Source organism: Aricia agestis, chromosome 7 (assembly GCF_905147365.1).
Source record: "Aricia agestis chromosome 7, ilAriAges1.1, whole genome shotgun sequence".
NCBI lineage: Eukaryota > Metazoa > Arthropoda > Insecta > Lepidoptera > Lycaenidae > Aricia > Aricia agestis.
In genome coordinates this window covers 4,915,878-5,192,832 of record NC_056412.1, presented here as the reverse complement: position 1 = coordinate 5,192,832, position 276,955 = coordinate 4,915,878, and the positions used below count along the sequence as shown (strand labels likewise).

At 37.4% G+C, this 276,955-nt stretch overlaps 11 protein-coding genes across 28 annotated transcripts; 5 read left to right on the top strand and 6 right to left on the bottom strand.

Moving 5' to 3' along the window:
* Positions 1 to 1,061: 1,061 nt before the first annotated feature.
* On the bottom strand, positions 1,062 to 14,336 carry LOC121729008 (high mobility group protein DSP1-like). 3 transcript variants are annotated; one of them, XM_042117379.1, is made up of 6 exons: positions 13,652 to 14,336; positions 4,404 to 4,904; positions 3,811 to 4,032; positions 3,545 to 3,705; positions 3,087 to 3,261; positions 1,062 to 1,830 (listed from the first exon to the last, which is right to left on the bottom strand). In XM_042117379.1, exons 1-6 carry the CDS (start codon positions 13,958 to 13,960, stop codon positions 1,720 to 1,722), a joined length of 1,479 nt encoding a protein of 492 aa, XP_041973313.1. In that variant the 5' UTR covers positions 13,961 to 14,336; the 3' UTR covers positions 1,062 to 1,719. The 3 variants fall into 3 exon arrangements, with proteins under 3 accessions (XP_041973313.1, XP_041973315.1, XP_041973314.1); XM_042117381.1 differs by lacking the exon at positions 13,652 to 14,336 and adding an exon at positions 5,606 to 5,705; XM_042117380.1 differs by lacking the exon at positions 13,652 to 14,336 and adding an exon at positions 5,483 to 5,562.
* Positions 14,337 to 17,024: 2,688 nt separating this feature from the next.
* LOC121729014 (histone deacetylase complex subunit SAP30 homolog) lies at positions 17,025 to 19,790 on the top strand. Its single transcript, XM_042117397.1, has 3 exons — positions 17,025 to 17,740; positions 17,907 to 18,125; positions 18,947 to 19,790. The coding sequence occupies exons 1-3, from the start codon at positions 17,546 to 17,548 to the stop codon at positions 19,073 to 19,075; spliced, it is 543 nt and encodes a 180-aa protein (XP_041973331.1). The 5' UTR covers positions 17,025 to 17,545; the 3' UTR covers positions 19,076 to 19,790.
* A 644-nt stretch (positions 19,791 to 20,434) lies between these two features.
* On the bottom strand, positions 20,435 to 23,020 carry LOC121729011 (exosome complex component RRP45). The gene is made up of 7 exons (XM_042117387.1): positions 22,850 to 23,020; positions 22,666 to 22,760; positions 22,370 to 22,592; positions 22,078 to 22,298; positions 21,652 to 21,897; positions 21,294 to 21,469; positions 20,435 to 20,798 (listed from the first exon to the last, which is right to left on the bottom strand). The coding sequence occupies exons 1-7, from the start codon at positions 22,913 to 22,915 to the stop codon at positions 20,704 to 20,706; spliced, it is 1,122 nt and encodes a 373-aa protein (XP_041973321.1). The 5' UTR covers positions 22,916 to 23,020; the 3' UTR covers positions 20,435 to 20,703.
* Positions 23,021 to 27,013: 3,993 nt separating this feature from the next.
* LOC121729007 (ionotropic receptor 93a) lies at positions 27,014 to 31,757 on the top strand. Of its 2 annotated transcripts, none has more exons than XM_042117377.1 (8): positions 27,014 to 27,159; positions 27,230 to 27,315; positions 27,606 to 27,794; positions 28,081 to 28,414; positions 29,774 to 29,967; positions 30,386 to 30,678; positions 30,979 to 31,162; positions 31,382 to 31,757. In XM_042117377.1, the coding sequence occupies exons 1-8, from the start codon at positions 27,081 to 27,083 to the stop codon at positions 31,649 to 31,651; spliced, it is 1,629 nt and encodes a 542-aa protein (XP_041973311.1). In that variant the 5' UTR covers positions 27,014 to 27,080; the 3' UTR covers positions 31,652 to 31,757. The 2 variants fall into 2 exon arrangements, with proteins under 2 accessions (XP_041973311.1, XP_041973312.1); XM_042117378.1 differs by having other exon boundaries at positions 30,979 to 31,166; positions 31,386 to 31,756.
* Positions 31,758 to 38,343: 6,586 nt separating this feature from the next.
* LOC121729010 (zinc transporter 1) lies at positions 38,344 to 90,624 on the bottom strand. Of its 4 annotated transcripts, none has more exons than XM_042117382.1 (10): positions 90,192 to 90,624; positions 89,296 to 89,477; positions 88,782 to 89,004; positions 76,223 to 76,471; positions 71,047 to 71,222; positions 65,818 to 65,930; positions 62,703 to 62,826; positions 56,784 to 56,879; positions 39,095 to 39,237; positions 38,344 to 38,482 (listed from the first exon to the last, which is right to left on the bottom strand). In XM_042117382.1, the coding sequence occupies exons 2-10, from the start codon at positions 89,470 to 89,472 to the stop codon at positions 38,437 to 38,439; spliced, it is 1,347 nt and encodes a 448-aa protein (XP_041973316.1). In that variant the 5' UTR covers positions 89,473 to 89,477; positions 90,192 to 90,624; the 3' UTR covers positions 38,344 to 38,436. The 4 variants fall into 4 exon arrangements, with proteins under 4 accessions (XP_041973316.1, XP_041973317.1, XP_041973320.1 ...); XM_042117383.1 differs by having other exon boundaries at positions 89,296 to 89,474; positions 90,192 to 90,212; XM_042117386.1 differs by lacking the exons at positions 38,344 to 38,482; positions 39,095 to 39,237 and adding an exon at positions 53,002 to 53,205.
* A 4,597-nt stretch (positions 90,625 to 95,221) lies between these two features.
* LOC121729015 (mitochondrial inner membrane protease subunit 1) lies at positions 95,222 to 96,111 on the top strand. The gene is made up of 2 exons (XM_042117398.1): positions 95,222 to 95,583; positions 95,716 to 96,111. The coding sequence occupies exons 1-2, from the start codon at positions 95,476 to 95,478 to the stop codon at positions 96,070 to 96,072; spliced, it is 465 nt and encodes a 154-aa protein (XP_041973332.1). The 5' UTR covers positions 95,222 to 95,475; the 3' UTR covers positions 96,073 to 96,111.
* A 371-nt stretch (positions 96,112 to 96,482) lies between these two features.
* LOC121729028 (lysosomal acid glucosylceramidase-like) lies at positions 96,483 to 106,735 on the bottom strand. Its single transcript, XM_042117411.1, has 13 exons — positions 106,669 to 106,735; positions 104,503 to 104,636; positions 104,135 to 104,249; positions 102,996 to 103,137; positions 101,652 to 101,808; positions 101,324 to 101,371; positions 100,059 to 100,171; positions 99,615 to 99,738; positions 98,421 to 98,534; positions 98,023 to 98,167; positions 97,410 to 97,489; positions 97,047 to 97,327; positions 96,483 to 96,661 (listed from the first exon to the last, which is right to left on the bottom strand). Exons 1-13 carry the CDS (start codon positions 106,733 to 106,735, stop codon positions 96,532 to 96,534), a joined length of 1,650 nt encoding a protein of 549 aa, XP_041973345.1. The 3' UTR covers positions 96,483 to 96,531.
* A 3,026-nt stretch (positions 106,736 to 109,761) lies between these two features.
* Positions 109,762 to 141,171, top strand: LOC121729000 (fatty acid synthase-like). 4 transcript variants are annotated; one of them, XM_042117367.1, is made up of 39 exons: positions 109,762 to 109,802; positions 112,077 to 112,236; positions 112,908 to 113,094; positions 115,875 to 115,995; positions 117,892 to 118,095; positions 118,612 to 118,728; positions 118,905 to 119,083; positions 119,742 to 119,884; positions 120,224 to 120,427; positions 120,657 to 120,843; positions 120,997 to 121,159; positions 121,276 to 121,445; positions 121,727 to 121,878; positions 122,383 to 122,566; positions 123,541 to 123,689; positions 123,786 to 123,970; positions 125,081 to 125,200; positions 125,421 to 125,530; positions 125,767 to 125,957; positions 126,600 to 126,751; positions 127,414 to 127,668; positions 127,766 to 127,883; positions 127,963 to 128,202; positions 128,281 to 128,481; positions 128,680 to 128,829; positions 129,040 to 129,152; positions 129,467 to 129,617; positions 130,174 to 130,345; positions 130,576 to 130,691; positions 133,720 to 133,884; positions 134,419 to 134,585; positions 134,780 to 134,929; positions 135,371 to 135,568; positions 136,142 to 136,253; positions 137,244 to 137,406; positions 138,492 to 138,648; positions 139,290 to 139,434; positions 139,804 to 140,080; positions 140,557 to 141,171. In XM_042117367.1, exons 2-39 carry the CDS (start codon positions 112,084 to 112,086, stop codon positions 141,114 to 141,116), a joined length of 6,681 nt encoding a protein of 2,226 aa, XP_041973301.1. In that variant the 5' UTR covers positions 109,762 to 109,802; positions 112,077 to 112,083; the 3' UTR covers positions 141,117 to 141,171. The 4 variants fall into 4 exon arrangements, with proteins under 4 accessions (XP_041973301.1, XP_041973302.1, XP_041973300.1 ...); XM_042117368.1 differs by having other exon boundaries at positions 109,775 to 109,802; positions 112,067 to 112,236; positions 139,293 to 139,434; XM_042117366.1 differs by having other exon boundaries at positions 109,775 to 109,802; positions 112,067 to 112,236.
* Positions 141,172 to 145,429: 4,258 nt separating this feature from the next.
* Positions 145,430 to 158,738, top strand: LOC121729006 (palmitoyltransferase Hip14). The gene is made up of 4 exons (XM_042117376.1): positions 145,430 to 145,799; positions 150,478 to 151,081; positions 156,626 to 156,826; positions 157,720 to 158,738. The coding sequence occupies exons 1-4, from the start codon at positions 145,549 to 145,551 to the stop codon at positions 158,464 to 158,466; spliced, it is 1,803 nt and encodes a 600-aa protein (XP_041973310.1). The 5' UTR covers positions 145,430 to 145,548; the 3' UTR covers positions 158,467 to 158,738.
* Positions 158,739 to 162,194: 3,456 nt separating this feature from the next.
* Positions 162,195 to 226,312, bottom strand: LOC121729012 (MOB kinase activator-like 2). Of its 9 annotated transcripts, XM_042117392.1 has the most exons (7): positions 225,879 to 226,312; positions 213,110 to 213,142; positions 193,687 to 193,731; positions 170,850 to 171,007; positions 165,222 to 165,409; positions 164,456 to 164,686; positions 162,195 to 163,216 (listed from the first exon to the last, which is right to left on the bottom strand). In XM_042117392.1, the coding sequence occupies exons 3-7, from the start codon at positions 193,701 to 193,703 to the stop codon at positions 163,115 to 163,117; spliced, it is 696 nt and encodes a 231-aa protein (XP_041973326.1). In that variant the 5' UTR covers positions 193,704 to 193,731; positions 213,110 to 213,142; positions 225,879 to 226,312; the 3' UTR covers positions 162,195 to 163,114. The 9 variants fall into 9 exon arrangements, with proteins under 9 accessions (XP_041973326.1, XP_041973327.1, XP_041973325.1 ...); XM_042117393.1 differs by lacking the exons at positions 213,110 to 213,142; positions 225,879 to 226,312 and adding an exon at positions 210,501 to 210,512; XM_042117391.1 differs by lacking the exons at positions 193,687 to 193,731; positions 213,110 to 213,142; positions 225,879 to 226,312 and adding exons at positions 177,003 to 177,082; positions 177,653 to 177,717.
* A 5,065-nt stretch (positions 226,313 to 231,377) lies between these two features.
* Positions 231,378 to 239,941, bottom strand: LOC121729004 (eukaryotic translation initiation factor 4 gamma 2). Its single transcript, XM_042117374.1, has 6 exons — positions 239,886 to 239,941; positions 238,563 to 238,730; positions 236,739 to 237,014; positions 235,155 to 236,075; positions 232,264 to 233,295; positions 231,378 to 232,049 (listed from the first exon to the last, which is right to left on the bottom strand). The coding sequence occupies exons 3-6, from the start codon at positions 236,862 to 236,864 to the stop codon at positions 231,987 to 231,989; spliced, it is 2,142 nt and encodes a 713-aa protein (XP_041973308.1). The 5' UTR covers positions 236,865 to 237,014; positions 238,563 to 238,730; positions 239,886 to 239,941; the 3' UTR covers positions 231,378 to 231,986.
* Between the last annotated feature and the right edge of the window lie 37,014 nt (positions 239,942 to 276,955).

Sequence of the window (276,955 nt, the reverse complement as noted above, 5' to 3'; positions counted from 1 at the left end):
AAAATAAGGCCACTCGTTTAGAGCTTGTCGTCAATTTTGTTAATCTAAAACAATTTTCTAATCATCCTAACGAGAAAAAAAAACAAAGTTATTAATTAATATTACCATCCCAGAATTAAAGTATTCTATGATGGTACATGTAACTTAACATGGCGTGTTGTTTGATTTACATGAAAAAAGTTTACAATCTATCAGATCTAGACGCTACCTGGTAGAATACAAAAATATCCTCTCTGAATTTCGATTGAAAAGTATTTTGTACAAATGGTTAGTAGTTATATAAGAAATTCCAGTGACAAAACACGATTTTACAAGCTGGGTTTAGAGTTCATTTACTTTCTTGTTTCATAATTAAATCTATGTAAAATTGCACTCCTGTTTCCACTTTCCGCACATTTTCAAGTAGTAAACAAACTTTTAAAAGATTCATTACTTTTACACACCTTTGAATTGCATGTCATATCCTTTCCTTGCATTTATACTACAAGTCATTTTTGTTTTAATATTATATCCCTCGTTTTGACTAAGGATAAGGCCGTCCGTCCACCGCCGACGTCACTGGGACGTCACCGGGACGTCAACGAGAACGAGATGACGGTTGCCTTTCGAGCGATACATAATTATATCCACCACACGTCCGTCCGTCACCCGAGCGCAGTTGTGAACACACAGCCATAGTAAACGTATGTATATTGTATCGTAAAATCGGCACCATCATCCCGCTGTCGGTGATGGCGGCGGTGAACGAACGGCCTAAGGCATTCTGACAAACGTTTATCGCACAGACACAATTCGACACAGTATAACACTACCTCGGCTAACAAAACTGTGACTTGTTTGTGTTACTGTCAGGGAATATATTTCATTTACTGGCTAAAAGCCGAGAAACCTTGACTGACTGAAGTGACTGGACACATCTACATATAAATAAAATTTACTATGTTAAAGCACAAAATATGATGGACGTGATAGTTTTTCCGTAAACTTCCGACACAGCCCGGGCGCGCACTAGGCCGCAGCGGCCCAGGTCGCGGCGGCCATCGAAAGTATGGTGTGGCCGCTGGTCGCGTTGCGGCCAGGTGCGCGTCGTCTATGGCGGTTTCATACTAAAGGTATATATTTCGATGGCCGCAGCGGCCTGGCCGCCGCAACTTGGCCGCTAGTGCGCGCCCAGGGCTAGGGACCTATCAAACAGCTTTCTGTTTGATAGGTCTCGATCACGCGTTCAAACGGTCAGTTTTGCGTTTCAATTATAAATCTGCCTATGAATTCCCTGATAGTAAAACTAAAGTCTTACATCTTCGTAAAAAGCATGGTTATGAAACAAGCGTTCGAAATTGTGTGTACCACTGAGTATGTACCTATATAATCCGATTCTAACATTTGTACAGAAAGTTGAAGAGAATACCTGCTATATCTAAACGATGTTCCTTCAAAAAACTTTGCTTACGATGGTAACACTGTGAATTAGTATTGATAAGGAAAAAGTCCGGTGGCGGACAGAAAAATTCAGCCATTGATTTGTAACTTTTTGTCTCTGCGCGAAAATATGAGTATCAAGTTGTCACAATATAGCAGAATACCAGTGAAAAAGACAAACAATATCAATGGGCAAATTTCCCTATGGAGCGACCAGACTTTATAAATGATTGCTTTCGTATTGTCACCATGTGGATGTTTAAATCAATTTGTGTGGGTAGCAGCGGTGTCTTGTTATATTCACTTGTACTCATCCTCCGCTTCATACTCTCCGACGTCTTCCTCTATTTGTTGAACTTGTTGCTGGACTAAATTTAAAGCCAATGGTCCTTTCTTGTACGCCGTCATCTCCTGTAAATTAACGCAAATCATTTATTTTTAATAATGTGTTAAATATGGCAACAAATCAGATGGGGAGATGATCTAGCACTAACATGGTGTCCCATTGGAGAAGAGTAGCACTAGACAGAACTGAGTGGAAAAGGCTGGAGGAGGCCTATGCTGAGAGGCACACTGATCTTCGAGAAATTCTATAGCTCGAAGTCAGAATAATAAGGCTATTATTATCTATACCAATATTATAAATGCGAAAGTATCTCTGTCTGTCTGTCTGTCTCGCTTTCACGCCAAAACTAGCGAACCGATTGTAATGAAATTTTGTATACAGATAGTCTAAAGCCTGAGAAAGGACATAGGCTACTTTTTTACTGGAAAAAAGGGTTGTAAGGGGGTGAAAATACGAAAATTTGTTCAAATTAAGTTAGTTCCAAAAATTCATACTAGATGGCGCCGTGCGTCTCTTACATCGCGCTAATGCTTGCCCAACATCTTTCTATAAGAGGTGGTATCATCATACATTCGAGGTTCGTTTTTTTTTCGATTGTTATTTCTTTTTTTACGCTATTTAATAAGTCAGTACTTTATATTATATACAGTGACGTAACCTTAAAGTTAAACCAGCGACCTTAAACCTATCAATGATAAATAGTTTATGGGTAAAGTTGTGTAATTGGGGGGCTAAATGAGCTTTAAAATTTGGCATAAATATAAAGTTTAATTTTAAAAAATGAAATATTATGTGCACACTGCACAGCTGTTTTGATTTAAGGGGTACCAGGGTTTTTTTATAAAAGCTTTTGACACCAATTTTGTTGACATCGCACGCTATAAACTGAAGTCCACGCGGACGAAGTCGCGGGCAACAGCTAGTTATTATTATAAATATGGCAACAAAATTGAAGCCACTACCAAACATAATAATAATATCTTCAAAGGGCTATGTTACAAATCGCTAACAAGTTGGACGTCGAGTAACTATTAATTTAATCGACGTTTGGTCGAGTCATTCAATTGAATGGTGTCATTCAATGAATGCGCTAGTCATTCAATCGAATTGCAGATTGAACCAGATGACTGCGACATGTGTTATATCAATAACTTTCAGTGTTAGTTCTAATAAATTAGGTGTTCATGTAAGTGATAATATTCCCCAAACACTGAAATCCCCCTAAATTTAAAAAATAATTATGTAAAATAGTTAATTTATAACCTAAAAAACTTATTAATATTCTAATTATTATTAAACACAACACAAATACAGAACATACCTTATCATATCTGGCTTTGTCTTGTTCACTTAGCTGTTCATATTTAGACTTGGTGGCTGCATCCACAGCCGCCCATCTCCGACCGAGCTCCTTGGCTATATCACCAATTGTGTACTCTGGATTGTTGGCTTTTACCTTTGAACGCTCATCATTGCAGAACCAGAAAAATGCTGAACTGTAACATAATTTTTGTTAATTTAGGATAAGGCAACAATTTGAAAAGGGTTAAATAGATCATGAATATTGAATGTTAACCCGTCGATCGTGGAAAAAACGAGACACAATAGAATTTCTATTGTGTCTTGGTCACCGGTGACCGTATGGGGCTTGATGAATTAAATAAGTTGTTGAATAAGTTGCTTCAAGTATTAGAACTTTATTGTTAGCACAGTTACGTAAAGGATTTTGCTACTTTTATAAATTGGAAAATATGCAATAAATTCATGACCATAACTCACAGCGATCTTTTGGGTGCATTAGGATCCTTTGGTTGCTGACGCTTGCGCCCCCGCACCTTAATATCCTTTGGTGGTACATAACTCTGCATCTCAATGTCATATCTCTTCCGGTCTTGCTCTGCCATTTCATGAAACCTTAGTTTCTCCTTTTCTGACATCGTCTGAAATAAATTTTAAGTGAATTTACTAAGTAAGATTAAATAAAACATAATATAAATGCTAAAAGTTTTTTTTGTTGTCAAATATAACTATCATATTAGACCCACATTCCATCTTTCAGCACATTTCTTTGAGAAAGCGGCAAAAACGACATTTTCTTCTGGGTGTTTCTTCTTGTGTTCCTCTCTACAAGTCTGAACGAAGTATGCATAGGCCGTCATACGTCCGCGAGGCTTATTGTAGGCTCTGGCCCTTGGCATCCTTGTTTTAGTAACAGTTGTTTGTTGATTTAAAAGAGACTGCTGCTGCTGAGCTTGCTGCTGCAACTCCTACAAAAATAGTAAAGAAGTTGCTTATAAAAAAAAATGTTATATTGAAATGAGCTGCTTTTGTTATGTATGAGACACCTTAACCAACTTAATAAATTAGCAATCAACTGAATACTTATAAACAAATTTCTCCCTGCATAAGTTATATCTGGAGTCCTCATAAGGCGCATCGCAGAGGACAGACTTTTTTTTGTAAATCACATCATCTTCACAAAAACTATGGTTATTTCTTCTCTATGAAGACCGGAAACAAATCTTAAAGGACATGCTATGCGAGCTGTTGTGTTCTAAAAGTCTACCATGAGGTCTGTTTACTGATCTATTAAAAGAGGCCTTTTTCTAACTAACAATTATTATGCACAATATGTTACCTGCAAATTGGCAGATTGTCGTTGAAGAGCGGCTTGAATCTGTTGCTGCTGGACCGCCTGAATGTGTTCGTGCAATGTTTGTTGCTGCTGTTGCAGAGTCTGTGCGACTTGTTGCTGTAGAACAGCTTGTGCTTGCACCAGAGCTTGTGCCTGTGCTTGGCTGACTTGTATTTGTATACTTTGTTGTGTGTTTTGCTGGTCAATTGATTGCTCCCGTTGCTGTTGTTGCTGAGCTTGTGACTGCTGTTGCTGCTGCTGTTGTTGTTGTTGTTGTTGTTGTTGTTGCTGCTGTAGCATTTGCTGTAGTGTCTGCTGTTGTATTGACTGTTGCAAGCTCTGTGTCTGCTGTTGCAACGCCTGCTGTAAAGTCTGCTGCTGCTGGAGTTGCTGCTGCAACTGACTGTGCTGTTGAATCTGATTGTGTTGTTGCTCTTGTATATTTTGAATTCCGTTACCCTGTTGGTTGCTGTGTTCGGAGTCTGGACTAGACTGATTTTGAGGCTGCAACAGTGAGAATATCATTGTACATTTGGTCAAATGTAGCGTAAAACATAAAATTACTATACATTTCAAATGTCTAGACTCTAGTATAAGCCCCATACTATAAACCTATGATATAAAACCATTTTATTTTCAGTTAAGTTTAAATATTTTGTTAACATTTAAGGTACAATTGAGATTATAAATTAAATGTGTTCTCTCTAGATATTTTAATTTACTTCATATTATTATTTACAAAATAAAATATGGCAGAAGGTAAGTAATAAATATACTTAGTTAATTTTTTTAAATTAATCATCAACAATATAATAAAAATACGGCTAAAATGATGATGTAACCTATGTACATAATACATTTTCACATAAACAGCCAAATTGATAACTCATCAACATTCAACAGTCATGTGCAAATAGCGGCCGCGGCGGAATTTTACATCGTGGCATTACCACCAAATACACTTGACTGTTCAGTAGCTACCAGTGTAAATCACAATATACTAAAGCCGGTATAATATGAAAACACTGCATCAAATAAAAACATGCATAATGTTGGATTTTCATCAAAATGCATTCCCAAACCTCCAGTCTCCACATAATGACAACGGAGCTAATGCGTAATTACGTCGAAATTAGCAAATCGTACTAGACATGACACACATAGTTTTTAACACTTTTTAGGACTAAGAGAATATTTAATATTACCATTTTGATTATCAATTATCATTTATTATAGAATAAACACGGAAAAAACTATCTGCGAATCTTTTAGAGGCAACTTCGGAAATAATTTGACGTTTGTTGATTCTTCTTCTTCTTTTTTAAAAATGGCCCCGTAGTGAGTGACGTTTGTTGAAACTTTTTTTTCATAATATGACGCTCGGCTTTTTAACTATGGCGAGTGTCAAATAAAATATGGCGGGAAAAAAAGTTTACAAAATTTAAAGTCATTTTTCCAGATGATCGTCATTCGTCAAGTTGAAAGTCTACGAGTCACGTCAGTTGTTTTAGTAAAACTTTCGATGGAGTTTTGGAGGGAATACAAAATGGCACGTTTCTTGAAGTTGTATCACTTGCCCACACTTGTGCACGATATCGATTATTTAATGGTTAATATTCTACCAACATTACACATTAAAAACCAAAATAACACAATTTTAGGAAAATAATACAAAAACACAACGTCACTCTTTCATATTCCCACCAAAACTCTTGTTAATATTCTTTGTATGGTTGAATACCTACCGTCAAAAAAGTGAAGAAATTAAAAAGTGGCAGCATCGTAGTGTCATCCCCATAGATAAAGTATTATAGTATAGATGTAGTCTTACGGCTGTTCCCAAAATTTGATCTATCTCTGGTTTTGCCCTACTAGAGATAGGAATAGCTCACATTAGACATTAGAGACATATATTTTATGTCAATTGTGAGCTATTCCTATCTCTAGTAGGGCAAAACCAGAGATAGATCAAATATTGGGAACGGCCGTTAGCCCGTCATCGCATGGCCATTTTGTGCTTTTTTTCAATTAATGCATGATATCGATTAACTATAGTTCAAGTGATGAGAATCCGTAAACACACGTAAAAAGCTATGCAATTTGCAATGCAATTTTATGGCCAAATTATTAATTGATGTTACATTTTTAGCACTAATGCTTTATATAGCACGAATAAGGGATTAATAAACTTATAAATTATCTTTTTAGTTTACAAAAATACCGATTGAAAAGCCCAAAAAACGTTGTTCAAAACTTACGTATTTAATGTTAAATCCACGAGTTTGAGGCATTCTTTGACCATTCTTATTGTTTATTATTTAGCGGAACCACAGAACTCAACAATATCTAGCATTAAATGTTCACTGAAAACCTTTATTAACACTTTTATTACATGAAATATGCAGACCGACTCCTTTGTTATGTCCTACTAAGTAGGACATAACATTACACGCTTTTGACGCTTATATACAGCGATTTAAGGCTCTCTCCAGTATATAGTACCTCAATGGTCATCCCTTTCAAATCAATCTAATGCCGCGGCCGCACATGCGTCTGTCGTACGTAGCTTCGTGCTATTATAACTTATAAGACGATACCGATACACGCAGATCGTCCCTTAGATCGTCCAATAGTATCGTTTTAAGCACGAAGCACTACGCAGGTGCAGCCCGGGCATAAGAAAAAAGGGACAATATGACATTACGATGTTGCCACTTTTTAATTTCTTCACTTTCTTGACAGACTATACTCACATGCGGTTTTGCTCGATAGTTTTACTCCAAATCTAGTAATAATTACTGTGTGGACCGCAAAACTCACAGCTCGAAGGCTCTCATCGAGCCGGCACGATGGAATTAATTATATCGATTTAGAATAAAACTATCGAGCATGGCTGAATGTGTGGACGAAATCCCCGAGCCGCGGGTTTGCTCGACGTTATTGCTCGATCGAGCAAAACCGTATGTGAGATACATAGTATCCCTTAGTAGTCTGTGGTGACTGGTGAGTACTGAGTACGTAGTATATATAATGATTCTTGTGGTCATAATATTATTTACATCGATGGTCATAATGACGAAAGTGACCAATCGTTTACTAGAAAGATACTATTTTCTAGTGCAATACTATGCAATGCCATACACTAGTGACTAGGCTAGACCGTAGGTATTTTAAATATGATTGTTCCATACGTGCCAGGTGTAATAATATGATTTAATATTATATTTAAATATAATATCCATATCCATACTTCCATACTAATATTATAAATGCGAAAGTGTGTCTGTCTGTCTGTCAGTCTGTTACCTCTTCACGCCCAAACCGCTGAACCGATTTGGCTGAAATTTAGCATGGAGATACTTTGAGTCCCGGGAAAGGACATAGGATACTTTTCATCCCAGAAAATGCACGGTTCCCGCGCGATAAACGAGTTTTGGCGCAACGGAGTTGCGGACGTCATCTAGTCTTGGATAAATACGATAATAATATCGCGATTGTTATCGCCATCAGTAGCGATAAAGAGGAGACTAGGGTCACTTGATGACTTTTAATAGTACTTTTTTTTATTTGTCTTACTATCTTATTAATTTAAAATAAATTAAGATTGAAAAGGCTTATTTTCGCTTATAGTATTGACTATTCATATATACTTATAATAAAATCGTAGAGGTAAAATTTTTGTACATTGAAAATAAACTTGAAAAAACGAGTCAGGGGCATGTAAGAAGAGTAGCAGAACACATTTTAACTGTTTTTGAAATTTTTGTTTCTCTGTCTGTTTGTCTGTTTGTACAGGCTAATCTCTGAATCCGCTGGACCGATTTCAATTAAATTTGGCATGGTGATACCTTACATCCCTGGTCAACATCTTAGATACTTTTTTTAACCGACTTTCAAAAAAGGAGGAGTTAATGTTTACTTTGCTGTTTGTGGTCAGATTTTCAAAATTCTTTTTTTGTTGTATAGATTGCCCAAATTTGATACCATGTTTACAATAAAATCGGCCAAGTGCAAGTCGGACTTGCTCACGAAGGGTTCCGTACCGTTGTACAGAAAAAATAGGCCAAAAGTTGTGTTTTTGTATGGGAGCCCCCCTTAAATTTTAATTATATTCTAATTTTATAATTAATTATTACAGTACAAATATAATTAAGGATTCTGTGAAAATTTCAAGCGCCTGCCTGGTGTCATTATTGATATCGAGCAAAAAAGGCCAAAAAAAAACATGTTTTTGTATGGGAGCACCCCTTAAATATTGATTTTATTTTGGTTTCAGTGTTTGTTGTTATAGCGGAAACAGATATACACAATCTGAAGAAAAATCGGAACTCTAGCTATAACGGTTCTTGAGATACAGCCTGGAGACAGACAGACGGACAGACAACGAAGTCTTAGTAATAGGGTCCCGTTTTTACCCTTTGGGTACGGAACCCTAAAAACGGTGACTTGATAAGTAATGGAATTAAAGAAACTCCTCGGAATTTACAACGACAGCCAAAGTGATTACTAATTCTAGCAAAGGTCGATCTTTAAAACTTTTCCTAATATTCGTAAACAATTATCCAAACCCTGGATGGATATTGACCACTGCGTATCTCAATTCGTTACCGGCAATGGACATTTTAAAGTCAAACTTTACGGATCTAAATTACTAGCATCGGTCGAGCACATAGGTAGAAATGGTAGAATATGTACGAGGACCGAAGGCAGTATGTTTGAATAAACCTCTCATCATGTTCTCTGGAAGAGTTTTTTCTGCCAAGACGAAAGAACTACAATCATCTACAATGCTAGACAACCTACAGTGTAAATCTGATGTCGCATACGATATCCAAATAAAATAGTCGTAGATGGGTGTTCAATTTTCTAAATCTCGATTTTAATAACATACATTCACGCGGACGAAGTTGCGGGCAACAGCTAGTTATTCAATAAATTGTAACATGTAAGTAGATGAAAACATTTTAATTACTGCCGCAATGGGTTTTGAAAAGATTTTCGTTCTCCAGAGTCTGCCAATAGTTATGTCCACACTACACATATTTCATGCTTTTGAAGTCGGTACCAGCTTACCTTAGTGTAAGTTCTATGTCAAGGATCTCAGAACTTTTCCGGGCTGGTAGCGACTTCAAAAGTACGAAAATTGAGTACAGAAATAGTTGAGGTTTAGGCGAAGTCTGAAGACGGCACTATAATAAGGAATCAGAATTATTTGATTCTTTTTAGATTATTTTTAAGAATATTACTTTTGTTTTTACCTTGGAAGTCGGTTTTAATTTTTAAAGGTAACATAGATCTTATAAAAATCAATGCTACTTTTCGTTATAATTTTATAACTCTAGAACGGGCTCATCTATTAAAACCAAATATTTAAGCTTTGTTCGGACTATCATTCACAGGGCAAACCTTTTGTGGTCGTCGAGGTAACATTTTACATGAAATGTTATTGGTAGGATTGAATTTTTTCAAAAGTTGTATTTGTCCGTAAAAATAATAACTGCATTTATTTTTTCTAAGTTTATGTTTTTGGCTCGCTCAAATACCTTGAAATTTCGAAAGAAGCACACAAGCATTTTACTAACTAGAAAAACAAAAACAACGGACTGTTTTAATATTAAGGTAAAAGCACTAATGGTAGACTCGGAACTAATAGATGACACTTACGACAAAAATACCATGAAAATAAGAATTACTCTAATTATTTCTCAACACTGTAAATTTTATAAGCTTCTCAAGCTATCTGTTGATGTGAAAAAATTTATTAGGGACGCCTTCGGGAACAAAATTTTAAAATGGGATCAGTTTTCGTAAACAATGTGACCGCGTCAACACGAGCTCGGCAATTTCTTAGCAAATAGCTCAGTAGGAAGGCGAAATAATGCACGTAAGTTTTGAATACATTTATTTGATTTTTTGTAATTTCTGTTGATTTCATTGGATTAATGGTCATGTTGTATACACTAATTAATGTTTATTTATGATTTTTTATCCATTTTCCCTAACAATATAAAGGGTGTCTACTATTAGTTCTTGAAAATGGAAAAAACCTAATAGATGACATGGATCTCATCTTTTAGATTTTCAATACATACTAAAGTTATTTTGTAGTTTATTCTACTGCAAATATCACCACTATTCTCTGAAAATATAATAATTCTATTAACAAACTAGCAACTTAGAACTACTGTACCTATAAATGGACATGTTGTCTAATATTAGACCTTGTACTAATCTAAAAATCGATTGCTTTGGTTTATTAGCAATAAAAAGAAGAAAAAGGAGAGCTGAGAAAAGAAAGAAGAAAAAAAAAAGGCAAGAGAAACATGGAGACTAAAGGCTGAAAATAAATTTGTTAGGAAAAAATGTATGAAAAATAAAAATAAAAGGAAATATAGTTTCAGCAAGGAAGAAGAATGGTTAGAATCTGGAGACAACGTAAATAATATTTCTGATGCATGTAGTTACTATGATGAACTAAATGAAATCTTTTGAAAAACGGCAAATAAAGACCTAATAATAGGAAAAATGTAAAATATAATGTAATGTTCTATGTCAACTATTATTTCAATTATTGGAGTCTACTATTAGTGATGTTCGTTTTTTGTGATGTCATCTATTAGTAGTTATGACTAAGTTTACAAAAAGACCAATAATATATTTTTAATTGATTTGTCAGAGAATAATTATAATAGTTTTATTTTGTAAGAGTTACTAAAGACATATGGAAGAAGTTATCAATCCTTTATTTTCATAAATATATATTTTATTGTTATAATTAGAAAATATAATTTCAAATGTTTTATGTTTCCTTAAAGCGTCTGCCATTAGTGCTTTTACCTTATAAACAATGTAAACAATATCAAAAAAATATTTTAGACGTTATGCGACTGTTTCTTTATATTTTATACTTACATACCCGCGCCCTATTTTTATTTGACAGCATTCGATTCCTATTTCCTACAGAAATTACATTCATCATCATCATAATCACTACCACATCAGGGTCACTAATGTCACATTACTGTGTGAGCGTTATGCTTGAATTTGTTATCTATATATATAAAAATGGATTTTCAATTATGTTAGTAACGCTAAAACTCGAAAACGGCTGAACGGATTGGGCTAATTTTAGTCTTAAAATATTCGTTGAAGTCTAGGGAAGGTTTAAAAGTGACACAAAGTTCACCGCTAGTGTTCAATATTAGTGAATAGTGAGTCGCTTCCACGTCGCTTCGATGCGCTTCGACTTAGTGTAAAATAAAGCCGCTACCTCGCTACGCTCAAAATAATGAAGATTATATGCAGAAATAGTTGAGGTTTCGGCAATATCTGAAAGAGGCACTACTAAAGAGTAGGAATTATTTAATTATTTTTAGTTCATTTAATTATTAATAACAAGTAATGTTATTGTTTTTACTTGGAATTCGGTTTTAATTTTTTGTTAAAAATAATAATTAGTTATCTGAGTGCTTCAATTGTTATTTGTGAGCTAAATAATAAATAGGAATTAGTAGGTAATTCGTTTCGTTTAATTTGATAAAACGATTAAAATCACTTCAAAACTTAAGATAGAGACGAGAGGGCGAACTAAATTACTGAAGAGTTATGAAAAGATAATATACCGTCGCATACGAGTAGAAGCAACGATATCAAAATACAGTAGAAGAGCATATTATAACAATGGTACAGGAACCAGATTTTATTTATCTGAGGCATGCAAATCATTCATCAGAATCTTCGAAGGCAGTTTTGGAAGCTATTTCTATTTGGCGGAAATCTACTAAATTGGATTTGTTGAACGCAGCCGGCTGTGATTTTGCCTTATATGTTTAAACTACTTTTCTATAAGTTAATGGATTAAAATATTTTTTTTTACTTTCTTTAAGGGGGCGACCAACCCAAAAAAACCTTCTCTCTTCACACTCACGCCCGTCTTTTATGTGCCAGGTGAAAAAAGACGACGCGGAATCATCGCCAAGTTAGCGGGCAGTTATAGGTATTCTTTTTTTTAGAGGATATCTATTAAGTTATTAAAAAAATATGTAACATAATCCCCGCCTTATCTATAATGTAATTATACTAAAAAGTTTCAAGCTTTATTTTAATGTATTACTCGAATACTAGCAATTTAACGTGTTAATTATAGGTGATATGGAAGCAACTTCGCAATTTTTTTCTATCGAGAAAATTGTATTCTATCGTGTTTATGAGTAACATAGTCACTAGTGTTAGTCCTGAAGTTTGCTGCATCTTAATTTAACATTCAGTTTTTCATTAATATTGATATTACAGACGATCATGTAAAGCAATTTGATATAATACGCGCCCTTAATGTATAATAAACATAATTTATTTATAGCTGATAAAAAAATATTATATTTATCACTTAAACCGGCTTAAAAAAATAACATATACATAATCATAATATACTTTACAAGGCAAAGGATTTTCGACGTTGTTTTAAGAACGCAAAGCATAATATGCTGCAAATTATATTCATCATCATCATCGTGATCACTATCATTGTCTTTATTTATATTATATCACTTAAACCACGGGTAGCATCGTAGGGCACAGCTAGTATTAAATAATTATCTACAACTTAATAACATGCTTTATTCAAACAAGGCAAAAATCCTATTATGTAAAGAAATTTAAGTGACACACCCTACAGTAGAGACAGACAGACAGACGTCGAAGTCTTAGTAATGGTCCCGTTTTTACCATTTGGGACGGAACCCTAAAAATAGGTATTTTTGACACAATTAAAAATATATTAAGTATAATATAATATGTTTCAAAATTTGCCTATAAAAAGCCCTTAGATACAATGATACCAATACCATAGGGCTATAATTATACACAGACTGTCGGACGAACGGAATATTAAAATAAAAGGATTATAAGGAACCGAAGAGAAAATTTTGTGTATTAGGTAGTTCCTTTGACTACTGTAATTTAAGTTTTAAAGGTCATATACAGGAACGCACAATCAGTTAAGTAAAAAGAGCAATAACATTTTTAAGTGTATTCCATTGTTATTGCACCTGCGTAGGTCCCTTTTTTATATTATTATTGAACGTTGTTCTCTTTTTCCTGTTTTTTTTTTAATAATTTATGCAATTTGAGCCCCCTTCTTATCGTATAGATATATTTTATCATTGTAAATTGTTAATTTTTATTTGTTTATAATGATATTGTTGTAGTTTTTCAGAACACATGCGATCTGTCTGCTACATCAGGTTTCCTACCGTAGGTGATGAACGTTGCTGCTGGTCAGATCCAGAGGCAAACCACCATGGCTGCTGCGGAGTTTCGTCTCTGGAGTTGGCTGAAGTCATTAAGCGATAATCGAAATTTTGAGCCTGGGTATCTCCACTGTTATTAGAAAAACCCCCAGCAACTTTGTAGGTGTACAGCTGGTGAGTAGCCGAAGCAGTACTTCTAGCTATCTCCTCATTTAGTTGCTGTTGATTCTGTATTTCCCCAGAAGCATTCGACCACCACGAGGCATCGTCGCGCGCACCCCAAGCGCCTCCCGTCGCGCCCCGTTCCCCCATACTTCTATTGGGCTTTCGGTAACCAGTTCCTTACACAGCTCCGGTTACTATAAATTTCCTTTGTTCCTGTTTACGTTTCGAGCATGTCTTTTGTTAGGTTCACTCAATTCATTTATTCGACGAGCTTTTATTAGCTAACTTAAATGAAATTTAACACTTATATTCACTTGCTCACCAATTAATATTTTCACAACACTATTAGTAAAATGTACAGGGTGTCTGCCACATGATTGCGAAATTAAATTTAATTTATAATAAAATGGTTAAAACACAAAATGTGTTAACAAGAGCTGCCGGCTTTAAGTTTTACCACGCGCGTTTTGTCTTCGTTCGTACATAAGTCAATACAGTTGGCAACGTCGCACAGCGAGACGCTAAACAAGTGTACAGGAGCGCCCTCAACGCGCAGCGGCAAATGTGAAAACGCTCATTTCGATACGAAAAGAAGCCGAGCTTGCCCGAATCGGACACGAACCAGTCATACAACCGGTCAATAAGGCGATTAGCGCAGCCTCACAAACTGTCTGCTTCATTATTGGTTTTATTAAATTAAGTACATATATAATTTTGAACACCGAAAATTACAAAATTTTAGCTTACAATAATTATTATTTCACATTTTTCACTTAGTGACAAATTATTATACTTAATAATATTATAATTTGTACTTATCAATAAAAAATTATAATATTGTACATTATTATTATTAAACGTCTAATATCTGCACAATTACTAAGACCCAAAGTCGACAAGATATTAAGCAGAAATATAAAAACCATAATAATATTATGAAGTCCCTATTTTTTAATTTTAATATGAAAGTTGTTTAAAAAAATACTGTAAGTAAGCCTTGAGTTCTATGAACTCAAGGCTTACTTACAGTATTTTATAATTTAGTGTGTAATAAATGTAACAACAGATATTATGTAACAAAAACATAACAATTGTTAATCCGTTTCGTTTCAAAACGAAAAATATAAGTATCAAACCCAGGAACTCTATAGAAAATTATAGTGTACTAGGCATAGGTAAGTGTAATAGGAGAAAGAGAGAGTAAACGATGCAACGCTTGAATTTTTTAATTTATCTAATAAAATATGAAATTCGTGTGTCACAGTGTGACAAACACAGGCAAAACAACATTGCCGGGTCAGCTAGTTTTGATCAAAATATTTAAAAAAAAAATTTTTTTTCACTTGTCAGTGAATACGAGACATTTATATAGCATTATATTATAGCTGATCTTTCTTTTTATACTTATTTATGTAGATTAATAAAATAATAACAATTGTTTTCATCGCTCACACACAACATGATGCAAACATAGGGTTGCCATCACCCAAATTCCCTTCGCCGGTCAGGCACGACAAAATTCCCGGACATTTCCTTGGCCGAAATGTGGTTATTTCCCCGGACACCTCTTAAACAGTTTTTGTTTTTAATGAAAATAAGGGGGCAAACGAGAAAACGGGTCACCTGATGGAAAACAACTTCCGTTCATTTTCCGTTCCTTGACACTCGCAGTAGCAGACGAGCTGCAGGTGCCTTTTAAGAGGGAATAGTGTAATAGGGGAGGGTAGGGAAGGGAAGGGAATAGGGGAGGGTAGGGAAGGGAATAGGGTAGGGGATTGGGCCTCTGGTAAACTCACTCACTCGGCGAAACACAGCGCAAGCGCTGTTTCACGCTGGTTTTCTGTGCGAACGTGGTATTTCTCCAGTCGAGCCGGCCTTTTCGTGCCGAAGCATGGCTCTCCCACTTTTAGTATTACACGAGGGATAGTATAGTATTAGTATTTACGATAACGTCTTGCCAATTTTTGCTTTTCCAACAAGAATTTGTAAAAATCTGACTAACTCAAGTCCGTGCTAGAAACCGTGTGTATGTTTAGCGAGTTTTTATTTTTCATTAATTACTGCCTGGTTAAAAAGTTGGAATTTTCTCAGCAAAAGTGCCCGGATTTCAACCGGACACTTTTCAAAAACCCGGCCGGACGCACCCCGGACGCCCTTCAAACTAGGACAAATCCGGGGAAACCCGGACGGATGGCAACCCTATGCAATCAACTAACTAATCGAACCTTAATGGAAGTGTACTAAAGTAGAATTTCTTCTTCTATGTATAACAGAAGTGTATTTTTTACGCATTTATGTAAACTGTTTAGATGAAAAATAAATTATTTAAGCTGATAATAAATTCTACGCATTCCAGTTTAACAAACTTATAATATCTGTAAGAACTTGCAAAGACACTTTTCGGTCTTATTTCTTGAATCTTGATGGTTAGGCAGTAGGCTTAAAAGTGGTATGGTGGTTCTTGCATCAACCGTACCTACAATAATTTCCTTCCTTCTTCTGCGAAAATTATATAATTTTTCGCAGTAGAAGGTTAAAACTTAAAAATATAGCACATAATGTAAAATGCATGTAAAATGGCAACAAAGTGTCCCCAACTTCCCCTACTTTGATTAATTATTATTATTGTCTGTGAAAATCAAAAATTATACTTATTCCAATAATTAAATTTAAACTTTTTGATACACATCAATGATATTATGATTTTGTTTTGCTTATTAAATTTATGTTTGTGCAGCTGTATTTTTATGCTTCAGCGTTGGAGTCTAATCCTCGACTTTACGGTGGATTTTTTTGTGTTATAACTTTTAATTAAATAAGTTTTAAATAATTCTAAATCTTTATTACGCTGTGATAATATTATTATATTCGATCTAAACTCACCAAGCATTGCGAGCACACGATTTCAGCACTTATTACGTAGGAAACTCCGATAAACTAGGGAATAGGCGACAAGTGTTATGATGGCTTTTGGTGTCTATTGGTTAAATTCAAAAAGCGCGCTTTGTTTCAGCCAATCATTGATTAAATGTCAGCTTTATTTTTTTGTTTATACCCATACTCAGTGCACACGAATACGAAGGTACAGACTACAGTGTACACACAAATATACGCTTTGCCTATAGAGTATCTAGACAGGCTACGTACCTACACATAATAATTATGTATGTTTGTGGTGTAATGTATTATCACTATTCACTACCTACTTCAGAAGGTACAAGTTACAACTAACAACACAAAGACCATAATATTTTCGTAAATAAAGTATGTTTGTGTGTGTACACACTACACAGTAGTCTGTAGTCTGTACGGCTTTTGCTTTTGTGCTCGAATCGTAAAGTGACGGGACGTACATTTTGTTTAATTGATGTGTTAAATAAGAATTTTTGTGATTTATTGTGTTCTTCTCAAAAAACTTCACAAAATACCACCGCGATCTACTTTACCCTTAATTCAGTTGAATCGATCAAGGCTTAGTGCAATATTCGAAGTTAATTTCGTGCGTTTTCTGGAAAGCCATGGCCAATAAGTGGTGAATAGAGACTGTTGCTGTAATTAACCAGTGAATTCGTGTTAACCGGGTTGTTTTAATGTTATTAAGTGATTTTTGACTCAGAAATAATGTGCAAGTATAGGTATTCATCATAACCTCAATACGAGGTCTCGTCATAATTTCGAACGATTCGAGGCTGCGGGCAGAACTTTGAAAAGAGTTAGAATTTCCTGTTATATATGATTCAACGCGAGTATCAAATGAACAACGGGTTCAGTACAGGGGAGGAAGATTCCAGGGGGAATTCAGACCAAATATGTTGCCTTGTGGATGACGGCGATCGCTGCAGGCGACCTGCTGGCAACGCTTCATACAGCAAGCGCATCCAAAAAACAGTCGCTCAAAGGAGGCTTAAACTCAACATAGATCCGCAGGTATTTTTTTTATTCATTTATTTTTGTTTTTCTACAGGGGCCTATAATATGCTGATGACATAAAATTAAATGAATTGTTATGTGTACTCATCTAATTAACTATTGTTGTTTCAAGAACTTATCAAATTTAATTGTGTTTGTTCATATAGTCTTTTACTATTTTCAGGCTAGGCACACATATATTTGTGATCATCACAAATCTATGATTCAGTGCGCTAGGACAAAACAAAGGCGGAATAAAGATTCAGAGGACGACAGTAACGAAGCTGAAATGGATTCTCCAGAAATAGATTGGTTCCAGTTGCAAGTTAACACTTTGAGGCGCTACAAAAGACATTACAAAGTACAGACGAGGCCGGGGCTCAACAAAGCACAGTTGGCAGATGTAAATTATATTTTATTAATATATACTTTCTTATTTACAATAGGGACGACAACAAGGTCAAAGATTAGCTGATTTTTTAAATAAAATAAAGACAGCGATAATATATAAGTATTTCCAAAATTTCAGCTTCATAACTTATGTATTTTTTTTGTTATGAGCCTTCAAAGTTGGATAAAGTCGATTTTTTTTTATAAAATGCGTTAATTTTTGTATACCATTTGATAAGTTTTGCAATTTATAAAAAAAAATCTTATGAAACCATTTTCATAAACACAATATTTAACATAGCTATCGAACAAACTACCTAAGCGTGACGTCACAGTTAGGTAACATTTTGTATGGATATATTGGAGAGTTTTTAAGCTATCAAAGTCATTTTTTCACCAATATTCCTAGTTTTGAATGGTCCTTCACTTACAACAAGAAAAAAAAATTTGTCATGCCTATTTCCATACTGATAATCAGTTGATTATTATTAGAGTAGCATATAAATTAAAGAATAAAAACATATTTTCACTGGACCTAAAGAGACTTTAGAAATTAGTAAGCAATTTCTGTAAATAGAAGACATATTTAGATTTTTTTTATATTTAACTATCATACAATATCATAAAAGATGATTATCTATCCAATATCTTATTAGAAAAATAAGTTTAGTCAGTTTAGTTAGTAGAAATTTGAATATAATATTATACACATTTTCAATAAAATTTCACAATGATAATATCAACTTTTTATTTGATAGTAACCATATAAAAATATTCAATCATAACAGATTAATTTCTAGTGAATTGATAGCTAAAATTGTGTTTCCTTTGCAGGCAGTGCAGAAACACTTCAAGTCTTTACCAGTCAACGAGAAGGAGATTATGACATACTTTATTTATATGGTCAAGACAAATGGAAACAAACTAGATCAGAAAAATGGAATTAACTCGGACTCAGTGTAGTGATGTAAATGGATTAATTTATGATTAGGATAAATATTAGATATAAAATAATATACATTAATTATTTTCTAATGTAATATTTGTTAGGGGTTGGAACTCCTTGTGCAGTTAACTAAACTATTCAAGGTCTACTATCTTTGTCTTCATCATTTTCAATATGCCAGACAAAAGACGGGCAGACTTTTTACAGTAATTTACTATGTAAATGTTTTTAATAGTAACAAGATAGATATTCGTTTGGTCAAGCATACACATAAAACTGGTCATGCACAAGCTGTCAATGAATCCAAATGGCATGTTTGCAAAGTGATTATGGTATGGTATGTAAATAATTTTAATGCATTTATGTCCATTGAATATAAGCAATTTACTTTATTTGGAGTATGAAAATAAGGACATCTTGTGTATGGTCAGTTTTAAATTTAAATGTCAAAACTGATTCTTAACTCTTAAACTAAACTGCACATGTATTCTAAAAAATCCAGCTTAGCTCCTTATTTAATCCAGTTGGTTTCCTGTGAAACTAACTTATTCTGAAATAGTAAACGAACAAGTAGGAATAATATCTTGTTATATACTGGACTGGTTCAAAAGAGGAATAAAGCATGTTGCATTAAAACTGTGGAATTCTGGTACTGCTTGCAATGAGACTGATGCCTCAATTTTCTGGTATTTGTGGACATAAAGAAGATATAATCTTTTGAAATAAGTTACTTCTTTAACACCTCCAGGGTGGGTATTGCAGATTTTCAATTGTTATGCGGCAGCCGGCTGCCACTTGGGGATTGGTGGGTTAATAAAATTACTGAAGGACTCGTTCATACTAAATAATATTTTTAATTATTATGAAATTGTTTGTTCCTATGAATACAGTCTTGTACAATTATTGGTTTATTCATACATAGATTTTGAGGCCAGCGACACTGGTCGCCTGAAAAATTTACTTGTAACATGATTTGTTGTTTATTTAAAGTCTGATAGTATAAAAAATGTTCTAAAATATTATAATATGGTATGGTTATATCTTCTTATTCATAAAATTAAAATGTTCAAACACAAAGAAAGGTAATCCTACTGCCCAAATGAAATTAAGTAGGTATAATGGTCACAGCTCACATATCAACTCGGAAAGGGATCGTCACCGTATCGCCTTCACCTCGCCGTCAACCTAACGTATGCAATATGCACGTATTAATTAACAAAGTATCGCCTGTACGTCAACTCGGCTACGGCTAGTTTAAGGCTCGCCTACCGTTGTCTCCTTCCGAGGCGAGGCGATTACGTTACGGTTCCTCTTAGTGTGCGTTGCAGGTGGGAGTTTCATACAAACAATATTGAACGGCTTGAGGCGATACAGTGCCGATCCCTTTCCGAGTTGATATGTGTGCTGTACCCTTAAGCCAAACCTTAAGACTTGTTTTGCATCAAATAAGTTTAGTGATATTTCATATATTAATTAAAAGAACATTTACATAGGAATCATTATTTATTACAATGTAGAAGATTTTTATTATGTATATAATCCAAGTATATAACATGTTATATTTGTTATGTCACAAGGGTTATGCAATGATAAAATAAAAACTGTTTCCAAACACTATACCAGTACTTTCAATGACAACGAAAATCTATTTTTCTTCTTCTGACTCTGATGAAATTTCAATCCAAGATGTTGTTCCAGTGTTAGATTTGAGCTCAGCAGTGTGAGGCAGTGACGGAATAACTGGAAAAGAATGTGTTATGAATTTCAACTCATTAATTCTGTTCCTTGATGGAAACTACTACTAAAATTATTTTGTCCTTATGCAGTCTCTGGATAAGCACATAAAAAATGGGTAAAGACTAGAGTAAAAATTCAAAAGTGTTGGTTTTAACAGATAACTTTCCGATTTTATTGATTTTGGAGGTAACCCTTCTATTAAACCGCTGAAACGATTTTGATAATGTTTGGTACAAAAGTTATTTGGATAACGCGAAGCGACGTTTTCACGTGTTAAACAAAGCGAGAAATATTTAGTAATATCACGGTAATGTGTAACACGTAGGAGGACCGGGGCAACTTGACTGCAGACTACTCTCATGACTAGTCATATTACAAAATACATATTTTACATGAAATTTACATAAAAATTACACACTCATGTTGCATTAAAAATTATATACTCCTACCACTCGCCTTTGTGCCGATGGCATAAGTGCAGTGAGTGTAAATAATTACCATCATATTTGCTGGGTTCTGGTTCCACATCATCTTCGTCCATTTTAACATCATTATCAGCAACTGCATCATCAACATGGTAATTTTTAAGGCAGATACTCAAATCTTTTCTATTTAGTGACTGAATATGACTGTCCGTGATTATGTCACTGAAATTTATCTTGACACGTTTCTGTCTGAAATAAATTTAAAAAAATCATAAAAATACAGTAATTGCATGATGGCGAATTTTTGTTACAAAAGTTTTTGTTTTTGTTCATTTAATTTTGCGACTAGCCCTGGTAACCATAACCAAACTAAAAGTATTTCTAAGTTAAGTCGCCAATAAGTAGAGATATGGTATATTTTATTAACATACCTTTTGTTGTCATCATCTATGATTACTCTCTTAACTAGTTCTACCACTGTTTTACTTCTTTCTGCGGCATTTTGTACAGCTTTGTGGACAATCTTGGAGTTGTATACAGCAGCGCCAGTAAGGTCTAGAAGACATATTTCTCTGTACTGATTCATGCCAACAACCAAAACACCACCGCTATTACTCTCATCTGTGCTGGAGATGCACACAGACTCTTCAATGAAATTCGGATCTGATATAAGCATACTGCAAGTAAATATAATAGGTATTATTATGGTGGAAAAGGAATCCTGTACAAGAAATACATATTAGTGATGTTAAAAATTACACAATATAATGATAAAACAAGGGCCTAAAATAAGAAATATGTTTTGCCTGAAATCAGTAATTTTGGTAAGGATGAACAGATGAATTTGTAATACTTACTCATTATTAAAAATTGCAAAACTGACACATACAGGATAATGGTATAATACAGTTGGTATTGGATCTCTTTCGGCTAATGTGTGGATGGTTACATTTTCACCACTACGGGTTACATCAGGTCTCTTGAAATGTGCTAATGATGCCAATGTAGCAATGCTGGCACACTCCACAAGGTTTCCATCATGATTTAAAACTTTTACATCTACCCTAAGTGACCATACCTAAAAGGAAAGGTTTATGTAAATATCAAAAATCTGTGCTTTTTTGTTTAGGCCTTGATGGCAATATTTACCTTCTCTTCTACAACAATACACAATGCTTCTAAATCTATACATTTTGAATCCTTGAAACATTTTTCTAATAATCTGTTTAAATACACAGTTAAATCTGTTTGTCTGTTAGCCTCAAACTGCGGAGCTGCCATCGGGCTTATTTCCACATTCAAGTAAAGAATACCCTCATTAGGTCTTATTTGCTTTGGTTGAACTACTTCACATGTTACTTGGGCGAGAACTCTGAAAATTTTAAATCACCTGTAAAAATGTATCCTCCTATCTACTAAAGAATTTTAAATAAAAGTAACCATACTTTGTTTCACCTAATGTAGTTATACAACTTCCAAAGTCAGATCCAAACGAGATCTCCAAATTGCGGCTGTCATTGAAGTTTCTACCATCTAAACGCTATAATAAAAAATTTACAAAATAAAACATTGCTCGAAGCAAGCAGCAGAATTATAGAAACATTATGTGTTGTTCAGTCGTAAACTTACATGTCCTTGTGAAATTATTTTCTGAATAAAACTTTTTTCACAATTTGATAAAATAATATCCCTCATTTTCAAGGATCTATAAAGCACGCTTGACTTTATATGTTATGTTTTTATTCACGAAACATTAGAATTTACTGTTACAGTATAGGTTATGTTTTCAGTTCTTTGCTAATTGCTTATTGCTGTGTTTGTTGTCAAAGTCAAAACTCAAAATGTCAATTCCAAAATTCAATTGTGTCAATGTCACGATTTAATATTTTTGTTCTTAAGGGCTCGGCTTTTTAACCATGGCCAAAATATGGCAGGAAAAAAGTCGGTAAAGTCAACGAGTCAAGTCAGTTGTTAGTAATTATCCTATAATCTGTCGATTAAAATCTGCCGTCATCTTGATATCTGTCATACCGCCCGGCGGCACCGCGACAAACGCGGGTTTCGAGCCGTTAGGTTTAACTAAAACTTGATTTTCTACGATTCTAATAACATTTATGTATTGCTACAATTACTATTATAATTAGAATAAGCTATTTTTCACATTTTCTTTCAACATGTTTGTCAGAGCAACGATTTGAATCTAATATAAGAATTTTAATCTAGGGTACCTAGAATTTATCTAGATTTCCTTACTTGAAAATATAAAATAAAAGAAGTTTTATTACTTCATCTTTGCACATATATACATGAAATAAAAAGTAAAAGGGCGGCAAATGACAGACTAGAGGTTAAGTGGTAGACTCTTTACTAAAACTTTCGATAGAGTTTTGGAGGCAACACAAAATGGCACGTTTCTTGAAGTTGTATTACTTGCCCACATTTGTGCACGACATCGAATATATTTTAATGGCTATTATTCTACCAAGATTACACATAAAAACCGAAATAACACAATTTTAGGAAAATAATACAAAAAACACAATGTAACTCTTTCGTAATACAGTCTGTCAAAAAAGTCTTGAAATTAAAAGGTGGCAACATCGTAGTGTCATCCCTTTTTTCATAGATTGATTTGAAAGGGATGACACTACGATGTTGCCACCTTTTAATTTCAAGACTTTTTTGACAGACTGTATATATAAATCTATCTGACTACGACGAACAACGGATGAAATCCAACTGATGACGGATGAGATCGCACATTAAAATGTCGGTAGGAAAACTTTAAAAATTTGTTCAAACTGAAGGAAAAAGTACTTAAGGATGTATATAACATTTAAAAATTTAAAGATTCTGACCTAAATTGGAAAATATATACAGTAGAATAAAACATCCTGCATCGATTGATACCAAAAAATCAATTATTAATACCTACCGACAAGTTACGTGAAATAATTCATTTTAAAATTTCCATTTATCATACGTAATGTTTGCCGGAACCGGAAGTGTGACAATTTTTGAGAATTTGTTAGAATTGGGAACTTTGTAACAAAGATAAACGGCTAAAAAACTGTTTATCAATTTCTTTGTACGATTAGCGTTTTTGTAAGCCCAAATAAAAGTGATATTTATTTTTATTATAATATTATTATGATACACATTACCATATTTTTAATACACATTCATGACCCAGGAACTTTGAAAACTTTTAGTTCCATTGGCGGGATTCGAACCCGCGACCCCCGGCATGAGCGTTGCCAACACGCCCAACCACTGAGCCACGGAGGTTGTCAAATGCAGATACGCGTCGCGTTGCGGTCTGAATTGACCCTTATAATAAACACGCTTCGCCTTAATATTTAACCTGCATGGCTCTACGTGCTTTATTTATCTACCAATTAGGTACCTACCTATACTTATTTACAATTTACATAATCCACAATGTAACCTTTACCTCAATAAAAATAATGATGCGTTAGTTTTGTGTGGACCTGACTTCGGTGATTTCAGTTTTCATTCTTTTTACTTAAAGTTCAAAGTCAAAGTCCATATAGTTTTGTCGGTTTTCTGTGAGACCGTAGTAAGTACCTAGATTGCTTGTTACTATGCTAATATAGCGTTCGATCGCAAAGAAAATAAAACCTGTAATAATATCGACGAATGAACGAGCTACTTGATTATGATTTAAGTAGTGCATTTAATGCTGTAAATCACGACGTGTTGATAAGTATGCTAAGGGGTTATCATTTTTTTCACCTCAAGTTATTTAGCTATTTCGTAGTTACCTTATGGGGCGTCGACAAAGAGTAAATATAGCTAATGCTTCTTCCGATTGGTCTATGATAATTATTGGTGTTCCTCAGGGTGGTGTGCTGTCTCCACTGCTTTTTTCTCTTTTCATAAACAGCATCACACAATCGTTAACCTCATCTTTTCACCTCTACGCAGACGACTTCCAAATTTATTGCCAATCATCCCCACATGACATACATGCCGCTATTCACAAAGTTAACGGTGACCTTAACCTAATTTGCAACTTTAGTAAGCGCCATGGTCTCTTTATTAGCCTAGCTAAGACGCAGTTAATACTTATATCTAGGGTCGACTTTGATTGCTTACCTCCGGTGGTCATGAACGGCGTTGGTTCCCTTTACCAAATCAGTTAAAAATTTGAGAGTAGGTACCTATACCTTGACGAAACTTTATCATGGACACAACACCTTAAAGAGATCAGTAGGAAAATATACGCAACCTTGCACTCTCTAGCTCGGCTACGTCACCTACTTCCAATTCCCACAAAAATTAAGATCGCTGAATCACTATTTCTACCTACGCTTGACTATGCAGACGCGTGTTATGTGAATCTCACAGAGGCTGCTAAATAAACTCGAGCGATTGCAGAATCTAGCTATTCGATTTCTCTTCGGCCTTCGCAAATACGACCACATCTTCGAATATCGTGCAAAGCTGAAATGGTTGCCTATTCGCCTTCGACGGGAAGCTCGCGTTCTTTCCCTCGCATATTTCACTATACACGATTCGTATTTACTTATGTACTTAAAAAATAATTTTCTATTTCGACAAGCAGATATTATGGATTTACGATCAGTGTCTAATTTGCTCCTGGAAATGCCTGTACATTACTCCTATGGCTCTTCCTTTACCGTTACTGGAGTAAAACTTTGGAACGCTTTACCAAGAGACATAAAAATGACCAAAACGCTAATTCGGTTTGGTCAAGCAACCTCTTTTCTTCCTTCATCCTTGCTATTGCTTATAATGATTTTAATAATGATAACAATAATTGCACAACTTGAATTAATTCTTTCTTTTATCGCTAACAATAATTATTATAATTCGGCTATTTATAACGTCACATAAATATTGAAATATAAATTAATGTTCCATCCTTGTGAAATAATAATATTGTTATTTGTATGTAAGTATGTACAATATTAAAGTGTATGTGTGTATTGTATGTATGTATTTTAGACTACGTAGATACGTATGTATCTGTGTATTTATTATAATAATATTATGTATTATGAATTTGTTTGTTAAGCAATATATATATTATATTTACTTATTAATTTTTTTCCTGTATAATATGGCACATTCACCTTGTCGTTTCCTGTACCTACCCGTGATCGCCTGGAAGAAATTACTAATTATTAGTAATATAAGGGCGCCATTGTGCTATAGGTACTTGTGTTTTGTAAAATATGTTTTTGATTTTTTAATTGTAAATAATGTGTGCACAATAAAGAATATTTAGCATGAGAAATGTGTTAAAAATAGTACTACTTAAATATGAAAGGTGATGAGATGTAGTTTGCACTGCAGAGAAATGATAGGTAGAGCTGACCCCCCCGGATCATGTTGACGTCCCTACTAAGTATATTATCTAGTAATTACTTTTATCGATAAAAATTAATAATTAAGGAAACGAATTTTTGCCATTTGTTTGCAATACAATATTTTTACAACTAAAAATTATTAATTTTTCATTCTTGATAAACACCTAGCTTATGAAAAATCTGATTTGCCCCTCCCTGGCCCAGAACCTGTGTACGCCCATGCATAGATGTAAGTACTATAATTTCCTGAAAAAACAGTTCACAAAATATGACATGAGCAAGAATCCCCTTTTCGGGTCACAGCGGCTTCCATTCTACAAATGCAAACTACGGAACACCTTTGCATGTCTACTTTATTCCATCGCCCATCAATCATTATACATAACGTGATGGGGCAGTGTTGTCGCAGGCATTCGCGCGCCTTTATGTGGGGTGACATAATGGACACGCTGTCACCAGTCACCACTCGCCACCACTCGCCACCACATCGGTGAAGGGAGGCGATGGCTGGCATGGAACTAATATTTTCAACAGTCTGCAATGCCACTTTTTGCGAGAGCGTATACGATAACCCAGTTACTGGTTGTTAATTTATTCAATTCGTATTTTGTGATTTTTTCGCATAAAATTGATTCTTAATTTACGATTTTAGATACGCATCTAACTGCACGGCAAAATGAGTTGTTGTATTTGAAGAACGAAGTAAACGGTAAACATCTGGTGATTGGAACCTTTAATGTGAGTTTATAGTTTGGTTTAGTAAAGTTGTGTAATATTTTTGGTTTTAATACCTAACTATCTATACTTAATTAAAATATTTTTTATAACGGCGATCTTTTGCGCGTATTTTGATCGATACTGCCGAGACCGGCAAACGATGCTTTGCTAAAATTGCTATCTACTTTGTATGAATGCTTGGGAGCCTCAAAAAAACATCTTCTGACCGAGCTAGGAGTTCTAATTTTAGATAGGTACTCTCTTTGAGGCGCAATTTGGTCGGTTTATGAACTAAAAAATTTTGAATTTAGAACTATCCTTGGAGTTGGGTCGAGAAGAACGAAAATGGCACCTTGATTGGTAATGGCGTGGCGTTTGCTCTTGTCGAAATTCTGCAAGAAAAGTTCAACTTTACATACGACGTCGTGGTTCCTGAGAAAAACATGGAGTTGGGCGGGCGGAAATACGGGGAGTCCCTGGCTGATCTAGTCATAAATGGCGTAAGTTGTTTGGATTAACCGCAGAATAACTGACGCTGTAGCCTCTATATACTTACCTATAATTACTCTAGGACTGCACACGGCACCGCAAGTCTCAAGTATTTCAATGTGTAAACTTCTGTTTTAACTTCGACACGTTGAATTCACCTGATGCTTACCTTATACTACTTCTTATATGAAATAGCTCAAGCATCAGAAATAGCTACGTTTTTACTAAAAGAACATGAACATGAACGTAAGTGGCCCATTCTTTAACGTTAGGATTCAAAAACTCTACTGTCTGTAGAAAGTCGACATGGGCGCCGCGTTCCTGCCGATACTCGTGAAATTCAAGAAGTCATTGCAGTACTCGTTTCCGCTGGGCGAGGGGCTGTGGTCGATGATGCTGAAGCGGCCCAAGGAGTCGGCGGCGGGGTCCGGTCTCTTGGCACCTTTCGACACCTACGTTTGGTGCTTCATACTGGCCGCGGTGTTGCTGTACGGGCCTTGTATAACCCTCCTCACACGACTGCGATCTTATCTCATAAGGGACTACGAGAAGCCTATACCGTTGACGCCCAGCGCTTGGTTCGTTTACGGGGCGTTCATCAAACAGGGAACGACTTTGGCGCCGGACGCGAGTAAGTTACAATCAAATTAGAGACAACTTATAGCACACTGCACAGAATATTATATTACTTAGTAGTACCAACTTATAGTAATAATAATAATAATAGTTCCCACAACGGTTTCGGTGACAGTGGCCGGTTTCATTAAAAGCAGGCCAGCTACGCAGGGGTAATTTTTATAGTGCCCAAGTGTGTGTGCAGTACACTAGAGTACTCTCTATTAGAAGACCGATACGACCGACGAGAGATCAGGCGCAGTACCGACCTTTTACATGCCCATCCGACGCATGGATCATCTTACTTGTCAGACAATCAGGTGATCTGCCTGCATTGTTCTAACCAAACTTGAAAATAACATGTTTCCAACGCGGGAATCGAACCCACGACCTCCGAGTCAAGAGCCGCACTCTATACCACTAGACCACGGAGGCGTATACAACTTATTATAGTAGACTAGATGACGCCCGCAATTCCGTTGCGCCAAAATTCGTTTATCGTGTGTGAACCGTACACTTTCCGGAATAAAAAGTATCCTTTAAGTATAGGCTATATTATGCCCTTTATGTATTTTTCCCGGCCGGGCCTCAAAGTATCTCCATACTAACAGCAAAATAGGTTCAGCGGTTTGGGCGTGAAGAGGTAACAGACAGACAGACACACTTTCGCATTTATAATATTGCCGGTATATTATAGTGTTTACGGTTATGTATGTTTCCTGTTGTACGATGGTATCACTAATGGTATCTACATTTATCATGTATGTCAGTCCCACCTACTGTAATAATGAACCGAATGGGACCGAAAAGCAATCACGTAAAACATGGTATATTTTATGGACACGGTTTTTTATCATTCGATTACATGGTTTTTACATTCCCACTGCCATTAAACAAATGCGTATCTAGCTAAATGTTCGTAAAGATAAATGAATTGATTTATTGTTAACCTTTGACGCAAAACTGCCAATCGATCAGAGAGCCTAACAGTGACGGATTAGGACTACTTGATGCCCTAAGCAATCCATGACTGTGTACCCCTCCCCCCCGATCCGTATGTCAACTAGAATCTGTCTTTAAGCTTTTACCACCTAAAAACATTAGTTATTTTTTAGAAACTTTTTTGGTGAGAAGAGAAGTGAGAGTGGTGAGACGTGATACCCCAAGGACGGATGTTTTTTGTCCTTCTGGTGCCCCTCTCAGACGTAATGCCCTAGGCAATTGCTTAATTTGATTAAGAGTTAATCCGTCACTGGAGCCTAAGGATATTCAATACAGAACCTGATCCAAAATCTGAATTCTCATACGTCAAGATCATCTTATAGTTTACCTATACCTTATCATCATCTGTATAAAAAAAGCTTAAATTTTTCAGACACCACTCGAGTTCTCTTTGCTACATGGTGGTTGTTTGTTATACTTCTGTCCGCCTTCTACACGGCCAACTTGACTGCTTTCCTCACATTGTCCAAGTTCACGCTGGACATTGAGTATCCTGAGGATCTGTTGAAGAAGAACTACCGATGGGTGGCGCCCGAGGGTGGAGCTGTAGAGTTCGCAGTGAGAAATGTAAGAATGGGTCACGAACGGGTATACCATTTTTAGCCTACTTCAAAAAAGGATGTTTTTCGACCTGTACTGTACTTAAGTAATATTTCCAGAACTGCCTAGTTTCCGTATAATATGTCTGTCTACATATCAGCGTCTGAACAACCAATAGTGTGTGTATGTATGTTTTTATGGTTGTGTTCGCATATCTTCGGAACTACAAGTCTGAATTAAGTTATTCTTTTTTGTTGTACTATGTATTCAATTTAGGGATAGTGCAAGTTTTATCAAAATCGGTTCAGTAGTTTTTAAGATGGGAATTTCAATCTGTTCTCTTCTAGTCGGTCATAACTTGTTCGTTTACTTTTATCCAATTGCTCTAAAATATCAATTCGACACTGTATTTGCTTGTTCAATAAAAGATGCTTTAATATTTTAGCCGAACGACGACATATACTATTTGAACAAAATGGTTGTGAACGGCCGCGGACAATTCCGCTCGGTGAGCTCGGACGAGGACTTTCTGCCGTACGTTACCAGCGGGATGGTTCTGATCAAGGAGCAGATTTCCGTCGACGGTCTAATGTATAGGAACTATCTAAAAAAAGCTAAGGAGGGCATAGAAGAGTCGGAGAGATGTACGTTCGTTGTCGCACCGAATTTTTTTATGAAAAGGAGCAGGGCGTTCGTATACCCGAAGAATTCTACGATGTACAAGCTTTTCGATACAGTGTAAGTTTACACACTCTACTATCGTGGGATAACATGCTTTAAGTAAGCGAGCAGACTGATACGTTTTAACATTTAGTTTAGTTCCACTCAATCAAACTAAAAAAATAAGTCTAGTTTAATAGAGTGGGAGCGCCTGCCGCATCACAGTGCAGCGTTGCTTATAGAAAATAATCTCTCAGGTTTTTAAAACCTTTGACGATTTAGTTAATATAAAATATACTCCACATTACTGAAATACAGTCTTTTATTTATCTTCAACAGTAAATTCCACTACAACTGTTTAATAAAAACTATTTTCAGGCTCGTAAGCTTGGTACAGTCGGGCATAATTGAATTTCTGGAGGACAAAGACTTGCCCAGCACGAAGATATGTCCGCTGGATCTTCAGTCGAAAGACCGGCAGTTGAGGAACACAGATCTGCTGATGACTTACTACGTAATGTTTGCGGGTTTAGCTGCAGCTGTTGCGATTTTCTTCGGTGAAGTAAGTAAAAATAAGTGAATTAAAAATACTTTTCGCGCTGAAATATTTATCTGAATTAAAAAAAAATTACGGTCTCTAACGTTACTACTAGGTAGGGATTTAACATCAATTAGCTCTCTATTTTCTATCTTAAAATTATGACTCATCAGTCATCAGTCATGTCAGAGACTAAATCTGGTATGTTCATGAAAAAAGCTTGAAATAATATGTTATTTTTAGGTCGTTTTTAAGAGATACTTCCAAGTCAAAGTGACTAACAAGAAATCACTTATGGAAAAGAGAACAAGGAAAGCAAATAAAATGAAGAAGAGTGATTCTAGTCGCCCACCACCTTACGAATCTTTGTTCGGAAAACGATCCAAGGTCCGATTCACTGATGATTCTGAGAAGAGAATAATAAATGGCCGACAGTATTGGGTCACGAAAAATGAGTACGGGGACACAAAATTAATTCCTGTGGGTACACCGTCTGCTTACCTTTACCGATGAGAGGAATTGGGAGTTGGTAGACCTTTTGGTTCCGATTCTCGTACCTCAAACATTTTCGATCTCAGGCTGACTCGCTCGCGGCTCGTAATTACGAAGCGTCGAGGTACAAGAATCGGGCCCCAGCTAAAACAAATTAGATGAGATGTGACTTCAAATCAAAATGACGTTTTTAGTCCTTTTTCGCAAATTCTATGCTTATCCTTTATATACTTTTGGCGCGCAAACAGAAAAAAAGGTACCTAGTTAATATGTATTAATCTTGGTACTAATAGTCATGTATACCTCGTTCTTTTTTTAAAATGGCTCCCTTGGAACTTGCGAGTCACCACGGTCAGAAACTTTAGTAGGTACCTGTAAAGTGTAAAGGTTGAGCGACAGCTGTAACGGGCCCCCAAACGATTAATTTTATTGTGCAATATAACGTATTGTGCAATATTATTGACGCTCTAGGGTTAATAATTAATATTGAACGCGACCGCCTTTCAATCTTATTAATAATCTTCTGAGGGGGGGCCTGGTGACAACTTAACACAAGGCAACCTAGTTAGGGCACCAGTCTCCTACTATAATTTTTAACTAAGCATCATAATGATTGTATGTGTTTTTTTGTATTGTGGGAGAAATTAATAAAGATTTTTGATTTTTTTGAATTGAATAAAGAATTGCAAGTGTAATGATGAATCTTATTGTTAAATAAATTTTTGAATACTATTGTTCAATGATATTGCACAATAAAATTGATCGTCTAGGGCACGTTTACTGTCTTGTCAATTTCAGCCATTGCCGTTGCCGAAATTAACTTTAACATTTCTGGCATCCAAGTGCAACATGATCCTTGTAGTTCAGTAATAGTAAGTAAATACTAAATAGTAGACTCCTCAATTTTATTGGATTATTAGGGCCCGTGATCTGTCATTACTCATTGGTGGATAGCCTATTCGTCACTTATCAAGAAGTGGTGAAACAGGCCCTAAATCTTGTTTTCATATAATTTAATTATATTCTACGTTTTGAAACAAGATTATTACCTTGTTTCAATACGTAGAATATATTTATTAGAATGTGCAGTTTATCAAAACATCATTATTGCAACGATTTTTAAATTAGATACTTACTAACTTTTTATTACTTTGTAGTAACAATTATTCTAGTCATTTACACACTGTTTTATGAGCAATAAAGTTTTTGCTATAAGTAAGTACTTTTATTAATTATTTTTTTAATGAAATAAGTTTTAAATAAAACAACTGAATATCATACTTATTTAGTTATTATTTACGTCTATAACAATATTATCACCGTTATCTTTGAGTTTTGGCGTGTGTTTTTGTGGTTTATGATAATTAAATGATATATCAATGTTGCAATACCGCAATTTCTAAATTTCTTATACACATACTCAGAACCTTATTAATAAACGAGAAATAAAACAAGACTAACTGCCTCACGCAGAGACAAATATTAATTACTCAACTGTAATGAAGATTTTGATATAAGCCCCTTAAATTATTCATCAGTCAAACTTCATTAAATTAAAGTTTAACCGTCATTAACACTCTCACAGTGCACGGTATCCAAACGGATACGAAAACGTGGTTACCGTGGAGTCCATCCTGCCTATCATACGCCAACGAGATATCTCACTCTCGAGATAATTAAAAACTACTCGTCTCATAATGTCAAAATCTCGACATTATCTCGAAAAAACTCTATGAAAATGTGTTATTCCGATGATAGATCTACGCGAGAAAAAATGTTTGTCATGCTAGGGTCAATAGAGATGAAGGGACAACCGTAGAGTGAGATATCTCGTTGGCGTATGCTAGGCAGGCAGGTATCCAAAAGGGTGTATTGGCACTGAAAAAGCATAGAAAAACAAGCAGCATAGAATCATATAAAAATTACTTAATAAAATAATAATCCTTATAATCCATTATAAATACATAAATACTTTCCAATGAATATTGGAGTGGACTTGAGGGACTTTTGTATGGTGGACTGTGAAAGTGTCAAATGTATCTGAGTGCGGCACTTACTAGCAGGGTCGGATCTTTTTTTTATGAAATAAGGGGGCAAACGAGCAAACGGGTCACCTGATGGAAAGCCATGGACACTCGCAGCATCAGAAGAGCTGCAGGTGCGTTGCCGGCCTTTTAAGAGGGAATAGAGTAATAGGGGAGGATGGGAAGGGAAGGGAATAGGGGAGGGTAGGGAAGGGAATAGGGTAGGGGATTGGGCCTCCGGTAAACTCACTCACTCGGCGAAACACACCGCAAGCGCTGTTTCACGCCGGTTTTCTGTGAGAGCGTGGTATTTCTCCGGTCGAGCCGGCCCATTCGTGCCGAAGCTTAGCTGACCTTGAATTCAAGGGTCCCAGGGCTGAAGCCTTAAGAGCTATAAGGTAGATCCGGCCCTGCTCACCAGTCGATGTAGTTGTCTTTGTCTCACATTTGACAGACAACGACAGCCACATGAACATTTTTTTTTGTTTATCAATAAAGGCAGTGCTTTTCACGGTACAAATTAATATGCTACTTAATTAAAATCTTTGACATATCAATAACGCCTGACAGAGTTACGTTTATTTAATTACATAACTTATATAATTATTGAATAATTTAATTAATAGAGCAACAGACTTATTTTTGCCTACCTACATATAAACATGAAAACCAATACGTACTATAATATTAATTATTTTTATAGTCATAGGGTATTTCTATATTTTATCTGCCTATACAGGGTGAAAACTTAGTAATAATACTTTAGGGTGTGTTTGTGTCCCTTATATTATAGAATACTCTGTAAAAGTAGCATTTTTTTTAACAGGCGCTACAGCATCAGCGATTTTCCCATACAAAAGTTTTGGTTCCGTAGCCAAATGGCAAAAAACGGAACCCTTATAGATTCGTCATGTCTGTCTGTCTGTCCGTCCGTATGTCATAGCCCCTTTTCTCCGAAACTATAAGAGCTATACTATTGAAACTTGGTAAGTAGATGTAGCCTATTAACCGCATTAAGATTTTGAGGCGCATAGCCAGCATGAGCCGCATAAAAATTTTAGGGGTATGTACTATCAGAGATGTTGATTCCTATGCAAATCGGGGACCTAAGTAGTTTGGTTGCGTTACGTCAAACCCAGCCGACAGATCACAATTAACATTGAATTGAAATATTCGACCAAATAACGTTGGTCTGTCAATTGCATAGGAATCAACTTCCTCGATGGTACAACTGAAACTGAAACAAAAAAAAAATCATCTTACCTATGCGTGTGGGATATCTATGGATAGGTCTTCAAAAATCATATTGAGGTTTCTAATATCATTTTTTTCTAACCTGAATAGTTTGCGAGAGAGACTCTTCCAAAGTGGTAAAAAGTGTCCCCCCCCCCTCTAATTTCTAAAGTAGGGGCATGATAATTCTAAAAAAAATATAATATGATGTACATTACTATAAAAACTACCAACGAAAACTGGTTTGAACGAGATCTAGCAAGTAGTTTTTTTATAGGTGATAAATGGTACACCTTAATTATTTAACTTTCATTAAATCAACTGAAATATAGAAATAAATCAAAAACTTTTTAATTTCATAGAAATAAACCTTATTGCTGCTGCGGAACCCTTCATGGGCGAGTCCAACTCGCACTTTGCCGGTTTTTTGAAATATAACAATTTAAAAAGTCGTGAACTCTGACATACCCATACACAGCCTAAAGTATTATCACTTAGTTTGGTTACACCCTGTAATTTCCATTTGCCGTTTTAACAATTTTATTAAAAAAGGACAATTTGATTATGAAAAAAGAGACGCGAGAGATCTATAATAACTATAAAACATGAATATTATACAAGTTTAACATTATGTTTAAATGCACAGTGTTTGATTTATAATTTAGTAAAGGCGTTTTAATTTTCTTGCATATTGTTGGGTTTTTATTATGGCTTGATATAGTTATAATATTATGTTTATAATTATTCACATTATCACTGCCAATCTTAGCAGTACCAGCACCCTGGGACACGGGGCATTTTTGTATGGAAGCCGTACCCAAGCAAGAGTACATGATATTTTTTATTCTTTTTTTTTAATAAAACTTCCTGCTATATTGCACCAGTCGCTAGTATTGCTTATTATAAACAATTTCTACAAGGTAAGAAAATAAGGTAAAATCCAGGAAAGGTTAGATTTTTAAAGTTTTATTATTTTTCCATAAGTACATTTCATTAAAATATTAAACAGTATAATAAAATACAACACTTTCCTCAAATTTGCCATATTATACGAATTACTTTCCAAAAATGATTCCTTACCAGCAACACTATAAATTGATGCAATAATACAGTGTGTTTTTTTTGTGATTTTTTCTTACCTTCTACCCTCGTTAACTTTTTTCTCCCATGGATTAGAGATTTTTCGTTATATAATAAAATGTTCAACTTTTCAAGCCTTTCCATTTGGTATAGTATACAACTTTAGTTTTTTTTTTAGTTAGGTTAGTTTTTTATTATTACTTAATAAAGAATTTCAATTTTTCTCAAAAATATTTTATTTTACCACCTCATTGCTCGGAATGAGATTTATTACTGGCAAATTCCGATTTATTACTGCCCACAAGCAGGGCCGGTTTAAGCACTATCAGCACCCTGGGCGAGATTTCTTCGGCACCCAGGGTTTGCCTTTAGCGCCGCTTTTTATTCGGCGCCCTGGGCGGTCGCCCCCCTAACGCCGCTACTGCCCACACGTAACCGCTCGTTCAATAACTTTTACCGCCCATTTAATTATTTTCCTGCTCAATTATATATTCAGTATTCACTGATCCATTTAATTATTTTTCATTACTCATTTTTGTTTACTTTACTGCATAATTTTAACTGCTGAACTAGTTATTAAACGTGTCATTTATAATTTTTAACCTACCAAAACTGCTATTTACAACTGCCTCTTTAAATAAGTGCCTTTTATTATTGTAGTTTTTGCTTCTAAAACACTTAGTGCCTGTTTTACCGCATCCTGATAAGTGACCAATAGGCTATCCAACAATTAACTTGACAGATCAAGTATGCCTATTAGGCACTTATCAGGAAGTGGTGAAACAGGCTCTTAATATTTTTGTTCCACGTTTTAATTTTTATTTTGCCGCTGAAAAAACTTTTTTGTGGGTTAGCATTTATGTGGTCGCTGGTTAGCATTAACTTTAACACCAATAGCTGGAACAGTTCATGAATGAATTACAAGAATTGCAGTAATTAATATTCGAATATTATTATTTATGGGAACAGTAATACGATTATCAACATCTAATAAACGAGTAATAATTTGTCACAATCCCAATAATCACACCGAAATGGCCGCGAGACTTTCCAAGTTTCTCAAGCGATACTATTTATGTATTACAATAGTGAAGATAAAGTTTAAAATCATATGACACTGAAAATGCTCGCTGCTGCGCTGCCATTTCAGTGTGATTTGAGCCTTAAGATAAAACATTATCTTGTATCTATTTATCTGCCTACAGTACACGTGCGCTCGAGTTGCAATGACATTTAGGATTTTAAAAGATTTTTTTTCAAACTTTCAAAATTATTATATTATATATAAGTATGGATATATACATACTTATTGAAATGTTTAAAAACATCATCTTTTTTTTATTAACGGCTCAAATAGAATATATCTTTTGATGTAAGTACAACTTCATCATATTACATATTATTATATAAAGTTATTCTTATTAATTACGGAATCTTTGGACACAAGATTAACTGCTTATAATTTATATTGTAAAAGCTTTTAAACACAAACAACAGACCTCGAAAAAATACTTACACATGAAGTAAATCTAAAATGAGGTCGGGTCAAACTACACAGCTGATTTCAAAAGGAAATCATGTGCCCAAATTTTGAAATTTATTTTGCTACTTAAGTTATTCATATTGCATAATACATTACATATTGTATAATGTAAGCTATATTATAATATTATACCTTAATAAAATTTTGAACAGACGGGTATTCCTAAATTAGTGACAACTTAAGATATACTATTACATAGTATGATTCAAAATGAAAATGACTATAAATCACTCCCAAAGAATATAGAAACGATATCGCTACTACTAATAAAAAAATCTAATAGCGAACATTTTTTTATAACGATACCGAGTACTTGGCCGAGTACACTGACTCGTCACTCTACTCGGTGGGTGTAATCAAGGCATAAACTAAAGCTAAAAGTTTTGCAAACTGCAAAAAATTTATAGTCATGAAAGATTTTTATAATTATTTATAGGCACGCGCACACAATATTAAAGTGGATAGTTACAAAGTAGAAAAGTACAAATAGACTTCATATGTGGTTTAATAACTTATTGCAAAGTATTTTTAACATGACTAGGTACATTTTAAAAATACAATTTGCATTGAAAGGAAAACTAAAAATAAATAAATAATATAAATCTGAACGAAGAAATAAATATAATTCGTAAATAAATAAAACAACTACTGCATTATTACTTTAAGTCTACATTTTATTTTAATATTTACAAATTTCTAAATATTATCGTTTCCACTTTTCTGATGGTAACGTCTTTACTAAATATTATATACAAACAAATGTATATTAATTTATATCAATAAGTCAATATTCAATAGTCTATATGTGTAACATTAAATTTCTCATTAACTAGTTAGTAGCTATCTTAAGGCTTTAAACGTACTTGTACGTTAGCTGTGTGTATCGACCCTTACGCTGATACCGCCGGCTTAAGCCCAAGTGGCTGTCAGACGCTCAACCTCACTTCCATCATTGGAGACGGCAGAAGCGATCTGAAAATAAAAACGGTGTACATATTATTTTTTTATACAATTTAAAATCAGCTGTGTGAGGTCAATGGCCTTATCAGTATAATATTCGATTTTTTCGAATTACGTTTTTAATATCTTGGATCTGTAAGTCATAGGCAATAAATGTGATGATGAGTAGTGTGTCCTAGGTTTTCGTACGTATATTCCGCAGTCAAACTTCAAGGAATTGGGGGCACAGTGTAGGCGCCCTTTTTGTTTGGCTTCGGCGCCCCGTTTTATCCGGCACCCTGGGCGGTCGTAACTAACGCCGCTACTGATTCCCCGGAGCAGGCTCGTAGAGGAAAATTTATTAAAAAAACGCTCGCAATTCCCATTGCTTGTCAGACACACTTTCCTATTTATACTTACCAATATTATAAATTCTAAAGTGTGTCTGTCTGTCTGTTACCTCTTCTCGCACAAACTGCTGAACCGATTTTGCTGAAATTCAGTATGGAAGTAATTTAAGTCCCGGGTCCTTTACATAGGGTGTTTTATCCCAGAAAATGTACGGTTCCCGCACGATGAACGAATTTTCGCGCAAGGGTATTGCGAACGTCATCTAGTTTATAAAATTAGTATGGTTAACCTTACCCGCACTCTAGGGCATCTAAATTCCTGGTGGCGGGCGCGGCGGGCGCGTTGCCAACGTTCGAGCTGATGGACTCACTCCGCGAGCCCATGTTCCGCTGACGGCACAGGTACGGCGTCACCGCCGGCGACGGCGTCGCTGGCTTCTGGAATTGACATGGCACTGGTCATTATAGCTGTAGTCTGTAGGTGGATCTTTTGACACTGAACGTCAACGCGAAACGACGTCTATAACTCTGAAACTATTTCTAAGCGTCCATTCTACGTAACACCTTTAGAGGCAGTGGCGGCCCTAGGGGATAGCGACAGGGCGGTCGCCCGGGGCCTCGCTCTTGCAGGGGCGTCGCAAGGTATTTTTTTCGTAAGACAAAAGGCCTCGCAAAGACCTGCCGCCCAGGGCCTCGCAAAGATCTTCCACCCGGGGCCTCGCAATGGGTAAGGCCGCCACTGTTTAGAAGGACGGGGAGTCAATCGACATTACATGAAGCTATTAAAAAAGCAGGCACTTGTGTGACATGGGCCAGTGGTTAATTTTTAGTGTCCGACCTAAGGTCTATTTTTGGCCGAAGCCGAAGCCGATTAATCGGCAATCGCCACAATTTTCGGCCGAAGCCGATTAATCGGCAATCGCCACAACCTTCGGCCGAAGCCGTAGCCGAAGGTTTAAAATATTCTTAATCTCTCGACTCGCAGGAATTAATTTTTAACTGACTTCAAAAAAAGGAGGTTATCAATTCGACGCGTATATGTATGTAATATTCCAGAACTGACGTATATATACAGATATTCGTATGTTAGTCTGTATCAGCGTCTGAACAAATGTGCCAAATTACAAGTGTATGTATGTATACGTATGTTTTTATGTTTGTGTTTGCATATCTCTACCATTCCTAGTATTTGACAGTGACTCCATGCGGCCTCTGCATACCCTACCGGTCCGTCGCTCTCTCACACAGTCTTTCGTAACAGTTTACAGTTCGTTCAATTTCGACGGTTGCTCGGACCTTCGGCAAAGCTTCGGCTTCTGCCGGGTTTTAGGCCGAAGCCGAAGGTTTCGCCGAAGGTGATTTTTTGGCCGAAGGCGGCCGTAGCCGAAGCCGAAGCCGGAGCTTCGGTCGGACACTATTAATTTTTTTTGTGTAACGTAACATTTTGATGGATTTTAATATTTGAACGACATTGTCTTGAAGAGAGTGAGTGCGAATTGTGGAGGTCCAGTGGCACGGCCTTACCCATTGCGAGGCCCTGGGCGGCATGTCTTTGCGAGACCCTTTTTCTTACGGAAAAGTACTCGTACCTATGTGATGCGAAAGTAGGTCTGGTTTTTTCGTAGGTATTCGTAAAGTTTGACGAGAAACTGCTATATAAAATATAAATAAAATTTGAGGTATAAAAAACAGTAATTTTTTGTTGCCCCTGCAAGAGCGAGGCCCCGGGCGATTTCCCTGTTCGCCCGATACATTTGTTTGATGACACTGATAAGACTGAACTAGATGTCTGCGTTAGTCCTTATTTTGTCCAAGCATTAGTAGATCCTTGTACCTTGTTGTAATCTTTTGAAAATTTGTAAAATCAATTAAGTACAAATTCTCAAAATATAATAATTTTGTGATTTATTCTATGAAACCAAACATTATAATTTATAAGTAATTACTATCGTTAAAACTATTGTGTAAGTGCAATTGAATCGGATAAAGTCTGTGGAGTTGTGGATATAAGTATGTATTATGATTTGTTTTAAATGAAAAATATACTATTTACTAGTTTTTATTATTCGCAGCTGTTTATCAATGATTCTAAGCATAAGTAATTATAATAAAACCAAAGGAAAAAAAATTATTGCCTTATTTTCAATTTTAATCTTATTCACGATATTTTACAAAAATTCCCATGTAAAGACTCCCAAAAAAATTCCCAACTAAAGTAACTTCATAATGTACCTTACATAATTTATGAGGTTAGTCTTTATCAGGGATGGCGAACCAATTATGGCAGGCCGCACGAGACATAGGAGCACGCTTTAAATGGTGTGAGCAGTAACTAGTATTACTAGGTAGTATACACTACTAGGTGACAGCTGTCATTTGCGAAAATAATATCTAGCTCCGTATTTATAATTATTTAAAAATTATATTTTATAATTTATTGAGAGTAAAAGTCGATAATTATAGAGTAAAACACTCAACACATCAGTGAAATTGTTTGTGAAGTGATAAATTCAACATTTCAATTGAAAACAGACCAAAACTAGTAAGTGGATTGTTAGACCTATTCATGAAGACCTAAGCGGCCGCATCCGGCCGCGATAACAATGGAAAAGCTATTGTGTCTCGTTATTCCACGATAAGCAAGTGAATATAACATGCAGATATTATAATATCTTTAACCGCCCTTTAATCTGAATGAAAAGAAGAAGTGACTTCTTCAACAAATTTCAATTCTTTATAACAAGAAATACGAAAACAATTCTGCTAGATTTAAAATTTTGTAACAGCTGATTTTGGTAAAGCAGTTTGTGACAACTAGCTCCATCTAGCAGATATCAACAGAAACAATAACTAACTTCTATCTTGTACCATAATGGAAAATATTACATTCAGAAGAAAAAATTTAAAGGCTAATTCAGAGACTAATATCGCTATGATGTCAGACGATGAATCACTAATAAATATTTCATCGTCTAGCCAACCCATCGACCTTGAAAGATATTCAGAAATTATTTATTTAAAGTCCCACATTGAAAAACTGCAAATCGAACTTACCAGCGCTCACGAAGAAATTGCACATCTTAATCTAGAAGTTACGTCTTTAAAACGAGAGTTACAATCTAAAAGCAAAACTATATCTGTCTTAAAAAGATTATCAGAAGACACCACGCGCATATCACCAACTCCGAAGAAATCATATTCTACACCAATAGCTAAGAAAATACTATTGGTGTAGAATAAGTCTTTGTTATCAACACGTTTGAACTCCCCATTGTCACAATATCACGGAGACGTTTGTTTTCTGCAAAAACTTAGAACGCATAACACTGAAAATAACCTAGAATGTCCTGAGCGCGATCGAAATAATATCAATACAACGTTATGTCAAACGTCACAGATGACAACGTCAAGTCCAAATGACATTCAAAAACAAAGAAATGTGGGTAGTTCGAAGAAACATGACATATTCATTCTGGGTGACCAACAATTAAAAAACTTGTCTATGAAAATGTTTAATATAACACGCGACTAAATAATTGGAATGATATGTATAATATAAATGGTTTAATAAAACCGTTTGCTTCTGCTTCTATCATACTTAAAAATTGTCGTAATCTTAGTCAAAATATAAACAAAGACGATATTGTAATTATAAGTGTCGGTACTAACGAAAAAAATCCATATTTATTGTATTCAGATCTGTGCCATACACTTGAGTCTGTTAAAAAGTGTAATGTTTTTGTTATAGGTGTAAATCATAATCCTTTTCTTAACACAAATCTATTGAACTACAATATTGAGCAATTAATTAGAAATTTTCCTAACTGTAAATTTATTCATCCAAAACAAAAGTTTGAATCGGATTATTATAGACATCTACCATTATGTGATTATTTGTGTTTTAAATGTAATTTGGAAATTGACAGCATTGATTACAAAAATTATTATGTTAATAAAATAGTGGATTTAAAATCAAATTCGAAAGTCGGTCTTAAAGGAACTATACCATATTATTTTTCTAAGTTGCCAAAAAAAAGTAATAAAATTAAAAACCCTGTTGAAAAAAAACCTGTAGTTACTGAATGAAAAGGCACAATTCCATATTATTTTAATAAAATAAATGTAAACAAATTAAATAATAATAATGGAATAACGAATAGTAACTTTTTTCGAGAATAATTCAACTAATGGCTAATGTTTTGATGAGCTATAATAAGTATAGCTCATCAAAACATTCAGGGACTACATGGTAAAGAACTAGAATTAGCCTTTTTTCTAAAAAGCCGTAATATTCACGTATTATGTATTACTGAGCATTGGCTGAAAGATGAACAAATTGTTCTTATTAATAATGAATTTTATACTGTTGCCAGTGCGTTTATTAGGAAGGGCGCCATACGTGGCGGTTCTCTTATTTACATACAAAATGTCATCCTACTAATATTATAAAGGCGAAAGTTTGTTTGGATGTATGGATGTTTTTTACTCTTTCACACAAAAACTACTGAACGGATTTTAATGAAACTTTACAATAATATAGCTTATACATCAGAATAACACATAGGCTACAATTTTAACCGACTTTCAAAATGGGGGAGGTGTTATGTTCGGTTTCTTATATTCAACGATTACTCCGCCGTTTGTTATTCGATTTTCAAAATTTTTCTTTTGGTATATAGGGCATCGTCCCAATTTGGTATTATATTCACAAAAGTGGTGATCTGATAAAGGATCCATAAGTAATCGAGGGAACTCCTCAAAACTTATAGGGAAACATGTGGTATATGATAATTTAAAAAAATCTATAGGTAACCTAATATTATAAACCTGAAGAGTATGTTTGCTTGAACGCATCAATCTCAGGAACTACAGGTCCAATTTAAAAACATATCTCAGTGTTAGATAGATCATTTATCGAGTAAGACGGATTCACCAAAGGCGTTTCAACTACAGATGCAGGTGTTAGTTTAATTAGATATATTTTTAAAGCCTGGGAAGACCATCATGATGTGATAGGTGTATTTTTTGATTTGTCAAAAGCTTTTGACTGCGTCGACCACAAAATACTTGTACATAAACTTAAGCACTATGGCATTGAAGACACTGCACTTGATCTCATCACAGATTATCTAACAGATAGAGTTCAATTTGTTGATGTTAATGGACATAAATCTACGGGATTACCTATTAAAATGGGATTACCTCAGGGTTCCATCTTAGGACCTTTTCTTTTTTTGAGCTATGTCAATGATTTGCCTTTTCTCGTGCAATCCCTTTGCGAAATTATTTTATTTGCCGATGATACATCCCTTTTGTTTAAATTAAAACGAAAAAATCCAGATTTTACTAGTATAAATAAAGCACTTGCTGTTGTATTAGAATGGTTCTCGTCGAATAATCTGTTACTAAATTCTAACAAAACAAAATGTGTCATATTCAGAATGCCTAACGTCAAAGTAAACAATGAAATTAATTTAAAAATTGGTGATGTAAATCTAAACTTTGTTGACTCTACATTATTTTTAGGTCTTACGCTTGACTCTAAGCTTCATTGGGGAGCTTACATTTCAAATGTAGCAAAAAAACTTAGCTCAGCAGTCTTTGCGATTAGAAAAGTGAGACAATTGACTAACGAAGAAACAGCTCGCACCGTTTACTATAACTATTTCCATAGCATCTTATCCTATGGATTACTACTTTGGGGAAGTGCTGCAGATATTCAAACAATATTTTTATTGCAGAAACGGGCTGTTCGCGCCATATATAGACTAGGATCAAGGTGCTCCCTAAAGGAAAATTTAGAAACATAAATATCTTGACGTTTCCATCACAATACATTTTTTAACAACGTTATATTTATTAGAAAGAACATTCAATTTTATAGTAAAAAATCCGTCACGCACTCTTTTAATATACGTAATAAAAACAAACTAGCATTTAATTACTCACGTCTTCACAAGGTTCAAAACTCATTCGTGGGACTCGGTATACGTTTCTACAATACATTACCTGATGACATTTTAGACTTGCCTTTTAATAAATTTAAAGAATGTATCAAAAATAAATTAATTAGAAAGAGTAACTACAAAATAAGCGACTTTTTTTATGACATCCATCCATGGGAATAGTATTTTTATAACAATTTTATGCTTTTCTATATGTAATAAAAGTAAATAATTAATCAAATTATAAATTAATACATTGACATAATAATATTATATTCCATAAATTGACATAATCATATTAATTTAACATATTACTTTATATTTGACATAAATTATTATTTGACATATTATTTATTTTGACATTTTATTATTGCATTAAATAAAACAAACATTATTAAATAAATGTATTACAACCTAAACAAAGTTCAATTATGACAACTATATAGGTAATATTATACAGTATTAAATGGAAATTGGATAAAATAATAATATAATAATAATAATAATAATAATATCTATGGACGCTTCACACCACGTCAGTCTGGCCCCGTGCTAAGTACCTAAAGGACTTGTGTTACAGGTACCAGACAACGGAAATATATTTAATACTTTTATACTATACATATATTTAAGATTTTTATTATATCATACATATATTTAATACACATCCAGACCCGGGAACATTGAAAACTTTTTGTTCCGTCGGCGGGATTCGAACCCGCGACCCCCGGCTTGAGCTACCGACGCGCTCACCACTGAGCCACAGAGGTCGTCAAGTTATTACAAAATGGAATTTTGTAATAACTTTAGGAAGTTTAATCTTAATAATGCTGTTAATGCGTACCTAAACTATTTATTTGACGTTCATAAGTGTTACTGTGTGACCTACACGAATAAATTATTTTGATTTGATTTGATTTGAGTATCGAAATGATTTTACTAACAATGAAGGTGCAAATCCACCTCTGCATAGTGAGCACCAAATTAGGCCAATTTTGAAATACGCACCAAATCAGAAAAAAAAATTGAATGGCACGCTTACGATTTCTTCAGATAAAGGGCACGGTGATATATTACAAAGGACTTATTTAAAGGTATAGAACTACTCGTAGATATAAATAAAATTCAGTGTATTGTGAATCATCTAAATAATGGCTACGCCCCAGCTGGTAGTGGGAGTGACGTCGTGGTAGGGATGGCAGAGCGATCATTACCATTTTATAATAGTAACTAAAGAGTCTTACTGTGTAAATACTAAATAAGATTGCATTTTGTTTTTTAGCCATTTATTTTCATAAAATATACTTCAGTATATTTTTATTGGGAACTTACCCAGCGTCATGAATTTTTCCATACAAATAGTCTAGTTTACAATGCCGTTTTCCTTAAAACTCCTGAACGAAAATTATGATTTTGGGCTCAATCGATTCGAAATACCATCTAGAACATCCTATCAAAATTCCAAGAGGAAGTGAAAAAAAATACAAAATTTTTTTTATATTTCAAAAACTATTTGAGATCCCACCAAAAACATTTCTTGTAAAATGTTGCCGAGACGATCACATAAGGTTTACCCTGTGAAAAAGATACGAGATCTCATGTAGAGCCAAGCTTCTGAATCTATACGGCCTAACTCTACTGACCCCAACTTAAACAAATTCTTCTACATGAGATCACATATCTTTTTCACTGGACTTATGTGGTCGTCTCGGCAATATTACAAGAAATGTTCTTTATGTAAGTTTGTTCTTGTAAGTACTAACAAGAAGGAAGGAAGGAATTTAAAGGATTTTTAGTTACTGCCTACACTCTACAGCCCCGTGTAGACTTTTATGTCCTAATTCATAAAATCGGTGAAAGTCTCATATAAACCTCCACCCACATATTTTTACTTATAAGTTTATGATTTTTGTTGGTTATATACTAAGTCACTTCAGGAAGTAGCCAAACATTTTGATGATCATCAGTTTGTCTGTGAGTCAGTATAATATGTCAGTGAGGAAATCGGCGTATTTTAGATATCATTAAAAAACCGGAAGTATTACAATTATAAGTTAGAACTATTCATTTTTTTATATTCAATTTTGTAGTACGTTTCTAATTAATCTATTATTGAGTATTGACATCATATCCTGAGAATATGAACTATCTAGTACATCGGAAACCAACTCTATGAGGGTTCAAAAAAACGACGAAACACTTTAAGAAAAGGTAGGTAGTGCCTTTGCTCATCGCTTGGCTCGTCTCGCCGGGTGCACTACCGTGCACCCAGCTAATCAAAATTTGAAAAAAGATCCTTAAAGAGTAGGAAATTTCCTACCTGTACCAACAATCCTTATTTTAATTGAGCGGTGAAAAAAGCGGTAAAAACGCGTAGTTCGGGTTTCACATGAATCGCTCCAATCTGCCACGTGAAGTAAAAAAATATTTTAACTGATTAAATATTAATATTAAGGAATTAAAAAAAAAATGGTACTAAGTAGCACCGGTCTCCGTCAATGAATGATTTGAACCACATTCGTTTTTAGGGTTCCGTAGTCAACAAGGGACCCTTATAGTTTCAGTCTGTCCGTCCGTCTGTCTGTCCGTGTATCCGTCTGTGTGTCTGCGGTTTTCCTCAGAGACTATAGGACCTACAAAGCTGTAATTCAGCATTAATGCACATATTAGATGCCGACAAAATAGTATATAATATTATGTGTTTGCTAGCTGGTTCATTTCAAAGTGCCTTTGAAAGGTTCCTTATCATAATAATAATATATTTATAACATTTGATCGTTACAAGCGATTATCGGATGATATCAATCGCATTAACTAACAAGTATTGCCTTATTACCGATAGCGACGCGTAATAGCCGCTTTGTAGCTAAAATAATAGTTTTTACTACTTAGGGACCATCCATAAAGTACGTCTGCAAATTTCATGATTTTTAGACACCCTTCTCCTTGTCACAGATGTTCACATTTGTGAGAGATTTGTGTGCAAATTTGTGACGTTACACTACGGAGTGGGGGGGCCCACTCCGTAGTGTAACGTCACAAATTTGCAATTTTTACATCTAAAAATTATAACCATCTCGATATTACCATATTATAATATTACGAATTTAGCGATTCAATTTATACATTTTAAAATGTGAAGTCATAAACCTTAGAACCCTCCTTGTCTATAGTCTATACCATGTCACACTTCTTCGACATTCTCCCCCATTACGTGTGACATACTTTATGGAAGACCCCTTATCATGTAGGAAAAGGTCAAAGCTATTTCGTAAGTCATGTCGTTAAGTATGCACTCTTATTGATTAGATGACATTTTTCATTTGAAAAGTCCGTGATGCCGTTTAAAAATTCAGTAGGTAAGCAGAGCGCTTTCTATGTTATTCAAAGTATTAGGTATCGAATGTGGTGTTAACAGTAAAACATTTTAACGAAGGGGGAGGGGCCCATAAACCCCCAAAAGTAAGTATTTTAAATACTTGACATTATGAGAATAATTGTGCGGTCACGAATAATCTAATGTATTTATATAATATTAAGAGGAGTCCACACCGCCCTTTTTTCCATACAAACGTTGTCCCCTGTTTCCTCCCTGGATAATGCTAGTAGAGTTATAATTTTTTTCCTGAATATCTACGGCCACTAATACGATGTCCCTATGTTTTCTTTTTTTTCATAATTTAATTATTAAATAAGATATGAACGTTCTAAAACCCAAAAAAATGGCCAGATTTTCCGCTGTGTTCAAACGTCGAGAAAACAGATTTGGCTAGATTATACAAAAAAGCAAAACATAGGAACACAGCTCAAGCCTTTTTTTAATCTTTAATGAAAAAAGTACTTAAATCGGTTAAGTTTTGGAGAAGGAATCAGGGGACAACGAATCGTTGATTTTCTGGATTTTCTGCAGTTGTCTCTATCGCGTTCTGCGGTATAGGCTTAAGGTAAGGGAGACAGCTATAGATATTACGCGTGCTTTTTTTTCATTTCTCTAGCCCCTGGTGTATCCTCTTAAGTTTTAAGAACCTTTACAAATTACAAAGCATCATCTTATATAATCACTTGCTGTTGCCCGCGACTTCGTCCGCGTGGACTTCAGTTTATAGCGCGCGATATTTTATTAATAATAATGATAAACACGTTATGCAGTGATTTTGTAAAAGAAAAAATATTTTGTAGTACGCGTGGTAATTCAAATATAATCTTCCATACCTATGGACGATTAATCAATCAAGAACAAATCAAGAAAAACGAATAGCATATCAGCCACGACACCATAGACATAATATATACTAGCATTATATTATGTCTATGCACGACACGAATTTCGCGTTATGGTCTTTTTGTGATTGCTAGAACGCGTCATGACTCGTGGCCGTTTTCATTAGAGCCACGACGCGAATTTCGCGTCGTGGCTGTTTCACTGTGACCACAACGCGTTGTGACTTTGTGAGACATTTTTTCGCTCATTGAGCGATTTCGGTCTTTGAGCGTAACATATATACTTATGAGAAGATTAACTATTTACTTACACAAAAAATATGAAAAAATCAAAACGGGCACTTTAAGAAATTCGAGAAAAAATGGATTAGCATTTTTTGCAAAAGCAAAATAAATAGTTAAAAATCTCATTAAATGACGGTGTGGCGCGTAGATTGTATGTTAAATGGTTAAGTCTTCTCTAAAATGTACGAATATAACTAAAATTAAAAATAAATGATGAGATGAATAATTAATTCTTCTTGTATCTATATCTACAGGTTGTAACATAAGACGTGATAATACTTTAGTTAGGGTATACATTATGTATCCCTTGTGTAAAGTTCACAAGGGACACATGCTGAGAGACCAAAAAATTTTTTTGTGATTTGCGCACCCTGGCGTACAAAGAGTTTCCCCATACTAAAGTAAAAAAAAAATCTCTTTCAGCGCTACTACTTTCACACTAAACTCTAATACACGGGACTCCTACACAGTACACACCCTAAAGTATTATCACTTAGCATTGTTATACCCTGTATACTAATATTATTAAGTTGAAGTGTTTGTGTGTTTGAAAGTGCTAATCTCAGGAAATGCTTGTTCGATTTGAAAAAATATTTTTGTGTTGGATAGGCCATTTATCGAGGAAGGCTTTAAGCAAATAAATAACGCCGTTTTATTGTATTTTCCAGAATATTCATGTTATGATTGAATTTACGTTTAGTGGAAATTACGAACTTAAAATGCCTAATATCTCGGCTCCGATATAGTTTAGCTATATGTCCCCCATAATAAAGTTTACTCCCCTTGTAATGTTCTTTCATAATATTCCGGTTTGGTGAGTGGCCGCGAGATTTGAAAATGACACCAATATTACCCAAACCCCTTTGGCATGCAGGTAGATGTTATAACGTAGGCATCCGCTAAAAAAGGATTTTGATAAATTCCAACCCCAAGGGGTTCAAATAGGGGATGAAAGTTTGTATATAATAATACTTCTTAACGCGAGCGAAGCCACGGGCAAAAGCTCGTAGTAAGTATATAAAATTTTATTAAAATTCAATAAATTCTGTTTCGTCATATTTCGGCTTTGTAGAAAGTGAAATATGAATTGCAATTTTATTCAGTGACCCAATTCTGAAGCGGAGCTCTGGTGTAACAAACGAGCTAACGCCTCACCTGATGGAAAGCAACTAAGTACTGTCGGCCATGGTCATTTTGTAGTACTTTAATAAAATATAATAAAGACGCAAACTTAGTTACTTTGTAAGCTTCTACAGTGGGTCTGTATCCAATGAAGCAATAAAAAGATTAATTTGCCTATAGTAACCCAGCTTAAACAATATGCTTCTAAACTGAACTATTGATAAAATTAACTCCAAATATATCACCAGGAAGGATCGAGAAGATCTACTTTTTATTGAAGCTAAATGTATGGACCCCATGAAAATTCAATTTTCGCCGACGCAGTTACTACTGATTTTAGGTCATTGGGAAACGAACTAGAGCACTTGATGTTACTGATATCGAGCTAGATATGTTCAAGTGAGACATCTATGTTTCCTACATGATACGTTTTATCTATATCTATACTTATAATAAAATCGTAGAGGTAAAATGTTTGTTAGGTTAGAAGAGTAGTAGAACATTTTAACTGTTTTTGAAATTTTTTTTTCCTATCTATCTGTTTGTCTGTTTGTACAGGCTAATCTCTGAATCCACTGGACTGATTTCAATGAAATTTGGCATGATGATACCTTACATCCCTGGTCAACATCTTAGATACTTTTTTTTTAACCGACTTTCAAAAAAGGAGGAGTTAATGTTTACTTTGCTGTTTGTGGTCAGATTTTCAAAATTATTTTTTGTTGTATAGATTGCCCGAATTTGATACCATGTTAACAATAAAATCGGCCAAGTGCGAGTCGGACTCGCGCACGAAGGGTTCCGTACCGTTATAGAGAAAAAATAGGCCAAAAGTTGTGTTTTTGTATGGGAGCCCCCCTTAAATTTTAATTCTATTCTAATTGTATTATTCATTATTAAAGTACACATATAATTAAGGATTCTGTGAAAATTTTAACTGCCTGCCTGTGGTCATTATTGATATCGAGCAAAAAAGGCCAAAAAATCATGTTTCTTCTATGGGAGCCCTCCTTAAATATTGATTTTATTTTGTTTTCAGTATTTGTTGTTATAGCGGCAACAGATATACACAATCTGTAAAAAATTCAGTACTCTAGCTATAAAGGTCCTTGAGATACAGCCTGGAGAAAACAGACGGACAGACAACGAAGTCTTAGTAATAGGGTCCCATTTTTACCCTTTGGGCACGGAATCCTAAAAACGGTGACTTGATAAGTAATGGAATTGAAGGAACTCCCAGAAATTTACAACGACAACCAAAGTGATTACCAATTCTAGCAAAGGTCGATCTTTAAATATTTTCCTAATATTCGTATAAAAATTTCGTGTGTAACATAGATCCAAATAAAATAGTAGTAGATAGGTGTAAAATTTTTTAAATCTCGATTTTAATAACATACATTCACGCGGTCGAAGTTGCGGGCAACAGCTAGTGTTTAATATTTCACTAGCTATTTGACCGAGCTTTGCTCGGTATTCGACGAAAATGACATTTTATAAAAATGATTCCTAGCTAGGTCGATTTATCGCCTCCGAAACCCCCTAAGTATATACTAAATTTCATAAAAATCGTTGGAGCCGATTCCGAGTATCCAATTATATGTATATATACAAGAATTGCTCGTTTAAAGATATAAGATAAGATATACATACTAGGAATTTCTAATATTTTATAAAAGTAATAAAAATATGTAACTTAATTGCTAGGGACCTACCTACAAGAGCTACTGTTTCATAAACCTTGGTTTTAATTCTTCTACCGTAAATAATAAATTTGTATAATTTTACTTAATAATAATATAATAAATATTATTCAAGATTAAAATTACCATAGCCATTAAATATGATTTATCATATTTAATAATTTTGAATAATCTGATATTCAAAATGATTAATATGATTTTGAAAAAAATTTAAAGAAAGTAATGATAAATAAATCAATATTGTTGATATAATATACCAATTGACCTTTTATACACTTATCGTCCTTAGAAAGCGTTAAATAAAATATTGTGTATCTAGTGAAACTGGGATATAATTTGTCTAGAGAAAATATTTATTCGTCTGCTATCTCTTAGGCTCATACTTTGTGAGCTAATAAAAAATCGGCCAAGTGCGAGTTGGACTTGCTCACGAAGGGTTCCGTACCACAATAGAGCAAAAAGAGGCTGTAAATTGTGTTTTTTTGTATAGGAGCTCCCCTTAATTATTTAATTGAAGTGTTAAAATTTTATTATAAATTATTAAATTACAAATAAAACTGAGTATTTCGTGAATATTTCAAGTGCCCTATGTATTGCCGTTATTGATATCGAGCAAAAAAATGCAAAAAAGTCACGTTTGTTGTATGGGAGCCAACCATAAGTATTTCATTAATTCTGTTTTTAGTATTTGTTGTTATAGCGGCAACAGATATACACAATCTGTGAAAAAATCAGAAGTCTAGCTATAGCGGTTCTTGAGTTATAGCCTGGAGACACACATACAGACAGACAGACGGACATGACGGACAGACATCGAAGTCTTAGTAATAGGGTCCTGTTTGTACTCTTTGGGTACGGAACCCTAAAAATGGTAAAGAATAGAGGTACCTAATATATCTCTACAAACTAAAAAATAAAATACAACATATTTCAATAAAATATATTTGATATTAAAATATAACAATCATTTGTGCCTTCAGTCTACAAGTTTTTAACAGTCAATATAATATAAAAACTCTAAATATGAACATTGAACACTCTTCAGCTTTTCTCACTCGACGGAGGTATATTGGCGGCGACGTACTCCTTAAAAAACATTATCTTACTCTTATGGATTCTAAACTGTGATACTGTAATAGAAAAAAGAAATCTACATAATATTCGTGATCTAAAATATGACACATGAAATGATTTAAAATTTTTTTCAAGATAGTTACCTACTTCATGAAGATGAAAGATGAAATGCACGAATTTTGCGACTACTTCCACACAATGCTGACTGCACACACAATTTATTATATCATGTATTTATTCCTATTAATATTAAGACACAGTGTTTGGTAGTAATAGTTTTAAACGAATGACAAATTCGCTTGTTTTTGAAGAAGAAATCTTACTCGCTGCATATTTGTACGCACAGTATTCGTAGTTCGTACGCTCGAATGAACGCAAGTACGCAATAGGCCACGCCTCAACGGGAGACATTAATCTCACCGACTTTCGATTTTTAAATCTTAGGGACTTTTGACTACTGGACTGAAAAAATGCCTTATTTAGCTCGTCTTATTATATAACTTAATATGTCATTGGTTTTCATTAATTAGTGTATTTAGTTGTATAAAAGAGAAAATGTCAAGCCAAAAGTTTGTCAAGTCTTACGCTGACAGAAAAAAGCAAGGCAAAACTTCCACATGACTACTAATTAGATGCGCCTATTTTATAACTGACGAAAAAAAATCGGTACAGTGGTCGCTAATGACCCTGATGTTAAAGCGACCTTAAATAAATAAATGAAAAGAAAAAAGATAAGAACATGAATTTCTACTTCTGCTCTATTTTCATCAATCAGCGCTCATTAATTATTTCAATAGCTACGACTTACGAGTCCATTATAGTCAACCAAGTTTTGTTGATTACTGAACCCTGAAACGGAACCCTAACGAGCTGATTTTTTGTATACATATTGTTAGGTTAATAGTTATATAATTTAAGAGTAACATTGTCTTACAAATAAAACAATCCATATTTTAAGAGGATACACCAGGGGCTAGAGAAATGAAAAAAGTACGTGTAATATCTATAGCTGTCTCCCTTACCTCAAGCCTATAACCGCAGAACGCGATAGAGACAACTGCAGAAAATCAACGATTCGAATCAATCAGGGGACACCCTGATTCCTTCTCCAAAACATAACAGATTTAAGTACTTTTTTAATTAAAGATTAAAAAAAGGCTTGATCTGTGTTCCTGTTTTTTTTTTTGTAAAATCTAGCCAAATCTGTTTTCTGGATGTTTGAACACAGCGGAAAATCTGGCCATTTTTTTGGGTTTTTGAACGTTCATATCTTTTTTAATAATTAAATTATGAAAAAAAAAAGAAAACATAGGGACATTGTAATAATGGCCGTAGATATTCAGGAATATCAACTAAATAACTCTACTAGCATTATCCAGGGAGGAAACAGGGGACAACGTTTGTATGAAAAAAAGGGCGGTGTGGTCGGTGACTCTTAAGACCATCAAATAAAAATATTAAATCCTTTGTAAATTGTATCTCTGTTAGCTACCTACCACTTTCGAGAATTTTCGCAGAGAAAATAGTTGTTCGTTATTATCTAATATCTTGACAGTAATCAAAAAAAAATGTTCTAGGGAACCTGTCCAATATAATAAATTATAATCTATACTAATATTATAAATGCGAAAGTATCTCTGTCTGTCTGTCTCGCTTTCACGCCAAAACTACTGAACCGATTGTAATGAAATTTTGTATACAGATAGTCTAAAGCCTGAGAAAGGACATAGGCTACTTTTTTACTGGAAAAAAGGGTTGTAAGGGGGTGAAAATGCGTAAATTTGTTCAAATTAAGTTAGTTCCAAAGATTTATAATAGATGGCGCCGTGCGTCTCCTACATCGCGGTGACTCTTGCCCAGACTTCTTTCTATAAGAGGTGGTATCATCTTACATTCGCTTTTTTTAGATTGTTATTACTTTTTTACGTTATTAAATAATTCAGTACCTTATCTATGCAATGACGTAACCTTAAAAGTTAATCCTATCAATGATATAAATAGTTTATGGGTAAAGTTGTGTAATTATGGGCCTAAATAAGCTTTAAAATTTGGCATAAAATATAAAGTTTAATTTAAAAAAATGAAATATTACGTACTCACTGCACAGCTGTTTTGATTTAAGGGGTACCAGGGTTTATTTATAAAAGCTTTTGACACCAATTTTGTTGACATCGCCAATATATATTCTGTGACATCGCGCGCCATAAACTGAAGTCCACGCGGACCAAGTCGCGGGGAACAGCTAGTAAATAATATTAGCGAAATATGTGACACTAAGAACCAACTTATCAGCCAAACTTTCAAGGTAAGTGAAATAATCCTATTAAGTACTGACGTAATTAATCTTATATCTAAGTGAAATTTGATAAGATTATGTTTATAGTTTTACACAAATTTGGTTTTCATACACTTAACGCTATGCGGATGAAATGTAAATCAATAGTAGGTCACAAAATATTATTTTATCTAATAACTTACTTTAAAACATTACGTTTCAATTAAGATAAAAAAAAACGATCCAGTTGTCTATGAAATTAAAACGTTGTGAAAATTTCACTGATGTGACTGACCTGACACTGTCGTTTGACGCGTTTTTAAAATTTAAAACATTTTAGTGACAATCCAAAGACTTTGGAAGCATCTGTTAGGTCGTGCAGTTCGGGTGTAACTTTGTTGTGATGTTTCAATAAAAATCTGCCGTGCAGCGTTAAGAATTTGACGCGTATTATACGATAACGTTGAAGAATAAAAAAAGTGTTCGATAGTGAATTAAAAATAAATCCAAATGGCTATATTTTTTCTAAAGAATATCATTGTCTATGAAGCGTGACCACTAAATGAGTACATCAATAAATGTAAAGTCCATTCGCGTTTTGCTGGGACGTACTTAAACTTTACAAATAATTTACTTCAATATAAAGAAATTCACTGCAAGCCTAACGCGAACAGACATACACATCCCAAGACGTAATTTGAGCTACACTGGTGGCAAGTGTCAACAACATTTAAGCCCAGTTTCTGAATTTATATTATGATATTGGTTTTATCCTTTTAACAGTGTTGTTAAAGTTCTGGCTTATATTTTGATGTTAGTTAAGTAATAGTAAAGACAATTAAAAGCGCTAGTGTGTAGATAAACTATAGTCAAAGTGAAATAAGGTGTCCCCAGCGGTCATTGACTTTTCTAGTGTAGGACTTAGGAGCTATATGAAAAATGCTCGCACTGTATTCAGTTAATTTAAGAAAAAATATAACTCTTATAAAGACACAGACTAATAAAGATTTATCGGAAAACCTCTTGGTAACTCTTAGAATGATAATCTCAACTTAAAACTTTATAAGAGTTCGAAGTGATATACAGTATACTTCATACTGAGTTATCATCGAGTATGCAAAATATGATATCGCCCTACTAGAAACATCTGTCACTTTATTGTCAATCGCGGTTTGTATAGAAAACTATGACATAATATGACCATTGACAAGATAATTTTTTTGACAGGTGGTCAATGACCGCTACGGACAGCATTCTGCAAAACGAGAAGACATCCAATAAACCTCAGAAACAGGGCTTAAGTACGCCATTTTGTAGTCAAGTTACGTATCGGGGATTTTGACAAGTGATTATAAATACCTGTTGATTTGGCCCACAACACGTTGCGTTGCGACAAAGATCGTTGGGCGGGCAGTGCAGAGCGCATGGCGCCTCCGCCGATGCACCGCTCATGATCTGTAAAAAAATATATTATCAACATTAGAAACTATTTGGTGTGTTTTTTTTCTTCGTCTTTTTTCTCAGAATAAAAAAGGCTTGAGGTAAATACATAGTTACTTTCACCCAGAGGCGAAATTTTTAATGCTGAATTCATTATTATAAAATTTTGTTCCCTCTAATGTCGTTACTTAGTTGGTAAGTCTTGCGCTTCTATTAAAAATACTATCATTAATTTTTATTGTAGGAGACTCTCATTCGAAACAGCGATACAGACCGACAAGGCTTTACCGGCAGGCGGCAGCGCCCCCGCTAACGTTCATTTAAACTTTCAAGCCTTGTCGGTCTATAAAATAGATTCTAAAACAAATTATTTATAAATAAAATAATTTGTTCCTTCTACGATAGTTTGTTTTGATCAATAATCAAAGACCTTAGTGACATTACAATTTACAAAGTTGAATAACCTGGGTGTATCTTTTCCTCAAATGATATGCCATTGGCATTATTATATAAAGTTTATTTATTTAAGTCTTGTTATTATACAGCAAATAAAATGTTATTCGTTCAACAACAAAATAAAACAAAATATACCCAAAAGAAAATTATGTAATTTATCCAATATTATTCAATGTCAGCTGTTTTACGTTTATAATATGTATAATCCTACCTACTTACTACACACATCAAAGTTCGTTTAAAGTATTATAGATTTTAACAAAGGTTGCGGTTCAAAATGTACGCCACAGAAATAAATCAAGATAGAACGGCGACGCGCGTGCGTTGCTAAGGAATCGATCGTGTCAATTTTTGCTTTGCATTTAGATAGAACAAATAAATTACCCGTGGAAAGAAATACCTCCTTTTGACCGATTCACTTTCGTACTTGTGTTTTTACAATTAGACACTGGACAATGAGGCATTTTTGCACAACCGCTCCGGTGTAATCAAGTCGAGACGTGCGCCCTGACTAAATGAACGTTCAACAAATCTTGCTCACTTGTGCAAGATTGAAACACGCGTACTCCACCCGCTTAGCCGTTCTATCTTGATTTATTTCTGTGGTGTACGCGGTGCCCGGGTGCCACAGAGAAAAACAATTCTCTCGTGTCAAAGCAACAAAATTAACATAAAATAAACATTGTTTTAATTCTGACTTTTAAAAATGTTTTCAGAATTGACCTATCAGTTGACCTTTGGTCCAGCCGTTTTGCAACGATGCAATGAACCACGGACAGAAAAACACACACAGACAGACAGACTCGTAAAACTCATAACATCCTTCTTTTTTAAATGGGAGTTACTAATCATTGGCTAACATGAATCACCATTAATCGAAAATTATTATTTTTTCCAGGGACTCAAAGTATCTCCATGCCAAATTTCAGCAAAATCGGTTTAACGGTTCAAGCGTGAAGAGAACAGACAGACAGACACACTTTCGCATAAATTATAATATAAGTAAGTAAGTAAGTATAGTAAGTAAGTAAGTATGGATTATTCAAACGACATGAGAGATAAATTGAAATGTGTTTAAAATAGATCATTTGAAATGTTTCACGTTGAAATTAGCTATTTTCTGAAACGATAGTTAGCTACAAAGTTTCAAATACATAACGAATATAGAACACGAATTATTTCCTATTGTCTAAGTAGATAATACCATTCATAAATTATAGGTCATAATAATTGTTAGTCTAAAATTATAATCCTTCATAGCTAGCAAAGCAATCATAGCATCGTATGTGAAGTAAAATTCCAAATGGCGAATCGAGGCACAAAACTTAACATAAAATGACCGAATTCGTATGAAAATCTATGCCTTGTTATTTTGATTACACTATAGGCTAAACGTTGCACCATGTAAATAATTTGAATAGTTAAAAACAATTTACATCTATACTAATATTATAATTCTGCAGAGTTTGTTTGTTTGAACGCGCTAATCTCAGGAACTACTGGTCCGATTTGAAAAATTCTTTTACTGTTGGATAGCCCATTTATCGAGGAAGGCTATAGGCTATATTTTAATCACGCTAAGAGTAATAGGAGCGAAGAAATAGAGGAAAATGTGGCAGAAACGGGGTGAAATTATTTGAAAGGGCTTGTTTGAACGCGCTTATCTCAGGAACTACTGGTCCGATTTGAAAAATTATTTCAGTGTTAGATAGCCCATTTATCGAGAAAGGCTATAGGCCTTTTATCACGCTGAAACTAATAGGAGCTAAGAAATAGAGGAAAATGTGGGAAATTATTTGAAAGGGCTTATTATCTTAAGAACTACTAAAGCAATTTTTATGTAAATTTGGCAAACATGAAGAATAGACCACGTGAAGGGACATAGGCTATTTTTTTTGCGGAAAAATGTACGGTTGCGTGAAATTCTTATGCAAGCGAAGCCGCGCGGAATATCTATATATAATAAAATCGTAGGAAAGTCAATTCTGTACATTGAATATTTTTGTACAATAATAAATAAATAAATAAATAAATAATACTTGGGATGTGATCTACTTTGCTAACGCGAACGAAGTTGCGGGCAACAGCTAGTAATATTATATAATATTATGTAATATTTATAATAAAATAATTATTACTCATGTAATATTTTTTGACGATTTTGAATCGTCTGCCAGATTTTACGAGTTTAATATTTTGAGTTACTTTCCGAACCCATTTTTTGGTCTTATTTAACTATAATCAGACTTCACAAAGTTTGTTCCAGCCTTCACACAATAGGTTTTGTTTAAACCGTGGAGGTTCTAGTTAGTCATGGTGTTGTTTACACGTTAACCTACTCTATGTATTGTTATGTTTTATTCAATGGGACATGCCATAACAAATTTACCTTCAGAGTTCAGATACAGAACCATAACAGGAAGTAAAAACATAACATTCCGTAGAACTGAACAATAATAATTAATTACAGTATCTATGTACAAACCTTAGATGAATGATTGGCCTCGCGCGTGCGCTACGACTAGATACCGTCGGAGTACTTGAAAAATGCGGCAACAAATAATAAGCCACATCGGGCGTAACCGCGCCCGGCGCCAGTCGCGCTGCAAGCTTCGGGTGAGGTAGATGTGTCGATAATTTTTGAAATTTTAAGATACGTCCGTAGCAAAATGCCAGTTTGCGTAGTAAGACTTAAAACTACAAGAAACAATAAAGATACTGGCATCACATACAAATTAGTAAATATTATATAAATCGTCTTAAGCACAGAAAAATAATATAAACCTGAAAATACAGTTTATATTTTATGTACACAATACAGTAACAAATGAGAAAACAAATTTAACATTTGCTTTTTTAAAAGCTTTTGTTTAACTTGCTCTGTATGTACGTAAGTATGTATTGTTCGGGTGAAATCTTGCAACTCAATTTTGAAGTAGATATATTTAACCGATTGGGCTGAAATTTTGCATACACGTTTAGTTTGGATGACAATGCACGATATGGTATGTGACATCACTCTAAATCCAATATGGCCGACCATCCAAGATGGCGAAATAGTTATTTTATATGCAGTCCTACAATATGGATATTAAATGAAAGGGTTTTTGAGAGCAACTCGAAAACACATTAGTTTTCGAGTTATCATGCAAATTGTATAATATATTGAGGTTATAAGTTATAACTTAATAGTTAAACATTTTAAGGAGAAATTTATTTTCTTAATTTAAAGTGTATATATAAAAGCTTTTTCTCAAAAAGCTTTTTGTTTATAATTTATTATGACTCATTCTTAACTTTCGTTAAACTTCCTACCATTGTTTTTATATTGTTTTCTCATCAATATTGTACCCATTATATTTCGTTGACCTAAACAATGTTGTTATTTTATCGCATTCTTTTCGAATTGACTTTATTCCAATGGTAAAGTTTATCTGGTGATTGAAAAATCAGCACTTACAATAATAATAAATTACAAGACCACAGCAACTAATTTTTCCCCATTGATTGGGCACCAGTCACGTATCTGGCAGCCCGATTATCTACGCACACAACAATATTTGTGCATTGATTTACACACACTACAATATTGAGGCACCGGCACTTGCCGCATTCAGAAATCTGTTTTTATAGCGCGGTATCTAGTCGAGTGCGCGCGCGAGACCAATCATTTATCTAAGGTACAAACATTGACACTAATATTACAAATGTATGTATGTCTACTCCATACACAATTTTTCTGTCTGCCTGCCTGTTCCTCTTCATCTTCAAGTTAAAACCAATGAACCAATTTAAAAGAAACTGTGGTTACTACAGATACTTTGGGTCGGGAAAGGGCGTTTGGAATTTCGGTTTCCGCTCGGCTGGTGATCTCTTAGCGTACCTAACTCATCGTTGGGGTCAGGCAATTAAGTCGAAGGTAGAGGCATTGGCTGTTAGTTTGGACATTGCGAAGGCCTTTGATCGGGTTTGACATAAAGCGCTGCTATCAAAGCTTTCATCATACGGGCTGCCCGAGAAATTATGCAAGTGGGTCACACGTTTCTTAGCAGACAGAAGCATAAAGGTCGTAGTTGCTCGGAAACTCAGTTTGTTGATGCTGGTGTCCCTCAGGGCTGTGTGCTATCGCCTACCCTATTCATACTGCATATCAATGACATGTTACAGACCAACGGCATTCATTGCTATGCGAATGATAGTTCATAGTACAGGTGATGCTGTATATACCTGCTCCCCCAATATTTTTCGGTAAAATGTCATTGAGAGACGAAACGCAGACAGAATCATATAGGTCGTAATTGCTCGGAAACTCAGTTTGTTGATGCTGGTGTCCCTCAGGGCTGTGTGCTATCGCCTACCCTATTCATACTGCATATCAATGACATGTTACAGACCAACGGCATTCATTGCTATGCGGATGATAGTTCATAGTATAGGTGATGCTGTATATACCTGCTCCCCCAATATTTCTCGGTAAAAATATGTCATTGAGAGTCGAAACGAGCTTGTGTCTAAAATACAGAATTCATTGGAGAAAGTCTTTGAATGGGGTTTTTTTTTTTTTTTTTTTTTTATGAAATAAGGGGGCAAACGAGCAAACGGGTCACCTGATGGAAAGCAACTTCCGTCGCCCATGGACACTCGCAGCATCAGAAGAGCTGCATGTGCGTTGCCGGCCTTTTAAGAGGGAATAGGGTAATAGGGGAGGGTAGGGAATGGAAGGGAAGGGAATAGGGGAGGGTAGGAAAGGGAATAGGGTAGGGGATTGGGCCTCCGGTAAACTCACTCACTCGGCGAAACACAGCGCAAGCGCTATTTCACGCCGGTTTTCTGTGAGAACGTGGTATTTATCCGGTCGAGCCGGCCCATTCATGCCGAAGCATGGCTCTCCCACGTATAAAACGGGTAGACGTAACTTAGTCCAATTCAACCCCGCCAAGACACAAGTCTGCGCGTTCACCACTAAAAAGTCACCAATGGTCGTATATCCTCGTTTTGAGGGCACATCTTTAACCATCTCCTATAACATTGAAATATTTGGCGTTAACATATTAAGTGAAGTCAAGTTTCGAAATCATTTAGAGGGCCAAGTTAGCCTCTAAGAAGCTTGGTGTTTTGAACAGAGCGAGACAGTACAGTCGGTACCAATTCCTACAACTCTACAAGGCGCAGGTTCGGCCTCATATGGAATATTGTTCTCATCTCTGGGCAGGGGCGCCCAGAGATGCCCGAAGTACTCGAGCGACATAACAATATATGAGACCCATACACACCCTAAAGTCTTATCACTTAGTTTTGTTACACCCTGTATATTCGAGTGTGAAACATTATTGTAATGTGCACTTAAAAATCTAATAAAATATAGGTAGTGATGGACCATACCTCATTACCGTCCAGGGGCAGCTCGACGAACTCCGGTTGTATCGTCGTCGAGTGAATTCCCTCATTGTGGAAGAACTCCTTCACTTTTTCAGCTATCTTCATGTACTCCGACAGGTTTCTACATCTGAAACGAATGATGATGATGAAAAAGCGATTATGAATGTATTTGATAAATGATACAGAGTGTAACAAAAGTGATGATACGTTGAGTTAAGGCTGCGTTTCCACCAGAGATGTGTTGCGATGAATGTGTTTTTGCGAACCAATATAATCGCTTCATTGACGTGAGCTTGCCATAACATCGCCTAGCGCGTCGATGCTATTGGATCTTAAAAACATTAAACACATTCCTCGCAATACATCTCTGGTGGAAACCCATCCTTAGACCTCACTGTCAGAGATTTCAGACGTCCTTAAACCAGCTTTTAGCAGCTAAATGCATTAGTACCATATATTTTTCATTAGGTACTTTCTTTCGATTATTATCTCCACCATGACAATATTTCGCAGACAGTAAATAAGAAAATAAATGTTCGCAACGATGAAAATTTTTTGAGGCCAAGGCTAGACAATTTTAGTAAAACTATTTCACCAGACCAGATTTGAAATACAGAAAAACATTGTACTTTATCAAAAAGTGAATTTTAGAGCTATGACTAAGTCGGGCAGGCATAATGTGGAAAGTTCATTGACCCAGGCTGGTTCGATGCCAACTCTGAAATAATTCGCGGATGTGACTTCAGAGATTTTACGCGCCTTTGTGTGTGATTTTCCGCGGGTCTTTGTGTGATTTTTTCATATGTAACTATTTTAGGGTAACCCTCAGATAAGCGGATCACAGAGTATAACATACTTGTATATTCTGGGTACAATAGTACTATCAGAGAAGTTGATGCCTAGGCAAAAGTTTGGTCGCGTTATGTCAAACCCAGAACATTCAGCACAACATTATCACAATAATTATTAACTAGCTGTTTGACCGAGCTTTGCTCGGTATTCGATAAAACACGAATAAAATGACATTTTCTAAAAATGATTCCTAGCTAAATCGATTTATCGTCCCCGAAATCCCCTATATACCAAATTTTATGAAAATCGTTGGAGCCGATTCCGAGATTCCAATTATACATATATATATACAAGAATTGCTCGTTTAAAGATATAAGATAAGATAATGAAGTAATAAACAAATTACTAAACACAAAATAATGATATTAATATTTTGTGTTTAGTAATTTAATAAAAATACTAATATTATAAATGCGAAAGTATGTCTGTCTGTCTGTTACTTCGTCACGCTCAAACCGCTGAACCGATTTTGCTGAAATTTGGCATGGATATACTTTAAGTCCCGGGAAAGGGAGATTTAGCGCAACTGAGTTGCGAGCTATTTTTCCGCTCATTGAGCGTAACATACAACTCCAAATTGTAAAAGCTCATTTTATAATGTCTAAGCTGTCCTATTAAAGATATTTGTACCGGGCGTCTAACAGGGTGGTATATTATGGATATTAATCAATAAGTACTTAATATTACAAATGCGAAAGTGTGTCTGTCTGTTCTCTTCACGCGCAAACTGCTGAACCGATTTCGACAAAATTTGGTATGGAGATAGCTTGAGTGCCAGGAAAGGACATAGGATATTTTTTAAGAAAAATGTTCGGTTCCAGTACGATAAACGAATATTTACGCAACAGAGTTGCGGTGGTGATCTAGCTTCTAGTGAATTTATAAACTAGATGTTTCTGGCGCCGGATTTCCGCTACTTCGTTGCTTAGTATTTAGTATTTCGTTTATCCTATGTCCTTCCTTTCCCGAGACTAAGGTTGGGTTGCACCAACTAACTATAACTATAACTTTAACTACAATGCAAAATGTAAAATCTTTGGTTAAAGTTAAAAATGGACGCCATCAAGACGCCATAATATGGCGTCCATTTTTAACTTATTTAACCATAACCATAAATATCATTCTATGGTTTTTCTACGGTCAAAGTAAAGGTTAAAGCAGCTAGCCTTAACTATAATCATTAACCACGCCTCTGGTGCAACCCACCCTAAAAGTATCTCTAATATTCATTTACGAGAAAATTCCTTCACTATTTTAAGCCTCAAGATTGTAATAGATTTTTTTTATAAATCACATTCTAAAGTCTTTACAGTTGCTATAAAAAATCTAAAATAATATTTAGATCACTGCGACGCCTAATATTGGTACATTAAATTATTTGAAAAGAACAGTTTAAAAAAATACACATTTTCATATGGAGTAGGACAGACAAATATTATCCAAATGTGACTGATAAGCACTGATAACAGGTCACGAAGGACCTTATCACTAGCATTGCAAACATTTATACAGTTTTTAGAACATTCAGGTATCACGGAAAGGACAAGAACACGTGCAGACTAGTTTTTAGAGTTCCGCATCGAAAGAGTTTTTCTGACACCGGTTCTTCTCGCCGGGCTAGTTCCCGAACCGGTGGTAGAGCTGATGGGGACATTCTGAAAGTGTTAGTTTCTAACCTATTTGAATTTTAAGCTATTACATAGTTTTAATCGCGAACTTTGAGCGCGGTCACCGAATAAAGAAATTCTGTAACGAAAAACACCTAACATTCGTCTAATGTCGTTTCAGTTCGGCAGACTTCCGCTCGTGTGGTGCTCGCCGCACCGACCGGCATAACGCGACGGTGCGACGTTGCTAGACTTCGGTACGGTATTTGAATGCGAGCGACTGTCTAGTCGCGAATGTGAATTATATATGTATGCATAAGTTGATAAAAAATGCTATGTTATGGATTTAATGTATCAGTCCCCGAGTGCCACACGTTTTTTTTTACACGTTAACGAAGTTCCTTATCGCGCTTTGCGGAACTAGTTGTAACGACACTTTTTTATTAATACGTGCATATTAGGGGCAGAGGGCGTTGATAGTATTCCTGGGCGACATAAACAGCGACATCTACCGGACGTTTAAAAATGTTTTTTACAATTCCACAAAAGTGTCGTTGTTAGTATTCTGGGCATTAACTAGATGGCGTTTTTTATAACTTCGTTCCATCCGGGTGTCCCTTGACGCCTGTCAAGTTTTTTTTTTTCGTTTTATTTCATACCTAATATGTGCGCTGGCGATTATCCTGTCGCCGGCCAGCTGCCACACGTGGAACTCGTGCACCGCCAACACTCCGTCCACCTTCTCCAGGAGTCGCCTTTGGATCGCGTCCACCTGGACAAAAAGGTTTTTAGTCCTACCTGAAGAACACACGGATGGTTACTGAGGCGTTTCCACCCAAGCTGCGTTCCGAGGAATGTTATTTTAAGGTGAGACCGCACTAGGCGACACAAATATTGTTTGTGTGAATCAGATAATATTGAAATGTATATCAACTAACTTACTTAACGACGTTTAGCACACACAAATAAAACATATTTTCATAGTCGCTATGGGGAACACTAGATGCTAGGGTGCGGTTGGTGTTAGCAGGACACCGGCCGGTCGTGGAGGGAGCCCTGTGTTTGTTAGATCCGGGACATTCCTCCTTTATACGGCTATAGGCGGACCGCAGGTGGTTTTAGTGAGTAAGTTTCACATACCTACCCCCGGGGTGCTTCAGCTAAAAAAAATAGTTCTATCGTACCCGCAACTCGATGAGTGGAGCACCAAGGGGTTTTAGTGGGTAGACTACGTAGGGAGTCCCCACATACCCCGGCCGATATCCCCAATTAGCCGGGGATGCGTGAAGCATTTCCTCATATTAAAAAAAGGGTGCGGTTGGTGAAAACGGGCATGCCAATGTAAGAATGCCATGTATGCAGTTCAAAGCAGGAGACGAAAATCACCAGCCTGATGATCTCGGTTTGAACTCATGCGCATGACATTGTTTACATCCATTCACAACAATTCCGCGCATTCTCTAAACTAGCAAGTATAACCGCAGCGAACAAAGAGATTGTATCTTTGTGACGTCATGATCTCGGGTGCTAAGGAAAAGGAAGTCTTCCTGGCATATTTTGAGACGTGCTCGACCTTCGCCGATCGGCGTGCACTTGAGGCACGTATAAATGTAACGCGTGACGACCAATCGCGCTAACAGCCAACAGGAGAGCAAAAGCGGACGGTTTTCGAACTCAATGTTAAACGGTAATTAAAAATTATCCTCCGCAAAATGTCCGCTTAAGACGGGCATAGGGGAAGCATATCATGGGGAACGTGCGCAACGAAGGTGTTGCGAGTGGTGTCACCAAACCGAGATATAATAATCCGCCAAGTGCGTGTCGGACTCGCGCACGCAGGGTTCCGTGCCGTTATAGACCAAAAAAAAAGGTCAAAAATTATGTTTTTTGTATGGGAGCCCCTCTTAAATTTTTATTTTATTTCAATATTATTATTAATTATTGAAGTTGATATATAAGGCCTTTGTGAAAATATCATGGTCGCTACCCGTTGCCATTATTGATATATTTTTTTTATGAAATAAGGGGTTAAACGAGTAATTGTTTGCTCGTTTACCCCCTTATTTCATAAAAAAATGATGGTACATACTCACTGACCTCTATAATATACTGGACAGACGATCGCTATCAATAAAATGTTCCTATTTGAAAGTTCATATTGGCGCTGATTGCTATGTAAAGCAGTAGTGAGTGTACTTGGAACTACTATTTTGCAAATGGCGGTTGTAATTTTCTATGTAATTAGTTCGCGGCGCTTCAAATCGGCACAAAAAATAGCTGCAATTTTGTACGGCATTAGGCATAGCCTGTCCAGTGTATTAAAGAGGTCAGTGTACATACTACATTCATATTTCGTCGTCACATGTTGGGAATCGTTTGTGTCAAGCCAAGGAGTTAGCGTTATCAGTTCGTAAATAGCCGTTATCGTGGTTATAAGACTGTATCCATTGTTAGTGGCCACGTGCTGTTCCGGAGATATAGGTAGTTGCTAGCAGACCCGTTCTCCGTTGTTAAATTCGATCTTATTTCCATGGGAATAAGACTCAACAAGATTTCACATTGTTTTAAATGATATATTCAATATTATAATAGACTATAGAGGTAAGTCCATAATAAGTGCAAATTATTATTAATAGTAATATAATAAATGATACCAACGCCATATAAATTATAATCCATTAAGATTGAATAGAAAATTAGCAAAATTAGAATAAGTCTCTACAGTTTATTATCAACCAATAACCCAACAGCTGACAACAAGGAGTGTTTTCCGTTAGTTCTATTTTTATTATTTTTATCTTTTTTGGATCGAAGTGCCTTATCGCGCGTTGCGAAAGGGGGCTAGACGGAACGACACTTTTTACCAACACTTCAGTAGGGGCAGAGGGCGTTGATGTGGCGATGACCTCAACTGGCGGGAAATTTAAAACTTCGTTCCATCCGGGTACGGTGTCGCTTGAGACCTCTCAAGTTTTTATTTTTATTACGGGTGCACAAAGTTACGTGCAACATTCGTAACATAATATATTCGATATCATGTCTGTCTGTAACCTCTACACGACAAAACAGCTAAACTGATCTATGATAAATTTAGATAAAACTTGATATGGAGAGTTCGAGTCCCGAAAAGGACATTGAATAGTTATTACCCTGAAAAATTTTACCGTAAGTTGCGATTAAAAATAAAACAAGAAGGAATTATATAGTGAAAGTGACAAAAACACAGTCACGATATAAGAGTTATTAGTTACTACAAGATGCGGGTACGAAGCTACTGAACGGAAACGACCGAGACCCACGTCGGAAAGTGAAAACATAGAGCTCATTACGAGTTTTTCTGCACGTTTCTCTGTCATCTACCTGAGTTAGACTATACGCCGTTTTCAATTCATTTTGATGTCTAAACAAACCTTTACCTATAATACTTTATAGTTTATACTAACAATTTATTTCTGTACTGTCCTCGTAATAAGATTTTCTAATAGGATACTTTTCATCGAGGAAAAATGTACAGTTCTCGCGCCATAAACAAATTTTGCGGGCGTCATATAGTATTAATAATATAATTGGGCCGAAGAGTGTTTGTTTGATCGCGCTAATCTCACGATTTATGTAATTTGGCCTAGGTATAGTAGGGAAGGACATAGGCTCTACTTTACATACAGATACAATAAATGTATGATTTTCGCAAAAAAAGTACCAGACAACGGAAATATATTTAATACTTTTATACTATACATATAATATTTCAGATTTTATTATATGATACACATATTTAATACACATCCATGACCCAGGAACTTTGAAAACTTTTTGTTCCGTCGGCGGGATTCGAACCCGCGACCCCCAGCTTGAGCTACCAATTACAGCCCACCAACTGAGCCACAGAGGTCGTCATAATGGTAATCTATAGTCTATACACTAATATTATAAATGCGAAATTATCTCTGTCTGTCTGTCTCGCTTTCACGCCAAAAGTACTGAACCGATTTTAATGAAATTTTGTACACAGAAAGTCTAAGGCCTGAGAAAGGACATAGGCTTCTTTTTAACTGGAAAAAGGGGTTGTAAGGGGGTGAAAATGCGTAAATTTGTTCAAATTAAGTTACTTCAAAAATTCATAATAGATGGCGCCGTGCGTCTCCTACATCGCACAAGCGCTTACTCAAACGTGTGTCTATAAGAGGTGGTAAGGATGAAGAATCCTTTTACGTTTTTTTTTCTTGAAGTAAGTATATGAAGAGTTGATGTTCGACTTCGACCCAGTTTTTAACCCCCTATGCAAAAATAGGGGTGTTTTAAGTATGACGTGTCTGTCTGTCTGTAAAGTGTAAACATTGAAGTTTGAAGTAAGCGGAAGCACCTCTGTCGTGCAAACTTTGCAATTTGCAGTAATGTAGCCTACATGGTTCAACGGGAACTACATACTATATAAGTTACTCTATGACGGGAACTACCGCGCGCTATAAGCTGAAGTCCACGCGGACGGAGTCGCGGGCAACAGCTAGTAGGGAATATTACGCAAAGGTTATAACTCAGAGCAAATGGCGCTACCAGCTCATATGGTCAACGATCCTACCAAAATCCGACATGTTACATACGTCATATTGTAACATAAACGTTGTCTGACGTCGAAAAATCTTATTTTTTTTAGTGTCTATGCTGGTGCTGCCGTCTAGCGTGGAACAACAACATCTTTTATTGAGAAATGTTCGTAACCGCCTATGTCCATCAGTAGCCAACGTTTGACGATGCATCGTTTTTGGAATTTCTCTGTGACATTATTGCAATTTGTAACTAACAGTCATGTCATTAGATTAATTGCCACTTCAGCAAAAGCAATTACGATAAAAGTCCTATTCATGGACGTAATGATAATTATATAGACTAGATTTTTTATCGTTCATTTTTAGGGTTCCGTACCAAAAGGGTAAAAACGGGACCCTATTACTAAGACTTCGATGTCTATCTGTCTGTCTGTATGTCCCTCTGTCTGTCTCCAAGCTGTAACTCAAGAACGGTAATAGCTAGAGACATGAAAATTTCACAGATTATGTATTTCTGTTGCCGCTATAACAACAAATACTACAAACGTGATTTTTTTGCCAATTTTTGCTATATATCAATAATGGCAGCAGCTAGGCACTTGATATTTTCACAAAGGTCTTAAATATATTATGTCTACTTTAATAATTAATAATAATAATAAAATAAAGTAAAAATTTAAGGGGGGCTCCCATACAAGAAACATGATTTTTGACCTGCTTTTGCTCTATGGCGGTACCGAACCCTTAGTGCGCGAGCCCCACTCGCACTTGGCCGATTATTTTGCATTTACTCGGTAGCATCAAATTTAATAACTTTAATTTATTTAGTATTTTGACATCATACCATAAACTAAATTTAAATAGTTATTACACGTCTCTGAGTGCAGGCACAATTATTTTAAAATGACTTAAAAATAATGAACAAAGTAATACCCTGAACCATTAGGACTACCTCGGAAAGTATTCTGCGAAAACCTAAGCAAGGAAAACTCACTCGGAATCCCTTTAGGTCCAATTAACTAACATCTGTTAGTGTTAAACACCTTGTTAAAGTGGCATATCTTCTTTTTCATTCATATGAAAAACGAAAGAGTAACGTGATACTAATCGGAGCATTAACCTTAACAGTCGTTGGTGAAATAAGGCCTTAGGGCCTTTCCATACGACGTATTTTTTGCGCACTGATGACCCGCGTTTCTGATGCGCTCGTCCTCTGCGCGTTTTGGCAGATATAAAATTTGAAACTTTAGGCTTCCTTGCGTCAAGTGAGCGTTAAACTTGCGTTTGTATCGATACAAACGAGCGTAAAAAACGTCGCGTGGAAGGGCCCTAGTCTCTCACCTGTATATGCGTAGGGACGGTCTGCAGCAGGATTAGCGCGGACTCCCGGAGCAGGGGCCACACGGAGGCCAGGATGAGCACCACCAGCACGATGCTGAGAGCCGGGTCGATGTAGAAGCGGTACTCCCACGACGTCAGCCACACCACCAGCGCAGAGAATATCACGATCAACGACCCTGAAAGATGGGATTAAGTAATGTTCGCCATTTCGAACTTTTGTCCTACTATACCTCTTATGGTATTTCTGAAAGACAACCATTTGACAAATCACAAAATATTATGTTTAGCAGTAAGTGTCTAAACACACTATGCCGAAGTTCCGCGGCGGAAATTCCGCATGATTACGTCAGCAATGTCGAACACAGACAATACGCGACAGAATTTCGGCATGGTGTGTCATCGGTAATTTTGCATTGGAGACGGAATCAGGCGGAACTTCGGCATAGTGTGCTTAGACTTTAGAAGTTCTTTGACATGAGGTCATCTAATACGTTATTAGTGGAGTCATTGAAGGTTTTCACCTCCGATTTCGTTGAACCTCCATCGATTTTCATGAAAATTGGTGAGTAGGTGGGGGATCCCCTAAGAAACAAAAGTGACATAGTGCCAACTTGCGCTTTTGGCCTGGGGGTGGATGCCAACCGCAAAAATTACGGCAGAAATCGATAAACAGACCAATTTTAAGCAAAATTTGTTTTATAAAGTTTTTGGAATAAATCAATACTTTCTGAGTAATCAAAGATTGAAGATAGTGATTTTTCGTGATAAAACTACATGTCTTAAAGCGGTTTTTCATAAATAACTCAAAAACTATATGTTTTTACGAAAAATGTGTAATAGCCTAATTTAAAGTCAATTAAAAATCAAATAAATTCTTATTTTAATAACCTTCTAATTTTGATTTACAGTGAAATATAGGTGATTATATGTATACTTTTTTTCGGCGAGTACTTTAAACTAAACATTCATACACAAATAACGGAAAATTGATCCATTTTATGACATATTATACTTCCTGAACACTTTTTAAAATACTTAAAATTACCTTTCTATTGAGTACTGTAAAAAGTTAATAGCATAAAAATTGAGCAAGTTATGATAAAAATAAGATGACACTTTCGAATTTTTTTAGAAAAAACGAAAAATAAAACTTTCACCATTTCTACAATATCTCAAATTTATGGTTATCTTTAAAGGCTTTTCTTTATTTTAGCATAAGTTATGACCTCAAAAAATTAACCTGTTTTAGAATGCTTACTTTTGAAAAAAAAGATGATTTCATAAAATTTTAATTTTTCAAATTTTCGCAAATTTCATTTTCTTTTGGATATAACTTTTAAGATATTGGATATTCGTAAAAAATCATAAAGAACAAAATTCGAGTTCGTTTTCTAAAAAAGCTTTTGGTTTCCTTTTTATTTTTGTAGGATGAAAAATAGCCAAGATAGAGACGTATAAAGCCTAACTTTTACTGCGATAATCACGTAATTAGCACTTATTAACCCTTTTAATTTTAAAAATTAAGGGCTTTAAAGAGGGTTTCTTAGCATGATCTCAAAGCTCTTGAAATTACCTTTAAAATGTTTTTTAAATGAACCTGATCACTAAAAATTAAGGGAGCTATGGTAACAAAACAAATAAATTATTTTTTGAAAAAAATTTGAAGCAGAGATTTGGTATTCTTAAATTGTAGGAAAACGTGTCAATAGGTACTAAACTAAATACACGTCATGTATGGGTACGTGTATGTGTCTTTTCATGACGGAAAAAGTGAAAGAAATGGTAAACATTTATTGGTAAAAGTGGTGGCTGGTGGGGCTTTCGAGGATGACGTGGTCTATTGAATATTTTAGTATATTTTCTAAATCATAACAATTAAAATACCTCCACACTGGTTTTGGTGATAGGCAGGAATAATTTTACAGTGATCAAGTGTGTGCGCAGTACACTAGAGCCTTCTCTCTTCCTTTACTCTCAAAATCTCCACTAGGCTAGTGAGATTCGATAGAAAGGGTATGTATGTATGTAAGTTATTTACTTATAGAAACCTTCAAAATAAAATATAACCTTGTCAATTGTGTAATCAGACAGTTTCGCAATTTCTATAACGATAATAATATCTATTGATAAAATTTTAAGGTTAAATTATGCATAAAAATGATTAAAAATGTGACTAGTACATGAAACTATAACTAAACTTAAAAATTAATTGAACACCTATTAAAACATACAGAAATTATTAAATTCTATAACTGTCATGATTATTATTTATATTACAGATTAATAAAAAAAATTCGAGGGCACAGTATTGCCACGCGAATGCATTAAGCGTACTTCTTTATCTTTAGGCATTTTCGCTGATATTTTTATTGTAATAATCTAAATTTAAATTCAAATGTGGAACAGTGAAATGTTTAAAAATATTTTGTCTTGTCTAAATACTATCAGTGATAATAATGTGGGCCAAGGCCGAGGCGAATGTTATTTCGTTGTTTATACCAAAATAATGTCAATGGCACTTGCGGCCGGTTATCACACTCAGGCCACATTTACAAATAGCATGAATGTGCTGTCGCCTGTCTCACCATTCTTCATTCATTTTTTATATAGTTTGGCAGAATTGGGGATATCTTTCAAATTAAGTTTCAATAATTTAGTTTTAGACGAATATTAATAACTTAACTGTAAATTGTAATTAATTTACTATAATATTTTACATTAGCCGCAAACTTTTCATTGAAGTTCATGTCTCTGGGTGCGGCAGTTGGATCAACTTTATTTTTACAGCAATTCGAAAAAGAACATAAAAACTAGGCAAGCATCAGAATTCAGAACGTTAAGGAAATGTTTGGAATGTGAATTATCATAACAAGTACAGTAAAATCAGAGAAGTTAACAAAACTTTACAGAAGAAAGTCCAGCCAAATGCCTTACAAAGTAAGCCCTATGATTATCTAACCACTTAGATTAGTAATGGTATTACTAATTACAGTATTAAAATTGTAGGAATGTCACGCATCGATTATATTGACGTATTACATTCGTTCAATCGAATGCAAGTACCGAAGGTCAGCACCAATTTCCTCATTGAAAGTGAACGGGTCACGGTGAATGTCATTCACGGCTCATTCGGCGTTTCCCGAAAATTCTATTGTCATTTTATTACAACCGGTAAAATTTGATTATTGTACAACCGGTACTACAGTACGTACAGGGTTGTGCTTTGAGAATGGCCATGTTGTTGCTTCAAGGACCTTTCAAAGATAAAACATATTATCTGAACAAACTGTAGGTACAATGATTGGATACTGAATCAACTAAGTATTTCATACCAAAAGTGCTTAGGCACTGAGGTTTAGTAACAGATTTAAGCAGGAAAATTGCTAGCATAGGAAAATATGCTAATAATAATGTTCTATTAAGGAAATATTGGAGCACTATGTTCACAAGAGTATTCATTCTGCAAAGTTACCAAAACGGAATATTCGACCTATAAAGTCCTAAGCAAAAATTACTAACCATTATGATCTAGGTTAAAGGTTCATTATTTTTAAGTAGACAACGATACACATTAAAAGGAAATATTGGATAGGAGATAAAAGACGCGTTGAAAAGTATAATTCATCCGGTTGATTTAACTGCATTATATTAACAGTTAAAACTGGTACCATAGCTCAATAATGTGACTTGTGAGTCACAATAACGAGAAAAAATTGATCGAGATCCCACACTGTGACGTATCAGTATGAGTCATAAACATAATCGTTTATCGAGAAGGCATATAACCCAAGAGCCAGCAACGGACTTTTGTCATTTTATAATAATCGGCCAAGTGCGGCACGAAGAGTTCAGTACCATTATAGTGCAAAATTAGTCCAAATTTGTGTTTTTGTATGGGAGCCCCCCTTAAATTATTTATTTAAATATTATTATTAAATATTAAAGTACACATAAAACTAAGGATTGTGTGAAAAATTCAAGTACCTACCTGTGACTGTTATTGATATAGAGCAAAAATCACGTTTGTTGTATGGGAGCCCCCTTTAAAAATTAATTTTATTTTGTTTTTAGTATTTGTTTTAATAGCGGCAACAGCTGATATACATAATCTGTGAAAATTTCAACTCTCTACCTATTACCGTTCTTGAGTTACAGCCTGGAGACATACAGTCAGACAGACGGACAGACAACGAAGTCTTAGTAATAGGGTCCCGTTTTTACCCTTTGGGTACGGAACCCTAAAAACTAAAAGTTTGCCTGTATATGACTCCTATATAGGTAAGAATGATCAGCAACTATGGAGTTTCGGTTGCGGTTACTTTAGAAGATATCCAGTTCTGAAGGTCTACCTGATCTTCGAGAAAGTAGAGGTCAATTTTTTTTCTTCTTTTTTCCGGGATAGCTAGAAAACTCTCGTCTTCTACTGCCAGAAATGTCTAATAGTTGCTTAGTTTGTAAAGTATTAGACTTTGAGGTGGTCTGGCAGGCGCTGGCTCTTGGGTTAATATAAGCTTAGGGTTAATGACATCATACTATTTATTACGTTATACGGTTTTACCACCATGTAGTTTCTACTTTTAAATGATCTTCCGGGGATGATATTCTGATTGTAACCAGTCCGTAAGGTATGTAGTATGGCTTGCAAAGGATAAAAAGTTTCACATTAACAATTTACTCACGTAGCAACGTTAACGAAACGCTATTTTTTGCAATTTTAGTCACGACTTTAGCTATCGGGTAACAAAGTTTTACGGCCGTACTCTTACTTCAAAGAGATAAATGATGACTTAACATAATATTAAATTCTCGTACATCTGTCAAACTCATCATTAAATAAAAGTTAAGTTACCAATGAATGTCTTCGAGTTCGGTATTTATCTCCTGATAAGTGCCGGATAGGCTATCCACTATTAACGGCCGTTCCGAATATTTGATCTATCTCTGGTTTTGCCCTACTAGAGATAGGAATAGCTCACAATTGACATAAATATGTCTAATGTGAGCTATTCCTATCTCTAGTAGGGCAAAACAATCTGGGTAGATCAAATATTGGGAACGGCCGTTAGTCGATAGATAGAGTATGGAGAATCTGTCAAGTAAGTTGTGGATAGCCTATCCGGCACTTTATCGAGAAGTGGTAAAACAGGCCCTCAGTATTATACAAGTAATTACTCACCTAAAGCGTCAGAGAGGACGTGTAGGAACACGCCCTTCATGTTCAAGTGTCCAGGGTCGGAGGCGTGAGTGTGGGCCTGGTGGTTGGCCATTTTCGCGTCCTTCGTCACCATTTCATCGGTCTCCTCCGTGTCGGTGTGCTGATGGCCTAAAGCCATGTCGACGTTGCTGTTCACCAGCTCTGTCAGATGACGAACGTTGGCAGGCGGCGGCACCCCGCCATGCGTGTGACCGTGGCTGCTGCCGTGTTCTAAAAAAAAAGAATTTGAATATCGAATTGAAGCGTGCCGGCAACAAAAAGTATACAAAGGAGGTTATAGTTTTCATCCATATATTGTATCTACCTATAATAGTCGATCATTTCATATTACTAGAGATCGCCCAATGGTCGAAATTCGACCTTAGTTTCAACGACATTAGGACTACTACCTATATTTTGTAAAAAAATATTGACTTTATCATATTTTTTTTAACTCTTGTCTCTGGGACTCAGCTGATCTCAGACTGGCCGAGTAAGCATTGTCAAATAGTATCTAAGATTCAATAAAAAAAACTATAATCCATTTTCAATTTGTCACCTTATTGTCAACAGTCTTTAACCATAAATAAAAGAGTATAATTCGTATGTATAGGCTTGTCACTCAAAAATCTGTCATTTTCCTTGTGTGTGTGTTGTAGTGTGTGTAATGTTTTATTTGTTAAAAAAATGTATGATAAAAGCATAATTTCAAAATAAGCTCGATGCACTGCTTCACCATATAAACTATAACTGTGCAAAATTTCATTCACCTATCCCCATTTTTCGTCAAAAGGGATACAAAGATTTGGCTCACGTATTAATATATAGATTATTACATAAAAAAAAAAAAAACAATGCACAAAACAAGTTTTGTGCCTCGATACGCCGATTGAAATTTAATCACCTGAATAAAATAAATAATAATAAATAAAATATATTTTTATTCAAAATGGGTATCATGATACACTTTTTGAAAGTCGAACGAAGAAACTACGTTGCCTAGTAGGCCTGAAACTAGTAAAGTATTTCGCATCCAGCCTACTCGAGTTAAAGACTACGGGCTACCCTTATAATACCTTGTCGAAAACAGTAGGCGTTCTTACTATTTACGTATATCAAAACTTTGGCCAACTGTAAGCTGTTCAAAGAGGCTTAAATGCTGAGCCTATGGATGCGTGACCTTTATTACGGCGCAAAGGTCTTGAAAGGAAGTATTACTTGGTACTACTAATATATATTCTGTGTTATTACTGTACAATTTGTACATTTTTGCAGGGAGAGTAAAACACAGAATATTGTTATATCACTCAACACCACCACTCGGGCTCGTAGCTGATAGAAGAAGTGATCGTCAGACCGAAGTCGAGCGACCACCACTACTCTCCCTACTACCAACCCAAGTAGGCGGAGCATATCTGTATTAATCAACTAGCCTCCCGGCAACGTTGTTTTGTCCATATTATTTTATTGAAGTGACTAAAATACTGCCGTCATAAGAAAAAAGGCCGCTAAGTGAAAATCGCGAAAATCACTTAGCGGCCTTTTTTCTTATGACGGCAGAATATAAGTATGGCGCCGTGATCGTCCGACCTGGTTCTTTTAGGCATTTTCAATATATATTTAAGAAAATAATTAAACTTTTTTTTTCAAAATAAAATTTAGTCTATGTTACTCGTGGATAACGTAGCTTTCGAATGGTGAAAGAATTTTTAAAATCGGTTCAGTAGTTTTTGAGCCTATTCATTACAATTATACAAACAAAGTTTTCCTTTTTATAATATTAGTGTAGATACACTACATTACTGAACGAACAGTGGCCGAGCCTATTGTGCTCACCCAATGAGCTTAGGAACTTACAAAGGGATTTCACACCGCGTGAACAATCAAACCTACTGTGAACGTGAACAAAACTCCTGAAGTGGAAGTGTCGCTCTCTGTAACTAGGTTTTCCACCTGACTGTGCCAAAAAGATGTTATTTTTCGAATGGCGCGGTTGTATAAACATTTTCCAATTAAAACGGTTATTGACATATTGCCTAATTTGAAAATTTAATAGGTACGTATCATGTTTATTTAGCATTGGTTAATTGTTATAACTTATAATCTAGAATTAGTTAAATCAATATTTTAAAATACTAATGAACGTGAGTCAAAACTCAACTCGCTATATCTTATGAATTATGATTGGTGTTTATTTGCTTACTAAAAATCCTTTTTTTGTTGCCAGTTCCAAAAGTTTCAAATATTCTGTCAGAGAACTAAAGATTCAGCTATCTGGTACCGACTTCAAAATGATGAAGATTGAGTACAGAAATACACCGAGCACACTTTGAGAATTACTGATGTACTCTAATAGATACTAATAATAATGTCATTGTGAAGGTTTAAAATGTCTTCTATAACATCAAATGTTGGTTTGTACATATTCTGAATTTAGCGTAAGTGTAAAATAAATGTTATACCTATTATGATGAAATTAAAAAAAAAGTGTGCTAGCACTGCTAGCTCGTCTTGACTAGGATTACCAGATACAAATTTCAAAAATCCTGACAAAATTCTTGATTTTCGGCCAAAATTCCTGACACGAGCTATTTATTTATTTTTTTATTTGTGTTTATTTAATATCGTAAAAGATTATTACGATTATTATATTTTATAAGTTACAATTTATGAAACTCCAAAGTAGGTACCGTTTTTGTTATATTGTGAAAAAAAACCAATGAATGAAATCAATTAAAGTTTAGTGTAAAAAATTTTATTGATTCTATTATTGTTTGCCGAAAATTCCTGACATTTCCCTTTTCCGGCCGCATTCCTGAAATTCCTAAACTAAACTGTATCCTAATAGGTTTATATAGAGCAGATAGACATATTAATATAATCTATGAACAAATAACAAAAATCTATACTAATATTATAAATGCGAAAGTATCTCTGTCTGTCTGTCTGTCTGTCTGTCTGTCTGTCTGTCTCGCTTTCACGCCAAAACTACTGAACCGATTGCAATGAAATTTTGTACACAGTTATTCTAGAGTCTGAGAAAGGACATAGGCTACATTTTGATGTGGGAAAATATCTTATTTCCATGAAAATATCGATGAAAATTACTTCGCATTGCGCGTGGCCAGCGCTCATCCCGGGGGTCCTGGGTTCGAGTCCCGCAGGCGGAACAAAAAGTTTTCAATGTTCCTGGGTCTTGGATGTGTATTAAAATAATATTTCAAAAATCTTAAATATATTTTATGTATAATATTATAAAAAATCCAGAAATATACCGACGCGATGCAATGAACATTTTAGTTCTAATACGATTCAACAGATGGCGCTTTTTTTTTACTTCGTTGTAACATAGAACTAATCATACTTATTAGTTATTATGTTTTTGTTTATAGTTTTTAATACGTTAGAATATTATGTTTAATAATATTATCACTTGCTATAATAATAATCAATCTATCTTATCTTATAGAACTCCTACTGCATTTCTAAGGAGTTCGAGTGTGTTGTGTTGGCCTATATTCCATCCAGAAAATATTTTTACATTTTAATTCAAATATATGAAAACAGATGGCGCTTTATTTTTTACTTCATTATTATAACAGAACTAATCATACCTACTTTATTATATATTATTGTTTTTATTCATAACTAGCTGTTGCCCGCGACTTCGTCCGCGTGGACTTTAGTTTATAGCGCGCGGTGTCAACAAAATTTGTGTCAAATTTAAAAACTTTTTAAAACCCTGGTAAGTGGTACCCCTCTTAGGGCCGCGCAGCGCGCTACACCGGAATGGCAGCGCTGAAAGTGCTCGCCTCGCCGCTGCCATTCCGGTGTAGCGCGGCCCTTAATTAATCAAAATACCCAAAAACAGCTGAGCAGTGTGCACATAATCTGTACTAATATTATGAATGCGAAAGTATCTCTGTCTGTCTGTCTGTCTGTCAGTCTCGCTTTCACGCCAAACGCCAAAACTACCGAACCGATTGTAATGAAATTTTGTATAGTGATAGTCTAAAGCCTGAGAAAGGACATAGGCTACTTTTTTACTGGAAAAAAGGGTTGTAAGGGTCGTAAATTTGTTCAAAAAATTCATAATAGATGGCGCCGTGCGTCTTCTACATCGCGCTGACGCTTGCTCAAAAGTCTTTCTATAAGAGGTGGTATCATCTTACATTTAAGTCTCGATTTTTTTCGATTGTTATATCTATTCTACGGTATTAAATAACTCAGTACTTTATCTGTGCAGGCAGTGACGTAACCTTAAGACCAAATTTCACCAACGACTGTTAAAGTTAATGCTCGAATTAGTATCACGTTAGCTGTTTCGTTTTTCATATGAATGAAAGAGAAGACAGGATATTTTAACAAGCTGTTAACACTAACAGACGTTGGTGAAATTGGGGCTAAACCTATCAATGATAAATAGTTTATGGGTAAAGTTGTGTAATTGGGGGGCTAAATAAGCTTTAAAATTTGGCATAATATATAAAGTTTAACATACAAAAATGAAGTACTTATTGTTTGCACACTGCACAGCTGTATTGATTTAAGGGGTACCAGGGTTTTTTTATAAAAGCTTTTGACACCAATTTTGTTGACATCGCGCGCTATTAACTGAAGTCCACGCGGACGAAGTCGCGGGCAACAGCTAGTACTTAATAAATTAAATACAAAAAATATGAACAAATATATAATTCTTGGGGGAGATTTTAATATAAATATACTCAATACTAATAAACAAACAGAAGGACTCCTACATACAATGCGCTCATATAATCTTGAACAATTAATAAAAGAACCAACAAGGGTAACTAGTAATAGTTCTACATGTATAGATCTCTTATTTACAAACTACAAGCCTCTTCTACAATGTCAAGTTGAGGATTATGGGTTATCAGATCACAAAGCGTTAAATATTACAATAGACAACAATAATTTACATTAAAAAAATAACAGGCCGTGGTATATAAAGAAAAGAATATTTACAATAGAAAAAATGAACTCATTTAATAACGCACTAAAAGAAATTGAATGGCATAATATAATTAATGAAAAAGCTGATGTAAATGTAAATTACAACAACTTTAGCTCGATTTTAAAAACAATTCTAAATAAAAAAAAATCTTGGTTGACTACAGGGTTGAAAAACTCATGCAAACACAAAAGAATATTACGAACAATACTAAATCAAACAAATAGCGATGTCATACATAAATTCTATAAAAAATACTGCAAAACGCTAAAGCGTAAAAAAAATATCGAAAAAATTGAGCTATAAAAATCAAATGGAAAAATCTGACAACAAAACCAAAACTATGTGGCGCATCATAAACCAAAAATCCGGCAGAACAAAATACAATACACATGAAAACATCTCATTAAAACTTGATGACAAAACTATAAAATGCCCTAAAGAAATAACAAACACCTTCAATAAGTATTTTGCAACAGTTGGTACCGACCCAAATAAAAAAACATCTGCAAAGGGCCGTCCCGTCGTTAACTCTCCCCTATGCTCCATGTATCTAAGTCCCGTAAACCGCAAAGAAATTATAAATCTTATCCGTTCTATTAAAAACAAACACAGCTGCGGTATCGACGACATTCCACCAATCCTACTAAAACATTGCGCAATAAACCTTTCCGTACCCCTAGTACCTACCAAAGTTTCCTAGAGGCAAAATTTCCAGATTCCTTAAAAATATCCCTAATAACCCCAATTCACAAGAAAGGTGACAAGCAAACTCCTAGTAACTACAGACCCATAGCTTTACTACCGACATTCTCCAAAATATTTGAAAAGGCCATGTGTATCAGACTATACAACTTTCTGGAAAGGAATAATATTCTGGACGATAGTCAAAACGGCTTTAGGCAGGCGAGATCCACGACGCTCGCAGTCTATAAATATATCCAAACGGCTCTCCAATACATAAATGACCAAAAGTACGTATTAGGTATTCTGCTGGACATGACAAAGGCTTATGACAAGGTGATATATGATATACTTCTTGAAAAGCTGTCAGGCTCCGGTATACGTGGACCAGCATACTCATGGTTCAAATCCTTTCTAGCAAATAGAAAACAAATTGTACAGATAGAACACAACGATCAAGAAACACGAGAAATCACTAAAATAAGATAAGAGGAACTGGAGATGATATGTATTCCCCAGGGAAGTGTGATAGGTTGTGTTCTATTTTTGCTCTACATAAACGATTTACCTAAAATCTTAAATAGCCAAATAGCTCTTCCAGTATTATTCGCAGACGATATATCTATCCTAATAAAATATGAAAATACAAACTCAACAGATGACGTATTGCAAAAAATATTAAAAGATGTAACAGATTGGCTTCGAGATCACAATTTGGAAATTAACTTTAAAAAAACAAAAACTATTCAATTCAGATCATATAAAAAACCAGCAATAAAAATAAATACGTTTGAGATCACTAATTAAGATACAGTAGACACATTAAATCTGCTCGGCATTAACATAGACACTCATTTAAATTGGAAAACACATATTCAAACCATCAAATCAAAATTATCAAAATTCACATACGCACTTTTTCATCTTAAATGCAGCACATACACACAAACCTCCCTCACAGCATACTATGCTTATGCATACTCCTGGCTGCGATACGGGATCATACTGTGGGGGAACAGCGTAAACAGCCACGAACTCTTTATCTTACAAAAAAATGCGTAAGAATAATAGCGCAAATAAAAAATAGAGACAGCTGCAGGCCATATTTCATTAAATACAAATTACTTACACTTACATCAATTTACATACTAGATATTAGCTTTTTTGTTTTCAAAAATTTCGATTACTTTACTAAAGTTAAAGATACACATGACATTAACACACGACACAAAAAAAGACTACATTTACAATACTCCAGAATTAAAATGCTGAACGAAAGCCCATACTACATGTCAGTCAAAATATTTAATCACCTCCCAGATGCAATTAAAAATGAAACAAAACTATTATCATTTACGAGAAAATTAAAAAGCTACCTAACTGAAAAATGTTTCTACTCGCTAGAAGAATTCTTTTCTAAAGAAGATTAAGGTCTAAAGAATAATGTTCATAAAAATACTTTCATTCATGTACTATTGTAATTGTTTATATTACTTATATGAAATTAAGAAACGAATAATACATCATATTATGTTACTTATGTAAGTAGTTAACAAATTACAACAAAATATTTGTCAAGTACTATTTGTATATTTATACTATACTTGGATGCTAATAAAGTCTTTGAATCTTTGAATCTTATGTCTAAAATTCTTGACATGTCAGGAAAATTCCTGACATCTGGTCACCCTAGTGTTGACGAGGACTTTACCGTTTTCAATATTATTATAACGTTGATAACGTGAGTCAACTTAGACTTGCGAGAACATACGAATAAATCTGAGGTGAACTTATGTGAGTGTAACGTCATCAAATATTAACACTCGTGACTTATGACAGTCTTTTTTTGTCTTTTAAACGAGTGTCAAATAAAATCTTTTAAAATTGGATAATAATCTATTTTGAATGATATTGGCCTTTTACTATACCAGACAACTGCGTAAGTTATAGGTACTATGTTGTATTATTTTGCTCTCGCTTTTCGTTCAATGAATTTTATAGAGACGATGAACCTCATCAAAATGGTCATAACTTAACACTTCATCATTTTTTTCGGTAGAAATAAAAGACAGTGATTATATTATATTCATTGAAGTTTATCTGTTTATCTGCCGTTTTCGGTATCGTTTCGTGAATGAAGGGCACAGATGTAATAAGAGATAGGCAAGAAATGAGCAGATCTGCGTTGATCATACCTATTTAAATGTACTAGAGATCGCCCAATGGTCGAAATTCGACCTTAACGACCTCAACGACATTAGGACTACTACCTATATTTTGTAAAAAATATTATGTATCTGGGACCCAGCTGATTTCAGACTGGCCGTGTAAGCATTGCCTAATAGTGTCTAATATTCAATAAAAAAACCATAATCCATTTTCAATTTGTCACCTTGTTGTCAACAGACTTCAACCATAAAAGAGTATAATTCGATGTATAGGCTTGTCACTCAAAAATCTGTCATTTTTCCTAGTGTGTGTGTTGTAGTGTGTGTAATGTTTTATTTGTTAAAAAAATGTAAGATAAAAGCATAATTTCAAAATAATATTAGCTCGATGCACTCCTTCACCATATAAACTATAATTACTGTGCAAAATTTCATTCACCTACGTTTCCCCATTTTTCGTCGAAAGGGATACAAAGTTTTTGGCTCACGTAAGAATATATATATTGAAATAGGTTCAGTGGTGAACATTTCAGTGTCCTTTTGAACCTTAATCTTATTCCTATAAGGTGGAAAGTGGTTCACCGTCTGTCAAACATCACCGTGTGCAAATAACAGACTAGTGTTATTTTTGTTAAAGTAGAGATACCAAACTATTTAGTAATCAGTGGTAAATATTTCTCTCTAATATGAAGTATTTTATTTGTATGATATTTATAGGGTGTTCTTGTGGTACTGTCTGTACTTCAAAAACGAAATTAGTAATCTCTCTATAATATGGTCATGTGGGTCAAGTGTGCGCAGCGTGTAAGTGTGCGCATTGTAAATATCTCGAAAAATATACGACGCTAAGGAACGGCAACCCCCTTCTTCAATAACCCACAGGACGCCACTACGAAGCGCTCGTGTCCCAACGGCTGCGCGCGCGCCATTTTGGATTAACAGATAAATGAAGATTTTTGCTCAAATATTTACGATATTTTGTAATTTTTAATGCGTAATCTTTTGAAGTCATGTATTTTTATTTCCTAAATAAGCTTTTTGCTTACGAGTGCAACATAATATCAAGTTTGTTATTTGCCGGTGTTTAGGATATTATGATGATGCAGGAATTAACGATATTCGTATAACCCTGTTCCTATGCTTTGGGTTAAGTGTGCGCAGAAGCCTTGTCCCTTATGTGGCGAACAGTATTCTGAACCACCGACTGAAGATTGGATTGAATGAAGCTTTTGTGGAGTCTGGTGGCAAAAACAGTCCACCAGCTCCGCACACGACTTTATTTTTTGTATTAAGTACCTACATGCGTGACGAAGTAACAAAATATTTCTAAGTGAATTGTTCTCATAATATTTTGATTTAAGACGATTTTGTTGATTACTTTAAGTAACGTGTTCTAAAATATAATATATATTTTGTTGTTGCGTACACTTACCCAAAGTGCTGCGTACACAATACACATACCCCGATACTGGGGTAAAAGTGCGCAAATGGAAGGGTTATTGTTTTCTAAAGTTTCTTAAAATATAAGCTACTGAAAAACACAATTGTTGTGTTTAAGTTGGTCACAAATAAACAGGCTTACAAATTAACACAGTTTTGTTTATTGGGACTAATAATATTTAAGTTTTTTAAAGCATCAAAGTTTAAATGCGCACGCTTGACCCACAAGACTCTACTAATTATAAAATAACATGTCCTGACTAGCCGATTCATCATCACTGAGCAAAAACTGTTAAAGTTACAGCCACGAAATTTAGTGAGTAGGGTTGTTTTATTAAGTAGACACCCACTAAGGAAGGAATTTTGGAAATTTTACCTCAAAGGGGTCACCCCCTAATTCCTATAATAGGGGTTGAAAGTTTGAATGAAAGTCCGTTATTTCTTAAGTTACAAACATGAAAACTTATTTTTGGGCTACTGATTAAAACTGAATTGATACAAAATATATTTAAGCGTTTTTTTTTTAATTCTACCCCAAGGGGGTGAAATTGGGGTTGAAAGTTTGAATGCAAGTCCGTCATTTCTTGAGTTAGAAACACGAAATTTTATTTTTGGGCTACTGATTAAAAATGAATGGATACGTGTTTAAGCGTTCCTGGAAATTCTACCCCCCAGGGGGCGGTTGAAAGTTTAAATGAAAGTCCGGCATTTCTTAACTTAGAAACATGAAAGTTTATTTCTTGTGCTGCTAATTCAGTCTGAGACTTTGCATGCATAAAGGTACTATGACGTAGGCATCTTCTGAGAAAGAATTTAAAAAAATCCACCCCTAAGGGGGTAAAAACGGAGATGAAAATTTGTATGAAACTTTGTCAATTTTAAAACGATCGGGCTGAGACTATGTAATGGGATATTATATAAAAAGATAATCAAGTTCCTTCCTGTTGCCAATATTTATGTCGAGCAAATAATCGGCCAAGTGCGACTTGGACTCGCGCACGAAGGGGTCAGTACCCACCATTAAAGACAAAAAAAATGTGTTTTTTGTATGGGAGCCCCTTAATTATTTAGTTTACTTTAATTTTATTTTGTGAACATTTCAAGTGCCTACCTGTTGCCATTATTAATATAGAGCAAAAAATTGCAAAAAATTACGTTTGTTGTATGGGAGCCCCCCTTAAATATTTATTTTATTTTATTTTTAGTACTTGTTGTTATAGCGACAACAGATATATTATATACACTAACAGTGAAAATTTCAGAAGCCTAGGTACCTGTAGCGATTCTTGAGATACAACCTGGAGACAGACAGACGGACAGACATTAGTAGTCCCATTTTTACCTTTTGGGTACGGAACCACAAAAAGGCCAAGGTAGCGTTTGTTGTATGAGAGCCCCCCTTAAATTGGTTCAATTAATTTTGTTTTATTTTTTGTTTTTAGTATTTGTTGATATAGCGGATTACAGACGCAACAGAAATACGTCATTTGTAAAAATTTCAACTATTTAGCTAGCGAAGTTCTTGAGATACAGCCTGGAGACAGACAAACAGCGAAGTCATTTAATAGGGTCTCGTTTTTACCCTCCGTATAAGGAGCCACAAAAACTATGTTAAGGCGCTGTGGTTGTTGCAACTACGTAAAATGGGTTTTTTTAAAAACACGGTTTTAGTAAAAGAAATTTCATTATTTAAGTATAAAATAAGTACCGTTTTAAAATTGAGAAAATTTCCTATACGCAAAGGTACTTATATCAGTACACAATTTGAAAAATTCTGCTCGATAGAAAAAAAATCTCAAAGATGACTATTATAACGCTGTTTTTCATAATTAAATCATTTTATGGCTAAATTACACACTTTCTAGAAAAAAACAAAAAATTTAGTATATGTGTCGTAACCTAACGTAAACGATTTGATATATTTGATTTGTGTAATACTAAAAACAAAAGGCTTTTACACCGATTTTCTATTATCAAGGCACGCGGCGAGCGCGTAACAGCCACTGTACAAGGCGCGCTGATATGAATGTTATTTTAATGTCCTTAACGTCGATATTCGTACTGACAGACATCGACCTGCTTATTTTAGGGACTACTGGGCCTTAATGCGGACGAAGTCGAGGGCAACAGTATAACTACAAAATGTATATTCCTTGTGCAGTGCAGCACAAGTTGTGCTACAGACTGAAAGTGTTTAAAGCCCCTAACAGATAAATAATAATTTGTAGCATTTAAATATTTACAATTGCCTAATAAATAGCGGCCACAAATCATAAACAGCATATCTTATCACTTATCACACTATTAAGATTACCATCTATTTCAAACAAAAACTTATTTCATAATCGCTAATTAAGTGGCAACATATCAGATAATCTTGATTAACTTGAAGCCTAAAATATAATACCTTCTCTGTTTCCATTTATATTGACTCAAATGTAAATTACAAATTTAAACTTACAAGTACATTGTGTAAATTGCCAAATTTATCATTTTCTTTAGATTATTCATCATCTTACATTTATTCAACAAGGTTTGCTATGTTAAAAATAGATTATCTAAATTCTAACAAATAAACTAAAAATCATGATGCAAAGTGCTGTACTGTTTTTTTTTTTTTGCCCAGGAAAAATAATAGGTCCTCCTATTGGCCCGAAAAACATTATATACTTATATGAAACATCTCAACTATGCCGGGGACTAGTTGATATATTATATGTAGTATAATATTCATTTAGTAGATCAAAGGTAAAAAAACGGTAATAAACTAAGGGCAATTAGTTTCATAAAAATATTTAATTGATACTTTAACAACATTTTATATTTAACCAATTTGTTAATACTTAAGTAATTGAATTGAGACTGGTAATCTTATTTGTTAATTATTTTTTAATAATTGAAATAATTAAGTTTTCAAATTAACTGCCCCAATTTTTCATCATCTCAATTTACCTAATTATTATAAAGTAGGGCAAAAAACTGATTAAATATTACATCAGAGGTAGAACAAGACCTAAATTTTAAGAGGGCAAGTCATATTTTGCGACCGCTGATGGATGATGCAAGACAACTGATTTCAACCTAGTTTTCCAAGTGGTGCAAAGCCGATAAAATAGTGAGCATTGACCTGTACATTTTACAGTACCATTATTTTATACCATCCATTCTTTTATATTTATTAATAAACAAAATATTATACATTTAAATGTAGGTACTGTAAGCTTAAACTATTTTTAATGACATAAATAGCGCTTTTTACACACAAATGTACACTTACCATGAAAGAGGAATAGTCCAATTATGTTCAATATTAATCCCAGGGTACCAACGGCCACAAGGAGTTGTGCATTATGAATCTCCTCCTTTTTTATAAACCTCTGTACAGCCTCAATAGTTATGCTGAAGCATAGCGCCACCAGGAACACAGCATTGACCAGAGCGCCCAAAACCTCAGCTCGGGCCCAACCAAATGTATTCTTAGACCACTTCTTTGGTGACATCTGTTGACAAACCATATTTATGATAGTCTACCCTTGTATTTATTTATTTAGGTACAGTAACAAATATTAGGGTTAACATACATTAAACTTCAGCATAATATACACACAACAACATATTATAGAAAAGTCTTATTGTTGGTTTGTTAATATAATGTATGTAGTCATATACATTAAGCACATTGAAGATAAGGATTTTATACTACTTATATGTATATATATGCAGACCAAGTTCTGGCTCAATTTTACATATTATATCCCTCATTTTTCTTCTATTTACAATAAATAACTTACTTTTACTGATAAGAAAGCTATAACAAGGGCTGCCACATCGCTCAACATGTGGAATGAATCCGCAACCAGGGCCATGGAGTTGGTCACATAACCGACTATCAACTCCACAAAGAAGAAGCCTCCCGTCAGACACAACATAGACAGAAGTCGACATTTCTTGCCCATACACTTCCCCATGTTGTCTGTGAAAAATAAACAGGTAGATAACATTATTTAAAAAATAACACAGGTTAATTCAAGCCCTATACGGTCACTGGTGACCGAGACACAATAGAAATTCTATTGTGTCTCGTTTTTCCACGATCAATGGGTTAAAAATATGCCAAAACATACAAGAGATGGAACAAAATGCATCATCTTTGTACTTCAAAATGACTCTTTAATACCTCGATTGTGGGAATCATAGACACAATAGATTTTCAATTGCTATGAGACTGCTGGGTGCCGCTTGGGGATTGATGTGTTAAGGGGAGATAAAATCTGGGTTTGACTGTTTCACATCTGGAATGTAGGATACTAGCTAGGTACTCATAAGTATAAAAAGTTAATACCTTTTTTGTAAATTGTTTACATGAGCAAATTAATAAAATAAATTTGATTAGCAAATTGTAAGATATCAATGAGTTTTTCATGACTAATAGTTACTAGCTAGTTGACCGAGCTTTGCTTGGTATTCGATAAAACACGAATAAAATGACATTTTCTAAAAATGATTCCTAACTAGATCGATTTATCGCCCCCGAAACCCCCTGTATACTAAATTTCATGAAAATCGTTGGAGCCAATTCCGAGATTCCAATTATATATATACAAGAATTGCATATATATAATGACGTTTTAAGTACCTAGCCAATATCAGCAATAAAATATGAAACTTGAAGTATGAATTTACTTACCTATTGTTATTATTTACTGCACACAGAATCAATAAATTTAATCCATACTTTATTCAGCACAGTAGATAAACGAATCTACTATTACAACGAAACATTGGCGTGCCAATGCATTATTTGCAAGACAAATAAAAAAACGATTTCTCAAAAATATAATAAAATTAATACAAAAGCCAATCACAAGCCAATCCTTTTATAAAGACGTACTCCCAATTCTTTGAATTTTATAGTGAAACAATGATGGAAGTGTTTTACGTGAAAGTGTCGATAATGTAAGTTTTCATATGGATCTGTCGGTCTTGATCATTACACAATGAATTTTATTTTCATTTGGACACAAATAGTTCAGTTTTAATAGTAGTTAAATATTACATAAAATTAAATTTTCACACAAATTCGTTAGCGATTCACAACTTCTACGACCGCCTGCAATAAACTGTCGTCTGTCTGCTGTCAACTGTCAAGTGTGTCAACCTGGGTCAGTGTTGCCAACTTTTTTTTACTAACCCACCAAATTCAGCAGCGTAAACCACCAGAAACCGCTAAAACCTAAATGGCCTCTCAAACCACCAGAATTCCACTAAATAAAGTAAAGACAACAACAACCTATCTGAATATAATTTGAAAATAATACAACAACAACGTTATTATTATTATGAAATAATTATTTTTGTTACTACAAAAAGGAAAACTTTAGTTACCTATGTACCTATGTATAAGTAGGTACTTAACTAAAGAGTAAAGATGAACGTCTTCAGAGGAATCACTGTCATTTACTTGTTCAGTTTGTGAAGAATAAATTTCTTAAGTTCTAATTTTTGTAATACGGTTTTTGGTATTATGTTGTTATTACAGCATTTGCCTTCGCGTGCTAACCTTGCACGAAAGAAAGGCGATCAAACTTCATCCGGTTTCTCTGTTAAGTCTTGACAACATTCATCGTGCTAAATAATCGCCCTATATCAGCGATAGAATGCGGCAAAACGAATAAAGATAATAATGATAATAATATAATTAAGTTTCCAGTGTGCGTCTTCAAGGGTTAGAAACATAATAAAAAAACTAGTGGTTTAACGTCGAAGCTACCACTAACTTAAATAATCGAATCCACTAAGAAATCCACTAGCCACTAAAACCAAATTTTTCCCGCCGAAAGGTAGGTCTAAACCACCAGATCTAGTGGAAATTCCACTAAGTTGGCAACACTGACCAGGGTGTACAATCTTAGAATGTTTGACACGGTAACATAAGAATTTTAAACCTCCAAAATAAAGAAGACCAGCCAAGTACCCAATTATTGTATGAAATGCTTACTTTTTAATTTGGTAGGATAATATTAGTTAATAACTCCGTCGCAAAATAAGAGATGGCGCTTGTAAAGCTTTCGCATCAGATTTTATCATAAATTGTACTAGATTTATGATAAAATCTGATATATCACTAGTTATTTGTAACTAAAATACATATGTAAATATATAAAATTTGAGAATCTTTTATGAAAATAGTATTTTAAAATAATATATTTTCAATAAAAGGTATGTATTGTTGTATTTTTGTAGCACAGCTATAAAAAATATTCTGGTAACAGCGATAAAAAATATCCCAACAAAGATGTCAAAGTCAATCAAACTTTTTGCTTTCGAGTGTGGTGCTAAAGAAGCATGTAAAACCATAAACTTATAATCACAGACTACTTAGGGATACTCTTATAATATACTGTAAAACAGTGTGCTCTACAATTTGTCGAGTTAGGCTCGGACATTGTTGCTCGCCTATCTTTCTTGCAAAAATTAGGGTAAGGGATAGTTCCCTTTGTGAGTGTGGGCTAGATGAAGGTACATCACGATCATATATTTTTCTCTTGTCCTAATAACCATTGTTCCCTATATGATCTTCTCCCCGCAACCATTCCCCGTCCTATCAATTTTAAATCTGTGTTATGTTTTGTAAATACGTCATTTATTAAAGTGTTATGTACATTTATTGATACTAATAAAATAAAATTGTAATTAGTTAGTAGTTACTAACCCTAAATGTTTGTGTTGTTTTAGGTTCTCTCAACAGACTCATTTTATAAAAGTAGTACACCGTACACTTGTTTAAGCATTAGACCTTCTTCAACACAGAGTCTTTGCCACTCAGTCTGATATTGGCAAGTGGCAACTCACCAAGGAGCCATTATTAAAAAGAAGAAAAAGAGTATGGTGCTATCTGTCATAGATGTGCGTCTACGCTTTTTTCTTGTGGCTTACGAATTACGGAGAAATTTGTTTGTTTCTGTGCATATGTCCGTTGAGTAGAGCCTCCGTTCCTCCTGTTTGTGTGTTTGTAAATTGTAAGTGCTGTGAGATTGCTCCTGTGCAAGAACTGAGATAGGACTCTTTGTACTTTGTAGAAGTGTTGTGTTGCTTTAAAATGTTTTGAAATAAAATAATGTTCTTGTAATAAATAAAATTTATAAAATTCTGTTGTTTATTTTAATTTTAAATGTACATCTAATATTCTATAAATATTTAGGTACCTATAGTAATACTAGAATCCAGGTAGAATCTAGGTACTCTGTGTTTAATAAAGTACTCTGTGGTGTCAACTGTCACGTCCGTCACGTCACATACGAAGAAATGACAACCAGTTTTTTTTATCCTGTAAGGCTGAACATGACTAGAGATTGGACAGTAATAGTCATTGGACACTCAGAGCACAAAAAACTATATTTATTAGGGTTGCTTTAGAAACTACCTGATTTTCTTTGAAATCAGGCGTTCTATTACTTTTAAAACAGGCAGTTTTTAAAGCAATCTTAATCAGGGCGAGCGAAGCGGGACCTAGGTATGGGTATTGGATATGAATTATGATATAATATCATCCCACAACCTATACATTGTGATTTGTGGTACACTAAACACTTTACGGAAAAACTATCACGCAGCACGCCGCACGCCTATTGATTTGTGCTTTAACATAGGTAGTAATTTTATTTATATGTAGTAAATCAGCAGTGTTGCCAACTTAGTGGAATTTCCACTAGATCTGGTGGTTTAGACGTAGACTGGAAACTTAATTAAGTATATTATTATTATCTTTATTCGTTTTGCCGCATTCTAACGCTGATATAGAGCGATTATTTAGCATGATGAATGTTGTCAAGACTTAACAGAGAAACCGGATGAAGTTTGATCGCCTTTCTTTCGTGCAAGGTTAGCACGCCAAGGCAAATGCTGTAATAACAACATAATACCAAATACCGTATTACAAAAATTAGAATTAAAGAAATTTATTCTTCACAAACTGAACAAGTAAATGACAATGATTCCTCTAAAGACGTTCATCTTTACTCTTTAGTTAAGTACCTACTTATACATAGGCACATAGGTAACTAAAGTTTTCCTTTTTGTAGTAACAAAAATAAATATTTCTTATTAATAATAATGTTGTTGTTGTATTATTTTCAAATTATATTCAGATAGGTTGTTGTTGTCTTTACGTTATTTAGTTGAATTCTCGTGGTTTGAGAGGCCATTTAGGTTTTGGCGGTTTCTGGTGGTCCAGAAACCGCTAAAACTTAAATGGCCTCTCTGTGAAACGATTTCCTTCGCTGTCTGTGAAACGATTTCCAACATTTCGCAGTGTAAAGGACTGTGAGACGGTGGACCAAATTCAGCAGCGTAAACCATTAGTTACGCTGCTGAATTTGGTGGGTTAGTAAAAAAAAAGTTGGCAACACTGAGTAAATGTGTTTAAATCAGATGAAGATATAAGTGCACCCCGCCGCCCAGAAGATTTACTGTCTAATTACAATTTCTTCAAATGTTTATACCGTTATATATGCTCAACGATAGAAAAAGTTTAAATTGTATATAGGTACCGTAGTGTTTTGTTTTTTTTTGTAAATAGTGCTTAGTGTTAGCGGATGTCAATGGACAAGCTACATGATATTATATTTATTTATTTAAATCAGTATATTATGTTAGTCACTATATATAATTTTAATAAGTGATTATTATATTTTTAATATTAATAAGTAAGGTACTTGATTTTGACAATTAGTTAGTTATAAATGGGCGGGAGGATTATTTACTTCCGTTATAACTTCCTCTTCTCATATTATCTAAAATATGAGAAGTACATTAATTAATATTTAGAATTATGTACTTAACTTATTCTTAGCCATTCTTAATTTTAATGTATTTCTTTATGATTTTGCTATATTTGAATTGTCAACGGAAGTTCGTTTCTTTTGTGTAAAATGGTATAAAAGCCAGCCATATTGCATTGATTTATTTATTCTGTAATTAACTTTGAGACATGTAAGGTAAAACTCTGCTCGAATAAATATCGCTCAATGTATAATTCAAGACTTTTACTATTCTCTAACATTAGTGTGAACATTGGTGAGAGCCTGTGGTGAGAACCAACATAGAAGAAAGACATTCCTTTTTTTTATTTTAATCTGTTGTATTTTGTATTATTATTGTATTTTTTTTTTTGGAGCAAAGGACTCGTTTCCAGCTCCCGATAAATTAAAGAAAAAAAAAGTGTTTAAATCATCAGTCAGTCAAGGTGTGTCGCCGTGAGCCCTCACAATTCACAAAGCTCGGCTTTTACCTAGTAAATACAATGTGTTTTTGTCCTTGGTCCAATGACTGGTACGGGGTATTGTCCAATCACTAGTCATTTAACATTTTACGCTAACATAAGCTGCGTTCTTAGAGCATTAAACCAGCCGAGGCTGGTTTAATGCTGTAAGGCTGCGTTGCCACTTGCCATTTACGATGATCAAAGTCTTGAGTAAAAAACCACAGGCATATGACATTGACATTCTTCTGACATTAGAGCTGTAATTTTTTGGTAAATGGTAGGTTCTTATATTGAACAAGTATACTAGCTACTGGCTAGCTGTCATCCAAATGTATTGCAATTTGGTACAATTTTACGATTGACTTTATGATTGGCTATGACCAAGACGACAAATCCTACTGTAATACTGGACCAGTAAACGAACGTCCCAGTATCCCTAAGTAGTCTGTGAACGTCCCATAAAAACGATACAAACGCAGGTCGCAGAAGCCAGAACATTTTAGATAAAATTTTAAATTCTGTATTTTAAGTTACAAGAAAATAATGTCGAGCCGATTAAAAAGTGGCTAACATTATAAGAGACGTAAGGAAACCAAAACAGTGTACAACTTAAGTCAGTTTTGCAGATATTACAAAGTTTAAACGTCTAAAAAATATGTTGTTATGCAAGATCATTCCTCTCAAATTCTAATAAAGTCAATGCAGCAAAATGAACTTTACTAATTTATTGGTTAAACCGTTAAAGGTGGCTGGATTTGTATTACAGTATGCATGTGTTACTCATTGTACTTTTGAATACATAGGGGATTTTGTAATGGTGAGTAATTATTGTATCTTTACGAACGAAATAATTCAAAAGTAAAAATGTTTTAGCATTCTGATCAAAGCTTTAATCTAATTTAATTTTTTCTTATTTTAATCCTCGTTAAATTTCTATGTCATTCCTCAGTGCTCAGGACCATCAATGGAACCAACTTTAGAAACAAACAACATTTTAATTACGGAACATATAACGCCACGGCTGCAGCGGCTGCATCGTGGTGACATAATTATCGCCAAAAATCCATCAAACCCTCATCAAAACATTTGCAAGAGAATCAAAGGTCTTCCTGGAGACAAGGTGAAAGGTCACTTCCCTGGGTGGAGTCAGGTTGTCCCCAGGGGTCATGTATGGTTGGAGGGTGACAATTCTGGCAATTCTGCGGATTCTAGAACATACGGGCCAGTGCCACAGGGACTTATCAGAAGCAGAGTTGTATGTCGTGTATGGCCACTACATAAAATAAGTTCTCTATCAGAATTTTAAAAATAACTGAATATTATGCAATAATCTTTATAATATAAAAGTAGGTACTCACATACGGTTCTGCTCGATAGTTTTATTCCAAATCGAGCAATAACCACCGTGTGGACCACAAAATTGACAGCTCGAAGGCTCGCTTCGAGCTGGCTTGATGGAATTAAATATGTCATTTTCTTCAATTCGGAGTAAAACTATCGAGCAAAACCATATGTGAGTACTTAGCATAAGACTGGCTGTAAGTAGGTTTTTAATAAGTAAGTTATATTTCAGATGCATTTTTACATTTTGAAGGAAAATTTCAAACCTGATGTTCTTAGTTTCTTTATTTGCAAAAGTTGATCTATTCTTTTATTGTAGGTTGATTGTTATGTTATTTAGTTGAAAAAAGGGGCAAGTTGAAATAATAAAATAAGTATCAGTAAAATAAATAACTTTAATAAATAAGCTTCTCGCAGCAAATGTTTAATTCACAGTATTTGTAGATACCCATGCATCATTAATCTCAACCGTCATGATAGACTCTGCTTCAACAGTTACGTCAATGTATCGAATCAGCACTGTTGCAATCCTCACTGTCATGTCATAGGAGTTTCTGGAAATAAAACATAATGTAAATTTATTATAATGGCGCGGCTGTACGCACTCGTCGAGAAACCTCGAGACAGGCCGACAGGAGTGTGTACGGCGCGTTCGTTCTCGTCAATTTTGTCAAGCAGCAATTTCCACGTCCATAGTCTCGTGAGTCATTAGTTCAAATGTTAGAACGAGTGTGTGCACGAGTGGCATGCTCTCGACGAGAGCTATCTCGCCTCTCGGCCGAGGATCTCGTATGTCTTGTCAAGTATCGTCGTAATACTCCCTCTGACCTCTAACTACTGAGTGGAACCCAACCATTGTGTTGTCCATTCATGATGAACCACGGCTCTTCTACATTTATATTTTACTCGTGTTTGAAAATATAATAATATGTTACATACCTATTATGCAGAACCATAACAATATTTCCTGCAGGCGTAATAAAAGCGACATTGTCAATAGAGAACAAGCTTCTTTGGTTCACTTGGATCCTTCTCGATCCCCTAGGTATAAATTTGGAGAAATGTCCCATAGCGTAGAACATGGGTTGCTTGATAAACTCGTCCTTGTCTCCGTACACAAGAATAGGAGCGTCAACAAAGTTGTCTGCCCAATTCGGTCCGCCATTTTCGTCCAGACACAGGTTCCAGTCGATCCAACCGACGACGAAGTTGTTTAAATCCTTAAAAAAACAGTAAAATAAGTTAACTTCTGATGAATGTTGTCGTCTTAAAACGTCTACACGAAAGTATAAAACTGTTTACCTGCATAATGCTCCTCGTATACCTCTGGGCACGCTCCCAGGACCCCACTTTGACCCTCATTACATCCCATGGCATGGGGCCTGTAACGAATGCAATAAAATTTTACAATGTTTAATCAAATAATTATAACGGATTGCCTAAGAACATTAATCATTTTAAAGTGAATTAAAGTTTGAAATTGTGGGCTCCATCGGATCTCTTTGAATATAATCGGTTAGCTCTCTGACTCTTATTATCGTCGGTTCGACTAAATACTATCTCCATGGGCGTACCGAGGGGGGGAAACCCCCCTGGAGCATGTTGACGTCCGTACTAAGTATATTATCTAGTACTATAAAAATTAAAATTAGAAAACGAATTTTTGCCATTTGTTTGCAATACAATATTTTTACAACTAAAACTTATTAATTTTTTTTATAAACACCTAGCTTATGAAAAATCTGATTTGCCCCCCCCCCCCCCCCTGGCCCAGAACCTGGGTGATTTGCCCTCCCCCCCTGGCACCAGAACATGGGTAATTTGCCCCCCCTGGCCCAGAACCTGGGTACGCCCATGACTATCTCATTGTACGTAGTCGACGCGCGAATAATTGCACCGCCGACAGGCTACTTGCCTTCACAAGCTTCCGTGGACAGCAGGATTTTGTCAGGGTAGCTATTTTGGATGTTCGTGAGCAGCGAGGCAGGGGCAAAGTTGCCGTAGTAGTGGATGGCGATACCGTCTATGTAATCAATCGATTTAGGGTCGCCGCGTTGCATCTGGAAATTAAAATAACATAATACATGTATTATTTATATAGCTTCTGCATGAAGCATATATTTTATTACTTACCCTATATAAAATCGAGATTTGCAATAAAGAGGCGCGTTACAGTCTTTCGACGTTTTGTTGTTTTGCGTAATCCATAGGTTACTTTATGTTAAAGTGTACAACTTACAAGGAGGCTAACCGCTAAGTGATTAAATTATAGCGCTGATAAAATTTTAAAGTTATTCTTGCGTAGATACTTACACCATTGAGATAGATGTGTAACAAATATCTTTGGTCATCGACAGCCAAGATGAGAGTGTTGTTGAAGCGAGAGTTTCTAATGGTGGGTCCCAAGTTATTGGCTATCCAACGGCCCTGGAAACACAAGCTCACAATGTTACACAATATGTTCCTTGCTGAATCTAAAGTTCCAGACACAGTTAGTGACAGAGTTTGTCGCCTTGAGCCCAAATGGTTTGTCACAGTAGTCAGTAGCAGTGAGCTTAAAAAGTACTAGAGCGTCTGGCATTAGGTTGATACGTCATAGCGGTCAGGTATTTTAATAAAGGTCTAATTTATCATTATTGATTTATATTGTATGTAATAAAACTTTTAAGTTAAGCACAATGATGAAAAACTCAAAGCAAAATTGGGCAGTCTGTTAATTAGTCTGCATCGAGCGCAGTCACGAACGTGCCACGTCTTGTTTTACCTAAATAAATTGAAAATGACGTCGTGCCTGTTTCGAAAATGTACCAATTATGACTCGAAAGTAAACAAAACACATGTAATCTCTTACCACATGTCTTGATTGCAATAAGTACCTCGATTATTTACATTTTCAATTATTTTTTTGACAATCTGGAAAAAAACGAATTTTCGTCATAGCTCAGGCGAAGAAAGAGACAGCGATACGATTCGACGTATAAAAATAGAACTGTCTCTTTTATGTAAATGGTTTTTCGTATCTTTTGTTTCACTTATCTGTCAAATTTGTCAATGTTTGCAATTTTGAATTTGAAAATTGTTCGGAAGAGATTTAACCCGGAAAATAGTATGGACGTAACATACTAATACTAATACTACTGTATAAGTAGCATATCATTGGTTAAGCCTTTGATTATATACTACACTAGATAGAACCTAAGTCGCGCGATTCTGTCGAAAAAAATTGTGCCCAACTGTTGGACACTACGCCGCGATTCGCCCGTCCAGTGCTACACATAGTCGTACACACGAATCAATCCCGATCGATTTATCCTATTTATCGGGAGGTATGTTAATAGGTGGCAACATTTTGCACACACACATAGACATATTGAATGACATAACGCGAGTGTAAAACAAAGCGGTCACGCACACAAGCATAGAAGAGCTGGCCTGTTTTTGTGAGCGTATTTTTAGGCGACGCTCTATCTAGTGTAGTATATAATCAAATGGTTAAGCATCACTTACCAAATCTGATGGAAACCATCCCAGAGAATTGAAGTCGACGAAGGGCACAACACCGTTGATGGGCTCGTTTGTGGTGGTGATGGCCCAAATGGGAACCTCAGCTTTGGAGTATTCTTCGATGAATCTGCAGATATCATAGTCATCTTTATCTTTGAGTATACTTCGTATTAGGAAATAAAAATAATATCTAATACAGCTAACAGCAGACTCATTAGTCATTAGCCGATAAAAACAGTACCTATCTTATTCTGGAAGGTGTTTAATTACGCCATGCCGCGCAAGTTCGGTCGCAGATCGCATTCAAAAAGAATTAGTACTTATATGAGTGAAAAGGTAGCAAAGGATGTTTACGGATTTCTACTTTCTCTCCGAGACATTTAAAGAGTTGTGACTTGAGATAAAATAACATAAATTTTTTAGCCTGGAAAATCCTGAAAATCTTACTTCAAGTGGTAGTCCGCGTACGCCTGGTAATATTCGGGCCTGAGCTGCGCGAAGCCGGTGATTCTCTCGTTAGTCTTCATCCACACAGGTGGAGACCACGTGCTGGCCGTGATCTTGATTATAGATGCTGGCGGGAAAGATTCCGAATTATTCCCGTCGAATACTTCGGAAGTATTCCGAAATATTCCGAAACTTTGGGAATATTTCAACTGTCAAAAATAACGAGGAAAATTGCGCTTGGAAGTTGTAAACTATTTATCTTTAGTTGTGTATCTAAGAATATGTGATGCCGGTTACTAACATTATTAGCCAAGCGGCGAGAAACGGCTTTTTTGGCTTATTATCATTACTAGCGATAAATAGCGGCTGGTAACGGCTTGTTACTTTTTTTTGATAATACCTAATCATATAAGTTCGTTTATTTTTTATGGTTTTTATTCTGATTTACTTACAATAGGATATATTAGTATGGATAGTATGGATATAAGTAAGTAATAAGTAGGTAAGTATAGATTAATCAATCCCATTGGCCATTACTAATTTATGATAAAACTAGATGACGCCCGCAACTCCGTTGCGCCAAAATTCGTTTATCGCGCCGGAACCGTACATTTTTCCGGGATAAAAACTATCCTATGTCCTTTCACGGAACTCAAAGTATTTCCATGTCAATTTTCAGCCAAATCGGTTCAGCGGTTCGAGCGTGAAGAGGTAACAGATAGACAGGCAAACAGACGCACTTTCGCATTTATAATATTAAACCTAGAAGTAGGTATAGATAAACAATTTATATTTTACTTAAGTACGTAATGTGCCACTGAACAAATAATTCACTTAACCACCACAAACCACAAACAAACACGTATATTTCCATTGAATTATTCCGGCGAAATATTCGACGGAAACATTCGAATGCGGGGTACGAATCTTTCCGCGGGGTGAGGGAAAACTTCTCCGGGGAGCATCTCCCTTCCGCGCCGCCGTCGCCCGCTCGTACGGGCGAGCGAGTCGAATCGAATGTTTCCGTCGAATATTTCGCCGTGGCCACGTGGCAGTCGGCGCGTGCGAAGCGGTGATAGCGGCCGGCGGGCGACGCTCTATGCGCGGCGGCGATCGATGATTGATGCAAAATACGATTTTTTAGCATAAATAAAAATTAATATTTTTTTTTATTAAATTCATTTTGAATAATTCAAATTTAAAGAAACTTTCCCAGAAGTATTCCGGAATTATTCGGAATTTTTCAGAAGTTTTGCAACTATAATCTTGATCTCGTCCGTTGAGACCAACTGGCTTTGTTTTATCATGGGCAGCTAAAACAATTATTGTAGATTAAAATATGTATCCATGATGTTTGAAGTAAAACCATTATTACATAGCTTAGTATAAATGAGGTCGCAAAGCTTTCTTTTTCTTTAGACCTTTTTACTAAGTCGTAAGTCGTCGGATTATAATGCAAGTGTTATAATAAACCATAAGTAGAATTAAAAGGGAACTTTATTTATGCAATGACTAACACATTGCATCCGTGGACCGTGCATAACAATATTATCATGGCGGAATCTTTAGTAGGGTACTAGGTTCTGAATGCACCTTATAGAAGTAGTCTTCATCAGCCAAGGTGTAGTTGCTGAGAGCAGCATCATGCCAGGGGTGCTCGTTGTAAGTGTAGGGGTGAGTGGAGAAGTCAGCGCCACCTATCGGCACACGAATCATGTTGTACTCTAGACCCTCGCTGCTGAAGTATGATCTGTGTATTGGAATAGAAATGTCAATCTTTATACTTATTGCAGAGGCCTAAACAGCTACCTGTTAGACAAGGTGTAACAAAACAAAGTGATAATACTTGTGAGTGTGTATGTGTATTGACTGACGACCACACGATGCGGTGCGGCGCCTGACCGGTGCCGCTCCGGTTTCCTACATATAAAAATGAATGCTATGGCACACGGCGCCGCGCCCTCCGGTGCGCTCCGGCGCGGGCGCTGCGCCGCACGCGCATCGGAATCGAGACGAGGCGGGAGGGGTGTATGTGTTAGTGGAGTAGTATGTGTTTTTATGTTTGTGTAGGTAAGCGCCCCCGCGTCATGAATTTTTCCATACAAAGGTGAAAAAAAGTACTCTCTCAGCGCTGCTACTTTCATAGCGAACTCTCTATAGTGGCGCATCCGCACATGCCGCCGGCTTATACCGCCGGCTTTGCCGCAGGCTTTCAGCCTGCCTTGCCACCGAAGCCGGCGGCATGTGTGGTTACAGCATAGGAGACCCATACCCCATAGGCCATACACAAGTAAAAAAATTTCTACAAACAAATATCAATCACTTAGTTTTGTTACACCTTGTAGTAATTCGTGATAAATAAAATCTTGATAATTATTATCACTAATTAGTTTTGTTACACCTTGTATATTGCCTGTAATTAAAGTGCCCGCTCTTGCCAGTCTAGGTTGTTGCTATTTGTTCGTAGAAAAAACTTGCTTTCTCTTTTATTAAAAAAAAAAGTAAGTACCAGTTAGTACCTACATATGCATAGGTACCATCGAAGAAATTGATTCTGACAGATCAATGTCATTTGGATGGATCATGTTAATCCATTGTTATTAATTGTGTCTGGGTTTCACGTTAGACGACCAAACTACGTGGGTCCCCCATCTGCGGCCTAGGAATCAACTTATCTGATAGTACATTGAAATATGGTTTGTACCATCGAGGAAATTGATTCCTAGGCATTTGACAGACCAACGTCATTTGGTCGGATCATAGTCAATTGCTACGAATATAATAATAAAAGTTAATTGTGATCTGTCGGCTGGATTTGACGTAACACGACCAAACTACGTAACTAGGTCCCACATCTGCCTAAGAATCAACTTCTCTGGTAAGTTGTAGTTACTTTGTACCCGGAGAAAATGTACAAATTTCTTCCACATTGCTTACCTGATAAAGTGAGATTGTGCAGCATCAGAAAGTTTTCGCCAGTTGATTGCAGCGGCATCGGTGACGGAGCCACCGAAACCCTCGATGGTCTGGTACCTGGTACCGGCACTCAGGGCTAACGTTGCTTCTGTCCAGATTCCCCCTACAAAGTGGACTCTCTTATCACTTATGGCTGGTTTACACGTATTAAGTTGATAAGTAGTTAACTATATTTCAACCTAACTTCAAGTTATTAATTGCATGTAAACACAAAATTTACTAGCAAGTTAAAATTTAGTTAAGTACTAAGTATATAAACTAGATAATAAGAATTTCGTCTTTTGAAAATTTTCTGTTGAGTTGGCACTTGGCAGGCAGGGCTTGTCACTTGACACATTTGGGCCGGCACATCAAATTAAGCTTTTTAAAAGTTGACTAGGTACATAATGTAACGTGTAAACCGGTCATTATTCATTAAGGGCTCTATCGACATAGATAACACTCATAACGGTGTATGTATAGATTTAGTTAATAATTAGAAATAGGCGCCAACTACTTTGTTCTACGTTTATCCATACTACCTAATATAATAAAATATGTGAAAGTGTCAGTCTGTCTGTCACCTCTTCACGCCCAAACCGACCTGAACCGATTTCAAAATAATAATACTAACTTCCACAACGATTTCGGTGACGCAGGAGTAATTTTAATACTTAGTGCCCAAGTGTGTGCGTAGTACACAAGATCACTCCTATTCCTATTAGGTACTCTCATATTACCCAATGGGACGGATGACCGACACGACTGGCGTATTGTTTTACTATATTACTATACCAACATATTTCAATCTTTGCAATCTTTGTAGGTTTAAGTGCATAATATCTACGTACCTATATGATCTTAGATATTATAATGGTGTCGAATTAGAAGACTAAGGGCCTGTGTCGCCACTCACCACTTCTGATAAGTGCCGAATAGTCTATCCACCACTTAACTTGACAGATGAAGTATGGATAATCTGTCAAAAAAGTTGTGAATAGCCTATTCGGCACTTTATCAGGAAGTGGTGAAACAGGCCCTTAGTAATTATTGCAATTTAGGTAGGTTTAACATTAACAGTAAGTAACTTAAAATTCCCCCATCTCTAAGCAGGTACTTACAGATATTGTCCAGAATGTACGGAGTGACCTTCTCTTGTGCCTTACTCTGGGTTTCCTTCACGAAGGGCAGCCCTGTCTGTATGCTGCCGTAACTTTTCTCGAAACGTTTTCCCGACTAAAAAAGAGTTATGTAAGGTTTAAAAATTTAAGAGACTTTATACTACATAGTACATACTTTCATTATAATGTACTAAATGTAGAGGTTGTCGTTATTAGATCTTATTGTTGGGAGTTTTGTCATTTTGTGGTCGTTTCTCTCACTACAAGACATACTTACTTAGCTTAGGAGTTAGGTTTCATTTGTTCATACATAATTATTAACGTCTTGGGATAAAGGGCCTGCTGCGAAGTGGTAAATATAACGATACCTTGCTGGTGGTGTAGGCGACGAACGTGCCCGAGGCGGGCGCCTCCCGGCTAACAGTGTCGCAGTACTGGGCATTGCACACGCAAACTATGGACCGCCCCTCTATACCAAGGTCCCGTGCATTGCAAGGCTGATCTGAAATTAAACTTCCATTTCAATATAGATGTCCAAAAAAAATAATTTGTCTGGGAAAATTCATGACTCTGAGACTCTGCCCATAGTCTCAGAGTCATGAATTTTCCCATAGAATATTTTAAAAAAGTTACTTCAGCACTGCTACTTTCAGAGTGAACTCTACACAGGGGACTCATACATACCATAAAGTATTATCAGTTATCACTATGTTTTGTTACACTTGGGCGCATTATCTAAGTGTGTGAAGACGTAAAACGTAAAAAAATGTTTATATGGTTGAGTTTCAGTTGAGAGCAGAGTCACATGCATGGGACGTGAACTATGTAATTATTATTTACCTTGAGAAGACAGTTTTTTTTTCTTCTGATTAATGAAATTTCGTAAGCAGTGCGTAGCAGTAAGCACTATAATAATTATAGTAATTGTCCTACCCTGATTTTACTATAATAATAATAATAACTATAAAACTGTTGAACGGGCACCGGACTTGAAGCCTTGGTGCACCCGATTCCCAAAAAGGTGATCGCTCAAATCCTTCCAATTACCAATCGCTATAACCTCTCTCTTCTCGAAAATAATGAAATCCATTATCAATAGCCAGCTTCTTCGATACTTGGACGGCCAGGGATTACTAAGTGACAAACAGTACGGGCTCCGTAAGAGTCACTCGGCTGGTGATCTCTTGGCGTACCTAACTCATTGTTGGGCTCAGGCGATTGAGTCGAAAGGAGAGGCATTGGCTGTTGGTTTGGACATTGTGAAGGCCTTTGATCGGGTTTGGCATAAAGCGCTGCTATCAAAGCTTCCATCATACGGGCTGCCCGAGAAATTATGCAAGTGGGTCACACGTTTCTTAGCAGACAGAAGCATAAAGGTTGTAGTTGCTCGGAAACTCAGTTTGTTGATGCTGGTGTCCCTCAGGGCTGTGTGCTATCGCCTACCCTATTCATACTGCATATCAATGGCATAATGTTACAGACCAACGGCATTCATTGCTATGCGGATGAAAGTACAGGTGATGCTGTATATACTGGCTCCCCCCATATTTCTCGGCTAAATTTCATTGATGTCTAAAATAGAGAATTCATTGGAGAAAGTCTCTGAATGGGGTAGACGTAACTTAGTCCAATTCAACCCCGCCAAGATACAAGTCTGCGCGTTCGCCACTAAAAAGTCACTAATGGTCGTATATTATCCTCGTTTGAGGACACCTCTTTAACAATCTCCCCTAGCATTGACATACTTGGAGTAAACATATCAAGCGAAGTCCAGTTCCGATATCATCTAGAGGGTAGGGCAAGTAGCCTCGAAGAAGCTTGGTGTTCTTAACACAGCAATACAGTATTTCAGTCCGGACCAACGCCTACAACTTTACAAGGCGCAGGTTCGGCCTCATAAGGAATATTGTTCTCATCTCTGGGCAGGGGCGCCAAATACTAACTGCCCTCTGGATCGTATCCAACGAAGAGATGCTCGAATTGTTGACTGCCATAGTGTTTCAAACAGCTAGGACCCCTTGGAATTACGCCGAGATCTAGCTTCACTCTGCATCCTCTATCTGTTGTATCACGGGGAGTGCTCTGAGGAATTGTTCAGAATCATGAAACTCCTCCTGCAACTTTTCGCCATCGCCCCACGCGAAAAATATACCATCCTCATTCCTCATCACCTTGATGAGTGGCAGTCTTCCACCGTGCGTTTTTCGCGTAACTTTCTGCCGCGCACTGTAAAACTCTGTACGAACTGTCACCAGCAGTATTTCCGGACCTATACGACCTACAAACCTTAAAGAAGAGAGCGTATTGTCTCTTAAAAGGCCGGCAACGCACCTGCAGCTCTTCTGATGTTGCGAGTGTCCATGGGCGACGGTAACGTTGCTTTCCATTAGGTGACCCGTTTGCTCGACCTCGTTATTTTATAAAAAAAACATGAAGTTCTACGCTTGTACCTTTATTAATAATACCTTTCCGTTGGTAATATTATCTAATCGTGAATTAATAATAATAATAATCAGCAGAAAATAAGAACATACCACACTTGCCAAAGTAGGATAGTAAAACTACCGTTAGAAGTATGAGCGTGCTTCTGATTTGCACCATCTGAAACAAATATATATATATATATATTATTTTTTTTTTTTAATTAATTAAATTATGTATTAAGTAGGTATATAAAATGCAAATTAAAAAAGATAATAACACAATTACACAACTTACCATTAATAAGTTGACATTGAAGTGGCGATCAAATCGCCTACCGCAAAGCAAAGCTTTTATCAATTTTTTATCAAAACAATTTAATCAGAGTGCCAATATCAATCAAATTAGAAAACAGTGATAATATGATAACTACAAATCGCCTATGACATAGAGAATTCATTTATTTTGTCGTAAAATCAATTAGACAACTAAGTCAGTATGATTGCTCGTTAAGACTTAAGAACAGCAATAATTTAGATTTACCCGTGCTTTACCCACAAGGAAATAAGTTTATCGTATAATATTATAAGTAATATAATTAAGCTGTTACGTGTTTCTTCGCACCACTTTATTAACTACGAATACGATATCTACTTGCGTCGCGTCGGACGCAAAATTTCACATTCAACCTCATTCTTATAAGATTGTTCGTCGATTGCTTAATAGTTATAATCTTACTTAAGAGGGCGACTAATGCAAAAAATTAAACATCGTCCTAGCTAGTTAATGGAATCAGGCGTTACTGTGCGGAAATCCATAGTTTAAATTTAGTTTGTTATTATTTTTAGCAATATTCCGCGAAAACAATTTCCACCTTTAAGTAAATGAGTGAGTGTACGCATAGGCATGCGTACAGCACCTCCCTCCTCCCACACTGCCTATGCGTACACTCGCATGCAAGAACTTGCAAACACCACCACCACACAAGCAATAATGTTGGCAAATCCGTGCAAGGTCACCACCACCATGCAGCTTGAAAACCTCGACGCGCGTTTCGCCTCAACACCGGAGCATCCTCAGGATGTGGACCCTACGAACAACGTCCGTTAAGTGCCGCCACCGGCCAAAACACCACCTTTTATCGCATTTATGTTTTCGCGGAATATTGCTAAAAATAATAACAAACTAAATTTTTTTTTTATCGTCCTAGCTCTCTCACGCCCGTCTTTCATATTATTCTAGGACCTAGAATGAAGGTGAAAAAGGACGACGCGGAATCATCGCCAAGTGTTTTTTAACCCCCGACAAAAAAGAGGGGTGTTATAAGTTTGACGTGTCTGTCTGTCGGTCTGTCTGTCTGTCTGTCTGTTTGTCTGTCTGTCTGTCTGTCTGTGGCATCGTAGCATCCAAACGGGTGGACCGAACAAATGGCAAAAATTCGTTCTTAATTTTTAATTTTTATAGATAAAAGTACTAGATATTATACTTAGTAGGAACGTCAACATGATCCAGGGGGGGGGGGCAGCTGCAGGTAATACGTTTGGCTGTATCTTTTTTTTTTGTATGTTCAACGATTACTCAGCCGTTTGTGGTCCGATTTTCAAATTTTTTTTTTGTGTTGTATAGGGTTTAACTCGAATTTGGTACCATGTTCACAAAAGTGGTGTTCTGATGATGGGATCCTTGAGTAATCGAGGGGACTCCTAAAAGTTTGTATGAAAACATATAGTGATTTCAATTTTTTCTGAAATATTCGAGGCACATCATCGGCCTGACCGAGCATATCACCTCGCTCGGTCGGAAGATCTTCCATAAACGTATATCCCCACAATACCATGGGTCATCACATTATGACCCAATTAGTGGTAGTTTACGTGATATTTTGCATCGAAGCTGATGTTTCTGATGATTGTTTCGCTGTTTATGGACCGATTTTCAAAATTCTTGTGTTGTTGTATGGGATATAATCTAAATTTTGTGTAACAATTACGAAAGTGGTGATCTGATGATGGGATCTATGAGCAGTCGAGGTAAATCCTTGAAATTTATTAAAACATACATAGTGGTTAAGAAGTTGTTTCTAGTAACTTAAACATATGTTATAAATAAGTGAAATTTCATACGAAGGAGGTCCCTGGACCCAGAGACACTGAACCGAACTCCTGAACCTTTAAGGATAAAAGTTTGGAAATTGCAGCATCGCTTAGATTACTGCAAGCATTTACCACAATTTCGTTTACAGTAACATAATGTAAACCTAGTTAACATTCGTAGTGGTTATTTACGCATAAAGCCCTATCTTGTAGATAACTAAAAAGAGTGAAATTATTATTTTTAACAAAAAATTAAAACCGACTTCCAAGGTAAAAACAATAATAATATGAACTAAAAAGTATAAAATAAGTCTTACTCTTTAATATTGCCTTTTTAGAATTCGTCTAAATCTCAACTATTTCTGTACATACGTACTACAGTCTTCATTATTTTTAAGTCAGTAACAGAGCTAATTTAATCGTGAGTTCAGTCAATGTCAGAATATCTGAAACTTTTGGGACTGGTACCGTATAGGAGCGAAGAAATAGAAAAGAAAAGATAAAGACCTATCCATAGGTACCCCACACACATAGGTTAAATGAAAAAAAAAATTGTTTCAGTTGTACCTATGGGAACCCCTAAAATTTTTAACGATTTTTCCATTTTTGTATCAAAATCTTAATGCGGTTCACAGACTACATCTACTTACCAAGTTTCAATAGTATAGCTCTTAAAGTTTCGGAGAAAAGTGGCTGTGACATACGAACGGACACACAGACAGAGAGACAGACATGACGAATCTATAAGGATTCCTTTTTTGCCATTTGGCTACGGAACCCTAAAAATCACAAATTCTGCCCCCCCCCCCCTTTACCACGTTAAAAAAACGTAAAAGTTCGTATCGCAAACTTTTTCGGACATTTACCTATCATCAGGAATTGGTAGATCTTAGGTTTTACTAGAAAATAATGTGTATTGCATTTTATTTATATTACATTAATATGTATATTTCATTAGCAGTCTTGAACTCTTCGACGTCGTCATTAACTATTACTAAAAAAAGTATATGGAAATTTATTATAAAGTATAAACATAGTGTCATCAATTTTAATTAGTCAGCTTACAGCTATATATAAAAACCGGAAATTAGGTGTACCTTGCTATTTACCCTATTCGCTTCGTAAGCGTGGTGAATTAGAAGTCGTCGCTATAGGTAAAATTTTAAATATATTATTTTCACAACCGATGCAAAATTAAAAACACCCTTTTTAGAGTGGGTATGTGAGTTAATAGCACAATAGATACCTATACTTTTAACTTCATTTTTTTTAATTATTATAATTATTATCCACCTATACGCGCCGCAAAGACGTAAATGTATTTATCGCGCGAAAAAATCTGAAGCAGGTAAAAACGATTGGCAGTCCACACTCCACAGCTGTGGCCACCTGCGTAGTAACTCCGCAGAAAATGTATAGCCACGGACCACGGTAGAGCACTCAAAAGTGAAAACAGAGCGGTGCAGTTTCGGCATAAGCAAAGTAGAAAAAAAAATCCACAGTCGAACAAATAACCTCCTCGTTTTTTGGAAGTCGGTTAAAAATTATATGCACTCAGGACTAGAAATACTGACAGACAATCAGATTTATTAACCGTATGTGAAAAATGATCCATGCTGCAACATTCTGCAACCGTGCTGGCATGATACAGTCATTTTACTATGATACAGTACTGCCGGGACTGTCGCTTTATTCTGCTGAATAGAGCGATATTCCAAACATTTTATGTAAAGTATATTTCTAGTGCAGCGCCCAGAGGTTTTAACACTTTAACCTCCGAAAATTGTAATTGTGAATGGATTTTGATTTTTGAGGTTTCATTTTCTTTTCTACGCTATAACTTACAAAGTTTACCGGAAAAAATTTGTGCTTTTAATTTTTTAGGTAAGTATTTAATTAAAAATTTATATTTCACCATATAGGTAAAACTAGTCAAGATTTTTTTTCTTGTTCCTGCTATTTAATGACTGTTATCCGATTGCTTACATTGAAAATTAACCAAAAACACAATTTTTAAAAAAGAAAGTTGCTTTGCTAAGATAATTATAAAACTGTATAAGATTTTGCAAAGTTTTTAGAGATTAAAGCTCGTCGCAACTCGTAACCAAGATAAAAAAAAAGGGTTTGGGCGGATTTCAGGGTTGTGATTTAACTTTTATTGTGCGTTTTTTAACTTTATGTAACTTCGGTTTTATTTAACTTTTAGAGAAATGATGAGTTTTAAGTACTTTAAAACGTTTTATAATCTCCAAAAATGAGTAACATAGACCAATTTTTTTTTGCTACATTAGTTGAAAAATTATTGAAGTAAGAGCTAAAAAGTTAAATGCATCGACAAATAAAAGGCGTTTTGTAGCGTTTAAAATATATTTAAAAACATCCTTTTAAAAGCCAAAAAAATTGGGTGCTAATTGGGCTACATATCTCACATACATTTTATACTATAAAGACGGATGATCTGAATACAAAACATATCGGTTCTTAACCTAATTTATAATATTTTTTTCATTTAAGTATGTTTTAGCGAATGTAATGAATGAAAAAAAAATCTTTTAAAACCTTTAACCAAAAGAAATAGAATACAGATTTTCTTCGAAATATACGTGACAAGTTTCTGCTCCATTTTCGGAAAAGTTAATAAAATAAGAGCTAAAAAAAATTTACGCATTAACTAGCTTTGATATGCCTAAGAAATAATTTTAAACTTCTTAAAACACAAAAAAAAAATAGGAACGCCATTTATCAGGTACTTACAGCCGACAAACTTATTCGGAGGTATGCTCATCTAGATACAAAAATATTAATTTTTAAATCTTAATTAATAATTTCTCCTACTTATTTTCTTTTTTTGTATATTAGTTTGTCGGCGCGTGCCGGGCCGTGCCGGGGCGGATCGGGGCTCAGCGCAGCGCAAAATGCGCTATAGCACACTATTGCCGGGTCGGGTCGCATCGGATTGACGGATTTTAACGCTCACTGTGCCGGGGCGTGCCGGGGCGGGTCGGCGCGCAATGCATTGACGGATTTTGAGCCGAGGCTTGCCGGGCCGCATCGCATCACATCCGCACGCCACTTGCTATAGCACACTGTTGCCCGGGCGCAGCGGGTCTTGTCGGGCCGTGTCGCATTGACGGAAATCCGCCGAGCAAAAATCCGGGCCGATGCGCACATACAAATTGTATGGATGCGGATTTTTGCGATGCGCCCCGGCACGCTGAGCCCCGGCACGGCCCGTCTCAGTGTGCTCACTCCTTAACTGAAGTGCAATACAATAATAAATAACTTAAAAGCACAACTTTTCAATAGGTAAACTTTTTTATTTATGTTATCAGTTCTTTTCAATTTTCATCCACTATTACGGAAATCGGAGGTTTGCATGATTTTTACGCTCTAGGCACTCCGCTATTGTCATAAACAGGGGCTTACAGATTGAAAATGAATACAATACCTGGAGAGCAGGGGGAGTGTGAGAGACGCGAATATCATGGGCTGGAAGTGACCGGAGATCACGTGGTCATCTCTGGCATGTCCGGACTCTACCCCAAATCGCGAAACATACAGGAGCTCCACCACATACTGTATAATAAGGTTTGCAATGCGGTTTTTTCATTTTTGGACAAAAAATAAAATTGTCTTCAATAGTTTGAAGACAATTTTATTTTTTAAAGCTCATCGCACATATTTTGTCGCGCCGTACGCTGATCCGCATATTACACGAAATGCGGCGCGTACGGTGCGGACGAACGTGACTCGTGAGGTTTCAACTTTCACATCATTTCATACAACGAATTCAAATTTCGTTAACTACGACTCGGCAGTCGGCACATAAATTGACGTATTGTCTTATTTTAAGTACTTCAAAAAAATTTAAGTATTTCAAAATTTAAAAAAAAACGCATTGGATAATATTATGTCAAGAACAGGGTCGACCTCAGAGGATCGACGGTCGAGACATTATAAACTACGTAACTGATCGTACCCCCTCAAAACTTTAATTCTGAAAAACGTAATATTTTTTTAACTCCGGGGGTGCCAGACTCCATAAAAAAAATTGGGAAACACTGATATAACACTGATATATAAATAGCATCAAAGTAAAACTTTGTTGAGTAGAACAGTTAGTAACTTCTAGGATAATTTTAATGTAGAGCAGAGGAACGGGAGCTCATTGGCTACCTTTGTTGCTGGGAAACTACGGGTTTTTTCCGCGTTTCGTCGCGTGAACCCTCTAGTAATAATATGTGAAAAGTGTTCTACAGATTAATCCTGCGGAGAAGACTGAACGCTGGAGCGGTCTTCCGGAGGTGTCACAGTATGTCGGCCAAATCTCCGAATTGGAGTATTTCGACGCTCAGTTCTTCAAAGTGCACCATCGCCTCAGCAATCTCATGGACCCCATGTCGAGGAAACTACTAGAACAATCTTACCAGGCAATATTTGACGCAGGTTTGTACTTTGTACTTTAAGTGCTTAGTCATATGAGTCATATCGCATCCGCTAGCATCGACAGTGAAATTATATGTCAAAACATTCTCGTTTTTCGCGCCAAAATTCGGTTTTCGCGCGGGAACCGTCCATTTTTTACGGGATAAAAGTATCCTATGTCCTTTCCCGGGACCCATACTAAATTTCAACAAAATCGATTCAGTGGTTTGGGTGTGTAGAGGTAACAGACAGTCAGACAGACATACACACTTTCACATTTACATTTTGTTTATTATAATTAGTAAATATGACTCAGCAAGGTTATATGTAAATAAAAGATCTTGTACAGGGGCGATATCATTGTGGGTAGCCCGTAGCGGTATAATAGACAGAACGAACCAGTAGGACGACTTACAAGATTTCTCCATAAGTAATCTTTATTTTCTGCTTATTTTAATCAAAAAAATGTAATTGTGCGGTATTAGGTATTCGCAGCAGTCCCCGAGCGTCACACGTATTGATTTATAATTTTACCTTCTTTGTTCTTTAACGGCCGTTCCCAATATTTGATCTATCTCTGGTTTTGCCCTACTAGAGATAGGAATAGCTCACAATTGACATAAAATATATGTCTCTAATGTCTAATGTGAGTTATTCCTATCTCTAGTAGGGCCAAACCAGAGATAGATCAAATATTGGGAACCGCCGTAAGCCTGTCTGTCTTTTACCTTCACGCCCCAACCACTGAAGGAATGCGAAAAAAATATGTGCCTTGAATGTTTTTATATTTCTCATTCATAATGGGGATTGTCCATTTTTTTTTAATTTTGCTCATTACAAAAACATTTCGAGGAATAAGGTCAGTGATCGTTTTTCTGTATATAAACGAAAAAAATACCCATCAGTTACTTATATTTTTAACAAATATGTTTAACCTTTGTTTGACCTTCAATGGCGTTAAATTAGCAATAAATTCGACCAACATTACGTTTCGAACTTTTCGTAAGCTTCTCGTATCAGCTTTCACATAATGAGAACTTGCATTTGATGAACCAGCCATTATAAATAAGATTGAAAGGAAATTTAAAATATGACGTCAGAGCGAAACTTCAAAAATTTATTGAGAAAAAACTAGCCAATGAATTTCAAAATTATTTAATTTATATTCTTAAAATACCTAATTTTAACGAAAAAAAATATAAAAAGTGCATGTGATTTTTTTTGGACAATGCCCATTCCGGTGGTAGCGCAGAGCACCGCCCGTTGTTCTGCCCATGCCGGGCAGTCCTCGAGCGTGTGCTGCGCTGTGTCATCTCCGTGATCGCAGTGGTGGCACTGCGTCGTCGGTTCTCTCCTAGCCGTACGGTGCAGGTAATGGCCAAAGCACCCGTGCCCGGTCAACATCTGCTCCATACGGAAGGTGAGGACGCCTTTGCAGTGCGTTACCCACGTCCGCAGGTGCGGGCGAAACGCTGCCACCACTGCGCGTCCAGCCGTTGGTGTTGCCATCCGGTCCTCCCAGGCACGCATTATAATTATTCGCGCCTGACGCCTCCACCGAGCGGTCAGTTCAGGGGATCGCACGGCGGAGGTCACGGAGAGGGGGGACCCCCTCTCCTTGACCTCCGCCGTGCGATAATAGATTTCACTCAGAACGCGCGCCTCCAAGTCCCATGGTTTGGTTCTGGCGAGGATTACCGCTGCTTCGTAGGATATTGTGCGATATCCGCGTATGATCCGCAGCGCCATCAGTCGCTGAGGACTTCTCAGTAACGCCCTGCTCTGGGTGTTAAGGTGGTCCGCCCAGACGGGAGCTCCATACAGGGCCATGGACTGAAGGACCCCCGTATAGAGCCGCCGACAAGTTGACCCAGGACCCCTTAAGTTGAGCAGGCAAACCTAACCTAAACCTAACCTAACCCAACCGAGATACCAGACTACAGACTACATAACGTGTGCGCAGCAGCACAAACTGGTTTTATTGTATTGATTGATTTGGAAGTTTAGAATGAAGCATTAGGATTAAATGGAATACAATAACACGTCTAAAGCAAGCAGTAAGTTATTCGACACTAATTTCATCAGTGGCCGCCGATAGCCCAAATTTGCCTATTGTCATTTGGTATGGAGATACTTTAAGGTCCAGGAAAGGACGTAGGATAATTTTTAATGGAGTTAAATGTGCGGTTCACACCTGATCTAATTTCTACATTACTAAATTTAATCAAAATCGGTTCAGCAGCTTAAACGCAAATTAATAGAGTTTATTGCTTACTTTTTATGATAAAATTTATCCTATGTCGTTCTCCAAGCGTAATATCTATTACACTAAAATCCGCGATATCGGTTTAGCGATTTAGTCAAAATCATTTTTAAGTGACTCAAAGTATCTGCATACAAAATTTTATCAAAATAGGTTCAGTGGTTTAAGCGCAAATCGTTTTAGAAACATAGTACATAAATGCAATACAAAACCTCACTTGAGGCTTCGATCAAAATAATATTATATTTCTGCTTAGAGGTATTAAGCAATAACCATATATTTTGTTCTCTAGAATATGCTACAATCTTTCACTTATTTAAATGCCTATACTACGATCTACGATGCATCCCATGGGCTACAAGATGGGGTAGGAAAAAATACATCCCAACTTATCTATAGGGTTTTTATGTACTTACTTAATAATAAATAATTATTATTTTAATTTCTATACGTTATCTATAGGATAACGTAGAATAAAAATTAATTTGTGCTAAAATTACTTAACATTTCCAAATCCATTAATTATAAAATTTTGCAGGTTGCAGTCCAGGATACTTGGCAGGAAAGAAAGTAGGAGTTTTCATAGGAATCTGCTTTACTGAAGCTGACAAAGTTTTCCTATACACTGATCATGTAAAATCAGGCCTTGGCATTACTGGGTACGTACTTATAAAAAATCGGTCAAGTGCGAGTCGGACTCGCGCACGAAGGGTTCCGTACCATTATAGAGCGCAAATTGGGAAAAAATGTGTTTTTGTATGGGATTATTTCCCCCCCCTTATTTATTTTATTTTAATTTTACTGTTTAATATGGTTTTAATAGATTTCTCCAATACTTTTAGTAATGTCGATGATGAAATTTTGTTAGCTATTCTCTCTTGCCTCCCGCTCTCAACCGAGGTTCTAAAATGGATCTCGTCATATATTCGAAGGCGCCAACAGTCGGTACGCATGGATCATTCTGCGTCATCCTGGTGTGATCTCTACACTGGCGTCCCCCAAGGCGGTATCCTCTCTCCTTTGTTCTTCTCACTATTTATTAATTATGTTACCCTCAGACTTCGCTGCGCGTATCATTTGTATGCAGACGATTTCAAGCTTTATTGTCAAGCAAGTGTTGATAATTTGACGAGGGCGAGGAAGATTGACGAAATTGACATGGATCTTGAAGCCATTAGGGACTGGTGTGAAAACTTTGGTCTATCAGTTAACCCTCGTAAGTGTCAAGCCATCTTACTGGGTAGTCCTCGTAATATATGTAGGGTAGATGTAGCATCTCTTCCACCAGTAATCTCTGACGGCTCTGTAATTAATTTCAGCTCGAGTGTAAAAGATCTCGGATTACACATAGACTCCACTCTCGATTGGCAAACACAGACAGCTTCAGTTTGTCGGAAAGTTACGGGAATATTACGTTCGCTTTACCGCCACAAAAACTTTTTACCGACACATATTAAAACTCTACTGGTCCAGTCTCTTATATTTCCCATTATAGATTATGGTGATGTGTGCTATTTGGACCTCAATGCTGACAAGCTTGACAAATATGACCGACTCATTAACAACTGTATTAGGTTTATATACAATCTCCGGAAATATGACCGTGTATCTTCCTATCGTACCGAGCTGCACTGGTGCCTGTACGACAACGTCGTTCAGTGCGAGCCCTGTGTATGCTCTATACATTCCTGAATTCCCCTAATTCTCCTGCTTACTTAAAGTCACACTTCCAATACCTTTGCGATAATCACGAAAGAACCCTCCGCTCCTCAAATAATGCGCGTCTCCGTTGTCCACCTCACCGCTCCAGTCTAGTCCATTATTCTTTCCACGTCCAGGATATTTTACTGTGGAACGCCCTACCTCCGGAAATCAGGTTAAGCCCAACCAGAGATACGTATTATGTATATGTATAATAATAATATGTATAATGTATATATTGTAGAGTATTGGTTATATATAATATCCATAGTAGTATTAGTATATTGTAAATATATGTGTAACTTGATATATATATATATATATATATATATATATATATATATATATATATATATATATATATATATATATATATATATATAAACAGGAAGCGCCTGTGTCTTTTAGTTTTGTCTCTGCTACCACCCAATGGTTGACTGGTAGAAAATGCCATATGGCATTAAGTCCGCCATTGTACATTGTGCAAAAAGTATAAATAAATAAGATTAAAGTACACATATAATTGAGGATTTTGTGAAAATTTCAAGTGCCTATATTTTGCCATTACGGATTGCGAGCCAAAAAGACCAAAAAAATAACGTTTGTTGTATGGGATAACCTAAACCCTTAAATATTAACTTTATTTTGTTTTTAGTATTTGTTGTTATAGCGGCTCCAAAAATACATAGCCTGTGAGAATTTCAGAAGTCTAGCTATAGCGGTTCTTGAGTTACAGCCTGGAGACAGACAGACAGACTTTACCAGTTGGGTACGGAACCCAAAAAAAACATTTTGGAATTGTTAGTCACCCACTTCTGCATCCACTCACGTCTTTAATTGTTATTGATGTTCAGGTGCAACCGGAGTATGTGCGCCAACCGCATCTCGTACTATCTGAACCTGAAGGGTCCTTCCATGTCAGTGGACCAATCGTGTGCCTCCTCCACCGCCGCCCTGGAGATGGCCTACGACGCCATGATCCGGGGGGAGTGCGAAGCCGCCATAGTGGGGGGATCGAAACTGTGCCTGCATTCTCAGACTCTTATTGGATACGGCAGGTTGGTAAACTGAAGTAATTTTTTACCCGGGCCGCACCAAGAGCCAGAAGTACTAATGCTTTTTTCTAATGTATTGTATTTCTCTGGCAAATGCTCTCCAAAGGCTAGCGGGAGCATAATAAAACCCGTCACCCGACAACGCAAAATAAGTAGATTCAGTAGGCCTACTACGAAACCGTTTTGATACTCAAACAATCGGACGAGAATGCCGCGTCCTGCTCTAACAACGTTATTTCACGTTTGTTAGAGTAGGATGCCGCATTCTCGTTCGATTGTTTGAGTCTCAAAACGGTTTCGTGGTATGTAAGCCCTGTTTCCAAAGTTACCGGGGACATTTTTATTATTTTAATTACGAATCATTTCCACCAAGAAGTTACAGTACATTAGATATCATTTATTACGAATGGTGATGTTTTTGAACGCTGTGAGTTATGAACTTATGACACGCCATCCATTAATTTGAAAGTAGTGTCGGTGGTACGGTGGAATATACCTAACATATAATGTTTATTGCAGAATTCTACTGACATGTAAGGATGGGAAAACAAAATCATTCGATGCTAATGCTGACGGGTGCTGCAAGTCAGAAGCAATAAACTGTATATTCCTGCAAAAGGCCAAAGATGCCCTTAGGTACGTACATATAGGCAAATATTTTCTTTATTTATTATTGTTAGTTCTTGTTTGGAAACATTTTGAACGACGAAGACAGAATCTGGAATAAGTAAATGTGTTATGTAAATAATTTATTTGCAAGGTAGCAGCGGTGATTAGTAAGACAAAATTGTCACCAAAATCCTATTTTTCAGAATTTATGCACGTGTAGTCCACGTCAAAACCGAGTTTATGTCGCTTTGTAAAACGGACATCGGTGCCGTCGCCGGTTTCGATCGAGACCCTGCGGATATAACGAGATTCCTAGGGACCTTCTACAAGGAAGCTGACGTGTCTCCTCTCGAAGTACAATATGTGGAAGCGTTTGGAGCAGGTAGATAAAAACTTGATCATTTATTAAAATAATGGCTGTACAGTTTCCCGGGGTAAAAACTATCATTAATTTATACGTGGGAGAGCCATGCTTCGGCACCAATGGGCCGGCCCGACCGGAGAAATACCACGTTCTCACAGAAAACCGGCGTGAAACAGCGCTTGCGCTGTGTTTCGCCGAGTGAGTGAGTTTACCGGAGGCCCAATTCCCTTCCCTATCCTCCCCTATTCCCTTCCCTTCCCATTCCTACCCTCCCCTATTACCCTATTCCCTCTTAAAAGGCCGGCAACGCACCTGCAGCTCTTCTGATGCTGCGAGTGTCCATGGGCGACGGAAGTTGCTTTCCATCAGGTGACCCGTTTGCTCGTTTGCCCCCTTCTTTCATTAAAAAAAATAAATATCATGCATGATATCCCGAGACTCAAAGTATCTCCATACCAAATAGCAAAATTGATTCAGTGCTTTGGGCTTGAAGACAGACAGACACACTTTCAGATTTATATATAAGTATGATGACCAAGAGCTAAACGTGATAGCTCTACGTCATTGCTTACAAATGGCACACAATGAGAGCGTTAGAACGAGTCTGTTAGAAAGACTTCAATAGTAGTTTAACACAAAAGAGACAATATAAAAAAGGCTTCATATCTTTCTTCAGGTAACCGAGACAGTGACAAAAGAGAACTAGAAGCGATAGATGAATTCTTCTGCAAAGGCCGGAGGAAACCCCTACCGGTTGGCAGCGTCATGTCCAATATCGGCTATGTGGAATCTGCCTCGGGACTCTCGTCTGTTACCAAGGTAACTGAAATTGGTGTACCATCGAAGAAATTGAGTCATAGGCAGTTGACGGACCTTTGGTCAGCTTTGGTCGGATTATGTCACTTCAATATTGGTCGTCGTGAGCTGTCGGCTAAGTTTGACATATCGTAACCATTATGTTGGTCCACCATCTGCCTATGAATCAACTTCTCTGATAGTACGTCCAATTTTTATTACTTTCACAATAGCAAGAGTACTGATACCTACTTCCTCACTTAACCTACTACGACCGACGAACTTCTTTTCCTCGCCTCTTCTGATAATTTTACTAGCATCATTACTGTAATTTGGAATTATTTAACAATAGTCCTAAAATAGATCCTGCTGGGCTACCAATGCGGAAAATTGGCCGCAAACCTGCACTATAACACGCCACGAGACGATATCGCTGCAATAAAAGAAGGACGAATTGAAATACTGGCAGAGCATAAAGACTTCGTCCCCACATACACTGCCATCAATAGCATATCTATGACGGGACCTTTCGGGCATATCCTCCTACATGGATTTAGTAAGAAAAAGGTAAACATAGAGCGTTGTCCCATAATTTGATGTTTACAGATACATATTGAGACGTTAGCTAACCACACTTTACATTATTATCAAATTTTGAAAGAAAAATTAATAAGAACAATTACAGCATTAAAAGATAAAATTAACAGTTTTAGGAAAATTGTATTTCATTGTAATTGTACTTATTGGAGAAAATTGAAAAGAAACAATTAAATAGCAAATGTTTTTCCTACTCTAGGATATAGCACGATATAAGATACATTTTCCACGTCTCGTGCTGAGTTCAGGAAGGCAGGAGAGTGCCGTTCAAAAAATATTCACTTATCTCAAGAGTAAGCCGGTCGACCCAGAAGAACTGACGCTGATTCATCATTTCTATGAGAATAATATAACTGGCCACTTGGGACGTGGTTTCCTAATTCTAGGTAAAGATATTTTCTAATAACTAAACTACCGAGCGATAAAGGAACGATACAATGACACAGTGACGGTCGATTTAGCAAGAAACAATCGTCAGTAGCCGCTAGGACTCAAACGTTTTTTACTTGGTATTGATAATAATATTTTGCTAATTTTAGATACAGACGAGAACAAGGAAACAGTATGCTTGAGCTCGGAGTGCGCCTACTTTGACCAGGCCCGGCGGCCGCTGTGGTTCGTGTACAGCGGCATGGGCTCGCAGTGGCCCGCCATGGGGAAAGACCTCATGCGGATACCGGTCTTCGCTGCCGCTATTCAAAGGTTAACAATTACCACTTTTAATAGTACAAGTAAAACACCATACATTCTAAAAGAGGTCGCAGCTATAATTTTAGTTGAATATGAATCTACGAATTTAATTGTGAATTTTGTTCTAGATGTCACCGAGTACTTGAGCCTAAAGGACTGAACATTGTCGACATCATCACGTCGGATGATCCCAAGACATTTGACAACATTCTACATTCGTTTGTCGGTATCACTGCCATACAAATCGGACTCACTGATGTGCTACGAGCTATGGATATAGCACCAGATATGATAATTGGTGAATCTCGAAATTGACTTCTAGTTATTCTAAAAATTAGGAGCATATTTCTAAGTTCGCTATTTGGAAGATTGTAAAAGTATTCTAAATTATGTGATATAGTTTTCTAAATTCCACTTTTATAGAACTATAATTAAAATTTTAATTAAACCCGATTCAAAGAAAAATATTCACCTTTGATCCCCATAAAAAGCATCGGGTCTAAAATACCACCCTGAGGAACACTTACATTTTATCATTTAGTTGGTAAAATGAAACATATCTTATTATTATTATTTTAGGGCACAGTCTAGGTGAAATTGGGTGTGCCTATGCAGACAACTGTTTCACCGCTGAAGAAACTATTATGTGTGCCTACAGCCGTGGTCTAGTCTCCGTACAGACACCGTTCATCCGTGGATCCATGGCAGCCATTGGACTAGGATATAAAGAGGTATCTCCATATCAAACAGTTTCACATTATGGTATTAGTAATAACAGAACAGAATATTTTTTTAATACACTCAACATTCATAGGACAATATGTCTGACGACTACAATGTACCATGGAGGAAGTTGATTCCTATGTAATTGACAGACCAACGTTATTTGGTCGAATATGTCAATTCAATGTTAATTGTGATCTGTCGGCTGGGTTTGACGTAATGCAACCAAACTACTTAGGTCCCCGATTTGCATAGGAATCAACTTCTCTGATTCTAATTTCTAACCTACACCGGCATGTATGTATGTTCTAGCAGTGCCGAATTTATATTATTATGAGTGTAGCCTACACTGTGTAGGCCACTTTATTTCTGCCGCCCCATGTACGTAATTTGTAGGGCCTCTATGGACGCTGCCGCCCCTAGGCCGTGGCCTATAAGGGCCTGTTTATAAATCCGAGACTGAGTTCTACAAATTTAACGATAGCAGTTATCGCAGGGAAATTTTGTTTCAGATATCTAGAATGTGTCCTCCTGAAATAGAAGTTGCTTGTCACAACTCTGCGGAATCTTGTACAATTTCTGGTCCAGCCGAGATAATGAGCGAATTTGTGCTTAGCTTAACGCGTCAAGGAATATTCGCGAAGGAAGTGCCGTGTTCCAACATTGCTTTCCACAGCCGATATATCGCTAATGCTGGTATTTATATCACTTTATTTACTTACATTATTTTGTGTAAATCAATATGATCAAGTGTTTGCCTAATGGTGCTCCCTCATCGGGAGCAGTCGCGTGTAATGTAACATTATAGATTCGTCTTTGAGCATTACATTACAATACTATCTCCCTGACACGAGCATTCGCGTGTAATGTACAACATTAAAGATTCGACTTTGAGCATTCCATAGCAAGTTGACTTCAGTGTCACGACATGTTACATGCATCAAGATATTACACATATATTATTACTAGGTGCGCAATGCGCATTATAACGCTCGGTTCTCCTCCCTCACTGATGTAATGCTCGACTCTGTAACGTTACATTACTTGAAGCGAATGCTACCGGTGAGGGAGCAACTTAATTCCATAAATCTTATAATACCTTTCATGTTATCATTGTCAGTATTGTATAATTAATGTTATATATTAATCATGTAATGAAGTTAATGATTTGTCTATAACTTTAAGCACTTCCTTAGCTTAAGAGCCCATATGACCCTAACTTGACTACATACTTTAACCTAGATCTCAAAATCTGTAAGGTCTATAAAACTGATTTTTTGACACAAGTAACTTCAGTTCATAAAGATTAAATGCTCAAGACGAAAACACGATTACTCAAAAAATTCTCGATAGTTTCTTTTTTACAAAAAACCTTGTTTTAGACACATTTTTGCTTGGATCTTCGAAATTTGCTGTCTTTTCTTTAATATTTTTTAATATCTAAAAAGGTATTGATAAAACCTAAATTTGCTCAAAACACTTTTTTCATAATCATTATAGTTCGTATTTTATTCAAGTAAAACTAACTCGGCGATGATTCCGCGCCGTCCTTTTTCACCTTACATATGAAAGACGGGCGTGAGTGTGAGGAGAGAAGGATGATGTTTGATTTTTAGAGTCAGGTGAGCTCTTAAAGCCTTAATTTCATATCAAAAAAAATTCCACGCCAGGACACGCATTACTAAAGTTCATGGAGGAAATAGTTCCCAACCCCAAACCCCGCAGCTCCCGCTGGCTGTCCACATCGGTGCCCCAGGCGCAATGGGACGAACCCAAGGCAAAATACTGCTCCGCCGATTACTTCACAAACAATTTGTTGGTATGGAGTCAATGAACTACTAACCTATAATGTTATTGACTAGTTTTATCTTGATTTCGGGTTTGTAAACAATCTTAATCATCTTTCTGTTGCCAGAGTCCAGTGCTATTTGAGGAGACATCACAGCAAATACCGGCTGACGCTGTCCTGGTGGAGGTCGCTCCCCACAATCTGCTGCAGGCCATCCTCAAGCGTTCTCTACCACAATCCTGCAAGCTGCTGCCTCTCTCTCGGCGAGGACATCCTGCAAATACCACATTATTGCTGGAAACTATTGGACGGTACTGTATCTGGGGTGTACTACAGGGTGTAACAAATCAAAGTGATACTAAAGCTTAGGCCAAACCTATGCGACCAAGCGACTGCGAAGCGGAAGCGTCAACTTGTCAAATGGTTTAAAAAAAGAAGTCTAGTTACAAAACACACATTTGACAACTTGACGCAACTTGACGCTCGTGCTTCGCAGTCGCTTGGTCGGGTAGGTTTGGCCTAAGCTTAAGGGTGTATTCATTACGAAAGTAGCAGCCCTGAAAGCAGTTTTTTTTTACTTTTGTATGAAATAACTCATAAACACAAAAAAAATTTCGCTATTCTCACAGTCATCACTTTATTTATCACTTTGTTTTGTTCCACCCTGCACAAGAGCGATCGGTCGCTAATGCTCACGAGTTTCATATCTAAACGTGGAGCGGAGAGAGTTGCGGGGTGAGAAGGGAGGCATTCAATCAAATTTTGTTTTTAATTTTTACCTCACCTTCAAGACTATTGTGAGATATACTTACTTATATTGTGTTAAAATAATCTGCCCCCCCAATCCCCCCTACGCCTACGCTACGCCCATGCCACCCTGTACATCGCATATCAAAGCATGCAGGATACATCACATTGTATATTTGTAGGTATAACCCCACGCACACAAATAGTAAGTAAATTAAACTAGCTACAGGTTGTTTTTAAGATTGCAGCGAATCACTCAAATTGTTTTGATGACGTTGAGGCATGAGATGAGCTCTATCTAGAATATCTATGAAAGCGTCATCTCTTACTCTATCCAGGTGCGGTCACAGCCTAAAGTTTTGGAGGGGGTCACACAAAAAACATTACCGCTGTTATAGGATAACTAGAAATTTCCTTTTATTATTTGGCAAGATTTTGAGATTTTTCAATTTGACCTTAGATTTTGGGGGGATCATGTCCCCTGTGACCCCCTTCGGACTGCGCTTGACTCTATCGGTGCGAACGCGGCATACGTTTCATAATATTATAACGTCGTACGTCGTCATAATACTTTTGGTAATAAAGAGATTTCATACACACTGATCACCCTTATATTATGTTTATTATTATTTATTACCCATTAAGTACTCATGATTCATGCACCTTTTTTTCAGCTTGTACGTCGAAGGCTTTAATCCCAAGGTAAAGGCGTTATATCCACGAATAGAATTTCCGGTATCAACGTCAACTCCCATGTTATCACATCTAGTGGAATGGGTGCATAATGAAGAATGGTGAGATTTAAGATACAATTATTGTGTCTAAATTAATGCAATATTACTCTAAGAACTACTTATTTAACGTTGTTTACATACGCCGCAGTATATAATAATCAAAGCATGTACGCCATGCTTAACATAATAATTAAAAGATGAAATTGATTGGCCAATTATTTTCAGTTGAAAATCCCTGCTCTAAAGTCTACTCTAAATCTAACTTTAAACTTGCATTTAGGTCCCTGCACAAACCGACCATTGCTAGCAAAGCGATTGCCACAACTTCGAAAGATGCTATATCTACGTTCGATGTTGAACATAGTCATTTGAAAGGCCACATAATAAGAGGTATTTCATTCACCTAGTTACTGGTAAAATAAAATAAAATAGATATAGAGTGTGCTGTGTGGCAAAGCGCGCCACCACGGCAAGTGCGCCATATAGCTAAGTTTAATCACCATACTCGTACTGCTGATTGGAGAATCATTATAGCTATATGGCGTGCTTGCCGGGGTGGCGCTCTTTGCCACACTCACTATAGTTTAAAAATAAAAGGTACATTAGGACACAAATTCTTCTTTTAGGAAAAAACCTGTATCCGTTTTCCGCGGCTCTCGTAGCCGTATGGGACACACTGGCAGCGAGCCTAAACAAGGAGAGAAAGACATTATCAGTACAGTTCGAAAATGTGTACTCACATACACAGCCGATATTAAATAAGAAACACCAGTTACGCCTCTATGTCGGTATACAGAAAGGCACAGGGCATTTTGAGGTACATACAGTATTCAATATTAATGCACTTTATAAAATTTTAACACAATCTTTATTCTTAAAGTTGAGTGACATAACATCAGATGCAGGCCATGCACTTCGTATTTCGTAAGCGCCGTCATTATAATTTACAAAATGTAAATAGTATAATCGACTACACAATGTACAGCACAATATAAATCAATACATCAACGTTGCGTTGCCATTGCCATAAAAATGCTCCAGGCTACTTGGCATAAATGTGGGATCCCCCGCAGACAAAAGATGAGCCTAGGCCCTAGATGCCCCTTAGTTAGGTGCAATATATTGTCAAAATAACTAACTTCTCCAACAAAATAATTGAATAAATTGTAGTAAAATTGTTACTATCAAAATAAGTAACTACTACTAAATTATTACTAATCACTAATTAAATCACAATAAAGATATACGAAATATTCGAAATTAGTGATTGTTATTGTTATTAATGTTAACGTTATCGTTGTAATCATAAATCACTATATTAAAGACTTTTGTATTAAAATTGTATATACCTAAGCAGAACATCTGTTCTAACTAGTTATTACGAGTACTCGTAGATAGTCTCAGTTTGACGAATTTGAATATAAAGAAAAGAGGTATCAGAACAATATTTTTCTCACAGGTACTGAATGAGAACTCGGTCATAATAACAGGAACAATTTTACCAGAGATCACAGATGAAAGGAAGTTTGAGATGCCCCAGATAACTGCCGAAACACACCTTGACGCAGATGATATCTATCAGTTGCTACATGCAAAAGACTATCATTATGTGTAAGTTGATAGTGTTACGTGCTAGGGTTCGAGGATTTGGAGAGAAAGACCTGCTGACTCTCTTGAAGACTTTATTAACACTGCACTAAACACTAAGTCCAAAAAACTAAGCACTATCACTGTCCTAGGTCGTAGCCAAGTCGCAGGTTTCACTGGTTCACTCACTATTGATCACTTGTGTTCACTCCGAAGTCACCTTGATGATAGCTCGAAACGAACTGAATTGCCGCGCCGTCTACCTGTGGCTTTTTATATGGCGAGACGAATTCCAGAAAGTTCCCGATACACGTAAACAAGTAAACAAGTGTCGGAACTTTCTAGGAGGCTCGAGCATGTACCACAATAAACATAAACAACTAAACACGTAAACAAAATAAACCGGTAAACACGTAAACAAGACACTTCTAGAAAGTTCGAACACAGTCTATTCGAGTATGTACTAGCGCACCTAACGCCATCTAGTATTGAGTAGGGGATTTATGTTGCCTGTGTTCCCTCGGTAAGTTCTGCTGGTTTGTCGCTAGATGGCACTACGTGTCCGTATACCATGTACCGTAACAATAGTTTTGTTAGCTGAACTGATCGAGCACTGCTCATTGTTTAGTGTTGTAATACTTACATATTATTAATCAAAGATAAAATTGTTATGGATACATTTTTAGCAACGAATTCCGCAGTATACATAGTGTAAACGAATCCCTAACGGAGGCGCGAATTGCATGGAGAGACAACTGGACGACTTTCTTAGAAGGAATCATACAACTAAATGTTCTAAGACGACAACATCACGCCGTATCTAAGATTAACCTCATCAGAAAGATGATAATCGATGTTGATAAGCACCGTAGCTGCACTATGGTAGATGGAGATACAGTCCTAGTTAAAGCTAAAGTTCTAGATGTATATGATCTTACTGTGTAAGTATAAAAAAATAAAAGGTTATAACTCTCTTTTCAGATTAAAAACTACAGAATACAACATCTTCAGCTGAGGTTTTTGTTTTTGTTTTTTCAGTTGCGGTGGAGTTATTATGGAAACTGTAAAATTTATCGATGTACCTCCTCTCAAAAATGATGATATCGTTCTAAAAATGAGTGAATTCTTACCTCTCTTTTCAAGCAAAAAGATGAATGTAAGCACTGTAAGCCATAACAGTATTAAATGGTTACTAACGTCAGAAATAGCAAAATAATATTAACGTCATGTTTCAGGAAAATAAAGCACTGAATATGTTGATACAAATTGCAGCTGATAATGTGAAACATCAGTCAATAAATATAATGCAAATTGAAAATGCTTATAGCGTCAAGAACAATTTCAGTAACATAAAAGAAATATCAAACAAAATTCCCGGGATAAGTGCTACTTACACGAAAGCATGTTTAGATGAAAAAGACAAAAACGACTTTGAGCATATTGATTTGATTATAGCGGCTGATTTAAATGACGAGGCAAATATTCCTACCCACAATATTTACAGTTTGCAAATACTTTCAGAACACCAGTTTATTCCAAGTTAAACTTTGCAGATGTGTCAAAAGCTACAAAGTGTTCTACATCAAAATACGTTCATAATTTATAAACAAGGTCAAGAACAGAAAGAGAGTTCATATAATAGAGTAGTGAGTGCTCAAAACACAGAAAATGGAATAATTAAACTGGCTATATGGAGACCAACAGAGCCTAATATTTCCAAAAAACTAATTTTACGCCAGCAAAAAGACTCGCAAGTATGTTTTGACGTTATGAGATGTAGTTTTTCGAATTGTCGAAATATTTATCGTAATAAAATCTAGATTAACATGTCAAATAGCTCTAAAATATCTTTTTCTGCCTGACAGAGTGTTCTACTATATTTCAAGTTACAAGCGACCGGGACCTCTTCTTCCCCCTTCTAAATATTGTTGAATGGTTGTCAAATTTTACAGGACACTCCAGGAGGAGAATATTTTGTGCCACTAGAAGACGAAACAAATTCAAATCAAAGCGTGACACTAAAAATTGCCCAGATTGGTGATCTTCAGTCAATTTATTGGGCTAAAGATGATCTACAAACTGACCACGGCGTAAAAGTAAAGGTATCTCTTAAAATCCTAGTCATTGCCTATTAAAAATATGCACTTAAGTATTATACTTGTTTCTACTATGAATTACTGTAGAAAATTTTTTTCTCTCAGATCCAGGGTAAAATCTTATTTCTTATAAAGACTCTACGGTCTTTCCGTTTATCTGGCTTGCACTTGGCTGGTTTTGTCTTTTGTCTTTTTTAATAACCATTTCTTATACAGGCTACCTACGTGGGAATTAACATCGTCTACGTAAACAAGCTGCTGGGAACACACTTTCAAGACAATAATGAACCGACCAAATGTGTCATTGATTTTAGTGGTTTTGCTAAAAGGTGTGTTTGTTCTTTTTTACCTGACGGTGCCAATTTTTCTTAGGGTATTTTTGGCTTACAATCTTTATCGAATCGTATTTAGCGTAGCACTCAAAAATTAAAATACCTTGAAGATTTATTTTCAGTTTGAATTTGATGATTTGATAATTAAATTCGGACTGATTTTTGTGTCGGATATTTTGTCATCGTTTTCTTTTTCAAACAATGTTTTTATTTAAAGGAGTAATTAATCATTCATTCAAAGTTATACATATTAAGGAATTACAATTTGCATTGTAGATATTCGGAGTGGCGATAATATTTATTTTTTACAGCGGTGCGAGAGTGATGGGTTTAGTACGGAGTGACACGATATCATCACATGTGACAGCCCAGGCCGAGTTTCTCCTGCCGGTACCCAACTATTGGACGCTGGAAGACGCCGCCACAGTTCCACTAGCGTACTCCTTGGCTTTCTACATACTGGTGAGACCTGGTGTACCTAAAACGAGTATGTCTCTCAGAGACACTTGAAATATAAAACTTGTAATAAATATTAAGTTTATGCTTATGAACTAATATTATGTTTAAATAATTATTTTTTGTTTATGAAAAGATCTTCAGTAGCGACTAGGCAACTGAATGTTTTTATAAGATTGAGGCGTTCTTGCTGATAGTAACTTATAAAGTCCGTACCGAATATATTAAAAATGCTGTAGTAATGTAGATAGGTAGTAAACCGTACTACATTGTGTAACTTTGTCTATCACAAACCTATTGCAGACTACTAATGCCGGGGCCACGCTAACGAGAATATGCCTTTGGTACATTGATTTCTTCTGCAATCATGTCATAAATTTACTCAGGCAAATTATGACTCACAAATCACAATAATTCACCTGAGTAAGTAAATGTGAAAGTGCGACTTTGCCTTTGCCATGTCTTTCGCAGCTTACTGTGCTAAGAGTTGTGGAATGGTGTTATCAATATAACCATAGGCAAACGAGGTCTTTTACCTAAGTATCTTTTCTTTTTTTTTCAGTTCATCAAGGTGCGCATGAACAGGAAGCACACGATTTGCGTGCACGGCGGCACGGGGGCGCTCGGCCAGGCAGTCATTAGCATTGCGCTAGCGCACGGCTGTCGAGTGTTTGCAACAGTCAGCAACAGATCCAAAAAGCTATTCCTGAAAAAAATATTTCCCCAAGTTAAGGGTGAGAAAATAACTAATTAACTCTTTTGAGTTGTATTTAAAACTAGTCTCGATTTTCTCCGTTTGAACAGATTATAGGTACCCATAGTTGCAAAAAATTTACACAATAGACCATAGCTGTATCTTAATTCTGACCCATGCAATTCTTTGTTATGAAAAATGTAGAGCTCATTTTGTACCTGCGAAAGTTGAAACTCAACGGTGTTAAAAATATTATTTTTCTTATTTCAGATAGTCATATAATTGACCACTCACGGGACCTCAATTTCGTCTACAACATAATGCGAGAGACGAATGGTAAAGGCTGCAATCTTCTGGTATCCTGTGCTACAGATGAGTTGAAAAATGTTAGTAACTAGCTCTTGACATGTAGAAAAGAAGTATCCAGTCATTTCCCAAACCACTTTCTTGCGCGCGTTTTCATTTTTGATTTTAAAAGTGGCGCCTAATAAGGATAGGCCCAAATTATAAGATCGCTTATAATTTGGGCCTATCCTTATTTTTTTTAAATAATTTCGACGTTCGACGACCTCTGTGGCTCAGTTGGTGGGCTGTTGGTAGCTCAAGCCGGGGGTCGCGGGTTTGAATCCCGCCGACGGAACAAAAAGTTTTTCAAAAAGTTCCTGGGTCTTGGATGTGTATTTAATATGTGTATCATATAATAAAAATCTTAAATATATGTATAGTATAAAAGTATTAAATATATTTCCGTTGTCTGGTACCTGTAACACAAGTCCTTCAGGTACTTAGCACGGGGCCAGACTGACGTGGTGTGAAGCGTCCATAGATATTATATTATTATTATATTAATTATAATTTTCCAAGAAAATAAACATAAATAGGTGATTTCCAATTTTGGTGGCTTTACGGCGAATTATTTTACTCAATATATATACTAGACCATTTTTATACGTGGGAGAGCCATGCTTCGGCACGAATGGGCCGGCTCGACCGGAGAAATACCACGTTCTCACAGAAAACCGGCGTGAAACAGCGCTAGCGCTGTGTTTCGCCGAGTGAGTGAGTTTACCGGAGGCCCAATCCGCTACCGTATTCCCTTCCCTACCCTCCCCTATTCCCTCCCCTATTACCCTATTCCCTCTTAAAAAGGCAGGCAACGCACCTGCAGCTCTTCTGATGCTGCGAGTGTCCATGGGCGACGGAAGTTGCTTTCCATCAGGTGACCCGTTTGCTCGTTTGTCCCCTTATTTCATAAAAAAAAGACCGATTAACAGAAAACTTGATACGGGATTAGATTTTTATTTACTTATATGTACCTAGTCGTTTTATATAGTTGACTCTTCATTACGAGGGCAGATGGCTGCTATTTATGTATCCGGAATTAAAAAAAGAAACAAACATATATATCATTTAATATGGTTTTATTGCTTTTCAAAATATTCGCCGCGATGATCGACACACTTTTGCATACGCTGGAACCAATTTTCATAGCACTTTTTCCATTCTGATTGAGGTATCTCCAAAACGTGCATTTTGAACGCATCAACAGCCTCTTCGCGGCTCGAAAAACGTTGACCACGTAATTTGTTCTTCGCGTATGGAAATAAAAAGAAATCGTTAGGTGCCAAATCAGGGCTGTACGGCGGATGACCAGTCAATTCGATCTTTTGACCCTCCAAAAACTGAGTTGTTTCAGCTGAAGTGTGACAGCTAGCATTGTCGTGATGTAATATGATTCTGCGTTGTCGGTTGTCCTTTCTTATTTCTTCAAAGACTTCTGGTAAACAAATGGTCGTATACCATTCAGAATTAACCGTTTTACGATTCTCTAATGGCACTGTAGCCACATGTCCATTAATTCCAAAAAAACAGGCGACCATTTGCTTCAAAGTACTTTTTGCACGAGTAACTTTTGTTGGTTTCGGCTCATCTTGGAACACCCACACCGTTGACTGTTGTTTAGTTTCGGGGTCATATGCATAGATCCAAGATTCATCACCTGTGTAGATATTATAAACGGCTTTTGACGTACCACGGTTGCATTTTTTTATCATTTTTTTGCACCAATCGACACGAGCCCGTTTTTGATCGATTGTCAAGTTGTGCGGAATCCAACGCGAACATATTTTTTTTACAGCCAAATGTTCGTGTAATATCTTATGTATGCTCGTCATACTTATGCCTAAGGACGCCTCTATCTCGCGATATGTAACATGACGATCACGCATTATTAGTTCCCGCACAGCATCTATATTTTGTGGGACAACAGCTGTTTTTGGGCGACCTTCTTTATTTTCATCCGTGATCATAGACCGCCCACGATTAAACTCACTGTACCAGTGATAAACAGTGGTTTTTGATGGTGCTTCATCTCCAAAAGTTGCGGTGAGTTGAATAAAGCACTGTTGTTGATTTAGCCCACGCCGAAAATCGTAGTAAATCATTGCACGAAAATGTTCACGCGTTAAATCCATGGCAAATGAAGACACGCAATTTTCAAAATGACGCCACAATGGAAAAATAATTGACAGTCACATGAAACAAAATGTATTCTTCAACCAAAGAGTTCTATTTTCAAATGTTGTAATTACTTTTTAAATATTGTTCTTGTAAGTGGTCAGTTCCGGATACATAAATAGCAGCCCTCGTATATATGAATTTTATTATATTAAATTCTGTAGTTCAGTTTTTATGACACAGTTTAGGTCTGTCGCGGAGAATTTTTTTTGGTGGGATTTACGAAACGTTGTTTCTACAAATTACCATTGATCCCTTAAGCATAAAAATACGCCATTTACTTCATTCAGCCACACGCTAACCAATTTAGGAGGTGGCTGTGGGCTTGGTCGTACCAGTTTCCAGACGGAAATAAAAGAAAACCATTTTATCACAAAACCCCCGATTTTATGCAATTTTGGTGTACTTAAATTATCCTACCTGTGGCAATAATACCATGTTGTTATTTTGATATCGGTAGAGTTTTGGTTTGTTTATAGTTAAGTTAATGTGCTATAACTTTAGTGCACGTAGTTTTTTTTAAGATTATTTTTCTCGCAAATTCCAATTTTAGTGGGTAAATTTTGGTGAGTAAATTTAGGTGGGTAAGAGGGTGTGTAAAACATTATTTTTACAAAATGCAATTGATTCTTGAAGCATAAAAATACGCCATTGACTTCATTCTGTCACAAGCTAACTCGTCTATTCATACTCCCCTAATGATACCTAAATTCTGTTCCTGCCAATTTTTTTCTTTTAATTGTACGATGATCTCTTGCTGTGAAGACAACTGCATTTTCTCAACCCTATAAAATTTGCGTCGGTATTCTTTTATGACAACTTCTACTCTAGCCCATACACAATTTCTTGTATTTAAAAATACTTATACAAAGTGTATCTAATAATAATTATTTTCAGTACTCCTTCAGGTGTCTCGCGTCTTACGGGGTGATGGTGGACACCAGCGTGGTCCCCAACCGCGAGGACTACAAGTTCGGGCTTGACCACTTGTCCTTCGACAAAGTCTACTACCCCATTGACTTCTCTACTATATTCCTACCGCAATTTTCGGAAGATATACAAGTAAGTTCAACTTTTAATCTAACAAATATGAACCTGAAACTGAACCTGAAGAACTCGAAATTGATGGTTTGCTTTTTGCTCGTTCCTTCAAATCGTAAGAAAAAATGAAGGTGTTAAAAAAATTAAGGTGAGTATATTAAAAATTGTATCTTGCGGTGTTAGTGCGTGTAGAGTTAAAAGTATTAATAATGTCAAGATCTGATTCATGGAAATCATGGATGGATAAACTATATTACATGAGGGAAGAAAGCCAAGACTACTGACCGTGGCATAAGACAATATCTTGCCAAAATAAAAAAATATGTACACGATATTATAATATAAGTTAGGAAACATCACTTTCGGTTTTTTAGAAAATATCTACCTTTGCGTGAACCCTTTTGCAATGATGGGAGAGTATAAGTAGTAAATGTAGCTACAATTGATTTTTAAAGGACCCTCAACTTGTATTATTAGGTATATGAAAGACACTCAAGTAAAATTTGATATTTTACAAATGAAATACTCACGAATAGAATTGTGTTTTTTTCCTAGTTAATACGCGAGCTGATGGTGACGGGCATAAGGCAAGGGTACGTGCGTCCGCTGACGCGCGTGACGTACGAAGCGCGGGACGCAGCGCGAGCGTGCCGCCTGCAGACGCGCGACCACCACGGCCGGGTGCTCCTACAACTGAACATGGAGATGAATGTCGTGTCCAGGTCCGATCAGAAAAGTCGATTCATAGGCAGATGGGGGACCTACGTAAATTGGCCGCATTTAGATGATAATGTCCTTATAGCCGCTTTTAAAATACACTAATATAATAGCTTAAAGTAGAGTGGTCGGAAAGCAGCATCAGACAGTAATTATCCCTTATAAACTAGTTATTTCTTTACACAATTATTGTTTACAGTATAACGTGCTCGAATTCGTCGTGGCAACTGCTCGTATCGGACAATCAGATGCTGGCGCTAAAACTGGCCGAAAGACTTGTTGAACGGGGAGCAACGAAAATTCTGATGTTGCTCGACAAAGTGTCGAATTATGTTCATGCACATATTAGGTAGGTACTAGGTACTTAACTAGTTTCTTCCATATTGGTTAAAGATTTTTTAACCAATATGGATAATATAATACCTTGTATTTCCAAATTTTGATCTCGTATTTCAATATTACCATCTTATGATAGAAAGTAAATAATTGTTGCATTGCACAGATATGATAATAAAACTTATCATATCATAATAAAACTTATCCCCAAAAATAAGTAGATTTTAAATAACTAGACGACTTAAGACCCATTCATTTTGCGTTGCTAAACAAAGTTACTTTTTCTAGACAGTGGGAAGATGATGTGATGATCTTATGATAGAAAGTAAATAATTTTGTTGCATTGCACAGCTGTTAATAATAAAACTTATCCCCGAAAATAAGTAGATTTTAAATAACTAGACGACTTAAGACCCATTCATTTTGCGTTGCTAAACAAAGCTACTTTTTCTAGACAGTGGGAAGATGATGTGACCGTAAGACTTATAGAGGCAACACGGGAAGCGAAGGAAAAATCCGACATAATAAGAGGCTGCAAAGAGGATGGCTTGGAAAGTATATTCATCCTCACTTCAAAAGAGAAGGCCACTCATGTGATGGAGACAGTCGAACAGTTCACCACATTTGTATCAAAATATTCTTATCCATTGAAGTAAGTTAGCATACGAGCCCACACTTTTCGTCGAGCGTCGCAACCACAGCATAGATCAAGATAGATACCGCATGTGTATGTACTTCGCGTGCCATATCGCGTTCCCAAACGACGAGCAAAGCTCGTCTTTCGAAAGTCTTTTCTTTAGTCTGCTATCGGAATCGGACGTCAATCGGAATTAAAAAAAATCCTAAATGCCTAAAAGTACAGTATTGAGCTGTAGAATACCAAAAAGAAACGTTGGCCTTGATAATGGACACGTTTCTTATCATCGGCACGTCACAGTAAGTAGTAAAAAAGTGGCACGCTCGTTTTCATACAAATGGAGCGACATGCGGTATCTATCTTGATCTATGCTGTGGTCGCAACTCCCAACAGTTATGTACAAAGATCTATTAATGACTTTTTCGCTCTCTGAATTGTTAATTTTTAGGGTTTAGAATAATATGGTAGTGATAGTAGTACCATATCTTTTTAGTCATTCATTAGTTGGTAGGTACTAGGTTAGTTAATTAAGTTAAGGTATTATGTTTGATTTTGAATATTGAACTAAAATTGTTTTTGTTCCTTTAGATATTTTGCGTTAGTAACAACAAGCAAATTGAGCAATACACCAAGGTCGTGGTTCACTACAAATGGTAACAGTAAAATGATTACTAAAATTAAATTGCCAGAGATCAAACAAGTAAGTGCATACCTTCAACAATATTAAGTAATTAACAACGTGACGATGTTTAAATATTATTCATTTTAAAAACTGCACAAATGCGAACCCGACTCGGACCACGAAGCATTAAAATATCCTATTATTCTATCATCATAAATTATTATTATTAGTGACTAGATGACGCCCGCAACTCCGTTGCGTCAACGTTTACCAATATCGCGCGGGAACCATGCATTTTCCGGGATAAAAAGTATCCCTTGTCCTTTTCCGGAGCTCAAAGTATCTTCATACCAAGTTTCATCAAAATTGCTTCAGCGGCTTGGGCATGAAGACGTAACAGGTGGACAGACAGACAGACACACTTTCGCGTTTATAATATTAGTATGGATACCTCTTCAAATTATTTTAGTAAGTGCTTTAAATATTATTTTATTTTTTTATTGTTCATATTAAAGCAAAGCTGAAAGCGGTAAGGCCGCCTATTTGCTATGTTCCTTGCCTAATGTTGTTTTTTGTTATTTTATATTGTTTATAATGCAAATAAAGAATTTATAAATAAATAAATAAATAAATTAAAGGCCATCCCCCGAGCAAACGACCTTGACCATACATTTGACGCGTTGCCGAGATCGCACAAAAATCCTATTTTTTTTACTTATCTTAGTTCAAAATTGATCTAAACAAAATTTAAAACGGGGAATAGGTATGTAGTTATTGAAATTGTCTATCTATTTTCGTGTGTTTCAATGTAAATACTAGGGAGATGCTAAAGGTATGCTTCAATTTTAATAAATTGGTATTACTTTGGAAGCTAATGTCAAAAATTGAAAATTTAAAACGGGGAAAGGAATGTTGATATACTGAAGATTATTGCTGTATTTTTATTATAACTTTGTAGCTTTCAAATTATGAGTTTATAAGGCTCTACATACGGTAAATTAAGGAATCTCCGTAGGGAAAGGGCCTTAACATTATTTCTTATTACATATTGTTAAAATGTTTCCGTAGATTAATAATGATGAAGATAGACCTAACAATAATAGTGCGATATCAGCGAATGACGCCATAGATGCCCTGGAGCGGGCACTATGCTCACGAGAGAAGGACGTCCTGGTTCACAAATGTAACGCGACTAGAAAAACCTTGATGGAACAGATCTTGTCGCTTGCAGGTAGCTATTTTGATCAAGCTTCCGATTCTTCTTAAACCAAGGTCGCAGGTACCATGGAAGAAATTGATTCATTAGTAGTTGATGGACCTACGTCAATTGGTGGGATTCTGTCAGTTTAATATGAGTTGTGTTCTGTCTGCTGGGTTTGACATAACGCGACCAAATTACTTACGGCCGTTCCCAATATTCAATCTATCTCTGGTTTGACATACAACCGATCGCAGCTAACATTGAATTGACATAAAATATATGGCTCTAATGTCTAACGGCCGTTCCCAATATTTGATCTATCTCTGGTTTTGCCCTACTAGAGATAGGAATAGCTCACAATTGACATAAAATATATGTCTCTAATGTCTAATGTGAGTTATTCCTATCTCTAGTAGGGCAAAACCAGAGATAGATCAAATATTGGGAATGGCCGTAATGTGAGCTATTGCTATCTCTAGTAGGGCAAAACCAGAGATAGATCAAATATTGGGAACGGCCTTTAGGGTCCGCCATCTGCCTATGAATCAGCTTCTCTGATAGTACATTATACAATACAAGAATTGGATCCCGCAAGGCTTGTGCTAAGTTAAGTCAGAGTTAACTGCATAAGATATTACAACTATGAGTCATACTCACGGAGCTTTAATACTAAGGTCATACTCGTATTAAAGTATCGATTTAGGAAACTTGTTACTTGTATTGTATAGTCTGTCAAGAAAGTAAAGCAATTAAAAAGTGGCAACATTGTCGTGTCATCCCTTTCAAATTAATCTAAGAAAAAAGGGATGACACTACGATGTTGCCACTTTTTAAATTCTTCACTTTCTTGACAGACTGTACGTTGATATATTACAACATTAATAATAATTATATAAATGTATCATTTTTTACATACCTAGTGTAAATTAGCTTAAGCTATTATTGTTATTTTCCACTTTTTTGGTAAAAGGTGGCCCCGTGCGAGTTTCTTACGCCGGTTGTTCTCGCCGGGGTAGGCACCATGTAGACATTCTGAGAACATTTGTTTCAAATTTATTCAGAAATAAAACTATATTTATTTATTTATTTATTTAAATATAATTTTTGTCATCCAGGTTTGAAAGTTGACAGTGAAGAAGCACGAAATTCGAATTACACTTTGCGAGAACTGAACATGAGCGACGCTGCGGTTTCCGTCATTCAAGAATATTTAAAAGACGCATACGAGTTGAGTTTCAGTGTTGAAGATCTGCTTAACCTATCAGTAGAAAGGTGAGTTTATTTTTACATAAAGATCCTCTTTATATTAGCTACAGCCATGCTACAACATTATTTTTAGACGAGGGCTTTATTTTTGAAATAATTATTTAGCAGAATAAAGTGTTTATTATTATTTTGGTGTTACTTATACAGAGTGCAATTAAACCTTCCGGCCAAATTTCGATTTATAGTACGGGAGCCCTAGAACATTTTTTTTATTACTATCAAGCTTATTTTTGAGTGGCTTTATTTGTGAGTAAGCTACTCACTTGTTTGATAGTAATCAAAAAAAAATGTTCTAGGGCTCCCGTACTATTTATGATCCTTGTTAAAAATAAAAATACACGTATTTTTTCTTTTATAATCACTCAGTACTAAAATGTTGAGAAATAGCTTCCGAAAGTTTTCTTAAAAAACACCACAATTAATGGACACTACCGCCGGGCGCGTGGCTCCCGCGACTCCCCCGCGTCACCCCCGCTCTACCCTCCGCCGCGAAGTGACCGTTCTGCAAGTGGGATAAAATATATTATTGAAAAAAAAATAACACCCAATTTTTTTATTAAATGGACTCTCCTAATGATACCTAAACCCACCCTGTATAGTCAACAGTCAAGAGTCAACTCTAATATTTTAATTATTTTCAGATTTTTCAGCAACGAGTTGGAAAATCGATGCGTTGATTCTCACGTGGAAGAGAATCGAGGAATAGCTACATACTTCCCCACGGTGTTCGCTGACGAGCTGCTACATACGACAGACTTGCGGTTCATGCCGACGCTGGCCAGCACTGCTGCGGTATAAAATACTTACTATCTTGACTGTACTCCGTTCATCCAATTGAAATCCAGACATAAGTTCTAATCCTGCTAACAGTTTTATTGTCACTCTTGTGTGTCTACCAAAAACACTACCTATAATTTACTAATATTATAAAGCTGAAGAGTTTGTTTGAACGCGCGCGCGATAATCTCAGGAACTACTGGACCAATTTCAGAAATTCTTTCACGAATGTGTAGCTAAGATGTTCCTGAATGCTATAGGTGGACCATTAATCCTGTTAAAATTTGGGAGAATACAATATGATTAGATAGAATTTTTATACTTAATTTCATGTTTTTGATTAAGTATTCAAAATATGTAAATCGATATTCATCTCTCTTCCAGTTCACGGACGTCGACGTGAGCAAACCACATTTATGTATCGTGCCCGGAGTGGAGGGTTACCACGAACGTTTCAGTGCGCTGTGCGAACGACTGAAGCTCCCTGTCCTGGCGCTGCAGCCGGGAATAGACAACCCCAGCGAGACGATCTCGGAACTAGCGCATAGATATATCGCCGTGATAAAGAAGAAAGCGGCGCTCAACGACCATTTCTATCTCCTGGGCTACGAAAGCGGCATCCTGGTTGCCCTGGAGATGGCAGCTGTTCTAGAAAAATATGGTACGCATTTTATAAACCACTTCTTTTATACTTCGTTACAAGCAATATCTTACATATCTTACATACATATAAATAAAATTGGAGTGTCTGTTTGTAATATTAAAATAACCGTTTTTTACTACATGCATATGAATATTTATACGGTACTTACACCAAAATAACAATTTTTAGAATTTTTGTCTGTCTGTATGTCTGTCTGTTTGTTCCGGCTAATCTCCGAAATGGCTGGACCGATTTTGACGGGACTTTTATTGGCAGATAGCTGATGTAATAAAGAGTAACTTAGGCTACTTTTTAACCGACTTCCAAAAAGGAAGAGGACATTTTTTTTACTTTTTTATTTTTTACCTATGTATTTAACATTTTGTTGACGCGGACGAAGTCGCGGGTAACAGCTAGTCTATAATATGATCTTTGAAGCCATAAAAGGATTTTTTTATCCACAAGCAATTTTGTGTATTTTGAACTTTTCGCAGGTTTGACTGGAACAGTGTTCTGCATCGGCGGGACACCGACCGAAGTGATCGACGATTTTAAAAGTAACCTCATAGACTTTAAGACTGACGCGGAGCTGCAAGTGGGCGTCCTGAAGCATGCGTACTCGCTTTTTACCAAAGAAGATTCTAGTGTGATAGGTCAATTGACTAGTATGGAGTGGCCGACGAAGCTTTCGATATGCGTGAGCCTAATGCGAGGCAAAACCACCCACTCCATGCAATACATTAGGAAGTGGATCGAATATATGTACAAACAGTTGTCTACGTTAGTGAATACAACGCACGAAATCAATAAAATTTCCTCTCAAATAATATCCCTCCGGCCACGATATCCGACCAGCGTGGATACATCCCTCCAAGAATGTTCGGAGAAAAAAGTGGTGACGTATCAGCTGGAGTCACCGCTGTGTTCTGCGCACTTGGACATGATGTGCGCCACCATCATCAACTCGCACTTAGACCGTGACATTTTGGAGACATTTAAAAATAGAAATATTTGTGACTCGTATAGAATCCTGGGCAAAATTGTGACTTTCTGATTTTTGAAGGTTGTAGTGAACTATTCCTTCTTTGTTCTTGCTTAGTCTTATTGGATGCTAAGAGGATACACCAGGGGCGAGAGAAATTGAAAATAGGTATTTGAAAATGTATTGCTGTCTCACCAATCTCAAGTCTCCCACCGCAGAGCGCGATAGAGACAACACGACAAAAGTTCTTATAAAAGAACAGAAAATCTTCGATTCGTTGTCCGCTGATTCCTTCTCCAAAACTTAACCGATTTAAGTACTTTTTTCATTAAGAATTAAAGCAAGGCTTGAGCTGTGTTCCTATGTTTTAATTTTTTTGTATATTTTAGCCAGTTTTGTTGTCTGGGTGTTTGAACACAGAGGAAAATCTGGCCTTTTTTTGGGTTTTTGGACGTTCTTATCATTTTTAATAATAAAATTATGGAAAAAAAAGAAAACATAGGGACATGGTAATAGTGGCTATAGATATTCAGGAAAAAAATCATAACTCTACTTGCATTATCCAGGGAGGAAACAGGGGACAACGTTTGTATGGAAAAACGGCGGTGTGGATTCCTCTTAAGTAATAAATAATATTATTTTTATTTGTTTTATTTAACTTATTTAAATTCCTTACATACATAATATACGTAAAATAATAATAGGTACATAATAGGTTGGGACTTGGGAAACAATTGTTGCTCTATTCCGCTACGTCCACGGGATCCCGACAGGGAGAGCCATGCTTCGGCACGAATGGGCCGGCTCGACCAGAGAAATACCACGTTCTCACAGAAAACCGGCGTGAAACAGCGCTTGCGCTGTCTTTGGCTGGTTTTATAGTTATGCGTTTCGCAGCGCCGTTGGAGCGCGCGCGTTCTAAGATGTAAGGCTGGTTTTACAGTCACGCGTTTCGGCAGCGCCGTCGGAGCGCGCGCGTTCAAAGCTGTAACAAACGTATGGACGAACGGCGCTGCTCAAGCGCGCGACTTTAAAACGCTACTACTACCCCCATACATCTTCGAACGCGCGGCGCTCCGACGGCGCTGCCGAAACGCTTAACTATAAAACCAGCCTAACGAACATACGGGCGAACGGCGCTGCTCAAGCGCGCGACTTAGAAACGCAACTACTACCCCCATACATCTTCGAACGCGCGGCGCTCCAACGGCGCTGCCGAAACGCTTAACTATAAAACCAGCCTAACAAACGTATGGACGAACGGCGCTGCTCAAGCGCGCGACTTAGAAACGCAACTACTACCCCCATACGGCTGGTTTTACAGTCACGCGTTTCGGCAGCGCCGTCGGAGCGCGCGCGCTCGGATATGTAAGGCTGGTTTTATAGGCTGGTTTTACAGTCACGCGTTTCGGCAGCGCCGTCGGAGCGCGCGCGCTCGGATATGTATGGGGGTAGTAGTTGCGTTTTAAAGTCCGCGCGCTTGAGCAGCGCCGTTCGTCCATACGTTTGTTAGGCTGGTTTTATAGTAGAGCGTTTCGCAGCGCTGTTGGAGCGCCGCGCGTTCGAATATGTATGGGGGTAGTAGTTGCGTTTTAAAGTCCGCGCGCTTGAGCAGCGCCGTTCGTCCATACGTTTGTAAGGCTGGTTTTATAGTAGAGCGTTTCGCAGCGCCGTTGGAGCGCCGCGCGTTCGAATATGTATGGGGGTAGTAGTTGCGTTTTAAAGTCCGCGCGCTTGAGCAGCGCCGTTCGTCCATACGTTTGTTACAGCTTCGAACGCGCGCGCTCCAACGGCGCTGCGAAACGCTCTACTATAAAACCAGCCTAAGGCTGGTTTTATAGTTAAGCGTTTCGGCAGCGCCGTTGGAGCGCCGCGCGTTCGAAGATGTATGGGGGTAGTAGTTGCGTTTCTAAGTCGCGCGCTTGAGCAGCGCCGTTCGCCCGTACATCTTAGAACGCGCGCGCTCCAACGGCGCTGCCGAAACGCCGAAACGCTTAACTATAAAACCAGCCTTACAGCTTCGAACGCGCGCACTCCAACGGCGCTGCGAAACGCTCTACTATAAGGCTGGTTTTATAGTTAAGCGTTTCGGCAGCGCCGTTGGAGCGCCGCGCGTTCGAAGATGTATGGGGGTAGTAGTTGCGTTTCTAAGTCGCGCGCTTGAGCAGCGCCGTTCGCCCGTATGTTCGTTACAGCTTCGAACGCGCGCGCTCCGACGGCGCTGCGAAACGCGTGACTGTAAAACCAGCCTAAAACCAGCCTTACAGCTTCGAACGCGCGCGCTCCAACGGCGCTGCGAAACGCGTGACTGTAAAACCAGCCTTAGTTATGCGTTTCGCAGCGCCGTTGGAGCGCGCGCGTTCAAAGCTGTAACAAACGTATGGACGAACGGCGCTGCTCAAGCGCGCGACTTTAAAACGCTACTACTACCCCCATACATCTTCGAACGCGCGGCGCTCCAACGGCGCTGCCGAAACGCTTAGGCTGGTTTTATAGTAGAGCGTTTCGCAGCGCCGTTGGAGCGCGCGCGTTCGAAGCTGTAACAAACGTAGGCTGGTTTTACAGTCACGCGTTTCGGCAGCGCCGTCGGAGCGCCGCGCGTTCGAAGATGTATGGGGGTAGTAGTAGCGTTTTAAAGTCGCGCGCTTGAGCAGCGCCGTTCGTCCATACGTTTGTAAGGCTGGTTTTATAGTAGAGCGTTTCGCAGCGCCGTTGGAGCGCGCGCGTTCGAAGCTGTAACAAACGTATGGACGAACGGCGCTGCTCAAGCGCGCGGACTTTAAAACGCAACTACTACCCCCATACATATTCGAACGCGCGGCGCTCCAACGGCGCTGCGAAACGCTCTACTATAAAACCAGCCTTACAGCTTCGAACGCGCGCGCTCCAACGGCGCTGCGAAACGCTCTACTATAAAACCAGCCGTATGGACGAACGGCGCTGCTCAAGCGCGCGGACTTTAAAACGCAACTACTACCCCCATACATATTCGAACGCGCGGCGCTCCAACGGCGCTGCCGAAACGCTCTACTATAAAACCAGCCTTAACTATAAAACCAGCCTAACGAACATACGGGCGAACGGCGCTGCTCAAGCGCGCGACTTAGAAACGCAACTACTACCCCCATACATCTTCGAACGCGCGGCGCTCCAACGGCGCTGCCGAAACGCACTATAAAACCAGCCTTAATCTTCGAACGCGCGGCGCTCCAACGGCGCTGCCGAAACGCTTAACTATAAAACCAGCCTTTCGCCGAGTGAGTGAGTTTACCGGAGGCCCAATCCCCTACCCTATTCCCTTCCCTACCCTCCCCTATTCCCTTCCCTTCCCTTCCCTACCCTCCCTATTACCCTATTCCCTCCTAAAAGGCCGGCAACGCACCTACAGCTCTTCTGATGCTGCGAGTGTCCATGGGCGACGGAAGTTGCTTTCCATCAGGTGACCCGTTTGCTCGTTTGCCCCCTTATTTTCATTAAAAAAAAAGGCTATATGCTTGTGTGGAAAAAAATGTGGGTCCACAAGTCGTTAACGGGGGTCTATAAAAATGTATTTGGTGACCCGACTTGACTTCTAAGTCTCATTCAGCCAAAGTCATAAGAAGCTCAGAAATTGTTTTTGTAAGAACTTGCATATTCCATATTCGGAGTGTGTCAAGACTCAAGACTCAAGGCTCACCGACGCGACGCGATGCCGTGCTACCCGCCCGCCTAGTTATAGTCGTGTCTGAACTGTCTATTAGCCTTGATTTGAAAAGCACAGCGACTGCTACATAAAATAATGAAAGCGCACGGAATAGCAACTTCTATGGTTCAGTATTGGGGGGTGTTAGAGGGTGTCCGCAGTATGCGCCAAAACCTTAAAAATGGGCCACGAAACAAAGGAGTTTGGGAACCTCTGCTCTAGGCCCTAGGGTTAAATCATTAATATTGATGAACGTAATTTTTTATTCCTAATATTTTTTTTGTTGCGGCCCGCGACACCAAGATCAAAACATGTTTGTGGCCCGTGTGAAAAAAAGGTTGGGGACCACTGGTCTAGATGCCCGCTTATGCTTCGAAGCTTCACAACCTATATTATATTATCTTCGAGTAAATTAAAAAAATCTGTGAATTGGAATATATATAGAATCCAACCGTCCTGAAGTTTATTCTTCATGTTAGTCGTAACTCGTAATATTATCTGATTTTGCACAAGATCATGGCCTTTTAATAGTTTTAGACTAGTTTTAGAACTGATATCGTATTTAATAATTAAAACCTATGTTCCTCTACTCACACTCCTAGACTTTAGTAATGAGAGAGATAAAAAAAACTACACGTCAAATTTGGTTTTGACATCAATAATGTCAAAGTTTGACATTTCGCAAAAATTGTATTTGATTCATTTGATTTTTGTACGCACGTCTTGTAAATTCGATGTTCTACATGAAAAACCTCTGAATGCGTATAAATTGTGACAAAGTGCCGTGATAATGATAAGACTGTCGCGTGCCCATTGATTATAATGTACGACAGCACGTGCGGGGCTGCCGCTACCGGGCAATGCGGTAAGGCGCAACGGGAAAGCGACGGGCCTCCTTCTAGGGAGCAGCCGCCGGCGCCCTTGGAGCGCGACTATAGTGGGTTCGACATAGTGAAGGCGACGCAGTATGGTGCATTCTCTCGCGTCAAGGAGCTGGTTGAAGCAGGGTGGGACGTCAACCAGCCAGACCATGAAACTGTCACCCTGTTACACTGGGCGGCTATTAACAACAGGTAAGAAGAAGCTCATAATATGTATGTCCTATATTATACATATTATTGTTATCACTGCAGCACTTGACAAAAGTAGAAACAGTATATTAATGTTACTTCAATCCAAAATGTAGGTAGCAACAAGCTAATGCTACTTTAAAACTAATAAATACTGTAACTATTGATACAAAATAAATTTATTCACTTTTACAAAATATGTAAATGGATTTTTATTGTATGTTAATCAGAATATTATTTAACTTTGTTCTTTTTTTTTGGAATGGTATTTTGATTTGTTACAGTGCAATTTCAAATAATGTAAATTGATACTGACACACTGTAAAGATATTACTTAATCGGCCATGTCTCTTTCTTCTTTTATAGAATTCAAATCATTTTGGTTAAAAATAAGATTTTATCAAAATAAAATTTGCCAAAGATAGTAGACTGCAGGGACTTGAAATTAATAAATTAAGACTCCAACTTTCTTACATCACAACCATTATTTACAACTTGAATGAAAAAGGAAGTAAAATAATATGAAACACAAACACAAATTTACAGTTTTCATTAATCAGGTAACAGTACTGTTATACTTCTGAACACTTTCCAAACCTGACTAACACGGTATTATTACGTAAGCAACAATATATTTTAACACTCTCCCTGCCATAGGATCCGCCGGCGACCCCCAATAATTCTTGTGCAGCGAGCCAATGCATTTTTGTAACTATTTAGTCAGGAGGCCATGGGGTCCGCCGGTAGGCCCCAATATTTTAATTTCAGCACACCACACAATTTGCATAGTTTTAATTAGTATGCTATCCTGTTATTAAGACAGTTATGCCGCCGACTGCTCTTCTCGCAAATCATGTTGAAAATCCTATTGCTGACCATCGTAATCATACATTGTTACCAACAGCTGCACTTGCAAGGAAAAACAAGTGTTGAAGCCCAAAAAGCTCACCAAAAGACAAGCACTGCATGCCTTTTATGCCCTACTTATCCTAGTGTTTCGTGACAATACACGTCAAAGTATGTTTATAAACATTAATATGAGTTTTTTACTTAATACTTTATTTATATGATATTTTTATTTATAATATTCTCAGTCTCATAAAAAATATACTATTCATCCTACGGACTTCATTTTTTTATTTTATTTGTAGCTAAATTTAGTTGATTATTATTAATAGCTTGGATACTATTCTGTGTACAAGCCACACTCTATAATGGCGTCTTAAATTGGAATGCCAAAGGAACTATTAATACATACCTTGAAAATAACGATTTATATTATAAAATCGGCCAAGTGTGAGTTGGACTCGCACACGAAGGGTTCCGGGTACGGAATATAGCTCTATAATGGTAATGGAGAAAGTTACTAGGTATCAGTGTTGTCACACCGAATTTTAGAAAATCAGTAGATTTTAGAGAATCAGTTAAATTGGTAGAATTAGGTAGATGTTAGAACCAAAAATTCGTAGATCTACCACCCGCATATCAGTATTTTTTTTAGCCATTTCTGTTTAATATTGCTTCAATATTGCTTTCAATTTCATTCTTTTTATGGCATTGTCTCGTATTGAATGCATGTACAGTGTACACATATTACATAATATTATTTATTATGCATTTACGTATTGAATATATTTGTTGATTAGTGGTTTTTAACGAAATTGCTTTCAATGTAATTGAACCGTCTAAATCCGCCTTTTCGTTCCAAAATGTTAAACGTTCCGGTTCGCGAAAAAAACAAATGTATTGTTGTCACCACTCTTGTAACGATTCAGACCGTTCACAGAGTAATCTGCGTTCCGAAAGTGAGTGAACAGTTAAACAGCTGCAGCTCGTGTAGTAGCTGTCCGTTTTTGTTTTTAAATGATAATTGCTAAAGAGAGTATTGTGCCAAGACGACTCAATTTGTACCAAAATGCTATCCGAGGGGTCCATAACATTTATTATTTGTATTTTATATGTGAATAATGATATATCGAAATGGCTTTTTTTGCTCTTTATCAATAACGGCAACAGGTAGGCACTTGGAATTTTCACCAAGGCCTTAATTATATGTGTACTTTAATAATTAATAATAATATTGAAATAAAATAAAAAATTAAGGGGGGCTCCCATACAAAAATTACTAAATTAGGCCAAAAATTGCATTGTTTTATGGGAGCCCCCCTTATTTTTATTTTAACATTATTATTAAATACTAGATGTCCCGCGCGGCTTTGCCCGCGTAAATTAGGAATTTTACGGAAACCGTACATTTTCGCATTAAAAAAAGCTTATGTCCCTGCTCCCTTCACGTGGTCCTCTCTATATCTGTGCCAAATATTGCCATAAAAATTGCTCCAGTAGTTCGTGACATAAACCCTTTCTAATATTTCTCCCGTTTTTCCTACATTTTCCAGAGTTTCTTCAGTTGTATTAGTCTTAGCGTGATAATTATAATTTAGCCTATAGCCTTACTTGATAAATGAGCTGATCTAACACTGAAATATTTTTTTTAATCGGACCTGTAGATCCTGTGTTCCTGAGATTTGCGTGTTCAAGCAAACATACTCTTCAGGTTTATAATATTAAGTATAGATTTTTTTAAGTATCGTTTGACAAACTCGAGTCTAAAAGACTATAAGGGTCATAATAGACTCATAATCATGGGACGATGCATGCTATAATATGGTAGTGATGACGATGAATGTAATTTGCATAGTAGCATATGCTTTCCGTTCTTAAAATAACGCCGAAACTCCCTAACATGTATCTATAAGGAATCAGGAGTTCTCTCAGCACCTTCCGAACCGCGGTATACCAGGTATAGCTCGGTGCAAAATCTTACTTATTGGTAGCATATGTTTAGAATACTTCTCACGAAACCGAAGTCACCCCATGTTACCCTATAAATTTTGAGGACTTCCCTCGATTACTTATGGATCCTTCATCAGATCACCACTTTTGTGAATATAGTACCAAATTGGGATGATACCCTATATACCAAAAGAAAAATTTTGAAAATGGGTTTACAAACGGTGGAGTAATCGTTGAACATAAAGAAACGAACATAACACCTCCCCCATTTTGAAAGTCGGTTAAAATTGTAACCTATATAATGTGTTATTCTGATGTATAAGCTATTATATTATTGTCAAGTTTCATTAAGAGGAGTCCTCACCGCCCTTTTTTCCATACAAACATTGTCCCCTGTTTCCTCCCTGGATAATGCTAGTAGAGTTATAATTTTTTTCCTGAATATCTACGGCCACTAATACAATGTCCCTATGTTTTCTTTTTTTCATAATTTAATTATTAAATAAGATATGAACGTTCAAAAACCCAAAAAATGGCCAGATTTTCCGCTGTGTTCAAACGTCCAGAAAACAGATTTGGCTAGATTATACAAAAAAAGGCAAAACATAGGAACACAGCTCAAGCCTTTTTTTAATCTTTAATGAAAAAAGTACTTAAATCGGTTAAGTTTTGGAGAAGGAATCAGGGGACAACGAATCGTTGATTTTCTGGATTTTCTGCAGTTGTCTCTATCGCGTTCTGCGGTATAGGCTTGAGGTAAGGGAGACAGCTATAGATATTACACGTACTTTTTTTTCATTTCTCTAGCCCCTGGTGTATCCTCTTAAAATCCGTTTGGTAGTTTTTGCGTGAAAGAGTAACAAACATCTATACATCCAATCTTTCGCCTTTATAATATTAGTAGGATTAAAATAAATATAACTAAGGACTTTGTGAAAAATTCAAGTACCTACCTGTTGATATTATTGATATAAAGCAAAAAAGGCCAAAAAATCATGTTTGTTGTATGGGAACCCCCCTTAAATATATAATTTTTTTGTATTCGTTGTTATAGCGGCAACAGATAATACCTACATAATTTGTGAAAATTTCAACTCTGTAGCTATTACCAGACAGACAGGCAGACTGACGGACAAAGAACGTCTTAGTACTAGGGTCCCGTTTTTACCCTTTGGGTATGGAACCCTAATAATATGTTAATTTATACAGCATGACTGGTGAGACATGTTCAATACTCGAGGACGTGATATTTGGCTAGTATATTAAATTATCTGTAAGCCGCAAACTGTTTTTGTAATTTTGACATAAAAATATAAGTAATAAAGATAGTTTGCAAATCATCTGAATTAAAAATTTTAACTTTTAGGAATCTGGAATAGAATTTCGGATATCAGTTATTATCTATTTTATCAAGTTGTTTTGTCTGTGAGATAATTACCGAATTTAAAAATTTATCTATAAGTTTTGTGTAAAAATCAACCTTTGGTTAAAATAGAAAGTAGACTTTAGTCAACAGTCAACTCAACAGTAATTTACACTTTCTTATAAGTATATAAAATTCTCGTGTCACAATGCTAGGCTGCATACTCCTCTGAAACGGCTTTACTGATTGTAACCAAATTTTATACATGCATATTCAGTGGGTCTGAGAATCGGCTACTGGCTACTTATTATATTGATAAGTGCATTTGTTGAATAAATAATAGTAAATTATTACAACTCGAGACTGACGACGACCATTATTTGTGCGACGGGATAGCGATGGACGTTGCCATGGTGACATACTTATTTAGTCACTTCAATAAAATAATATTGGTGAAAAAAAAATGAGACTAGACACTTACCTACAACAATATTTTAAGGTAATTTATTAAATAATTTCCAGACGGGAGATCATCGAGTATCTGCTGTCGAAGGGCGCGGTGGTGGACGCCATCGGCGGCGAGCTGCAGTCCACGCCGCTGCACTGGGCCACGCGGCAGGGCCACCTCGAGGCCACCGTGGTGCTCGTGAACGCCGGCGCCGACCCCTCCGTGCGCGACGCCGAGGGCTGCGCCTGCCTGCACCTGGCCGCGCAGTTCGGCCACACCGCCGTCGTCGCGTACCTGGTGGCGCGCGGCACGCCGCCCGACGCGCCCGACGCCGCCGGCATGACGCCGCTCATGTGGGCCAGCTGGAAGGTGTCGGCCGTGGACCCCGCGCGCCTGCTGCTCACTCTGGGCGCGTCCCCCGCCCCCGCGGACCGCTCGCACGGCAACACGGCGTTGCACTGGGCCATTCTTGCGCGCAACACCACCGCCATATCCACCCTCATCCTGTACGGCAACGCGAGCCTTGACGTGCCCAACCTGCGCGGCGTCACGCCGCTGGCGATGATGCAGAGCTACGCCGACTCGCTGTGGGTCGGCGCCAAGGTCTCCGACAAGATCAAGGAGCACACCCTAGCCACCTCTAAGAAGAATTTCATCCGCAGACTGGCATACGATAAGGTAACCACATCTAATCTATAGTAATATTATAAAGCGGAAAAGTTTGTTTGTTTGAACGCGCTAATCTCAGGAACTACTGGTCCGATTTGAAAAATTCTTTCAGTGTTAGATAGCCCAATTATTATTGCGGAAGGCTATAGGCTACGTTTTATCACGCTAAGACTAATGGGTGCGAAGAAATAGAGGAAAATGTGGAAAAACGGGGGGAAATTATTTGAAAGGGCTTATTTAAACGCGCTAATCTATAATATAATAATAATAATTATCTATATATCTTAGGAACTACTGGACCGATTTGAAAATTTCTTTCAGCGTTAGATAGCCCATTTATCAAGGAAGGATATAGGGTATATTTTATTACGCTAAGACTAATACGAGCGCAAAAATAGAGGAATATTTGGAAAAAATGGGAGAAATTATTTGAAAGGGCTTATCTCACGAACTACTGGATTTTTTTTTTCTGTTATTTGGCACAGATAAGAAGTCTACCACGTGAAGGATTGTAGGGGTTGTCTCCTACAGATGCTGGATGCTGGATGCTGGATGATGCTGATACTGATAGGTGTTAAATGATACGCTCTTGATGCTTGATAATGCTCTGTTATTGCTCTGTTATAACACTGCTGCTGTTCTGCTTAAATGCATAAATTTATACAAGTTCATACGTGCCGGTCAATGTCATACCGATCCGTACAAGTTTAAATGACGAGTAAGCAAACGTGCCGGTTCAATGTACGTGCTGGCTCAATGTCATTCCGAGCCGTACGTGTTTAGTGAACCGTACATCTTGCCACTCTAAAAGAAAGAAAGAATCTAAAATATAAACGTAAATTAATTTAAGAGATAACGAAAACTAAACATTTAACAAATTAAAAAAGGAAAGATTTAGTCTATCCGGGGAAGTCTGGGGAATGTGACCGTCGATGTCGCGGTGGGGGCGCATTCCTCGCTCCGACACAGGCGTGCAGGCAGCGCGTAGACGGGGGGTGCGGGCGCGGGACTGGTCCGCTCCGTCGGCTCCTCTGGCGGCGTCTCCCGACTGCTCGATGGTCATTGATGTTCGCTTTCTTTGGACCAGGAATCTGTTGCTGTATGGTCCCGTACACTCCATCGTCTCTTTTTGTGCTAGGTATGGAGACCGATGTATTAATAAAGTTATTCAATGTTGATGTTGTAGGTAGCATAATTCCTTGCTGATGTTGCATTTTGATATTGATGTTGTTCGAGTTGTGACGTCCCAGCAACGTAAAGGTGTCTCCTTTCACAGTCAAGTCCTGACCTGGGACAATAATGCTGTTTGTGGTGTCATTTTCTTTACGTATGTGACCCAGTGACTCATTTTGATGAATAAACTCTTTGAGGCTATCTGATGACTCTTTGCTGTTGTTCTTGATTTCCCAGTTCTTGGATACATTTTCTTCTTGTTTTAATATTGCATATGAATAGTGACGTTTCGGTGTTTTGCTGGAATTTGGAGCGTCTGTTGTTGAGAGCGATGTACTCGATGTTGACCGCCACACGTCCACGTTCTGCGATGTTTGCAGTTTGCTGTTTGAGTACACGACTGAATCATGAATTTTCGTGTTATGCGGTCCATTGCACTGCTTGCAACGCCGCGTTGATATACATGGTCTATTATGATGTGTGTAGAGACAATTTATGCAGATATTATGTTTTTGCAAAATCTCTATTTGCTCTCTGCCTGATAGGTTAAAAAATGTTGTACACATGTAGAGATCGTGGAATGCCTTACATACAACACATGATTTTTGTCTGTATGTTACAAAGGCTTGATATTGTCCTTTCCGGGAATGTTCGTTTTGATATTGCGACCATGTCGAGTTTTTGTTATAATTTGACGATCTCGGTGCTTGATAAACTTGTTTGCTTGTGATGTTATTTTCCTTTTCCCTGTGCTGAATAGGCTCTAAGGCTGTAAACTTGCTCTCGATAAATGTCATGAACTCTTCAAGTGTAGGAATAGACCGTGACTCCTTGCGGGACTCTTGGTAGTTGGTGTAGGTGTCCACATCCAGCTTTTTGCAAAGAATGTGGACCAATAGCGGATCCCAGCTGTTAGTATCCACTCCCAAATTATGGATGGCGTGAATACATTCGGTAGTGGTGTCGTAGAGCTTCTTCAGTTCATAAGATGACTGTTTGTGACTGGTTGGTTGACTGAGAAGGATTTCGACTTGTTTGGTGAAAAGCAGCTGAGGATTGTTGTAGCGATGATTTAAAATTTCCCAGGCGATCTCGTAGTTTTCTGCTGATATGTGAAGATGTTGAATTATGCGCTCCGCCTCCCCTTTAACTTTACATTTTAAATGCTGCATTTTTTGCGCGTCAGTGATATATTTGTTATTATGTATTGCTTCGGTATATAAATCGTGGAATGTTGGCCATTGTTCATAATTACCAGTAAATATTGGTATATCTATCTGGGGCAAAGATTGTTGTACATGTGCGTTAGAGTATAATTTTTGATTTAAACTTCTTTTCGCGGTGATATATTTTGACTCTATTTCGGTGAATGCTTCCTCGTAATCGGTGTCGTTTCCCGATGATAAAATGTCTATGCGCAGGTGAAGTTCGTCGATGTTACGCCATCGCTGTTGAAGGTTATGCAGCTCGTCCTCAATCTCCCATTTCTCTTCGATGTTTTGTTCGCTGATACGTTTTAATTGCCGCTCTAGTGCCCGAAAATTGGCGTACTGCTGTACCAAAATCTCTTGATGATCCTGGCTAGCATCAAGATGGATTTTTGGCACTTGAAATACAGTCCCCGGAGTTGCCTTGGAAGTAGAAGGTGATGAAATCTGTGTGATAGTCGGAGTCGGGGGCCTTTCAGAGTCCGATATCACGGTGGCTCTTAATGTTATATAAAATTGCTTAACCTCAGAGTAGATTTCTTTCTTCAAATATTCTGATGACTTGTCTTCGACTCCCTGCAGTGTTTTGTTGTTTTGTTCAAATTCACCCCACAAGTTATCTATTGCCGTGATACGTTTTTGAAAATATTCCGAGGTTTTTCTAATTGCGGAGTCCTTTTTATAATTGATGTGGATCTTCTCGATCTCTTTAATTATAGCGCTCTGACGTGCCAGTAGCTCTTGCATGATGATGGAGGGTGTTAATAGTCTTTACAGTATGTGCGTTCTGTCTCAACTCTTCCGGGGCGACCCGCTTGTGGGAGACCGGTTGAGCCGATTCGCTACCGTATCAAGACAATAAAAACACACCAAATGATAAGTGATGTTCCTTGCAGTACCTGATGATGTTGTGCTGTACGTCTTGAGCTGCTGTGACCTTGATGATGATGCTCCTTACAGCTTATTTTCAATGCTGGTAAGTTGTGCTCCTGATAAACCACAGATGCGTTGATTCCTTGCTCGAAGGACCATATGTAGGGGTTGTCTCCTACAGATGCTGGATGCTGGATGATGCTGATACTGATAGGTGTTAAATGATACGCTCTTGATGCTTGATAATGCTCTGTTATTGCTCTGTTATAACACTGCTGCTGTTCTGCTTAAATGCATAAATTTATACAAGTTCATACGTGCCGGTCAATGTCATACCGATCCGTACAAGTTTAAATGACGAGTAAGCAAACGTGCCGGTTCAATGTACGTGCTGGCTCAATGTCATTCCGAGCCGTACGTGTTTAGTGAACCGTACATCTTGCCACTCTAAAAGAAAGAAAGAATCTAAAATATAAACGGAAAGAATCTAAAATATATTAGTGAACCGTACAAGGATTATAGACTATTTTTTGTGGACTTATTTATCTGTGAAATGTCTAATTTACGCGGGCGAAGCCGCGCGGAACGTCTAGTATAGTACAAAACTGCAGGTCGCCCTTCTTCGGCGCATCGCAGACGACAGACTATCCGTGACGCGCGTGTAAAAGTGCGTCACGGATAGTCTGTCGTCTGCACTGCGCCTACTTGTTACATTTGGACTGAACCATAGAGACGTAGATGACTATTCACTGTAGTATGCAAGTCTACTTTATTTTACCTTTATTTTGATGTCAGTTACTACAAACTTTGTATTTAAACTTTAATTCTTTAAGAGCCTATAGGTCTTTTTAAAATATATTTTGTTACATGTAACAAATAACAATGATGTAAATGACACATGAAACATTACACATAAAGAAAAAAAAATAAAGTTCGTTTACGGACGGTACTCGGTAGTTTGACGTGGCGACGTCAAAATTCAAATATTAAAGTTGCTCGAGCCGATCATGCCTCTCTAGTTCGTGCCGCGCTCTCGCTTGCGGAACACGACAATGAGCGTAACGGGACAATGATGTCATCTTTTTCGTGCACACAGCCCGTAGTATCGAGTTATTAGACGTCGTCACGTCAATATCTATACTAATATAATATTATAATTCTGCAGAGTTTGTTTGTTTGTTTGTTTGAACGCGCTAATCTCAGGAACTACTGGTCCGATTTGAAAAATTATTTTACTGTTGGATAGCCAATTGATTGAGGAAGGCTATAGGCTACATTTTATCACGCTAAGACTAATAGGAGCGAAGAAATAGAGGAAAATGTGGAAAAAACGGGGGAAATTGTATGAAAGGGCTTATTTTAACGCGCTAATCTCAGGAACTTCTTCCGATTTCAAAAATTCTTTCAGTGTTAGATAGCCCATTTATCGAGAAAAGCTATATAGGTTATATTTTATCTCGCTGAGACTAATAGGAGCTAAGAAATAGAGGAAAATGTGGAAAAAACGTGGGAGAATATATGAAAGGGCTTATTTGAACGCGCTAATCTCAGTAACTACTGGACCGATTTGAAAAATTCTTTCAGTGTTAGATAGCCCATTTATCGAGGAAGTTATATAATTTCCCCCGTTTTTTCCACATTTTCCTCTATTTCTTAGCTCTTATTAGTTCTAGCGTGATAAAATATAGCCTGTAGCCTACCTCGATGAATGGACTATCTAACATTGAAAGAATTTTTCAAATCGGGTAAGTAGGTCCTGAGATTAGCGCGTTCAGATAAGCCCTTTTAAATAATTTCCCCCCGTTTTTTCCACATTTTCCTCTATTTCTTCGCTCCTATTATACTTAGCGTGATAAAATATAGCCTACAGCCTTCCTCGATAAATGGGCTATCCAACAGTAAAATAATTTTTCAAATCGGACCAGTAGTTCCTGAGATTAGCACGTTCAAAAAAACAAACAAACAAACAAACTCTTCCCAATTATAATATTAGTATAGATTGCTTATTATCTTAAGAACTACTGGAGCAATTTTTGTGTTATTTGGCAAACATGAATAATAGACCACGTGAAGGAACAAAGGCTATTTTTTGCGGAAAAATGTACGGTTGCGTGAAATTCCTAAATTACGCAAGCAAAGCCGCGCGAAAAATCTATATATTATAAAATCGTAGGAAAGTCAATTCTGTATATTGAATATTTTTGTACAATAAATAATACTTGGGATGTGATCTACTATGCTAACGCGGACGAAGTCGCGGGCAACAGCTAGTAACTACATAAAAACGCTGCGATTCCAGAAGTTCCGGTGGTGGTGCGTGGTGAGCGTGCCGTTCGTGGCGTTCTACGTGACGGGGCTGCTGCTGGAGGCGGACGCGCCGTACGCGCTCAAGGCGCTGCTGCTGCTCTGCTTCTACGCACTGCTGCACTTCCTCACCAACGCGCTCTTCGACGACGACCTCAAGAACATCTTCCCGCTCAGCGTCTACCTCGCCACCAAGGTGAGTCTAGAACATCCATACATATATTTATAATTAAATGTATCTGTCTGTCTGTCTGTTACCTCTTCACACCCTAACCATGATTTTGCTGATAGGAATCGATATACTTTGAGTCCCGGGGAGGGCCATGTAATTGAATTTTTTACAGAGCAACCAAATTTACTTTAGGAAACTAGTGTTATGCATGTTGAAAGGAGTTTCACGAGAGTAGGTATAGCGCGTTTGAAACTAATTTCATTAAAATAACAGTGTGGTTAAGTTAAGTTAAGTGTGGTGTCACCAACAACATGGCTCTGTCAACATCAAAGTACAGAGAGAGAGACAAGACGTTGGTGGTTTCGAGGACGGGACGGAAGAAAGCATTTGTGTGCTACGCGTCTAATTACTGAATTAGCAGATGTTTAATTACTTTGTAGGCTGCCTCCCTAGTAGCATTATTTATAGATCCCAAAGACACTCGTTACGAAGGTGTTTTATATTTTTGTCGGCCGACCAACGTCGGTTTGCCATCTTGACGCGTATTTAACGCCGCACCTGCCGTGTGCGGATGGTTTCGCGGCACTAGTTTCATCTCACGTTTTTATCTTGAAAATTGCGTGAAACTAGTATCACGAAACCCATTCATGTATTATGAAACTGCAAAATTTACACGTGTGATTATATTTGAAATTAATGTCGTAAAACCAGTTTCAAGTCACTAGTTTCGCATTGTGAATTCGGCTTTAGAAGTTTAGATTATTTTCGAAATGCCGTTTAACGCCTTTGACGACGCAATTCGAGTTAATATAATATATAATTGTGTAACTTATCTAGACGCGATATCCTTATTCAAGTTTAACCTCTAACGCACGATCTGCAAGGCGTACCTAAAAAAAGTGCCGTTTAACTCACAGGTGTGGTTCTACATAACGTGGATGGCGTTCGTGGCGCCGGCGGTGTCGGCGGCGGCGACGGCGGGCTTCCTGCTGTGCTCGCTGGCGCTGTGGTACACGTTCCTGCGCTCGTGGCGCTCCGACCCCGGCGTGATCGCCGCCTCGCGCGCCGAGCGCATGCGCACCATCGTCGAGCTCTCCGAGGGCGGCGCCGGCGGCTTCGAGCCCGCGCGCTTCTGCTCAGCCTGCCTGCTGCGCCGCCCGCTCCGCTCCAAGCACTGCTCTGTGTGCAACCGCTGCGTCGCCAAGTTCGACCACCACTGCCCGTGGGTCGCCAACTGCATTGGCGCGAGGAACCACCGCCACTTCGTCGGCTTCCTGATCAGCCTGCTGGTGATGTGCTGCTGGATGGTGTGGGGCGGTGTCGCGTACTACCGCGCGCGCTGCCCGCCCGAGCCGGCCGCGTGGCCCGCGTGCAACGCGTGGGTCGCGTGGGTGCTGCTCAACGCCGGCTTCCACCTGGTGTGGGTGACGGTGCTGACGGCGTGCCAGCTGTACCTGGTGGTGTGCCTGGGCATGACGACCAACGAGTCGCTGAACCGCGGCCGCTACCGCCACTTCCAGGAGCTGGGCGGGCGGTCGCCGTTCTCGCGCGGGCCGCTGCGCAACCTGGCCGACTTTCTGGGCGTGCGCGTGTGCGGCGCCGCGCCCCGCGACACCGACTGGACGTCCGACGACGAGCCCATGCTGCCGAGCCGCTACGTGTGAGCGCGGCCCGACGCCGGTCCGGGCCAGCCCGTCTAGCGGGCCGGCGTCGCCCGCGCCCCCGCCGCCCCCCGCCGCCCGGGGCGCGCCCTCACCACCGCCCCGCGATTATGTATACTCCGCTGAGTGAGTACAATCTAACGTAGGAGCACTGGATGCGGATAATATTCCTCCACCTAAGCCTCGAGGCGTGGTACTAGGCCGGAGTATAAGGGGCCGTGCTATACTGGAATGGCAGCGGCGAGGCGAGCACTTTCAGTGTCATATGATTTTAAACTTTATCTTAATTACTCCGGTGTAGCGCGGCCCTAAATCTAGTGTAATGATTTAAAAGCTTAAAACTTGTCAACTCTTGAAATAGCTCGTAGAAATACTTTTTATCTCGTGTAACTATTAAAAACTTAAAACATTTTTGTCCTTAAAATAAAACTAGCTTTTCCTACTACTATTATTATTAGTTATTTCAAGAGTGAACAATTTCTCCAACTAGTTGACTGGGATATTATTTTCGACGCCCTGTGTCGTCGACGACAAATAATATTTTTTGCTAAGTAGTAACGAACGAATACAAAATATTTATATAATTTATATTAATAGAATTCATCAGTAATACTACAATTATTTTATTGTATGTGGCTGAGTGTGTGATAATGTATCATTATTGCTAAGATATTGTGAGCGGTTCCATACCGTCATTAGCTACACTTATTGACGGTCTATATTACTCAGTTCGCCGACAATTTTATGGTACAGTGCGGCAAGATGGGGTAACTGAGGATAGACTGCCTTCACATTAAGTCGCGAGTAGTGCGGCAGCCGCGCGACTGCTATACTAAAACGAGCCGCGCTACTGCCGCGCGGCTCGCGACTTAATGTGAAGGCAGCCTTAGAAACATAAAAACTCTGGTCTCGTAGACAAGAGCCGTTATGCTCTGAACTATGCATGGCCTAGGATCCCATAATAGATTAGATTTTTTTTTTATTCTGGACTGAATTTTTTAGGTTACCCACTTGCAATAAATTTATTGATATATACGTAATTATTATATATCAAATACTTTTCATCCATTAGCCAGCTTGGTGAAGGTCCTTCTATGGTGTGCCGTGTGATCCTAGGCCAGCATTCAGAGTTATCATACTGTGAAACTTATTAACTACCCCATCTTGCCCCAGTGTCATGAATTTTTTTTATTTTTACACAGTTTAAGTGTGCAGAGAATATGTTTAGGGCGCCTCTGAAAACCGCTAATGCCTGTATGTGTGTATGTGTGGGTGTATATTTTTTGCAAAAGACAAAGTATAGCGGAACGATATTAGCTTTAAAAGATATTTGTAATGTGTATGATAGTGATTTGATTGCAGATTGTGTTTCTACACTACATGTATCATTATTACTCGCCAGTGGAATCTGACATCAGTATTATCCAGAAGTCACAAAATAAGAAATTACATAAAATTTTCTGGTCAGTAATACGGACAAAGTTTAGGAACACAACTAACTTTAGGAACGCAATTAATTTTGCTATGGGCAATGAGTGTCAATTTATTTTTCTCTTAAGAGGCCGGGTGCCATTGAAATTCTCATATATACGTAATACCAAAATCATTTTCTCATTCGAAAATATTTAACATGTTTGATTTTTGAATTATTTTTCAGCTTTAAATAGTAATTTCCTAGGTTCCTGCATAAAAATTTACTACAAAGTATTTAAACACTAAAAATATAAAAATAAATAGTAAATTTACCAAGTACATAGACATAATATATACTGTCGTATTATATTATGTCTATGACCAAGTACTATATATATTTATGACTCTTAAAAATATTTTTTAGTGTTTAAATATTTTGTAGTAAATTTTTGTGCAGGAACCTAGGTAATTACTATTTTAAGCTGAAAAATAACTCAAGCATGTTAAATATTTTCGTATGAGAAAATGATTTTGGTATTACGTATGTATGAGAATTTCGATGGCACCCGGCCTCTTCAGTCGTTTTCATAAAAATGATGATACTTACGATGTTAAATAACTTCAGTATTCTGCCATATTATTGTCCCTGATAGCACCTTAATTATTTATTATTAACAGAACTCAGAAGTGATAAGCGAACTTTGAAAGCAAGAGTTTATTGGACTGGAACTAAGCTCAAGAATGAATTTGACTAAATGTTTCATTTAACTTTCGTCAATGTAATTTAAGTAAGTACCTATTGATTGTTGTTTCCTAATTTAAACGACGTCTATTGTACCGGCAGCTTTGATGAAGTATTCTATAGAATGTTTAGTTGCTATGTTTTTTTTTCGATATGGGTAATGTACCATCAAGGAAATTGATTCCTAGGCAGTTTGACGGACGGTCGGTTCATGTCAATTCAATGTTAATTGTGATCTTTCGGCTGGGTTTGACGTAACGCGACCAAACTACGTATGTCCCCAATCTGCCTAGGAATCAACTTCTCTAATGGTACCTTAAATAATATGTAGTTCGGACGACAAAATTTCAACTTGCGAACGCGCCTGCTTTAATGCAAGTCAATTAGATAATACACAAGTTGCTGGCGAAGACAGGTTACGGTAACTGAATAGGCTCTGGATTTATATGCGGCGGTTCAAACGCGCGTTTTGTTCGAGCAGAAGCACATAAATCCAGCCCTATTTAAACTAAGAGATGTCTCTTTAGATAAACGAAGAGATATTAGTGCACTATTATGTTACCAATTTTAATGTTCTGTTGACCGGGCAGTAAACTGACAAAAATTTTGGTACATTTTATCTTCTAAATAACGTTTAAATTGGTGAGAACCGAGTAAAAAATATGTAAATAAAATCCACCATGTTAAGTAGTGTTAACTAATAGAATAAGTATACGCTTCATATCAGTAATGGTCTCACAGACGACTTATTTATCGATCAAAATGAACAAAATATTCTAAATAACTTTTATTGTATTTATAATATATGTAGGGACAAAATTATATTGTATACTTCAGGCACATTATGCCTTCGCTTTTGATAGGTTTCGAGAGGACACATATTCCTAAAGAAGTTTGTACAGCTATTATAAACAAAAGATACCAAATGCATTTTAATTAATTAAAGGAAATTATTACATTTATTGGCTTGTTTTATTTATGTCAATCTAAAATAAATTTGAATTTGTATTTATTCATAAAATTATTATTATTATTATTATAGCCTCTTATTCAATTCACCGCCCAGTAAATATTACATTAATAGTTGTTTAACTAGCAATGGTTGAATGTGGTGAAGTTGCTTCTTTTGCCCGTGGGCCCTTTTAATTTGGTTGTCTCTAATGTCCACCTCTTATCTTTGAAGCGAGCGATGTGTCCACTGTCCAGCCCATTGCATCTTACCTTAAGAAGCATCTTACCATTGCTTTTTGGGTGTTTTTTATTTTGGTTATAATGTTTTTGTGAAAGTACATATTTGGCAGCCATACAGGAGGCAGGGCATGATGCACCTATCGATAATAATTTTCTTTGTGGTACCACAAAGATATTCATAAAATATAGACCTGTGTATTCCTTATACATTTCTAAGTCTAGTATCTTGAAACGGTGCGTCTCATTGAAATACATCCTACTATTATGTTTACCATTATTACTTATTAGCAAAGTAACTTCTTTGCAATAAATCGTGCTTGTATGCTTTGTTGATTTTTTGACCTAGAACCAAAAGGCAGTCGTAGAACAAATAAAACCCCACTCATAAAGCTTTCAGTTTATTAGTTAAACAAATATCACTTTTATTTACAACCAAAGCAATCACAAATTTACAAACTAATTTAAATCGTAATCACCTAAAACTACTTAACAGAGAAATATTTACAATAGAGTTAACAATCAACGTCGCGGGTCGGGCTCGGGGCCCCGGGTGAGTAACTAACTGTGACGAGCTCACACCAACGGGACGGACAGAAATATTGTCTCCGTTTCGTATTAGCCTTTCATTTGTCTCCGTCCCCTTCGTGCGAACACGATCGAGCGCGTATCGTTGACTACATTTGTAGGCATAATACCCGGTGTCTCCGCTAGGCGGCTCATACAAATGAAGTCAAACGACCGCGGAATGAGGGCTCTGCGTGTTCCACCGACACGAATATAGTCGGTAGCGACAGCCCGTCTTCGTAGCCTAAAACTCCGGTTCAACTCAGTCGCTAAAATGACAGGCACTTCACTCTCGTTTTGTCAGTAGAGCTAGAGACTGAAGGACTATTCGCGTGGAAAATACATTAGGTTATCAGGTGCAAAATTCAACAAACTAACGTCAGGTCCAACCATACTCGCTAACTTCAATACGGTGAACGCGGATCAAGCAATTTATTCGTCAACTTAACAACTGCACCGACGCCTTCCTGCATTCTTTACCGCTCAACGAACTGTTCATTAGTGATTAGAGTATTCAGTATCGGTGATGTAAAATCAATCCATGACTGGGGCCGTGTTCACCGATTGAAGTACACGAATCGATCATCGGTCAAATCTCTATTTGACGACTTCCTGCATCTCAACGACAACGAACTAGCCATTTTACTGACTGCAAAGAATATAGTACAGCGTCGGGAGGCGTTAAGTACCGGGGCGGCGCGGGGCGGGGTGCAGCGCAGCACAGGGGGCGAGGCGCGGCGGTCACGCGGACGCGAGCGGCTGCGTGACGACGGGCGATCGCCGCGGCGACTCCTCCTCCGCCGGCTCCGTCAGCCGCAGCGCCACCTCCAGGTCTCGCAACACCTGAAAACGTACAACACACTCTATTACAATATATTATTCTTCTTCTTTTTTATTAATGGCTCCTTTGTGAGTTGCCAGTATCAGAGTGTTTTGGCAAAGACTTTACTTTATGAGATGGCTTTATGAAGAAACAAGGATACGGTATTATGACGCGTACGGTGACTGTTGAAAAATCTAGGGTTAGTCCTATACCTTACAATTTAATACTGTTAGTATAAATGTATGAACATAAAGTTTCAACTAAGGGAGTATTTACAGAGGACAGAACTGAAGTAAAATTGATAGGGCGAGGAATAGTAGGGGGAAGGAAATCGTATAAGGAAGGTTGGTATCTTGGGCAAGAGAAAAAAATATGGTCTAGAGTGCCCTCGTCTAGGCCGCATTCACATAAGGAGCTATCTCACTAGGTCATATAATACATAGGACACAGTTTTTGTTCTTTTCAATGATATTCTACTTATACAGATAATTATGTTACGTCCATACTATTTTCCGGCTAAAATCTCTTCCGAACAATTTTCAAATTCAAAATTGCAAACATTGACAAATTTGACAGGTAAGTGAAACAAAAGATACGAAAAACCATTTACAGAAAAGAGACAGTTCTATTTTTAAACGTCGAATCGTATCGTCTCTTTCTTCTCCTGGGATATGACGAAAATTCGACTTTTTCCAGATTGTTCGAAAAAATAATTGAAAATGTAAATAATCGAGGTATTTATTGCAATCAAGACATGCGGTAAGAGATTCCATGTGTTTTGTTTACCTTCGAGTCATAATTGGTACATTTTCGATACACGCACGACGTCATTTTCAATTTATTTAGGTAAGACAAGACGCGGCACGTTCGTGACTGCGCTCGATGCAGACTAAACAACAGACGGCCCAATTGGGCCGTATTTGAATCTTCACAACGCGCGGGGTAGTAACATATCTGCTTTGAGTTTTTCATCATTGTTTTTTTACTGCTACTGCGGAGCGATCATATGATTCGGTTTCTAATATTATGATGTTCCTATGGCTCCCTTATCACGACACCAAAGCTTTAAATTAGTTAAAGTACCATCGAGGAAATTGATTCCTAGGCAGAGTTGACAGACCAACGTCATTTGATCGGATCATGTCAATTGTCAATTCAATGTTAATTGTGACCTAACGGCTGTACTCCGTTGGTTGTAGGTTTCTATCAAGATAAAAGTCCCGCGGGCGAATAGGCGTAGCTGATGGCTCTGGACTCACCTCCGTCTCCTTCTGGTCGAGCAGCGCGAAGCGGTGGTCGAGCGCGGTGATGTGGGCGAAGGTGAGGTGGAGGTGGGCGTGGAGGCTAAGCCGCGCGAGCTCGCGGAAGTGCGCCGCGTAGAGGTGCGCCACCACGTGGTACAGCAGCCGCAGCACGCGCCGCACGACGCTCTCGAACGCCGCCGGGAACTCGTTAGCGTACTTCGTCGGGAAAACGCTCTCGTCGTTTACCTGAAACACGATCAAAAGACTATGTCACTATGGTAAAGCATCTTCTAACGTATAGCATTTCTAACTAGAAGAAAGGGGGCTGGGTAAGTCATCTCTCGTGAGGATCTATATTTATTATTTTGCCTGATATCGCTACTTGTTTTGTAACTGGAAACGCAGTGTATGTAAGGCTTATCTCTTGCACGGTACACCAGTCTGGGCAGGCGCGGTCCGAAGGGGAAATCTAAGGTCAAATTGAAAAATCTCAAAATCTCGCCAAATATTATAAGGAAATTTCTAGCTATCCCCTCAACACCACTGCGTCCGACTTTAGACAGCTGTCAACCCCGAACCGTCCGAGGGCACAGATAAAAAAATATATACTAGTGAGTGACCCCCCCCAAAATTTCAGGCTGCGACCGCGCCTGAGTCTGGGGCGAAGTTACTGTTAATGATATACCTATTATCTATCATAATAATATTATTATGTTGTTATTTCTCTCTTTGCTCAGGAGTCTGGTGCGAGGTACTCAACATTCCATTAAGCTGCACTCACCGTCTTCTGTGTGAAGGTCATGACGTAGTCGACATACTGCGGCGCAGCGACGCGGGACTTCTTGCCGCGCTCGTCGTACCACGCGTACGTGCGCCCGCCCGGCCCCGACATGTCGGCGCACGACGCTGCCGTGCAGAACTCCGACACCGTGCCGTACAGCAGGTTCACGTGGTCGAACAGCGCCAGCGCTGGAAAACACGAGTACATAGTTAGACAGTTAATGCCGTGGGGGCCTCTGCTAGCGGGGACCCTGAGTCTATCGAGTCACGACATAAAGAGAAAGGGCGGATCCAGATTTTAAATCTGGGGCTCATCAGCACACAGCCATACTTAATATGGCTATATAAAGGAACGTGAAAGTTTTTTGTCAATTTTTCACGTTGAAACCGCTAAACAGATAAGGTTTCATGGGGTAGATTGCATTGGTCCTCCACTGCAGCGAAATTAGTTAAAGTTAAAAAAGTTAAAAATTAATAACAACTTCGCTGTTTGTCTATATCCAGGCTGTCAACTGTATCTCAAGAAACGCGTTATGGCGGCTCTCGACATAGGCGAACGCGCGTTGGCCAACGTCTAAATACCTACGGCCAACGCGCGAACGCCCGTTCTACACATTGGGCCAACGCGTCTGCAGACGCGTTGGCCAACGCGTTCGCCTATGTCGAGAGCCGCCATTAGAAGGATACTTGAAATTTTCACAGATCGTGTATTTCTGTTGCCGCTATAACAGCAAGTACTTAAAAATTAATATTATTCAAGGTGCTATACAACAAACGCGATTTTTTGGCACTTTTTGCCCTATATTAATAATGGCAACAGGTTACATGTAGGCACTTAAAATCTATACTAATATTATAAATGCGAAAGTATCTCTGTCTGTCTGTCTCGCTTTCACGCCAAAACTGCCGAACCGATTGTAATGAAATTTTGTATACAGATAGACTAAAGCCTGAGAAAGGACATATGCTACTTTTTTACTGGAAAAAAGGGTTGTAAGGGGATGAAAATGCGTAAATTTGTTCAAATTAAGTTAGTTCCAAAAGTTAATAATAGATGGCGCCGTGCGTCTCTTACATCGCGCTGACGCTTGCTCAAAAATCTTTCTATAAGACGTGGTATCAACTTATTTACAAGACTTCGATTTTTTTCGATTGTTATTATTATTCAACGTTATTAAACAACTCAGTACTTTATATGCAGTGACGTAAGCTTAAACCTATCAATGATAATTATAGTTTATGGGTAAAGTTGTGTAATTGGGGGGGGGGGGGGGCTAAATAAGCTTTAAAATTTGTCATAAAATATAAAGTTTAATTTTAACCCTTAATACGACCCTAAATTAAAAAAATTCTAGCTTGAAAATTATTCCATATTTGAATGAGGTTTCTGTATTATACTATTAAAAACTATTCTAGATTTAATAAAAAAATACTTTTTTATATGTTTCAAAGAAAAATAATATAAAATATCGAAACATGTAAACCAAAGTCGATCGTTTGCAGGATACGTTTTTAAGTAATGTCATCTATACTAATATTATAAATGCGAAAGTATCTCTGTCTGTCTGTCTGTCTGTTAGTCTAAAGCCTGAGAAAGGACATAGGCTACTTTTTTACTGGAAAAAAGCGTTATAAGGGGGTGAAAAGTTAGTTCCAAAAATTCAAAATAGGTAGCGCCGTGCGTCTCCTACATCGCGCTAACGCTTGCCCAGATGTCGTTCTATAAGAGGTGGTATTATCGTATAGACGATTTTCTTCGATTGTTATTTCTTTTTTACGTTACTTATTAAATCAGCACTTTATCTATGCAGTGACGTAACCTTAAACCTATCAATGATAATATATTAAATAGTTTATGGGTAAAGTTGTGTAATTGCGGCTAAATAAGCTTAAAATTTTTCCGTAAAATATAAAGATTAATTTAAAAAAATGAAATATTATATGCACACTAATAGGGTTGTTGAGAAAGTGATTATGAGGAAGAGGAGGAAGAGGAATTATCACGCGCAAATTTACAGATATTTTTTTAGAAAGAGGATGCGGATGAGGAAGCGGAAGAGGAAGCGGATGAGGAAGAGGATGATAGGAAATTATAAATACTAGCGGACCCAACCCAAAAGTCTTTGTCCTGTCTATCCATAACTAGGTACATACATTACACAATAAATAATTAAAAGGGCATTTTCCTGTAGACCCAACTATGAATCTAAACCATTCTCAAAACACACACAATAAATAATCATCAAAATCGGTCCAGCAATTAAGGAGGAGTTCAGTAACATACACAACACACGCACACAAAAAATATGGATACGCGATACGCGCAGTGAAATTCCTCATAAATTCCTCTTAAATTTTGAGGAAGCGATAGCGGAAGAGGATTTTTTTATTTTTATTTATTAGGATGCGGTAACGGTTGAGGAACCCAAAATATTGCGGAACTTCCTCATTATGAGGAAGCGGAAGCGGAAGAGGAATCCTCAGCAACCCTACTGACACTGCACAGCTGTTTTGATTTAAGGAGTACCAGGGTTTTTTTATTAAAGCTTTTGACATCAATTTTGTTGACATCGCGCGCTATAAACTGAAGTCCACGCGGACGAAGTCGCGGGCAACAGCTAGTGTTCAGAATATATTCAATAATAGACTAGTGCTTAATTATTGATAATTCTTTAATAATTGATAATAAAATAAATAATTAAGAGGGGCTTCCATCCAAACAACTATTTTTGCCTGTTTTGCTCTATAATGGTACGGAACCCTACGTACGCGAGTCCAACTCGCACTTGGCCGATTTTTATTATTTATTTTCATTCGATAACGTAACTAATACTTTCTTGTCCATTGTGTTCAATAGTAGGTTTTTTACATTAGGGAAAACTGATTTAAAAAAAATAAGAGCGTTTTTATTTTAGCGGTGGGTTCAGAAACTGCAGCCATTTTAAAGTATTAAAAAAGAAAATATATCCAAAAAATTGTTTATTTAGGTTAATTATAAATATATTTTAGACAACAAGGACTAAATCATTTAGTTTATTGCAAAATAAAATATCTGCGAAGGTTAGTTAGAAAAATATGAAGCTTTATCTTTTTATATTTTAAAATGTCCTTACGCCCTACCTAACCTTTGAATCGTCAGTGCTTTATATGGAAGCTTCTTTGGCGTATACTTAACATTCCCTATCTTAATCTGACAGATCCGATGATATTTAAATATTTAAAAAATGTGACAAATCTGATTTCCATACCATGATAACTAGACACATGTCGGAAGCCTATACAAGCTTAATCTGACACGCTCGAGCTTGTCCCAAAATTTCCTCTTCCCCTCCCCAACTATTAGACACATAATGCTTATCAGCATCCAATTAGAAGTTAAAAGTACGTTCTGTCAAGAAACACGAAATGAAAGAAAACACCGTACCACCGACCACGAGAACTTTTTAATAGAAAGATAAACTGGAGGTCGATATTGTAGCAGCATTTACGGATCACTGATCACAACAAAAAGATACTGATCACAACAAAAAGATTTCACCTCGAAATGAAAAAAGTAGGGTGAAAGTATCAGATACAACAATAGTGTGAGTACTGTGGGCTGTGGTGCCGTTTGTGGCCGTGAGAGAGCTCGTCACGCAGACGCACGACCGGCCACCATCACGTTTGACAAAGGCAGCTGCAGCAGGCACAATTATTCACAAAGGATTGAGTGCTAACGTCCGAATAATATGCTCGGTATAGGACTTTACACAACAGCTATAATCCTAACTAATGTGTATTATTTTGGAAGTATGTCTGGTCTGTTTGTCTTTATGTTACGTTTTGTTGCCCTTCACGTAAACCGCTGAACGTACTTACGTAGTTGAAATTTGGTATGGAGATACTACCAGACCCGGGAAGGGAAATATTAAGAAATTTAAAGCGGCAAAATGTACGTTGCCCGCTATAAACAAACTTCTGCGTAGCAGAGTAATTGCGGACAACATTTATTATACGAAGGAAACGAGAACGAACATAATATTACACATATTATGCGAAGCATGGGTGGCATTGGACGGGTGCAATGCTGATAATTACATATACGGTATACCCCTTTACGAGACAAGGCACCCCTAGTAAATATGTAGACAAGGCTGTTCATGAACGTGGCAAGAAAAGGAACTAACGCTTCTATGACACAAAAACGTCATTTTTCACAGTTCTCCTTTACCAGCAGCGCACATTGACTGACATTGACACATTCAATTAAAGCCTTGTCTCTGTGGTCTGTGTTAACATTTTGACAAGTATGGGGACTATTTTTTTAAGGGCAATTGGCCCACAACACATTTCCACCACTGCAACTCCTGTGTCGCAAGGATCAACAGTGATAACCACGAAAACCCTTTGATACTATCTCAGGGGTGCCCGAGGAACAAGCCTCGGGCACCCCTGAGATAGTATGAGAGAGAGATAGTAGAGAATGCAATCTCGTTCTCGCGAGATCTCGGCCTTTTTTAGCGAGATTGATCTCGGACAAAAAAAGAGGAGAGATCTCGTGAGTTTGTCGAGATTGCACTTGAGCATTCACACCGTCTTATTTGAAGCGCCGACTGACACGGACGGAGTTGCGATCACGGAGTCAAAACAAAGAGGAGCTGGCCTAAGCAACTGTGCACTGTGATTCTCAACTAGGTCCTGAATTTTGACTTCTCGTTGTTTTGTTAGTTATAAAAGAACTATTTTATTACTAAAATATTTGTATTTGATAGTGCGCTTTTATAAATTTATTCTGGACGTCACGTTATCGTGGACGCCGGCTTCCACGATACAACGTTGTTGATAAATAGTAGACACGTATGTCAAAGTTTGCTACTTAAAATTATAGACAGTACTATTGTTTAAAAAGAGCTGTCGAAGACGAATGGCAGTGTGCGGAAAAACCAGTAATGGTTTATGTTACACTGTATTAGATTAAGTTTGTGATTGTTTTTTCTTTATTGTTTATTAAATAATTTAAAAAAAAATACAATGTTTGATGCATAAAAATGTATTGAAAAAATCGTGAAAATGAATGTTAATCTGATAAAACTTATAATTTTTATTACTTTTTTTCGTAATTTATTCAAATATTTTGATTATTTGCAAAAAAACCCACCAAACTGCTAATCTCGCGAGATCTCGAAATTGGCGAGATCTCGCGGTATTGTATTCATAAACTCGCGGGTTCTAGCTTGAGCCCCAATCTCGCGAGATTTGCATTCCCTACACAAGCCGGCAAAGCAAGAAAACCGGCGTGAAACAGCGCTTGCGCTGTTTCGCCGAGTGAGTGAATTTACCGGAGGCCCCAATCCCCTACCCTTTTTCCTTCCCTACCCTCCTTTATTCCCTTCCCATCCCATCCCTACCCTCCCCTATTACCCTATTCCCTCTTAAAAGGCCGGCAACGCACCTGCAGCTCTTCTGATGCTGCGAGTGTCCATGGGCGACGGAAGTTGCTTTCCATCAGGTGACCCGTTTGCTCGTTTGCCCCCTTATTTCATTAAAAAAAGCTATATCTGTCTTGGGACCCGCAACGAGTTTAATCAGAAAAAAGGTAGGTAATTAAGTATGGGGACTAGATAATAATAAATAGATACTGAGTACTGACTGTGTGACGCGAGCCACTCGTTGTAGTCCAGGCCTCGCGGCAGCTCGACCAGCTGTCGCATGTCCAGCTCGGGCAGCTTGCGCTCCAACAGCGCCTCTTGAAGGTATAGCTTGGGGTCACTCGCTGCATCGCCATCGCGCTCTTTACGTCGCGCCTTCCTGCAACACACAACCCATCGTTATAGCGACTACTCAACAGCGTGCTAGTTTTGACAGCAGGGTGCGTTGCACCGGAGCTGCGTTACGAGTTGCTTTTTGAGAAGCAATAGAATCGCTTTATTTTTTTAACCTTGCTAAGCGCTGCCATTCTATTGTATAAAAACACATTTCACACAACGCAGCTTCAGTAAAAACGCAGCCGTAAGTTGGTGAAACAGTTAGAATGGTTGGATAATGGAATTTGTCAGGTGATGATCAAGTTGTCGGCGGTTGAAACGCACCAGCAGGCCCAGTGTGTTGAATCTTAAGTATTAAGTAAAAGATGTCAACTACAGTACTTATATTTAAAGTTATTTCATATCTGACAGGAACTAAATGTAATCTTTATGCCATATTTTGAAGTCACTTGAACTACTGTCTACTTCACTCTGTCCACTCTGAATACTCTGTAGGCTGTAACTATTTAACAGCGACTGTTGATACCGAACATAATTATTTAATTAACATACATAATATAATTAACATAATTTTTATAATAATTAATGGTATTCAGATGAATAATATAATAATTTGTATTTAATAGTAGAGGAGGGGAGGGTGCTATTTAACCCACCACATGAGAAATCTGATTTCTATACCATGATAACTAGACACATGTTGGAAGCCTACACAAGCTTAATCTGACACGCTGAGAGCTACTCCCGAAATCCCCTCTTCCCGTCCCCAACTACTATGGACGCTTTACACCACTTCAGTCTGGCCCCGTGGTAAGTACCTGAAGGACTTGTGTTACGGCCTACGGGTACCAGACAAGGGAAATATACATATATTTAATACGTAATACTTGGTGAGTATTTATAATATATTTAATACCCACATCCTTGGACTGTGACCCAGGGGGCCAGGACCATTAAAAACTTTTTTTGTTCCGTCGGCAGGATTCCAGCCCGCGACCCCCGGCTTGAGCCACCACGGGCTTAAGGCTACGCCTTGATAATTTGGCTGTAGCGATATCGATTTTTCTCAGCAATGACTAAAGCTAAGAAATTAAAGTTCATTGTCAGTATTCATCATGTCTTTGAATTACCCATAGCATAACACGATTGGTCAACTTTTATAACACAGAATAATCAATCAATAAGACCTCTGTAAAAAGAGGGATTCCTATTTTGCCAACAGAGGAGTGATTTAAGCTTCCAAAATTTGTACATAAATTGGTTGAAGCATACTATATTTATGGTTTTAAAATTACGCGACAAAAACAATTTTGTTGTTATCAGATAATTATTTTTCATTAAAATCAAGTCTGGATTTTTCCGTCCTTTGTTATTATATTATGTACTTATGAAAGAGAAAATGTATTATAATGATATATGACAAATGATTAGCAACAACCCAGACAGGCGTGGGCTTGATTGTCTCAGCAGCCATAAGAGGGCGACTAACCCAAAAAATCAAACATCGTCCTTCTCTCTTCACAAGTTCACACTCACAAGTCACGAGTCACGACCGTCTTTCATATTATGCCAGGTGAAAAAGGACGACGCGGATTCATCGCCAAATTAGTTTTTTCTCAATAACTCGATAAATACTTATAAAGTTATAATAATAATTAAGAATTAAAGCAAGTATGTTTGAACACAGAGGAAAATCTGGCCATTTTTTTTGGGTTTTTGGACGTTCTTATCTTTTTTAATAATAAAACTATGAAAAAAAAGAAACATAGGGACATGCTTATAGTGGCCATAGATATTCAGGAAAAAATCATAACTCTACCGGCGCGGCATTATCCAGTGAGGAAACAGGGGACAACGTTTGTATGGAAAAACGGCGTTAAATTTTTATTTCATTTAAATATTATTATTAATTATTATTAAAGTAGACACATATGATATAACTAAGGCCTTTATGAAAATTTCAAGTGCCTAGCTGTTGCCATTATTGATAACGAGCAAAAAAGACCAAAAAATAATATTTTTAGTATTTGTTATTATATAGCGGCAACAGAAATAAATACACAATCTGTGAAAATTTCGGAAGTCTAGCTACAGCGGTTATTGAGTTACAGCCTGGAAACAGACAGGCAGGCAGACAGACAGACGGACAGACATCGAAGTCTCAGTAATAGGATCCCGTTTTTTACCCTTTGGGTACGGAACCCTGAAAAGGACAAAAAGAACATCAAAAAAACTACTAAAAGTTGATTCTTTCAACTTTTAGTAATAATTGTTAAATAATTATTCCTGGAAATTAATATTTAAAAAATTGGTAATAGTCTGGTTACTGATAAGATACCTAAACAATTAATAATCAAAATAGGTTTATTATCTTTTTGCGATAAATGAATTGTAATATTATAAAATATGTAATTAATAATTGAAGACGTGAGTGGAAGAATCGAACAAGTAACATTTCGTAACATACGGACAATAACTAATTTTTTTCCCTTATTATTTTCATAAAACTTGTAACTTATCTACTTCATCACCTGGCTCATATATCTGGCTACACATAATATATAAATTATAATCCACAGCTTTTCTATTTCAAATAATTTTCGGGCCCTGAAGCCTCCATTTAAACAAAAAAACGGGAAGTTTTTTCATGTTACTTACCTTATTCTTCCACTCACGTCTTGAATTATGTATGATAGGTACTTGATAAAACTGTCAGGCGTCAATAATTATTGCAATATTATGCTGCTTTATTTATTTTTATTTAACTAAATAAAAATAAAAAAAGAAATTTTAGCTGTACGACCTTATTAAAAATATTCTTGAAATCATTAAAAATACATATCAAAGTAAGTCATACCTGTATCAGAGTAATAAATGTATTAATAACATAATCACTAGAAGAAGTTGATAGTTGGATTTCAGAAGGATTAATGGCGATTTGGTTCTCAAGAAAAATTTAAAACAAATGCTAATTAATATTAAAATGCATTTTAAAAATATTACTAAATAATATGGGAATTCTCCAAATTTACATTCGATATGATAAGTAATAATGCAATTATATACGGTACACAAGCACAACCGGACGGCGGACAGTGGACACGACATTCAGCTGCAGCATTGAATGAGTCAGAAGAATATTGTTGACATTTATTACGCCGCGCAATGACAATAATTCCTATTTCTTATGGCGCCTCTACAAGATGGCCCAGCGCTGGCCCATCAAATGGCGCATGCAGTGGTTATAGCTAGAGAATGCAATCCTGCAAGATAATTTCAATCCCGGTTTTTGTGGGATTGAACCATCACAATCAATTAACAATTGGATATTAGTCTGTAATGATAGTTGTAAGAATGTTTAATAAATAAATAAATAAATAAAATCCCGCTGGATCCCGGTATTTACGGGATCCCGCAGGGTGGACTTAAACTTTTAAAATAAATCGTTATAAAGACTATACTAATCAGCGTAGTCACAATAGATCCTCATGGGTCGCAGTGACGTCAAGGCTACCTGCCTTCTTTAAATAAAAAAAATACTAATCAGCGTTGCCAGACGTCCCGATTTTGGCGGGACGTCCCCATTTTTTCATCAAAATTAAATGTCCTGTGCGGGACTGGCACAGTCCCGCTTTTCAGGAAAAGCCCGAACGTAGGTACGTGCAGCGTGCTGAGAAAGAAAGGTGCGTAATGAAGATAAAAGTACAGGAGGTAGAGTTGTGGATTTTCTTTGGCTACTTTAGCTATCTTTTGTCACGTAAACGTTATTCTAACGCAAATAAAAAGATAAAAATTAAAAAAAAAACTTTTGATTTTATACTTTTTCTTACATTGTCCCGCTTTGGACTGAAGAATCCCGCTTTTTTTCTCAAAAAGTTTTGCTCAAAAAGGCAACGCTGATACTAATTGATAGAAACCGTTTTATTCTTAGAAACTCAAATAAACTCGGTAACTTTTTTTACAAGGGCTTATTAATACCTACTTCATACCTTAGATATAAAAAAAAAACTAAACATTTTATGTTATAATAATAGTTAAAAAACTAAAAAACACGCCTATTTATTTTCATCTATTATTAAAATTATTTATTTTTTCGAAATATAGAGAAAGTTGTGCTAAAATATTACGTTACATTTATAGGTACAGCCCAAGCTTATAAAATTATGTTAAAAAAGTTAAGGTATTATTTGTGTCTGCCAAACGGCACAACGACACAAGACGACATTCGACACAAGGTACCCACTAGCCAGCAGCTGAGTAAGTTGGCTCAGCCTCCACGCTGGTTGATGCAATCATTGTCATTTAAAGTGAATTATTATAGGTGAACTGAATGTAAATTGTTTAGTGGGCTGCCTGTAGCCAGTTCACGCACCCCCGCGCGCAGAGCACGTATGAATCACGCTTCTTTGTAATCCCGCCAGTCCCGCGGGATCCGCTAAATTTTCGACCGGGATTAGTCCCGCAAAATACATGCGGGATCCCGGTATGTCGGGATCCCGGTATCCCGGTATTGCATTCCCTAACTGATGGCCGTGTTCAGTTGTGACTTGTGATCTAAACGTCGTTCAAGATGGAAGATGGAAGCATTAGCCGCTGCGGCAATATCTGTACAGCACATACCATCATTTCATTAATGTACACACTGCACAATGTGTGTGTGTATCTATGTTTCCTATTATACATACTATACTGTCGCAGACGGAGTCGCGGGCAACAGCTAGTATAATAATATCTATGGACAATCTATGATCAATATATTTATACAGCACGTACAATTTTCAATTTTGTAACTTCACTAGCTGACCCGGCAAACGTTGGTTTACCACATAAGTTATTTCTAATAGGCAATAGAAATCTTATATCTATAAACGAGCAATTCTTGTATATAAATATATAATTAAAATCTCGGAATCGGCTCCAACGATTTTCATGAAATTTAGTATATAGGGGGTTTCAGGGGCGATAAATCGATCTAGCTAGGAATCATTTTAAGAAAATGTCATTTTATTCGTGTTTTATCGAATACCGAGCAAAGCTCGGTCAAATAGCTAGTAATATAAAAATGAGATAGAAACCCATTCTCAGGATTCTAACGAATGTACATACAAAATTTCGTTGAGCCGTTTTATAGGAGTTCGTGCACAAATACTGTGACACGAGAATTTTATTTATAATATTATTATGAGACGACGTACTCGTCATTTTGAATGAAATTCGTAAATTGACATACGACGTCCTCACTCACCTTCCTCGACCGCTCGCTGGGCATTGATATACAAACCCAAGATACACAGTTGCGAACAAAAGTAAGACTCAAAACTGTCGCCAAATACTCGTCTTTACTATTATAGGTACTTGTAATAAAACTATAAACAGTTTTTTTACAAAGGAGTCCACAAAAAGCAATAAAATTTTATGACCGAACTTCGCCGGTAGGACAAGGCATAGTGGTGAGACGTATTTTTCATATATATATTTTTTAATTCAATGAAATAATTAGGTTGTAAGAGTTAATTAAATTGTGTTCTAAACACAAATCACAATCCACAATACAAAGATACTTAGGTTTCACAACTTTCATCTAAGAGTTTATGTTAAATAAATAAATATGTATATGTTTTGCGTATGATATAAATATGTATAAATGAACGAAACAAATATTTATTAGATAAACTGTTATTTTTTTCAAATATTACAATTAAACTTAAAACTTAAATCTATAATTATTTTTTAACAGTCATGGTCATAATTATATGTAACACTTATATGTAATGTGTATCTCGGGTTTTTTGTATGTCAATGTCGCTGGGTCCCTTTGATGTGCGGCCGAAAAACCGATACCGCCGCAATCCCACAACCATCGCTGGCGCCATAAGCCATCCTACGCCACTACGTCCTCCCCACGCTGGGCCATCGTGATGGCCAACTACGATGGCCCATCTTGAAGAGGAGCCATTAAATACTTATATCATGTCGCGTAGGTTGTAAAAAAAGAGACAAAAATATGTCATACAGCTTTTGAAACTAGTCGTACTAACTTTAGGAGCAGGGTATTGAGGAGATCCGTCAGCCACAGCACTATTCCTTCCAACCATCGATCCATCGCTTGTGTCGGCCCCTTTCCGGTTACACGCAACATCAAGGCTCTCCGGGCAACTCGAGATCGACAAAGGCTTCGACGAGCGGCGCGTAGGCTCCGTGAAGGTCATACTAGGTCTCACGTCACCGCGGCCAGTCGAACTTGTACGAGTACGCGGAAATTATCGGCAGCGAAGACAAGACGACTCAGCACGATCGCTAAACTAATGACAAACTTCGGGCACAGTCGGTCACCGACAGTCCGGCCGCATGGCTGTGAATTTTAACGAGGTGACTCATCATAATTCATAACACAATAAGTAGAAAGCGGTGGATGCACGCCCCGGCCGATGTCATGTCGCGAACGGGTAAGTCGGACGACCTGCACCATGATCGCGTTTCAAATAGCCATCACTCCGGGGTCGATTTGGCGAGGCGATTTACGTATATTTGTAATGTACCACTCCTTCAAATTTTATCACAAACAAGATTTTGTAACCTATGACGTCACAACTCACAACATCAAAGAGTTCGATCCGAGTACGAACGGTCGTAATAATAGGGCAAAGCTATAACGAGACAGCACAAGTGACGCAGCGCGGACGCTCACCTGAACGGTACGGCCGAGTATAGATACGACGGCAGCGAGAACAACACGCCGAGGACCACCGCGTGACACATGCCGGCGACGACTGAGGAGTGAGGAGTTGAGGACTGAGTACTGACCGCCGCGCGCAGCGGAGGGCTGCGGGAGGGGCACGGCCCGCCGCCGCCCGCGCATTGCGCGCGCGCACTATCTCCGTATGCCCAATTATTATCGCCCACTCACTACTGGCTTCGACCGCTCGAAGCACAGAGCTCAAGCAAAGGTTACCTATGTCTGGTACTGTTATCATAGTGAATCTGATGCCATTTAGCTCGATATCTATTTATCTCATGAGTCATGACACTTTCCATTTCAACAGCGACTAATCTATTCATTTGAAGATACACCAGGTTAACACCATATTATTTTGACGATGACTATAAGTCGCTATGTTATAACAAAAATAAACTTCAATAATTCTAAACAGAGCTCGTCCTCCCTTGAGGCAGAATCATTGTCATCATACAGGCGATGGTAACTTTTTGAAATTGGCAGCATCAGGCAAAATCGGTTAGAAGGCCACTGATAGTATGGCGAATCCACGTCCGTGCTCCCCGCCCGAGGAATGTTACAATAGAGAGCACACGCCACACGCTTTCCACACGGAACTCATACGGCTCACCGCAGACCGACCCTCTGTGAGAATTGTGACAGTCCCTATTAAATTGCAAGATACCTTGAAGTTATCGATAAGTAAGATTTCATAAAGCAGTGTCAGTGTGAACTGTGATGTGATGAATTACATCTGTTGTACCCTCTGGAGCTAAAATCCCTTAAACCGTTAAGGCGAGGATAAACCCCAATTTGTTATTCCGTGACTCCCGGTTTACCTAGTTCCAATATAATAACGAAGTGTTAAAAAATATGAGATATAAAGCACAATATTCAAAATACCTTAAACCATAAACATTTTAATAAAACGTAATACTTTGGCTGTAATTAATTTACAAACTCACCTCTGAAAAAACTCTATTTCGTCGAAATATAAGTATTAACTAGGATAATTATACATTTTATTTGAATAAATTGTTAGTAAATCTATATTAAAACTTCTTTAACCGAACAATTTTGTTTCTTAATATTTATTTCCAAAGATATTTAAAAAAAACACGAAAAATAGCGAAGATCCGCCAGAGTTGTTACAGTTTTATGCTAAGCTAAAATGAATCTTATTGCGATGCGTATACGCTTGGTCTTTCTTTGTGTGCAAGGTTATCGTTTTTGATTGAGATTAATCCCTGCCTTAAGTATACAAGAGGTTATACAATTATTATATTATTAATTAATAGGTTGGGGGAAAAGTCTTTTCGCATTATAGTATGTATGAACTTGTACTACTGTATTGTAACATAAAATCTCTTGGGATATACCAATTGTATCTGGCTGATTTTGGTATCATTAAAAAGTTTAATTGTACAGAAGACAAATCCAAATTCAAAATAGGTAAATGTGAGATTTTCATTTGTTTTTCTTATTGTTAAAATGAGTGATTGTAATGAAGAAATTCAATACATTTTAAAATTTTATTACAAAAAAGGTAAAAAAGAAACACAAGCCGTGAAAAAAATATGTTTATGGACCTAATGCAGTATCTGTGAGAGTAGCGCTTTGGTTTAAGCGTTTTCAATTTGGTCATATCAAAGATGCACGTCGCTCTGGTCGCCCTGTTACGGACAACTGATGCCAATTTTTGAAAAAGTGGAGCAAGATAGGCATATTAGTAGTAACGATTTAGCTGAAGAACTGGGGATTGATCACAAAACGGTTTTGGCGCATTTGAAAAAAAGCTGGGTACACAAAAAAGCTCGATATTTGGGTGCCTCATGAGCTCACTGTAAGAAACCTAACCGTGTACTTCAGATATCCACCTGTTTCGGTCGCTGCAGAATTCATTAGGCAGTATCAGGTTGACATCACAAGAGGACTGCTGTACAACTCTGGCTGGTTAGGTTTAAAAATCTATATTTGACTGTAACATATTTTGATGTTGTCAGAAAAATTGTGACATTATTAGAAGAACTAGAGATCGCCCAATGGCCGAAATTCGACCTTACTTGCAACGACACTAGGACTACTACCTATATTTTGTAAAAAATATTGACTTCATCATAGTTTTTTTCAATTCTTGTCTCTGGGACTCAGCTGATCTCAGACTGGCCGTTGAAGCATTATCTAATAGTATCTATAATTAAATTAAAAAAACAATAATCCATTCTCAATCTGTCAACTTGTTGTCAGCACACTTCAACCATAAATAAAAAGAGTATAATTCGTAATTTCGTATGTATAGGCTTGTCACTCAAAAATCTGTCATTTTTCCTAGTAGTAGTGTCATAGTGTGTGTAACGTTTTATTTGTTAAAAATAGATATGATAAAAGCATAGTTTTAAAATAATATTTAGCTCGATGAACTCCTTCACCATATAAACTATTACTGTGCGAAATTTCATGCACCTACGTTTCCCCATTTTTCGTAAAAAGGGTTACAAAAATTTTCTCTCACGTATTAATATATAGATATATCGGTTTGCATCAAGACGTGGTTTTTATCTTTAGTTTTATAAGCAATTAGTTTCCAGTTGAACAGTTGGTCCTTCGAGCCGGATGGAAATATTATCAGTATGGATACATTATTAAGCATTCAGGAAGAACTGAAAGGACAACTTTTAAAATTGAAAATAAACTTCAAAAAATGTTCCAAGAAAAGGATTACAACAGCGTATGTCAGAAACAAGTCAGTCAAATATAGATTTTTAAACCTAACCAGCCAGAGTTGTGCAACTGCCAAAACCACTTGTCGCAGTTTTTTCCATCAGAAGCTCCAAAATTTTTATAAAAACCTTTTGAATTTTTATATAAAATGCGAAGAAACTTTTTCCCCAGCCTAATATTATCATCTACTTACCTTATTTTACAATCTGGCATTTACAAGAGCTAATTGGTAACAAAATATAACAATACGCATCTCATCTTCAATTGACAGCATTCGCACTCATCAGTAGCATCATTCATTTACTGGCTGGCTGGCTACATCTGGCTCAACTGACTTTAGCAGTAAAAGAAAAACCTTTATCGCAATAAAAATCACAGATACAACGTTCTTTATATTTTGATGCCCAAATTTTCATACAACCGCTATATTCGCATTGTTAATGAAAATAAACACTTATTATCATATTAATTACAAATCATTTACCTACATTATAACCATCGCGTGACGCGTTCAAAAAGTTATAACTTTTTGAATAATATATAATTTTAAAAATTAATAAGTATATCGTAATTATTGGTATTTATAGTATCTATCGTAATTATTGGTATTTATTTGGTCTGTGATTGGGAAGTTCGATATTCGGCCAGCAGTCGGTTAAAACTTAAAAGTATGTAGACAGTAGAACATAATTTGCAAAACTTTACGTCGTAACCTAATTTCAATTCTGTGAGTTTTTTTTTTTGTTGCTAGTTGAAATATTTTCAGCTTCTTAAAATAAACGAGGGTCAGTAGAATTTTTCAAAGAGTTAGCCTTGTGGTAAAAACTAAACAAGGACAGCCGGCTGCTTTGTCCGTTGACAATGTGCGCTTCCGCGCCGCGCGGTCGGCGGACCTTGTAGCTTGTTATTGCGGAGCTCGGAGTGCAGACATCGGATGATGTGCCGCTGCTCGCGTCACGTTATCTGAACGGCGAGCGGCGACACAGCTGCCACGATTTGGATGCCTTTATCTTTAGTGTATCGATGTGTTTACTGTTGGTTTTTACTATATAAATAGTTTTTAGTACTTTTAGCCAAGAAATTGCGTTTTATATTTTGGTTTCATTTAATGAAAGACACTAGTGCAATGATCAGCAGGGCTAAAATGGTCACATTTAGCAATTCCTCTCAATCAATTCAGCAAATGAATTGTCAAAACTGTCAAACTGACAAATGTCAATTCAGAACAAAAATACAGAAATGAATTGCAAGCAGAATTGCATTTTGCGATTTTAGAAAAATGAATCATATTATGATACATATCATGATTCTTCAAAGCGACCATTTTAGCCCCGCTGTATTATATCTTCGTCGTCGTGAGTTGTGACTTGTGAGTAGGGAATGCAATCTCGTTCTCGCGAGATCTCGGCCCTTTTTAGCGAGATTGATCTCGGACGAAAAAAAGGCGAGATCTCGCGAGTTTGACGAGATTTTAATTGCGCATAAAAACGTCTTATTCGAAGCGCGGACTGACACGGACGGAGTTGCGATCACGGAGTAAAAACAAAGAGGAGCTGGCCTAAGCAACTGTGCACTGTGATTAGGGAATGCAATCTCGTTCTCGCGAGATCTCGGCCTTTTTTAGCGAGATTGATCTCGGACGAAAAAAAGGCGAGATCTCGCGAGTTTGACGAGATTGCACTTGAGCATAAAAACGTCTTATTCGAAGCGCGGACTGACACGGACGGAGTTGCAATCACAAAGTAAAAACAAAGAGGAGCTGGGCCTAAGCAACTGTGCACTGTGATTTTTAACTAGGTCCTGAATTTTGACTTCTCGTTGTTTTGTTAGTTACAAAAGAACTGTTTTATTACTAAAAGATTTGTGTTTGATAGTGTGCGCTTTTATAATAGGCATGATGACAATTTTTTTCTTATCGGTAATTGAAGGACACTTAAAAAATAGAAACATAGTTGAAAGAATGACTCTGATAGCTTAAAAATTCACCAAGATATGACAATTCAAATATCTCATAAAAAAGACCTGCCTGAAACGCTCCATACAAAATGTTACGAAAGACTGACGTCAGTCTATCGTAGTTTGTACGCATCGGGAGACAACTTTGTTCGACAGGTATATTAAATATTGCGTTTATGAAAGTGGTTTCATAACAAAAGTTACTTTTAATTGCATAAGTTATCGAATTATATACAAATATTAAGAAATTTAATTGAAAAAAAATTCGACTTGAATATCCAACTTTAAAGGCGCATAACAAAAAAAAATACAAATGCTATCTATCAAGCTAAAATTTTGGGAACACTTATTTTTTACCGTGATTTCTTTATTTTATTAACAAAATTCGCTAATCTTTGACCTTGTCATCATCCCTATTCTGGACGTTACGTTATCGTGGACGCCGGCTTCCACGATAAAACGTTGGGTACGTTCTATGCCCCTTTGATTACGCACCGCGGACGTTTTGTGCGGTTCAGAAGTATAGACGTCGTGATGTCCTCTGAACGTGCATGTTAAAAAGTTATCGTCGACGGAAATTTAAAAACGTCTTCATAATATATTTCCATACATTATCTTTTTACCGCGGACTTCCACGATATTACCGTCATGGCCAAAATTATAAAAGCACACAGAAGAGAAGACTGGTTGTTTCTTTCATATTTTGTTATTTGATAGAATATAGTAGATACATACTTAAGTATGTCAAAGTTTACTGCTTAAAAATATAGACAGATACGTCAAACAATGTTTGATGTATTAAAATTCAATTGAAAAAATTCGTGAAAATAATGTCGTTATTTGCAAAAAAAATCCACCAAACTGCTAATCTCGCGAGATCTCGAAATTCTCGCTTGAACCCCAATCTCGCGAGATTTGCATTCCCTAACTGTGATTTTCAACTAGGTCCTGAATTTTGACTTCTCGTTGTTTTGTTAGTTGCAAAAAAACTGTTTTATTACTAAAAGATTTGTGTTTGATAGTGTGCGCTTTTATAATTCTGGACGTCACGTTATCGTGGACGCCAGCTTCCACGATAAAACGTTGGGTACGTTCAATGTCCTTTTGATTTTACACACCGTGGTCGTTTTGTGCGGTTCAGAAGTGTAATATGTCGTGATGTCCTCTAACGTGCACGTTAAAAAGTTATCATCGACGGAAATTTAAAAACGTCTTCAAATTATATTTTCATACATTGTACTTCCCTATGTTATCGTTTTACCGCGGACGTCCACGATATTACCGCCACGTCCAAAATTATAAAAGCGCACATTAGAAGAGGAGACTGGTTGTTTCTTTCATTTGTTATTTGATAGATAGTAGATACGTACTTGTGCCAAAGTGTTGTTTGATGCATAAAATTCAATTGAAAAAATTCGTGAAAATGAATGATAATCTTATAATATTTATAACTTTTTTCGTAATTTATTCAAATATTGTGATTATTTGCAAAAAAACCCACCAAACTGCTAATCTCGCGAGATCTCGAAATTGGCGGGATCTCGCGGTATTGTATTCATAAACTCGCGGGATCTCGCTTGAGCCCCAATCTCGCGAGATTTGCATTCCCTACTTGTGAGTCGTGAGTTCGTGACCCGACGTTCTACGAGAAAAGATGCATCGAGTCCAATTTCGCAATGCATCTAAGTACGAGTGGGCGTGCGGTGAGGACTGCGGTGGGGTGGGGACAGTGGGGTGTGGTGGGGTGGAACACCGCCCCGAGCGCGGAGCGACCTTGACCCTCGCCCACGTGACTGCGGCCATAAACAAGACGAGCGAATGACGCTACTACCGACGACGTTGCTAAACTGCAGGTGACTAGACGATCATTAGAAAGTGGGTATCGAAACCGAGCTCTTTAGAAACGTTACCAATAATTACCATGAACTCATTGACATGAGCAGTTATTTAGGATTTGATTATGACATGTAGATTTTAGGACTTATTACCTACACATTACAATGTAATCGGGCGAAAATAATAAAATGTACAGCAATGTGTATGATAAAAATAATATTAAGTTTCTCCGATTGGCCTACATTTACGCCATCACGTTGCGTAAATGACAATTCGTATGCGGGCTAATCGAGTTAAATGATGATAAGTATCAAATAAATTGGAAAGGACGTCTAATGTTTAAGTATGTTCTTCGCGTGTGACACTGTTTAGGGCAGGAGTACGACATAAAATCATTAAAAATCCTCAAACGAGGCTTCAAGCAACAGCATATCGAACGCGAAGAGCAATATAGAACTCACAAGTAGTCTACTGCCGCTTCTAGACACATACTAGACTGGTGTAGGCTCGCGCCGAAGTGGCGGGGGGAATGCGGCGCCGCAATAGCTGTCCTCGGACTCCTCAGCCCGCGACCACGGTTGCCTCACATTTGCCCAAGTTTTCAAGGCGAGTAGTGTTTATTACGCTCTTAATAAGCGTCTCCCCATTATTGCCAGAAATTTCTAGAGCTAATCAAATTAGAATCCATTGTTCCGCATTCGCGAATTAACTCTCGCAACTTACAATTATTGCTGATTTGCTTATAAGGAGGCTCCAAGGTTCCCAAGTAAATTAAAAATGCCTTGAAGTCGTCAGAAGTGCCCGTACAGTCTCGTTATTAATTGATGGACCCATCAAAAAGTGGACGGTTCATAACGAGAATATTTCGAAATTCGAAATAATTATCCTCGCTTGGAGAAATTGCGATATGTGGCAAGTGGATCGATGGCGCGCCAGTAGCCGCCGCATAACAACCAGATCGCGTGAGGCTCGCCGGTCCGCGGACCGCGACCCACTTGCCCGTCGCCAAAGAACAACCATGCTGCCAAACTGCCAAACACCACTATTTATGTCCCAAGGAATATGTCAACCTGCGCAAATAGGCGCGCTCTTCGAGATACCGCCTACAATCAATGTAAAAGCAAATATCGGGTTTCATATTAGGCATGAACAGCAGTAATTGCTATTCATGTATGCTTATCGTCTGACAATTCATACGCTCGTTTTCCGGTCTAATTCCGTAAAATATTGCATTTGATATTATTTGCCAGAGTTGAGTTGACCTTCAGTGCAACGTGGCTCACTTTTTGCTGTAAGTGCTGTAAGAGTGGATCACAGAATTATCAGAACTTTCTTTCTGTATTTTGTCACGAATCTCGAGATTTGCGTCAACGTTCATAGCATAATTTGACACATTTTGTAAATACAAAATAAAAGTTCTAGCGCGTCTGTTTTTCAGCCGGTCACTGGAATTGGATTTTTCAGTCAGCCCTGGCTGCACGCCAACCTAGTTTTACATTCCGATACAAATCTAGCTAGTAACTACTAAAACGGAATCCATATTTGTTACAAGGATAATTAGCACCCGCAGTGATTTTGCCAGACGATTATTTCAATTGTGTCATTGCTTTGAAACTCTTAGGAAAATATTGCGTTCGATGTTAGTAACTTAAAATACATTCAGTGCCTTAATTTGTACCAACAATGTGTATTACATCGCAGTAATGTATTTCTTGAAAAGGCAGGAACGATAATGACTCATAGTAATAAAGAAACGGTAAGCCCTAATAAATCACAAACAGCAAGTAATGCAATAATTATTAGAGAGTGTATGGTACTTTGGTCAAAAAAAGAGGAAGGCAATAGTTAACTTTAGACACAAATAGAACTTTTACTTAAAATAGCTAGTCATTCATATTGAATGATAAGATTTTTTGTAACAGCTCGTAGTGAACAAATGATGTACTTACAGAAAGAAGAAAATTGACACTTTCACAATTACTGTACATAGGTGGTTTCTACAATTCAAAAAGTGCAAAGTTTAACATTGGTCTCGTCAGCTAGAAATGGGTCTGGGAACAAGATAGTTCAAGACATATATTTTTTTACATTGACATTAGACATAGGTAAAGACTTACCCCCTTACTAATAAACGTTGTATAAGCTTTGAATAGTTATACAGTGTTTTGTTCCTGTCACACAAGTGACATTTTTAATTGGATTGAAGAAGACAAAACACTGTATAACTATTCAAAGCTTATACAGCGTTTATTAGTAAGGGGGTATATATAAACCCACTTATAACTTAGAACAATATTGTTAATCACTGTCAATTTGTCATATTTATCTTAATGGAGATTGACTCCTTTAACTCTAGCTAAAGCGACAACACAGAACACATATTAATATTAGTTGGCGACAGTTACAGTTTTAACGACCAGTTGATTACGACTATTGTAGACCGCAGTATACATTGGAACTGTCTTCATTGCATTAAAGTGCATGAAGGAATGTACTAATAGGTAGTAGTTTTCTAAAAATATTCTTAAGAACTGAATATTAGAGGTTGTAGAGATAGTGTAGACGTTGATTTAACTCAAGTTATAAAGTGTTTAACTAAGCCAGGATCGGCTACTGAGTATAGATTTATAAGCAGTCCTCTTGCATATTATTATTATATTACCAACTTTAATTTAATATGAAGTAGAATTAGTCTGCTTAATTCACAATGAACCCTAATAAGGACTCTATAGCTGATATTCAAAATAATGTTTTTGTTTACATAGCTTACATAGCTCATGTAAAGATTCAAATTAATCTGATCAGAGTATACAGTCTAAAGTAAACAAGATATCTTCACACTAGGCCTGTGACAGCAGTGCAATATCAGGTGACTAATTTACATCAGTATATTTTCTGGTAGTATCCCGGTACCGTTACGAATCCACTGGCTCCGAGCCGCTCTAATCGCACATTCACTGTTAACTAACCGACAAATGCACTGCACGCGTGACGCACAGCGTGTCGGGGAAAAAGTGCTCCACTTGTGAAACCTTCGGCAGTTCAACACGAACACTACCGAGAGATCGTGAATGCTAGTTAACTAATAGAGTAGGTAGTACATGGTAATACGACACTCACGCCACTAGCCCACCGAGAAAAGCCACGGGCCCACCACCAATGAGTCTGATTTTGCGATGGCAGGAGTCGAACAGCGAGAGCCGCGCGTGCGGCGGAGGCGATAGTCCCACCATGCCGCTAGTGACGGCGGGTCGGAGCATCGCTGTACATGTCACTCCGAGCGAGCATCCAGGGCACACGAGCGGTCACAACACTATCCTGGCGCGAGTACGCAACGAACGCCAACATTCACTAGCGCAACTCCAGCTCGCATCGCAACGCGTGTACATCGGGCCGCGGTGTGCGCGGGACTGTAGTCTGCCGTAGTGCCGTCTGTCTCTGTGAGCGGCCGCCCCGCGCCGCCCTCACCCCGTCCCATCGCCTGTCCGCCGCCGCACCGCCCCCGCGCTCGCCCACCCCGCTCGCAGAAAACACAAACTTGAAACAAATAACAATGTGACGAAACACCACTTCTACCGCACAGAGTACTAAGGACTGACGCAATGAAACGCGTTTTAGCCCAAAATGACATACATATTCGTAACTCAACAAACATTTATTCTATGCCAGGATTGGTCACGATTGGTAGCCTGATGAGTGATGACCGAGCGGCTAAAAAAGCGTAGTGGGGCAAATGACTGGCAAACGACCGGTAGGCCATCCCAGATACCGCAGGACGGATGAGGAAGAAAAGCGTTACGAGCTGAATTGTTGCAAGATGTCGCACAGGATCGGAAGAAATGGCGTGTGCTTGTGTCAGAGCCCAGATACCAAGACTCAACTTGGGTCGCTGCGCCGCAGTAAGTAAGTAAGTATTAGTTAAGTTGGTAGAAGAGTTATTACTTATTACGTAAATATTACATATACAGCACATGACACAAATTAAGGTTCTATCAAGCTCACGAATACTACACATCAAAGTAATGAGACGACGTAATCTGAGCAAGGTCGCAAATCTGCAATAGCACCCATGAGAGCTATCAATTTTGGAAAATCGATGGTGGTAGTCATGGTCATCGATTGTAACGAACCACTCGATCGATATCATCACGCCGCGCTGGACGTCGAAATCCTAGTGTGATCACTGCACTTAATATACTTCCCGTAACAAGATAACGTTTGAGTACTGCGTGGGTGTACATAACGAGCACACGATAATATGTGCAGTGGTGATCGGTGGTGATGTCAACACAGACAACATCGGTAAGAACTAAGAGCCTCCTAACCTTAAAGGTTGGTTAGGAGGCTCTTAATACCTCGATTCTGTTATTACTTATTTCCGATAACTTCGATTTCGGTCCTCAAACAGCAAAATAATAAATGGCATCGACACAGGGCAAACCAATATCGTCTTCATCACTAAACTGTAAGTAGGTATATACTGTAACATTGCATCTCGACGACCCATCCAGCGATTGGCGACATAATTATTATGCCCTGCAGCGCCAACAAATCGCTTGCTACAAGTAAAAATGCGAGTAGTAATATTCGGTCCTTACATATGAAATTGGCGTTTTGTATGAGAGGAATATAAAGTCGATTTTTTTGTATAACATATATTTTAATTAATCAAAGTATGTACCATTGTTATCGATGCATTTTTGCCATCTTAAGGGTAGTTGGTTGATCCCTTTACTAGAAAAAACGGAGGGACGAGAGTCAATAAATTCTTTGAATGCATTTTGGACTGCAACATCAGAGTTGAATTTTTTTCCTTGTAGGAAGTTATTCAAATTCCGAAAAAAATGGTAATCTGTTGGAGCAAGGTCCGGGGAGTACAATTGATGTCGCAGACATTCAAATTGCAGCTCCTCCAGCTTTGCGGCCGTCTGTTGTGCAGTGTGTGGTCTAGAGTTGTCCTGAAGCAGCAGTGGCCTAGAGCGATTGACCAGCCTTGGTTGTTTAGCAGCTAGTTCTTCCATCATGGTTTGCAGTTGCTGACAATAGATATATCTGCCGTAACCGTTTGGCCAGATTTTAGAAAGCTGTAGTGAACGACGTCGACTCATATTCGTAAATAAAGTGATATTTCAATTTTTCCATTGTGCGATATGAACGACTCCACAGAAAAAAATATTAAGAAAAAATTAAAAAACAAATGAACGACTGTTTTGGAAACTCAAATACTACCAAATAAATGAATATTACATTTAAATTTGGAATTCTTAACGAGAGGAGATATTTGAGATCAAAGTGGCATGTACAACAAAACGCCAATTTCATATGTAAGGACCTAATAATTGCCAGTAATGTTGGCAGTAATAATAATGGACAGCAAAATAATGACGAAGTTTAGTAAAAAAATAATTAATGAAAAAAATAGTAGCATATTATAGCATATTACAAAGAATAAAAACCACAAGCGGAGGAACTAATGAGGTTATCATTAACATTAATCATTACCTTGAGAGCATTGCAAGTTGTCGCGCATTATGCAGAACAAAGCAATTACACATTTACGATAATGACCACCGTTTGATAGGCCACGAGTCACGACTCAAGACGTAACGTAGCTCACGTCTCGGTCGTCAGAATTGTCAGGAAGACCATACGGATACTGGATAATTCAAGTATTTGTACGGGCCACTCGTTTTGATCCTCCGCAAATGTAGAGGTATGTATATGAACTGGTTTCTTAGAAAGTTAGCTTTCTTTGTTATAAGAAACCCCAATTAAAAATTTTGCTGGTCGTTTTAAGGAAACATCACCAGACAGGTAAATGGCAATATGATCAGCTTGCTCATTGAAAATAATAAAATGGGCAGTTTTTAAAAACGTAATTAATAAAATAAGACATTTACTTGTCTGTTTCCCGGTTTCACCTTGTCCTACGTGTTGCTGTTGGTAAAACAGTGGCAACAATACCGACTTTCATTCTTAACATTAAGGTCAAACGCAGAACCGTGTTCACATGGCGAATTACAATACAATGGCCGGCCGACTTCAATTGTTTTTTTTTTGTAATTATACACGTACACATTTATTATTTACTTACAAATTAAAATTTAGGTATTTTAATACTGAAATCGCTTTGCTCTCTTATATTTAGTAAACATTTTACTATAGAAACTTTTACAATTATATTTTTTTAGAAATTATCCAAAATACCAAGAGCTTATCAGAAGAGCAAGGGTTCCGTAATGGACAATGCGTAAATTTTTCATATTACTTGTAAACTTCTAAAATATCAGCAAGCGACACAAGTATGTATAATATTAGGTAACTTAGAAGTCTAATGTACTTGATAACATAAAAATTCAACTTTATTGAATAGCCATGTATTATAAAACATGTAGTTATTATAATTGATCTATTCGATGATGAACGATGAAAAAATAATATGTAGTAGAAAGAGAAAGAAACCCTCCTCACTTAATAATATAATAAAGCAATTACGTACGAAAATATCAGTAACAAAAAAGTAAAGAAGTATATAAGATAGATATAGATAGTATATAAGATATAAGATAGTGTTGTTTTTTATTTCGTAATAGTGGTGGCAATTTCTTCGAATAACAAACAGCCCTTACGTTTACAATCCCGATTCCCGAGACGTACCGAAATGCGTTTGTACTTTGTAGTTTTGTTAACGACATTTTTAATGATCTTAACAGGTAATAGAAGCTGATTCTGACCTTCCAAGCTGCAAGAATTATGAAGCAGGTATACGGTTGAACCATTCAAAATAATTCAGATATTGCAGTTTACGACGGACACAAACTTACATTGGCATTGCATGCATGAATTTTTTTATGACTGTTCACTATATTTTTACGTTGAAAAATCGTCTTTAGTGATTGATGACTCTTGCAGTTGCATACCAATTGGTCGTGTCTATTGTTATCTGTAATATTTTGGAGAGAAAGTTATAGCAGTGCACCGCGCAGGATTCTTTTCAAGACATTAAGCAGAGGAAGCCGTAATTGTTAAACATACAATTGAAACATCAAAGTGATTGTGCTAGTACCTTCGCTAGTACATAAGAATTACAAGGGTAAGAGAAAGTATAACATGATGTCCCTACAGTGACAGTCCCATAAATTTTAGAACGGAGAAAAGGGCTGTCAGCTGATATACCTTTCGAACAAATAATTCGAGTACTTATGTAGTTCAAACGTTTTGAATCCATACTAATATAATAAATGCGAAAGTATCTCTGTGTATCTGTCTGTCTCGCTTTCACGCCAAAACTACTGAACCGATTGCAATGAAATTTTGTACACAGTTACTGTTACTGTTTACTAAATAAAGATTATTTTCTTTCTTTCTTTCTTTGTTTACAAAATTTCATTACAATCGGTTCGGTAGTTTTGGCGTTTGGCGTGAAAGCGAGACTGACAGACAGACAGACAGACAGACAGACAGACAGACAGACAGACAGAGATACTTTCGCATTTATAATATTAGTATAGATTATGTGCACACTGCACAGCTGTTTTTGGGTATTTTGATTAATAAAGGGCCGCGCTACACCGGAATGGCAGCGGCGAGGCGAGCACTTTCAGCGCTGCCATTCCGGTGTAGCGCGGCCCTAAGAGGGGTACCACTTACCAGGGTTTTAAAAAGTTTTTAAATTTGACACAAATTTTGTTGACACCGCGCGCTATAAACTAAAGTCCAAGCGGACGAAGTCGCGGGCAACAGCTAGTTAACTTCATAATTTTTACAAGAATACTTGGAAAAATTATGAACTTGAACGAATACAGGATAAAGAATTTAAATTGTTGTAAAATATTTATCGTTGAAGATAAAACTTCGAACTAGCATCTGATGTAGATTCAGATTTCAGCCCTCTCGGTATGAACAAGATGTGACATTTTACGAGCAATTAGCACACGCACACAAACACTGAGTTGATTGCGTTTACAGAATGACATCACGGCCGGTTACAATATTGTGTCTATCTTAACTCTATTAACGACCACATTAACGACTCTGATTTCTGGTGTTTTCACAATTAATTAAGCCTTCCATTTTTTTTCCGATCCTTCCATCCAAGTGCCAATCACCAAACTACTCATGAATGACATCACCCAAGAAGCCAAGACTCCCAAACAATATTGTTTGAAAACTCAAGACGGTGAATGTCAAGTGTGGTAACTTGTGTATTATACTGTGGAGGGAGGTGACGCATTGCAGCATGAGTGCATTATATCATCGCGTCCACTTCGCGACGCCCACACTAACACTGAAGGGCTCTCGCCTATCGGGACAACATCGACCATCACCATATTAATCAACGAAGAATAAGCTAGAACTCCGTCACATCCATTTGGACATGGTTGGTGTATGAAAAGCAACAGATTTGTTAGTCTTGTCTTATAATTCTGCTATAAAAAAGCCCGGAAAAAACGAACATCGGCCCTTTACATTATTGGACTAAGTTAGCATTGACCTGCAACACAAGTAAAACCAGTGTCTTATATAGACGAGAGCTTTTAAAGTCAGCAAGGAACGATAACTTCATCACAAACTTTACAGAATACCTGCTGCACAATATTATGTCAGAAAAATATTTTAGAATCACCAGCGAATAACTTTGGAGATTGACGTAACGTATCCTCGAAATATTATTGAACGTATGCGTTTCCAGAAACCTTATCGGAGCGGAAATTATCGGGAAAACCGACGATCACCAAAACTGGTTACGTCAGTTTAGATTGGTAGCACGGCTCAGGAAGAGAAATGAATCTTGCTAAAATCTGAATTCGTGTACATTTCAGTTTACAGATTTAGAAAAGTGAAAACACCTTGCATCCAAAATTATATTATATTCTCCATAAACCTGTTTGAAAGTGAAACACAAGGCTGATCAAGCTGAAATCCTAAGAGTGATTATAAAACTTATAAATAAAGAATAATAATATTAATTCAATTATATTATACACTCGAAACATGCAGCACCTACGTAAAGAAAATCCGGTAAGTATAGATAGACTATAGTATACTGTATACCGTAACATTCATAATAATTAATATTGTAATCACTTTGTAACAGTTTTCACCGCTATGAGCGACGACTGACGACAGAATAATAAATGCATCAAGAAACTCTTATCTCTGCAGAGATAAGAGTTTTCTCGTTCAAGCGGCGGGTGGAGGGGTGGGAAGTAGGGAACTGGGGACTGCATCACCGGCGACCTTGACATTTACAGCGCCACGCCCCATCCTCCAACATCCCTTACGCTCAATCAATCTGTGAAGTTTTTTTTATTTATTTCAGAAATAAGATTTCAACTTCCAGAAGTCTTAATTGCCTTTCATTTTTGATGGCGAAAGTGATTAGAAATGTAATATCTGCTGACGACATAATGGATTGGTGCGTCGATACTGACATCATCATCTGACTACTGTCGCGGTCGGTGCAATGAGTATCGCTATGTCCTCACACTTACCATAGGCAGTCCAGCATGGCGCGCCCCCCGCACTCCCGTACTCACCTGAAACAACAAACAAATTTATTATCTGAAGCACGAGTAATCTTTCGAAAGGATTCTTTAATTGATCACCCAAATCCTAATTCCCAACCCATTCAAAATATCAAATTTTGCATAATATCCTTGATCACATTTATTTATAAGTAATATTTTTAAAAGGAGTAGTTGAGTCTTCCGTCCCATAGGTGTTCGTCCCAGTGGGACAAGTCACAAAACGCTAGGGGCCAAATTTTAGTCACATATTTTTACATGTGACTAAAATTTGGCCCAAACCTAATTATTCATGGGACGAAACGCTGGATAAAAAGCGTTTCGTCCCATGTAATAATTAGGTTGGGGTTGCACCAGATGCGTGGTTAAAGTTAAAGTTATGGTTATAGTTAAATATGGCGTCCTTTAGCTTTAACTTTAACCTTAACTTTAACCGGAGAAATTCACAGATGTCTGTTGCATTTACTTTTTTCATTGAAGCTACAGGTAACGGGATTGAGGGTACTTATAAAAAATTGAATTATCCGTAAAAATCGACAGGAAAAATATAACACTGTAAAACATAGTAAATTTTCAGATATGCGTAATACGTATGAGCGGAGGTTAAATATGGCGTCCTTGGACGCCATATTTAACATTAACCAAAAATTTGACATTTTGCACTGTAGTTATAGTTAAAGTTACAGTTATAGTTAAAGTTAGTTGGTGCAACCCAACCTTAGTGTTCATCACTTTCCGTAGAGTTAGCAAAAAATAATACGTATATAATATGTATACTTAAATAACAATTTATTACTTTTTTATAAAAATCATGATTCATCAAATATAATATTAAATATAGGTACTTAATATTATGTAGGTATGTATATATGTATATCTGATGTAGTGCTTATCGGCCACAATAAAAAAGGTTGAAAAACAGTGAATTAAACAATGTAAATACAGTGTAATGTTCAGTAAAGCTATTGATCTAGTTAAGTATGTTCACGGCTCTGGCGCCCATTGTGGGCGAGTGTCAGGTGTCGCGGGGTCGGCTATTGTCGGCGGTAACGGGACGCCCGCGCCGCGAGGCGCGCCCACGACCCGCCATTGTGACGTGACCGGGTGCTCCCGATGCGCGCCGTCGAGCACCTGAGTAAAGTACCCGGAACCCTTACCTTATGCTTCTTAGCATAAACTATGTGTCCAAAATAATTACAATACGTGCCATTAGCCATACACGAGGGTCCAGTCCAGAAGAAAATAATTTGCTTACTTGCTTAGAGACTAAATCTAACATCAGTCTGATGCATGGACTCAGGAATGCTAGCCAAGCCGACCAAGCATATTACAAGCAAAATAGAGAGCTTCAGACCAATTTAATACATGTCGGTCACAATTGATTAGCATTGGACTGATTCGCACCAGATTCATTCAGATAGGATGGACCGCGGCCCGCGACAGGACAGAGGACTGCGCTCTGCGTTTATAAAGTACAATCGATAAAATATGCTTTGAAAGAATCTAATTTTAAGAAATAATTGTCGGCAAAGTTAATTCAAAAAATATGTTTGTAGTATGGATAAAAATATCAATCTTAACATAATCTTTGATACATAAGTATGACATAATATTATGCGAGAGACTAATAATAATTAAATGAGGTAATTCTGCCTTCTGGTATATTATTAATTATACCAACCCTTGCGGGAAATAGCCAAAGGCCTTGGGACCTTAGGACAGAGGCGCGGTTTATCATGATAGGTATATACGAGCGGAAGTAACAAGGACGAGGCCCAAAAATTTAAATCGAAATAAAAACACATCGCCTGAATTACACTAATAAACATTTTATAACAATGTATTGAATGTACTGATTTAACTACGGTCTAATCATAATGGTGCTGGTAAATCAAAACACTTCTAAGCCTGCACCAACTAACTTTAACTATAACTGTAACTTTATCTTTAACTACAACGCAAAATGTCAAATATTTGGTTAAAGTTAAAAATGGACGCCATCAAGACGCCATATTTAACCATAAGTCATAACCATAGAGCTCGACAAGGTTTTAAATGCACGTGGCGAAAAAAGGAACTAACGCTGTCATCATACAAAAACGCCATTTTTGACAGTTCTCCTTTACCAGCAGCGCCCCGCCCACGTTCATTTATAACCTTGTTGGACCAGCTGTCATCTGTCAATTCCTCCGGTCAAAGTTAAGGTTAAAGTTAAATTTAGCCTTAACTATAGCCACAACTTTAACTTTAACCACACCTCTGGTACAACCCAACCTAAAAGTGTAAGATCACACTTTTAGAATGTTTTGGTTTCTTTTTTTGTTTTCTATGTTGTAATCAAAATGTAACCTTAAACTCTATACAGGTTTTAACAGAGGTCAGTACTAGGAAGAAGTCTAAAGGTGTTTTCTCATATGGATAAGTATTTGATTCGAGGGGCTAGGCGTCCTCAGTAGCCGCTAGAGAACTAGACGAAAGCAATCATTCGTCGACGACGCCAACCTAAACATACTGATCGGTATCGCAAATCATAATATAATATTTATTGTCGAGCGCGGAGTGCGGACAAGCTGTCCAAACAATTTAGATATTTATGGCTTATTTACAATTTTAAAGTATCGACGATTGCCACTGATCTGTTGAATATGAATTTGGCCCCTAGCGTTTATTGAAACACGTAAAGTTCCGCGTTCACTTAGGTCAAGGAAATAGTCAAATTGAGAACGTATGGTGCTCTTTTAATAGACACAAAATTATCAGAGAAGAAGACAGAACATACATATGTTTCCAAAAAGCAAATACCTATACAAATTAATGTTTTCTATATTAAGTTTAAGCATCGGGCCAGAAATTGTAGAGTACAATAATTATACTATTAGTTCTTGAAAATGTAAAAAACCTAATAGATGACATGGAACTCATCTTTTAGTTTTGCAATAAATACTAGTTATTTTGTAGTTTCTTCTACTGCAAAATATATTATCACTATTGTCTGAAAATATAATTCTATTAACAAACTAACAACTTAGAACTACTGTACCTAAAAATGGACATGGTTTCTAATATTAGACCTTGTACTGATCTAGCAATCTATTACTTTAGTTTTTAGCAGTAAAAAGAAAAAAAGAGAGCAGAGAAAAGAAAGAAGGAAAAAGAAGAGGCAAGAGAAGCACGGAAAGCACTTTAGGCAAACCAGTGCACATGGTGAGGGCAAAACATTAAAAAAAAAAATCAATATTTTTTTTACGTACTTCCGGCTTTGCAAATACACGCAAACCGAGCGTTTCGTGTAGCTATAGTTCTAAACTATCTATTTTCATCAAAAATTTTATGTACACTATGACCTTTGAGATTGACAGCTCCCGGGCCATTAGTGTGCTCTACCACATGTCATATTGCTATACTGTGGCTCTACATTGGAATTATCACTTTTCAAGATTAATTCCCCTGTCGACATCCTAGGGTCTTTTCCCAATTGGATTTCTAGTCTTCTTCTCGCATAACACTAGGTCCCTTGTTAATTGTTATAGGTACATTTTTGTTATGGCCGATTTACACCCGGGGTGACTAAAGCCGCACGGCGAAAATCGACCGTGTAAATGGCAATTCAACTACGCCGCATGCGGCTAAAGTCGCAAGCCCTAAAGCAGGGCTTCAAATACCGGTATTTTTTCATAACGTTACTGCTTCAAGTTCATAGATAACGGTATGAAAATTTACCCGATACTAGAAATAACGGTAAAAATTGGAATTGATACCGGTAAATGTTATAACCGTAAATAGGATTTATAACGGTAAATATATGTTCTTTAATAACGTTACCTATTGTAAAATAAGTACTTAATTTAATCAGTCAATTCAGTATGCAGTATGCACAAAATTAAACTAGATGTGTCTGGTGACCAGTAGGTATATAAATTATAGGAAAAATTAAGTTTAATGAGAATGACATGGTCAGTACTCAGTAGTTCAGTGCTTAGTATCTTTGTTCAAATATTACTAATTTATGGTTTGTATAGTAAATTATTGTATTGTCAGCACGTGCGCCGTGCGCTGGCTGCCGGGTGGACTCTGTTGTCTTGCAGACGACGGGGCGAGGCGGGCTTTTTGTCCACGAAGGAATAAAGACCGCGTCTGCCCGTCGATGTCTGCAGCTGCCCTCGCCGCGTAGGTACACAAAGCACACAACGAGTGGAGTTAGTCAGTCAGTTCAGGACGTTCATTCCAGTGGAGATAGAGAGAATAGAGCTAGCTGCTGCCTCGCGCCGACCCACCCCTTTTTCCGTTCCCTTCCCTACCCTCCCCTAGTAACCTATTAAAAGGCCGGCAATGCACCTTATTTTAAGAGAATATTTTAAGGAGCGTAGCCCGTTGGATCAAAGGCACTTTGAACACGACGGGGTAGGGCGGACCGGTAGCACAAACGGAATCCTTTTTTTTATGATTTAAGGGGGCAAACGAGCAAACGGGTCACCTGATGGAAAGCAACTTCCGTCGCCCATGGACACTCGCAGCATCAAAAGAGCTACAGGTGCGTTGTTCTTTTAAGAGGGAATAGGCTAATAGGGGAGGGTAGGGAAGAGAAGGGAAGGGAATAGGGGAGGGGATTTGCCTCCGGTAAAGTCACTCACTCGGCGAAACACAGCGCAAAGGCTGTTTCACGCCGGTTTTCTGTTAGAACGTGGTATTTCTCCGGTCGAGCCGGCCCATTCGTGCCGAAGCATGGCTCTCCCACGAATATAAAAACTGGTGCTCGGAAGTCGGAAGTTAGGCTGTGAGTGAGATTTGTTGCACGACGCATACCGCATACCTGATACCAGAAAATATCGTTATATTTACCGGTATTTTTATAACGATATTTTTTAGTTATGTTACTAGATATCGATAAAAAAAATACCGTTATCTGGCTACCATTATGAAAGTACCGGTACGTAACGATATTTTTTCGGGTATTCGATAACGTTATGAAGCCCTGCCCTAAAGTCGTGCGGCCAATGGCCGCATGCGGCTGGTGACTAAAATCGACCGTGCAAACGCTCAGTCGCGAGCGATCGCTTGCTGCGAATACTACTGTTGACAGGTGACTTGCCGGGTGACTAAAATCGACCCGTTAGTCTCCCGTGTAAATGGGGTGGCGATTAGACTTGGACAGGCGATTCGACTGGTGACTTGCCGGGTGACTAAAATCAACCCGTTAGTCACCCGTGTAAATCGGCCATTATGTTTCAGATTTGGATATATTAGATCTCATCCAACGTTTGCATTGGGGCCTTTATCAAACTTAGTATGATGCCCATGACAGACAGACAACGAGGTCTTAGTAATAGGGTCCCCTTTTTACCCTTTGGGTACGGAACCCTAAAAACGGGGACCCATCTGGCAAGAACAATAGGCATGATGACTATTTTTTTTTCTTATTGGTAATTGAAAGGCCCTTGAAAAATAGAAACATCGCTTAAAGAATTACTCTGGTAGCTTAAGAATTCACCAAGATAATATTATGACAATTCAAACATCTCATAAAATAGACCTGCCCGAAACGCTCCATACAAAGTGCTACGAAAGTATGACGTCACTTTTTCGTAGTTTGTACGCATCGGGAGAGAACTTTGTTCGATAGGTACTTATATTAAATACTAGCTGTTGTCCGCGACTTCGTCCGCGTGGACTTTATAGTTGTTCCCGTATATCTATTGAGTCGTTAAACGCGCAAATCAGAAAAGTATATTGTGTGGGAACCGCACATTTTTCCGGGATAAAAAACATTCCTTGTCCCAATTCAAATTAGGCGATAATCATAAAAGTTTATTGTGCGGGAACCGTACATTTTCCGGGACAAAATTAGTATTCCTTGTCCTTTCTCGAGACTCAAAGTATCTCCATACCAAATTCTATCAAAATAGATTGAATATTTTACGCGCAAATCATAAAAGTATATTGTGCAGTAAACAGTAATTTTGCGGGACAAAATGTATCCTATGTTCTTTTTCGGGACTCAAAGTATCTTTATACCCAGAAAAATGCGTCCATCCGTTTACGCGTGATGTCGTGACCACGCGAAATATAACGTTCCGCGCAGCTTCGCCCGCGTAAATTAGATATTTCACAGACAAATTAGTCCACAAAAATAGCCTATGATCCTTCACGTGGCCGTATGGCACGTATTTGTGCCAAATAACAGAAAAATTGCTCCAGTAGTTCGTGAGATAAGCCCTTTCAAATAATTTGCCCCGTTTTTTTCCACATTTTCCTCTATTTCTTCGCTCCTATTAGTCTTAGCGTGACAAAATATAGCCTATAGCGTTTCTCGATAAATGGGCTATCTAACACTGAAAGAATTTTTAAAATCGGACCAGTAGTTCCTGAGATTAGCGCGTTCAAATAAGCCCTTTCAAATAGGTTCCCCCCGTTTTTTCCACACTTTCCTCTATTTCTTCGCTACTATTAGTATTAGCGTGATAAAATATAGCATATAGCCTTCCTCGATAAATGGGCTATCTAACACTGAAAGAATTTTTCAAATCGGACCAGTAGTTCCTGGGATTAGCGCGTTCAAACAAACAAACAAACTCTTCCGCTTTATAATATTAGTATAGATTGCGTTTATGAAAGTAGTTTCATAACAAAAGTTGCTTTTAATTGCATAAGTTATCGAATGGTATACAAATATTAAGAAATTTAATTGAAAAAAAATTTGACTTGAATAACCAACTTTGAAGGCGCAAAACAAAAAAAAATACATTTATGCTATCAAGCTGTGGGAACACTTATTTTTTACCGTGATTTTTTTTATTTTATTAACAAAATTCGCTAATCTTTGACCTTGTCATCATCCCTATTGCCATTTACACGGTCGATTTTCGCCGTGTGGCGTAAATCGTGCGACTTTAGTCACCCGTGTAAATCGGCCATAACAAGCCAAAAATGTTAACCGACATGGTTCAATTGTAAGTACACTTTTCTCGTCGCCAGTGATAAATATGAGGATATTTATGGGAGTTCGCTATTTTGCAAGTAAAATATCAGACGGCCATTCGATAACAGATTTATGTCAAGGCAACCGTTGACAAGAACCATAGACATACATACCAATATCAAAGAATTCTATTTAAACCACTGACCTCTATAATACACTAGACAGGCGATCGCTATCCTACTAATATTATAAAGGCGAAAGTTTGTTTGGATGTATGGATGTGTGGATGTGGAACAAACATCCATATGTTTGTTACTCTTTCACGCAAAAACTACTGAACGGATTTTAATGAAACTTTACAATAATATAGCTTATACATCAGAATAACACATAGGCTACAATTTTAACCGACTTTCAAAATGGGGGAGGTGTTCAACGATTACTCCGCCGTTTGTTAACCGATTTTCAAAATTGTTCTTTTGGTATATAGGGTATCATCCCAATTTGGTATTATATTCACAAAAGTGGTGATCTGATGAAGGATCCATAAGCAATCGAGGGAACTCCTCAAAATTTATAGGGAAACATGTGGCGACTTCGGTTTCGTGAGAAGTATTCTAAGCATATGCTACCAACAAGTAAGATTTTGCACCGAGGTATACCTGGTAAACCGTGGTTCGGAAGGTACTGAGAGAACTCCTGATTCTTTATAGATACAAGTTTGGGAGTTTCAGCGTTGTTTTAAGAACGGAAAGCATATGCTACTGTGCAAATTACATTCATCATCATCATCATCATCATCATCATCACTACCATATTATACCATGCATCGTCCCATGGTTATGACTTATGAGCCTATAATGACCCTGTTATTGGTACTTTTCATAGTCCTTTAGATCGAGACTCGAGTTTGTCAAGCGATAATTAAAAAAATGTATACCTACCTAATATTATAAACTTGAAGAGTATGTTTGCTTGAACGCGTTAATCACAGGAACTACAGGTCCGATTTAAAAACTTATTTCAGTGTTAGATAACTCATTTATCGAGTATATATTATCACGCTAAGACTAATACGACCGAAGAAACGCAGGAAAATGTGGGAAAAACGGGGGAAATATTAGAAATTACGAACTACTGGAGCAATTTTTATGGCAATATTAAGCACAGATATAGAATAGACCAAGTGAAGGGAGTAGGGACATAAGCTATTTTTTATGGGAAAATGTACGGTTTCTGTAAAATTCTTAATTTACGCGGGTGAAACCGCGCGGGACATCTAGTTATATATATTGGCGCTGATTGCTATGTGAAAGCAGTAGTGAGTTTACTTGGAACTACTATTTTGCAAATGGCGGTTGTAATTTTCCATAGATAAAGTATTATAGTATAGACGTAGTCTTAGCCCGTCATCGCGTGGCCATTTTGTGCTTATTTTCATACAAGTAGTGTGCGTTTGTTTTCTTGAATATTTCTATTTGTCGATTATTTCAAAGCACATTATGATACAGGAAAGAAAGTCTATTAATGATATCGATTAACTATAGTTCAAGTGATGAGAATCCGTAAACACACGTACAAAGCTATGCAATTTTAATAGCCAAATTATTAATTGATGTGACATTTTTAGCACTAATGCCTTATATAGCACTAGTAAGGGATTAATAAACTTATAAATTATCTTTTTAGCTTACAAAAATACCGATTGAAAAGCCCAAAAAACGTTGTTCAAAACTTACGTACTTATTTATTGTTAAATCCACGTGTTTGAGGCATTCTTTGACCATTCTTATGGCTTATTATTTTGCGGAACCACAAAACTCAACAATATCTAGCATTAAATGTTCACTAAAAACCTTTATTAACACTTTTATTACATGAAATATGCCGACCGACTCCTTTGTTATGTCCTAGTAAGTAGGACATAACATTACACGCTTTTGACGCTTATACACCGATATAAGGCTCTCTCCAGTCTATAGTACCTAAATGTAATTTTCTATGTAATTAGTTCACAGTACGCTCACCGCGGCGCTTCAAATCGGCACAAAAATAGCTGTCATTTTGTACGGCATAGCCTGTCCAGTGTATTATAGAGGTCAGTGGTTTAAACTTTAAATAGAAGTCTTTGACTAATTTACTACCACGCCACGCTCGTAACACATATTTTGCTGTTGTTTTTTTTTTTTGTAATTAGCATGTATATTTATTTTTAATGTTATACACCTGTAATTTGTTAGGCTACAATGTGGACTATTTGATAGGTAATTTGTTCTTGCTTTTTCTTTGCATGCGCAGTGAGGCATATTGTAAAGAGGGCTTTAATTGATTTAACCCAACCTTATAGATATTTTTGATCCATTATCACCAGTGGAGTGAGAGGGGAGGGCGTAGATCGGGAGCACCCGCTGAAGTGGCGCGGTCAAGGACGCGCGTTCGCCTGCATTAAAGCCCCAATGTGACTCACTAATAGTCAGCCTTGGTTTTCGGCAATGGCGACGGGGCGCGACGGCAAAAATTTTCTAATATTAAACATCGTAAGGAAACTGTCACATGGTTAGTTTAAAAGTTATTGACTATTCGGCATATTGTGTTTGAAGATGCAAGGAAGAAATTGTAAAGGGACTTCCATCTTTTTGATGGTCATAACTCACAACTGACAATATTAAAAGTACAACGTTATACCTGGGCAGCAAATGGCGCACTAGTTTGGGCAAATAAGACTAGTATTATGGCTCCTCTTCAAGATGGGCCATCGTAGTTGACCATCGCGATGGCCCAGCGTGGGGAGGACGTAGGTATGAACCATATTTTTGGTGTGAATTCGGTTATAAAGGTCGTCTCGTTTTGTACGTCTCGTTTTGTATGATGTTTAAGTTTTTTCTGAAGGACATGTTCAGTTAATCAATTGTTTTTTTGATCAGCATTAGTTTTTCTGGTATGCATTCAATTAATTAGCGGAGTTAAAGTAGTGTGCTGAAAAATTATTCTGATGTGCATTTAATAATATCCCATAATCTTTAGTTCCCTTTGTCTCTCTAGATAACCGTCTTATTAATCAACTTCCATTGCGTAAAGGGGTTGAGCAAGAGCTCCTGTAGTAGTTTTTTTTTATTTGTAAAAAATTTGAAAGATTCTTTTCATATTCGACCGATAAAGTTAAGATAATTTAGCTGTCTACAGCTCAGCCTTCGGGAACAATGTTAGTAATGTGTGAAAACCTCCTATCGCCTACAGAACAAGTTTTCATTTACAGATTCTTATTGCTATAAGGTTCAAAAAGGGAAAGTAATCAGTGACTGTCCGTAGATATTATTTGCTTGTCCTTACTAATCGGCAAAGCGCTCAAGTACGAGTGAAGCAACGCGAGTGAAGTCACCAATTAGCACCTTTACGAAAAATATGTCTACGACCGCGACAAACATCATGTCGTCGGCCAAGAAAATAATTTATGTTTTATGGTTCTTATAACATAACGTCATAAGATACAGGGTGTAACAATACTAAGTGAAAATACTTAAGACTTTAGAGTTTAGGGTGTGTACATGTGTTCCTTATAATATTATTATGTACCTATGTACAATGTACATTATAGAGTTTACTGTAAGTAAATTAGCAGCGCAGAAATGGTTACTTTTGACTTGTATGTTTCTAAGAGAAATGCCTCAACGTCATGAATTTGTCCATATATTAAATTAAGAAATTTAAAAAAAACCCCCGCCAAACAACTTTAAAAAGTAATGAAATAATATTTACTGCCTTTAAGTTCAAATAATTCCTAACTTGTGTAAAGTAATATTTTAGTCCATAATTGTTGTCACGGTGTGTCGGGGGACCGCCAAGTAAAATAAAATAAAAATAAATAAATATCTATGGACGACTTACACCACGTCAGTCTGGCCACGTGCTAAGTACATGAAGGACTTGTGTTACGGGTACCAGACAACGGAAATATATTTAATACTTTTATACTATACACATATTTAAGATTTTTATTATATCATACATATATTTAATACACACCCATGACCCAGGAACTAACTTTTGTTCCGTCGCACACACGGCAAAATCGATGAATTAGGCGGTCAAAAATAATAATCATAATATTTATCTACAAAATGGTTTTCGTGTAGTCGTTACGAGTGTAAAATGCCTTGGGTGTACCTGGGACGTAATATTAAACCTAAGGTTTTATATTATGTCCCAGAAATAAAAACTTAACCCTAGAAATAAAAAAAATATTATGATGTTTATAATGTATATTTTACACATTAAACCAGATTAATCATCATCGTCATCACTCTCCAACTTATCATCTTGATCATCTGACGCACGTAATGAAGGAATAATATCTGTGTCCAGCATATTGGTGATATCATTCGAAAATGGTGTTCTTTTATTTTTATGGGGTTTGCGTTTTGCTGCTATTATTGGATCTGAAGCAATCAACATCCAGTGCACGATGTCTGTATTGGTGTCCACTCTGGAGGTTTTTCTCGCGTGAAAGAGTCGCAAACTTTTGTATTCTTTTTGGCTGACTTCCAGCACATCTTCGGAAAAGAGTCCGACTGGTAAAGGTAGCGAATTTATTATATCTGCTCCGTGAATAAGGAGCTTATGCACAGATGCGCTCATTTTATACCAACCGTACTTTTCAATACACGCTTTCGCAGTGTCCATGCAGTATGCTCTAAATTTTTTTATGTGTACGCTGAACCCGCATGATAGTACACTAAGTATGTTGGAAAATCTTTGAATAATATTCGGATCTAAGCCGGTACACGATGCAGATTTTGTAGGATCAGCAAAGAATTTCCTGGCTGTATTACCATCATTCGAATTGCCACCTCCCTGCTTTGGTTGATCTACAACCAAGCCCATTTCGTGATAAAACTTGGTGGTGATTATACTTTTCCTGTCTTTCACCTTGTCTTTTGCTTCTTTACCTCTAGCTTGCCACTGGCGTATTTCTAATCGGTAAGCAATATACAAGAGGTATTCATAACATCTCAAATATGAATGGAGAACGGATATCCCAAACTTGAAAGAAGTCGTAGGATATGGTTTCTTCAAAAGCAAGTCTATATTATTTAGTTCTTTTGGTGTTGCCTTACATACATTGCACGCTTGTGAAGAGGCAGTATCCGTTAAAACATTACAAGTCTTTCCATCCATCATTGTACACACAGGATTATGTTTAAATGTGTAGCATTTGTCGCCAAGAGTAAGTTCAGTTGGAGAGAGACGCAATATTTCCTCTGTTATTGCCTTATAATGTAGTTTCACCGCTTCTTTAGTTTCTTTTTCTATCTGTAGACGAATAATGCGGCTGTAACGCGAAGAAGATGGAAATGCGTTTTGCCATAACACACGTTTGCCTTTGGCATTAACCTCGAACATTTGTAAAGGAACTATCGTGCAAAGAATTATGTTTGTATCTGCATACATAGAGTTGTTCGCAAAACATTGCTTGTATATGGAATGTCCGCCGCTTCCATCAAGACCCCATTTATATATTACTTCGATAGGTATGTTACTTGCGTGGTCATGATGTAGGAGAAGTACATGTTGTTGCACATAAGCTATCCTTTCAATTGTATGGTTAAGGATATCTTGGACAGGAATGTGTACTTCAGTCTCAGTAATTCTGATATTACTGGGGTAGCACTGCTTTTTAACTTTGGCTATAACGTTGTAAGGTGGGTAAATATTTGCACCGCGGGATTTAGCACTCCTTTGTATATGAATATAGTCCTCTTTTCCCAAATCAGTGTCAATAATGAGAGCCATTGCCTCTTCGGGTGAGTATGCTGTCAAAGAGGAACATGATGGAGTGTCGTGTATAACTTTCATGCGCTTAAATCTGCGAGGACTTGTAGTAAGTGCTAAATTTATTACTTGGGCGGCTGTTCTTTTGCCACTCTTAGTAAGACTCGTCTGAGCTGCTGAGCACAAAACCTCCGGGCTACTCTTATTAACTAATTGTTTTGTAATTCTTCTCCTAGTTCGTTGAGAGCTTCCCTCAAAAGATGTCTTAGGCCTCCCTTTATTTTGGCATACTTTTGATGTTATAGTATCGCTTTTAATACTTAAGTCTGGCAATACTAAATCATTTGACAACCAAGCTGAATTGCTTTTTTCAAATCTTTCTGTAGACCATTTTGATTTCTTCCACTTTTGCAACAGCTTACACACAAACACTTTTAAGAAATTTTTAAGTTTATTTATATTGTTCTTTGATTTTTCATATTCACTAAACTTATCTAATATATAACTAGTTAATCGTTCTATGCACATAGACGATGATTGTTTATAAAAGTTTTCTTTTTGTAGCACTAATAATAACTCCATTTTATGAATAGTCACTTTCGTTGAAACTGACTCACTGCAACTACCTGCGAAAAAAGGGGTCTAACATCACAATGGGTTCATTTGGCTTCGTAAATTTTACAGTATTATTAGCTTACAGACGTGCGAGTATAAATATAAGGTTTTTAAATCGGAACTAATCAGAACTTTTTTTGAAAATCCAAAAGAACAAAAATGATTAAATGAAAAAAATAAGTCTAGGAAAACATCAAAGTATTTATAACTAAGATTAAAAATAGTAAAATCTGTACAATATTATATTAGAACTTACCTGTCGCTTCAATATCCATAGTCAATTTTGAGATAATTGCCCGAAACTAGCGAAAAAAGACGTAATGACGACACTGAGGTTCGAAAGCAACTAACGGGTTTTTTACTACCTGTATGTTTGGAGCGCTGGGGTGTCTTTGTTATTCGCAGGACAATAGAGATTACCCGTCAGTTCAAAGAAGTAACTATGTAGCTCAAAGTATTTGTGGTAATTTAGGCCCTATCTCTATGATAGAAAATTGACTTTTGTCCCCCTAATTCATCGATTTTGCCGTGTGTGCGTCGGCGGGATTCGAACCCGCGACCCCCGGCTTGAGCTACCGACAGCCCACCCACTGAGCCAGAGGTCGTCGTATCTCGATTCAGTTGGCTGTGAATTGATCCTTAAACTATAATGTTATATGAAACCAAACATCTACATTAGCGGTCCCCCGACACACCTTGACAACAATATTATGGACTAAAATATTACTTTACACAAGTTAGGAATTATTTGAACTTAAAGGCAGTAAATATTATTTCATTACTTTTTAAAGTTGTTTGGCGGGGTTTTTTTTTTAATTTCTCAATTAAAATTGAAATAAATAATTTTATTTCATACTTTTTAAACTTGTGTTGGTTATAGTGCAGAATAATTTCTATCAACAGAATCATAGTCTCATGATTACCATCTATCAATGTCCTTTTCGATGAGGCCGTTAATATGAGCCCAAACATGAAACCTCCACTTTGGGTTCATACGAAGCTCGGTTCCTATAGAATCTATGTGATGCTGCAGCAGCAGCATGAAAATATTTTCTACTAGCTGTTGCCCGCGACTTCGTCCGCGTGGACTTCAGTTTATAGCGCGCGATGTCAACAAAATTGGTGTCAAAAGCTTTTATAAAAAAACCCTGGTACCCCTTAAATCAATACAGCTGTGCAGTGTGCACACAATAAGTATTTCATTTTTTTATATTAAACTTTATACTTTATGCAAAATTTTAAAGCTTATTTAGCCCTCCAATTACACAACTTTACCCATAAACTATTTATCATTGATAGATTTAAGGTTACGTCACTGCAGATAAAGTACTGAGTTATTTAATACCGTAGAATAGATATAACAATCGAAAAAAATCGAAACTTAAAAAGATGATACCACGTCTTATAGAAAGACTTTTGAGCAAGCGTCAGCGCGATGTAGAAGACGCACGGCGCCATCTATTATGAATTGTTGGAACTAACTTAATTTGAACAAATTTACGCATTTTCACCCCCTTACAACCCTTTTTTCCAGTAAAAAAGTAGCCTATGTCCTTTCTCAGGCTTTAGACTATCTGTATACAAAATTTCATTACAATCGGTTCGGAAGTTTTGGCGTTTGGCGTGAAAGCGAGACTGACAGACAGACAGACAGACAGAGATACTTTTGGCGTTTGGCGTGAAAGCGAGACTGACAGACAGACAGACAGACAGAGATACTTTCGCATTTATAATATTAGTATAGATTATGTGCACATTGCATAGCTGTTTTTGGGTATTTTGATTAATTAAGGGCCGCGCTACACCGGAAGCACTTACCAGGGTATTAAAAAGTTTTTAAATTTGACACAAATTTTGTTGACACCGCGCGCTATAAACTAAAGTCCACGCGGACGAAGTCGCGGGCAACAGCTAGTATTATACATAAAATATGTTTAAGATTTTTGAAATTTTATTTTAATACACATCCAAGACCCAGGAACATTGAAAACTTTTTGTTCCGCCTGCGGGACTCGAACCCAGGACCCCCGGGATGAGCGCTGGCCACGCGCAATGCGAATTCATTTTCATCGATATTTTCATGGAAATAAGATATTTTCCCACATCAAAATGTAGCCTATGTCCTTTCTCAGACTCTAGAATAACTGTATACAAAATTTCATTGCAATCGGTTCAGTAGTTTTGGCGTGAAAGCAAGACAGACAGACAGACAGAGATACTTTCGCATTTATAATATTAGTATGGATAGTATGGATTAGAAATGCAGTAGGAGTTCTACATAAGATAAGATAGATTGATTATTATTATACCAAGTGATAATATTATTAAACATAATATTCTAACGTATTAAAAACTATAAACAAAAACATACTAACTAATAAGTATGATTAGTTCTATGTTACAATAAAGTAAAAAATAAAACGCCATCTGTTGAATCGTATTAGAACTAAAATGTTCATTCCATCGATATATTTCTGGATTTTTTATAATATTATACATAAATTAATATGTTTAAGATTTTTGAAATTTTATTTTAATACACATCCAAGACCCAGGAACATTGAAAACTTTTTGTTCCGCCTGCGGGACTCGAACCCAGGACCCCCGGGATGAGCGCTGGCCACGCGCAATGCGAATTCATTTTCATCGAAATTTTCATGGAAATAAGATATTTTCCCACATCAAAATGTAGCCTATGTCCTTTCTCAGACTCTAGAATAACTGTATACAAAATTTCATTGCAATCGGTTCAGTAGTTTTGGCGTGAAAGCGAGACAGACAGACAGACAGACAGACAGAGATACTTTCGCATTTATAATATTAGTATGGATTTATCTACTTCTTACTGGTTGTCGCTATTAAAATGAGCCCAAACACGAAACCTCTGCTCTAAGTTGGCGAGGAGTTGGATATCCTATTTATTACCAGGTTATGCTGCAGCACCAGGTCAACTTTCCATTATTATGTGTATACGTAATACGTATATAATTCACAAATGTCACGAACTAGAATGAAATATAAAACCCATCAAACGACTACAAGTTGCTAACGGCCTTCCATGAACCAGATAAACCCTGATTGTCCAGCACTGAGGAGGCTGATGATGATGAATTATAGCTAAGAACACTCTCGATCATGTCAGCTTTCAAACAAAAAAAACTAGATCAAAATCGGTCCACCCGTTTGGATGCTACGATGCCACGGACAGATACACACACAGACAAACAGACAGACAGACAGACAGACAGACACGTCAAACTTATAACACCCCTCTTTTTTGTCGGGGGTTAAAAAATAAAAAAAGTAACTTTTTCAGCGCTGTAAAAAGTTTCAGCGCTGTATACACTGATGGCATAAAAGAATATCGAAAAATTACTAAAAAATAAAAATAAAATGTAAAAGAATTTTTCGATTGCATCCGGATTCCCGAGAATTATTGTGAAACTTGATTTTATATTTAAATCATATATTTTATCAATACGGGAGACCGGAGAGTACCAATTTATTAATTTTGTGATATGGATTTTTCCGTATTCCGTTTAAACATGATTTATCATGTATCTATCAATATTGATTTTTTTTTCCATTTTATAGGATTCAACGTAAATCAGAATAATAATTATTATCTAAAGAGTGCCGACCAGTTCAGTAGAGTGAATAATACAAATCCAATACTATAGAAGTTCTTAATCAGAATTAAGGTCTGATAATTTGAAATAAAATCATATTATTATAATATTGTATTTGATATTACACAAAGAATAATTGCACGAGCAAAATCAATTATTATGAAACAATGAAAAGTGTCTAAAGGTGTATTTTTTTATGAACAATAAATTGAAAATATTTTAGTAGGGAACAATTATAGAGAACAATTATAAGTTGACCTTCGAAAAAAACTAGACTAAGCCTTACAATATTAGAGACATTGGGAATTCATTTAACTTCTACGTCTGTCTACCCCTATAAGCTCCTGATACGAAGAGACACCAAAACTTTATCGCTAAGACAAACTAATAATAATATATTGTATTCAAAGAAGCAAAATGCAAATGCACTAAAAATTACTACAGACGACAGCGGATTAATTTTATAATATGATAACACACAGACGATAAACCAAATCCCACATAAAAATATAATTTAAATTTGGCGTGACTGGTGAGTGGTGAGACATGTTCAATACTCGAGGACGTGATATTTGGCTATTATATTAGATGAAAAAAAATAATATAAAAAAATAATATCAATTGATCACTGAGTAAATGTAGCTTAAAGTTAAATAATTATTTACCCGACACATGGACCCGCGCGCTTGGGCAGAGTCGCGGTGTTGTGGGCGGCGCGGCGGCGATATTAAAATAAGAATACCGTACATATATTATTATATTTTCTTTCGTGCCGTAAAATATTGTTTTGCGATATAATATTTTGGGAAGTGGGCAAACTCAGCAAAGTAGAAACTGCTCTAGTGTTGTTATACATATTTACAACTAGCTGTTGCCCGCGACTTCGTCCGCGTGGACTTCAGTTTATAGCGCGCGGTGTCAATAAAATTGGTGTCAAAAGCTTTTTAAAACCCTGGTACCCCTTAAATCAAAATACCCAAAACAGCCGTGTAGTGTGCACATAATATGTTTTTTTTTTAATTAAACTTTTTTATACCTTTTAAAGCTTATTTAGCGTTACACAACTTAGCTGCATAATGCATTACACAACTTTAGCTTTGCCCAATAGCCAATACCCATAGGCCATAAACTATTTAGTATTTATTATTAGTAGACTGTTGTTTCTGATTTCTATGTTGGTGCGTGAGTTATTTTAACATGTATAACAATCGAAAGAATCGAAATCTTAACATGGTACCACCTCTTATAGAAATACATTTGAGCAAGCGATAGCGCGATCTAGGCGACTCTTGGCGCCATCTGTTCCAGTTTTTGGAACTAACTTAATTTGAACAAATTTGCGCATAAACACCCCCTTACAACCCCTTTTTCCAGTAAGAAGTAGCCTATGTCCTTTCTCAGGCTTTAGACTATCTGTGTACAAAATTTCATTACAATCGGTTCAGTAGTATTGGCGCTGTTGTTTTTGAATTTGATATCTAATCTAAGTTGGTAGGTGAGTTTGTTAATAACGTGTATAACAACCGAAAGAATCGAAATCTTAACTCAACGTGGTACCACCTCTTATAGAAATACGCATGAGCAAGCAATAGCGCGATCTAGGAGACTCTTGGTGCCATCTATTTCGAGTTTTTGGAACTAACTTAATTTGACCAAATTTACGCATTTTCACCCTCTTACAACCCCCTTTTCCAGTTAAAAAGTAGCCTATGTCCTTTCTCAGGCTTTAGACTATCTGTGTACAAAATTTCATTACAATTGGTTCAGTAGTTTTGGCGTGAAAGCGAGACAGACAGACAGACAGAGATACTTTCGCATTTATAATATTAGTATAGAACGTGTATAATAATCGAAAGAATCGAAAAATCTAGCTTAACATGGTATCACCTCTTATAGAAATACGCATGAGCAAGCAATACCGCGATCTAGGGGACTCTTGGCGCCATCTATTTTGAGTTTTTGGAACTAACTTAATTTGACCAAATTTACGCATTTTCACCCCCTTACAACCCCCTTTTCCAGTTAAAAAGTAGCCTATGTCCTTTCTCAGGCTTTAGACTATCTGTGTACAAAATTTCATTACAATCGGTTCAGTAGTTTTGGCGTGAAAGCGAGACAGACAGACAGAGATACTTTCGCATTTATAATATTAGTATAGATTTACATGTTAGGAAACCAGGCAAGCGAGCAAAACCTTTTGTTCTTCCGCTTGCTAAGCTCCTGTCAAGAAAGTGCGACTGATACGACCGAGCTGGTTGTGGCAGCTACGAGTAGCTAAATACTGTGAGATTAGTAATTATTTACAAGCCTTAGACCGTGAAACAATTACTCCTACGATGCGTGAATCAAAGCACTGTTATACCGCAGCCAGTACTGTATAGTGTATACTGTATATCTAGATTCTAGCCCATGGTGTTGTGGCGAGCATGGCGACGGTGTTGGTAGCGATAAGATCACTTACGGGAGCCGGAGCACGAGCGAGCATGCGACTCACCTGGAACAACAAACACGATAATTTATAACACGTCATTCGGAAAAATTGCCAATGTCTTTAAGAATTATACATTGTAAGTTGGTAATGGAACTTTGTTAAGGCCCAGTAGTCCCTAAAATAAGCAGGTCGATGTCTGTCAGTACGAATATCGACGTTAAGAACATTAAAAAAACATTCATATCAGCGCGCCTTGTACAGTGGCTGTTACGCGCTCGTCCCGTGCCTTGATAATAGAAAATATTAGTAAAAACCTTTTGTTTTTAGCATTACACAAATCAAATATATCAAATCGTTTACGTTAGGTTACGACACATATACTATTTTTTGTTTTTTTCTAGAAAGTGTGTAATTTAGCCATAAAATGATTTAATTATGAAAAGCAGCGTTATAACAGTCATCTTTGAAATTTTTTTCTATCGAGCAGAATTTTTCAAATTGTGTACTGATATACCTTTGCGTACTTATAGGAAATTTTCTTAATTTTAAAACGGTACTTATTTTATACTTAAATAATGACATTTCCTTTACTAAAAACGTGTTTTAAAAAACCCATTTTACGTAGTTACAACAACCACAGCGCCTTAAGGTGACGCCGCGTTAAAGTAAAAAATCGTTTTGGATATGTTTTAGATCGCTTGTTTTCCCCCCGGACCCCTGAAAAACAGGGGTTTGTAACCCTCGATTTTTTTCTATTGTCGCATTATTTTTGTACGGCGTTGCGGAATAATTGATTCGAAGCTGTATCCAAACTGTATGAAACGTATGCCGTATAGACTGAAATGACCAAATTTACCATGGAAATTGGCTGAAAATAAAATAAAAATACCGACTTGTTGGCGCATCATTTTTGTACGGCACTGTGGGCTTTCTTATTATTTTTCATGTATCTATCGATGGTAAAAATGCCGTACAGGATCATATGACCAAAATGTACTCACCCTACATGCACTTTTGAATTCTCACCAGCACTAAGTTGGACAGCTTACAAGTGACGGCATAGTGCTAAATCTTATTATTTTATGCTCTAATATCGTCCTATATACGTCCCCAGGTGGTTCATATGACCCATCCATTTTCGACGTGGGCGTGTAGTCTATTAGCTTTAGTCATTGTTGAGAAAAATCGATATCGCTGCAGCCAAATTATCAAGGCGTCACCTTAACGACTTGGGCTGTTTTTTTCTGAAAAGCTAAATTTGTGCTGACGAACAGCGCACCGCTTTAGGGTAAGTGATTACCACCTATATTGTAGAAATGTACACAAAGTTTGTGCACAAACAATTCCAAAGGCGTCAAAATTGCAGTTTCCTTACGTGTCCGATACATGGGTAAAGCATCATTGTAATAAGTTGGGGAAAAAGTCTTTTCGCATTATAGTAAGAGAGTAAGAGATTTTATGACAACTTCATACAAACTTGTCATAAAATCTTGGGCTATACCAATTGTATCTGGCTGATTTAGGTATCATTAAGTTTTAATTTTACAGAAGACAATTCCAAATTCAAATTAGGTAAACGTGAGATTTCATATTTTGTTTTTCTTATTGTTCGATACATATTTTAAAATTTTATTACAAAAAAGGTAAAAACGTAACACAAGCCGCGAAAAAATGTGTGATGTTTATGGACCTAATCCTACTTAATATTATAATTCCTACTTATCTTACTTCCTACTAATATTGTAAAGTTTGTTTGGATGTTTGGATGTATGGATGTTTGTTACTCTTTCACGCAAAAACTACTGAACGGATTTTAATGAAACTTTACAATAATATAGCTTATACATCAAAATAACACAAAGGCTGCATTTTTAACCGATTTTCGAAATGGAGGAGGTGTTATGTTCGTTTTTTTATCTTCAACGATTACTCCGCCGTTTATTAACCGATTCAGTGCGGATGACACGGGAGCCGTGTCATACATGTTTTTAACGTGTGGCGTATGACACGTGAGCCGTGTCATTTAGAAAGCGATTGTATCTCCCTCAAATTACACTTTAGAAGGTTCTACTCCGAACAAAACCGTCTTAAATTTCCACGCAATAAAACAAGCCTATAGGCTTCGTTTCTGAATATTCTGTGAATTGAAAAAAGTAGGGGCTGTCTTCTTTTTTAGCCCGGCCGTACGCCCGCCGAACCTCCTCCGCAACGGAATCTGTTCATACATTTTGTTGTGGACCCCGCATGCTATCAGAATTCGGACGTGTCAAAATGTATTTTTCTGATCAGAAATTTGGATAATATGCGGCCGGGCTTTTTAGTAGTAAACCTTTAAGAAAATAAAGAAGTAATATTGGGACTTGGGAGCCCATATTATTCTATATTATTTTAGACTTTCAAGTTCTCGCAATTTTTTTTAAAAAATAAAGTAGAAAAATACTTGCGTTGACATCAAATTGTTACAAATCCATTATTTTAAAAATCGGTTGACAAACAGCGGAGTAATAACGTATAACCTCCTCCATTTTGGAAGTTGGTTAAAAAAACTTAACAACGAACTTCCTTTTTATCTACGAACGTATAATTTACATCGGAAACCCAGATCTATTTCATATACTCATTTTTCTAACTTTCAAGCCTACAAAAGGTTTGCAACACCTGAATAAAAAAAATCGCTTACCTGCCATTTTCAGGTTAAAACTTAGTAAAACTACTCGAAATCAACTCAAAACAAGGTAGCCTTTCGTTAACAACAATGGTTTGGGTTCAATTAAATAAATTAATTTTTCTTTTGGTATATGGGGTATCATCCCAATTTGGTACTATATTCTCAAAAGTGGTGATCTGATGAAGGATCCATAAGTAATCGATGGAACTCCTCAAAATTTATAGGGAAACATGTGGTGACTTCGGTTTCGTGAGAAGTATTCTAAGCATATGCTACTAACAAGTAAAATTTTGTACCGAGGTATACCTGGTATACCGTGGTTCGGAAGGTGCTGAGAGAACTCCTGATTCTTTATTAATACAAGTTTGGGAGTTTCAGCGTTATTTTAAGAATGGAAAGCATAAAAGCATATGTTACTAAGCAAATTACATTCATCATAATCATCATCATCACTACCATATTATGTCCCATGATTATGAGCCTATTATGACCCTGTTATTGGTACTTTTCATAGTCTTTTAAATCGAGACTCGAGTTTGTCAAGCGATAATTTAAAAAATCTATCTATACTTAATATTATAAACCTGAAGAGTATGTTTGCTTGAACGCGCTAATATCAGGAATTACAGGTCTGATTTAAAAACTTATTTCAGTGTTAGATAGCTCATTTATCGAGTAAGGCTATATTATATTATCATGCTAAGACTGATACGACCGAATAAACTCAGGAAAATGTGGGAAAAACGGGGGAAATATTAGAAAGGGTTTACCTCACGAACTACTGGAGCAATTTTTATGGAAATATTTGGCACAGATATAGACTAGACCACGTGAAGGGAGTATAGCTATTTTTTATGCGAAAATGTACGGTTTCTGTAAAATTCCTAATTTACGCGTGCGAAGCCGCGCGGGACATCTAGTATAATAATAATAATAATAGCTCCCACACCGCTTTCGGTGACGGTGGCCGGTTTTCATTGAAACCAAACTAGCTACGCAGGAGTAATTTAATAGTGCCCAAGTGTGTGCGCAGTACACAAGAGCACTCTCTATTCCTTTACCTCATAACCCAGTGGGACGGACGACCGACACGACTGGCGACTTGGCGAGATCAGGCGCAGGACCGACTTTTTACATGCCCATCCGACGCATGGATCATCTTACTTGTCAGAAAATCAGGTGATCAGCCTGCATTTGCAGTTTGGATAGGACATATCCAAACTTGGAAATAACATGTTTCCAACGCGGGAATCGAACCCACGACCTCCGAGTCAAGAGCCGCGCTCTATACCACTAGACCACGGAGGCGTTAATTATTAACGCGTTATGGACCTAATGCAGTATCTGTGAAAGTAGCGCGGTTTAATCGTTTTCAATCCGGAAATTTTGTTATCAAAGATGCATGTCACTCTGGTCGCCCTGTTGCCATGCCATGCCCTGATGCCATTTTTGAAAAAGTGGAGCAAGATATTAGTAGTTACGATGTAGCTGAAAATTCTATAAAACGACGTAAATCGTAATGAAACCGAACTATTTTTTAAAAAGCTGATGATGAAAAATGGATCACGCACGACAATAACGTGCGAAAAAAGATCGTGGTCAAAGGCCGGTCAGGCTTCACAGACTGTGGCGAAACCCGGGTTAACCCGCAACAAGGTGGTGCTGTGTGTATGGTGGGATTGGAAGGGCATTATTCATTATGAGCTATTACCGCCAGGCAAGACCATCGATTCTGAACTGTACTGCGAACAACTGATGAGATTAAAGCAAGAAGTTGAGAGAAAGCGGCCGGAATTAATCAACAGAAGGGGTGTGGTTTTTCACCATGATAACGCTAGATCTCACACATCTTTAGCCACTCAGCAAAAATTACGGGAGTTTGGCTGGGAGGTGTTAATTCATCCGCCGTATAGTCCTGACCTTGCACCTTCAGATTTCCACCTGTTTCGGTCGCTGCAGAATTCCTCAGGCTGGCAAGGTGTCAGGTTGAAATCACAAGGGGACTGCAAAACCACTTGTCTCAGTTTTTTTATCAGCAGCCCCAAAATTTTTATAGCAATGGGATCATGTCCCTACCAACAAGATGGTAAAAAGTTATCGAACAAAATGGCACCTATATATGTACTTTAGTCAATTGTCAATAAACTTTATAAAAAAACCCTTTTGAATTTTTATATAAAATGCGAAGAAACTTTTTCCCCAACCTAATAATAAATGTATACCTAAGATTAAAGTAACGTCGCGTCGCTTTTCAGTGCCTGAAATCTTAAAGATAAGCCGGCTTATTGGTTCCGATCCCCGGATATTAGTTCCATGCGGTTCCTGGCCTCGAATAATTTATAATACATATAAATGTACTATTAAAGACACATAAAAAGTGAATAAAACAAGACGGATCATGAAGTAATATCTGATAACATTGGAGCGACAAAATAGAAATTTAAAACAGTGATGGGAAGCATCATAAACCGGTTTCGCATCGGACTCTAGTCTCTCTAGTCTCTATACTGAATATTATGTTATTATTGAGGAAGCTGCTTAATGCAGTAGCAAAATGGCAAAATATATTAAATTAGTTACAAGGACAAAACAAGAGTGATGAAGCTAAAGTCAACATCATAACCAATAATTCGAAGTTGCTATGTAAATTGTAGACCGTCATGGAGATAGGAGGCATTGGACTGTCGAGCAGAGTCAACGGTCAACTGAAGCCAATCAGAGCTGCGCCTCCGAAATTTGGCATACAGTAATATTCCGGTCTTATAGGTACATACGGATCATGTTACGACGATACAACTATATGTACAATTCATTTGTTGTTAAAATAAATCCTTCAAATGAACGGCTTGCTAACTATGAATATAATGAAACAAAAATTATTGATACTTCTATTTTATAGAGGTTACACCTTGGTCCTTGTTATTGTAATTTACCATTTACCTAAGATCGTCGCAGAATAAGATTACATCATCACGCTATCGTAATAGATGTGATGATGCAGTCTCTATTAAAGGTTTGGTAAATGAAAAACATGGGCAAAAAATATTGTTTCTGCTTTACAAAATAAACTATTTGGGTCCATGGTGTTAACGATCAAACTCCAACCGGATTTGACATCTCCGCGTATTGCGCGCATGAATAGGATCTGCCGTTACTTTGCGGAAGTCCATTGTAATTTGTACCTCCAACGTTTCACACACTGCGGGAGGACAGAGGATGGAAAGGAGAATAGAGGTGGCAGGCTGTATTCACAAAACAAGAAAAGAATGAGAAAAGGAAAGAGGACATCCTAAAAATTCGATTCTCTCGCGTCTCTTTTGTGCAAGTGCGGTTGGTTGAGTTTGCGACTATACTATGTCAAATCTATCGTCATTCGTCAAAGGTTGATTTGGTTAGCCGCTATACTATATCAAATCTCTCGTCATTGAATGGTTGAAACTTGAGTCAGCCGTTTATCTAAGGCAAGTCTTTCGTCGGTGTGAGGATGGTTGGGTTAGCTGCCGACGTAACCTAAACTGGTGTTAATAAAAATTAGAGACGTAGGTGGATGGTTCATGGTTAGCTGAGCGTATTGTTGTTAAAAAGTGTCTACAGACTAGTTGCAGTAGCCCGTACTCCGTAGTCAAACTAAATATTTACCATGTTTGAGTTATTATTCAGCTTAAGATAGTAATTACCTAGGTTCCTGTACAAAGATTCACTGCAAAATATTTACATAGGTACCAAAAATATGAACGATTACAATATTTATATGCTAAATTGTAATCGTTCATATTTTTTGGTACCTATGCCTGAAAGAGTTACTTTTTTGTATGGGAAAATTCAAGATGCTGGTGTGTTTGCCCATACAAACTTGGTCCACCCTTACGCATACCTTTTCCACATTCCACGTAACTGTCACTGTCTGTCAAGTGACTTTGAATCAGACAAGGAGTGCATGACAGCTTTACATAGATTGCTGTAAGTGTGCACTGTGCAGGCTAGACATAATATAATACCTTGCAGCCTGCAGGTGAAAGTCGTAAGCACTAAATTACTTACAAAAAAGGCTAAAAAACATAAACACTATAATGTGTTATTAACTTAAGAAGTTAACGGTACATAATAAGTACATAATATTATAATAAATTAATGATGCTAATATAAACTAATTTTTAACGACGATGATGGAAAATTTAAACGTGACGTAGGTACGGGTAGCAGTATCTAAAGCGTGATAATAGTAATTTTAGAAACGATTTTTAAACAAGTTAAACGCGAACAATTAAAAAGTAGGCATAATATCTTTTGAACCTCCAGGCTCCACTGAGCATGTAGCTCTACGTTTTGATAGTAATTAATATTTTCACAAAAATATTGCTACAACGAGGAAGAAATGGAGCAGTTATGAGGTTATAGCACGTTATAGTGCATGTGTGTGTGTGTGTGTGAGAGCGCGAGAGCGTGACGTCATGCAGGTGATAACGCACGGCACGGAGCGATAGCGCGATAAGCACGCGCATGAGCCTCAGGAGTTGCGACACACCTCACCACGGTCCACGACTCACCAGCGCACACCACTCCGACCCGTGCCGCCGTGACCTTTATAAAACCATTACGTGTAAAAACTTCATCATCGACACCGAACTGGTTTTTCTACTGTAATAAACGCTCGCGTGCCACAAAACAAACGATTTACGGAAACGGCCCACATAATAAACTTCACAGATATAATGATGACGTGCACCTCGAGCCCCCGGCCAGACGACCACCACACAGTATAGCGAACCTGCAGAAACAGGAGACGGTGTCGTCGATGTCGAGCGGCAGGACGGCGGGCTGCGGCACGCTCTGGTACTTGACGTGCAGCGCGCGGGCACGGGCGCGCGCGCCGCTGCGCCGCAGGATGCCTGCTGGCCAGCGGCGCGGGCCGGGCGCGTCGCTCATGGAGGTGGCGCGCGGCAGGCGGCGCTCGCGGGTGCGCACCGACTGACGACAGCCGCCGCCGCCGCCGCCGCCGCGCACCTCTCTTATCGCTCCGGCCGCACGAGTGGTGTGTGGTGGTTCTAGGCGTTTTAGCGGCGGCCGTTGCTGAATGCTGACTCAGTGTTGGTCAATTATTTCATAGTGAGTTGTGTACTGAGATGGACCAATCAGCCCGGGTCCTATCCAGCGTCTTATACTATCTTCCCGCGCCAGATATGAGATATTCATCCAGATAACAAATAGTCGTAGTGCAGGTCACCGGACGCCGACAGTTCTATAATTTATTTTATCAATTATACGTAATTTTCTTTCTCTTGAAGTTAAACATGATACATAGGGCTGATTTTTAGGGTTCCGTACTCAAAGGGTGAAAACGGGACCCTATTCATGAGACTTAGATGTCTGTCTGTCCGTCTGTCTGTCTCTAGGTTGTATCTCAAGAACCGCTATAGCTAGAGTTCTGAAATTTTCACAGATTGTGTATATCTGTTGCCGCTATAACAACAAATACTAAAAACATAATAAAATTAATATTTAAAGGGGGCTCCCATACAACAAACGTGATTTTTTTGGCCTTTTTGCTCGATATCAATAATGGAAACTGCAGGTAGGTACTTGATATTTTCACAAAGGTCTTAATAATTATTATGTCTACTTCAATATTTAAGAATAACATTAAAATAAAATAATAAAATAAGGGAGGCTCTCATACAAAAACACAATTTTTGGTATAGGCTCTATAACAGTACGGAACCCTTCGTATGCGAGTCCGACTCGCACTTGGCCGATTTTTCAATCGTCAGATCAGTACTTGTGGTCTGTGGAGGATGTACAGTTTAAAGAATGTTATTTGGACATTTTTTCTTCTTCATAAAATCTATAATTTCAACTTATTGTTTCTAATAATATTTCGATCCTATAATGTTATGCAATATTATAGCATTTTTTATCAACAAATTGGCTTTATTTATTTTTTCTCTCTTTTACAGTTGCAAAATGGGCAGCCATTTAATTTTTTACTTGGGCTCTTATACTATATACTAATGATAGCTACTAATTAGACCTGAAATACTTCTCATGTATATATCCTATGAACATAAAAATTAAAAAAAGGGTAGCATTCGATAGCTAAACATTGTGTACTACTACAATAATATACAATACATGTAAACTGTAAATTCTAATGCACTACAATTAAACAGACTTTAATTTTAGTTTTTGTGAAATTTACATAAATCATTATAAGTAAGTACTTACTTATAATATTCCTATATATACCTACATAGTTAAAAACAAAATGTTATATAATATTATAAGTATAATATTTTGTAGTTTATTATGCAACATAATATTGTCTAAACATGGAACAATACAAAATAATAAATGAATACATTTTTACTGTAACTACAGTACTTTGTAAGATTTGAGGAGTTGATAAGGTAGCATTGAACCATGTAAAGAGAAATTAATGTTTAAAATTTTAATCAACTAGTATATTAAAAATTGGATCAAGAGTATAAAGTATTAAAATTATTAGCTTTTGATAGTTTTAATTAAGTCAGTTTGTTTATGTAGATTGCAAATATCATATTTTAACCTTGCTTTTAAATAATAACATTATTTTTTATAAGACTGGGTTGCACCAACTAACTTTGACTTTAACTATAACCGGAAAAATTTACAGATGTCGTATGAGAATATGGCAACCCAACCTTAGAAATTGTTTTTTTAAATAATTTCTACAATTTAAGTCACCTGTAAGTTGTAACCCAGGGATGCCCAGGGTCATCTAATATAATATGAATGTTATGTTACATATACTTACTAAAAATTCCTTTGATGTTAATTGCAACATGCATGACAGGAAAAGTGCCCTTTAAGATAAGTATTTAAAAAGAAATATTATTGATCTGCCTTGCACTTTGCATTAAAATATCCTGACTTTTGGAGGTTCAACCTTAATTATTTATTTTATATATAAAATTCTCGTGTTACAATGTTAGGCCCCGTACTCCTCCGAACCGGCTTTCCTGTTTTTAACCAAATTTTATATGCATATTCAGTGGGTCTGAGAATCGGCTACTGGGTACTTATTATATTGATAAGTGCATTTGTTGAATAAATAATAGTTAATTATTACAACTCCAGACTGACAGCGACCATTGTTTGTGCCATGGGATAGCGATGGACGTTGCCATGGTGACATACTTTTTTTAGTCACTTCAATAAAATAATATCCCACCAAAACATTAAATGTAAAAAGGAGCCAAGCAAAATATTGCATGGCCATGCAATAAATCTATCGTAAAAAGTTTTCAGATCACATTCAAGCCAAGCCTTCAAGTTATTTTGTAATTTAAATCAACATTCAGTGAATAATAAGTTGAAGGCTTGGCTTGAATGTGATCTGAAAACTTTTTACGATAGATATATTGCATGGCTATGCAATATTTTGCTTGGCTCCTTTTTACATTTAATGTTTTGGTGGGATATTATTTTATTGAAGTGACTAAAAAAAAGTATGTCACCATGGCAACGTCCATCGCTATCCCATGGCACAAACAATGGTCGCTGTCAGTCTCAAGTTGTAATAATTAACTAAGTATTATTTATTCAACAAATGCACTTTTGCCATTGTAAATAAGATTGAAAGGAAATTTAAAACATACTGCAGAGGTCAATTGGCCGCCGATGATGACGTCAGAGCGAAACTAAAAATTTATTAAGAAAAAACTAGCCAATGAATTTCAAAATCATTTAATTTGTATTCTTAAAATACCCTATTTTAACGAAAAAAAATATAAAAAGTACATGTGATTTTTTTTGGACAATGCCCATAGCTAGATATTTTAATTTCACAACTTAAACAATCGAAAGAATCGAAAAATTTAATTGAACATGGTACCACCTCTTATAGAAATACGTATGAGCAAGCGATAGCGCGATCTAGGCGACTCTTGGCGCCATCTGTAATGAATTTTTGGAACTCTTAGACGTGGGAGAGCCATGCTTCGGCACGAATGGGCCGGCTCGACCGGAGAAATACCACGTTCTCACAGAAAACCGGCGTGAAATAGCGCTTGCGCTGTGTTTCGCCGAGTGAGTTTACCAGAGGCCCGATCCCCTACCCTTGCCTATTCCCTTCCCTACCCTCCCCTATTACCCTATTCCCTCTTAAAAGGCCGGCAACGCACTTGCAGCTCTTCTGATGCTGCGAGTGTCCATGGGCGACGGAAGTTGCTTTCCATCAGGTGACCCGTTTGCCCGTTTGCTCGTTTTATTTCATAAAAAAAAAAAAAAAAAACTAACTTAATTTGAACTTTACGCATAAATGCCCCCTTACAACCCCTTTTTCCAGTTAAAAAGTAGCCTATGTCTTTTCTCAGGCTTTAGACTAACTTTGTACAAAATTTCATTACAATCGGTTCAGTAGTTTTGGCGTGAAAGCGAGACAGACAGACTTTCGCATTTATAATATTAGTATAAAGGTATAGATTTTTTCAGAGCGAAGTAACCACTCCTCAAATACTGTAGTGCTTGGGACAATATTTTTAATTGTCCGTATGGTTGCCCAAGTGCATACGGCATTCTCGCAACATAGTCGGCCTAGTCCAGAGGAAAGAACTAGTCAATATGTCTGAGACCAACTACGTGCGGGTTTCCTCACGATGTTTTCCTTCACCGTACGAGCATCCGTTTTATGTACTTGAGATCAGAAAATGTCTCATAGGTACATGCCTCCACCTGGGTTCCAACCTGCACCCTCTATAGTCTAAGCGATAAGTTGAGAATGGCGAAATATAGAGATAAGGGTCATAAAAATACGTGCGATATCTCATCAGATTCGGGAAGACGTCTAGAAAAATGTATCGGAAGCGTGTATTAGCACACAAAAAATTGCAAAAGTTATTTATAACTTTTGCAATTTTTTGAAAATAAGCAAATTAGCTTTTGCTTATAAGCAAATTAGGTTGCCAAAAATAAGGTATTACGTTTTTTGTTAAAAACTCCGAAACTATTAACATTTAAGAAGTTTAAAAAAAAGATTCTTAAAGAGGAGGAAATTTCCATAAGAAAACTCCCAACTCCCGGAATTCTATCTCTATTATTTATAATTCTAATTTAACGCTGAAAGTAAGCCTCCGCGCGGCATTTTTAAGTAGCGCGCGCGGCTTCAAAACCGAGCACGTCACACTGATTATTTTTTAAAGGTATTAAATATTAATTTAAAAATTTCAAAAACTTATGGTGTATTCCGTACACTTCAAAGAATTTGCTCCCGTTGGAAATTTAACTTCAAGTTAATTTTTCAACAAATTATACAAATGTTAACTCACGAAATTTTTTCGAACTTCCGTCCTCATTGTACTTTAAATGAAATCTTAAATAATTTTCGTAAAAATTTTTCACTTCGTGGAGCCCTTGATATTAACATACTTAACAAGATCACGCCATAAAAGTTAAAAAAAATTAATACTTTGTTTATAATATTTTTTTAACTTGAACAAAAAACTAGAAATCCAGGTAATATTGTCAAAAAAAAATTCGTTTCATTTATTATCTCGTAATTGTTTTCATATCAATGAAGAACATGTATTAACTTAAAAAAAAAAAAACCGCCATTTGCTAATAAAAAATTTATAAACCAATGGACTATTTCGATACATTTAAAAAAAAAATTCTTACCTTTATTCTCTTGAAAATATTATGATTTTTAGAAACAATTTTTTTTTCTTAATATCTATTTCATTGTTTACTAGCTGTCGCGATGAACTTCGTGTCTAATATGCATATAAATATATAAAATATATATTTTATATATTATGCGTAAACCCAATAGGCCATGGACTCTCTTTTTCCAGAACAAAGATCCATAATTAATGGACTAAGAGAATTTAAACTTTGTTGTTCTTAACAATGATTTGTGAAAGTAAACATAGGAGCTTTCATGACATTATGAATAGTAACAGATAATATAATAGATAGGAACATATATTATGTGCAAGTTGTTATTATTGTGTAAACCATAACAGTGTTTTTGTTTAGCTTACATAAACATTCTGATTTCTGACAGATATTGTAGGTATTCAATATGTAAACCACACTGCTACAGTACATAAGCTATTTGTATAGCCGTTTTTAGTAATGAATGAACTTATCTCTTACCCCATGAACCAGTCGACAGTGTCACGCAGGTACTCCGGTAGTCGCTCCAGCTTGATGGATTATTGCAACTCACTGGGTGAAAGAAACTAAACAAAGTCTATGGCTATCACTAAAACACGGACTGCGATTTAACCGCAAATATTCAACAAATGTCCCATCACCTGTCGTATTTTGAAGTCTACTTTTGAAACTACAGTTATCTTTAAAACTCTGATAAGTAGAGCGTGTCAAATCGTCAAAGATTTGGATTTTTCCTAAGAGCAGCTCTTGCAGAGTTTAACTCGCCATGTTGCGCAATTACACTATAATATTAAATGCGATTAGCGTGATAAGCCGAGCTTTTGTTACATATAATGATTTTTTCTTTAATAATACACGAAAATTAAAAATTACAACAATAAAAGCATTTTCATTTTTGAGAAAATAAGAGCAAATACATTTTCAACAAAAGGAATGACATTTAAAATTATTCATGACAATGGTCAATGACATTTGAAATACCTTTCTTTGAACACAGATTAAGGATACCTATAGGGTTTATGCTCGGGCCACACCACTGACCATAAACTAAATGAGAGCTATTTTTTGTGCCTATTTGAAGCGGAATCAGCTCCCCCATTATGAGGGGTAGAAACTAAATTTAACGTAAAAATGACGTTTGAAAGGTGCCATATTGGCGCTGAGAGCAGTAGCGTGAATATTTGGAGCTAATACTAGTGATGTACAACAGCTGTCTTTTCTATTATCGATGAAATGTTTCGTCGACCACTAGGTCAAAAATATTAATACAAATATGTAGCGTTTGTATTATTCTATTTAACCCTTCAACTGTGGACCACGCTCTAGGAGCTTGATGTCAAAAATGCGCGCATCTGTGGACCGCGCTCCTGGAGCTCGATTATCACCTTTGTGTTTTATTTTAACCACAGTACATCGTAAACTATATCTTTACCGCTCTAACTTGCACAAAGTGTTCTTATAACAAAGACGGGCTATAGTCACTTCTAATGGCTCTAAAACACACTTATGACGATTACTAGAAGTTTCAAACTTGACCTTTGTCTTAAAATCACGCGCGTACTGACAAGTTTTGTTTTTTGTAAAGCTTGTGGGTTGAAAAAAAAATGTATGGAGAAGTGTGTTTTTCTTGTTGATGAATGTTAAATAATGTTTATTTATGTAAATTTAATTAAAATATTTAAAATTATTTTTCATTTTTTTTTATTAAAAGGACAAAAAACTTATTTTTTTTGTAATTCCGATTATAAATTTAAATTAATAAAACTTAACATTGCAAAATTGGATTAATTTATTTTTATTATCTCAGCTTAATTCATACAGATTCCAATGACATAGTTATAATATGCATGGGGGATAAGGAATTTTAGAGTTATCGTCATTTTAACGCGTCACGCGTGAACATCCAGAAGTAGCCCCACAGATGCGCTTTTTTTTTCAATATGGCCGCCACAGCTGAAGGGTTAAAACTAAATTAGCACATAAGAAGTCAAGCCATCGATAAAATAACAAACATTTTAGTAAAAATATAAACGTACCAATCCAAGGACAAACTTTTTAATTTTCTTCACTTTTTTGACGGACTTTAAATTAATTAAAAAAAAAAGCAAATTGGTCGAAAAATTTGACCGATATATCGATATTTTTTTCGCGATATATCGAGACCGATATTGATATTTTTTCAAATATCGATGTATCGATATATCGATATTTTCTTTCAATTTCGACATCCCTTTATTACGACACTTTGACAGTTTATGTACCTCGGAAAACCGGAACATAAAATGGCGGACCGGGCACAGTATTTTGATTTGGTAGAGACCATTATGCCGCGTCCACATATAAAAGTCAATGCCATAAACATGGTACCATAGACATAATATATACTTATTATGTCTATGCATGGTACAAAACACTTGACAATGACTTATGACATTGACATTTCTAAAAAAAAGTGTGAAATGTGAATTTTAGGTTAGACTGGGTTAGACGGTAGACAAAATATTATAATATACTTAATACTAGTAATCTGTGATTCTGTGGGTTAGACTTTGGAGAGAGTTCGTAGATCGTACACGGATTTTTAATCAATATCTTCTCATCATGTTTCGATTACCTCTTGGCGAGAGAGTAGACCCGCTGGAGGAAAAACGTCAAGCAAGAGAAAGCACCATCAATAGTATAATTACATTTTGCGTCATATGCGCAGCAATCAGAGTTGGTAAGAACTGTTTTCACCATTCCAGGTTCCTTTTAAAGTAAAGTAAATTATGACTATTTAAGGTGTTCGTTATTGTCTTACGGCAGTTCCCAATATTTGATCTATCTCTGGTTTTGCCCTACTAGAGATAGGAATAACTCACATTAGACATTAGGGACATATATTTTATGTCAATTGTGAGCTATTCCTATCTCTAGTAGGGCAAAACCAGAGATAGATCAAATATTGGGAACGGCCGTAAGACGACCACCAATCTATCTGAGACGACTACCATCAATCATAGCAGAATAGAGACACAAGAAGAACTGTTATACTTCACTGTCCAGGGACACTATGTAGAATTCTTTTTTTGTACAACTTAAAACTAAACTTCAATTTAAAAAACATAATATAGGAAAACTAATAAAAAAATATTTTTTTTAACTCTTAGTGCCAACCCACACATACCACAACCACACGACATCGCAACGACAAAATGTCGTCGAGCTGTGGTTACGTGTGAATGGTGTCGCTGCAGCATTTTGTGGTTGTGTTGTGGTACCGACTAAATGACGTTGCGATGTGGTTGCGTCATGTGCAAGTCGAACTATTGTAGTTCGACTCGGGCTTTTATAGCGGAAACACGTCTTGCCCACAGTCGTGGATTTCGAAGAGGACACTTTATTGTTGCTATCCTTGCTAATATGTATTATTGATAAGAAGAAGACGACGGCGATGTCAGCGTAATCGTCGAAATAGAATTTATTGGGTACATCCTTTATTGGTAAACAAAAGTCAAAGCCAATTTCGTACTGATTATCTTATACTGCGAAGGTTCAAGATAAAGTTTTTAAAAAAAATTTGAATGAGCACAAACACATTGGACTGCTTGTTAAAGGAACTGAATTGTGATTTACAAAAAAAAAACACGGTCATGAGAAAAAGCATACCCACCCCCAAACCCTTCGTGTGCGAGTCCGACTCGCACTTGGCCGATTATTGGTATTTCTTGTTATAGCGGCATCAAATATACAAAATCTGTGAAAGTTTCAGAAGTCTAGTTATAGCGGTTCTTGAGATACAGCCTGGAGACAGACTGACAGACAGACGGACATCGAAATCTTAGTAATAGGGTCCCGTTTTTACCCCTTGGGTACGGAACCCTAAAAAAACTTAATAATAATATTATTATTATTATATTAAAAAAAAACATTAAATAAAAAATATACGGCAACGAAAAATGCGAGTACCTAACGAAACGCATTCGTGAGTAACGTTTCGTACTAGATGGCGTACCCGTTACGTACGCGTACCAACTACCAACTTTTGCTTTGGAAGAGCGCGGGCGGCGTGTCGTTGCATCGACGCAACGTTGTGGTTGCGACGTGGTTGCGATGTGGTCGGTATTTGACAAGTGGTCGACAACGACTGCAAAATGTGGTATGTGTGAATGGTCCAGTTCATTTACAATTATACGAAATATACGCCCGACCACGTCGTGTGTTTGCCGTGTGGTTGTGGTACGTGTGGGTTGGCACTTATTTATTCCGAAACCGTATCAGGTACGACAATTTACTAAAGAGTATTTCCTATTTATATTTTGTTGTACTGTAAATGACTTTACTTTAAATTACGTCTTGTAAATGACTTTTTTTAAATCGCGAATTTGTAGGTATACCAATTACCAGGCTTCATACTAAAATGTCACAAACTCTCTATGATTATTTTTCTGCAAAGTAAGAGCAAGTCCACACGGCGCGTTGCATCAACGCAGCGCTGACGCATAGCCGGACACACGGGAGCTGCGTCATCGCATGTTGATTTATGTTTATTAATTAATGTTATATTTTTTGTTTTAGCACCAATGATCTTGGAACAAACTGGCTTCTAATAGATGCATGGATTTCACAAGAATGCATTGGTGTTGTGTCAGTAGCTAACATAAGCTGTAATTATAGAAGAGCAATATGTAATTCATCAACCTCTACAGGAGTCACCACAATATTATTTAAATTTTATGATTAATAAATTATAATATGTACCTGAATAGTTTCTTTTATAATTATTTAAAATATATTTTGATGACCACTATGACCATTGAGCCATGTTGGCTGGTGCCTGGTTCTTTATATTATGAATGTTACTATTTATTATTCATGTAACAAGCTTTTCTTATCATGCAAATTGTACAGTATATTGAGGTTATACCTTAATATACATTTCAAGGAGAAATTTATTTTCGTCTTTTATGAGTATTTTTAAAATAAAAGCTTTTTTTCAAAAAGTTTTTTGAATATAATTTATTAAATTATCGATTAATTTTTTTGGTAACATATCATCTTAAAACTCAATTTATTAAATTATCGATTAATTTTTTTGGTAACATATCATCTTAAAACGCATAGATACCCTATGCGTTTTAAGATGATATGTTAAGTAAAAATTTCTGCTTTCGATTTTTCCATCCACACCCTCCTTTTGAGGATTCAATTACTAGGCTAGTTGGTAATCCTATCAGTTTGATGCGAGACGTCCGTTGCGTGCGATACCGACATGTGGACGCCTACCTTTGGGCGCTACGTCACAACTGGGGGCCTACCACCTCTACTAACGCGACACCGTTTGACAGATGAGCATTTATTACTTTACTTTATTAAGCTAGCGATCTTAAAAAAGTATATATTTCACAGCGGATTTAACAATGTTTCCATTTTTACTTTTTTTAGTAAAGTTGTAGTAAACTTTTAAAAAGTGACTAGCGAGTATGGTAATGTTATTAACAAAGTGTTCGGGAGACATGATGGTTTTAGGAAAGGTCAAGGTAGGTCCCTACTCCCTTGCAAGCGTCATAAACTGTTGTAACGTGCAGTATATGCAGTTATGCACATACGCAATAATTACTAGGGCGCTCCCCTTACACTGTCAACGGCTGACGTCAGCTGCCGTCGACTGTCGCCGACACGTGCCGTTCGTCTGTAAGAAGCCTATAAGGCGCTTTTAAGACGACGGGGCGGGACGGGCCGGTCAATTTCGCTGCGTACGCCCGTCGTAAACTGGGACACCACCACGGCGGGCAGCCGCGGGCGCGCGGCGCCAGTGCCCGCCGGGCACCCGCAGCGCAGTCTTTTTGCCTGACGTGTGCGTTGGTAATACAGGATTCCCTTTGTGCTATCGTTCGCGGCGAAATTGACCAGCCCGCCCGCCCCGTCGTCTGCAAAGCGCCTAACTGCACAGAATATTAAGGTTTTATAGAAGGTTTTGTAGCAATAAAACATCGGACAATAAATTACAGTGAAGTTTATTTTCATCCTGAATACATATTGACCGTTATTGGCTGATGCTAGAGTTCCCTTCGAGACTCTATGACGATTCACTCACCGACGCGCGACCTTCACATATCATTGGAGCATTTTTACATTTATAAAATCTGACTGTGTCTAATCTTTAAACATAGATGAAATCGAAGCAATCTTACAGTAAACCACTATGTCCGTACTCTGTCTAATATTGAAAATAAATGATCATGATAATTATTATTATAATAAAATTGATTTAAGTCGTTCATAGATATATTTTACAATTTAAACTAAAATACGCTCATACACATAAGGACAGACCGGAGTGCAATCATACATCCCGAACACTATACATTGTATACAATTGTAAAAGTATCAAAATCGAGTAAAAGGCCTACAAAAAATCATCTCGAGATACTAACATTCGTTCATGTTAAACCTAAAAATTGACCTATTTAACGCCGGCGCGCGGCGGCCCAGAGTTAAACGACAACAGAAAGTGGGTAGTTTCAACTAATCGGCTTAATAGTTATGAGATGAGCGCAAACGAAACGGCGACTCGGAGGGGCACGGCGGGGCGGGGGCGGGGGCAGCTCACTCCTCCACCTCCTCCTCCTCGGACTCCTGCTGCTGCAGCCACGTCAGCCACGCGTTCACCTGCGTCACAACCATGGATTTCGTTTACACACTTTGTTATTATGCAGTCAAGCTACATAAAAATATTTTATTTAGGTAACAAACAGCTAAATGAATATACTCAATGATAATTGATAAGTTAACAAGCAAGCCTAAAGTGTTTAGTTCTGTATTTAGTAATAGTTACTAAATACAGAACTAAACACGTATTGTGGTGTATTCGTGGCGTCCCTACCTGAAACAGCGCCTCCCCCTTGCCGGGGTACGCGTCGGTGACGTCCTCGCGCCAGGTCAGGAACGCCTCCTCCTCGCAGACCTCGAGGTTGTACAGGTACATGAACCAGCGGAGCAGCATGCCCTTGGGGTAGCGGTGGCGGTGGGCCAGCAGCTGCACGGCGTACACGGCCGCGAGCTGCAGGTCGGCGCGACCCTGCAGCAGCACCGACAGCAGCGGCGCGTACGCCTCCGCCAGCGCCTTCTCGCGCTCCAGCACGGCCTTGTCCGGCGCGGGTGCGGCGCCGCCCGCCGTCGCCGTCACGTGCTCGGCAACCAGCGCCACCAGCGCGGACACGAACGCCGCGTCGCCCTGCACGGCGGCGTCGACGTTCGCCTTGATCCAGCGGTAGAGCGCCTGCGGCTGCGGCTCGGCGGCCAGCTGCCGCGCCAGCGCCGCCCGCACCCGCAGCTGCGGCACGAGCGCCGCCAGCCCGCGCTCCTCCAGCAGCGCCAGCGCCGCCGCCGCGCCGCCCTCCGCGCCTCCCTCGTCCGCGCCGCCGTCGCCCACGTGCGCGCACAAGTTCAGTTTGCTCTCGCTGTACATCTGCTGGAGGCGTTCGAGGCCGACGACGTCGCGCAGCGCGGAGAGCAGGTCCAGCAGTAGGTCGCGCGCGGCGCCCTCGCACCAGCCGCCCGCCTCCGCCAGCGTGACGAGGCGCGCCGCAACGGCGTGCGCCAGCAGAGTGGCGAGGCGCGGGTGCGGGTGCCGCGTCAGGAGCGCTTTCAGCGCCTCGCCCGTGGGCGCCCGCTTGATGGCGGCTACGACGCGGCACGCGGCCGCCGCTAGTCGGGCTGCGGCGTCGCCCTCCTCGTCGCCGGCGAGCGCACGCTCGAGCGCCGCGGCGATGGCGCGCCGCAGGATCTTGTCCGGCGGCTGTAGGTCTCGTAGCTGCCGCAGGGGCGCCGGCTCCTCGCCCTCGGCGTCTGCGTTCGCTGCCAGTGTCTCCGTCGCCTCCACCGCTAGGCGGCACGCCTCCTCCTTGCTGACGCCCTGACGACCCACATAAAAATAATATTAGTCCTATACATCATCATTCATCTATATTAAGTAGCTATTTTGAGTGTAAATAATAAAATTGGAATAAACGACAATGATTATAATTATAAAGTGTACAATATTTTTTAATCACCGATTAGTAAAGTAATAGGTGTTTACCAATATTCTTATCCCAAACGATTTCCCCGAATAATATTGCAATGAGATGTTATATGTGCATTTTATGGAAGTTTACACGTGGGAAAGCCATGCTTCGGCACGAATGGGCCGGCTCGACAGGAGAAATACCACGTTCTCACAGAAAACCGGCGTGAAACAGCGCTTGCGCTGTGTTTCGCCGAGTGAGTGAGTTTACCGGAGGCCCAATCCCCTACCCTATTCCCTTCAAATCTCTCCAAATCGAAACGCAAAATTACCCGAATAATCATGCAATAGACGATAATGTTCAGAGCTTGACCTACTCCAGAATGATATATTGCGTTTTGCTTTATTAAATAAAAACCTTCGGCGGTAATTAAAATTGTAAATATAGCAAGATAGGCAAAAAAATTAGCTTTCATTTGAGATATAAAAAGTCTTTGATGCTTTTTTTCCACGGAGTTATTAACAAAAATCAGTTTTTCGGCTCTCCTGAACATTTTACAGGAGCGGCATTAATACGGGCGAGCAGTATTCCAAATGACTACGAACGAATGCAGAATAAAGTATTTTAATTGTTTTAATACGCGTAAAATCAGGGGAGAGTCTAAATATGAATCCTAAGGCTTTGCGAGCTTTTTTAATTATGTGGTCGATGTGCGAGTCGAATAGAAGTCTGAATTGGAATCAAAGATGACACCTAGGTCCCAGACAGTTTTTACTCTCGCTATGGTAGTATCGCGTAGTTTGTAGGGGTATACTATAATATTAGATTTACGGGTGAAGGAACATACGTAACATTTCGACACATTCAAATCTAATTTGTTGATGACACAATAGCGGTAAAAATTATTAAGATCTTTTTGAATTTTTTCGGCATCATCTATATTTCTCACCAGACATAGTATCTTCATATCGTCGGCGAATAGAAGCACTGTACAGAAAGAGAAGGCGGAAGACACATCGTTTATAAAAATATTAAACGATAAGGGTCCCAAGAGAGATCCTTGCGGTATTCCCGAAGGAATATAAGAGCATCTGGATGAGTAACCATTAAGTACTACCGTCTGGCATCTGTTGTGTACGTAGGGGGTGAACCATCTGTACAGATCCCCCCTTATGCCGATAGCTGACAACTTGTGGAGTAGGATAGTGTGATCGAGGCGGTCGTAACTCTAGCTGTAATCGGTGTATATGACGTCCACCTGTGCAGGCTGCGACATACAGCTCGACAGGTAGTCCGTCATCAGTTATGAACTAATATAGATTATAAAAAAATCTGATTTGCCCCCCCCCAGCCCAGAATCTGGGTAATTTGCCCCCCCCCCCCCCCCCCCCCATGGCCCAGAACCTGGGTACGCCCATGGTGGTCGGCGACTGACTGCTATGGTTAGCAGTCAGTCGCCGCTGCGGTCCGGTGTTGCAGACGCGGTCGGTGCTGTGCGTATGCGACTGCCGCGCCTTCCTGTCGCGGAGCCCCATGTACGTGGGCGAGAGTTCGAGCCATCTGTTCTGTAGCCAGTGTTACGAAACTCATTTTACACTGAAGTTTTCCGTCAACTTAATAATGTTGACGATTTAAAATTGTGTTGGATTGCGATTTCAGCATTTGGGTAGTCAGTGTCCAAAAACATATAAATTCGGCTTAGGTAAACGGTTATAGTAATATTTATCACACCCGTTGTCGGTGAGTTATATGCGTCGGTACTCCTCACCTTGTCCTTTTTAGGTTTGTCCTTTTTGTCGGGCGCGGGTTTGATCGTAATGGCGGGCTCCTTGATGAGCGGCGCCGCACTGGCGAAGGCCGGCGCCAGCACGGTCTGCGGCGCGAGCGGGGGTTGCGCTGCGGACGAGCGCGACAGACGGTTGGCATTGAACATGAGCGAGTTGGCGGCGGGCCGCATCTGCACGTCCTGCAGTCCGCCCGCCGACACCGTCACGCGCTTGCCGCGCCCCTCCTTGGCTCCGTTGGCGGGCGCGTGCTGCTGCTTGTAGTGGGAGCGCGAGTGCTGGTGCTGGTGCTGGTGCGACGCCATGTAGCCGGGCGAGCCGCGCTGGCGGAAGGCGTCGCGCGGCCCCAGGCCGTTGCCGAACAGCTTGTCGGAGGGCGGCAGCAGCGCCGAGGGCTGCAGCGTGAGGCCGGCCAGCACGTCGTCGAGCGGGCGCGGGCGCGAGCGGAACAGCGTGTCGCGGCGCGGCGGCGGCTCGTCGCGCAGCTGCTGCATGGGCACGGGCCCCTCGCCGGCGGTGGCGGCGCGCGGCACCCACCCGCCGCGCCGCAGCTCGGCGACATCGCGCAGCATGAAGCGGATGCGCGGCGCAAGGTCGCGCGAGGCGGACAGCGTCTCGATGCGCGCGAAGTACTGGTCCATGAGGCCGCGGCCGCGCTCGGAGTCGAGTACGCGGCCGCAGGTGCGCACGAGCTGGGCGAGGCACTCGAGGTCCTCGTGGTGGTCGGCGGCGGCGCGGCGGGTCAGCAGATTCTGGATGCAGCGGTGCAGGATGGACTCTGCCAGGATCTCCAGCTTGCCCAGCTCGCCGATGAACTTGATGTTGCCGAGCATCTTGCACTTGGCGAGGTGCCTCTTCTCCTCCTCTTCGGGTGTGAGTATCTTGTCCTCGTACGCCGCGAAAGCCTAAAACGTTTAAATAGTAAACTCGCATTTTAAAACTTTAAAACTTAAAACTTTAGCAAGCACAAGCTTCCTATCTTAAAATTTTTAATAATATTATTGTAATGTTCTTGCTGATACCTGTCTAGTCTCAGAAATACTCATGTTATTCACATACTCATGTTATTACTATTATAATAAATTATAAAAAATATATTGAATTTGAGACATGCATGCACTTACTATTCCTACTACTGAATTCTATTTTTAATACGATTGTATTAGTAGCTGTAAGTTTTCCAAGTTTCTTAAAATAAAGTTAATAAAATAATAATATTATTATGAGTCATGATTCATATTCAAAACTTTTTTTAAAGTTGTCAATATTGGGAACTTGTCGATATGCGAAATCAGAAATCCTATTCCCAAATTGACGTCCATTTCATTTTACTAATGTGCAGTGCAAAGGGATTATTTTTATTTGACGACCTCTGTGGCTCAGTGGATGGGCGTGTTGGTAGCTCAAGCCGTGGGTAGCGGCTTCGAATCCCGCCGACGGAACAAAAAAAAATCAAAAGTTCCTCAGTCATGGATATGTATGAGGTAACAGAGCGATGGATAGACACACTTCCGCAGACAGGTTTCTAACGTTCATAAAATAAAATTTAAAAATGGAAAAAAGTGAACCTGCGCCCGGTTCTCGAACTCGGTGCGGCACTTGTTGAGCAGCAGCAGCTTGAAGGTGCAGGGTTGGCCGGGCGGCTCGAAGTTGGGCGCCTCCTCGCTGAGCCGCTTGCACAGCTGCGCGTACATGGACGAGTACTTGGGCTCGTCCAGCGCCTTCTCGAAGATGAGGAGGATGACGCCCTTCAGCACCTTGTCTGAGTCCAGCTCCAGCGCCAGCAGGTCATCGCTCAGCTTCTGGAACTTCTCCGGCGTCAGCTTATTGAGGATGCCGCGCACCTGCGACAAATTAAATCAAAATAATTATTGCAAGTGTGCTAGTAACACTTTCGGAAGGTCCTTGGTGCCTAGCAGTGCCTACCATTGGTTCTCCTCCCTGTTAGGAATTACTATAGAGACAATAGGCATGATGACTATTTTTTTTTCTTATCGGTGATTGAAAGACACTTAAAAAATAGAAACATTGTTGAAAGAATGACTCTGATAGCTTAAAAATTCACCAAGATATGACAATTCAAATATGTCGTAAAAAGACCTGCCCGAAACGCTCCATACAAAGTGCTACGAAAGTATGACGTCAGTCTTTTGTAGTTTGTAGATTGCGTACAAACTTTGTAGTTTGTACGCATCGGGAGACCACTTTGTTTGACAGGTAAGTATATTAAATATTGCGTTTATGAAAGTGGTTTCATAACAAAAGTTGCTTTTAATTGCATAAGTTATCGGATAGTATACAAATATTAAGAAATTTAATTGAAAAAAAAATTCGTCTTGAATATCTAACTTTGAAGGCGCATAACAAAAAAAATTCAAATGCTATCAAACTGAAATTTTGGGAACACTTATTTTTTGTCGTGATTTCTTTATTTTATTAACAAAATCTGCTAATCTTTGACCTTGTCATCATCCCTATTGTTACGAGTTCATATAAAATGGAAGTAACATTGAAGACTAAAAATTTTAATTGTATGATAATAATATAAGTTAAAATTTATTCTATTAGATATATTTTAAAACTTTCCCTTAAATAAAAAAGTCAAAAAGATGGTTGGGTCAGTCAGGTCAATTTTAAAGTTCCTATTCAATACATACTAGGAAATAAATAGGAGCGCCACATTTCTATAGGTACCAGAGCACACGGCAAGCTGTATTTTGGGTATGCTCATCTAGATACAAAAAATCTTAACTTTTAAATCTAAATTCTATATTTTTACCATTTTAATTTTATTTTAGGAATATAAGCAACGATACAAATAAAAAAATAATGATATATTTTATTATTTTCATACGTAACTGAAAGAAGAAAAATCAGCTTTTCTTCAAAATTTTAAAGTTCAGAATCAGTTTCTATAAAAGCAATTTTTTTTAGTTCAGTTACTGAACACAAATTTCCACCAAGAACCGACAGTACAATCAACTATAGCCTTTCTCGATGAAAAGGCTACCTAACACAGAAAAATTTTTTAAATCGGACCAAATAGTTCCTGAGATAAGCGCGTTAAAATAAGCCCATTCAAATAATTTTCCCCCGTTTTTTCCACACTTTCCTCTATTTCTTCGCTCCTATTAGTATTAGCGAGATAAAATATAGCCTTCCTCGATAAATGGGCTATCTAACACTGAAAGAATTTTTCAAATCGGACTTAGTAGTTCCTGAGATTAGCGCGTTCAAACAAACAAACTCTTCCCAATTATAATATATTGGTATAGATATCAAATCACTGATTTTATAATTAATTAGGTGTGCACAGAACTCAGGTCCCAAAATCGTGTTGACTATTGTTATTCGTGCCCTTTTCTTACGGAAGGTGTGAAACGCTAACCCACCTTTCTAAAGATGACGTCGTGTTTGGCGTCGCTGTCGGACACATCTTGGTGCCGCAGCGAGGATGGCGGGACCCAGCGCCGCCTCGGGGGGACCGGCGTCCGCCCCGCGGCGCGCAGCACGGGCCCCGATTGCCGCGCGCACTCCGTCTTGCGGCCGGTGTCGCCGCCCTGAGTGGGTTTTAAAGCCGTTAAATTAAGCCGATCGCGCAATTGTCAGCACCGTACGTGCCAAACGTACCGCCCAGTACACGAAATGCGGCGCGTACGGTGCGGATGAATGTGCGAGGTTTCAGTTTTCACATCTTTTATATAAAAATGGATTTTCAAATGCGTTAGTCGCTCTAAAACTCGAAAACGGCTAAACGGATTGGGCTGATTTTAGTCTTAAAATATTCATAGAAGTCCAGGGAAGGTTTTAAAGTGACACGCAGTTCACCGGGACAGCTAGTCAATCATACAACAAATTCTAAAATGCGCCGCGTGCATGCTGACTAATGTGCGATTAGTTTTACGCGGCAATACGTTAGTAAAATATTAAATTGTATGGTAAAATCACCGAAAACAACCTTGCACTTCATAAAAGTTCCGGATTCGTGCAACAGATGGTGCTGACAGAAACAAACTCGGTCACTTCACTCCGAGTCTGATGTACTCGGTTATTTTAAAGGTAGTTCATTACAAGGTGTACCAAAACTAAGTGATAATACTTTAGGGCTTAGGCTGTGTATGTGTCCCCCATAATATGTTCACTGTGAAAGTAGCAGCGCTAAAAGAGTAACTTTTAACTTTTGTAGGAAAAAAATCATGACACTGCTGGGGCGCTTGCCCACAAGTCCCAAACTACTGCTACTTTCACGTATTATACATACACAGCCTAAACTTTACTTAGTTTTGTTACACCTTATACCTATATACGTGGGAGAGCCATGCTTCGGCACGAATGGGCCGGCTCGACCGGATAAATACCACGTTCTCACAGCAAACCGGCGTGAAACAGCGCTTGCGCTGTGTTTCGCCGAGTGAGTGAGTTTACCGGAGGCCCAATCCCCTAACCCCTACCCTATTCCCTTCCCTACCCTCAACTATTCCCTTCCCTTCCCTACCCTCCCCTATTACCCTATTCCCTCTTAAAAGGCCGGCAACGCACTTGCAGCTCTTCTGATGCTGCGAGTGTCCATGGGCGACGGAAGTTGCTTTCCATCAGGTGACCCGTTTGCTCGTTTGCCCCCTTATTTCATAAAAAAAAAAAAAACCTTGTATAAATTACCATAAAATTGCTGTATTTTACCAACGTTTTCGGTAAAAGTAATTTTGCAAGCCTACCTGAGAGCTCCGCGACCGTCCCTCTCCCTGTCCCGCTGATCGCCTCGGTCCTTCTCCTGTAACACACGGTGGTAATATTAGATTGATATTATGCTGTTTTACCTGTTGTTTACTTATACACTATCCGCCAGCGTGAAAACAAAGTTAGCATAATACTGGGCGAGACATAATACTTTTTATCGCGGGATACTTTTTCGCGCTGGCGGATGGTGTAGCATAGTATAATACTAGCTATTTGACCGAGCTTTGCTCGGTATTCGATTAAACACGAATAAAATGACATTTTCTAAAAATGATTCCCAGCTAGATCGATTTATCGCCCGCGAAACCCCCTATATTTTCTAAACTTAATTTCATAAAAATCGTTGGAGCCGATTCCGAGATTCCAATTATATACAAGAATTGCTCGTTTAAAGATATAAGATAATAATTAATATTAGTATGGCTCAACATGCGACTGCGTTGGATACGGGTTCCATACAAATCTTCCATCAAAATCGATGTAACTACTTCGCCGTCGAAGCCTATTCAATGCAAAAAAATAGATAACTGTGAAAGAAAAACTTCTATTAAGTAATTCATTTTGTATAATTTAAAGGGTCTGAAAAAGTTTTAAATATAACAGTACAAATTCCAATCAATTATTTGAAAGGGCTTATTTGAACGCGTTAATCTCAGGAACTATTTTCAATTATTAAATTATTTAAAATTGCTTATAATATCTACTAGTGGAGCAATTTTTATGTTATTTTGCACACATGAAGATTACATCACGTGAAAGGACATATGTAGGTTTCTTTTTTTTTTTTGCGGAAAAATGTACGGTTTCCGTGACATTCCTAAATTACACGAGCGAAGCCGCGCGGAACACTTAGTATAGACTATAGAATATAGTTGGTTATTTAATATTTTTATGATGTGATTATAAAATAAGTAACAGAATATGGAAATTAAGATGAACTGGATAGAATATAAATATAATATATTATATCGTTTTAGTGAGAGAATTAGATTTCTTGGGTAAATACTAAATAGGTCAAAGGTACGCACAGGTTGCGAACCGAAACATTTGCATCAGTCAACAGGTGTATTGATCGAGTCCTGAATGCTCAGTCAAAATGCATTCTACATTTTCGAGAACGCAGATAGACGTCAAATCCCATACATTTTTGACATCTCACTTCGCTTCGAATTCTTCGCTATCGAAACTGAAACTTTTACAAAGCACAATAGACATAACTACCAGTAGTTCGACTGCAAAGAAACGTACAGGTTTCAATATCTGTCAAATTCGTCGGGTTTCACTAGGATTATGAACGGAATGTGCCTCGCGCTGGCTGATATACCTAATTTATTTTTAAATATTTAAAATAAAGATTTCAAAATTGTATTCTGACAATTTTAATCGCATGCGCGCATATTCCAAAACACAAACAATAATACGACCAAAGAGGAACACGTCCAGCGAATATGTCATAGTTTTAAATTCGTAGGTAACAAGTTAACAACCCTAGCGACGATTTTCGTCATAATACGTCAAATTTAAAAATTTCAACATCAGTTCTAAGTCGGCATACTCTATCATTCTGTCTACTCTGGCACAGAGTTGCTCATAGTTTTTCACAATGTGATTTCACATTGTCATCATTACGCACAATTATTTCAAGGTCAAGCGACCTTCGATTTGTATAACAAGACGGTAAATAGCACCTGTACGTGGATCTAATGGGGTGAACAGTGTACTGCTTAAAACCTACGTAATAATAGTATTTTCTCTGATATGCTATTTTATTCAGATAAATGTTAATATCTAACATAGAATAGCGCAAACGCGTGGCAAGATGGATGACGAATGACAAATAGATTGCATCCTAATTCCAGTGAGTATAGCACACGTGGAGCACGCGGTGATCCGCTGACAAGTCGACGAGGTGGGTCGATCAGCTGACGCGCGGCGTGCGGAGTGCGGCGCGCGGCGGGCGCGGGCGGTGTCAGTGACCGGCGCGCCGCATCCCCCAGCTGCGCGGCCCGCCCCGCGGTCGATGACCCCGCCCTGCCGCGCCGCACGTGTGTAGGGCGACTCCGAACTCCGGAGACCCTCGCCCTCGAGATGAGGGACCCCGAACCGCAGGACGAAGCGATCGACGCGAGCCTCGAACGGTTCCAGATAACTTATCGGTCAACGATCGCTACCTTTCGAACGCGAAGAGGACGCTCCGCGTAAACAATAATTACAAATATTGGAATCAGCCTACAAACCTGAAGTATTTAAATATGATATCAAAATAAAGTATGTACTTCCTTGCTTGTACGTTAGCCAATTTTGCGGAAAATAACGTGTCAAAAGCCGGCCGGCGCGGCACGGGCCGCGGCCTTGGGGATTGTATCACTGTATGCCTGCTTTTATTAAATACATATTACATTATTTACTAGATGTTTCAACTAAGTTGTTTCAAAATAATTCTAAAACTATCTAGATTCCTCGGGACTCAAAGTATATCATCCATAAAAAATCCATCGAGTCCAATGAATAATATTATGTCACACGACTCACGAGGTCCTCATAATATCTTCGTAATAATTGATTTTATTTGTCCCACGTATAGATTACGTTGGATCGAATTAGAACAATATTATGATTTATGTAAGTTATATTATGATTACTACCGTAATATTGTTATGTGCACCGCGAATCGCGATAAAGTACTGCGCATCAGACAAATTATTCATTATTGTGATGTCGATACATATTATTATTTTATTGTGAAAACAACGCGAGATATAGGCGGCTGCGTCGTGGCGGGTTCGAAGACCGCTCACCGGTCAAGACAAGAAAAAAAGCCGCCAACGAGGCAAGGACTCAATTCGGCCGAAGACGAAAGGAACATCTTGCAACCGCCCGGCCCTCACCATTTGGCCCATAAAGGCTGTGTTTCAACGAGAGCTATGTTGGGAGGAGTGGGGTCAGCAGGCAGCTGTATGGCCCAAAGAAATGCGAAAAATTAATAGAAACGCTGAAAGTTTTTACGGACAAACTGACATATTTCTTTTGTTTATCCATCACTTTGTCTACTTGAACGTAGGAATAAACCATAGGGCATTTTTTTATGAAATAAGGGGCAAACGAGCAAACGGGTCACCTGATGGAAAGCAACCCTCCCCTATTATCCTATCCCCTCTTAAAAGGTGGCAACGCACCTGCAGCTCTTCTGATGCTGCGAGTGTCCATGGGCGACGGTAGTTGCTTTCCATCAGGTGACCCGTTTGCCCCCTTATTTCATAAAAAAAAGGGGAGGGTAGGGAAGGGGATTGGGCCTCCGGTAAACTCACTCACTCGGCGAAACACAGCGCTAGCGCTGTTTCACGCCGGTTTTCTGTGAGAACGTGGTATTTCTCCGGTCGATCCGGCCCATTCGTTCCGAAGCATAGCTCTCCCACGTATAACGACGGACGGTAAAATTCCGTGTAGTGCACAAACGCCCTTACTATGGTGGCCATCTTAAGCCTGCAGGTAAATTAAGAATTATATTGCTTCGCAAAACACATTCCTCTTAAGGCCCAGTAGTCCCTAAAATTAGCAGGTCGATGTCTGTCAGTACGAATATCGACGTTAAGGACATTAAAATAACATTCTCAGCGCGCCTAGTACAGTGGCTGTTACGCGCTCGCCGCGTGCCTTGATAATAGAAAATAGGAGTAAAAACCTTTTGTTTTTAGTATTACACAAATCAAATATTATATCAAATCGTTTACGTTAGGTTACGACACATATACTACATTTTTTGTTTTTTTCTAGAAAGTGTGTAATTTAGCCATAAAATGATTTAATTATGAAAAACAGCGTTATAACAGTCATCTTTGAGATTTTTTTTTCTATCGAGCAGAATTTTTCAAATTGTGTAATGATATATCATATACCTTTGTGTATAGGAAATTTTCTCAATTTTAAAACGGTACTTATTTTATACTTAAATAAAGACATAACATTTCCTTTACTAAAAACGTGTTTTAAAAACCCATTTTACGTAGTTTCAACAACCACAGCGCCTTAACGCAGATCCGCTGGAAACGCAACCCTGGACTAATCTTAATACAAATTTTGAGATTCATATTCATCTATGATTGCCTGTCGTCATGTTCAAGTCGCAAATATAATGGTGACAATCACATGATTATCGATATGGTCCACCGTCCAACGTAAAGAGGTGCCTTTGTACACGGGCTGGCAGTTGTGGCACTTGTGAAACTTTTGCCATTAGTCGATAAGTGGTAAGTTAAAGTGGCTTGTCGGCGACCATAAATATTTTTTTTTTTTTCGTAGAGAAATGCTGTGACGCATTCCGCATGGGATGGGGACTCCCGCTGCGGATATGTGGGACTCGCCGCGGGCGAAGATGGTGTGTGCCGCGGCCCTACCCACTAAAACTCTACGGTGCTCCTAGCCACCGCTTCCTGACGAAGTCGCGGGAACTGTACGACACCACCACTTCATCAGCGGACGTCTGCTTAGTGGGCTGCAGACTCTTCTCGATGGGAGCGTTTTACTCGCTCCCCAGGCCAAGTATAGGCCCCAATGGGGGCTTGCTTCTAGAATCTAGGCCATTCCACTGCGTTTTGTCGCGATGCGCAGGAGCACACTGCGCATCGCGACCCTCTCGAGGACCATAAATACCTACTCGAAATCCCGACACAAATAGTATAAAGGAAAACAAAGGGACAAACGGGAATCCTGGAAAAATATTTGACATAATTTCAGCATTTCGTCCCATTTTCTACTATTTCATTACGGTTTGTGGGTATTAAGAAACGACGACCTTTGAATATTTTTACCGCCGGTATACAAGTTTATTACTCCCCTGTTCAATTTTTATGCAGCATTGCCTTACATTTAACGTTTTCAATTTCAGAGCGATCCTCAGTGCGGTCTCGTTAAATCTACCTGAAGGTTAAAACGGCGCCGCTGCACACTGCAGCTATAATATTATAATAGTATTGATGAAATTAGTCAATGTCTTACTAGTTATTCTTAGAGCCCCCGCAGACACTAAAGGATTTGTATAGGCCGATAATAATGTACTGAAACCCCAATTTGGTCTAACTATCGGCCGACTAAAAGTCTGTAGTCTGCGGGGGTTCTTATTAGTTGACTAGAGTTGCTTTCTAAGGTCAGCTCAAGCAAACGATTACCAAAACCAATGCAGTTTGGTGAATTTTAAAGGGTACCTGCGAAGTTGACAGATAATGCTCGCGGATAACAAAGCTGAGAGTACTTGGCTAGGTAGCGTTGTATGTAATATAGCTGGTTGGCTGGCCGAAGACTTTACTTGCCTAGACTAGCATAGTCTCATTGTGACCTTCAAAAAGGCGGGTTCGTAACGAACATTTTAGAGGGCGGACGTCTAATTTTATTCAGTTTGTTGGACGTACTCGTCATTGCGGGCGAGGTCGTTACCCGTACCTAACCTAGCCAAGGTCAAGATCTGCGTACCGTCGCTCGCGCCACCCGCGCGCCGCCGCCTTGTCGTCCCAGTCTTTGTTCGAAATATTTGCAAGCTCGTTCACCGGTCGGTATCACAATATAATTTACAGTAGATCGTCTTTATATTATCGACAGAGGCGGGCGCACGTATCATTAGCGTATTTTCAAATAACTAAGTGGCAAAACGAACGTTTGAAACCCCTCTGTTGGGTTTGATTTCAAGGTTGAATCGCTGTACTGTATGATGCTTAATGCTTATGATGCGTCGGTATCTGACCGGCCCGAGACGTTAGGCGGGCGACGGAACGGGGTCGCAGGCCATCAGGTCGCAGGTCGTCAGGATGAGCTATAGTAATCGCATAGCAATAAAAGCGCAGTAGGCTCGGGCGGGGCGGCGCTGACCCACTTGCCGAGGCCGCTCCGCTACCATTGACCTACTCAGCACCGCGCCCGCCCCGCGTCTCACCGCCCACATTATAATATTATGTGTTGTATTATAGCAAAGGGCTTCATTTTTCAAGGATGGTAAATTCATAAAAATTAGTAACATTTTTTGTTAATATACAGGCTGTAACAAAAATAAGTGATAATAATTTTGATATTATTTTAATATGATGAAAGTAAGTAACCTAACCCAACTAGAATCTACAACATCCAGCTTTGAGCTAGCAGCTTAAAAAGTTAAAAACTTGTGTAACTCTGAGACACAGAAGTGATTATTTTCCTAAGCGAAAAAAAAAACAAAACTGGATAGAGAACCTGGAATAAATAATATGTCAATAAAATAATATTTATGAATAATATTATATTATTGACATATGTGATAAGCTTCACACATGATTGCAAATGAAGTAAATAATAAACAGTGATTATATATAAACACAATAAATTTTTTATATCAAGTAATAATATGTATTGTCCAGGTTCCCTGGAACATTTTTTTCATTTGAGTACTATGAAGCTAATTTTTCAATAGTACCTAGCTTCATTTTGATAAGCCAACAATTTCCTCTTCGAAAATTCTTGAAAGTGGTAGCTTACAGAGATAGGAAGGATACATTTTTTCGATTTGATGTTCTATTTGTAGAACAACATTACTGTTACATTATATAGTTAATATTAGCCAATTAATATACAAAAAAAATTTGCTGGTTAGTAATCTTTTTTAGGGTTCCATAGTCAACAACAAAATATGTCATAAAAACTGTCCAGTTATTCTTGACATTGGTTTGTTCAAATATTAGTATTCCACATTTTCTTACACTTTTATCTGATTCTTAGCTCTTATTAGTGGCAGCGTAGTCGATAAGCGGACTGTCCTACCCCAAACTTTGTGCGTTCAAACAAATAAACTCTGCTTTATAATATTTGTTTAAATACAGTGTAAATTCTTTATATATAACGAAACTCAAGGGACTTAGCATTTTTTGTCATTATAGAGATATTGTTATATGGAATGAACAAAAAACAAATGATATGATACGATAGGTACCCAGTATGCTTGGTCTATGACCATCACATAGTAAAAGGAGGGGAAGTAAGTTATCTACATACAAATGCACCGCGCGCGGCTTGTATGTGTTCGCCATAGTATCATGCGTCGCCACGTACGGCACACAACAAAATCTCAGCCAGTTTTACAGGCTGGTACAACCTAAGATGTTTCCAAAGTCTTTTGTTACCTGATAACATAACATAAATAATAATAAATATTTACTGTCTAAAAAATATGAACACATTTCTTCGTAATAGAGAATGGCGTATCACTATAAAGAGTGTTTCAATATGTGGGTTTTAACGCAAACCAACCAAGTTGGGCTCACTTCAATGTTATAGGGAGTTTATCATTATAAAGAGTTTATAATGTTATAAAGAGTTTACACTGTATTATGCAATAGTTTGGCTGTCTGTTATTTCTTCAAGTGGAAACTACAGATTCATTTCTATAATACTCTGTGGTTACCTATGATTCGGTTATATTTTTACATTAATGAAGATATTATGTATATTTAGCAGTGTTGAAAATAAAGAGTTCATTGCAGAGAAATATTTTGCACTAAGTTGGTGTTGCTCAACTGAGCATGTAGAATGTCAAATAAAAAAAATTGCGAGCATTATGCTCTAATTTGTATTTATCAAAAAAAAAGTAACAGATAGTTAACTACTACTTTCTAAGTGATAATATTAAAATGAAAATTTATATGTAATGTAGTTCATGACATCAATCATAGGAATGTAGAGTCAAGAAGAGCACTTCTAGTATTAGATCAAACAATTTAGGTACCGTACTTTGATCGAGAGTATACTGTATAGGCAGTGTTATCACATACAGCCACACAGCAGTTGTCATTACTCCGATAAACGTAACGCGAATAAATATGTGTTTATGCTATAATGCCCAGCATTTAAGTGCAATAATGCACGATCAGCGTTTACACAAAGGCTCAAAAACGCTTGCCCACTCGCTACCTGTCACCGATTCGCTTTATGCCTGGCAATTCGAGGTTATATTGCAATACAATTAAAACTTCATATCCAGGCCAAGACTGCCACTTTAAATATTCTAAAATAAGATATTGTTGTGGGAAAATAACAATTTCAATGCACAAAGATTCTAGAATAACAGTAACTTGTAATATGGCTCACAAAGGTGACGCATCGACACGATCCGATCGAATAATCCTAAATTCTCAAGATATGCTAAGTTTATTGCCCTTAACTTAATACGTACTTGAAACTGTTGCTTTTCACAAACACTAATTACACAATTATAAGCAAAAATCACAAACTTACGAGGCGATGAAAGTCAATTGAAGAAAGCACACGTACCGCAACGCGACAAGCGAGTTCTTTCGAACGCACACAACTGCCAATTTTTTTTATCTTTCTTCATACATACTAGACATAGACAATATATCAGTCTACAGATAATGTAAGATGGTGCTGTCACAACTCACAACTCACAAGTCACAACCATTGAGGTACTATCACTGACCTCCAATAAACAAGTACGCTCATAAACCTATAATATATATAGTATATATTATGTCTATGATATATATCATAGACATAATATAATGCTAAAGACCAACAAAGAGTGCGAGAGAGAAGAAAATCCTTTATGGAATTATAACAAGATGAAAAGAGAGAGGCAGTCTAATGAAAATTGTAACAACTTTTATTTGACAGGTCGTCAAAAGTCGTCAATCGTTTTTATGCCCTTTCGGTATTTGCAATTTATTATTTAAATCGTATGTTATTTTCAACAAATACTATTATATATAACAATAATAACTTGTGCTGTGAGTGATTGCAGTGTAAATCATAGGAATAATCCTGAAAAATATACATTTCACCCGTAATTAATCTTCATGTCCTAATTGCTACGATGTGTTTATTTTTGCTATATTCTGGTCCTTATTTCTCTATTTCAAATAAAATATTGTGAATCCTCCCTTTTACTTTCATATTTTGCGTAACTAAAGGTACTATTGTTCCTATATTACACAAATTTTGAAGAAAAATTTTTCATCAAAATTTCTTACATATACGCTAGTGCTTGAATCAAATTTATCGATATGCTTATCGATATTTTACAATAACATAAATCTAAAATAAAAATCATTTACCTTTATATATTTTATCACCTTAAGCCCGGCCGCACATTATCCGAAATTTCTGATCAGAAAAATTCGGACGCCCGGCGAAACGCACTCTGTTCATACATTTTGTTGTAGACCCATCATACTAAAAGAATTTCTGACGTGTCAAAACGTATGAGCGGGGCGGGGCGTCCGAATTTTCGTGATCAGAAATTCGAAAGATGTGCGGCCGGACTAAAAAGGACATATTATCTTATTTTAACTAATATAATATAGTATAGTATAATATAGCTAATATAATATAACTACTATAATATAGAGTGACTCTAAAACTAGAGGAAGGTTTATATTTATAATATCATAATCATTTGTTTTACAGATTCCCTCAAGATCCTCTAATAAGAGGAAAATGGCTGAAATTAATTGGGCGTGTTGGTTGGAAATTGGAATCCCAAGAAAAATTCAACAATATGTAGGCAAACATTTCATTGAAAATTTTTAAAGAAAAATTAGAATAAATACTATTTTGGTTAAAGGAGCTATCCCAACTTTATTTGTGCCAGTAAGTTTGACATACTGTTGCACTTGACTTATTTTATTTTATTTTTTGACATTTTTATTTTTACATAACAAAAACTTTCCTTTATGACATTACTTTCATTATGTACTTAATTTTGCATGCCCACAGAGGCCTGTGTGTTGAACTTGATATAAAATATTCTAAGACCTATTATTGTAACACACATATGCAAAAAATAAATGAATTTGAATTTGAATTTAAATTTGAACTTGTTACTGAAGCAATTATTAAAAATAAGCAATTATAAGCAATTAATGCTTTTTAGTTCATTTAAGATTATACTTATACGAACTAAAAAGTATTAAATAATCCTTATTCTGTACTCAATCTTCATAATTTTGAAGTCGGTACCAGTCCTAAGTATATAAGTTGCTGTTATACCTATTCTGTCAGAGAACTGGCGATTAGGTTAGCTGGTACCGATTGCAAAATAATGAAGATTGAGAACAGAATTAATACTGAGTACAGAATAAGAATTATTTAATACTTTTTAGTTCATTTAAGTATAATATTACTATTGTCATTGCCTTGGAAGTCGGTTTTAATTTTTTGTTTCAAAATAATAATTTTACTCATTTTAGCTGTCCTTAACGTTTTCTATACTTACAGTTGGTGTTTTATAAAATCAAAATCAAAATTGCTTTATTTCTGAACAAATCTAAAATAAAATATATTTTCAGAATACATGGTGCCTACCACCGGTTCGGTAACTAAGCCGACGAGAAGAACCAGCGTAAGAAACTCGCACGCCCACTTTTTACCAAAAAAAGTGAGAAAAAAATTTCTTTTAAAACAAAATTTACAATGCTGTAACTAAAAATTATACAATGTAAACATAGATAGATACATAATAATTGTAAGTCATGTAGAAGTAGCCTTGCAAGCAGTCATTCAGCATTCTACTCCCAAGATGTGCCATCAATTATGAAATCATTTTGGCTTTGGCACAAAACGTTCTTTGACTACTTTTTTAAATTTATTAATCGAAAGATTTTGAACGTTTTCTGGGACCATATGTTCCCATTTGAATATCAAGGAGTCACTTCGATTTCTCATTGTTTCCATCACCAGACCACCACTTTTGTGAACATGATACCTACTCGGAACAATACAATGTACAGCAAAAGAAAAAATTTGAAAATCGGTTCATAAACGGCGGAGTAATCGTTGAACATACATAAAAATATATCCACAAGCGAACGTCTAGACTCCTCCTGTTTGGAAGTCGGTTCAAAATAATTGTAATAAAATATTATGATATTTTATTATATGTATTTAATTTAAGAATAAATGTGGACGACTTGGGCAAGTTTTTCTTTTTATAGTTTTATATTTAAAGTTTGTATATATAATATATCTGTATATTTTAGATAGAATAAAATATAATATACTATGTGTGTTGTTTACTTTCAATGTAAGGACTGATTTACCAGATAGATTTTACCTGAGTAATAAATAAGTAACTTTATAATGTGTTAAGTGTAAATTATTTACCCCTATAAGAACCTCATGTCATAACATATCCGACGATTGAAAAATCATTCCAAAAGAAAATGTGTATCTACTTTTCAATCGTCACCTTTTTTTGCCAATTAAAATTTATGATACCTAATTTGAAATACAAATCTATCAAAGTTGCATATTATTTATTTCTTATAGAAACTCAGGTAAAATAACTTGAACGGACTAAACTATCGATAGCAAAATACTATACTATCGATAGTAAAATATACATCACTAGCACACGCACACATTGACAGATCAAAAATGGTCACGCATTTTCGAGTTGTCAGGTGGTCTTTACGACAGTATATATTATGTCTATGATATATATTAAGTCTATGAGTACGCTGGACTGATGATAACCTTTGAAATGACAGCTATTTTTGTGCCTATTTGAAGCGGAATCAGCTCCCCCATTATTAGGTATAGGAACAAAATTTGACGTAAAAATGACGTTTGAAAGTCGCCATCATGTCGCCATATTGGCGCTGATAGCAGTAGTGGGAGTATTTGGAACTAATACTAGTGATGTACAACTGTCTTTTCTATTATCGATGAAATGTTTCCAGATTCAGATAATGTCGACCATTAGGACAAAAATATTAAATTGAATAATACAAACGCTTCCTCTCCGTAATTTAGATAGGCGTAATAAAATAACAACGATTTTATACGTAGTTAACGTGAAGTAGCAGTACCTATCTATAATCCGTTTATTTTTACCAGTTAGCACTACGAAAAACTAAAAACAAAACTGAAGATAAGCTTCTAATGAAAACTTTGCTGTATTGTATTTTCTAATTTCATTTCTTATATTATCAAAGTAGTGCTGCAGTCCCCCAGTGCTACAGTGTATCGAATTAAAGCTGAATAAAGCTGAATAAGTGTTCTGTGTGATTAGACCCTAACAGCTAATCTCATTATATAATATTATAAAGCGGAAGACTTTGTTTGTTTGAACGCTCTAATCTCAGGAACTGCTGGTCCAATTTGAACAATTATTTCAGTGTTAGACAGCTTATTTTATATATTTTATCACGCTGAGACTAATAGGAGCTAAGAAATAGAGGAAAATGTGGAAAAAGCAGGGGAATGTATAACGTGAAGGATTATATAGGCTTTTTTTTGTGGACCAATTTGTCTGTGTAATTAGATATTTACGTGGGAGAAGCCGCGCGGAAAGTCTAGTAATAATTAAAAGTTCCCTGTTTATTTATGGATCTAGCAAGCCAATTTTTATCGATTTACTTTATCTCATTTGATTTTCGCCATTTTGGCGCTGATTGCAGAAGTGCGAGGGAAATTAACTAATTTGATAATGCGATCCATAAATAAATATGGAACGTTTGAATACATTTTATTGGGATGGAGTAGGTAAGGTATTTATAAATAATAAAAATACATGTGCGATACTTTAACATTATATTTTATTAGTTACCGTTACACAGTTACAGTCTGTCAAGAAAGAGTAGACGCTGAAATAAATTTTCCAAACATAATCACGATCAAATGGTAGTTTTGCGCCTTGTGTTTTCACAGAGAACGTTTGTACACTTCAAATAGTAACGGCAAGCGGTAGTAACAATTTTCGGACGCCAACCAGGCTTTTCAATTTTTTTCAACCATAATTCCAGTCTTCCTTCGTCAGACGGAAACCTGTCAATTATTTTAAGAGCATAATATGTATTTGATAATAAAAATCGGTTATCGGAGATTTCAATACAATTATTATAGATATCGATAAGTTTGATCGACAGAAAACTCCAGCACTATTGAATTTTATTGTTTATCAAAAATCGGTAAAACAAACGTAAATATGTGGTGAATACGTTATAATAAGATTAGTGCCACATTTTTAAGTGCCTATATTATCAATAAAAGTTTAATATCGTAGAAATGAGCTGTTAAAATTACTTACTTGCGAAATGTAACCTCACATCCCTTTTTGTACCGTGTTTTACATAACATAGACCAATGAGTTTCTAAAATACTAGAGTAGCAATGTCTTACAAAAGATTCTCAGAAATGCGTAACCACTTTTTTGTTCAAAAGACAATGTCAAGTCATATATTCGTTACCTATGTCATTATGTATGTGAGATATGCCTGCAGGCATCTTCGAAGTGGCAACGCGTTGCTACCGTAAACTTCCAATCTAGTTACGTTAGTAACATAGAGTATCATTGACATAGACCCTTTAATAGTTTAACTATGAACTACCACCACTTATATACTTCAAAAATCACAAACTAGTGAATAATCAAGTGATATTTCACTAAAAGTTAAAAAAAAAAGGACTCTTTAATGAGCCAGTACCTTTTGTGCAAAAATCAAGGAATTGTGTCCAGTGCTAATTAACAATAAATGGTCATAATGTCCCTCGACAGCAACGTTACACAGCGCAGGAAGGTCAACAAGCTACAGACGGATAATAATAACTCCACTGAATGTATGGAAGGCAGCTTACAAGCTCTTATCACGGAAGTTCGTCTTCTGCGTCAGGATATGACCTCATTGAAATCTGAGTTTTCGGAACGCTTTGATTTGCTAAGTATGAAATTGCTTGAATACGACGTCAAAATAAAGGAATTAGAACAGCAACGAGTTGAAAATATATCTCTTAAAGCTCGAATATCGGACTTAGAACAGAAAATAAATGAGCGAGCGCAGATGGCCCTTGGATCCGACCTGGAAATATTGGGCCTCTCTGAAACTACAAATGAGAACCCATACCATGTAGTGAAAACTGTCGCTAGCAAAATAGGAGTCACTCTCGATGAGCTGGACATTGATCATGTGTCGCGAGTTGGTACCCGATCTAACGCTGACGGTAGTGCAAGAGACCAAAACCAACCACGTCCCTTAGTGATCACATTTACACGTCGCATGAAACGAGTGGAATTTTTGAAGAATGCTAAAAGTCGCCGCACTCTTGACAGTCAAGATATAATTAATAGCGGGCCAAGCAGAAAAGTTTTTGTAAACGAAAGGCTTACAAGCTCAAACCGGCAATTATTTCGGATCTCTCGTAATTGGACACGCGAACATAAATTCAAATACTGCTGGGTGCGAAGAGGTTCTATATATATCAGAAAGATGGAAAACTCTCGCCCTATCCAAGTCACCTCTGCAGAAATCTTGCTTAAGCTTGAAAATGAAAAAAAGGTTGATACCGAAATCTCTTAGCCGGTTTTTCTGTAAAAAATCACTTCCTACTTTCTTTTTCATAGTTAACTTGTTCAGCCTATTGAAGATTTATCTCGTAAATGAAATTATTGTACCCCAAAACTTTTTTTGTACCAAAATAACTTACACTATCAAGCAACACATCCATTCTTACACGACTTTTATACACTCAAACATGACTCATAACCAGCCCAGCTTAGAGAACTCACATACGTCATATTGCTGCAATCCACGTTACCATACTGTTGATAATAAGATAATTAATAAATCTGCCTTAAATGCTAAGCTTAATGGCTCAGTCACTTGACCTATTATCAAACATAGACAAATCCTTTAGAGTGGATTGCCACAATATTCCCTTTCCTGAAAGCTGTGGCAAAATAATTAATAAATATGGTTTCAAGCTGCTTCATGTAAATATTCGAAGCATAGAACGTAATTTTGATAGCTTCGTTGTAATCCTTGCCAGACTCAATATCAAATTTGATATAATAATTTTAAGTGAATGTTGGCTACGTCAGTTACCAACAGTGAAACATCTAAGCGGATATAGTTCTTTTCACACTAAGAAATTTATAAATAGATCGGGAGGTGTGGTTGCCTTCGTCAATAACAAATGGTCCCCAAACGTTTACGAACCAGACACTGAAGAGGCAAACGCTTTAGTAATAGAAATCCCCAACGTAATTACAGCGCTCGGCATTTACCGCTCACCTTCATTTCATAGTCCTAGTATATTTTTAACTTCCTTAGAACGCACTCTAAGCGCTCTTTCACCTAGCACGGGACTGCTAGTCGCAGGTGACTTAAATATTAACATTTTAAATACCATAGATGAACATGCATCATCTTACTTAAATTTACTTGCGGAATTTGGTCTGGTCTCAGCAATTGATCATCCTACGCATGGCACTTCCTTAATAGACCATATTTTTGTATCTGCTCAAAATCACTCAGAATCAGTTATATGTTCTGCAGCACTAACTGACCACGACTTTATTATGTTAGGTACAAACGCCAAGCTAACTAAACGTACTAAAGTCAACAGAATGGTAACTAAAATCGATTACACCAATTTAAAATTGGAAGCGGCACAATTAAATTGGGATACAATAACCTGTGAAGGATCTGTAAACGACATTGCCGACAAGTTTACCTCTACTCTTTCGGAACTAGTTTCAAAAAACTCACGTAAGATTACGCTTAGTCACTCAAAATTTATAATTCAGCCCTGGATGACACCTGGATTGGTTCGATGCTCCAAACAAAAAGATAAACTTCACGCCGACTCAAAAAAATCTCCCCAGGACGATATAAAAAGACTTATCTTTACTCGGTACCGTAATTTTTACAACTCATTGATCCGAAAAGTTAAAACTGCATATGAAAAAACAGAGCTTTATAAAAATAAAGATTGCCCTAGAAAACTTTGGAATTCCATCAACAAAATTTCTCACCGCTGCTCAAACGACTTTTCCCGGTCTCAACCTGAATTAACAAAAATTAAAAATTCTGTAAGAGAATCCCTAAATGAATGCAACGCTTATTTTGCTTCAATAGGTCAGACACTTGCACACTCTATATCTACAAAAACAAGCAGAACATCAGCTATACTACAAAATAGAATATTTGCAACGACTAACTCGTTCTTTATCTCACCGACAAACCAAATTGAGGTTAAGAGCTTAATCCGAAATCTAAATAACTCTAGCTCCCATGGACTTGACGGCATAAATAACAGAGTATTAAAAAGTTTAGTGGACATCATAGCTCCACCAATCACATTAATTATTAATGAGAGCATAGAAACTGGAGTTTTTCCCAAATCTTGGAAAACCGCCGTTGTCACTCCTATCCACAAAGGCGGACCTAGGGATGACCCCAGTAACTACCGACCAATTTCTCTTTTAAGTACACTGTCCAAACTTCTTGAACGGATCATACACCGGAGATTAATTTCATTTCTAGACTCAAATCAGATAATTAACAGCCAACAGTTTGGATTTCAAAGGGAAAAATCCACGGAAGACGCTGTTTCTTCTCTCGTAAATAAAGTAGTTTCCCACCTCGACGAGGGTCGGTGCTGTGTTGGTGTATTTCTTGATCTGGCTAAGGCATTCGACACAGTTTCAATACCCATACTCTTGGGAAAACTAGAATCTTGTGGCGTTAGGGGTATTGCCTTAAAATGGTTTACCAGCTATTTATCAGACAGACTTCAACGAGTTAAACTAGGTAATGACTTAAGTGATGCTAAACCAATTACTTACGGTGTCCCTCAGGGCAGCATATTAGGCCCATCACTTTTCTTACTCTACATAAACGAAATTGCCTCCTTGCCCTTAGCCTCTGCAGACATCTACTGCTACGCGGATGATACTGCTCTCATTTTCCACGCTAAAACTGTAAGTGATGTCCGTCGAATTGCTGAAGAAGGATTAGCGCTTGTCTCAAATTGGCTTATAACCAATTTGTTAACAATAAATACCTCGAAAACAAAATTTGTGTTTTTTCATAAAACAGCTGCATCAAATTGCAAACCTTTACTTTATTTGAGTATACATAGCTGTTCTGCCAATGAGCGAGAGTCCTGTAACTGTCCCCAAATTCAAAGAGTACCAAACTTGAAATATCTTGGCATAATTTTAGATGAGAAGCTGTCCTTTAGGGAACATATTTGCCTACTAACCTCCCGTATTCGAAAACTAATACCAGTTCTGAGAAATCTACGCAACGCAGCGGACCCTCACTTACTAAGAACCATATACCTAGCACTCTGTCAGTCTATCATAAACTACTGCATACCTGTGTGGGGAGGTGCAGCGTCTACCACCCTTATCGCTGCCGAAAGAGCTCAGCGTGCTTTACTTAAAGTTGCTCTGAACAAAAGGAGAAGATATCCCACCTCTGCTCTGTATCAAGAATTTCGTGTATTAAGTGTTAGGAAACTCTACATACTAAGAGCAGGAATGGCTATGCACAAGCATATCCTTAGCTCCTCCCATTACATAACACTAATGAAACAACGGTCTTTTAGAGTTCCCGCAGTCGCTGTCAAAACTTCGTTCGCTCAAAAATTTGGCTTGTTTCTCCTGCCTTACACATACAATAACCTTATTAAATTATGCCAAATTGATAAGTTATCTTTTATGAAAGCTAAGACTGTTGTTTCTGAAACTCTTCTTGGAATTTCCTATGAGGAAGCTGAAAATATGATCAAAATTACCGAATAAAGTCATGCTCACATAAACACACACACACACACACACACACACACACACACACACACACACGCACACACACACACACTCTCTCTCACACACACACACACACACACACACACACACACAAGCACACACACACACACACAAGCACACACACACACACACACACGCGCGCGCGCGCACACACACACACACACACAAGCACACACACACACACACAAGCACACACACACACACACACACACACGCGCGCGCGCGCACACACACACACACACACACACACACACACACACACACACACGCACGCACACGCGCACATACCCACGCACACACATACACACACACAACACACACGCACACGCACTCGCGCATACACACACTCACACTAATAACATCAATAAAATAACTTTTAATTTAGTGTAATTATATTAGTAATTATTTTAAAAACATAAAATTATGTAATTATCGTAACTTCGTCTCGTCCCCACAGGACAGGCATCGCCTAGTGTGGGGATCCATTATCGCATATTATGTTAATTTTTGTTTTTTGGCCAATAAATATTTGTATTTGTATTTGTATTTGTATATATATATATATATATATATATATATATATATATATATATATATGTATATATATATTTCCACCCCGGAGTTGATATTACGTCCTACATGGCGGTTTTTACCGATGATATTGCGTCCGACTGACTTGTTGCATCCTGTATACGGATGCAAGATTGACTATCTCTCAAATTCAGCCAGAAGTAGTGTTGAGGTTAGTACAATGGCTGGGTGAAATATTGGCATGGACGTTGTTTTGTCACCGGAGTGCTTTTCGGCGTATTTCTTAGTTCCGCTATTTGGCGCGCGAATTTTGGAGGTCGCTACTGTGCGCCGTATATCGGTGGCGTATATTCGATACTTTGTTTACGTATAACACGCCGATAATGTGGATTCCTGTATATAATAAAGTTTTTATCAATTCTAATGTGTGATTTAATTACGTCCCACAAAACGACATCGTCCCAGAGGAGACGCGGGGGTGACAGAGGCGAGGGGGCGGAGTTCGCACGCGACATGCAAGGGCAGGTTTTTGTTTATATTTTTTGCCGGCCAGCGCGGACGTAATGACGCTTGTGGTATAAATATTGTGTAGTGGGGCGAATATTTGAGAGAGACTAAATTCATGTCTTCAAAGTTGGGTTCACAACGCCTTCGTAAATTTGATGTAACATTACACATTTCAATGTCTAATTAACTTACAAAAATGCTGCTAAAACTATTTGAAAGTAGAGTTATTATTTCAAAAGTTATTATAAAAAAAATACCACATTATGAAATTTTTGCGTGTCGTTTCGATACTGCCGCTCACAATTTATTATTTATAAAAAAAAATGAGCTAGAAAGGATTAAAAATTTAATGTTAATTTGAAGATAAAGAAGAGAAGAATCCGATACCAACAAATAACACATCAACTTACATTAAATAACTAAAAATTATATTTTTAAAATGTTCATAAAATTCGCGTCATTGTCCTGCGCATTGTTTGTTTTGAATGCCTTGCCGATATACTCAACGTGACGGGTTGAAACCTATTTTGCGATAAAATCTGCTGGCTCACTTTATTTGATTGCAGTGCTTTGGTGTGGATAGAGGTCTTCGTTTTATGCTCTCTCTCTCTCTTTGAAATACGTTCTACAAAAATTTCCAAATAAGACGTCATTTACATTTCTCGATGTGTGCCAACATTTGTCTGTTTTTCACTACTTTTTTTATACCAAGTTATAAAGGCCCACAACATTTCTAAGTTCTTAATAATTTTCTTTATATCAATACTTAATTATAAACGAATTTAGTGAATTCCTCATTTTCCTGAACGTCTTTTTCCTGAATAGCCCTAAAAACATAATGACGATCATTCAGAATAATGATCAAATCTGTAACTGTATTTCAGGAAAACAGGAACAAATATATCGAATCGATGCAATGTCGATATTACAATTAGGTAGTTATTTGACACATTTTCGAAAAATAGTAGTAGAATAGTAAGAAAAGTAGTAAAAATGTTATCTACACTTCAATATTATAAAGCAGGAGAGGTTGTTTGTTTGTTTGAACGCGTTAATCTCAGGAACTACTACTCCGATTTAAAAAATTCTTCCAGTGTTAGATAGCCCATTTATCGAGGAAGGCTATAAGCAATATTTTATCACGCTAAGAATAATAGGAGCGAAGATATAGAAGAATAGAGGAAAATGTGGAAAAAACGGAGGGAAATTATTTGAAAGGGCTTATTTGAACGCGCATATCTCAGGAACTACTGGTCCGATTTGAAAAATTCTTTCAGTGTTAGATTGTCGTGTCAATGGTTGTCGTGATTGATGTAGATCGTTTTTTTTAAAAGAAGTGATTTTAAAAACTATTTTAAAGACAAAATAAAATGGCCTTGGCCGTCGACCCATTTTGTAATACAAAAAAAATGTTTTAATTGTGGTGCAATGACCAAGAATAATATCAATATTATTACAAATCATTTTGTTCTACCTATGAAACGAAAGAACATAAAATCGCTTTATAAATCTTCATTTTTCTGGTGCAGCATATTTATTTACAAATAAATATGCAATTTACGATCATTATCCTGACGTCCAGTGTCCTGTTTGTTGTTGAACTGTTTATATACTTACCTGTCTAAAAGTATTTTGGATCGATTGTATTAACTACTATGTCCCTACCTACATACCTACGTATATGATTTTCTTTGATAAGTACTTACCTATTGTATATTTTAAACAAAAGCCCATCAGTGACTGAGTTTAGACTGCGAATTGGGTTGGGACTAATGTATTTTTAAATATCTATACTTACTAATATTGTAGAGACGAAATATTTAATCGTTTGCTTATTACTATTTAACTTACGAGTTACGAGACTACTGAACCAATTTAAATAATTCTTTCGCTATTAGAAAGCCACGGTAATGAGAAAATAGCCCAAACAAGTGCATTGAAACTCAACGTCAAGTGGTTACCGGGTCATGGGCTAGGCTGTACACTGTACAGTGTTCTGAGATTTTTTTTTAATCTTGACTTGGTGACTTTCTTCATTCATAAATCGACACCCTTGACAAGATTTATAGTAACTGTGATGGCATACTTATAATAATAATAATGTACTTTTATTCAGCTCGATAACATAAAAACCTTAATCTAGACAATTACAACATGCAAATTATTTTATTTTCAATGGTTTTTTATATTAGAATGTTAAGATCGCAACCGGCAGCTTAGCTAGGTTACAGTATAACCTGTGTTAAAGCCACCGGACCCTTTCCCAACTACTGATCGCATATCACTGATTTTACATTTCAGGCAATTAAAATTAGATTACAAATTAATTCAATGTTTAAAATTAATCAAACTTGATACAATAAACGGGGGCGGTGGTTACTCGCGTCCGTAGGAATTACCTTTTACTACCCTACACGTGTCCCCCGGGTGGTGCTAAACGAGTAACAACGCCGAGTCTCAGGCGGCGGATATGATAACCTGACTCCTAGGCAGTAGTGGCCTTGAGGACTAAATACCCTCAAAAAGTCTAGCGCGGAAAGCAACGGGAAACTACCGCGACTATAATCCCAAGAAAACCACCATGATTAAGAACGCCACCAGAGATAATATGATGTCATGCGACCCGACTAACGCTCGGCGCCAGCTTAGTTCCGGGCCGACTGGTGTAACATTGGCTACCGGCTGCAGGTCAGTTAACCAGCAGGCTGCTTGCAGAAACTCTGCTACTGTTGGAAACATAACATCTTACTCTAGCAAACTAACACCCAAGGGAAGGGCAATAACGATAGGAACCTGGAATGTCCGTGGACTTTTAAGGCCAGGAAAAACCGAAGTTGTTGAAGCGGAGATGGAGCGCTATAATCTGGCTATACTAGGATTGAGTGAGACCCATGTCAAAGATAACGGATACCACATCACACCTGAAGGAAATATGGTAATCTACTCTGACAGGCAAGACAATAGTTTTAGTGGTGTGGGCTTCATAGTTGCTAGCTGGCTACGAGACAAGGTATTGGGGTATAATACCATCAACAATAGAATTATATCCTTAAAAATTTCAGCACATCCACACCCAATTAACTTTGTACAGGTCTATGCGCCGACCACTGTAGCCACCGAAGAAGAGATGGAGGAATTTTACCACGAGCTAGAATTAACCTGCAAAGCGTTACCAAAGAAGGAATGTACTATCATCCTGGGAGACTTTAATGCTAAGGTAGGGCACACTGATAATGATTAACACCTAAGGAATGTTATTGGGGAATACGGCTTAGGAGCCCGCAACAGTCGAGGTGAGATGTTGTTAGAGTTTTGCATTGAAAAAGGACTATTCGTAACTAACATGGCATATAAACAACATCCAAGACGCTTATGGACATGGCGATCGCCAACAGGTCATAAAAATCAGATTGACTTCATATTAATCAGCAGCAGATGGAAGTCGTGCATAACTCTCTCAAAGACTTTTCCGGGTGCAGATTGTGGCAGCGACCATCAGCTGTTAATAGCTCAATACAGAGTCCGCCTCAAAGTAGTTTCAAAGCCTCCACCATCCAAAAATATTCTTCTAACACAAGAAGCGAAAGCTTTTGAGGACACACTACAAACTTGACTGGACAGTAAAACGTATTGCCCATTTGACTCAGCCAATACATCATGGAATCAGCTTAAGGCCGCATTAGAAGAGACAACTAGAACAATCACAAATGGACGGAAAGTAAAACATTTATTATTATTCTTATTCCTAGATCTGAGTGGATGACCACTTGGGAGGCAATCGCACAAAGAAAGGCTCTAAAGACTGGAGGAATTCGTTCAAAGGAAGAACAACAGCGATACTCTGAACTTGACTCACTAGTACAGCGTCTCTGTAGACATGACAAGAATGCATATATCAATTCCATATGTAGAGATATACAAACACACTCTGATACCCTACATCCAAGAGACATGTTCCAAAAGGTGAAAATTCTCACACGGGAACGAAAATCACATAGAAGATGAAAAGGGTAACCTGATTTTAGACAAGAAACAAGTGATGACAAGATGGAGGAACTACTGCCAAGACCTGTACAAATATGACGCTGATGAACCTGACACTAGATTAGATTTTACAGATAAAGAACCCGACATCGTTCTCCATGAAGTAGAAGCAGCTATAAATAAGCTCAAAACAAAAGCTTGCGGTGGAGATGGTATACAGGCACAAGTGCTTAAGAGCTTGGGTAAGTCTGGAATCAGAGTAATGCATTCAATATGTCTTAAAGTATGGATAACAGGACAGTGGCCAGACGATTGGACAGAATCTCTCGTGATACCACTACATAAGAAAGGGTCGACTAAAAAGTGTGAAAATTATCGGACCATCTCACTAATTTCACACGCCAGTAAGATTCTTATCCATGTTATAAACAACAGATTGGCACACTATATAACTAGACAGATATCCAAAGAGCAGGCGGGATTCGTAAAGGGCAGGGGTACCCGAGAACAAATCCTAAACATCCGTCAGCTGATAGAAAAGAGCAGAGAATTCAATGTCCCAATAGTACTCTGTTTTGTGGATTACGCTAAGGCCTTTGACTGCATCGTCTGGTCCAAAATGCTGGAGGTGATGAGAGAGTTGGGCGTCCCCGATCATCTCATATTTTTGGTACAAAACCTCTATCTGGAAGGTCGATCAAGGGTGCGATTAGACAATGATCTGTCAGAGCCGTTTGCTACAGAGCGTGGTGTCAGACAGGGTTGCATCCTCTCTCCACAGCTGTTCAACCTCGTAGGCGAATATATAATGCGTCGAGTGTTGGAAGATTGGGAGGATGGTATTAAAATTAACGGATACCTTCTCAACAACCTAAGGTTCGCTGACGACACCACGCTTATAAGTACTTGCGAAATGAAACTTGCTGAACTTCTAGCGCGGCTCTAAAAGATTAGTCGAGACTTTGGCCTCCAAATCAATCGCAATAAAACCAAACTGATGTACGTCGATAAGCTGAACCAAATACAAAAGACATCCTTACTACAAGATCTCCAACCCGTAGAGGAGTTTGTCTACCTGGGATCGTTGATTAGCAACAATGGTAACTGCGAGAGGCTCAGTCCGACGGGCTCAGATGGCTAAATCTGCGGTTGGGCGCTTAGAAAAGATATGGAAGAATAAGAATATCTATAGTAGCACAAAAATAATACTAATGCGTTCCCTAATCTTTTCAATATTTTTATATGCCTCCGAGACATGGACACTAAAAGCACGTACTCGAGCTAAGATTGACGCTTTTGAAATGTGGTGCTGGCGTAAAATGCTCGGCATCCCTTGGACCGCACACCGGACCAACACGTCTATACTTCAGCAACTCAAAATTACCACCCGCCTGTCCACGCTTTATCTACAACGATCACTTGCCTTTTTTGGCCACATAGCCCGTCGGGAGCCTAATAATCTTGAGAGTCTCATACTAGCTGGGCAATTAGAGGGGAAAAGAGGCAGAGGCAGAGTGGCTACACGATGGACAGACGCGATTGTCAAGGCTGCTGACTGCACGTTCCAGGAGGCATTTCATCAGGCCAAAAATAGAGACAAGTGGAGAGCCCTATCCCAAAAAGCAAATTTTGGTGGTCACGTCCCTCAGCCATGAGGAGACGACTAGGAAGAAGAAGATACAATAAACAATACAAAAAACGATCGAAACGATCTACATCAATCACGACAACCATGATTGACTATGACTATCACAGCACAGAACGCAACGTCGCGTCGTGTTTGTTTACGCGCGCGCGTTAACCAACTACTTACGAAAAAATTTATTATTATTGTGAACTTGTATTATAATCAAATACCGTCCTCTTTTTGTACAAAACAAATAAACAGAAATAATAGGTACTATTATAGATAATAACCATAATTTAAATTTACAAAGTATATATATTGTTGTGTAATTTTTGTGTAGTTGTGTAATTTTTTGAGATTTTGGACTGTTTTATCTTATTTTTGATAGGTACGTTAATAATTTTTTAAACGTTTTTATTTTTCTTTTCGACGCCTAAAGGGCCTTTTTTTGAGACTTTGTACTGATAGTATGTCTGATATGTGATTCTTCAGGTTAATATTTTTCTAAGCATTTTTGTTTTATTTTTTTAACGCCTAAACGGCTAATAACGAATTTCAATTTGTTAAATTTTATCAACTTGTCACGTGGGCAGAGCCACGATTGAAAACTAGTATTGCTTACATACACAAGTTAACTATAGTCAATGTCACAGTAAATTAGCCTCTCAACTGGTCGTTCTTAAAATTGTTAATTTCTTAAATTACTTTTATGTTCCTATTTCGGTGTATTTGATTTGTCCGACACTTTGATTATTATGACTATGGGTTTATTATTGTACCTACTTGATTTTAAACAATAAAACTTAAAAATACCTACTACCGAAACAAATGTTTTATTTTGTGTTCATACTTAAGTTCAGAAGAAACACGCTCACATGATGTCTGCTACAGTGACATAAACGAAAATCTTCTTTCTTCCCTTCAACGGCTTCAAAACTTATGTATTCGTTTTATTTTTGGCCTTCGAAAGTTTGACCATGTTTCTAATTATCGATCTCAGCTCGAATGGCTCCCGATCAAGTTGCGTCGAAACTCTCACATACTTCACTTACTGTACAACATCCTTTTTAGTCCTTCTACTCCTAACTACCTCAAAGTAAAATTCAATTTCCTCGGTCATGACAATCCTATACTTCGCTCTGCAAACAAACTGACTCTTGCGTTTCCTTCTCACAATACTTCATTCTACGATTCTTCTTTCACCATCTCCGCTATTCGTCTCTGGAATTCCTTGCCTGATTTTATAAAAAAAGTCCTTGTAAAACTCTTGGTGTTTTTTGTACAATTATTTTAATGTTCTTTTATTTTTTATAATGTAGGTTTTTAATGTAATGTAGGTAATTATATCAACATGTCTTTTTTAACCTTATTATATCTGTGTAAATTTGTGTAGTTCATTTGGCTATTTTATTATGTGTAATATATTGTATTTAGTGTATGTGTATATATGTGTGTATATGTATGTATGTATGTGTGTATTTTTTTTTTCTTTGTTTAAGTTTAGTACTTTAACATTATTTTCTGCCACCATATTTTGGTTGCCTGGAAGAAACCGCTGAAAGCGGTAAGGCCGCCTATTTGCTATGTTCCTTGCCTAATGTTGTTTTTGTTATTTTATATAGTTTATAATGCAAATAAAGAATTTATAAATAAATAAATAAATAAATAAAATGATCATATCTATCATAATTATCCTTAATATTTTTTAGTTAGCCTAGCGGAGTTACCTAATTATAATTTAAAATTTAATTAATCTATGTAATATAGGGATAACTTGTTTTTAATGTCTGTTATGTACTCCAAGTTATAGAAATAAGTATTTCATTTTAATCGACTTCAGAGGGATGATTCTTTATGAAGTCGAAAAACAAGTTATCCCTATATTACATAGATTAATTAAATTTTAAATTATAATTAGGTAAGTCCGCTAGGCTAACTAAAAAATATTAAGAATAATTATGATAGATATGATCATCTTATTTATGTGAGTGTGTTTCTTCTGAACTTAAGTATGAACACAAAATAAAACAATTGTTTCGGTAGTAGGTATTTTTAAGTTTTATTGTTTAAAATCAAGTAGGTACAATAATAAACCCATAGTCATAATAATCAAAGTGTCGGACAAATCAAATACACCGAAATAGGAACATAAAAGTAATTTAAGAAATTAACAATTTGAAGAACGACCAGTTGAGAGGCTAATTTACTGTGACATTGACTATAGTTAACTTGTATATGTAAGCAATACTAGTTTTCAATCGTGGCTCTGCCCACGTGACAAGTTGATAAAATTTAACAAATTGAAATTCGTTATTAGCCGTTTAGGCGTTAAAAAAATAAAACAAAAATGCTTAGAAAAATATTAACCTGAAGAATCACATATCAGACATACCTATCAGTACAAAGTCTCAAAAAAAGGCCCTTTAGGCGTCGAAAAGAAAAATAAAAACGTTTAAAAAATTATTAACGTACCTATCAAAAATAAGATAAAACAGTCCAAAATCTCAAAAAATTACACAACTACACAAAAATTACACAACAATATATATACTTTGTTTGTAAATTTAAATTATGGTTATTATCTATAATAGTACCTATTATTTCTGTTTATTTGTTTTGTACAAAAAGAGGACGGTATTTGATTATAATACAAGTTCACAATAATAATAAATTTTTTCGTAAGTAGTTGGTTAACGCGCGCGCGTAAGCAAACACGACGCGACGTTGCGTTCTGTGCTGTGATAGTCATAGTCAATCATGGTTGTCGTGATTGATGTAGATCGTTTCGATCGTTTTTTGTATTGTTTATTGTATCTTCTTCTTCCTAGTCGTATCCTCATGGCTGAGGGACGTGACCACCAAAATTTGCTTTTTGGGATAGGGCTCTCCACTTGTCTCTATTTTTGGCCTGATGAAATGCCTCCTGGAACGTGCAGTCAGCAGCCTTGACAATCGCGTCTGTCCATCGTGTAGCCACTCTGCCTCTGCCTCTTTTCCCCTCTAATTGCCCAGCTAGTATGAGATCTCAAGATTATTAGGCTCCCGGCGGGCTATGTGGCCAAAAAAGGCAAGTGATCGTTGTAGACAAAGCGTGGACAGGCGGGTGGTAATTTTGAGTTGCTGAAGTATAGACGTGTTGGTCCGGTGTGCGGTCCAAGGGATGCCGAGCATTTTACGCCAGCACCACATTTCAAAAGCGTCAATCTTAGCTCGAGTACGTGCTTTTAGTGTCCATGTCTCGGAGGCATATAAAAATATTGAAAAGATTAGGGAACGCATTAGTATTATTTTTGTGCTACGATAGATGTTCTTATTCTTCCATATCTTTTCTAAGCGCCCAACCGCAGATTTAGCCATCTGAGCCCGTCGGACTGAGCCTCTCGCAGTTACCATTGTTGCTAATCAACGATCCCAGGTAGACAAACTCCTCTACGGGTTGGAGATCTTGTAGTAAGGATGTCTTTTGTATTTGGTTCAGCTTATCGACGTACATCAGTTTGGTTTTATTGCGATTGATTTGGAGGCCAAAGTCTCGACTAATCTTTTCGAGCCGCGCTAGAAGTTCAGCAAGTTTCACTTCGCAAGTACTTATAAGCGTGGTGTCGTCAGCGAACCTTAGGTTGTTGAGAAGGTATCCGTTAATTTTAATACCATCCTCCCAATCTTCCAACACTCGACGCATTATATATTCGCCTACGAGGTTGAACAGCTGTGGAGAGAGGATGCAACCCTGTCTGACACCACGCTCTGTAGCAAACGGCTCTGACAGATCATTGTCTTATCGCACCCTTGATCGACCTTCCAGATAGAGGTTTTGTACCAAAAATATGAGATGATCGGGGATGCCCAACTCTCTCATCACCTCCAGCATTTTGGACCAGACGATGCAGTCAAAGGCCTTAGCGTAATCCACAAAACAGAGTACTATTGAGACATTGAATTCTCTGCTCTTTTCTATCAGCTGACGGATGTTTAGGATTTGTTCTCGGGTACCCCTGCCCTTTACGAATTCCGCCTGCTCTTTGGATATCTGTCTAGTTATATAGTGTGCCAATCTGTTGTTTATAACATGGAGAAGAATCTTACTGGCGTGTGAAATTAGTGAGATGGTCCGATAATTTCCACACTTTTTAGTCGACCCTTTCTTATGTAGTGGTATCACCAGAGATTCTGTCCAATCGTCTGGCCACTGTCCTGTTCTCCATACTTTAAGACATATTGAATGCATTACTCTGATTCCAGACTTACCCAAGCTCTTAAGCACTTGTGCCTGTATACCATCTCCACCGCAAGCTTTTGTTTTGAGCTTATTTATAGCTGCTTCTACTTCATGGAGAACGATGTCGGGTTCTTTATCTGTAAAATCTAATCTAGTGTCAGGTTCATCAGCGTCATATTTGTACAGGTCTTGGCAGTAGTTCCTCCATCTTGTCATCACTTGTTTCTTGTCTAAAATTTTCATCTTCTATGTTCCAAGATTTTGATTTTCGTTCCCGTGTGAGAATTTTCACCTTTTGGAACATGTCTCTTGGATGTAGGGTATCAGAGTGTGTTTGTATATCTCTACATATGGAATTGATATATGCATTCTTGTCATGTCTACAGAGACGCTGTACTAGTGAGTCAAGTTCAGAGTATCGCTGTTGTTCTTCCTTTGAACGAATTCCGCCAGTCTTTAGAGCCTTTCTTTGTGCGATTGCCTCCCAAGTGGTCATCCACTCAGATCTAGGGTGTTTTACTTTCCGTCCATTTGTGATTGTTCTAGTTGTCTCTTCTAATGCGGCCTTAAGCTGATTCCATGATGATTGGCCGAGTCAAATGGGCAATACGTTTTACTGTCCAGTCAAGTTTGTAGTGTGTCCTCAAAAGCTTTCGCTTCTTGTGTTAGAAGAATATTTTTGGATGGTGGAGGCTTTGAAACTACTTTGAGGCGGACTCTGTATTGAGCTATTAACAGCTGATGGTCGCTGCCACAATCTGCACCCGGAAAAGTCTTTGAGAGAGTTATGCACGACTTCCTGATGCTGATTAATATGAAGTCAATCTGATTTTTATGACCTGTTGGCGATCGCCATGTCCATAAGCGTCTTGGATGTTGTTTATATGCCGTGTTAGTTACGAATAGTCCTTTTTCAATGCAAAACTCTAACAACATCTCACCTCGACTGTTGCGGGCTCCTAAGCCGTATTCCCCAATAACATTCCTTAGGTGTTAATCATTATCAGTGTGCCCTATCTTAGCATTAAAGTCTCCCCAGGATGATAGTACATTCCTTCTTTGGTAACGCTTTGCAGGTTAATTCTAGCTCGTGGTAAAATTCCTCCATCTCTTCTTCGGTGGCTACAGTGGTCGGCGCATAGACCTGTACAAAGTTAATTGGGTGTGGATGGGCTGAAATTTTTAAGGATATAATTCTATTGTTGATGGTATTATACCCCAATACCTTGTCTCGTAGCCAGCTAGCAACTATGAAGCCCACACCACTAAAACTATTGTCTTGCCTGTCAGAGTAGATTACCATATTTCCTTCAGGTGTGATGTGGTATCCGTTATCTTTGACATGGGTCTCACTCAATCCTAGTATAGCCAGATTATAGCGCTCCATCTCCGCTTCAACAACTTCGGTTTTTCCTGGCCTTAAAAGTCCACGGACATTCCAGGTTCCTATTGTTATTGCCCTTCCCTTGGGTGTTAGTTTGCTAGAGTAAGATGTTATGTTTCCAACAGTAGCAGAGTTTCTGCAAGCAGCCTGCTGGTTAACTGACCTGCAGCCGGTAGCCAATTTCACACCAGTCGGCCTGGAACTAAGCTGGCGCCGAGCGTTAGTCGGGTCGCATGACATCATATTATCTCTGGTGGCGTTCTTAATCATGGTGGTTTTCTTGGGATTATAGTCGCGGTAGTTTCCCGTTGCTTTCCGCGCTAGACTTTTTGAGGGTATTTAGTCCTCAAGGCCACTACTGCCTAGGAGTCAGGTTATCATATCCGCCGCCTGAGACTCGGCGTTGTTACTCGTTTAGCACCACCCGGGGGACACGTGTAGGGTAGTAAAAGGTAATTCCTACGGATGCGAGTAACCACCGCCCCCGTTTATTGTATCAAGTTTGATTAATTTTAAACATTGATTTAATTTGTAATCTAATTTTAATTGCCTGAAATGTAAAATCAGTGATATGCGATCAGTAGTTGGGAAAGGGTCCGGTGGCTTTAACACAGGTTATACTGTAACCTAGCTAAGCTGCCGGTTGCGATCTTAACATTCTAATATAAAAAACCATTGAAAATAAAATAATTTGCATGTTGTAATTGTCTAGATTAAGGTTTTTATGTTATCGAGCTGAATAAAAGTACATTATTATTATTATAAGTATGCCATCACAGTTACTATAAATCTTGTCAAGGGTGTCGATTTATGAATGAAGAAAGTCACCAAGTCAAGATTAAAAAAAAATCTCAGAACACTGTACAGTGTACAGCCTAGCCCATGACCCGGTAACCACTTGACGTTGAGTTTCGATGCACTTGTTTGGGCTATTTTCTCATTACCGTGGCTTTCTAATAGCGAAAGAATTATTTAAATTGGTTCAGTAGTCTCGTAACTCGTAAGTTAAATAGTAATAAGCAAACGATTAAATATTTCGTCTCTACAATATTAGTAAGTATAGATATTTAAAAATACATTAGTCCCAACCCAATTCGCAGTCTAAACTCAGTCACTGATGGGCTTTTGTTTAAAATATACAATAGGTAAGTACTTATCAAAGAAAATCATATACGTAGGTATGTAGGTAGGGACATAGTAGTTAATACAATCGATCCAAAATACTTTTAGACAGGTAAGCATATAAACAGTTCAACAACAAACAGGACACTGGACGTCAGGATAATGATCGTAAATTGCATATTTATTTGTAAATAAATATGCTGCACCAGAAAAATGAAGATTTATAAAGCGATTTTATGTTCTTTCGTTTCATAGGTAGAACAAAATGATTTGTAATAATATTGATATTATTCTTGGTCATTGCACCACAATTAAAACATTTTTTTTGTATTACAAAATGGGTCGACGGCCAAGGCCATTTTATTTTGTCTTTAAAATAGTTTTTAAAATCACTTCTTTTAAAAAAACGATCTACATCAATCACGACAACCATTGACACGACAATCTAACACTGAAAGAATTTTTCAAATCGGACCAGTAGTTCCTGAGATAAGCGCGTTCAAATAAGCCCTTTCAAATAATTTCCCTCCGTTTTTTCCACATTTTCCTCTATTCTTCTATATCTTCGCTCCTATTATTCTTAGCGTGATAAAATATTGCTTATAGACTTCCTCGATAAATGGGCTATCTAACACTGAAAGAATTTTTCAAATCGGACTAGTAGTTCCTGAGATTAACGCGTTCAAACAAACAAACAACCTCTCCTGCTTTATAATATTGAAGTGTAGATAACATTTTTACTACTTTTCTTACTATTCTACTACTATTTTTCGAAAATGTGTCAAATAACTACCTAATTGTAATATCGACATTGCATCGATTCGATATATTTGTTCCTGTTTTCCTGAAATACAGTTACAGATTTGATCATTATTCTGAATGATCGTCATTATGTTTTTAGGGCTATTCAGGAAAAAGACGTTCAGGATAATGAGGAATTCACTAAATTCGTTTATAATTAAGTATTGATATAAAGAAAATTATTAAGAACTTAGAAATGTTGCGGGCCTTTATAACTTGGTATAAAAAAAGTAGTGAAAAACAGACAAATGTTGGTACACATCGAGAAATGTAAATGACGTCTTATTTGGAAATTTTTGTAGAACGTATTTCAAAGAGAGAGAGAGAGCATAAAACGAAGACCTCTATCCACACCAAAGCACTGCGATCAAATAAAGTGAGCCAGCAGATTTTATCGCAAAATAGGTTTCAACCCGTCACGTTGAGTATATCGGCAAGGCATTCAAAACAAACAATGCGCAGGACAATGACGCGAATTTTATGAACATTTTAAAAATATATTTTTTTATTATTTAATGTAAGTTGATGTGTTATTTGTTGGTATCGGATTCTTCTCTTCTTTATCTTCAAATTAACATTAAATTTTTAATCCTTTCTAGCTCATTTTTTTTTAAAATAATAAATTGTGAGCGGCAGTATCGAAACGACACGCAAAAATTTCATAATGTGGTACTTTTTTTTATAATAACTTTTGAAATAATAACTCTACTTTCAAATAGTTTTAGCAGCATTTTTGTAAGATAATTAGACATTGAAATGTGTAATGTTACATCAAATTTACGAAGGCGTTGTGAACCCAACTTTGAAGACATGAATTTAGTCTCTCTCAAATATTCGCCCCACTACACAATATTTATACCACAAGCGTCATTACGTCCGCGCTGGCCGGCAAAAAATATAAACAAAAACATGCCCTTGCATGTCGCGTGCGAACTCCGCCCCCTCGCCTCTGTCACCCCCGCGTCTCCTCTGGGACGATGTCGTTTTGTGGGACGTAATTAAATCACACATTAGAATTGATAAAAACTTTATTATATACAGGAATCCACATTATCGGCGTGTTATACGTAAACAAAGTATCGAATATACGCCACCGATATACGGCGCACAGTAGCGACCTCCAAAATTCGCGCGCCAAATAGCGGAACTAAGAAATACGCCGAAAAGCACTCCGGTGACAAAACAACGTCCATGCCAATATTTCACCCAGCCATTGTACTAACCTTAACACTACTTCTGGCTGAATTTGAGAGATAGTCAATCTTGCGTCCGTATATAGGATGCAACAAGTCAGTCGGACGCAATATAATCGGTAAAAACCGCCATGTAGGACGTAATATCAACTCCGGGCTGGAAATATATATATATATATATATATATATATATATATATATATATATATATATATATATATATATATATATATATATATATATATATATATATATATATATATATATATATATATATATATATATATATATATATATATATATATATATCTCTCTCAGATCGCGTAAAACATTTTAAAACACTTTAAAAGCACGGAAACAATTCGAACGATTAAGGATTAAGCCATAGAGAATTAAAATAAATACATGGTTACCAATGGTTACGTCAAATTTAGTTCTCGGTCCTAATAATGGGGGCGCTGATTCCGCTTCAAATGGCACAAAAAAAAGTGGGTATCATAGATCCAGCGTACTTGTTTAATTAATGGAGATCAGTGGGTACTATGATGATGAGAACTGGAGAGAGCATAGATAAAGTATTTTAATAACAAATGGGCCTTATATCGGTGTTTAAGCGTCAAAAAGTGTAATGTTATGTCCTACTTACTAGGACATAACAAAGGAGTCGGTCTGCATGTTTCATGTAATAAAAGTGTTAATAAAGGTTTTTAGTGAAGATTTAATGCTAGATATTGTTGAGTTTTGTGGTTCCGCTAAATAATAAACCATAAGAATGGTCAAAGAATACCTCAAACACGTGGATTCAACATTAAATATGTAAGTTTTGAACAACGTTTTTTGGGCTTTTCAATCGGTATTTTTGTAAGCTAAAAAGATAATTTATAAGATTATTAATCCCTTATTTGTGCAGTCGTGCTATATAAGGCATTAGTGCTAAAAATGTCACATCAATTAATAATTTGGCTTTAAAAATTGCATAGCTTTTTACGTGTGTTTACGGATTCTCAGAACTTGAACTATAGTTAATCGATATCATGAACAAATTGACTTTCTTTCCTGTATCATAAAGTGCTTCGAAATTATCGACAAATAGAAATATTCAAGAAAATATACGCACACTACTTGTATGAAAATAAGCACAAAATGGCCACGCGATAACGGGTTAAGACTACATCTATACTATAATATTTTATCTATGGTCACAACTTACAACTCGGTGGTCGGTGTTGACCACAGATGATAATACCCAATGATTAATACCCAATGATTAAAAAATTGGACAAATACGAGTTGTACTCGCGCACGAAGGGTTTACAGTTTATTTTAATTTTACTATCAATTATTATTATTATTATTAAAGTATAGTAACCGAGTATTTTGTGAACATTTCAAGTGCCTACCATAAGTCATTATTGATATCAAGCAAAAAATAGCAAAAAAAGCCATGTTATATTTTATTCTATCACAAATATTATTTATTGTCTAATTATATTAACTAAATTAGCACATACGAAGTCAAGCCATCAGTAGCAAAAATTTTAGTAAAAATATAAACATACCGATCCAAGGACATTTTTTTTTAATTTCTTCACTTTTTTGAAGGACTATAAATTAATTAAAAAAAAGCAAATTGGTCGAAAAATTTGACCGAGATATCGATATTTTTTTCGCGATGTATCGAGAATCGAGATTGATATTTTTTCAAATATCAATGTATCGATATATCGATATTTTCTTTCAATTTCGACATCCCTATAATACGACACTTTGACAGTTTATGTACCTCGGAGAATCGGAACATAAAATGGCGGACCGGCCACAGTATTTTGATTTGGTGACCATTATGCCGAGTCCACTCTATAAAAATCAATGATAATACCCCAATGGCGTTGACACATGACCACAGATATAGATCTAATAGATACCTCATACTGCATGTCCCTTCATTTGTATGAAAACAAGCGTGCCACTTTTTTCCAACCTACTGTGACGTATCGATGATAAGAAACGTGTCCGTTATACAGGCCAACGTTATTCGAATTTCTACAGCTCAATACGGCACAATTAGGCACTTAAGCATTTTCAAAATTCCGATTGACGTCCGATTCCAATAGCAGACTAAAGAACAGACTTTCGAAAGACGAGCATTGCTCGTCGTTTGGGACCGCGATATGGCACGCAAAGTACATACACATGCGGTATCTATTTTGATCTATATCTATGCTCATGAGTCTTGACTCACCTTTGTTTTAGCTTCGTGCTCATGACTGTTGTGTCACTTGTGTACCGCCGCCATTCGGGTATGTTAGGCTGTTTACACACACGCCCGCGCCGCAGCGGTAGCGGCACCGCTGCGGCGCTGGGTGGAGGTGCCGCTGCCGCTGCGGCGTGTGTGTAAGCAGCCTTATACACCGATATATTATAAGGGCGTTCGTTGCGTCGCCTACCTATCCAACGACACCCCACACGGTGGGTCGGACACGAAAAACAATTTATATCATCCCCGCTTAAGCGTCTCCCAGACAGACGCGGCCTGCGGTGGCGGTGCCGCGGTGTGGCGGTGGCGGTCAGTTGGATGACTTGAGAGTTCTAGGAACGACATAGACACACGCGGCCCAGTCATCCAACTGACCGCCACCGCCATCGTCACCGCAGGCCGCGTCTGTCTCGGAGACGCTTTAGGTGACGCCTTGATAATTTGGCTTTTTTTTTTTTTATGAAATAAGGGGGCAAACGAGCAAACGGGTCACCTGATGGAAAGCAACTTCCGTCGCCCATGGACACTCGCAGCATCAGAAGAGCTGCAAGTGCGTTGCCGGCCTTTTAAGAGGGAATAGGGTAATAGGGGAGGGTAGGGAAGGGAAGGGAATAGTTGAGGGTAGGGAAGGGAATAGGGTATTGGGCCTCCGGTAAACTCACTCACTCGGCGAAACACAGCGCAAGCGCTGTTTTACGCCGGTTTTCTGTGAGAACGTGGTATTTATCCGGTCGAGCCGGCCCATTCGTGCCGAAGCATGGCTCTCCCACGTATAAGTGTGGGAGAGCCATGCTTCGGCAAATAAATGGCTGAAGCGATATCGATTTTTCTCAACAATGACAGCTAAGAAATTAAAGTTAATTGTCAGTATTCATCATGATTCATGTCTATATCTTTGAATTATCCATAGCATAACACGATTGGTAAATTTTTATATCCTTTAGGCATTTCTTCCAGCCAACCTTTGGGTGATGTTGAGACAAGATTAATTATATAACTAATAATTATTAATGACTATTACATATACTATACGGATATTATATTTTAAATCAACTATTATATTATATATTATTGTTATACTAATAATAATTAAAAACAACAAAGTACATGATTAGATCAAGCATACCTACACTATAATTTGCCCATAGCTTATATGTGTTTATTTATGGTTTCTAAATTACGCGACAATAACCATTTTATCGCTTACGCCCTTTCCATTTCTTGATTTCAAAACAATATCTAAAACATATCCAAAACCATAAACTTATAATATACTGTGATCCAAAACATTCCAAAACCTTCTGTCAAGGAACTGGTGAAGGTAAATATTGATTATAGGTTAAGAATGAAACACTAGCTAAATATAAAATATATTTTATTATGTACGAGAGTAAAAGAGCTGCAAATACTATCACAAACCCCAAACATTTTAAATGCTGGACAGTTATAACGCGTAAAAATACGCATTAGTCGAGGCGCGTCTTGCTCCCAAGCAGCAAAAGCTTTTTAAGTACACTTGTGAGATTCTATCCGTTACAGTTAAAACTAAATTCATAAAACAAGTAACATTTAAAATAAAATTATAACTAGAGTATAAGTACATGCCCGGCCTTTTTTCTGCTGCATTTAAACTTAAAGCTAAAACGACCATAATATTATAATGATGTTTGATTTTTATTAAATATAATTCTTAGCGTCCAACGCTATATTCACTCCCCCATTTTACTCAGCCCTTAGCCAAAGAAATAGCATCCGAAACGTAACATTAGCCTTTACGATTCATCATAAACCATAATAAGGCTGCATTTTCGCTGAGAGGAAAGTGATTTTGAAAATAGA

Bases quoted from the DNA above. Each gene is read 5' to 3' on its own strand.
- LOC121729028 (XM_042117411.1), bottom strand. From the start codon at position 106,735: ATGGTGCAAATCAGAAGCACGCTCATACTTCTAACGGTAGTTTTACTA. The intron at 97,328-97,409 runs GTAAACAGTTTT...TGTTTTTTTAAG, and splicing joins ATACGAGGAGCATTATGCAG to GATTTAAACAACTTCGTCGT. The intron at 96,662-97,046 runs GTATGTAACATA...TTTTATTTCCAG, and splicing joins GTTATGGTTCTGCATAATAG to AAACTCCTATGACATGACAG.
- LOC121729010 (XM_042117382.1), bottom strand. From the start codon at position 89,472: ATGGGGAAGTGTATGGGCAAGAAATGTCGACTTCTGTCTATGTTGTGT. The intron at 89,005-89,295 runs GTAAGTTATTTA...GTTTGTCAACAG, and splicing joins TAGCTTTCTTATCAGTAAAA to ATGTCACCAAAGAAGTGGTC. The intron at 76,472-88,781 runs GTAAGTGTACAT...CTTTTTTTTTAG, and splicing joins TGGACTATTCCTCTTTCATG to AACACGGCAGCAGCCACGGT.
- LOC121729015 (XM_042117398.1), top strand. From the start codon at position 95,476: ATGAACTTTACTAATTTATTGGTTAAACCGTTAAAGGTGGCTGGATTT. The intron at 95,584-95,715 runs GTGAGTAATTAT...GTCATTCCTCAG, and splicing joins ACATAGGGGATTTTGTAATG to TGCTCAGGACCATCAATGGA.
- LOC121729007 (XM_042117377.1), top strand. From the start codon at position 27,081: ATGGCTGGCATGGAACTAATATTTTCAACAGTCTGCAATGCCACTTTT. The intron at 27,316-27,605 runs GTGAGTTTATAG...TTTTGAATTTAG, and splicing joins TGGTGATTGGAACCTTTAAT to AACTATCCTTGGAGTTGGGT. The intron at 27,795-28,080 runs GTAAGTTGTTTG...TACTGTCTGTAG, and splicing joins CTGATCTAGTCATAAATGGC to AAAGTCGACATGGGCGCCGC.
- LOC121729000 (XM_042117367.1), top strand. From the start codon at position 112,084: ATGAATACAATACCTGGAGAGCAGGGGGAGTGTGAGAGACGCGAATAT. The intron at 137,407-138,491 runs GTAGCTATTTTG...TTTGTCATCCAG, and splicing joins ACAGATCTTGTCGCTTGCAG to GTTTGAAAGTTGACAGTGAA. The intron at 140,081-140,556 runs GTACGCATTTTA...AACTTTTCGCAG, and splicing joins AGCTGTTCTAGAAAAATATG to GTTTGACTGGAACAGTGTTC.
- LOC121729011 (XM_042117387.1), bottom strand. From the start codon at position 22,915: ATGAGGGATATTATTTTATCAAATTGTGAAAAAAGTTTTATTCAGAAA. The intron at 22,761-22,849 runs GTAAGTTTACGA...TTTTTATTATAG, and splicing joins AAATAATTTCACAAGGACAT to CGTTTAGATGGTAGAAACTT. The intron at 21,470-21,651 runs GTATGTTAATAA...AATTTATTTCAG, and splicing joins ATAGATGATGACAACAAAAG to ACAGAAACGTGTCAAGATAA.
- LOC121729008 (XM_042117379.1), bottom strand. From the start codon at position 13,960: ATGGGGGAACGGGGCGCGACGGGAGGCGCTTGGGGTGCGCGCGACGAT. The intron at 4,033-4,403 runs GTAACATATTGT...CTATTTTTGTAG, and splicing joins GACAATCTGCCAATTTGCAG to GAGTTGCAGCAGCAAGCTCA. The intron at 3,706-3,810 runs GTGGGTCTAATA...AATTTATTTCAG, and splicing joins AATGTGCTGAAAGATGGAAT to ACGATGTCAGAAAAGGAGAA.
- LOC121729014 (XM_042117397.1), top strand. From the start codon at position 17,546: ATGATTCAACGCGAGTATCAAATGAACAACGGGTTCAGTACAGGGGAG. The intron at 17,741-17,906 runs GTATTTTTTTTA...TACTATTTTCAG, and splicing joins AACTCAACATAGATCCGCAG to GCTAGGCACACATATATTTG. The intron at 18,126-18,946 runs GTAAATTATATT...TTTCCTTTGCAG, and splicing joins ACAAAGCACAGTTGGCAGAT to GCAGTGCAGAAACACTTCAA.
- LOC121729006 (XM_042117376.1), top strand. From the start codon at position 145,549: ATGTACGACAGCACGTGCGGGGCTGCCGCTACCGGGCAATGCGGTAAG. The intron at 145,800-150,477 runs GTAAGAAGAAGC...AATAATTTCCAG, and splicing joins TGGGCGGCTATTAACAACAG to ACGGGAGATCATCGAGTATC. The intron at 156,827-157,719 runs GTGAGTCTAGAA...TTTAACTCACAG, and splicing joins GCGTCTACCTCGCCACCAAG to GTGTGGTTCTACATAACGTG.
- LOC121729004 (XM_042117374.1), bottom strand. From the start codon at position 236,864: ATGTACGCGCAGCTGTGCAAGCGGCTCAGCGAGGAGGCGCCCAACTTC. The intron at 236,076-236,738 runs GTTCACTTTTTT...TAAACGTTTTAG, and splicing joins AGTTCGAGAACCGGGCGCAG to GCTTTCGCGGCGTACGAGGA. The intron at 232,050-232,263 runs GTAGGGACGCCA...GTTGTGACGCAG, and splicing joins AGGGGGAGGCGCTGTTTCAG to GTGAACGCGTGGCTGACGTG.
- LOC121729012 (XM_042117395.1), bottom strand. From the start codon at position 220,673: ATGAGCGACGCGCCCGGCCCGCGCCGCTGGCCAGCAGGCATCCTGCGG. The intron at 165,410-170,849 runs GTCAGTACTCAG...CGTGTTTTCCAG, and splicing joins CGAGTGGCTCGCGTCACACA to CGCTGGCGCTGTTCGACCAC. The intron at 164,687-165,221 runs GTGAGTGCAGCT...ATCGTGTTTCAG, and splicing joins TGACCTTCACACAGAAGACG to GTAAACGACGAGAGCGTTTT.